This window comes from Meles meles, chromosome 2 (assembly GCF_922984935.1).
Source record: "Meles meles chromosome 2, mMelMel3.1 paternal haplotype, whole genome shotgun sequence".
In the NCBI taxonomy this organism is placed as follows: Eukaryota; Metazoa; Chordata; class Mammalia; order Carnivora; family Mustelidae; genus Meles; species Meles meles.
The window spans coordinates 147222852-147511209 of NC_060067.1; the positions used below are offsets into that span (position 1 = coordinate 147222852).

A 288358-nucleotide genomic window follows, 5' to 3' on the forward strand; every position below is an offset into this window, starting at 1 on the left:
AGGCACCCCATGATCTTTTTTTTTTTTTTTTAAGATTTATTTATTTATTTGAGAGAGAGAGAGAGAGAGAAAGAGAAGAGTGTGCATGAGGGAGGGCAGGGGCAAAGGGAGAAGGAGACGGAGAAAATCTCAAGTAGATTCCACACTAATTACAGAGCCCAACACCAGGCTCCATCCCAGGACCCTGAGATCATAACCTGAGATGAAACCAAGAGTTGACCACTTAAGCAACTGAGCCACCCAACTGCCCCCAAAACATAGTCTTAACACACAATCTAGCAATCATACTCTTTGTTTTTTTTTATCCAAAGGAGGTGAAAACCTATGCTGGGGTGGCTTATTGGCTTGGTTGTTTAAGTGTTCCACTCTTGATTTTAGCTCAGATCATGATCTCCAGGTCATGGGATCAAGCCCTGCATCAGGCTTCCTCCTCACTGGGGAATCTGCTTGGGATTCTTTCTCTCTTTCTCCCTTTCCCTTTGCCCCTCCCCCCAACTTTCTCCCTCTCTCTCTAAAATAAATGAATCTTTAAAAAAATAGAAAACTTATGCTCACACAAAAATTTGCATTCAAATGTTTATATCAGCTTTATTCATAATTGCCAAAATTTGGAAGCAACCAAGATTTCCTTTAGTAGATGAATAGATAAATAAATGGTGGCACATCCAGAAAATCACATATTATTTAGCGCTAAAAAGAAATGAGTTATCAATCCACTAAAAGATATAGAGGAACCTTTGATACATATGAGTAAATAGAAATAGTTTTGGAATGGCTGAATGGAATGGAATGAAGAAGTCGTTGTGAAATGGCTACATACTATATGATTTCAACCATATGACATTCTGAAAAGGCAAAACTATGGAGACAGTAAAAAGAAGAGTGGCTACCATGAGTTAGAGGGGAAGAAGGGATGAATAGGCAGAGCACAGAAAATTTTTAGGGCAGTGTAGCTATTCTGTATGATACTATAATGGAAGATACATGTCATTATATATTTGTCGAAAGTCATACACTATACACCAGGAGTAAACCTTTATGTAAATATAGACTTTGAGTGATAATGATTATATTAACTCTCCCATTCCCTAAGATTGGTTGATGTTACTGCTTATTACAGTTCTTACTGTTTGTTTAGTGACTTTCTTTTTAAGATTTTATTTTTTTTTTTTTTTTTTAGATTTTATTTATTTATTTGACACAGAGAGATCACAAGTAGGCAGAGAGGCAGGCAGAGAGAGAGAGGAGGAAGCAGGGTCCCCGCGGAGCAGAGAGCCCGATGCGGGGCTCGATCCCAGGACCCTGAGATCATGCCCTGAGCCGAAGGCAGCGGCTTAATCCACTGAGCCACCCAGGCGCCCCAAGATTTTATTTTTAAGTAATCTCTACACCCAACATGAATCTCAAACCCGTAACTCTGAGATAACAAGTGGCATGTTTTACTAAGCTAGCCAGGCACCCCTGTTTCTGCCTCTCCTTGAAGTAATTCTGCAGTCTGTTCTTTGTTGTATATAGCCCCTAAAATATCTGTTACAGTAGCTTAGTGACCAGCTAAATGACGGATCAGAGATTTCCTTAAATACTTGGAACCAAAATGTCACAGTCTTTGAGGAGAACCCATGTATGTTTGTTGTGCCATCCTTTCGACAATCACCAGGCACTCTACAACTCTGTCCTTCTTTCTTAGAACCTCAAAGTCAGCAGGGAGTGAGAACGTAGGGCTTGCCTGGGTCTTTCCTGAGCACGCACACCACCCTGAGCATGTGTTTGGTCTTCTAAATTCTTAGGAGCTTTGTAAGCCCTTACAAGACACTCACAGCCCAGCCTTTCTTTTTTTTTTTTTTTTAAAGATTTTATTTATTTATTTGACAGAGAGAGAGATCACAAGTAGGCAGAGAGGCAGGCAGAGAGAGAGGAGGAAGCAGGCTCCCTGGGAGCAGAGAGCCCGATGCGGGGCTCGATCCCAGGACCCTGAGATCATGACCTGAGCCGAAGGCAGCGGCTCAATCCACTGAGCCACCCAGGCGCCCCACAGCCCAGCCTTTCTGATTAGCCTATGTTTACCCCAGCTACTATTTATCATAGCAGGCATAATAACCCAAGATATTATACTGTAAATATTTTTTAAAAATGCCCTATGGGAAGGAGTTTTAGCGCTAGGCTAGTTTGGTGTTAGGCAAAATAAAGACAAGTCTTTGAGCCAATATTCCAGGGAGCCACCAGACACGGTTAGAACAAATATAGTTGACCCTCGAACAACATGGGAGTTGAGTGGTGAGCCCCCTCATTATCCCCCTGGGCAGGTGAAGACGCAGTTATAACATTTGGTTCCCCAAAAACTTAACTAGTAATAGCATACTGATGACCAGAAACCTTACCAATAACAATCAACCCATACTTTGTATATAGTATATACTGTATTTTTTTTAAAGATTTTTATTTATTTATTTGACAGGGAGAGATCACAAGTAGGCAGAGAGGCAGGCAGAGAGAGTGAGAGGGAAGCAGGCTCCCTGCCGAGCAGAGAGCCCGATGCGGGACTCGATCCCAGGACCCTGAGATCATGACCTGAGCCGAAGGCAGCGGCTTAAACCACTGAGCCACCCATGCGCCCTATACTGTATTTTTATAACAAAGTAAGCAAGAGAAAATATGAAGATAATAATAATGGAAATACATTTACAGTGCTGCATTTATTGAAAAAATATGTACGTAGATGGATCTGTGCAGCTCAAACCGATACTATTCACGGGTCAATTGCAATTAATTACAATTCTTTGCTTATGAAGTATGTTTTGTTCCCTCTGGTACCAGGAATGCAGGCTCTTACTCTCACAGCTACCATTGATCTGAGGAGCAGAGGATAGGGCTGGCACAGTTTAAAACACTGTATATTTTACGGTTCATATTAAAAATCAGCCCTTTGGGGCACCTGGGTGGCTCAGTGGGTTAAAGCCTCTGCCTTTGGCTCAGGTCATGATCCCAGAGTCCTGAGATCGAGCCCCACGTTGGGCTCTCTGCTCGGCAGGGAGCCTGCTTCCTCCTCTCTCTCTGCCTGCTTCTCTGCCTACTTGTGATCTCCATCTGTCATATAAATAAATAAATCTTTAAAAAAAATCAGCCCTTTTCCCCAAATAAATACTTGACAGCTTGCCATAGTCCTTTGGCTAATTGTTAAAGTCATAAAAAAGTTAATTCTGATCATTTTTCATTATTTCTTTTGCCTATTTTTCATTTGCTTTTATAGGGAGATGAAATTTGGAGTATGTTACTCTGCTATTTTCACTAATATAACCTCAGATTGTTCTAAACACCGACAGTCTAGGCCTAAAAACACTGTAGATAACATACATCTTTTACATCTTTTTTGAGATAGAAATGATCAGGAAGTTGAATTTTGTGTTCAGAAGTCAGTTCTTCATAGAAATTCTATCTTTCAACATCTTGAAAAATCCAGGTTTATGATGGTTGTTCAGTTAAGGAGATGCCCAAAATTAGGTTGTATACCTGCTGTAGGCAAGGTCAGACCCGGATAACTTTTGCCTCTAATATGATCCTCAACTTTTCAGATTCTTAAATTCTAAATAGTTAACTCAAATTATTAGAAATGATTCACACTAACCCAACTCACCAAAAAGCTAGTTTAAAAACCTAACATCAATTTGTTCATAATGCAAATTATTTCTGGCAAGATAATCAACATCAGCCCATTTTTCTGGGTCACTGTTTCCCAGTTTGTTAGTGCCCTTGGAAGAAACCAGTACAAAGAACTGCTGGTGAGAATAGTGTAGAATAATATATTTGGGTGTTCTTGCAAAATATTTCTTCCAGCCACGGTATCAGAGAGAACTTCCATCCCTAATTCTAGTCCTCATTTGTGAAATGTCGATTACAGTGACTGCCTAAATGTATGAAATTACATATCCATTATCTTGATATCATTACAAAAGACAAAAACCAATACAATTTTGGCTTAGACAAAAAAAGCTTCATGATTCACAGAATCCAAGGAATGGATGAACAACCAAACCATAGGAAGAGCAGAAATGCCATAACTTCCTTCCTGTCCTTGTTTGACTTGATTCTGTGTGTCAGCTCTATTCCCTACTACTGCAGCCTAGTTTTCTCTATATGCTGAGGAACGTGGTTACTGATGACTCCCAGGCACTACGTTTTACAATTGGGCTACTGGAGTGCTCACTTCAGCACCATATATACAATTTGGCTCCCTCCCCCGCCAAATCCTATTAGAAAATAGAAGGGCTCTGTTTGAGTTATATTTTCAATACTGAAGAAACCAATTATGGCCAAAAATTTGGGAACATGCAAGAACATGGGAATTTTCCCACAAGTGTCATGGAGATTAAGCTGACAGAGGAATAGTATGGCAAATTGTATTATTGACTTATTTGTTCTTCCCTTTCCATGTACATGTGACTTGAAGTGTCTCATTCCTGGTGAATATATATCCCCTACCCATTAAGGCTGAGCTTAGTCATATGACGTGCTTTAGTCAATGGAGTGAAAGGCCATGAGATACAACAGCCTTGTGTAGAAGCTTTAAAGGGCATCATGATTTTTGGGGTGTCTGGGTGGCTTAGTTGGAAAGGCATATAACTCTTGACCTTAGAGTTGTGAGTCTGAGCCCCACCTTGGATGTAGAGATTACTTAAATAAAGAAACAACCAACCAAGTAAATAAACAAAGTTGTTTGTTTGTTTTTTTTTAAAAAGGCATCGTGATTTTTCTAACAGGTTTCTCCCATCCCCACCATGAGAATGGCAGGTCTCACATTAGGACCTGCTTCTCCAATCTGGAATCAAGGATGAGATAAGACATGGTGCACAGCAGATTACTTCCCAAAGCCTGAAGCACCATTGTAGGCAACTTGTAGTCTGTATGTAATATAAGCAAGAAGTACTTTGTTTTGTAAGCCAGTGAATTCTCAGAGTTGTTTGTTATATAGCATAACCAGGAAAGTTGACAAGTGCAAGCAGTTCCCAGAAAAAGAGAGGGGTGAAGCTGGCTGGTGAAATAATAAATTACTTAAACATTAAGTTACTTAATACATTCACTATAGACTTCCCTGGAGAGATACCAATAAATTCCAACTTTCTGACTCTCACTTTTAATAAGTCACAAAAAAAATCCTCATAAAAATGAGTTAGAACACAGCTTCTTCCTACTATCTGAAGGCGGAATGTTCCTATGAAATCTCTGTAAGCTGAAATGGCATAAACTGAAGAGTATCCTCCACTTTCCAAAAGTTTGCATTCCATCAGTTTGCTTTTACCAAAGCCCCTACATTAATACCTGTTTTCACTGACCAAAAGAAATCTTGAAAAGGACTTTATACCTGTATATTGAGAAAATAAAACATTTATATTCCTTATATTTATCTATTCTATATGCCCTTACCCTGATTGATTTGGGAGAGACACTGGTCTTACTGGCAACTCATTTACAAACCATTCCTTAGAACAGTGCATTTTTACAAAATGATCCATCTTACCCAGGATTTTACCTTCATCCACTACTAATTTCAGAAGATTCTCCCAGAAGATTTGCCGTTCTCTCTTCATTCTATATTTTGGTTTGAGCATTTCCACCCTCTGCACATTTTCCCAAGGATAATAACCATTCACACAACTTCAACCGACCAATATAATTAAAACCTCCAAATATAGTTCTAGAGCAAATCTTGCTTGTGAGCTCTACATACATTTTCTTCCCTTCTCACTGGACATCTTCACTTGATATCCCATCGATCTCTAAAACATGGTCATTTAACTCATCGTCTTTCTCTTCAAATCTTTGTTGTTGTTGCTGTTGCCTGAATTGTCTACCCTGGTCAGCAGCACCACCATGTCCCTAGTTGTTCATGCCAAAAGTTTTGGCATCACCTTAACTTTTTCCCCTTTATGTCCTTGGTACTCCTATAATGTAATGGTGTCAAGTCCGATAGATTCTGTTCTCTACACATCTTCTGAGTCTTCCTTTCTCTGATCTTCCTGCTACTGCCTTTAGCTTAGTTCACCACACATTTCATTACCTTTTAAGTACCAGTCACTATTTTGTTTTTTTTTTGTTTTTTTGTTTTTTTTAAGATTTTATTTATTTACTTGACAGAGAGATCACAAGCAGACAGAGAGGCAGGCAGAGAGAGAGAGAGGAAGGGAAGCAGGCTCGCTGCTGAGCAGAGAGCCCGATGCGGGACTCGATCCCAGGACCCTGAGATCATGACCTGAGCCGAAGGCAGCGGCTTAACCCACTGAGCCACCCAGGCGCCCCCCAGTCACTATTTTGAATGCTAGAGACAAGGAATAAATAAAGGTATACTTCCTAAGGCCTAGAACTCACTTTTCAGTCAGGAAGACAAATATATCATTTCACTTACATAATTGGGTGAATGCTAAGACAGAGCTATAGACAGGGGACTATGAGAAATCAAAGAAAGAATGCTCCTCCTAAATTAGCAATTTCTGGAAGGAAGAATCTTGAACTGAGTAGGGGTGATACAAAGTAACAGAGCAAACTAAGATGGAAAACATAGGGAGAAAGAACCACCCTAGCAACGGTGTGAATGGTGGTAGTAAAGTAGGAAATGTTAAAGATTGAGGCTAGAAAGGTTAAGTGGAAACCAAATCATGTATCTGGACTTAATTAAGGAACCTGGACTTAATCTTGTATGATTGCAATTTCCCCCTCAGAGAAAGCCCCTCAGAGTTCAGTGAATGGTGGGGGGGGGGGGGGGTTGGCAGAAGGCCAACTATGCTTTATGGCTTTGGTTCTGATACCTACTTTAATCAGAGCAGCTCAGCGAACTTTCACACCATCACTTGCAAATACTTCCCTTACCTGAAGGTGTTGGGTGCTTATCAAAACAATACAAATAAAGAGGGTGGAGAAGATACCTTTGGCTTGGAAAGCATGAGGACTGAATAGTTCAGGAACTCTACTCTGAAGACAAAGCACAGAATGAGACATTGTTATTATTTCTGCATTGTTTTATGGCTTTTTCGTGGTTCACATTCAAATAGTACTCTGCAAAAAAAAAAAAAAAAAACAGGTCATAGGAATCTACTGTGAACATTGCTTTCCATCAGGTTCTAAGAACCTGTTCAGAGGGCTTGTTATCACAGATTAAGATCTATCCTTTAAGATCTACTTTACCATGAAAAACACTGTTTTTGCTCCTTTTCCTTAACTCAACTGTGGGAGAAAACCAAATTAAGCATTTATTGTTTAGCTCTGAGACAGATGTCAGTTTATTTGGGAGGCAGTAGGCGGAGGAGGAAGGACTTGTCTTCTTACCCCCATTAAAGTTCTCTAGATCCAAGCTCTGTGTTAAGGCTTATATGACTGGCCAACAGATTGTCACTGGCTCCTCTTTGGTGAAGCCTGGCTCCTCTGAGAACAACTAGAGTCTTCCTCCAGGGAAAGCTGAAGTAGTAACAGCAATCATTAATATTTAATTGAGGGCTTCATATGTTTCAGGCACTTTAAGTGTGTTAACTCATTTACTTTTTACAACAAAGCTAAGGTACAGATACTGTGCGATCCTCATTTTATGGATGAGGAAATTCAGGTATAGAAGTTAAGGATTTTAACTCATTCAAGATACCTAGAGGGTAAGTGGCAGGGCTAGAATATAAACCCAGACTATCTGGCTCCAGTATTTGATCTCACAATCACTGAGCTACAATGTGTTTTTAAGTGGGTCTTAAGGAGAGTCCTTTAAGGCAAAGTATGTAAAAGACCAATTCCAAAAAGCCTAGCCTATGTCCATGGCTTAGATTTTTTAAAGTCAATTTGTCTCATCTCCTACCTTTGAAAGAAAAGCCTGTACCCTGACGGTCCAGTTCCTCCAAGGTTGCTAAAAAAGAAATTAGGGCTGCATCCTTATCGGGTCATTTACCTCTAAGGGCCAATCTTAAGTGGCTCAACCATTTTATTTTGCCCAGCATGGACAATATAACTAAACAATCTTTTGGCTTTTTGTCTCTAAGGATACCAGATGATCTTCAATTCATTTATTCAAATAATACATTCTAAACCAAACTATCTCTGTGTGTAAACCTACACATTCAACACAACCCTTTCTTAATGAAAGACGATCATATTCTTAATCAGGATTTAGGAAATTTTTGACACAAAAAACTAAGAAAAAAGTTTGTAAAATACAGTTGTAGGTTTTGGGAAGCCACTGAATGGGGAATTTTTATTTTAGATCATTCTAGCTACAACATAAAAGATGAATTTAAGGAGTGTGTAAATGAAAGCTGGTTGATGAAAAGGCCATTATAACAGACAACGTGAAAGATTAGAAGAACATGATGACAGGGGCACCTGGGTGGCTCAGTAGTTAAGCATCTGCCTTGGGCTCAGGTCATGATCCCTGGGTCCTGAGATTGAGTCCCACAAGGGCTCCCTGCTTGTCAGGAAGCCTGCTTCTCCCTTTCCCACTCCCCCTGCTTGTGTTCCTGTTCTTTCTGTCTCTCTTTCTCTGTCAGATAAATAAATAAAATATTAGGGAAAAAAAAAAAACATGAACACAGAGAGAGAATGGTAATAAGCATTGAAAGGACAAGGCAGATTTTTTAAAAATTTAGTGAGTAAAAGAGGTAAAACTTAGTGAATTCTGATGGTTACTTTCCCTTTGCTCTACTGAACCATTTTCCACCTGTCTTTGCTCTGTTCTTTGCTCTGGAGGGCGTGACTCTATAGGCTGTATCATCCAAGCTCTTTTTCTGGCTGGTATATTATTGAGGGCTGAAGGACAGTGAGAGACAAGGACAGTAAGAGTAAAAGGTCAGGGAATTCTCCTCTACTTATAGTACACCTCTATTTCAGTGGCCCCTCTTTCACAGCTACAGCTCTTTCTGGGTTCCAGTAATATAGTCTTCTTATTTTGCTTCCTCAGGATAGGGGATGGTAATAGCGTCCAGCTATTGATGTTCTGTGGGTATCTCACAAACTCTACCTCTATAAAATGTCCTTCGGTTTAGCTCTCTAGAATTAAGCCCTTTGAATCTTTTCCCTGCAGAGACCTGACTAGTCATGACTGATGGGGAGTAGGGAGAGGAGTACAGAGAACTGAGGTGACTCTGGGCTTTAGATTCTTTGCTCCCTAATGGATTTTAGCATTTTCCTGAATGCTCTGTGAGGACATGCTCTGTCCAGACTACCTGGACTCTGTCCCAGCACCAGCACCTTGGTAGGTATCCCCAGCAGGGGCTTCAGGCAGGTTCTCCAGAAGCAAGCATGGTACTTGGTACACAGTTGCACTGAATAAGTGAATCTTCTCTTACCTTGTCTCTGAAACTCTTGTAACATTATTTTATGCCCTTGTACATCCAGATCCTGAATTTAACACTGATCTAGCTATTATTAGAGTTTTGTATTTTGAAATGCCATGAGCCCCATAGCAAGGGGCTATTATAAAACAACAACAAAATAATCCTACCTTTAGTAAAACAAAAAAGATTGAAGAAACTGGGAAAATTAAGCATTGGGAATGTATCAATGCAAATTTCCCTGCTCAGGCAGTTGGTTGATGGTGGTAGTGTTTTGTTGATCTAGTTATATATTTTTTATCCAACAAGTAATTCAATATGATGAACATTCTATTCTTCATCACATAGCAATCACTTCAAAAGAATTTAGAGAATCTTTACAATTCTTGTTAAGCTATAAAAAAATTATATTTCTACTCCCTACATTGACCTCACATTTTATACTACAATACCTTAAATACTTCAAATATATCAGATAAAATAGAAGCCTGTACCACATTCCCACCCCTATCACACACTTTAGACTCACTCAGAGAGCTTTTTAAAAGTACTCATGTCCAGGGGTACCTGGGGGGCTCAGATGTTGAGCATCTGTCTTAGGCTCAGGTCATGATCCCAGGGTCCTGGGATAGAGCCCCACATTGGGCTTCCTGCTCTGCAGGGAGCCTATTTCTCCCTCTCCCTCTGCCTGTCACTCCCCATGTTTGTGCTCTCTCACTTTCTCTCTGTCAAGTAAATAAATAAAATCTTAAAAAAAAAAAAGGGACTCAGGTTCAGACCCTCTTCCTGCCCCCGCCCCGGCCAATTAAATCAGTATGTCTAGGTACAAAGACTAGGCATTGATATTGTTTAAAAGCTCCCTAAACAATCTTCAAATGCAAGAGTTCAGAACAGGTCTCCAAACCACACAAGAAAACAAACTAAATTACACAAAAAAGTATGAATCTCCACAGAAAGTATAAACACAAGATATTTGTCCCCAGCAAGCTATTTATCCCTTGTTAATGAACTTACTATGAGCCCTTTTTTGACTGTTTACTTTCAACTTTTGCACATTGTAAAGTTGACAAAGCCTTTCAGTTGGTTTTACTTCCTTGTTTGGCATGTGTGGTTTGTTGACAAGCTGCCCAGAACATGGTAAAAGACAACTTCATTAAACTTGCCTCTGAGTCAGCTGTGGTTTTCTAATCAGTGGGTTTTTTCTTGGAACACTAAAAGATGGTGAGCTAGAACACATAAGTGAAGGAATCAAAAAGATTCTCAAAGGTAATTAAAGATTATAGTTTTGGTTGTGAGGTGGGAGTGGGAAGAAGGCAGTTGGAAACAAAGGAGTGATGCCCTCAATATTTTTAAAGAAAACGTTAAGTCTCAAGAAGTAAAATCTACATTCTGCATTTGTTTTGCAACATGTTTTTGAGTTCTTTTAATCAAATAAATACTCTTTCCAAAAGGGCTTAAAAAGAATTACAATAAATACAGTTGACCTTCAATAAATATCAACAATCTGAGTAATTCTAAGTCTTAATTAGAAATGAGGTAATAAAGGAAAATAGTCAAAATATATTCTTTATTCCATTTTGTTAACGTAACCATATGTCCCATGTTATTTTTATCAGTTCTATTTTTTTCACATGGCTTACCCTTTGATGTAGTAAAGACGACATTAGGGTTTGAAGTCAACAGCCAAGAAAGAATTCTTGAGATGCCTTTGGTGCAAAAAGGTGCAAAAAAAAAAAAAAAAAAAGGCACGGGGACAGGACCTGTGGGCAGAAAGAGATACAATGGGGTCATGAGGAGTGGTCCATTATATACTTTCAAGTTAGGAGGGGGTTAGGATAGGTAAGTCTCTAAGGAATATGGGAAGCAAGGTTGCCAGGACCTTGAGCAGGCTAACTATTGTTGGGAAAAGGTCATTTGTTACTGTCTAATAAAACCTCAGTCATGAAACCCTTCAGATGTGTGTCAATGGGCCATGTGCTTGGGGGATGACTGTCATCACATATCTTGAGGGAGGTTTAGAGATAAAGGAAGTTTCCAAAGGAATTTTTATACGTTAAAGTAGACTTACAGGATCCTGGTGTGGGGTGGCAGGGGGAAGGGTTGGTCAGACTAGGATGGCTTTTTGCCCTTTACAAAGTATTAACATCTAGGCAGTTGAGTTCCTAGAGGAATGTCACTCTGCCTGTTTCAAGGACTTGTCAATGGGCTGTAGGTAGTACGGAAATTTAAAAATTGTTTTCTGACTTTGTTTCACACATCAACCTACGTAGTGTCCAAGCTATGAACTACAAAGAAATGTTAGTCACTTGTGCTTTCTCTACGAAAATTAATCAAATTTTAACTCAGTGCAACTTAGTAGCTCACAGAGGTAACTGAAGGATTTCACAAAAGGCAGGAAGCACCCCTTGCACTTTTTTTAGCAGTAGTCACTGTCTACAGGATGATGCTGTAGATGATAATGAAACAAGGCAGGTTGGCTCCTTTCATTTCTTCTCTGCCTTCTCTCCACTTCCTGCCAAGTCCCTCCTTCATCTCTTAACTTATATTGGTAATATATGTCCACACTAAGCTTCATGAAGTTTAGGTGTTTGCGGGATGTAGGTTATTTCAATAAACCAACAGATCAAAATAACAAAACAAAATAAAACAAGACAAGAGAAACCTTGCCACTGTAGAATGGGAAAGGATGTCCTGGACTACAAGATAAGCTGTGAAGTGAAGTAATTCAGCTGAATCAAGGACTCACAGAGGTGACTAGAATGATGACCTCTAAGTGATTCTGCATTAACCCAAATTCTCTGCAGAGAAAGTTTGGTAGGTCTCCCTCTGCATTCTGAAGGGAGAATCTAGCCAGTTACTTTAGACTATTAAATGATACGAGTTGCATACATTTCTGATCAAGTGCTTGAAGGTGTTAGTGACCTTTTATTTTAATAAGCCAGGTAAAATTTAAATAACTCTAGATAATAGTAACAATGCCTAGCATTAAATATATCTTATACATAAAATGCTTTTATACATCTCATTATCTCACTTGATGGTTAAAACAATTTTTGGTCCAAAGTAGGAAATACAGCTTTGTTAAGCTTTCTTACAAATAATGCTTCTTAAGGAAAATTGGATGGGCAGAAAAGGTCAAGTTTGAGCTAGAATTTTTTTTTTTTAATTTTTTAAGTTCAGTGGTCTTTTCCTGCTGTACTACATTCTAATGTGGGTCCCTGTAGGTTTCGGGGACTAGCATTTCAGTTTTGTTAGGGAAATACATAGTCACATCCTAAATTGTTTAGTACAAAAAGTAGCAAGTCAGAAGGGGAGAGAAATAAGGACCTCAATGGTTGGGGAAATCTACAAAACCTGGTAGTATGGTAGGTACTTTCCATTAAAAAATTTATTTTTAGTCCTTACTTTGAGTTAGACTCTGCTAGGGGCAAAGGGTACAAAAATGGTTAAGAACAGTTACTGTCTTTGAAGGACTTTCTAAGAGAGGTTACAATCTAGTGACCAGGACTCTGAAAAATTGATTAGGAATGACTTTGGTAGGTGCTCAGAGGAAGGGTGGTTCAGAGAATCAGATCCATACAGAAGGGAGAGACTTGAAGGAACCCCCAACGTGTTAGTTTGATATGCAGATGCTCTATTTGTTGTTTTTTGCTAAGTAATCTACTCACTACTGGCATTTGTGAAAATGAAGACAAAAATGACTGCTTTCAAGTGTAATTCCCAAGCTCATCCCCTTTAAAGTTTTGAATCCATCTCTTAGGGGCCACACTTGAAGGTAGAAAAACTTTTTCTATGTATTAATATAATCACTGTACAGCGGTGATACACCGAACAGTGAAACAGACCCTAAACTCGTTTTACAATAACTCATGGAACTTGGGTTTGAGCCTCGCCTCTGCCACCAACGTACTGTGTGATACTGGGCAAGTAACTTCTCAGGGTGTCCTCGTCTCCGTCTTTAAGATTGTGATTGAAAGGCCCACCTCATGGGGTTTTGTGAGGGTGATTTAAAATAATGCCCGTGAAAGCATTTGCTCTAGCACCTCTGAGGTGCGTTTGTTATCTCGGGGTTCTTTGCAGTCTTGCCATTTTGAGACTTAATGAATCAGGACCCAAGGGTCTTAAGCATCACCGCGAACGCCTGACCTTCCCTCCTCATAGCCACTCAGGTCCCTCACGGTTGGGTGCTGCTTCGCGTGGACTAGGTCTGCACTGTGAGGTCTAGCAGTCGAAGTCACACACTCCTGGCCGCCAGGAAAGAGAAAAGTTCGGTTTCAGTGCGGGAGAAGTGGGAGAGAAGGAGGATAGGAGGGGAGAAAGCGAGCGTACCCCAGAGGATCAGCGAGAGCACGCTTTCGCGCACGCGCACTGGCCGCCCTACGCCACGCCTCCTGCGAGAGGGGGCGGACCGCGACGTACTACGTCGGGCGCACTGACGCCCGCTTGGCGTGCGCCGGCGGCCGGTGTCGTTAGTTGCGGGGTTGGGAGTCGCGGTCTGTGGAGCCTGCTTGGCCGGGGGGAGGCGGGGCTTCTGTCTGGCGGAGGTGGGCGCGCACGGACGCCGCAGAGGGATAACTTCCCTGCACCGGCTCTCGCGCTCTTTTTAAGTCCCTTGGAAGTGTGGCCCTCGGGACAGTTTTTTCGTACCGTTTAGCCAAACATCTTCCCTTTGGTTATACAAGCGCAGGTTTCAGGGCGGTGGCTCTGGCATGCCGAACTCGCGGCCCAGGCCCCGTCGGGGTGCCCGGAGTGGCGCCGGGGCAGCCGGGCGGGAGGAGCTGGTGTCGCGGTCCTTGCAGAGCGCAGAGCACTGCCTGGGCGTCCAGGACTTCGGCACCGCCTATGCCCACTACCTCCTCGTACTCAGCCTGGCACCGGAGCTGAAAGACGACGTGAAGGTGAGGAGGAGGTCCCTTCTTTCACTTGCTGGCAGATCTGTGTTCTTCACGTAAAATAAGTTGGGGGAGGTGGGTGGCTGAGACGGTGGCTAGTGGTTGCTATTAATATTTACTGTTCATCCTTGACTTCTCTTTTATTCACGCCCGCAGTCAACCCATCAGAAAATCCTGTCGGCTCCGTCTTTGAAATATATCCAGAATCTGACCACTTCTCACCACCTTCTCCCTTACTACCTTGGTTAAAGCCTCAGTCATCTGTTGGCTGTTGCGGCAGGCTCCTAACTAGGCTTTCCCCGGTAGGCTATCCCAGCACAGCCTGCGTGAGCATTTCATGACAAGTCAAAGGATGTCACTTCTCGTTTTCAAAACTTCCATTTTAATATAAAGACTGTTTTGCAAATAAGGCCGCAAGGGATCTTCTCCCTCCTCCTATATCTAGTGCTAGTATCCCTGCCTCAGGACCTTTGCCCCTGGGCCAGCTGTATGCAGAAGGAACGTTGTGGGTATCTGCAGTTGAGTAAAGTTTGGAAGTAGCCTAAAGTTATCATATGATGATGCATTCTTTAACCTTCAACTACTGGACTGTGATGGTTATTGTTTAAATGCTGAAAAAATTTTCAAGTTATTTTAGAATCTAACTTAAATGATTTCACTTAATTTTGTATTCAGTTTTCAGCCTCAAGCTACTTGCTTTATTTCACCCAGAGTTTCTCAACTTTAGCGTTACTGACTTTTTTGATGGTGTGATTCTTTGTTTTGGAGAGCTGGCCTGTGCTCTGTAGAATGTTTAGCAACATTGTTGATCTCCTCTACCTGCTAGATGTCAGTAATGTCTAGATGTTGTGGTTAACATAAATTTAGTGTAAATTTCATGAGCAGCTGGCCCCAAGAAGGAAAAGGTGCTATGTTGAGATACAGTTTGCTCTTTTAGGTGGGCAGCAGTAGAATCAACCCAAGTGTGGTTTCTTTCTTTGTTCCTTAGGTTCCTCCTTTGTAAAACAGTGACAATGCCTTTTTTATACCTGTTTAGTGCACATTAAAAGTATATCTAAAGCCTGTATTTGAATGCCTCATGTTCAGTAGGGTTCAGAAACTACTTCTGTTTCCTGCAGAACAAAGGCTATGTTCTTCGTGCGAGCTTTAGCAAAAGATCTCTTTAGTCTTATTTTTCACTACTCACTCTATTCCCCATGCCCACACTTCAGCCACACCAAACTGGTTACCTGTAGATTCCCTGACCCAGTTCATATCATCTGTGCTTTTTTAGCCCCTGATACTATAGACTCTTCTTGCATATCCCTTTCTCTCTAGTAAACTACATCAGAATTCAGTTATAGGTATCAACTCTTCTGTAAATCTGTGAGGATGATGTAAAATGTGCTCTCCATAAAACTGGCATGACTAAAGCCTTCCCTCTTTCTATGGTGTTGTGATGTGGAGAATAGCTGGAAGGAGGTGAGATTGGAGCTGAGGACAGTGGGAATGCTGTTACTGTGGTCCAACAAGTATTAGAAGGCCCAGACTATGTTTTAACAGTGGGGATGGAGAGACAGTGACAGACTTAAAGATGTTGAGCTATAATTGGCTGGGTTTGAAACTAATTGCATTGGAGTTAAGGTAGTGTTAAATAAGATGACTCAGTGGTTTGAGGTTGGATGGTACCTTAACCTTATATCCTGTGTGAGAGGAATATAATAGGTTCACTTTAGAGCATTTTGAATTTTTTAAAAATTGCATATTTAATTTCTCCCAGCAAGTCTTCTGTGTGGACAGGAACAGGATTTATGTTGTTCATTGCTGTGTTTTAGCTCCAGTTCTTTGCATACTATTGTTCAGGAAATACTTGAGTTGAGCTGAATTTGAGATGGATGAGGGTGCAGTTCCTTGTTGAGATGACTGATAGGAAGTTGTGTCTGTGAGTCAGGTTCAAAAGAGGAGAGAGTCTTGATTGGAGATGTAGATGTCACGTCATCCTTCAATGCATGGGTGATAGTAAATGTGTTGGAGATGGGTGAGAAAGGAGAAGGCGGCCAAAAACAACTTCTAAAACATAGGAGCCCACAAAAGAGAGGTAGGTGGAGAATGTGATATGATAGCTAAGAATGGAGAGAGTTTAGAGTGGTCATACTCTACTTCTGCATGTTATTGCTACATAGGTGGTAAAATTCGTTTATGCATTTGTTTATTTAGCAAATTGTCTACTAAAGCTAAATAAAATTTAAAGTAATCTGTTAATAGTAGTTAAGTTCTGTTCTCTGGAATCATCAGATGTTGTATGTTCTTCATTTATGTTATTGACTAAATTACTGTTTTCTTTTTCAAATAGGAAACTTTTCAGTATACACTGTTTAGATGGGCTGAAGAACTTGATTCTCTCAATCGAACACAAGACTTACTTGGTTGTTATGAACAAGCTTTGGAACTGTTTCCTGATGATGAAGTGATTTGTAATAGTATGGGGGAGCATCTCTTCAGGTTTGTAGTGATTTCAGTATTACTTGTTAAGAATTACTCTATCAGTTTTGATCAGGGATAAATCACTCAGTAATTTGAAAAGGAAAGTTTAATATAAAGAATTATTAACTGTGACTTGGGATCAGAGTAATGAAGGATTGGCTATTAAGAAGTAGAGAGAACTCAAAAGAATATAAGAATAGCAAATATAATAATGTAATAACAGATTAATTTTAGTATTATATTTGTGCTACATAAGAGCCATTGCCCCAAGGGTTGACATCGAGTATCTGAGGAAGAGTTCCCCTCACTGGACTAAGATTGAGACCTTGTTGGAGAGGACCAAGGTGTATGTTGCAGGATGGCTGTGAAGTAAGTCACTGTGGTACCTTGCCAGGGAACTTGTGAATCTCTTCTCTGGATCTGGCTGGAAACTTGCCATTAGAAATTCTGTCCGTTCTCCATAGAAACTATAGAACTAGGAAAACATGAAAACCCCCAATTTTTGTTTTAGATTTGTTTTATTAAATTTGGTTTCACTTTGTACAAATTAGCAGGATGCTTCCTGTAAGAAACAGCGTGCTAATGTCCTGTTCTAGTGAGATCATTTTACATGTTCCAGCCGTTGTCCTCTAGTATTACTGCTTTGTTCATCTAATCATATTAAGTTTTAGTCAATGAAAAGTTCTATAAAGGAAGTGTCTTTATCAAAATGTATTAGTCTCAGTGATGTAGCTGTATACAGTTTAATAGTCTTAATCAGCATGGCTTGGGGAGTGAAATAAGTACTCCTTTAAGAGACAAATATTTGACAGTTTCTTTTCTTTCTTTTTTTTTTTTTAAGATTTTATTTTTTATTTTTCAGAGAGAGAGAGAGGGAGAGAGGGATCACAGGCAGACAGAGTGGCAGGCAGAGTCAGAGGGAGAAGCAGGCTCCCCGCTGAGCAAGGAGCCCGATGTGGGACTCGATCCCAGGACGCTGGGATCATGACCTGAGCCAAAGGCAGCTGCTTAATCAACTGAGCCACCCAGGCGTCCCATTGACAGTTTCTAATTGTAGAGTAAGATAATAACTGGGAATATAAGGCAGATTTTTCAACTGAGGCTTGTTTGCTCACACTAACAGCTAACCTGAACCTGATAAACAGATTCCATCTCTACTAATTAGCAATTACTTGCCCTTTAAATGAATTAGCTTAAGAAGATTTTTAAATAACTTGTCACATTAGTTAAAAGTGTGCATTTTAATTTCAAAATTTTCTTTAGTTCTTCGGTCCATATAAGGGAAGTTAGTCTACAGGATTCAGTTATATTTCCAGATAATATGCATGTAATGATCATAACATTTTAAAACTAATGTTTAGGATAAGCTCAATTCAACAGAAAATTGGAGCTCTGTACACTTTTGACAGATCATAATTTGGTTACTTATTGTTTTAAGATATTAGTCTGAGCAGTTACCAATTACTGAGACAGAAATGCTTGTTTGCTTCAGGAAATATAATTATGCAAAATAATTGAGAATTCAGAACTTGTTAAAGTGTGAATGTGGCTTTTGCTATATAGTTTGTCTTTGTTCTCTACAACAGTGGTTCTTACCTTTTGTCCTTTCTACTTTCCTCATCAAAAACAGTGGGTCAGTCACTCCACACTAAGAGAGTCACTGCTCCAGGAGAAAAAAATTTCCAGAGTAAACGATAGCTTTCCTTTCTTCCTTCCTTCTATTTGTGAAATACACTATGTATCTGTAAGTCTCAACTTTACAATCTTATCCAATAGTCCAATAGCATCAGATTTAAACAAAACATTTAAGTTGCTAATTGGGAAGATATTTTTTTCTAGTTAAAAGAAGGGTGGTTTTATAGTTTGTTGATACTGACACGTGTGTTGGGTCTATCAATATCAGATAAACTTTAATTGAGTGGACCATATATCTTTCAGATTAACATTATGGTTTAAGAAAACTGAATGATGGGGCACCTGGTGGCTAAGTCATTAAGTGTCTGCCTTGGCTCAGGTCATGATCCCAGGGTCCTGGGCTTGAGTCCTGCATTGGGCTCCCTGCTCAGCAAGAAGCCTACTTCTCTCTCTCCCACTCGCCCTGCTTGTGTTTCCTCTGTCGTTGTGTTTGTCTCTGTCAAAGAAATAAATCTTTAAAAAACAAAACAAAACTGAACGATATATTAAGAATCAAGGGAAGCACAAACCCCAGGAAATTATTAGGGACAGGTTTAGCATTGATTCAGCAGATTGTTGATATTTAAACATTCTAAAATATCCATTGCTAGTTTTGTCTCACTGAGTAATGATTATGTAAAAATGTTTCGTATTGTATTTTGTGTAGTGTCAGTTGTAGAGTAAGATAACTCCATCTTCAAGATACTTAAAAATAACAGACACTAACCTTAAACATCTTTATTTTTACCTTAAACATAAGTGCCAGTCATTTGACATAGGGCCATTACCTTTTGTTAGAGTGTAGTTCCCTGTTTGGAGTTCCAGAATGTTTGTTTGTTTGTTTTATGTAAACCATACCTAGAATGAATAGTCTGATTTTCAAATGCTTAAAAGTTCTCTCGAAGAAGTATGAGTGTAAAAGGGTTTTACTAGCTCATGTCTCTTCGATTTGTGGACCACACACTGGGGCAGGTCTACAGATTATCAGTCAGTGACAGGTAAGTATAGAAATTGAGCGTAAGTGTTTAGAAATGTATATAGCACTTTGATACTGTTTTAAATCCAAGCATGTGATCAGGGAACTCATTTGTGAAAGAGAGTGTGGACCAGTTAGGGTGCTGCTGAAATCTGATGGGTGAGTTGCAGGCTAATCATATGCAGTAGAACTGTATTGGTCTACAAAATTTACGTATCTAAAAGGGGGGAGATGGATTCTTTACTACAGAAAGTTCAAGAAGCCCTATTCTAGATAATTCAGTAGTTTCCCGCCTTTTTTTTTTTTTTTAAAGATTTTATTTATTTATTTGACAGACAGAGATCACAAGCAAGCAGAGAGGCAGGCACAGAGAGAGGAGGAAGCAGTCTCCCTGCCGAGCAGAGAGCCCGATGCAGGGCTTGATCCCAGGACCCTGAGATCATGACCTGAGCTGAAGGCAGAGGCTTTAACCCACTGAGCCACCCACGCACCCCAGTTTTCCCGCTTTTATTGTTGATTTGCTCACACCTAATTCAGTAGGAACTTTTGGATGACTCGCCTTTGATTTTTTCCAAAGCATTTAGCTTAATGTCCTCAGAAACAGTGGCTCTCTCTTTGCAGTTATGTTTATTTAGTTTCTATCATATACTTGTTATATTTATATAATATATATATTTTATATACTTAATATATATTAAATACATTTAGTTGAAATATGTAATTATAATAACAAGTACAACTGATAAAAACTGGTCTGGCTCTTGATAATTCACTCAGTTGCTGAGAGAAAAGGTATACAGTCACACCCCGTACTAGCTTTAGGCATTAGTATGTTTTACACAGGAATGATTTTTTTAGAAAGCACTGGTTTTCTAGTGAGTTGGTTAAATGCAGGATGACTCTGAGAGCTTCTACTATATTTTAGTACAATAGTAATTTATAGTTGGTTTCCTAGAATGCATAAATACAATAAGGGTTCAGAAAGGAAAAAATGATCAAAGATTGTCATCCTTACAAAAGACTTCTCATAAGTGATGGTGCTTGGAGTGAGTAGGATTTGGGGTGCTGAAGTGATTCTCAATGCCTGATAAGTGGCATGAACAAAGGCACAGTAATTGATATCATAATAACCGAACATTTTATATGTCATTTTTTACTGTAGGATGGGCTTTAGAGATGAAGCAGCTGGGTATTTTCATAAAGCAGTAAAACTAAACCCTGAATTCAATGATGCAAAGGAGAATTTTTATCGTGTTGCAAACTGGTTGGTGGAACGCTGGCACTTTATCATGCTTAATGACACCAAAAGGAATACAGTTTATAATGCAGCAATCCAAAATGCAGTTTGCTTGGGGTCCAAGAGTGTTTTGGACATTGGAGCAGGAACTGGAATACTAAGGTTTGTTGTAATTGTGTTTTAATTATATGCATACACACACACACACACACACTAAGGTAAATTAAAGCTTTTTACCAAATATGGAAAATTTAACAGTGGAATTTAAAAATAGAGTTCAATTTATTTCTCATAATCTTATGATTATTCATGTAAACTACTATTACTGTTTTTTTTCACTGTAACTATTTTATTAAGAACTGGACATAACTACTAAGAATTTGGGGTTACTATTTAAATTTTGAATAATGCCTTTTAAGAGTACTTTTTGCATTAGTATTGTGGTTGAGTCTAATTGTCTAAGTTAAAGCCTGTTGACATTTTTCATGTCAATTATGTCTTCTTAAAAACATGAGTGTCATGATTTATTGTATGATTTGTTTCTTGATAAGAATACTGGTTCATTTTTTTTTAATGTGGAATGAATAATGCTTGTGTTAGTTAAAGAATAAAAGGAAAAAAGCATGTCTAAGCCTAATAATTCCACTAAAATTTGAAAAGCTGCCGTGGATTATTTTTTCTTGATGGAGCACTTTTACGCCTTGCAGCATGTTTGCTAAAAAAGCTGGAGCACACTCAGTATATGCTTGTGAGTTATCCAAGACCATGTATGAACTTGCCTGTGATGTAGTGGCAGCAAACAAGATGGAAGCAGGAATCAAACTCTTACATATGAAGTCACTTGACATAGAAATTCCAAAACACATTCCTGAAAGGTATTATATAGTATTTATGTAATATAATTTTATTTTATAATTTTTTAAAAATTAAGATGTTTTTGTTTAGAGTTTCTAGCCCAAATAAAAATTCTAAAACCCTTATATTGTAAAGATAGGAATATGGGATCATTTAGCATAAGATGGATTTTCATAAGGTCATATTCTTGATAAAAAATATTTAGAGAGATCTTGGAAAAAAAACCTGTGCTAAGATATTTACTAAATATACTTGACCTTTAGCAAGCTACTTTTCTTCTGTTAATTTTATTATTCTGGTTATGAAAATGGATACTATCTCTTGTGTGGTCACTATTTAAAAATTGTGGTTAAAAATAATACAAGAGTAGATCTGGCTTGATGGACTTGTCATATTTTGTGTTATCCTTGGCTAAAATGAAAGCTGTCAAAGTATTTGGCTTCTTCAGATGCTTTGGATATTATCTCATAAGTCTTGGCTTTTTAGTATATCATCTCACATTAGTCTATATTGCAAGGGTGATGAAATTTTAGAGCTGGAATGGATTTACCAATCATCTGGTCCAACACTATCATTTTTGAGACAGTTTTCTTTTCTTTTTTTTTTTTTATTTGACAGAGATCACAAGTAGGCAGAGAGGCAGGCAGAGGAGTGGGGGGAGAAGCAGGCTCCCTACTGAGCAGAGAGCCCGATGCGGGACTCAATCCCAGGACCCTGGGATCATGACCTGAGCCAAAGGCAGTGGCTTAACCCACTGAGCCACCCAGGAGCCTCGAGACAGTGTTCTTAATGTAGCACTTTCTTTAATACCTCTCCTGGGTGGTCTATCTTCTCATCTTACTTAAATTCAATTTATATTGAAAGAGGACTTTTATACTCTGTTGTCATTTGGACTGTGATTTTTAAAAGTCTTCTTCCGTATGTATAATAATATTTGTTTACTTAATAATTATACTTTCCAATGGGCTCAGCATTGATTTTCATGGAAGAAGTCTTATTAACTTGTTGAAGCAGAGAGATATATTTTATAGAAATAAACAGTGTCCTAAATTATCGTAATCCACTCAGGCTGCCATTACAAAATAACCACAGACTAGGTAGCTTAAACAACAAACGTTTACTTTTTCACAGTTCTGGAAGATAGAAGTCCATGATCAAGGGTGCTGGCAAATTTGGTTTCTGGTGAGAGCTCTCTTCCTAGCTTACAGACAGTTATATTACTGCCCTTTCCTCTGTACATGTGAGGAGAAAGAGAGATCACCTGTGTCTTTTCCACTTTTATAAGGATACCAGCCCTGTCACATTAGGGCCCTACCCTTATGACTTCATTTAACTTTAATTATCTCCTAAAGACCCTAGCTCCAAATGTAGTCACTTGGGAGTTAGGGCTTCAATTTATGAATTTTGGTGGCATGAATCAGTTACTTAATTTAACCTTCATTTCTCTCACAGATAGTGTTATAGAAGGACCTATGGGTTTTGAATTAGGAGATAGGGATTCCAATACTAACTCTGTTTTTAATTTATTTTGACCTTGAGCAAATCTAGAGATTTCAAAATACTGGATTAGATGATTGAGATACCTTCCACATTTTAAATTCTTTTTTTTTTTTTTAAAGATTTATTTATTTGACAGATAGAGATTACAAGTAGGCAGAGAGGCAGGCAGAGAGAGAGGAGGAAGCAGGCTCCCAGCTAAGCAAAGAGCCCGATGCGGGGCTCGATCCCAGCACCCCGGGATCATGACCTGAGCTGAAGGCAGAGGCTTTAACCCGCTGAGCCACCCAGGCGCCCCACCTTCCACATTTTAAATGTATGCAACCATCAATATTGAAAATTTTGGGGGCGCCTGGGTGGCTCAGTGGGTTAAAGCCTCTGCCTTCGGCTCAGGTCATGATCCCAGGGTCCTGGGATCGAGCCCCGCATCGGGCTCTCTGCTCAGCAGGGAGCCTGCTTCCTCCTCTCTCTCTGCCTGCCTCTCTGCCTAGTTGTGATTTCTCTCTGTCAAATAAATAAAATAAAAAAAAAAAGAAAGAAATTGAGGAGAGCTAAAAACAAACAAACAACAAAAAAAGAAAATTTTGTGTAATTAAATAGTATTGGGTTTAGACACTTTGAGGGATACCAAAGTTGTTTCTGTCTTCAAGGCACCTATAATCTAGAGAGAAAGATAAGGAATATTCATGAAACTTTTCTTTATCTTCTAATTACATAAATAAATGTTACTGGCAATAAGTGCTAAAGAAGTTCAGAGAAGGGAGAAAGTATTTTTATATGTCTTTGGGTGAAATTTTCTAGGAAGAATGGTCAGAAAATCCCAACTCTGTGGACTTAAGCTTTTGTGAAAAGTCACAGGTAGTAGGTAAAGCAAAAGAAGCAACATGAGAGCTACAGTGAATGTGTAAGAGGTAAAACATGGATAATGAGGGGAGAGAAAGGATTTTGAGAGGGAGGTCTTCTCAGGTCCATTACACGTTATTTGTAGATTAAGGAAAATGAGAACTGAGAAAGATTACTTATCTTTATAAGTAGGGGAGTTATTTATGATAGAAAATATTTTTATAGAGTGTTGGGGATAAAAATCCATTTACTCACCATTAAAGAGGGGACTGGTAAAGATAATGGGTATGAAGCACTCTTAAGAATTTAGGCATGAAAGAATCACCTGAAGAGGCCTCAGGATCATGTGAAGGTTGTGTGTCTCCCTGCCCCCAGAGGGTGCCAGTGGAGAACAGAGGAGCCTGTGGAACAGTAGAGTCAAGTTCCTTAAGATCTGAGGGTAGATACTAAAAAAGTGAAATGTATTAGAACATTTTATATGTGAACTGTTTCTATAATATACTTTTCCTTTGTTCTCTCAGCTTTGACATCTTTACTTAAATAGCATGATATTTTACTTACATATATCTTTAAAAAATCGTTCTATAGAGTGTCCCTAGTTGTAACAGAAACTGTCGATGCAGGTTTATTTGGAGAAGGAATTGTGGAGAGTTTGATTCATGCATGGGAGCATTTACTTTTGCAGCCAAAGGTAAGCAGCATGAAAACACTTAAATTTGATTAAGAACTCATTATTTCAGTAGGTATTTATTGAGCCCCTTTGTGTACTTGCTAAGCAGTATGAAATACATCCTCCTATCAAGGTTTATACTATGTAGTTGGGGAGAAATCCATGCAAAAACCAGTTTAATCATGTAATGTAATATATACTTGTGTACCTCCATGGGGTAGATAGGCCAAAAAAAGACTCCAGGAAGGGATTCATAGTAATTGAAGCTACACTCTGGGACAGCTATTGTGGAATTCTTGAGTAGGATTGAGAAAGGGAAGTACTTTCAGTCTCAGTAGCCCTCACTGCTTGGATTTTTGGCAAACTATCAGGGGAGTGTAGTGATAACTGATTTGGTGTGGTTTTAAGGTACCACTTGATTGGACAGGACTAACTCTTAAAATTGCCAAATTGTGTTTTGCAATGAAATTCTCTAAGGTGGCCCATGAATTATAGATTTCGTTTTTATAATATGTAATGTGAATGAAAGTCTTTTAACGTGTCATGAGAATTTACTATTTACAGAAAATAATTTGAATTTAAAATACCTAATTAAAGGCTGAAAAGAAGAGCAGTTGGTCTTTCAAATAAGTAGTAGTGACTTTGGTTTCTCAGTTAAAGTCATTCCCAACAGTTTTTTGTTGTATATAGATTTATAGCTACCCTCCTCTTCCTATTTGCACTGTTGAAAAAAATATGTATACGTATATACATATACAAACACACATATATAGCAATGAAAGTGAAATAAACTTTTTAAATAAAATTAGTATTAACATGGCATCACATTCATTGTTTTTCATTTTTTTAATTTACTATGTTTTTATTTAAGTATACTGAACATACAGGGTTATATTAGTTTCAGGAGTACAACATACTGATTCAGCAGTTCTATACACTACTCAGCGTTCATCACGACAAGGGTACTCTTAATCCCTGTCACCTATTTCACCCGTCCCCTCCTCCACCTCCTTTCTGGTAACCATCACTTTGTTCTCTCCATTTATGTGGGTTTTTTTGTTTATCTCTGTTTTGTTGCTGTTTATTTCTTTCTTAAATTCCACATGAGAGTGAAATCATATGGTATTTATCTTTCTTGGACTTATTTCACTTAGCATTATGTCCTCTAGATCCATCTGTATTCTTGCTAATGGCAAAATTTCATTCTCTTTTATGGCTGAGTAATATTCAAGCTTTTTTATTGAGGTACGATTGACATATAACATTATATTAGTTTCAGGTATAGAATGTAATGATTCAAAATTTGTATATCTTGTGAAATGATCTCCACAATAAGGCTAGTAAACAAAAGAAGCTTTTCAATTTCAATTTTTTTTTTTTTAAGATTCCATTTTTAAGCAATCTCTACACCTAATGTGGGGCTTGAACTCACAACCCTGAGATCAAAAATTGCATGCTTTACTAACAAGCCAGCCAGGCAACCCCCAAAGAAACTTTTTAATTAAAAAAAAGTTTTGTTTTTTTTTTTTTTTTTTACAAGATTTTATTTTAGGAGGGGGAAGTGAGCAGGGGGAGTGGCAGAGGGAGAAGGAGAGAGAGAATGTCAAGTAGACTCATTTCAGCGTGGAGCCCAGTGTGGGGCTCTATCTCATGACCCTGAGGTCATGGCCTGAGCTGAAACCGAGTCAGACATGTAACCCACTGAGCCACCAGGTGCCCCATAAGAAACTTTTTAAAGATTTTGGGGCGCCTGGTGGCTCAGTGGGTTAAAGCCTCTGCCTTCGGCTCAGGTCGTGATTCCAGGGTCTTGGGATCGAGCCCCACATCGGGCTCTCTGCCTGGCAGGGAGCATGCTTCCTCCTCTCTCTCTGCCTGCTTCTCTGCCTACTTGTGATCTCTGTCTGTCAAATAAATAAATAAAATCTTAAAAAAAAAGGTTTTATTTATTTATTCACTTATTTATTTGAGAGACAGGGAGAACATGTGGGAATAGGGGGAGGGGCAGAGGGAGAAGGAGAGGATTATGTGGAGTCTGACACAGGGCTTGATGTCATGACCCTATAGTCATGACCTGAGCCAAAACCAAGAGTCAGATGCTTAACCCAGATGTCCCCACCAAAAAACCTTATTTATTTATTTATTCATTTTTATTTTATTTTATTTTTTAAAAGATTTTTGTTTATTTGTTTGAAAGAGAAGAGGAAAGCACAGGCCAGGGAAACAGAAGGCAGAGGGAGAAGCAGGCCCCAGCTGAGCAGGGAGCCTGATTAGGGGCTCAATACCAGGGGACCCAGGCCGAAGACAGTTGCTTAACCAAATGAGCCACCCAGGCACCCCTAAAAAAACTTTTGAAATACAAAAGTACCTTAACTTGTTTATCCTTACCTGTTGATTTTAAAGTTTTTTTCTTATTAATTTTCTTTCTCATAATCATGCACACATATTTTTACATACATGAATATAACTGAGTATAATTTTTATTGTTATATTTTAGACCAGAGGTGAAAATGGTAATTGTGAAAAGTATGGGAAAGTTATACCAGCAAGTGCTGTCATATTTGGGATGGCAGTAGAATGTGCAGAGATAAGAAGACATCATAGGTAAGTGGTTATTTAAATAGTAAATACTAGAAACATTAATTTTAAAGAGTAAACTGTACTTGAAAGTTTATTTAGTGAATATTTATTTGGATGAGAATTTGTAGTTTTGTGACCATTAAATTCATGATGTTCATTCCAGTCTTAATACCCTGTTTGCCTTTTTCTTACTTTTCTTTAAAGTGTAACTCTAGGGATGCCTGCGTGGCTTAGTTGGTTAAGCATCTGCCTTCTGCACAGGTCATGATCCCAGGATCCTGAGATTGAGCCCCACCCCGCGGGGAGCCTGCTTCTCCCTCTGCTTGCTCTTCCCCCTGCTTGTGCACACATGCTTGCTTGCTCTCAAATTAAAAAAATATTTAAAAAAAATAAGTAGAACTCTAGAACTAAAACCAGCTTTCAGTTTCTTAGTGGAAAATTAATTTTGATACAACTTAGTATTTTTTTTTTATTTGTGGTAGATTAAAGAGGCCCCCTTCAATAACTTAATGGTAGTAAAGGTAACATATAAGTATTTTAAGAAATAGTGATGAGTAAAAGAAGAAAATAAAAATTATCCTAAACTCTTCACTGTTAGATAGCTGTTGTTCATCTTTGTTGTATACTCTTCCTTACTTTTTTGTGCATGTTACAGGGTGATAAGGAAGTAAAATAGTTATCAGTAGGGCATAGGGCACCAACCAGACAGACAGTGGCCTTAATGAATAGATTGGCTGAATTAGTGTGCTGGTTGAGTGTCAGTTCTGTGTAAGTAAAGGTGTGTGTATATCAATTTAATCTTGTTTCAGAAGTTTCAGTAAATATGTTTGCTTTTTCTTTGTGAGCCTCTTCATATTATTAGATATGCTTCATGATTTTTTAAAACCAATTTCCTTTTGTTCTGAGTTTAGAATTTTTAGGTTCTTCTACTGTTCTGCATATAAGAACAAGGGTAAATATCTTCATACTTAGAATTTGTCTTTATTATTTTCTTGGGATAAATTTCTTAATAAAGAATTGAGTTACATAAAATGTTATTTTTAAAAATTTTTTTTTAAGATTTTATTTACTTATTTGACAGAGAGAAATCACAAATAGGCAGAGAGAGAGTAGAGAGAGAGGGGGAAGCAGGCTCCCTGCTGAGCAGAGAGAGCCTGATGTGGGGCTCGATCCCAGGACCCTGAGATCATGACCTGAGCCGAAGGCAGAGGTTTCACCAGGTGCCCCGAGTTACATAAAATCTTAAAAAAAAAAAAAAAAAGAGTTTAGTTATGGAGACACATTGCTGAATTGCCCACCAGAAAAGCTAAGTTGTGTGTTGCTGAGATTTCTTGGTATAACATGATTCTAGATTCTTTGCCATAAATAGTTTCTCTTTATATTTTATAGTTAAGTCACTAAAATTGTTTGCCTAAGCAAAATAGAAATTGACTGGTGTCTACTATTTTGAAAAAGGATCCCTTTATCATTGATTCATTTACATAGCAAATGAGGGTCTGACTATACAACAGAAGCTCCAGGGCAGTTTTTGTAAAAATAAAAATGCCATACATTTTGCTTGAGTAGGTCTGGGCGAGTAAGACCTGGTATTTATTTTTCATGAAGCTCAGCAGTGTGGGTTGAGGACCATGAAGAAAGGTGCTGAGAGATATAGAGATGAGTCTACTATTTTATCTGGTAGAAACAAATTTTTTTTAAGATTTTATCTATTTATTCATCTGAGAGCAAGAGAGAGCGTCAGAGTGAGCACAAGTGGGGAGAGGGGCAGAGAGAGAGGGAAACAGAATCCCAAGCAGACTCCACACTGAGAGTAGAGCTCACTGTGGGGCTCTGTTCCACGGCCCTGAGATCATGACCTGAGCTGAAACTAAGAGTTGGATGTTCAACCAGCTTAGGCACCTAGGCACCCCTGGTAGAAATAATTTTAACTACTATTATAAAAATCACTGTTTGGAACCTAAGTAGTTAAATCTTATGCTTATCTGAACAAGCAAATGTTTTAAGAATAGCCAAGAAAAGTGAGCAATTTGCCTTATTAAATACAAACCTCTAGAAATAAAAAACACTGATGCAGAAATCGAAAAACAGATCAGTGGAACAAAATAAATACAGACCTTGGAATTTATAGGGATTTAGTAATGATACAGATGTGGTATTTCAGATCAGCAGAGAAACGATGAATGGAGATAGAGATATTTTTCATATAGGGAAAAACATTAGGTTCTTACTTTAATTCAAGAAGAATTAAATATTTAAGTGTAGAAAATTCATTGAGTGATGAAGGCTTTCCAAAGGAAAACAGGATAGAGTCTTAAAGCCATATAAGAATGACAAATTTGACCACTTAAAAAAAATTTCAATATATCTGTTGAAAGTGTAAATAAAGTTAAAAGACAGTTGACAGGCTGAGATAAAAATTTGCAACTTTTACAACAAAGCATTAATATACTTAAAATTGTCTGTTAATCAGAGAAATGGAAATTAAGTCGATACATTTTTTTTGAGTAATTAGCATTAAAAATGATAATATCCTGTTTTCTCACAGGTGTGGGGAAAACTTATACACTGTTAGTACAACATTTTAGTAGCTCTATTTGGCTTTATCTAAGAAAACTAAAGATCTGTATAAGTCCTTGACCTAGTATTTCCACTTCTGGTAAGCTGTCCTGATAAACGTACTTATATGTGTATACAGGGATGTGTGTACAGGGGTGCTTAATTTAATGCTGTAATTGGGGGAAAAAAACTATCTGAAGGCTTATTAATAAGAAAATATTTCAATCATTTTTGATAAAACATTCACCTAGTGCAGTACTGTGCAAATGTCATAAAGAATTACTTAAGGTACATGTACAGACACGAAAAGAAGTTCATGATATACTATTAAGTGAAAAAGACAAGGTATAATCCTAGGAGCAGTGAGCATACCTGGCACTAGGTCTTGGTTTCTAAATTCCATTCCTTGCCAAAGGGAACTATAGCTCCTCGGAGAAATGGCTGCTTCCAGGATTAGGGTAGGACAGATTTAAGATGACTCTGAAACATTTTGTGTTGGAAATTAAGGAAGTACTAAAAAAAAATTTATAGGCCATTAAAAGGATATAGAAGCATGTTTGGAAGAGTCTCCTCCCATTGGCCAAATCTGAGAGAATTTAAGCACCAAATACATACATACATAGATAAGGGCATTTACAAATTAAAACCCATTGAATAAAATAAGAATCCATGAGTTCCTACTTATAAGAAGTAGATTAATAAATTCATAAATGGGGACAAAAGGACAGTTCTTTCCAGCAGGAGAATGTTGACTAATAATAAAACAAATATTGCAAAATTATTGTTTGCAATCCCATGTAAAGATGGGAGCAAAAATTATGAATGGATCAAATCAAAGGGGGGAAATTTAATGAAGGTCAAGTTATCTGTAAGTTTAAAAGTATCTTCTCACAAATAATTTATTACAAAAGGAAAAATGTTAATTACACAGGGAAAAAAACACATAGCATGTTAACCAAGTGATCAAAATTAACATCACCATTAAGATTCTTCTAAATCTGATACTTTGAGGATATATCACTTATGTAATATTACACACAAAATGTATATAACATATACGTAATTATGAAAAAAACCCTCTCTTTGCTGTTCTGCCTGCAGAGGGAGAGGGAGGAGCAGACTCCTTGCTAAAGAGGGAGTCCAATGTGGGGCTTGATCCCAGGACCCTGGGATCATGACCTGAGCTGAAGGCAGACACTTAACTGACTGAGCCACTCAGGTGTCCCTGGAGTATTTATTCCTCATAAAATGGTGTTGCTAAAATGTACACAAAGTGGTTTGTTTTTTTTTCTCCAGTGTAAATTTTTATTGACATCAGAACACTGTTAAAGCAAGTGCATAAACCATAAATTTATGATTTGATGAATTTTCATGACATTGATATACTTGTTTAACCAATGATCAGATCAAGATCCAGAACACCACCACCCTAGAAGTTCCCCAGGAAGAAACCCCTTCCAGTTATGGGTTCCCTGGCCCCCATTAGAGTAGCCACTATCCTGACTTCTGACTCATAGATTATTTTGACTGTTTTGAATTTCATACAAGTGGGATCACACAGAGTAAGTTTTTTTTGTGCCTGACTTCTTTTTTTCAACATCCCTGTTCACTGGTGTATAGTTTGTGCATTCTCATTGATGTATAGTATACCAGTGGATGAATATACCAAAACTTTTGCTTTTACTGATGATGGATATTTAGGTGATATCCAGTTCTTTGATTATTGGAAATAGTACATCTGTAAGCATTCTTGAGCATTCTTTTGGTGATTGTGTGTATGAATTTTTGTTGGCTGTATTCCCAGAAGTAGGAAAGCTAAATACCTTGAGGTTCCTGTATTAAGAGTGAATCTAGGGGTGCCTGGGTGGCTCAGTGGGTTAAAGCCTCTGCCTTCGGCTCAGGTCATGATTCCCAGGGTCCTGGAATCGAGCCCCGCATCGGGCTCTCTGCTCTTGGGGAGCCTGCTTCCCCCTCTCTCTCGGCCTGCCTCTCCACCTACTTGTGATCTCTGTCTGTCAAATAAATAAAATATTAAAAAAAAAAAAAAAAAGAGTGAGTCTAGAATGGTTATGTTCAGCTTAAGTAGGTACTGTGAAAAGTCTTCCAAAGTGATCTTATTAATTTTATATTCCCGCCAATAGTGTATGAGATGGTATCAGCACCAACCCTTGGTATTGACTATTTCATTTTCCCAGTTCTAGTGGTTGTGTAGGTGTTAACTTCATTTCCCTGGTGACTAATGCATGCTTATTGGCAATATGTTCTTTTTTTTTTTTTTTAAAGATTTTATTCATTCGCTTGACCGAGATCACAAGTAGGCAGAGAGGCCAGCAGAGAGAGAGGGGGAGGCAGGCTCCCCGCCCAGCAGAGAGCCCGATGTGGGGCTCGATCCCAGGACCCTGAGATCATGACCTGAGCCGAAGGCAGAGGCCTTAACCCACTGAGCCACCCAGGCACCCCGGCAATATGTTCTTTTGAGAAGTGTCCGTTTATGTCTTTTGCCCATTTATTTTTTAAGTTGTAGAAATTTAAAGGTATATTTTGGATATGAGCCATTTTTTGAATAGATGTATTGTAAATTGCTTCTACTCAATGTGCCTTTGTACTTTTTTAAAGCTGAGTAGCTTTTGATGAAAAGAGTTTTTAATTTTATTATAGACCTATTTGTCTTTTGTTTTGCTTTATAGTTAGTGATTGCGTATGTAATTGTGTTTAAACTTCTGTCAGTAAAGTGACTTCATTTTTATGTTTATTTTTTCTGGAATCAGTATTAGATGGTGTTACTTGATTCTAAAACAAAAAACAAAACAAAACAAAAAAACAAAGAAAACATCTTTCTCCCTTCCCCTTCTCATTTTCCCTCCTTCCAGGGTGGGTACTAAGAATGTTGCTGGGATCTGTTTACCAACAAACGTGAAATTTCAGAGTCCAGCTTGTTCTTCTGTAGATACTGAAGAGACAGTTGAACCATATACAACTGAAAAGATGAGTCGAGTTCCTGGCGGGTATTTGGCTTTGACAGAGCACTTTGAGATTATGACAGTAGATTTCAACAATCTTCAGGTAAAAAAAAAAAAAAAAGTTCACTTACAATTTTTGAGCATTAAATTTCAAGCATTCTTTAAAGTAATACATGGGACAGTCTTATTTTATGAATTTACATGGGATTCTACTTACTACATGTAAGGAAAATGATTTAATTATAATCAGTATTTTCTCCTGGAATTATGTGCTTTCTTTAAATACATGGAAAAAAAAATCCCTAAGGTTTGTTGGGAATGTATAATGTGACAGGTGCTTTCACATGTGTTAGATGGTTTTTACAACAGTGTTGCAACTATAATTATAGTTAAGATTATCCTTGTGCTATATAGATGAGGGAATTGTTTCTTACATTAATTTTCCCCAAATTATGCAGGTGTGAATGCAAGAGTTATAACCTAGAGCTTTCTGACTTTCTCAATGTCATGCTGCCATTTCAGTTTAACAGTATTCCTTGAAAAGAACAGTAACCCAAATCTCTAGATCGTATCTGTATCAGGGTGGTCACCCAAATCAGTTGCCCAGAAATGAGAGGTTCCCAAGACATGGGACTTTCAATTTTAGACTAGGACAGTCTTGGGCAAACCAGGACAAGTTGGTTGCCCTATGTCTCTATCTGTGTATGTATTGGTGGGTGGTGGACAGATGTGCTGCATAAAGAAAATGCCCGAGGACATTTGGAAAGGTTACACAGAGTCCTTCTCTGAAGATCATTAAGGTTAGATGAGATGTGTCTGGGGACAGAAGACTTTGTAAGGGCCATTATAGCCTGTGATCTTTACAATTCATAAATTTAATATAATTTAATCCCCTACTAATTGTTACAAGGTTCTTCTTAAGGTGGTTTGGAACTGCATTAACACTTTGACATTACTTACTGAGGCTGAGCTTCAAGAGCATTTCATTTCTGATATAACAGTTACAGTAGGGAACAATACAGTTTTAGTTGCTTAATACTCCAAAGCTGTCATTTTCTTATTTTGAGCTTTTCTTATGTTAATTTTCTTTGCCACAGCTTAAAAGAAAAAAACAACACTTTAGTAAGGCTTTAATTTGGAAGTGGTATTTACTTGTTTAACACTTTCATTCTCTTTTTTTTTAAGATTTTATTTTTACTTATTTGACAGAGAGAGATCACAAGTAGGCAGAGAGGCAGGCAGAGAGAGAGAGAGAGAGAGGGAAGCAGTCTCCCCGTTGAGCAAAGAGCACTCTGTGGGGCTAGATCCCAGGACCCTGGGATCATGACCTGAGCCGAAGGCAGCAGCTTAACCCACCAAGTGACCCAGGTGCCTCTGTTTAACACTTTCAAGTAATAAAGAAGAAAAGAAACAGTGTATGTCTTCCGTTTTAAAATCTAGGTCCTACTTTCTCCAGACCACGAGTTTGAGTACATCTTTTCAGACTTGCTTTTCTATTCTTCTAACACACACACACACACACACACACACACACACACACACACACACACACACTTTTTTTAAAAACAAAATCCCTATTTGTTTGCCACTTGCTGCCTTCATTCAACAATATATCATGAACTTCTTTCTTTTTCCTTTTTTTTTGTCATAGACTTCTTTCTACATCAGTATTATGTATCTGCCTCATTGTTTTTAATAGTTACACTGCATTCCACTATGATCATGAGAGCTTTTCATCCACTATGCCTCAAATATAGGTGTGTAAGGATATTGACTTCCTTAAGGATGCTGGGCAGATGTGAGAATTTACAGAAATGGAAAGTGATATGATATTGGTGATAATGATATATATATATATTAAATATATAAAATGTTTTAATTCCTTTTACATTTTTGTCAGGAATTAAAAAGTCTTGCAACTAAAAAACCTGGTAAAATTGGTATTCCTGTTATTAAAGAAGGCATACTAGATGCTGTTGTGGTTTGGTTTGTACTCCACCTTGATGATGAACATAGTTTATCCACAAGGCCTAATGAGGAAACATGTTGGGAACAGGCTGTCTACCCTGTACATGACCTTGCAGGTATATCTTATCTAATTGTTGTTTGTTTGTTTTTTTAAATCTTGTTGCTTTAATCCTATAAGCATTTGAATTAGTGTAAAAAAATTTACTTTGAATAAGAAATTTCCAGTCAAGGGAGATTGGTTAAATTTTTTAGGACTTACTTTTTATTGTTTTGAAAAAGATTTTATTTATTTGAGAGAGAAGAGAGCATTCAGGCTTGAGTAGGGACAGGGGTAGAGGGAGAAGCAGGCTCCCTGCTGAGCAGGGAGCCCATGCAGGGCTCGATCCCAGGACATTGTGATCATGACCTGAGTGGAAGGCAGCTGCTTAACAGGTTTGAGCCATTCAGGCGCCCCAGAACTTACTTTTTTTTAAAAAGTAGTTTTAAATAATTAATATATGTTTTAAGAAGAGAAATTAAAACGTAATTGCTGCATACCACTCAAAAATACCTATGATTGGGGTGCCGGGGTGGTTCAGTTTGTTGATTTTCTGACTCTCGATTTTGGCTGGGGTCATGGTCTCGGGTCTGAGATTGAACCTTCTGTAGGGCTCTGTGCTTAGCAGGGAGTCGGCTTGGGATTCTCTCCTTCTCCCCTCCCATTGCTTGTATGCATGTTCTCTCAAATAAATAAATCTTTTAAAAATGTGATTTCTTGGGGCACCTGGATGGCTCAGTGGATTAAGCCTCTGCCTTCGGCTCAGGTCATGAGTCCTGGGATCGAGCCCCGCATCGGGATCTCTGCTCCGCAGGAAGCCTGCTTCCCCCCTTTCTCTGCCTGCCTCTCTGCCTACTTGTGATCTCTCTCTCTGTCAAATAAATAAATTTTTAAAAATGTGATTTCTTTAGCTCTGATTACTCTGGTTATCCGTAGATAAGAGAAATGCTAGTCTATTTGTTATAGAACAGTGGAAAAGTACTAGGGTGGGAGTTCTTGCTGCTTGTAGAATCTGTGGAGCCCCAGGTCATAAAAGTGCGCGCACACACACACACACACACACACACACACACACACATAAAACAAAATTTTCCAGTTTTAGAGGGTTTATAAATTCACGGACTTCCCTAGAGAAGTCTATGTTAAAGATATTTTTTGTATAGAAATTTTTTTACCAGCAGTTTGGTGGATTTCAATATAGTTCACATAAGTTGTATTATATAGAAACATTCTACCTTTTTTAAGTGGGGGCAGGTAATAAGTTTCTATTTCTGTGTAGTTTTCCTAGTCAAGGATCTAATTTGGCAAGGTTGTTAAATCTTGGAATGAGTATAGTTTTGTGGCTAGTATGGTGTTTTTGGAGCCAGTCAGGTAGACTTGGATTCAGGTCTTGGTACTGCTGCTTACCGACTTCCTGGCTGGCTTGCTGACTATGTCTCAGCTTTTATTATTTGATATACAAAAATGGGATGATGCTGCCTACCTTGCAGGATTGTTGTAGGGATTTTAAGAAGTAATGGATGAGGCACACCTGGGTAGCTCAGTCAGTTAAGTGTCTGCCTTTGGCTCAGGTCATGATCCCAGGGTCCTGGGATTGAGCTCCGAGTTGGGCTCACTGCTTAGGGGGGAGCCTGCTTCTCCTTCTCCCTCTGCCCCTCCCCCTGCTTGTGTTTCCTCTCTCACTGTCTCTCTGTCTGTCAAATAAATAAATAAAATCTTAAAAAAAAAAAAAAGTGTCTGCCTTCGGCTCAGGTCATGATCCTGGGGTCCTGGCATTGAGTCTGGCATTGGGCTCCTTGCCTGGCAGGGAGTCTCCTTCTCACACTGCCTGCCGCTCTACCTGCTTGTGATCTTTCTTTCTCTGTGACAATAAATAAATAAAATCTATCTTAAAAAAAAAATGGATGTAAAATGCATATCAGCAACATAGCAGCTGGCACTCAGTTAGTAGCATTTTTTGAGTTTATTAAAAAATTTTAATTCCAGTATAGTATATGGTGTTATACTAGTTTCAGATAATCATTGTAATAATTGAGTAATTCTCTACATTACTTAGTGTTCATCATAAATATACTCTTAATCCTCTTCTCCTGTTTCATGCATCCATCTGTCCCCGTAACCACCAGTTTGTTCTGTATAGTTGAGAGTCTGTTTTTTCATTTGTCTCTTTCTTTGTTCATTTATTTTTCTTAAATTCCACATGTGAGTGTACTATAGTATTTGTCTGTTTCTGACTGACTTATTTCACTTAGCATTATACTCTCTAGGTCCATCCATGTTGTTGCAAGTGCAAGATTTCATTCTTTTTTATGGCTGAGTAATATTCTATCTATATACCACATCTTTTAGAAACATTTTTTAAGTTCCAGTTAACATACAGTGTATTTATTAGTTTCAGGTGTACAATATAGTGATTCAGTACTTTGGTATACCACCTGCCCATCACTTGCTCATCACAGCAAGTGCACTCCTTAATCCCCATATCCCTATCACCTGTTTAACTCATCCGCACACCCTCCCTTCCATGCCACATCTTCTCTATCCATTCATCTATCAGTGGACACTTGGGCTGCTTCTGTACCTTGGCAATTGTAAATAAGGCTGCTATGAACGTAGGTATTAGTGTTGAGTTAGTGTTTCCATATTCTTTTTTGTATTCATTTTCATTATTCATTCTCATATTCCACTACCCAGTAGTGGAATTACTGGGTCATATGGTCATTACGGTAGTTGTGTTTTTAATTTATTGAGGAACTTCCATACTATTTTCCACAGTATTCCCACCAACAGTGCATAAGGTTCCTTTTTCTCTACATTGTTGCCCACACTTGATGTTTCTTGTGTTTTTGATAGCCATTCTGACAGGTGTGAGGTTATATCTCATTGTGGTTTTGCTTTGTATTTCCATGATGATGAGTGATTTTGTTCATCTTTTCATGTGTTATTTTTTTATCCTTTCTAATAGTTACTTGGATGGGCTTTCTTTTTTAATCTTTCTTAGGGAAAGGACATTTTATTTTTTATCTATTTATTTATTTATTTTTAAAAAGATTTTATTTATTTATTTGACAGAGAGAGATCACAAGTAGGCGGAGAGGCAGGCAGAGAGAGAGGGGGAAACAGGCTCCCTGCTGAGCAAAGATCATGACCTGAGATCATGACCTGAGCTGAAGGCAGAAGCTTAACCCACTGAGCCACCCAGGACATTTTAAATGTGTAAACAAGAATAACCTGTATTTGCAATTGGTTCTAAAGCTAATAAGGAATTGTGATTATACATTTACAGTTAAATTTTTACTGAGTTTGAAAGCTCATGGATAAGAGCATGATATAGTTTTTATTGTAGGACTTAATCCTTCCTTATATTATCAAATTCTTAAACATTCAAATGTCTAAATACTTACAGTTAGAAATATATTCTATTAAATACTGGCTTGTTATTCTGGAAATTTCTTAGAGAAAAGAATATCCCTTTAAGCTAAGGTGAGGGTTTGGTTATTGACCCTTTCATTTATCTTTGTTATTGTTGACTTCATTACTGAAGAAGATTAAGAGTCTGCTGTAACCCTTCCCCCACCCCCTAATATGGAGATGATGATAGCTAGTGATTGCACTAAAAGCACTGTAGTACTAGTAGTTGGGGTCTAATAGTAGAAATCTTGAATCTAATCTTTCTATTATGCTATAAGTTAATTGTCTTCAAATTTAAGTTTTTGGCTAAGAAAGCTGGAGGGATTTTTCCTGGTTTTTGTAGGAAATGAATAAATTAATTCACTTAATTCTATTAAATCAATAGATGTAATCTTTCCTGTAGTGATTTCAGAATAGGGGAGGGTGGGGGGAGTTTGTATGTTCCTCAGACTTATAAATATATTCATCAATTACAATTTTTTTCTTTCTTACTATTTTATGGAGACTACCAGATAAAACGTGGGGACCATGTGATGATGGAAGTGTCTTGTCAAGATTGTTACTTAAGAATCCAGAATATCAGTGTTTTTGGTCCAGAATGTGAAGTGGATACTGGAAAAATTTTTACCAAAAATAAAGACTTGCTCACTTTAGGAAGTGAGGCTGAACTCTGTAGTGCCCTGGCTAACCTTCAGACCAGTAAACCAGATGCTATGGAGCACACATGTATATTGGAATCCACAGAAATTGCTTTGCTTAATAACAGCGTCTATCACGAAGGCTTTAAAATGGCAATGAGAAAAGTATTGTCTTCCTTGACTCCAGAGAAACTGTGTCAGGCCATGGACACTCAGTGTCAGAATGAGATGAGCTGTGGAAGTGAAGAGAGTAATTCTGAAGAGATCATCCCTGAACCTTTCTATGTGTTAGATGTGTCTGAAGGCTTCTCTATTCTGCCCATAATTGCTGGCACACTTGGGCAGGTTAAACCTTACAGTTCTGTGGAAAAAGACCAGCATCGTATCACTCTGGACCTCATATCTGAAGCCAATCACTTTCCTAAAGAAACACTTGAGTTTTGGTTAAGGCATGTGGAAGATGAATCTGCTGTGTTGCAAAGGCCAAAATCAGACAAGTTGTGGAGTATAATTATATTGGATGTCATTGAGCCATCTGGGCTCATTCAGCAGGAAATAATGGAAAAAGCAGCAATATCCAGGTAAAACACAAAATACAACTTTTGGTTTTTGAGCTTAAATTCATGTAAATTCTTTTATTCTTCAATGGTGTAGTTATACAAATGAGTCATGATCATGTATGTTCCTTAAACATTGCTTTTCAGGATACGTGACATTGTCCCTTTGTCTTTGTGTGCTTGTCAGTACTCATTTTTTTTCATCTAAAGGAATACCTTCTCTATAGGTGTGAAGAAGAGAGCCTGCTTTGGGATTGGACTGCCTATATATAGTATAGAGAATTAAGGAGAGGTTTATAAGAATAGAAAAGATATTCAGGGTAAATAAGGAAAAAATCAAATCTCATCTTTATGATATAAGAAATATCTTAAATGGGTCACCGGAGTGGCTCAGTCAGTAAGGTGCCTGCCTTTGGCTCAGGTCATGATCCCAGGGTTCTGGGATCGAGTTCCAAGTCGGGCTCCTTGCTCAGTAGGGAGGCGGCTTCTCCCTCTTCTTCTATCTCATGCTCTCTCTAGCTGTCTTTGTCATTATCTTTGTTTCTGTCTCTCAAATAAATAAATCTTAAAAAACACCTTTAAGAAACATAGTACACATTCAACACAATGGAGTATTATGCCTCCATCAGAAAGGATGAATACTCAACTTTTTGTAGCAACATGGACGGGACTGGAAGAGATTATGCTGAGGGAAATAAGTCAAGCAGAGAGAGTCAAGTATCATATGGTTTCACTTATTTGTGGAGCATAACAAAGAACATGGAGGACATGGGGAGATGGAGAGGAGAGGGAGTTGGGGGAAACTGGAAGGGGAGATGAACCATGAGAGACTATGGACACTGAAAAACAACCGGAGAGTTTTGAAGGGGCGGGGCGGGTGGGAGGTTGAGGAACCAGGTGGTGGGTAATAGGGAGGGCACGTCCTGCATGGAGCACTGGGTGTCACTGGGTGCGATGCCAAAACAATGAACACTGTTATGCTGTAAAAAAAAAAAAAAAAAAAAAAAGAAACATAGTACACATTCAATGGTACATTGGTAGAGCAAAGTGCTTCTTATAAACAAGTCCCAGTCCTCTTAGGTCTTAAAATCTTTATTTTATAATACAGTTTTCTCTCCAAGGTATTTTCCCTTCAGTGTTGGTTGGTGGAGGCAAAAATTGACCCTGTATTTAATATTGAAAGCAAATTTGACTAAGCTTCAAAGTCCTTTAGTTGTGCTGCTCAGATCTGAGTGCTGTTGGCCATTTGTATATCTTCTTTGGAAAAATGTCTCTAAAGGTTCTTTGCCAATTTTTGAGTAAGATTTTTTTTTATTGAGTTTTAGGAATTCTCTGTGTATCTGGATATTAATCTCTTATCAGATAATTGACAAATATTTTCTCCCATTTTGTGGGTTGGTTGCCTTTTTACTTTATTGAGAGTATCTTTTGATATGCAGAAATTTAATTTTTTGATACATTCCACTTTGTTGTTTGTTTTACTTTTGTTGCCTGTTTTTGGTGTCATTTCCAAGAAATTATTGTTGAATGCTGTGGTCTAAAGCTATTCTCTTATGTTTTCTTTTAAGAGTGTTTATAGTTTTAGGTCTTATATTTAGATCTTTGATCCATTTTGATTTAATTTTTGTATATGGCATACAGTTAGGGCCCAGCTTCAGTCTTTTGAGTATGGTTATCATATTAGTAGAAAAGATTTCCATTCCACATTGAATGGTCTTTTTTTTTTTTTTTTAAGATTTTATTTACTTGACAGAGAGAGAGCAAGTGCACAAGTAAAGCAGAGGGGCAGGCAGGGAGAGGGAGAGAAGCAGGCTCTCCACTGAGCAGGGAGCCCGATGTGGGGCTCGATCCCAGGGCCCTGGGATCATGACCTGAGCCAAAGGCAGTCACTTAACCGACTGAGCCATCCAGGCGCCCCTCACGTTGAATGGTCTTGACAGCCTTGGCAAAAACCATTTTACCATATATGTAAAATTTATTTCTGAAGTCTTTACTTCCATTTCATTGATCTACATATCTCGTCTTTATGCCACTACCATCCTATTCTTTATAATATAATAAGCTTTATAATAAGTGTGTTTTTAAGCAACTAAGCCTTTTTTTTGTTGTGGCGGTAAAAAAACAACATTAAATTTATCATCTTAACCATTTAAAAAAAATATTTTATTTACTCATTGGAAAGAACATGGTAGGGGGTCAACGGAAGAGGGAGAAGCAGACTCCCCACTGAGCAGGGAACCAGATGCAGGAGGCTTAATCCCAGGACCTGAGCCAAAGGCAGATACTTAACTGACTGAGCCACCAAGGCATTCCTAGGTGGAAAAATCATAAAACCATCATAACCATTAAAAATCATTTAATGATTAACCATTAAAAATGTTTAAAAATCATAACCATTTTTAAGCATACAGTTTAGTAGTACTAAGGTGTATTCACATTATTGTACAACAGAACAGTAGAACTTTTTCATCTTTGAAAACTAAAACTATAAGCACAAAACACTAATTCTCCTTGCTGGCAAGCCCTTGGCAACCACCTTTCCAATTTCTGTTTCTATTTTTGGAGTATTTTAGATACTTCATATGTAGAATCATATGGTATTTGTCTTATGTAACTGATATATTTCACTTACCATAATGTCCTTAAGGTACATCCATGTTGTAACATGTAGCAGGATTTCCTTCCTTTTTTTAAACTGCCTAATATTCCACTGTATGAAGATACCCGTTTCATTAGCCATTCATCTGTTGATGGACATTTGAGTTATTCTGCCTTTTAGCTACAGTGAATAATGGTGTATGAATATGAGTGTTCATATATCTCTCTGAGAGTCTGCTTTCAATTCTTTTCATATGTATCTAGGGATACAGTTGAGTCATGATAATTCTGACTTCAGTACTGCAGCTTCCTTGGTGCTATGGCAAGTCATGGTACTAGAGCTCACCCTAATGTCTCTCTCTGTGGTAGTTACCGCACACCCTATGCTCCTTAACCAAGCCAAGTGATCTCCTTTGTCTATCAGAGATCCCAACCTGACTCCCATTTTTTTGTCACTGCTTAGGTTCATGCAAGAGAGAAACCAGTCCCTTGGACAGCCCCCCACCCAAAGTCAGAATGTTGGGTATATGCTCCAACATTTTTTTAAAGCATATATCTTTTTTTCTCCCCAACAAGAAGCAGGGAATTGGGAGTTCTCTCTTGATTGTACTATGCTGTATGTGCTTGGGGAAGGGACTATGGCAAGTAAATGTGATATATTTTCCTACCATTGTCCATGTAGTTCTTTCTGGCTGTGCACTGGCCTGGGGTATAGGAACCTCCTAACTGGTTTCTAGATATATCAGAAACAGTTTAGTCTATGTGTTTTTGTTAAGTGTTTCTGGGGAGAGGTGAGTTGGAGGCTTCCTATTCACCATTTTGCTTATATGGTCATTTTCCCGGTACTTTGTAATAAGTTTTGAAATTGGTAAGTGTAAAACCTCCAACTTTGTTTTTGTTTTTTGTTTTGTTTTTTTTTCAAGATTGTTTTGGCTATTCTGGATCCCTTGAAATTCCATATGAATTTTAGGATGGTGATTTTTCTGTTTTGGTAAAAAATGCTGTTGGGATTTGATAGGGATTACATTAAATCTGTATAGCTCACTTTGAGTAGTATTTACATTTTAACAGTATTTTCTTCCAGTCCATGAATGTGGGATGTATTTCAGTTTATTCACGACTTAAAAAAAATATTCTATTTATTTATGTGAGAAAGAGGGAGTGCATGTATGCGCAGGAGTGGGGAGGTGGGGTGGGGGGCCACAGAAGGAGAGGGACAAGCAGACTCCTCACTGAGCAGGGAGTCTGACATGGGGCTCAATCCCAGGACCCCAGAATCATGACTTGAGTCGAAGGCAGATGCTTAACTGGCTGAGCCGTGCATTTGCTCCTATTTGTGTCTTTCCAGCAATGTCTGTAGTTTTCAGCTTACAACTCTTTAACCTGCTTGGTTAAGTTTATTCCTAAGTTGATGCTATTATAAGTGGGATTGTTTTCTTAATTTCCTTTTTTGGATTGTTCGTGCTAGTTTTAGAAATACAACTAATTTGTGTGTGTTGATTTTATATCCTGCAACTTTGCTGAATTTATTAGTTGTAACATTTTTGTGTGGAATCTTTAGGAGCTTCTAAATATATGATAATGTTGTCTATGAGCAGAGATAATTTTACTTCTTCATTTCTAGTTTTGATGCCCTTCATTTTCCTTGCCTGATTGCTTCCTTTAGGACTTCCAGAGACTATGTTGAATGGAGGTAGTGAAAGTGGGTATCCTTGTCTTGTTTCTGATCTTAGTGGGAGAGCTTTCAGTCAGTCACATTTTATTTAAATGGAACCTTTAAAGGATTTTTTAAAAGTTATAAAAACAATTTAGCAATGTGTTCTGTGTTATAATAGTGGGAAACGACTTATGTAAAGCTACCAACTCCTCTTCCCTGTGTTTCTTAGTAGGGGGAGGAGTCCTATTAGCAGTTTGAGTGGGACAGTTTTTTTGTTTCTGTTTTTGTTTTTGTTTTTTCTTTCTTTCTTTCTTTCTTTTTTTTTTTTTTAATAGTTCTTATATAGGATTGTCTTATAGATTGCAGGATGTTTGGCATCTCTAGGCACTAAATGCTAGTAGCACCTGTCATCATTGTTTTAGCCAGTATTCTTTCCTCTCCTCCAAATACCTCCTGAGGAAACAGTGGGGAACCAGTGGTTCTTTCCTTTAGCCCAAGCTATTGTACAACCTCCTTACCTGGCTTATCTTGATTCTGGGGATAGAGGTATGCAGATACTCTCACACAGGCTTGCTGTTATTACTTTAGCCTCTAACAAAAGGGAGGTCTCATGCCTAGGAAAGAGGGTGCAATTAGTGATTGGGAGAATAAATTATATCTGGGATAAGGGATCTCTCTCACTGGAACTCCTCCCAGACACTATCCCTCTCCACCCCTCCCCCCACCCAAAGCAAGGGAAAATGAGTCATTTCGCAGACTTCAGTATGTAGTTTCTAATTACTTTCGTAGTCATTTTTGTAAAATGTTTAGTCATACTAAATTAAAACACAGGAGAAAGTTTTAAAACTTGGTACTTTTTTTTTTTTTAATTTAAACCCATTTAAAAACATCTTGTGTTCGGTCACAAAGAAATTGAAGGATTTCTTCTTTTCAGAATTTTTGCCATTTATGGTTAAACTTTTGAGTTGGAATGTATTTTTTCACTCCTGAAGGCACAGATGTTTTAGAAGTGCTATTTGGCTTTGAAGAAGATTCCATTGAGGAGTCTGGCAGCTCCAGTGGCATAAGTGACAACAAAACAATGTCAGTAAAGCTAAGCATAGTTGCAAGGCGATTACTGTTTTATCTAATGTAACTAAGAAGCATTTCTGTTAGAACACGAATATTGAGTTAAGGATTTAGATTTTAGATTAAAATAATAGAACTACAGCCTTTTAAAATAATTTTCATATACTGCCTTTGTGTAGTATTTATCTCTGGCATGGTCATTAGTACTTGATTCAGCCTTTTATAACTTTTTTAACGTTCAGCGGGTAAAATTTTGATACTTTGTTTGGTCTGATTTTCCAAAATGATTTTATGTATTACCCTCCCTTCCTCTTTCCCATAGATTTTTATGGTTAGAAGATTGACTTTAAACCTGTGTGCTTTTTCAGCTTGCAGATTTCATAATACAGTAACACTCTTGTGTTTTTTTGTGGGGGGTGGTGGAGGGGATTAGTCAAGCAGCATAAAGCTCTGTGGCTATCTGTCATTTGAGATCCTGTGCCCTTAAAAGAAAAATTAGATCTGGTTCTATTTATTTATTTATTTATTTATTTAAAAGATTCTATTTATTTATTTGACAGAGGGAGATCCCAAGTAGGCAGAGAGGCAGGCAGAAATAGAGAGGGAAGTAGGTCCCCCGCTGAGCAGAGAGCCCCATGCAGGACTTGATCCTAGGACCCTGAGATCATGACCTGAGCCTAAGGCAGAGGCTTAATCCACTGAGCCTCCCAGGTGCCCCTGATCTGGTTCTATTTAAACAGATCACAATTAGCAAATAACTTGAGAAAAATTTAGTAACATGAATTTTCAGAATTAAACCTGATCCATTTGAGGAAAACAGGTTTCTTCAGTTTTTTGGAAGATAAATTTTCATCTGGTTGGCTAAAGACATAGGAATTTTTTTAAGAGCTATGTAATTTTACTAATTGTAGAGATTAATTTCTACTAGAATTTACCTAAAATATTAGAAGTTGATAGGAAAGCAGTAACGAAAATAAGCAAAGCATTGGGGTCAGGATGGAATCATTTTTTAGGCTAGTCTGTAATACATAGGATTTATTACAATGTAAATGATCATGTACTTATATTTACTGAAGAGAGATTATCCTGATTTAGGATCATGACTTGTCTCATTAAATTTAGGAATCATCTCTAACTTCCCTTGCTGATTCTGTGTTCTTCAAATGATCTGGTTATGACATGGCTTCTGATTAGCTAGCTAATCTTTAGGGAGAACTGTTACAAGAACAGTCTGTTTACTTACTGTAAACTTTCCCACCAACTTTTTATATTGAAATATTTCAAAATTTCAAACTTAAGAAAAATTGCAACAGTGAAAACAAGACTGCTATTTTGTCTTTATAACCTTCACTCTTACTTTAACATTTAGTGTGTGTCTCCTTAGAACAAAAGTTCCCCCCCCCTCACATATCACAATAAAATCACACTCAGGAAACTTAGCATTGATAAAATGCTATTGTTTAATATATAGTCTATATTAAAATTTCCCCTATTGTCCCAGTAATATCCTGGATTCCTTTTTCTTCTTCCCAATCTAGGTTCTAATCAAGGGTCCTGCATTGCATTTAGTTGTCATGTCTTGTTATAGTTTGTCATTCTGGTTTTAGATACAGTATTTTTAAATGGTTGAGAGAATCAGTTTAGTAAAAGAAGAATTAATGATTTGAAACTAATTTAAGACCAGAAATGCCAAAGTGGTTTTGAGGAATGGGTGTTTTATAGAAGTTTGTCAAGATTTTAATGACCCATTCAGGGAAACTACATAGCATAAAATTTTAGTAACTTGTAGGATAAATGTCTTTTAGTAATTTTAGTAACCTGTAGGATAAATGTCTTGGCAAAACCAGACCTTAGCCTTGTGTTATTATAAATAGATCCTTACTAATCCTGTGTATTTAAGAGGAATAATTTACCATGGAAGATACATATGATAATATGAAGTCCATTTTTTCTATAAATAGCCTGTCCTAGAAGTTCAGGTGGAAACCAGCTTAGAATATTCAGTAAAAATGAGGGATTTAATGTGTGACTGTAAATGTGGCAAATGAAAATAATGACTTGGTTTAAAGTCCTTTAAAGTATTCTCCCAACCGCTTCATTTGATGGTAGTAGAAGACCCACTTACTGCCTTATGCGTCTCACAGCTGAGGTGTGAGGAAGTAAGACTGTATAGGTGGACATGGGAGCTGCCTTGGTTTAAGAGCCCTAAACTTCACATAGGAACTAATACCTCCTGTAGGGGTAGCAATAGGAAAACTTGGTTGCAAGATAACCACCCTCAGGGAAGCCGAAAGATGATACAGCTTCCCATCAGGTGCTTATAGTTTGTTCATGGTTCTCTCAGTCTAGATCCATTCTGCCTACTAAGAGGCAATTAAAAAAATATTTGTCCTAAGCAGTGTTACTCATCACACTAAGACGGCTGATATTCTTCCTTTATGGGATTTCTAGGGAATCAAAAGATGAACCCAAGATCAGTTGTAGGAGGAGAATGGGTTTTGTTAACCCTTTGCTAATAATACTCTTCCTAATGTCCTTTACTAGAACATTTCGATTTTGAATTACATTTTTTTCTTTCAGTGTTTAACTTTTTGTTTTGAAATAATTTCAGGTTTACAGAGAAGTTAAAGAATAACAAAGAACTTTTAACAACAGCAACAAAAAAGAATTTTTAACATACACCTTAGAGCCAGATAGATAAATTGTTACTATTTTGCCACATTTGTTTTATTATTCTCTCTGAACTATTTAATATTTTATGGTTTTTTAAAAGATTTTATTTATTTATTTGACAGACAGAGATCGCAAGCAGGCAGAGAGAGGTGGGGAGTAGAGAGCCCGGCGCGGGGCTTGATCCCAAGACCCCGAGATCATGACCTGAGCCGAAGGCAAGGGCTTCAACCCACTGAGCTACCCAGGCACCCCCTCTCTGAACTGTTTAGAATAAGTTCCAGATACCATGTTCTCTTACTCCTAAATACTTTGGTGTATATTTCTAAGAACAAGGATATTCATTTATATAACCATCATACAGTTGTCAAAATCAGGAAGGATGGCCACAGTACCTATGTCTAGTGTACAGTCTTACTCAGATTTCACCATTTGTTGCAGTAGTATCCATTACAGCTTTTTATTGTTTCTGGTTCAGAATCCAGTTGAGGATCACATACTGCATTTAATAGTCCTGTCTCTTTAGTCTCCTTAATTCTGTAACAGTTCCAAAGTTTTTCATGACATAAACAGTTTTGTAGAGTGTAGGCCATTTATTTTTTAGAATGTTCATTTTTTTTTTTTTAAGATTTATTTATTTGACAGATAGAGATCACAACTAGGCAGAGAGGCAGGCAGAAAGAGAGAAAGGAGGAAGCAGGCTCACTGCTGAGCAGAGATCCCAATGTGGGGCTCAATCCCAGGACCCTGGGATTATGACCTGAGCCGAAAGCAAAGGCTTTAACCCACTGTGAGCCACCCAGGTACCCCATTTTTTTTGTTTTTAATTAGATTTGGATTATCCATTTTAGAGAGGAATCTTACCCAAGTCTTGTCACATTACGAGGCACATATATTGCTTTATTCCATTATTGTTGATGTAATAATTTAGATCAGTTGTTTTAAGTTGTATCTATCAAGTTTTTCCACAATAAATTGCTGTGTTTCCCTTTGTAATGAGTATGTCATTTGGGGGATGGGCAATACTTTGAGACTTTGTAATATCTTTTTCCTAATAAGACTTTGAGTCACTAGTTTTAATATCAATTGATGATCTTCCTAAATCTAAAGACCTATCCATCCAGACAGCTGGTGGTTTTTCTCTTTCATGGATCAGTGGCCACTTTGACTTTTTGGGAAATTATTTCCAGTGGTTTACCACTCTGAACTACCAGCCAATAACATAAAGTCTATTAGATTATGTATAATCTGTAGCCCACCAATTCATTCTGATTTAGTTATTGGCATTTATAAAATTTAGGGAATCAAGAAGCTTTTTAAAATATTTTTCCTTCTCTAGGTGTTTGCTACAATCTGGAGGCAAGATCTTTCCTCAGTATGTGCTGATGTTCGGGTTGCTTGTGGAATCACAGACACTGGTAGAAGAGAGTGCTGTTCAAGGAATAGAACGTACTCTTGGATTAAATATAGCACCTTTTATTAATCAATTTCAGGTAAGTGTTTAGAAGTTCAGCCAGGTGGCTTTTACCCCCATCTACCTTATCTTTCTCTGTAGTTTTATTGAGACAGTGTGTTTATCTGGATTAGGATGGTAATCAGTGTCCTAGAGCAAAGGAATTTATGAGTGAAATCAACCTAGAGATTAGAATAGCCAAGGAAGTCTGTTGTTCCTACTGACAAAAGGCTACAAAAGGCTCTGAACCATTGTTACAAGTGAAAAATAGGGTCCTAGATTTAGTCTTAGGAAAAAGGGTGCTTCTTGTCTAAAACAGAAGCAGCCAGAGAAAGACTGGCATTCTAAACATGAACCCTTAATTACATTGAAACCTCAGATTAGCAGGTGATAGATGTAAGCAGCTAATGTCTAGACAGTCAGACTGCTGTGAGTAGGAATGCAGGAACCTAGGAAACTGGAGCTCAAGGCAAAGGGGTTAGTTCTTACTTGGGAAACAAGGACTCAAGATTTAGTGCTGGCAGAGGCATTAGCCTCAGAATACAAATTCTGAGATGAGTTAAAATTATGTGAGTGGGTGGAGTGTCTAAGGGAAGAGGTTTGGGGTTGAAGACAGAGGTAGGAAGTAGGTGGAATACTGATACGTAAGCCAAAGCAGAATTTTGGGAAGTAGATACATATTTAAAGAAGTGACATCTAAAACTTTTAACTACTGGCTATACATAGTAAGGCTTTGAATATACAGTTAGATCTGTGAATAGTACTTGCTCAGCAAATATAAGTTTTTTGAGAAAATGCTTTTTTTCCTAGGGCTGGCTAACTGAGATTTTAGTGTTTGTTTAATCTCAGATTTTGGAGAGTTTAATAAGGAGAATATACTTACAGAAGACAGAAGTTTAGGAGCACCTGGCTATTTCAATTGGAGGAGTGTATGACTCCTAATCTCAGAGTCTACATGTAGGGTATAGAGATTACTAAAAAAATAAATCAGTTAAAAAAAAAAAGAAGTTTTAGTTGTTTGTGTGGTTCAGAAATACCACTACCTCCTTTCTAGCTTATTCCTCTTGATTTTGGTGTTTATAATTCTTTGATTTCATCAGAATCTATGATATTTTGATCCTGCCATCATTTCACTCTATTTCCCATTTTATATCCTCCCTTCTTTAAGAGTGTGTATTCCATGGTCCATATACTTTTCATATATCCCTTCTCTTTAGTTTTTGTACTGGCCTAGGATAATCCTACCTTGGTTAAATCCAGCTTTCTGCCTTCTCTACACCAGTAGCCCTGCAGCTGAATATGCAGACTTTGGTCTCTCTTCCGCTTGTGACCACTCATCTCAAGAGGCGGGATGCCTGGGAGTTTTACATTTCCTGGTCCACTTACTCATTTTCTTAGGTGATATTGTCTCTTCTCTTCTAATATGATAATTATCTGTTACATAGACAACTGAGTGAACCAATGAAACAAAATGAGAGGTGTTAAAAAAAAAAAAGAAAAACTACACAGTAGTCCTCCCTTATCTATGGAGGATACTTTCCAAGACCCACAGTGAAAACCACCAGATAGTACTGAACCTATGTTTTTTTTCCTAAACATACCTATGATGCAGTTTAGTTTATAAATTAGGTAGAGTAAGAGATAATAATAAGTAAAAATAGAATAATTATAATGTACTGTAATAAAGCTTACAGGGATGTGGTCTCTTTCAGAATAGCTTACTGTACCATATTCACCCTTCTGTGATGATGTGGGATGATAAAATGCCTCTTGTATCCTCTCATTAGTATCCTAATGAGATCATGTGAGGGAAATGATGTAAGTGTTAGGTTACTATTGACTTGTCAGGAGGAGGATCCTCTGCTTCTCGACCTTGGTTGACCGCTGGTAACTGAAACTATGGAAAGTGAAATCACAAAGAGGACTGTACAGAAAATAACAAATTTATTCATTCAACAAATGTGTACCATATTTGTGCTACTTTAGGTTTTGGGAATATAGCTGTGAATCTAAGAGATAAGTTCCTGCACTCATGCAGCTATTCAGATTGACAAATGAGATAGATAATAAACTAGTAAAAAGATTGGAATGATGGTAGTTAAAAGTGCTATGACCATAAAGCAGGTTATGAGATAGGGAATGGGGGTATGTGATAAACTATTTTATATAGGTGATGACTAAGGAAAGGACTCATGGGTAAGTGATATTTAAGCAGGGAACTGAAGAAATAAGGAAGCAAACCATAAACAAGTTAAACGACCAAAAAGTGCAGTGGCCTGAGGCAAGAGCATGACTGGAGTGTTCAGAAACAGCAGGTCAGGTAAAAGATGCAGTCAGAAAAGTATTAGGAGCCAGATCTTGTAGAGCCTTTTGGTCCTATGAAGACTTTTACTCTGAAAAGGGTGGAAGACACATGGCAGGTATTGAACAGAGGAATGACACCGTGTCTCTTGTTTTGAAAGTTATTGTGGTTGCTGTGTTAGAAGTAAACCACTTGTGAGAGCAGGCAAAGGTATTACGGCAGTAATCCAGGTGAGAGGTGGTAGTGACTTAGACTAGAATAAGTGGTAGCAGTGTGGAGGTGGTGTCAAGTGTTGTGATTGTAGAGACATTGGAAGGTAGGTTGTGGTAGATAGGATGTGGGGTACGAAAGCACCTGGAAGAATAGTTATCATCTACTGAAATGGGGAAAATAGCATGAGGATCAGGTTGTGTTCATGTGTTTGTGGGATCATTGAACAGTAGGATAATTCAGAGAAAGATTGAGGCTAGAGATAAAATTTGGTACTTAAATTTAATAGATGAAAAAAAGAATTTGTAGATGATATTTAAAGCTTGAGTGAATCACCTTGGGGCTATGTAGAAAGAACTGAACTCTAGAGAATTCATGAAATGATGAGCTTTAGATGGGAAATGTAAGAATTAGCACAGATGCCAGAAGTGGCCAGGAGGCTAGGCTGAGAAACAGGAGTGAGGACAGACTATGAGGGTTAGAGGGCATGTGATGAAAGGTAACAGGAATCTAGAGCTTCTTCTGGTGATTGATACGAGGATAAAGGGCAGTGAGTCCTAGAAATGGCAGGGAACTGCTGTGTTGTTATGACAGGGAAGGTTGGATGCCTTCAAGGATGCCGAGGGAAAGAGGTTGACAGATCTGTGTGCACTGCTTCACCGTGCGCAGTTGCTCTAATACTTTACTCAAAAGGAAAGAGGGTACTTTTTTCTTTTTTTATCATTTTTTCCCCCAAAGATTTTATTTATTTATTTGACAGACAGAGATCACAAGTAGGCAGAAAGGCAGGCAGAGGGGGAGGGGGAAGCAGGCTCCCTGTGGCAGAGAGCCCGATGTGGGCTCTGGATCCCAGGACCCTGGGATCGTGACCTGAGCCAAAGGCAGAGGCTTAACCCACTGAGCCACCCAGGCGCCCCAAGAGGGTACTTTCAAAACAAGTTCCCTTTTTATTTCAAATGAAAAGGCTAAAAGTTGCTAGTAGGAATGTTCCACTGATATTAAAATTGATGGATATAGACATTATAGTGGTGGCTCTCAACCTTGACTGAACTTTCAGAACTACTGATACCTGGATCCCAACTCCAGATCGATCAGAGATGTGGCCTGAGCAGTTGGGACTTTTAAAACCTCTTCAGGTGATTTTAACTTGGCAGCCAAAGCTGAGAACCATTGCTTTATACAAATAAACTTTATTTTCCAAGTGAAATCCACTATTAATTATTTGGTTGAATTTGGCATATTTTCTCAAATAGTACAATAACTAATATTGTACTATTTGCTTATTAGTTCATCTTTCACACATAAGCACATCCTGGGTTTAAAATTTTTGGAGCTATTTGGCTTAAGTAAAAATTTGTGTTTATCCAAGAAAAGAATCTGTAGATAATTGAAAGTATTTAACCTGACTAAGCCTTGGTTTGTTCATCCTTACAAAACTGGAATCATGAAAGTGCTTATGCCTTAAGGTTGATAATGGGAATTAAATGAGGTATTAGATGTATAAAGCATTATATCCTACTAATGCATGTATGAAGTAAGCACTAGAGGGTATATGGCCACAAAAAGAATTGAGTAAAAGTGAAAAATTTGTGTTGTCTTTAGGTACCTATACGCGTATTTTTGGATCTGTCTTCATTGCCCTGTATACCTTTAAGCAAGCCAGTGGAACTGTTAAGACTAGATTTAATGACTCCATATTTGAACACCTCTAACAGAGAAGTGAAGGTAATACAAAACGATTATTTTTTTCATATTTAGAATCATCTTAAGCTAGGTAATACTTAATGTACAAAAAATAGTATTTGGCCACTTTCTTTGACAGTTTAAATGTTATGTTTTTTTCTAAACAATATCCAAAAAATGAGCGTGGGTGAATACTAGTGAATACAGTAGATTGGTATTGATTTGAATTGGGTGATTAAATCTTTATAAAATTTGGAGCTAAAATTGACTGAAAAATCAGACTTACTTATCCAGGTCTACTCTACTTACTCTGATAAAATTTTCATGATTTCTTAATTTTCATAGGTACACATTTGTAAATCTGGACAAGTGACTGCCATTCCCTTTTGGTATCATATGTACCTTGATGACGAGATTAGGTTGGATACTTCAAGTGAAGCCTCCCACTGGAAACAAGCAGCAGTTGTTTTAGAGAATCCTATCCAGGTGGAAATGGGAGAGGAATTAGTACTCAGTGTCCAGCACCACAAAAGCAGTGTCAGCATCACAGTAAAGCAATGAAGAGCAGTTTTCTAATGAAAAACTGTCCAGGTAGAGCAGCAAGTACACAATTCTGGTCTGAATTAGTAGTGGAATTGTAATGATAAAATGGGGGTATAAAGATTTAATTCCTTGTAATGGTCAAGTATTTTTTAAAATTGATTAATAAAGTATATTTAAAGATCTTAAAGAGGAACATTATTACAGAGATATTGCTGCAGACTTCCTTTCTCAAAAAGGCTGTCACTGGTTTTCCAAATTAGCAGTTTGTTTTGATTGCTTGGTTATACTTCACAGTGGTTTCAATTTTGCTCAATAGTCTACACTCTATAGCTATAATGATAAAGGATTTGAGTCCCATCTTCATTGTCCTATGCCAGTAAGTAGAGCAAAACTTTTAATTTTTAAGGCATCTTGGTTTAAGTCCAAACTTCTTAATTGGGATACATCAGAAAGTTGGCTTCCATTAAAGACTGAGGGTTATGGTTACCTGTAAATTCGAAGCCTGCTTCTCTTAAATACTATACTTCTGAAACTCCTTGGGTTTTGTATTTTGAGAATACAGACTTCAGTTAAGAATTTAAGCTATATGCTAAATCTTAAGAGTAAAAGTTAGGGATAAAGTAAAATCTGTAGGAGACAGCATTTTTCCTGGTCTACTTTGGCAAAGAAAATTTAAAAAACTTGTAAATTCAAGAAAGAGCTAAACCCAAACCAGTGTTTTTAAAAATTTTGTTCTGAATGCATAGTAAGAAATATATAATTGGCCCAGTTTTTAAAGACTTGCAACAGGGAGATTCATAAGATTATCGTGCCTTGTATTTACTGTGTGCTCTATGTAAGGAAGCCACAAAGAAAGATGCACTTTCTCTCTACATTGCCTATTCTCATCGCTTTACTTTAAATAAAAGTGTTTTTAAGAGTGGAAAGAATGAAGACTGCATTTAATTACTGTGAACCAGTACATAAATGTGAATGTGTGTGCGCATAAATATATGAAGCAAAGATTTTGAGAAAAATATTTATTCTTGCTATTTGTAACAACCTACACTGGCACTTTCTAGATTTGAGTATATAATGTTAAACATTACCCAGTGGGTTGTGATTAGCAATTAGAGAAATAGTACCTCCACATCTTCTGACTGTGGTTTAATGAATAATTAAGAATACTCAGCCTAGCTTTGTTTGCTGACACCCTTAAAAGCACCGAGGAAAAGTAGACTCCATTTCTTTTTTTTTTTTTTTTTTTTTTTTTGAAAATATTTCATTCATTTATTTGTCAGAGAGAGAGAGAGAGCGCACAAGCAGGGGGAGTATCAGGCAGAGCAGGCAGGCAGAGGAAGAACCAGGGTCCCTTCCGAGGAAGGAAGGAGTTCAATGCAGGACTCGATCCCAGGACCCTGGGATCATGATCTGAGCTGAAGGCAAACGCCCAACCAACTGAGGCACCCAGGCATCCCTAGACTCCATTTCTATCACAAGGTTCTTATTTATTCTCCTAGTCTTCTATCCAGCTTATTTTCATCTGAAAGTCATGGATAATCTGTTCATCTATTACCAGTGTTGCAAATAGGACTTTTAGATAGTAGTTGTTTTAAAGATTAATATTAGGTCCTAGCTAATTCTCCTAAAAGGAATGGAAGATACAGGTGTCTTTTCATTGTAGGTATGCAGTTTCTAAACTTTAATATTTCTGGACTTCTTTTTTGCTGTGCCTCTAATCAAGAACTTTTTGTAAAAACATTAAGGGTTTATGTTTAAAGAATGAGAGACAAAAAATTGCAGAAAATAAATGATAAATTCTTATTTATTGAAAGACATCCAGTTGAGAAATAGAGAAATAATTGTTAGGTAGGCATATATGGCACATGATTATGATTAAGTTCCACTAATTCATATTTCCAAATTACACTTTCTGCTAAACCCAGAGCATTATATTCATGCAGCAGTGGTAGGGAGCATTGATTTTTTTTTTTTTTTTTTAATGTCCATCCTCTTGGTAAAGCAATGTAGTATGAGGAACATTTAGTAGAATCATTTTCTACCAATTGAGTATGTGATGCTCTAATGTTAAGAAGAAATCAAGTCTAAGTCTAGGATATTCAGACTAACTATTTGTGATATACAAAACTCAGTCAGTTATATAAATCCAGTAGTTCCACCTGGCTTTCACGTTCTTTGTGTTGAAGTTTTCCCTCATTTATGGCTTGTCCCAAGCACAAAATCCTGAGCAGTGGGATACCAGGTAATGAAACAACATGGTAGCAGGAGTAGTTGCTTTTGCACACTGTTCAGGAGGCCACGGATTTATCTATAAGTTCTTTTTTCTCTTCTGTAGTATCATTACATAGTTCATCAGATACATTAGCTATAGTAGGTGTAGTCTGGGGAGTCACAGTGTGTCCAAACCCTTGGTAGTGACCCATGGGTGAAGGTGGTACAGAAGAGGCAACAGAAATTGCATCTTGTGAAGATGAGGATAACAAGCTTGTATGTTCATTTTGATCTTGATCCTCAGGAAAAAACTTTTTCCTAGGATGTCCCATGACTGTCCTTCCTTTAAAGTAATAGAAAAGTTTCCAAGTTAGTCAAAAGTTGTTTTTACCACTATAAACTTACCATTCTAAGAATAAGTTCTCCCTCCCATCTCTCAATTTGAAGAGCCTTACTGGTACTGCTTTAAACAAGTCTTTTCATCTCTTAAATAGCTACTAAATTGCCCTAGTAAGAGAACTGCAAGAACCTATCTATTTGAGTGAATGAAATGGCTGGTACTTACCAACATGCCTTACTTGTTCAGAAATATCATCCCTAATATCTGAAACATCCCACATGGCAAGAAAGGAATCAAAGCATGAGCCCTCTTCTGCTTCTTGCACATAGGGTTTATATGAGAAAGTGTAGTGATGAGCAATAGCGGCAAGGAACATCTCAATACAGATGATGAAGTCCTACAATAACAAAACAAAAAAGCAGCCATCTTTAAGCTTAAATCTAGTTAAAGGAAGAGCACTATCTTTCTCTCTTCTCAACAAGTATTTGAATATCAACAGCTATTTTTTTCCTCATAAGGTTATATTCATTTTTTCTTTTTCTAAAATAACTATTTTTGATCTCTTAAAAAAGGGACAAAATGGCAAAAATTTATATCTATTTTATACTACCTCAGTCAAGTATGTTTTTGCAAAATACAGTGCATTCTCAATCCACTGCCCAAAGACTAAGAGAAATGCACAGAGAGAAACTGACTAGGAAAAACCAAATCTAGGTTCTATTCCTGGTTCCACCACAAATTAGTGATGATGGCTGATCTCTCTAGGGTTCCTCCCTTTCCTCCTCGGCAGAGTGAGGAGAATAGTAGCCCCAGAGCTACATGTTGTCAGGTTCAGGAGATAATATGTAGAATGGATAAACAGTAAAGTTATATTAAGTTCACAGAGAGCACTAACCTGGAGTCCTGTAGCCACAGCTTCTACAGTTTGCCATTCCCATGTATGCTTTTCAGAAATAACGCCAACTTTTACCAACAAAGCAATAACCACTGCTTGCCTATATGTTAGGAAAAGGTAAACGCCATATCTATATCAAGCATAAAATGAGCAGGTGTTTTAAAAATATGTCATTTTAAAAAGTCAAGTCCCAGTACAACTTGTGGACCACCACACCACCACCACCCTGCCTTCATAGCATATTCCTGAAGACACTGCACATCTACTGTAAATACATTTATCCACTTTAAAAGTTTATTCTTCCAGTAGTTTCATCATACGAATTTTGATTATGCATTCTTATACACATGGAACTTCAAAACTTACATGTGTTTGTTTTGAAAGTGTATACAAGTAATTAGATTTTAAGTTCTTCCTATACCCAGACAATGCCCACAACCTTGAACAATAAACATTTAAAATAAAGGACAGACAAGTGTATTTACACATATATTATTCAGATTATTTTTTAAAACATTTTGAAACCAGTCTTGTTAGAAGTGCTGGAACTACAGACAAACTGAGAAGGCACTGGACTCCCAAGGTGGGAGTCACAATGAACATTTCCAGCACATCCATGGCTATGACCCTAAGGTTAAATTTTAACAGCTAATAATGAGATAGACAAATTCTGTATGTAAGAATTTTACTTCAATACTGCTTGTAATGGTCAAAGAATTAGGAACAATCTAAATGTCAATAGGAGAGTAGTTAAAAAGTTAGATCCACAGAACAGAATACTGAGTAAAACCAAAAAAACCCAAATGATAAGAAAACTATATCCTCACTTTATTGATAGAGAACTATATCCACAGCATACTGAATGTATCCTTGAATTCAGCAAGTTTGTATGGTATGAAACTCTTTTTGTGGCATTTTATATGTAACATTATCTGCACCACAATATTAATCATTCTTTCTGGTAGGATTTCAAGGATTATTCTTTTTCCCCTTTTTGTACTTGTAATACTGTTAAATTTGGTGTATTTGTTTCTAGGTCCTGTATAACCCACCCTTTTTACTAAACTGGGACCATGTACAGTTTTGCTGGGTGGCTCAGTGGGTTAAGCCTCTGCCTTCGGCTCGGGTCATGGTCTCAGGGTCCTGGGATTGAGTCCCGCACAGGGCTCTCTGCTTGTCAGGGAGCCTGCTTCTTCCTCTCTCTCTGCCTGCCTCTCTGCCTACTTCCTCTCTCTCTGCCTGCCTCTCTCTGTCAAATACATAAATAAAATCTTTAAAAAAAATGTATTTTACTAAGTAAATGAACATTACCTCACATTATTAAATATTCTCATGTTTATCTTTCAAACTACAGACTATTCTCTCATATGAAAGACCTACCATATATTCTTTAATGATTCCTCTACTGTTGAGACAGTTAGGCTGTCTCAAATTATTTTCTTCTTACAAATGTTATGGTGACCATCTGATTATTTTTTTATGAAAAACCAAGAAGGGCTAAACAGATGAACTTTTCAAAAGGTAAGTAGAGACATTTTAATTCATTTTCTATATTAAGACTATTTTGAAAATCCTCCCTAATCAATAGTGTTATTGCCCTATAGAAAATGAGAACATTTACATTTAAGAGAAAGCAACACTTACCAAAAAGAAACAAAAACCACCAGTTTTACACAAAGAAATTTGCCAACAGGTTGGATTGGACTCAGTTCTTCCTTCAGTACTTTGTAAAATAGAAGCAGGCAATACATGGCAAACTAGAAACAAAATTAACAACAGTTAAACTTCAATAAGAATAACTAAATACAGTAACAGAAATAACACAGTTACAAAGCAGAGACCTGGTACAGAGTAATGTTTTAGGCAATTTTTTCTAGGTTTTCTAGTCTGTTATTTTTATGTTATTTTATTTTAAAGATTTTATTCATTTATTTCACAGACAGAGATCACAAGTAGGCAGAGAGGCAGGCAGAGATAGAGGAAGGGAAGCAGACTCCCGGCTGAGCAGAGAGCCCACTGCCGGGCTTGATTCCAGGACCCTGGGATCATGACCTGAGCCGAAGGCAGAGGCTTTTGCCCTCTGAGCCACCCAGGCGCCCCTCTTCTGTTATTTTTAGATTAATAATGAGCTTTTAGAGTTTTCTGTGGATGAAATTACAGGATATGAAATTTTGCAGGAGAGATGTATAATATCTTCCCTGAAAATGTTTCTGAGTATTCCCTTATGGGGGCCCATAAAGAAAATAATGAATAGGGGCGCCTGGGTGGCTCAGTGGATTAAGCCGCTGCCTTCGGCTCAGATCATGATCTCAGGGTCCTGGGATCGAGCCTCGCATCGGGCTCTCTGCTCTGCAGGGAGACTGCTTCCTCCTCTCTCTCTGCCTGCCCCTCTGCCTACTTGTGATCTCTCTCTCTGTCAAATAAATAAATAAAATCTTTAAAAAAAGAAAAAAAAGAAAATAATGAATAAATGACTGTCATGAATGGAGGAAAAGGCCCTCATTCAGCCCAAATAATATATCTGCTTATCAGACGACACATTAAATAAGTACTATTTGACTAAAATTGTGACCATGAAATATGAAGGGAATCAGGGAAACAATTTTTCTTGAGGGTAGTATGTTAATCCAGCTCAATTTATTTTTTTTTTATTTTTTTTTTTTAAAGATTTTATTTATTTATTTGACAGAGAGAGAGATCACAAGTAGGCAGAGAGGCAGGCAGAGAGAGAGGAGGAAGCAGGCTCCCTGCGGAGCAGAGAGCCCGATGCGGGGCTCGATCCCAGGACCCTGAGATCATGACCTGAGCCGAAGGCAGCGGCTTAATCCACTGAGCCACCCAGGCGCCCCTCAATTTATTTTTTTAAAATAAGTTTTCAAGACTATTGTTTATTTTTAGAAATCAGTTCTAACAACCTAGTGCACTGTACATATAAATAAACATTTCCCTAGAAGTTTAGTTTTTCCCATTACAATTATATAAAATGTTCAGGTAAAATATTTTAGAACATGAAAGCAATAAAGAAAAATACAAAGGGGCCCATAGTCCCATTATCCAATCATTCCCTTCTACACATAAAGTGCTTTTTAACAGGTATCATCAACTAAAATGTAAAATTTTGTTGCCTGACTTTTCCCCCACTTTAAGTATGTTACTTTTTCTATGTTTCAGAGGCTCGATCATGACCTGAGCTGAAGGCAGACACTTGACCAACTGAGCCACCCAGGTGCCCCAAACAGTTATTTTTTAGATCATATTTTTCAGTTTCTAGATCATATTTTTTAAAAAAGGCATTCACAATTTCCCTTAATTCTAAATATATGAGGGAAATTTATTCCTCCATTTTTTTTTTCCTTTAAAGATTTTATTATTTATTTGACAGACAGAGATCACAAGTAGGCAGAGAGGCAGGCAGAGAGAGAGGGAGAAGCAGGCTCCCTGCGGAGCAGAGAGCCCAATGTGGGGCTCGATCCCAGGACCCTGGGATCATGACCTGAGCCGAAGGCAGAGGCTTTAACCCACTGAGCTACCCAGGCGCCCCTTATTCCTCCATTTTTATTCAAACCTGGTACTGGAGCGCCTGAGTGGCTCAGTTGGTTAAGCGTCTGCCTTTGTTTGGCTCAGGTCATAATCCAAAGGTCCTGGGATGGAGCCCTGCATCTGGCTCCCTGCTCAGTGGAAAGCCTACTTCTCTTTCTGTTTGTGGTGTATGCTCCCATGTGCTCTCTCAGATATATATAAATAAAATCTTAAAACCAACAAAACAAGTGTTTAAAAAAAACCAAACATGGTACTGTCATATACCAATTACACTTTTTTTTTAAGACAGACATTTTCTTTTTTTTTTTTTAAAGATTTTAATTATTTATTTGACAGACAGAGATCACAAGTACGCAGAGAGGCAGGCAGAGAGAGAGGAGGAAGCAGGCTCCCTGCAGAGCAGAGAGCCCGATGCAGGGCTTTATCCCAGGACTCTGGGATCATGACCTGAGCCGAAGGCAGAGGTTTTAACCCACTGAGCCACCCAGACGCCCCGACGTTTTCTCTTTTTGAGTACGCCTAGGTTATGTGCTTTTTAAGGAGAACACTGTGCTTTCATTTACGATATCCACACAAGTATGTAATGACTACCAGGACCAAATGAACAAACATGAACAACAGGTCAAGGTAAAAGTCACCAGATAATTTACAAAGATACTGTATTTTTATATATGTATAAAAACATGTTAAAGTTTCTTCAAGTTCTTTCCTATAAATTCAATTTCAAAATTAAAAAATAATGAACTTTATTCCCAAAGAAACTTCTGAGAAAATTAAGAGTCAAAGATACTAATTTAATGCAATTAAAATTAATATTTACTTACCAATTGTGACATGTTGTTTATTATAACCAAGTAAGTCCAAGCATTCGAAAAGCTAAAGTTCCCTTCATCATATATACCAAGCAGCTCACAGATTCTTAAATAGTAAAAATGAGATTTATGATTAACTAAATCAAAATATAATTTAAAACACAGCACTGACAGTAATACTTAAATTTACAAGTCAGTTTATTTAAAAGACCCCATAGATAAGACCCCACCTGATTTTTGGTCACAGAGGTGGTTTAAAATGAAAAAAAATTTCCAGTAATGCTCCATATTATTATCCCCCATCTTAAATCAAAATAAGACACATACATTGAATTAGAGGAGGTAATTACTAGATTAAAAAAAAATTAATGTCACCAAATTTTGAAAACCTTGTTAAGGCATGTAATGCAAGTCAATAAACAAAACTGTAATTTTTTCCCCAAACTATCTTGGGAGGTAAATTTTATGAATACCCAGATCTCAGAATTAACTTATATGATTCCCCAGTTTCTAAACTGCAGACAAATAAAGCATGCCTTCGTAAATAAATTAGTTTAATTCTAAGGAAAAGGTTACTAAAGACATGCTAGCTCAAAGGTAGAATAAAGAAATGAATGCTGCTTTTACCTTTCTTCCCCTTCTCTGAATATGCACAATTACGATTAGCAGACAAAACATTTAATCTATTCACTTTATCTGATATTCTTAAATTTTTAGGGAATAGTTTTACCAGATATCTTAATGATATGCCATTTTACCTCATCTCCTAAGCCTTGTCAGAATTCTTATAGAAGACAAATATGATTAATCCTTGAAATATAGTACTCATATTCTAGGTTAACCATATAAAAATAAAACCATATAATGAACCTAAGGTAGCATACTTTAACTTCATGTAACAGATGTTTTTGTAGAGCTATGTGAACATTAATATTTGAAAAAAAAAAAGCACTTTTAAAATGTTTACCAGAAAGCTGTGGAGATTGTTATTTAGAAGAATTCTGTGGTGATTCTTCACTTATAAACGGTTATCTTATTTTTTATAGTAGGGTTTCTATATACTCTGTTTTTTATAACAGACTAGATCTATAGCATAAACAAGTAAATTAATGCTCTTTGTGTATCAGTTGTTCCCACTGAAGTCAGAGCATGAGGATTTTAAGAAACAATAATATAAATTCTTTGTACTTACAAAGCAACAATGGTGGTGAATGGTCTGACCACTGTATACTGCAAAACACCCAGTTTGCACCTGAACAGCAATACTCTGCCAAAGAGTGGGGGAAAAAAAACCTTAGCATTTCAACTACTCATTTAAATAGTACCAGATTTTCTCCAAAGCCCCCCAAATTAAAATCACTTTGACAAATGATGCCGTATTTATATTTAATTCTTTTAATCTTGTCATTCTAAATGATAACTGAGGAAGAATGTAGATGGTGGCAAACATTGTTTAAATGCTGTTTTTAAAATTATTTGACAACTACATCTTCTGAAAGATTTCCCTTTCTGTGTTCAGTTTCAAATTCCTGATTACTGCAGCATAGAAAGAAGTGTGTCCCTGTGTTTCTAGAAGAAAGACTAAGTAACAAATGAACTGTATGCATGTAAATGTGAAAGCATATTCAGAAGGTATTATTTACATTTAAGGTTCAGTTTCAAGTTTGGAATTTTTAAATATCATTCCAGAGAGTATCACTGATTAGATATTATGAAAGGAGAAAAAAAGATCCTGCATAAACAGTTTTTATCCTATTGCTGGGCTCACTCAACATAGGAGAAAATTCACAAGGAGTAACAAAACAAAAAGTCCGGAAACAAAAAAGGCTCTCTACCTGACAGTCTTGTGCAAGCCTTCTTAAAGGACCAAACTGCTCTGACAGCAAATGCTTTATTTAGCACTGCTATCAGGAGAACTGATTATCAGTGTTAGGTATTACAAATCCCCTCATTTTAAGAATTATTTCATCTAGGGGCACCTGAGTGGCTCAGTCAGTTAAGTGGCTGACTCTTGATTTCAGCTCAGGTCATGATCTCAGGGTCCTGGGATTGAGCCCCATGCTGGCCTCTGCAGTCAGCAGAGAATCTGCTTGAGGAGTCTCTCTCCCTCTGCTCCTCTCCCCATGTGCACTCTCTCTCTTTCTTAAATGAATAAATCAATCTTAGGAAAAAAAAGAATTACATCTAAACTGAGAAGACGGAGGATCTGGCATTCAAGCCTTGAGGTGTTATGTTAATAAAACTGAATAAAGAAACTGCTGGGGTTCTGTATGCTGAGAGCCTTCTCCCTGCTGAAGTGGATCACTCCCATTTAAAGCCAAGTGTGCCCCATGTGGGGGCCTAAAGGGTGCACTTGGGCTTGTTGCAAGACCTCCTGGGAAAATGCCTTGGCTATACATGCTGTGCTTCCTGCTCCATCCTCTTTATAAAGTCAATTAGCTACCTTTGAAAGCTGTAGAGAATTACTGAACTGGAAGATGTATTTGAAGAAATTGCCCAAAATGTAGCAAAGGCTGAGACAAAGAGAAAATGTGAAAGAGAGTTACAAAGAACTGAACAAAATCAGAAGATCTAACATATATTTTTAGTTACAGACGACAGTAGAGGAAAGGCAAAATCAGAAGAGGTTATGGCTAGGAACTTTGCATAACTGATGAAAGATAAAAATCTACAGGTTGAGGCACCCTGTAAATTAGGCAGGGCTAAAGCAGAAACAAAACAATCTAAGTACTTCATGGTAAATCTGCAAAACATCAAAAACTGGGTCTTAAATGCAACTGGAGACAGATCATCTATCATGGAATGACAAACTGACAGGAGAAGCTTAACAGTAATAATCGAAGGCAGAATTAGGTAGAATAAAATCTTCAAAATGCTTGGAGAAAATTCCTGCCAACATAGAATTACACCCAACAAAACTGCCTTTCAAGAATGAGGGCTAATAAAGATACTTTTGGAGAGGTGTACCTGAGAAAATCTGACACTGCTACATTGACACTACGGGGAACTTTTAAGGGCCAGACTTTAGAAAGAAGGAAATGATCCCACACAGAGTTGAAATGCAAGGAGTTCAGAGTAAGTAAATTGTTAATATTTGTAGTTAAATCTACAGAAAATTTTAAAAAAAGGGGGGGGGGCACCTATCAGTGGGGTTAAAGCCTCTGCCTTCAGCTCAGGTCATGATCTCAGGGTTCTGGGATGGAGCCCCGCATTGGGCTCTCTGCTCGGCGGGGAGCCTGCTTCCTCCTCTCTCTCTCTGCCTGCCTCTACACCTGCTTGTAATCTCTGTTAAATAAATAAAATCTTTTAAAAAAAAAAAGGATATCCAAAAAAAAGTGTCTAATTTTTAAGATTAAAGTTAGATTTTAAGTAGTCACAGTAAATTTTAGACTCTTAAGTAGTCATGATAACATCAGAAACTATGTAACTTTTAAACCTCGTAAAAAATGGAATAAAAAAAATGGAGTAAAAAAATGAAAATAGCAACAATAACAAAATAATTAACTACCAGTGGAATCTGGAGTTAGTACCCATGTAGCAAACAGGTTGATACAGATGCAATAAAATACATATTTTCATAATAGGTAAAACAGTCATGCTAAAATTATAAATTGTCAAAGATTATACCCTGTTCTACCACTATATGAGCTGTGAAAAAGCTTTTAGTTTTCAAGGTTTCCTAAAAAGTATTTTGTAATAAAAAATCTATAATATATTATTTGTTAAATGTGGGTGTTTTAAAACAGATTTTTCTGATTACATTTGTTTGTATTCCTCTGTTTGGAAAACTTTAAAATTATTTACTAAAATCTTCATTAAAATGTGGATTCCTGAACTGGATCCTAGAAAGAAAAAGGACATTAGTGGAAAAACTTGGGCAATCTGAAGAGTCTGCAATTAAAAGTATTATACCAATGTACTTTTTTTTTTTTCCATTTTATTTATTTTTTCAGCGTAACAGTATTCATTCTTTTTGCACAACACCCAGTGCTCCATGCAAAACGTGCCCTCTGTACTTACTTTTTTTAAGATTTATTTATTTTAGAGAGAGTGTGGGCACACGTGCATGTGAGTGGGGGGAGGGGCAGGGGCGAGAAAGAGAATCTCAAGCCAGCTGAGCACGGACCCTTCACACAAGACTTGATATCAGGACCCTGAGATCATGACCTAATTTGAAATCAAGAGTCCGACACTTAACTGAGACACACAGGTACCCCACCAATGTATTTCTTAGTTTTGACAAATGTACCATGATTACATAAGATGTTAAACATTAGAGGAGGCTGGGTAAAAGTGTATTATAAATCTGTCTTGTCTTTGCATCTTTACCATAAATTTAAAATTATTCTAAAATAAAGGCTTACTTAAAAAATGGAGTCAGTGATAAAAGAATAGAAGACAAAAAGAAAACAAACAGATGGCAAGATTTTAAATGACTATATCAATAATCAAAAAAATCTAAATGGCCTAATTTAAGAATGAACTGTCAGATTAGAATTAAAAAAATACTAAACTTAAAAGAAGTAATATATCTAAAACATAAGGAAATGGAAAAGATGAAAGCCAAAGGTAGAGAAAGATATGCCAAGCAAATACTAAACAAAAGATGGGAAACCTATTAATATCAGACAAAATAACTTTAAAACAAAACTTTTTTTTTTTTTTTTTTTAGAAAGCATGCCTGAGACTGAAGGGGGAGGGGCAGAAGAAGGTAGAGGGAGAGAGACTTAAGTAGACTCCATGCTCAGCCTGGAGCCCAATGCAGGGCTTGATCTCATGACCCCAAGCCAAAATCAATAGTTGGATGCTTAACTGACTGAGCTTCTCAGGCACTTAAGACAAAAAAGATTATTTGGAATAGAAACAGCATCAAAATATATAAAATAAAAACTGAGAGAAGTACAGAAAGAAAGTGACAATCTGGCAGAATTTAAGTATCATTTTCAGTAACAGTACAAGTAGTCAAAATCAACAGAAATACAGAGAAGCTGAGTAACATAAGCTTGACCCCATCATGCACATAAATATAACACAGCCATTGATTAATATAGAATATACGTTCTCTTCAAGCACACAGAAAACCTTTATAAAAACTGATCATGTACTAAGGACATGAAACAAATCTTAACCAATTCCAAAGGCTATTATATACTATATTATATATTATTATTATATTATTATATATTATATATACTCAGAGAGAGTATATTCTCTGACTGCAATGAAAATCTACCCCAAATCCTGTTTGAAAATTTAAAAATATTCCAGAATAACTCTGGTAAAGAAAAAATCCCAATAGGAAATTAAAATTGGATGATAATGAAATTACAGAACATAAAATCTGGGATTTATGTGGTGATGGGATATTAACTAGACGTACTGTGGTGACCATTTTGCAATACATATAAATACTGCAAAATTATATTGTACAACTGAAATTAATATAATGTATGTCAATTACATTTCTATTAAAAAAAACCCTGGAATTCAGTGAATATAGAACCTGAAGGGAAATATACAGTTCTCAATGCAGTATTAAAAAAGGGGATGGCTGGCTGGCTGAATCAGAAGACCAAGTGACTTGATCTTGGAGTGGTTATGTTCAAGCCCTACATTAGGTGTAAAGATTTGTTAAAAAATTTAAAAACTAGGGGCACCTGGGTGGCTCAGTGGGTTAAAGCCTCTGCTTTCGGCTCAGGTCATGATCCCAGGGTCCTGGGATCGAGCCCCGCATCTGGCTCTCTGCTCAGTGGGGAGCCTGCTTCCCTTCCTCTCTCTCTGGCTGCCTCTCTGCCTACTTGTGATCTCTGTCTGTCAAATAAATAAATAAAATCTTTAAAAAAAAATTTTTTTTTAAACTAAAAAAAAAAAAAAGGCTGTGTAAGTTAGTGAGTTAAGGCTCTAACATGTTAGGAAAAGATAGTAAACCAAAAGAAATGGGAAAAAGGAAGTAAAAACAGGGCAGAAATTAATGATAGAGAAAACCAATATATTACACAGAAAATCAACAAAGCCAAAAATCAGTTCTTTAAAATTTTTATCATTTAAAATTTTTTAAAAGATTTTATTTAACAGAGAGAGAGTGAGCAGAGTGAGAGCGAGCACAAGTTGGGGGTGGGGGGATCAGACTCCCCACCGAGCAGGGAGCCTGATGTGCGGCTTGATCCCAGGACCTCAGGATCATGACCTGAGCCGAAAGCAGATATTTAACTGACTGAGCCACCCAGGTGCCCCCAAAAACCAGTCCTTGAAAAGACTAGTAAAAATAGGCAAACTTCTGACAAGATTGTTTAAGGAAAAAAATACACTAACAGCATTACAAATGGGAAACGATTCATAACAACAGATCCAGAAGAGACTGAGAAGATATAAATGTATGCCCATAAAGATTTATTTATTTGAGAGAGTGTGTGTGCGTGTATGAGTTGGGACAGGAGGGGGAGCAGGGATGGAGAAAGAATCCCGAGCAGGCTCACTGCTGAGCTTGGAGCCCAACTTGGAGCTCCATCTCAGGACCCTGAGATCATGACCCAAACTGAAACTGAGAAGGACACTTACCTGACTGAGCCACCCAGATGCCCCTGCCTATACATTTTTAAACTTTTTAAATTTTGCCTAATTCCTAAAAATTTTATTTTTTAATAAATGATTTTAGAAACAACAAGATGCCTAAATAGTTCTATACTTGTCCTCCCATAAAGTCCAGGTCTAATCTTCAATGATATAGTTAGTGTTTTCCTGTAACACAAATAAAAGGCGATAATGTCTATTCAGGCAGTATAACTTGGATATGAAAATCAGACAGGAACAATGTAAAAAAGGAAAATTATAGTCTAATCTTACTCATGAGCATAGATGTAAAAATTCTAAACAAAATATGAGAAAACCAAACCTTGTGGTGTAGCAAAGCAGATGATACATCTTAATCACTTTGAATTTATCCTTGAAATACAGGGGGTTTTAACATTAGAAAAGCTATTAATCTAATTCACTAAATTAACAGGTTTTAAGGCAAAACCAACCATCTCAAAAGACACAGAAAAAGCATTTGATGAAATTTAATCATTTACTCATGATTAAAAATTCAAACAAGCTAGGAGTAAAAGAGAGCTAGCTCATTTAACTTGATAAAGGATGCCCACAAAACACCTTTAAATTCCCTTTACAATCAGGAATAATGTAAGAATATCTAGGACTACTCAACAGCATGGTGAGAAGAGAAATATATAGTATAGACTGGAAAGCAGAGAGATCCTTCCCTTGAAGAGGACTATCTTCACAGAGAACTTTGAAAGATCTACAGACTAAGAAAATGTGATTTTTGGGTATAAGACGAACATACCAAAACCAACTGCCTTTCTACACACTGGAAGCAATTAAAATGATTTTTAAAATAGATGCCATTTATAATATCAATAAATATGTTTATAAAATCAACAAAGATAGGTAAGACTTTTGAAAGTATATCTGAGGAAATGTACTTTAACTGAAAGGTAAATTAAGAGCTAAATAAGTAGAAAGCTAGACCATATTCATAGGTAAGACTCAAAGAATCATAAAGATGTCAATAAACCAAAGACAATTCAATTACAATTAAAAACAAAACAAAACCCACGGGTTTTTCAAGCAACTTGCCAAATTGTTCCTGAATTTATATTATATGTAAGAGCAAAGACCCAAAAATAGCCAAGACAATAGGGTCAGAGCCCTTGCCCCTCACTTTAAGGTTTATTAATAACTTGTAGTAGTTAGTGTATGGAATTGGTCCAGGAATAGAAAAGTTAACCAATAAAACAGAAAAAAAAAAAACAAACAAAAACCCCCAAAAAAACCCAGTAAGCCACAGACAGACCCATACGTGTTGAAACCTGACATGAGACAGAGACAGCAAGATCAGTGAGTGAGGGAGAAGGGAGAGAATGGTGCTAGGACATTTAGCTATTAGAATAAAATGAAACTGCATTCCTACCTCACACAACATAAAACATCAAATGTTTATAAATCTTAACGAGAAATTTTATAAGAAAAGCACAGGACAATGTTTTTGTAATCCTGTAATTGGAATAATTTTTTGAACAAGACACACAAAAGTACTGACTATAAAATAAGATGAATTTAACTATATTAAAATTAAATTCAAAACTTCTATTTATCAAAAGATTTAATAAAGGTGCCAAAGCATGCCAAAAACTGTAAAAAAGGTATTTTCTATACACACTAAACAAAGATTTGTATCTAAATATATAAATATCCCCTACAAAGCCATGAGACAGACAACCCATTAAAAAATGAGAAACAAGGTGCCTGGGTGGCTCAGTTTGTTAAGCAACTGCCTTCCGCCTTCCGCTCAGGTCATGATCCCAGAGTTCCAGGATGGAGTTTCACATGGGGCTCCCAATTCCGCGGGGAGTCTGCTGCTCCCTCTGACCTTCTCACCTCTCACATTCTCTTTCACTCTCTAAGAAATAAAATCTTTAAAAAAAAAAGAAAAAAGAAAAAGAAACAGAAAAAAGCATCCCTTGGGAACGGAAATACAAATACTTAATAAAAAGTTGCTTAACCTCATTACTCATCAGGGAAATTCAAATTAAGACCACAGCAATATACCACTTTATATTTCCCTGACAGGCAGACATAAAGAAGTCAGGGTAATTCCAAATGTAGGTGAGGATGTGGTTCAAGTAGAAGTGTTTTATACTGTCAGTGGGTGAGGAATATTGTACTGCCACTTCAGAAAACAATTTACCACTAATAAAGCTGAAAAAAACCTAAAGACGTAGCATGCCACTACAAGGTCCACACCCTAGGGCAATTTTTTTCAAACTGTCAAATTTAACTTGTTAGGCCATGACCTGAATTTTAAAAACAAGAGGAAGGAAAGGAATATAGAGTAAGGATTAGTACCATTTCATGAAACCATTTCTTTCACCAGTATACTAAATCAACTGGTAAATGGTTTCCCCTCCTCTATACAAAATTTAAGGTTCACTGAAAGAAAACTCAGTGTGCTCACTGTTTATGTTACAGCAAGAGGACAAAAAGCTGACCTAGCTTTTTAATCAATTAACAACTGCAAACTTGCCATGCTATTTACATCTTATAACCAAACCACTATACTGAATTATCCTCAACAGCAGAGCCTGATTAATTATCAGATTTGTAACACCAGTTACCTACTAGAGGGAGACTGGTAACCTACAATGCATTTATACATAAGAGCCATTTTATTATTACTAAAACCATACCTCTAAATTACATAACATAGGTAAACACGTAATCTTTTTTCAAAGCAAAGAATACCTGAGTTATAACCATGGATGCACCGCTGACATTATTCAGGCAGCAGCTGTCAAAATTCAAGTCTCAGGAAATAAATGAAACCAACTCAGAGATTAACAAGAATAAATGTAATTGTGTAGTGAGGAACAAATTAATTCCACAAGCACAGACTAGGGGGATTTTGACCAGTAGTATTCCTTGAAAAAGGTATGGGGTTTTAGTGGACCCCAAACTAATTGTGATGAGCCATCCTGAAGATAGAGCTAGAGTCTCATTTTAGGTTCTGTAGTATTAGGAGGAGAGTCCTAATCAAAGCCAAGCCATCATCATTACATTTACTGGATCACTGCAACCTCTACCATCCTTGTCCACTCTCAATTCAGTCTACAAAGAGCACAATAATCTCTGAAAATGAAATTTGGGCACTAGTCCTCTATTCAACATCCTATAATGGCTTCTCACTGTCCTGACCAAACTTTAGACAGGTCTCCTCTGAGTTGTCTTGTCTTTTTTTTTTTTTTAATTTAAATTTTTTTTAAAGATTTTTAAAATTTATTTGACAGACAGAGATCACAAGCAGACAGAGAGGCAGGCAGAGAGAGAGGAGGAAGCAGGCTCCCCGCTGAGCAGAGAGCCGGATGAGGGGCTCCATCCCAGGACTCTGGGATAATGACCTAAGCCACCCAGGCGCCGCCCCCTTAGTTGTCTTTTCAACTAGGCATCATTCTCAGGCCTTGTCCTTGGCCTAAGTCAGACTGAGTAAGAATACTGCTAAGTCATCCCCGTACCTCTGATACCTGATTACCCTTGATACCTGCTAAGCTCCTCACCCCCAGTCTTGATGTGTAAGTGCTTGGTCTGCCCTTCAAAAGAATTCTATTATGCCATTTTAAAGAGAATCCCCCTTCCCTTGATGTCTCCTCTCAGTAATTTTCCATCCAGTGATCACCTCAATCTGTTCATTAGCTATAAATCTCTCTATCCATATTGTATTTGTTGCTGGGCACAGTATCTCTCCCCCATTTCCAACTTAAAATAGTTTTCTCTTACTATTCCTCTTTCATAGTCTTTTCCTTTACCTTCATAGCATTTCCTGATGTAACTAACTCTATATTTGTGTCTTCATTTAATTCCAAATGTCTGAACTGAAATGTAGGTTCTATGAGTTCTACATCTGTTATAAGCACTAGAATATATCTGTATATTGGCACATACTAAATGCTCAATACGTATCAAGTGTGTTAATGAACATATTAAGAGCTTACCATTTAAAATAGTTAGGTAGCTCCCTGTCATTGCAAGTGTGTAAACTAGAGACATATATAGTCCCAATGTTGGACAAATGGTTCTGTATTGCATAGTAGGCAATACAGGTCTCTCCAGGTTGTAGATCTACACTGATTACTGTAACTCCAAATCATTCCAGTTATCTTTTTTTTTTTTAAGATTTTATTTATTTATTTGACAGACAGAGATCTCAAGTAGGCAGAGAGGCAGGCAGAGAGAGAGGAGGAAGCAGGCTCCCTGCCGAACAGAGAGCCTGATGTGGGGCTCGATCCCAGGACCCTGGGATCATGACCTGAGCTGAAGGCAGAGTCTTTAATCCACTGAGCCACCCAGACGCCCCCATTCCAGTTATCTTGACTGGCAACTTTCACCTTAGTCCCCATTGTCAGTGATCAAGTCCAACCAGATCTTCAGTTGCAGTCTCTTCCTTTCATTCCAATTTCATCTCTCCTTCTCAGCTTATCTCACAAATGGACTAAAATAATAATCTCCTAATTTATCTCTCCATTTCTGGAATCTTCCTCCCTCCAATGCATTCTGTATAGTATTGCAAAATTAATCTTTCTAAAATGGTACCTTCAAAAGTTTCCTTAATGAAAAATATCCAATGGCTCATTCATATAAAAAAATGCAATCTTAGCTTCAACTGAAATTTTCAGGCTTTATTTTTCTTTATTGTCTTCTATGGCTATAGAGTAAGGCCAAGAGACCATTATATAGTACTAGAATAAACACTATTTGTTGGTGCTTCATATCGTATGCTATTTCCCCACTTACCCACTTAGACTATCTTATCCCTGGGTCTTACACCTGATTTTGCCATTAACTAGCTATGTAATCTTAATCTCTATAGATCTTGGGTCTCAACAGAAAAGGATGTTGACTAAATGATTCATAAGAGTTTTCTTCCCTGCAAGTTGTCTATTTAGGATAAATAATGTACAAGAGAGTTCTTTGTATGTGTGGATTATAAAAATGTATTTTCATACTCTTTAAACTTGACTATGAACTACTTGAGGGTAGGAACTCTTCTTAAACTTTCAGTTCTGCTCCTAGTACTTAACATGCTGCTTTATAGAGAAATGACTGGTGCTTAAAAATTTTGTTTAAATACATAAAAAGATTAAAATCAGTTATACTTACTCTCCCATAGTCCATGGTGGACAGCAACACAATGGCGGGAAATGCTTCTGCTGATCTTTGGCTTCAAGGATTAATACCAGATTTGGATACCGGTTAGTTAGATAATTGGTAAGGAATCCCATAAAGTTGTAAATGACATAAGCTTCATAACATTCCCTGCAGGTATCCACATATATTGCAATGCTGGGGTATTTCAAAGCTACCCACTACGAAAAAACACAGATGTTAAAAATAGTTGCAGCTAAACGAACTGCCATCCAATTAATGGTTATCACAATGCTAATTTTTAAACTTGATATTTATATCAAACTTTCTAAAATTTATGAGAGCTACCAGATAATCTGTGAAATGAATTTTTAAAAGCAAAAAAGGTACTGGATACTGGTAAAAACATTCATGTTGGGGGGGGGTAAACAGTAAATATGAAGAAAGAAACTAAATTATTCTGTAATTAGGTTCTTAAATACAATCTGAAATTTTTCTTGAGATGATCATAGAAAATGCAATTAAAGATATTTCCTTTATATTTAACCAAATTAAAGCAGTGATCTATGACAACTGCATGTTTGAATCCATCAGGGAAGGGTTTTCTCCCCCCCAAATAAAAGATTTACTACATAAAAAGGATGATAATATAATTTTAAATATTATATTCTTTAAAGGACTAAGAGGTAGTACTTAGAAATTTTACACGATTAAGCAAAGAAAATAACTATAGATTTTTAAAAATTTAAAACACCCATCTTTTCTATTGTCGTACTTCATCTTTTTTACTAATATTAAAAACAAGTGAATCTTAGCACTTTTCTTACTAATCTGACTCCTTACTGCCAAAGAATAAACTTTCATTACTGTAAGCATTCTGTAAATATAGTTATATCATCAAGCAAGTTCTTAGCTAATGAGATAAAATTAAATATACTTACACTATCTAAACTGTATATAGGTACCATCCAAAGAATCCTAGTTGGAAAGCAAAGCATAAATTAAAAACATTTTACATCACAGTTATGAAATAAGTGAACATAACACTAGAAGAATTAAAATATATTCACACTTACCTTATTATTGGTTTCTGTAGTTCCGGTTGTGTATAATGTACTAAATGTTGCAATATCACCCACAGCGATATAGGTATAGTCAATAGCAAAAAGATTCCAGCAATAAACCAAGCCTTGGTGTGTATTCCAACCTTTAAAAAAAATAAATATTAATAAAGTAAATCCTGATTAAAACTGAAAATCTAAATTGAGAATTACAAGCAGGCTCCATGCTCAGGATAGAGCCAAACTCAGGGCTTGATCTCATGCCCTGAATTATGACCTGAGCTGAAATAAGAATCAGACACTTAACTGACTGAGCCACCCAGGCACCCCAAAAAAATCTTTTATGGTCTACTCCTTTGCTTTTATGTTTGGAGAGTTAAAATCCTACATACATTTTCTGTGAATTTTATTGTTACCCAACATATTAATAGAACATGTACAGAGTATTACCTAATAACTTTGCTGAGTTTTTTATATGCGTTATGTCTTTTAACCCTCCCATTTGATAAGTACTGTCAGAACTACTGTCCAAATAAACTGTGTTAATTCATGCTACCTCTCTTATATATAACAATATCAACTCAGGATATTACATTTTAAAAAGCTCTAATTTCATTTTTTAGGTCAGTATCTGATCAATATTTTATTCTTTAAAAGCTCACTCAATTTCTAAAAATATACTTTGGATGACTTTTTTTTTTTAAGGTTTTATTTATTTATTTGAGAGAGAGAAAGAGACAGCTTGAGCAAGGGGGAGGAGTAGTGAGAACAGGGAGGAGCAGACTCCATGCTGAGCAGGAAGCTGGATGAAGGGCTGGATTTGGAGGACTCTGGGATCATGACCTGAGCTGAAAGCAGATGCTTAGCCGACTGAGCCACCCAAGCACCCCTGAGCTATCTCATCTTAAGGTAGAGTTGCAGCAATTCACTCAACTTTCCTGCCCCCTCCTCCCAAATTTTGAACTTCTGTTCTATCTGTGGAGCCAGAGGGAATGAATTTTACATTAATTTGTGAATTCACTCTTTAAGGCAGGAGTACAAATTAATGCTCATTTTTTAAAGGAAAAAAAGTGGGCATTTAATTTTGGTACTTTTGGAATGTGAACAGTTAATTAAAAGAGCTAAAGTCCACAACTTCTAGTTTTACTTTTTTGAACAAGATATTTTTTTTTTCAACAGGGGTATAAAAACAGAAGTATAGAGAGAACAAATGCTTTTTACAACAATGAACTTCTTCACTAAACGGTATGGAAAACCTGAAAAGCAAACAGAGTTATCCCTTGAACAATTTGACAGTTAGCACCCCATCTCCTGCACAGGTGAAAATCTGTATATAATTTTTGATTCCCAAAAACTAACAGCCCACTACTGATCAGAAGCCTTACCTATCACATAAAGTCCTTTAATAGACATTCTGTATGTTACATATATTATATATTGTTTTCTTAAAGTAAGCAAGTAAGCTAGAGAAAAGAAAATGCTATTAGAAATCGAAGAGAAAATACATTTATAGCACTACACTGTATTTATTGACAAATATCTGTGTATAAGTGGACCTATAGCAGTTCACACCCATGCTGTTCAAGGATTAACTACACAAAAAGTCTTGCTGAATGCTGGAGAATAATCAAAACAGTAAGTGAAAACTAAGTATGTGGAGATGAAGATTCTAAAAGGAATGTCTGTGCAATCATCTTCCAGGATTTTTGCTTGGCTCAATTTCATTTAATATTTAGTACAGGTGGTCCCAGACTTACCTGATTCAACTTTCAATTTCTTGACTTTACAATGGTGCAAAAATAATATGCATTCAGTAGAAACTATACTTCAAATTTTGATCTTTTCCTGAGTTTTTTGCTGTGTGGTCTGATGTTCTTCTCCTGATGCTGCGCAGGGGTAGGGAGCTGTATCTCCCAGTCAGATATGGAATCAGGAGGGTAGACAATCTATACACTTACAACTTCCTTCACATGTGATGGGATTACATCCCTATAAACCCATAAACCCATTGTGGTTGAAATACCCTAAGTTGAAACTGCATTTAATGCACTTAGCCTGCCAAACAGTATAGCTTAGCTTCGCCTCCCTTAAATATCCTCAGAACACTTACATTAGCCTACAGTTGGGCAGAATCATCTGAAACACAGCCTACTTTATAATAAAGTGTTCAAGATCTCATATCTCATGTAATTTAATGAATACTATAATAAAGTGAAAAACAATGGCTATATGGATACAGAACAGCTTTAATTATATCGGTTGTTTACCCTCATGATTGCATGGCTGGTGGAAAGCTACAGCTTGCTGCCCAGGCCCAGCATCATGAGAAGAACATTATACTACAAAGCACTAACTCAGGAAAAGATCAATATTCAGAATCTGAAGTACGGTCTCTACTGAATGTATACTGCTTTCACACTACTGTAAAGTCAAGAAAATCATAAGTCAAACCATCATAGTTGATACCCACAGTGCCATTCTGTTTTTCACTTTCAGTACAGTATCCAATAAATGACATGAGATACTCAATACTTTATTATAAAATAGGCTGTGTTAGATGATTTTGCCCAACTGTAAGTTACAATTATTCTGCGCATATTTATGTGGCTAGGCTAAGAGAGGATGTTTGGCTGGTTAAGTGCATCAAATGCATTTTTACGGACAATATTTTCCACTTCTGAAGGGCTTATCAGGACATAACCCCATTATAAGTCAAGGAAGACCTGTGTTCATTTTAACGATGACGTAGAATAATAATAGCAGCATATTCTAGATCTTCTCTGTTACAAGGTGACAATTAAGAACCATACTGTCAACTAATTTTAATGCCCACGTTTGTTGTTATAATTCCTTAGTGCCAACTTGGTGGAAGACTTAAGAGAAAAATGATGTGCCTGTGACTAATGAACGCCAAGCATCCTCAGTGTGCTATAAAAAAGAAAGTTCTTTTCAAATGATCATAAAACAAGTGACTAGAGAACTGAGTCATTTCAGTAGAGTGATGCCAAATTAAAAAAAAAAAAAAAACTCGCATCAAAGAGTTAGTACCATTTTTACACTGCAGGTGGTAGTTTCAGAAACACATCATCTGTCCATATTGATGCCATTAATTTGAATCACTGGTTTTATAGTTTTTGACTTTTGAGATACCTAAAAAAGCTATATACGTAAGAAATGTAATCTGTTTTGTGTGCACACATATTTAAGAAATAAGTAAACGTTAGGTATCTGCAGAAATTATTAATATAATTATTACCTTTATTTTAATTTACATTTATTTCTCAATAAATTATTCACATTTGAATTGATATGAGGATATCATTAAGATTATTAGACTTAGCAGCCATAAGCGGAGACTCGTAGTATAGATTTTTCCCTCCTATGGTAACTTGAAGAAAGCAGAGAGGAAAGAAAAAACCATTAAGGACAAACATCCAGGAGTGAGTTAAGTAAACCTGAGCCAAATGCTTTCAGAGCAGAGAGTAGAGTGCAGTAAGAGAGTGCTCTCTGGATCCAATCCTCAGGAGAAGAGAGGAGCACTTACATAGAGAGAAGCTACTTGGGGCATAAGTACACGTAGGGCAGGGTAAAATGACAGCAGAGTAGTTTGACAGTATGTGTTCACTTAACTTACTGGACTTCCATTATCCGTGGTCAGCCAAATAAGAGACAGAAATAGTTTAAGTAGTTCAGATGGTCATCTTCCCATTCCAATAAGTAAGTATATGCCCCACGGTGGGCATAGGATGGGCTCTATGAATTTCCTATTTTTTACAATCTCAGTTCCCACTGACTTCTCACTGTGGAAGCACAGGAATTCTAGTGTTTAAAACACAAAAATGTTTTTCATGCAAACTGTTCCTTAACATTTAGTGCTCAAGCAAATGTATGTTACTCTGCTTCAGGCATTCGACTGAGAACCCAATCCCAACTAAGATGTTGTTCCACAAGAAAAAGAAATTGGGGCTCCAAAGCAATAGTGAAATTTTAAAAACAAGTGATAATTAGGGCTTACTGAACACCTACTATGTGGCAGGCCCCATGTTAAGCATTTTCGATACATAAACTCATTTAGTGAATAATGATGAAGAGAATGATATATCGTGTATTAAACACTTAGCACAATGTCATGTTAGCCACTATCTCTCTGTGTCAGTTTCCCTACCCATAGAATGAGGCCAATTCCTATGCTTCACAGGTTTTAAGAAGATCAAATAAAATTACACCTAAATCTTGGGGACATTCTCTACTTACTGTATGTAACCTTAAAAACAAAACACAACAAGAGAAAAAAAAAAAAACAAAAACAAAAAAACCTGCTTAACCCACACTCCTATCCATAATGCCACTCATTTCTCTGGTCCATTTCATAGTAAAAATACTAAAAACAAAACCAAAAATGAACAAAAAAAACTTGTCTTCATATCCTGATACTACTTCTTTGACTCACATTCATTCTTCCAACAGTTTCAGTCCTTGGAGCTCCTCAGAAACCATTACCAGGATCACCAATGACCCTCCTACCTTATGAAAACCAGCAGACAACTCAGGAGCACTGTACACTGTTCAGTATTCAACTCCTGAAAACACTCTCCTGTTCTGGCTTCCAGACACCACTCTTTCGGCATTCTGTTTCCTCACTGGCTGATGCTCTTTTGTTAAGTTCTTATTCCTCTACCAGATTTCTAAATGTTGGTGCCAGGTCCTTAGCCTCTATAATCTCATTCACCCTTATGGATTTTTTTTTTCCCCCTGAAGATTTCATTTATTTATTTGACAGAGAGAGAGAGAGAGAGAGAGAGAGAGAGAGCGCGCGAGCACGCGTGCAAGTGCACAAGCAAGGGGGAGTGGAAGAGGGAGAAGCAGGCTCCCCTCTGCGAGGTAGGCTGATGCAGGGCTCCACCCCAGGACCCCAGGATCTCCACCAGAGCACAAGACAGGCACTTATCCAACTGAGCCACCCAGGCACCCTATCCTTATGACTTTAAACATCTCTGTTCTGACAACTCTCATTTTAATATCTGCAGCTCGAACCTCTCTGAACTCTCGACTTGCATATCCAACTGTGTATCTGACACGCCCATCTGATTGTCTCTCATCCACTTCAAACTAAATGTCCAAAGCAGAACTCAAATTTCTCTCAAACCCGTCCCAATCAATTTTCCATCTCAGTAACTGGTATCATCACTATTTACCCTATTGTTCAAGATAAAAAAACTCACAGTCGTTCTTGATTACTTTCTTTCTTTCATGGCCTCTCCTCCCCAACCCAACCTTCGGTAAAGTCTTGTTTTTTCACTGCCAAGGATACTTAAAATTCACTTTTCCAGCTCTATTTCTACTATCCTGATTTGGGCCGTAAGTCATTGTAACTCAGGCACTGATGACTTCTTAAATATTGTGAAGAGCTTTCTAATGTCCCTTTACTTCCACTTAATTTTCCATAGTTGGCAGTGGTGTTTTGAAGATGCCCACTTGTTCATTTCTTAGATCTTTTTTTAGTTTCTTCCATAGCATTTTGTGCAATTTTATTTTACTGATTTGGGGTTTTGTTTGTTTGTTTTTTGGGTTTTTTTTTTTTTTTTTTTTTTTTTGGTTGTAGTGGTCTCCACCACTAAGTTCCATGCAAGTGGGAACCAGGTTTTTAGCTCTCACCACACCAAACCATGCCTGATTTATCACTGGGATAAAGGAAAGTTTGCAATTTTTAAACAGGGTAGCTGGGTAATATGAGTGGACCTGAAGGACATAAAGGAATAAGAATACCACCTGGGATAAGAGAATGCCACGGATGGGGAACATTTAATGTAAAGGCCATAGCCTACTCCAAATGTCTGAGCAAAATCACTGGTAGAGGGGCGCCTGGGTGGCTCAGTGGGTTAAGCCTCTGCCTTCCGCTGAGGTCATGATCTCAGGGTCCTGGGATCGAGCCCCACACCGGACTCTCTGCTCAGCGTGCAGCCTGCTTCCTCCTCTCTCTCTGCCTGCCTCTCTGCCTACTTGTGATCTCTCTGTCAAATAAATAAATGGAATCTTAAAAAAAAAAAAATCACTGGTAGAAGCCCAGAATTGGGCAAAGTCAGAGGGGGATGAGGCGGGGGTGGTGTCAGATTATGTTGGGCCATAATGGCCATAGTTAGAGCTACCGGCTTTTAATCTGGAACTCTCTGAGTATTTGGAAAATTTACAGAAGAGGCACATAATGTGACTTACGTTTTAATCAGATAATTTGGCTGGTGAATTGAGAATTGTCCAGATAAGACATGAAGACAATTTGGTTCAGGGTGTTTGCAGTAGAAACTGCAGATTAAAATTTTCCTTAAAGGCTGCCACTTAAAAACCACAGATAACTAACAACTAAGTGAAACTTACATTGGATTGGTATTATATGTATTAGCCTTAAAAGGAGTTCCTATGCCACATTCCAAAAAAATATTCCCAAGTAAAAGAATCCTAGTTGTATGAAGATGTCTATACTTGATTTCTGGTAGAGAAATCATGAGAATAATCTACACTTCTAACAAATGGAGACTATTTAACATAGTGGAATATTATATTAACATCACAAATAACTACATAGGCTATGCCAATATGGGAAAGTCAACAAAATATAATTTAGTGAACACAGAGAAAGCAAAATGTATATTAAGCTGCATTTTGTTTAATAATGTAAGAATCATTTCCAAAGCCTAAAATAGCCATGGGCTTGCCATTGCTCTTGTAAAATAGGTGTTGCTAAATAAAAGTACTTTCTGGTAATTTATTAACTTAGAATTGAAAATTCACTATACAATTTTTATAAAGTACCCGTCTACGTTGAGTATTTACCTTGGGTCTTTCACCTTGTAGTACTTTACTGATGTCACAATAAGAATATGACATCAAAAAATATACAAGGGGCTTTTTGCAAAATATTTGTTGGTTAAGAGCTAATTTCTAAGTAAAAACAAACTAGAAAGTCAAACCCACTAGAATCCTTTAATTCAGGAAGCTAGTTAAGTGCTAACAGAATTCAAATATATGGTTTTCAAAGTTGTTTATTTGATCTAGTCAAGTCCAATATCTGAACAGATCAGATTTCAGGAATAAAATTACCTTACTTTCTGGGAATTGATGAATACTTGCAAAAGAGTGCTCTTCTAAACAGCAATCTTAATATAGTCTATTTTCTCTACCTGGTCCTCCTCCCACCTGCAGCATGCTTTGAAATATCGTGAACAAGAAACCAGACAGGTTTATCAACTACGACTGGGCTCATTTACATGACGCAATTTTCAGGATATCAAGTCTGGGGCATCTGGGGTAAAAAATGGGCAACCTTAGATAAGCAGGACCGTAGAAGAAAGGGTAGACACCGATGGTGAAGGACCCTCTTACCTCCAACTTCTGTAATTCCCACACGCATAGAGGAACCGCAACCACTATGGACACCAGGTAGATGACCACCGCTAAAGGTCGAATCCACTGTCTCCAATTCCTCCAGGTACAAGTGCAAGGCATGTTTCCGCATAAATCAGCTCCAAGTAGCAAGGAAAAAGAGCTCGAAGGAGACTGTAATGGGGAGCCCTGTTCTTTGGCTGTTGTGTCAACTCGCATACTACAGAGAACAGCTGTTGGGGGACTTTACCAGCAGCTCGAGCCGCCTCCTCGGCCCGCGCTGTGCTTTCTGCTGCTGCTACCGCAACTGCGGCCGCTCAGGGTGCTACCAGGGAGCAGTGCGGGCAGCATCCTTTCTTCCCTGCCCCGCATCTGCCCAGTTCTTCCGCGGTGGAATCCACGGGCGGAGCCGCTGCCCTCACCTGGGTATCGCCCAGAGCTCCGCCTGCACCATGGCCTCGAGGACAGCGGCGCCGACCAGGACCGACTTCTAAACACCCTGAACACAGTTTGGTTCTGCCCCGCAGCTGCCTGTCCACTTGCTCTTTTCCTGGGTAGTCGAGCTTCCTCCCTCCCGCGCCTGCAGGGGTCTCTTGGCCCGATTCTGCCGGCAGACAAGAGGCGAGGACTCAAGCCCGCGGGGGCCAGGATTTCCTCACTCACACCCACGGGACATCCCCCACAACGGAACCCAAGGCCAACCCAGGGCTTCCGCTTCCGCCCCCGCTGTTTGAGGGTGCTGATTCGTCTACACTGCCAAACTGGGCCCACCCCATCCGGCTCGCTTTACACTCTCTGATTGGTCATTTGCAGGGGGCGGGGCTGTAGAGGCGTAGAAAGGTGAGAAGGTTGGGAAGAGACGAGGTAGTTGGGAGTTGTTGGAACCGGTAGGGGTTCTCGGTGGCCGGTGGACAGGATTCTGGAAGCTGTGACGAACTGTTTGAAGGAAGACTTGAGGAATACCTACTGCATTCTCCTCGCTGTATTCCAGCATTAAGAAAGCTTGGGTAAGACGTTAGAACAAAGATCCCCGGTTCTCTCTGAGAGTGTGATAGGGGAGCCGGAGTAAGTCCGTGAAGAATGGGAAACGTCCTCCTGGTTTTCCATCAGTTGTTAGACTTCAGGGGAGGCCTACTTAGTTATTTCTGGGTCCTGCAGAACATTCTGAAGGTAGCTTCATTTTAGAAGCAGCTGTAAATAAGGAATATCCTTTACGTATTTAGAATTTGTGTTAGAAATAGAAACTCTAATACCTTTCAGTTTCAAAAGGCTTTGACATTCCAACTGACAGACTATGTGCTTACAGCTTTTAGCTAAACCTGTAGAACCAATTTGGCAAATAGGATCTTAAAGCCTTTCAAAACCAATAAACCAAACAGATATCTAACTTCTCAATTAGATATATGGGAAGTGTCCTATAACGTAATTCTCATTTTCTGAGGGCAGGCATTGTACTGAATTCTTTACCTGCATTATATCAGTTAATCTGTACAAAAATCCAGAAAGGTAGGCAGTTTTCCATGTTAGTGAGAAAACAGGTTCAAGTGGTTAAGTAATTTGCTTTTTCTCCTTGAGCTAGTTACTGGTAAGTGGGAATTCTAACCTTGGTCTCTTGACTCCAAAGGCACTGCTAAGTACTTGACCTGTCAGACTGTACCTGCCACCTGAGAATTTCTGACTAATGACTCTGTGGACAAGAAGACCTTGGTGCTGAGTGCACTTAGCCTAGAATTCTCATAGAGGCACTGAGGGAGTGTTATCTTCCCCAATGTCATCTGCCCTGGCTGAGTCTGGAGCTGGATTTCTGCACCCATCTATCAAATCCTTAACATCTCCATTTTCCAACCTGGCCTCTTTTAATACAAACTGCTTTCTTAAAGCAAAATGGGCCTTTGTTTGTTCTTCGTAAGGTAATCTACAAAATTAAAATAGTTGTTTATTTCTTAGTCACTAAATTCATATTCCATTGTTAAATTTCAGAAAATAGAAGAATAAAGAAAAGGAACCCTTACTGTGCAACCAGGTATAACCACTACTTACTTTTTGGTACACAATATTTCTTCCTTGAACATACTGTACACAGGGCGCCTGGGTGGCTCAGTGGGTTAAGCCTCTGCCTTCAGCTCAGGTCATGATCTCAGGGTCCTGGGATCGAGCCCTACATCGGGCTCTCTGCTCCGCAGGGAGCCTGCTTCCTCCTCTCTCTGCCTGCTTCTGATCTCTCTCTCTGTCAAATAAATAAAATCTTAAAAAAAAACAAAACCATACCGTACACACAGATTGTGTCTGTGCTTTCAGCCATAGCCACTGGCACCTTTAATAGTCTTAATCCTTCCTGCTGTGGGCAAACCTATTTAATCCAATGTATGAAACCTTTTGCGATTTTTTTTTCCCTCTGTATCCTTACAGCATGCATGTTGTATGATAATTACCGATTTGTATGTCTTTTGGACCAAGTTCCTAGGAGCAAGCTAAAGTTCTAGAACTATTAGAATAAAGCAAGAGATAGAAGAGACCAGAATGTCAGATGCACAAGTGGTTTCACACACCAGTTTGTGAACTGGGGTTCATCTATGATGAAGTTTCTGCAAATCAGCGGAGGAATGATAAAAGGATATATATAGTGAGTTTTCATTTAGTCAAATTTATTCTTAAGGATTTTGCTTTATTTTGAAATTGTCTCTTCTATTTCTTGTATGTGATGACAGTTACAGAGCAGTAGTTGTTTTCTAAATATTCTTCCTTGGAAAATAAAATATTGCTAATTTTAATTCCTCCCATTTAGCTTATTTTATTTTTGAAATTTTTCTTGGTTCATGAAGTCCTAAAATCTAGCAATCACTGAGATAGAGAATGGCCACCAGTTTCAGCAGTCATAATGCTGGCATGACCCTAATCTACTTGCTTTACTTGCTCTAGGTATTTTTTTATATTCTTTCTGGATATAACTTAGCCTAAGTCTGAGGATCGATCTGAGCTTGATGGTGTTTAGAAAATACGAACTGGTTGTAACTGGCAGATGGTACTAGGGCCAAAAGTAAGATATTAGTCATTCTTTATGAAGTTTATATAGATAAAATGAAGTTTGTTTGTCACTGTATTATATGAATATATGTAGATGGAATTTTGCCATCCATGGAGGCTATGTTTGTGTTAGTCTGACAAAATAAGTTAATAGAATTCACTTTATAAGGGATCCTGAGAGGTGGGCACTGTTAACCCTTTAGCATATATTTCCATCTGTCTCTGTAAATATGTCATGATGGTCTTAAAATATGGTACAACTTCTTTGATGTCTTTCCCATAAAAAGATATACCTTGTGATGGACTTATGATTGATTTATACAGTAGACTATAGTGAAAGTTATCATAATCCCTGTATGTGATGTCAGAAGCTAGGTCACAAAAGGCCGTGCAACTCCATCTTGTCTGTTGAAACACTTACTTTTGGAACTTATAGCCATCGTGTAAGAAGTCTGACTACCTGAGTCTGGTGTGGTGTGAAAAGTCCAGAACAATAGGGAGACCTCTTGAAGTACTCTCATTAACAATCACAGCTGATACCACCCCGTCCAGTTAGCCCAGGTACCGGTTACATGAATGGGGAAGCAGATTCCAGCTCTCAGCCGTTTGAGCCACCCTTCAGCCCGGTCTTGCCAGCTGAGGCCGTAGACTTGTGGACCAGCAGCGTGCCATTCCTGTTCTGTCTTGTCCTAATTCCTGACTTGGAGAATTCATGGCTTTAAAAGAATTGGAAAACAAGACACAGACTGGGAGAAATATTTGCAAAAAATACATCTGATAAAGGATTGTTACCCAAAATGTATAAAGAACTTCTAAAACTCAACAATAAGAAAATAAAAACTCATTTAAAAAATGGGCCAGACACCTTAACAGACCTTGCCAAAGAAGATAATACAGATATCAAATAAGCATATGCAAAGATGTTTTACATTTTATAATCATGAAAATGCAAAGTAAAGCAAAATGATTTGCCACTACACACCTATTTAGAATGGCCAGAATCCAGAACACTGACAACACCAAAAACTGATAAAAATGTGGAGTGAAAGGATTCTCATACATTGTTAATGGGAATGCAGAATGATACAGCCACTTTGGAAGATAGTTTGTAAGTTTCTTATAAAATGAAACACACACTTAGCATGTGATCCAGATACTGCACTTGCTACTGTTTACCTAAAGGAGGCAAAACCTTATGTTCACACAGAAACCTGCACATTGAATGTTATAGCACCTTTACTCATAATTGTTAAACTTAGGAGCGACCAAGATGTCCTTCGGTGGATAAATGGATTAATAAACAGTGGTACATTCAGACAATGGAATATTATTTAGCACTAAAAAGAATTGAGCCATCAAGCTATAAAAAGACTTAGAGGAAACTTAAATGAATACTACTGGGTGAAAGAAGCCAAACTGAAAAGGCTACACACTACAATTCTAACTATGTGCCATTCTGGAAAAGACAAAACTATAGAGACGGTAAAAATTATCAGTGATTGCCAGATGGGGACAAGGAAGAGATGACTAGGCAGAGTATAGAGGATTTTTAGGGCAATGAAAATATTCTGTATATTATAATGATGAATATATGTCACTGTATTTTTGTCCAAATCCATAGAGTATACAACACCAATAATGAACCCTAAGGTAAACAGTGGACTTTGGGTGATTTTGATGTGTCGATGTAGATTCATGCTTGGTAAAAAACGTACCCTTCTGGTAAACAAGACTGATAATGGGAGAGGCTGTGCATGTGGGGGGACAGTGGTTTTATATGAATTCTCTGTGCATTTTGCTCAACTTTGTCGTAAATCTGAAACTGCTCTGAGAAAATAAAATCTTAAAAGAATCCTTAAGCATTATGAAAATGTTTGTTTTACTTCTTTGTTTAGGGTTGTTTGTTTTGTGTCTGTGCCAGGGAATAGATAACTGGAACCATGTCCTCTATATTTATAGATAACTGGAACCATGTCCTTTATATTTGTGTACACTCTACCTATTTGTAAAAGGCTTCTTGCTTAGAATGACTTTTTGCCTGGAGCTGACTTTAAGCCTAGAAAAGGCATCTAGGGTTTTCTTTTTTAGGAATATGTTGCCTTCAGAGTATGAGATTGTGCTAACCAATGAAAGAGTTAAGTGAGTGTTAGATTTAAAGGTTGCAAATGCAGGAAAGGGATGTGAGTAGGTCTTTACATTATGCTTAATTCTGTCTGTCATTTTTTTCTTCCTCCCCCCAAATCAGAGGGAAAATAGCCTACCATGTACCAAATGAAGGGGGAAGAAAGTAGAAGTGGAACAAACTGTAATATCAAACTTTAAAATCTGAACTTTAAAACTGAGTATTTTTTCCCATTAAGTGTCAGCTTTACCTACCACATTGTTCAGGTTACATTTAAGCTTCATTGTGGTGTATTCATATTTATTACATCTGTAAGAGGTAAAGCTGTACATGTCTATTACCAGATTTCTCATATATATCTGTATGTCTTTATATAGATTTTGACCTCATCTTAGACATGTCTCAAGTATCTTTTTGGCTGCACTTGCAAGTTTTGGGAATATAACAAATATATGAAATGTGAAAATCTGTTTAACATGTTGATGTTAAAAGAAAAATGAATTATAATAGCTTGGAAAAATTTTTCAACTATTTCACGTCATTTTATTCGTTTTGTTTAGTGGTTCTTAGAATTCAGAGCAAACTATGGGCTGCCACACAGTTGTGGCCTGCAGTCTATTTCTGTATGGCTCAGGAGCTAAGAGCTGTTTTTACATCTTTTTTTCTTGTAGTAAAATAACAATATAATATAATAATATAAAATTTACCATTTAACTATTCTTAAGTGTCAGTTAACAGTTCAGTGACATTAAGTACATTCATATTGTGAAACTGCCACCACCAAATCCATATGTGATTTTTTATTGTCCCAGACTGAAACTTTGTATCTATTTGACACTAACTCCCCATTTCCCTTTTCCCCTAGTTCCTGGTAATCACTATCCTACTTTCTGTCTCTCTGAATTTATTCTCCGTACTTCATGTAAGTGGAGTCATAAAGATTTTGTCCTTTTTACATCTGGCATATTTCACTTAGCGTAAAGTTTTTTTAAAATATTTTATTTATTTATTTGACAGAGAGAGAGATCACAAGTAGGCAGAGAGGCAGGCAGAGAGAGGGGGAAGCAGGCTCCCTGCTAAGCAGAAATCCAATGCGGGGCTTGATCCCAGGACCCTGAGATCATGACCTGAGCCAAAGGCAGAGGCTTAACCACTGAGCCACCCAGGTGCCCCAAGCATAATGTTTTTTTGTTGTTGTTGTTTTTTTAAAGATTTTATTTATTTATTTGACAGATAGAGATCACAAGTAGGGAGAGAGGCAGGCAGAGAGAGAGAGAGAGAGAGAGGAGGAAGCAGGCTCCCTGCCAAGCAGAGAGCCTGATGTGGGACTCGATCCCAGGACCCTGAGATCATGACCTGAGCTGAAGGCAGCAGCTTAAACCACTGAGCCACCCAGGCGCCCCCCCCAAGCATAATGTTTTTAAGGTCCATTGATGTCATAGCAGGTATCAGAACTTCTTTATTTTTTAAGGCTGACTAGTATGCTATTGTATGTATATACCACATGCTCTTTATCCATTCACCTGTCAAAGGGCCTTTGGGTTTCCATCTTTTGCCTGTTGTGAATATTGCTGCTGTGATATTGGTGTATGAACTTTGACCTTTTAAACCTGACCACGGAGCCCCCCCTTACAATCTCCTAATGGTGTCTAGTGCTGCTGTGTACCCTGATATATAAGGGGATATGGAGAACTGTTAGTTCAGTGAGTATAGAGTTTCAGCTTTTTAAGATGTAATGAGATTTGGAGATTGGTTGGCAACAACGTGAATATAACCACTGCTTTCAATTAGCTCTTACATTTTTAGAGTTGTTAAAAAATAGAACAGAAAAACTTTGCCAACCTTTAATTTAGAGTAAATTTGAAAACTTCTTTAATGGACTGTTACTGCTGAATGAATTTCAACATAAAGTTCCTTCGTCTCTTCACTGGAGAAGTATTTAAACTTTAGTAGATTTTCTTATACTAAATATTTGGGGAACTCTAGTTATTTGGTCCCCAAACCAACATTGGAAAAGTCATGGTTTGGTTTTTGTTATTAAGTAAGATTCACTGATTTATAATCAATATTCATTTATTTTGAAGGAATCCTGCAGTAAATTCAGAGTAATAGGGCACAAAGGTTCCCTTCTTTAGAGTCAGGATAGAGTGAAAGAAAGGCTCCACTAGGTATAACTAGGCATATAGAGGCTGGAGGCACTGTCCTTTTTACTTTGCTCTACTTTTCTGATTCCGCTCTGGGTAAGCTATGTCTTTTGAACCCTTAAGACAGAGATTCCCAAACTTTCTTGTTTGACAGCACCATTGGAATCTCTTAATTTTTTCATTTCTTGAGCCTAAGAAATACTGCATAGTTTCATTTATTAAGTCATTAGGTCCAGACAACCTAATCATAGACATTCTTATAATGTCTTGCAGATGTTTCTGGGCTTCTCTCAAAAATTTAAAATATCCCATGGTGCTTTTTGAGTTCACTCCAGTGTCCTATGCTCCTGAGCACGCAATTTGGGAATTGCAGTCCTAGGGTCATCTACCTGTGTTTCTGACTTGAATTTGATTTGTCATTGCCCTTGTTTCTTGTTTTACCCTAATTACTGTTTCCCACATTTCCAGGGTTTGCCTGGTACAATATTTTCTGATGACTCTCTGCTTACAGATTTAATTTTTACATTCTTTTTTTTAAAGATTTTATTTATTTATTTGACAGACAGAGATCACAAGTAGACAGAGAGGCAGGCAGAGAGAGGGAAGCAGGCTCCCTGCTGAGCAGAGATCCCGATGCAGGACTCGATCCCAGGACCCTGGGATCATGACCCGAGCCGAAGGCAGAGGCTTTAACCCACTGAGCCACCCAGGCGCCCCTAATTTTTACATTCTTTTTTTTTTTTAATTTATTTATTTTTATTTGTTTATTTACAGCATAACAGTGTTCATTGTTTTGGCATCACACCCAGTGCTCCATGCAGTACGTGCCCTCCCTATTACCCACCACCTGGTTCCTCAACCTCCCAAGCCCCCACCCCCCCCGCCGCCCCTTCATAACCCTCTAGTTGTTTTTCAGAGTCCATAGTCTCTCATGGTTCATCTCCCCTTCCAGTTTCCCTCAACTCCCTCTCCTCTCCGTCTCCCCATGTCCTCCATGTTATTTGTTATGCTCCACAAATAAGTGAGACCATATGATACTTGACTCTCTCTGCTTGACTTATTTCGCTCAGCATAATCTCTTCCAGTCCTGTCCATGTTGCTACAAAAGTTGGGTATTCGTCCTTTCTGATGGAGGCATAATACTCCATTGTGTATATGGACCACATCTTCCTTATCCATTAATCCGTTGAAGTGCATCTTGGTTCTTTCCACAGTTTGGCGACCGTGACCATTGCTGCAATAAACATTGGGGTACAGATGGCCCTTCTTTTCACTACATCTGTATCTTTGGGGTAAATACCCAGCAGTGCAATTGCAGGGTCATAGGGAAGCTCTATTCTTAATTTCTTCAGGAGTCTCCACACTGTTCTCCAAAGTGGCTGCACTAACTTGCATTCCCACCAACAGTGGAAGAGGGTTCCCCTTTCTCCACATCCTCTCCAACACACGTTGTTTCCTGTCTTGCTAATTTTGGCCATTCTAACTGGTGTCAGGTGGTATCTCAATGTTGTTTTAATTTGAATCTCCCTGATGGCTAGTGATGATGAACATTTTTTCATGTGTCTGATAGCCATTTGTATGTCTTCGTTGGAGAAGTGTCTGTTCATATCTTCTGTCCATTTTTTGATATGATTATCTGTTTTGTGTGTGTTGAGTTTGAGAAGTTCTTTATAGATCCTGGATATCAACCTTTTGTCTGTACTGTCATTTGCAAATATCTTCTCCCATTCCGTGGGTTGCCTCTTTGTTTTGTTGACTGTTTCCTTTGCTGTGCAGAAGCTTTTGATCTTGAGGAAGTCCCAAAAGTTCATTTTTGCTTTTGTTTCCTTGGCCTTTGGAGACATATCTTGAAAAAAGTTGCTGTGGCTGATATCGAAGAGGTTACTGCCTATGTTCTCCTCTAGGATTCTGATAGATTCCTGTCTCACATTGAGGTCTTTTATCCATTTCGAGTTTATCTTTGTGAATGGTGTAAGAGAATGGTCGAGTTTCATTCTTCTACATATCGCTGTCCAGTTTTCCCAGCACCATTTATTGAAGAGACTGTCTTTTTTCCATTGAATATTTTTTCCCTGTTTTGTCGAAGATTATTTGACCATAGAGTTGAGGGTCCATATCTGGGCTCTCCACTCTGTTCCACTGGTCTATGTGTCTGTTTTTATGCCAGTACCACGCTGTCTTGGTGATCACAGCTTTGTAGTAAAGCTTCAAATCGGGTAACGTGATGCCGCCAATTTTGTTTTTGTTTTTTTCAACATTTCCTTAGCAATTCGGGGTCTCTTCTGGCTCCATACAAATTTTAGGATTATTTGCTCCAGCTCTTTGAAAAATATCGGTGGAATTTTGATCGGAATGGCATTAAAAGTATAGATTGCTCTAGGCAGTATAGACATTTTAACAATGTTTATTCTTCCAATCCAAGAGCATGGAACAGTCTTTCATCTTTTTGTGTCTTCTTCAATTTCTTTCATGAGTGTTTTGTAGTTCCTCGAGTATAGGTCCTTTACTTCTTTGGTTAGGTTTATGCCCAGGTATCTTATGGTTCTTGGTGCTATAGTAAATGGAATCGATTCTCTAATTTCCCTTTCTGTATTTTCATTGTTGGTGTATAAGAAAGCCACTGATTTCTGTACATTGACTTTGTATTCTGCCACATTACTGAATTGCTGTATGAGTTCTAGTAGTTTGGGGGTGGAGTCTTTGGGGTTTTCCATATAAAGAATCATGTCATCTGCGAAGAGAGAGAGTTTGGCTTCTTCCTTGCCAATTTGGATACCTTTTATTTCTCTTTGTTGTCTGATTGCTGTTGCTAGGACTTCTAATACTATGTTGAACAAGAGTGGTGAGAGTGGGCATCCTTGTCGTGTTCCTGATCTTAACGGGAAGGCTGCAAGCTTTTTCCCATTGAGGATGATATTTGCTGTGGGTCTTTCATAGATAGATTTTATGAAGTTCAGGAATGTTCCCTCTATCCCTATACTTTGAAGCGTTTTCATCAGGAACGGATGCTGGATTTTGTCAAATGCTTTTTCTGCATCAATTGAGAGGACCATGTGGTTCTTCTCTCTTCTCTTATTGATGTGTTCTATCACACTGATTGATTTGCGAATGTTGAACCAACCTTGCAACCCAGGGATGAATCCCACCTGGTCATGGTGGATAATCTTTTTAATGTGCTGCTGGATCCTGTTTGCTAGGATCTTGTTGAGAATCTTTGCATCCATATTCGTCAGTGATATTGGTCTGAAATTCGCCTTTTTGGTAGGGTCTTTGCCTGGTTTGGGGATCAGGGTAATGCTGGCTTCATAAAAAGAGTCTGGAAGTTTTCCTTCTGCTTCAATTTTTTGGAACAGCTTCAGGAGAATTGGTGTTATTTCTTCTTTGAAAGTTTGGTAGAATTCCCCAGGGAATCCGTCAGGTCCTGGGCTCTTGTTTTTTGGGAGGTTTTTGATCACTGCTTCAATCTCATTGCTAGATATTGGTCTATTCAGGTTGTCAATTTCTTCCTGGTTCAATTTTGGGAGTTTGTAGCTTTCCAGGAATGCATCCATTTCATCTAGGTTGCTTAGCTTATTGGCATATAACTGTTGGTAATAATTTCTGATGATTGTTTCTATTTCCTTGGTGTTAGTTGTGATCTCTCCCTTTTCATTCATAATTTTATTAATTTGGGCTTTCTCTCTTTTCTTTTGGATTAGTGTGGCCAATGGTTTATCGATCTTATTGATTCTTTCAAAAAACCAGCTTCTAGTTTCATTGATACGTTCTACTGTATCTCTCGTTTCTACCTCATTGATCTCTGCTCTAATCTTGATTATTTCCCTTCTGGCATGTGGAGTTGGTTTGATTTGTTGTTGATTCTCCAGTTCTTTAAGGTGTAGAGATAGCTGGTGTATTCTGGATTTTTCAGTGTTTTTGAGGGAGGCTTGGATGGCTATGTATTTCCCCCTTAGAACCGCCTTTGCTGTATCCCATAGGTTTTGGACCGAGGTGTCTTCATTCTCATTGGTTTCCATGAATTGTTTAAGTTCGTCTTTGATCTCCTGGTTGATCCAAGCATTCTTAAGCAAGGTGGTCTTTAGCTTCCAGGTGTTTGAGTTCCTTCGGAACTTTTCCTTGTGATTGAGCTCCAGTTTCAAAGCATTGTGATCGGAGAATATGCAGGGAATAATGTCAGTCTTTTGGTATCGGTTGAGTCCTGCTTTGTGACCCAGTATGTGGTCTATTCTGGAGAAGGTTCCATGTGCACTTTAGGGTGGAATGTTCTGTATACGTCGATGAGGTCCATCTGGTCCAATGTTTCATTCAATGCTCTTATTTCTTTATTAATTTTCTGCTTCGATGATCTGTCTATTTCTGAGAGAGGCGTATTAAGATCTCCTACTATTATTGTATTCATATCAATATGACTCTTTATCTTGATTAATAGTTTTCTTATGTAATTGGCTGCTCCCATATTGGGGGCATAGATATTCACAATTGTTAGATCGTCTTGTCGGATAGTCCCTTTAAGAATTATGTAGTGTCCTTCTGTATCTCTGACTACAGTCTTTAGTTTAAAATCTAATTTATCTGATATGAGAATCGCTACTCCGGCCTTCTTTTGAGGCCCATTGGCATGAAAGATGCTTCTCCATCCCTTCACTTTCAGTCTGGGTGTATCCTTAGGTTCAAAATGGGTCTCTTGTAGACAACATATGGATGGGTCCTGTCGTTTTATCCAATCTGCAACCCTGTGTCGTTTTATGGGCGCATTTAGGCCATTCACATTGAGAGTGATTATTGAGAGATAGGTTTTTATTGACATCGTGTTGCCTTTGAAGTCTTTCTGTCTATAGATTGTTTCTATATTTCTGTTCAATGATATTCTTAGGATTTTTTTCTCTTTTATAGGACCCCCCTTAATATTTCCTGCAGTGTCGGCTTGGTGGTTGCATAGTCTTTTAAGCCTTGCCGGTCTTGGAAACTCTTTATCTCTCCTTCCATTTTAAATGTCAGTCTTGCTGGATAGAGTATTCTTGGTTGCATGTTCTTCTCATTTAGTACTCTGAATATATTTTGCCAGCCCTTCCTGGCTTTCCAGGTCTCTGTGGAAAGGTCTGACGTTATTCTAATGGGCTTTCCTCTGTATGTAAGAAGCTTCTTTGTCCTAGCTGCTTTTAAGAGGGTCTCTCTTGAAACATAATTCCCCATTTTAACGATAAGGTGCCGTGAGGACTTTCGAGAATCTAAAATCTTGGGAGGAAATCTTTCTGCCTCTAGTACATGAACATTGTTTCCATTCGTGAGATTGGGAAAATTTTCATAGACAACTTCTTCCACTATATCTTCTAGACTTCTTTCTTTTTCTTCCCCTTCAGGGATTCCAATAATTCTGACGTTGGAACGTTTCATGGCATCGTTTATTTCCCTGATTCTGTTTTCGTGGCTTCTGAGCTGTTTGTTCCAGGCTTCCTCCTGATCCTTTCTCTCTATCTGTTTGTCCTCCAGATCACTAATTCTATCTTCTGTCTCAGTTACCCTAGCTTTTAGAGAATTTAGATTGGATTGGAACTCATTGAGAGCATTTTGAACATCATCCCTGGTGGCTTTCAGTTCTGCCCTAACATTGTGAACATCATCCCTGGTGGCTTTCAGTTCTGCCCTAATCAATTCTGTTTGGTCATCCATGGCTTTCTCCAACCTAGCTATTGCCTGGATAATTGTTAGTCTGAATTCCTTTTCTGACATATTGTCTATGTCGATAGCCATTAGCTCTGTTGCAGAAGGCCCATCCTCTGTATTTTTCTTCTGTTGGGTATTCCTCCTCCTAGTCATTTTGGTAAGAGATGACTAAACAGATGCAGCTGGACTTATCAATTGTGGTGCAGTCAATGTGCACCCTGGAACACTTCTGTGCAATCAGGATTCCCCACCCAAATGAGAGAAAAAAGAAAAGAAAAAGAAATAGAGAAGAAGAAAGAAAAAAAAGGGGGGGAAAGAAAAAAGGAAAAAAAAAGAGAGAGAGAGATAGGGAAAAAAAAAGGAAGATAAAAGAGAAGGCTCAGCCCAAATGGGCCACAAGGTAAGATTTGTGGAGTATACAAACGAAAACAGACAGACAAAAAGAGTGATAAAAGTATATGACAAGAGAAAAAAATATGTATATATAAGCAAAAAAAAGGGAAGAACCTCATCAGAAAGAACCCCAAGTATAAGGTTTATATATTATCAGGACAAACACAAATTCACAGAAACACTGACAGAAGGAAAAATTGGGAGAATGGTTATAGATTCTCAGTGTGGGTGAGGAAGGTTATTTTGATTCTTCCTGAAGGTATCTTGATGTTTTTGTTAAGGGACTCAACTTTCCTAAGTTACAGGGGGATTAGAAACTGGTTTGCCTATAGGGGTAGCATTGATTGGGGAAAGGGGATTACCTTGAAGTTTAACTCTATATGTATAGTAGAAAATAAAAATTAAAAAAGAATAAACAACTAAACTAAGTTAAAATTAAAAAGAATTAAAAAAATAGAAAAACAAAAGAAAAACATGGGTATATGTATCAAAAAGTTCAGGTTAGAAGGTTATTAAAGAATTTGATGTACTGGACATCTCAGTGTGATGGTAAATAGGTTAAAAAATTATCTGTATGTATAAAAAAAAAGAACCAGAATATTGGTAAAGAGTTAAAAATAAAAGTTGTATTTATGAAGTAGTGGTGATTGTTCTCTTGTAGTCTTTTTTTTTTTTTTTTTCTTCCTTCCTGGTTGGTTTTCTGGGGGAGGGGCCTGCCACGTGGGTTTTCAGACAATGATGTTCCCTGAGTTAGGTCCTCCCGCTCCCCTCAAGGGGGTGAGCTCTTTTTTTTCCAGGAAACTGTTTTTTTCAGCCTTTTGTTCTCTGGGGGTTTTTATGTTCTTTCATCTGCTTTCTCTCGCCTTGACAGCTTTTGATGGTTTTTGGAGGTTTAGAGGAGAGCAAACAGCACCCCAACCTCCCTCTCAGAGAGAAGCCTCAGACTGTTTTGCAAAAGCTGCTGGCAGAGTCGGTTCTGAGTCACTGTCCCTGGGGATGAAAGAGCTCCTCGTTGTACCCAAAACCAGGGCAGCGGTGGCTGTCTAGGCAGCTCCAGACTGCCAGAGAGGTTCAGAGCAGAGATCGCACACTAAGATTTTCCAGCTGTCCCGGGCTGGGAATGTCTGTTTTTTCCGGCTGCCAGAGCTCCAGGCTAGCGCCTATGAGCACCTATCCCAAGGGAGGGTGTGGGACGCGCGCGTTTCAGGATTGCCGTCTGGCCAGGCTCCCAGCCCCTCATGGGAGCCAGACCCCACTCGTTCTCGGGCGCGCTGGCGTTCAAGCGCACTGGCGGCTCAGGGACAGGGACCTGATTTCTCCGCCGCACTCTCTCTGGCTCCGCGCCAGGGGAGGCTGTCCTGGGTCCGGGGACTTAGGTCCCTGACCCTAACCGCCCAGATTCCCACTATTACCCCCCTGCCCCGCGATCCTTTGCTGTTTGTTTTTTGAGTGCTTTCAACCAGACTCCAAGTTAATGCTGGTCCCCAGACGCAGAGCACTCTAGTGTTGGGGTGTTACTTTGCGATTGGTCACCTCTGGTGGCTCCCTCCCCCTTTTGTTTATCTTCCGATATCAGTCGGATGTTCCCAGTCTGCTTTACCTGCCACTGGCGTCTTCTGCTCCTGTAGAGATCCAGACGTGTATAATTCTGATCTCAGGCTGATTTCATGAGTGGTCAGAGTTCTTTGGTAGGTAATCAGCTCACTTTAGGGTACAGGTTGAAATGGTGCCTCCTCCTACTTCCCCGCCATCTTGACTCCCCTCTAATTTTTACATTCTTGATCAGGTTTCTTGTTTCTTCCTTCGTTAGCTTTTATATATATTTTTAAATGAAGTTTCTGTGTTTAAATTACTGAAATAAGTATTTAAATGAGTAGAACATTCACCCTCATCTTCAAAAGTGTGTTACTAGAATTACTGGATTAATGACTATAGGGTTCTTTAGTTTCCTCACAAGAAAAGTGATAAAGTGTCTTAAGCCACCTGATAATCCTTAGTGTAGTATATGTTGGCCTTTGTCACGAAAGTGAAGAAGATGTAAACAACAAGGGGTAAACAACTTACATGGTAAATAATAAATTGCCTTTACTATAAGTTATTACTCACTAGATAACTTTACAATAGATCTGTCTGGTAGGGAAGTTTTTTTTTTTTTTCTTTCCCCCTTCCCCCCCTCTTTTTTCCCATTCTATCTCCGTGAATGTTTTATTTTCAGGCTGATTTAAGTGACACTTCTGAAATACCAAGTTACAGTTTAAAAGAAATTTGAAAAACCTTAATAACTTTATTAAGTATTAGATTCAAAACTAGATAATTCAGATGATTTGGGAGAGAAGGTATTTCTGGTTAGGAAGAAGATTTTATGCATTATAAAAATGTGAGAAAGGAAAAATATTTTTATACTGAGACAAATTATTTTAAAATTTAAACAAAGATCAATATGTCATTCATTTGTACATTAGATGCTCGACCATGGTGATCCCCATAGAAAGAAGGCTTTGATTTATATGAGGTAAGGAGAATTCATTGGAGGATTTTGGTCTACTGTAGAGGAGTGGTTTTCTTCAATTATGAGGAGAGCTCTTTATGGGGTAATTTCAGGCAGTGAATTGCACTTGTGTAAACTCATGTAAAGTGCATGTCCTGTGTGCTTTTACACAGGAAGGATATGGTATTGGGTAAGAATACTACTGTAGAACCAGTATTCTGTACATGCATAGCTCTGAATGGCATCCCACTGGGCTTGGGCCAGTGTAATCAGTGCTTTTATTACGTATCATCTTTATTACGTAGAGGTAGGACTAGAATTTTTTGCTGCTCTTCTGTAAATCCTAAGATTTATGCTTTCCAGTTTTCTCATTTGGGAAGGGAGAACAAAACAGAAGAGCAGTGTCTTTGTTTTTTCCCTTCGTGCTTGATAATTCTCCCTAGAACTCTTCCTAAGTCAGGATATGAGAATTGGGCAGTTGTCCCACAACTAATCTTTTTCAACTCCCCCCTAATCTCAGGGGCCCTGGTTTTATAATCAGTATCCCCAGGAAGGAAGATTTATGTGGCAAAAGTACCTTGTTTGATATATTTTCTATTGCTGCCAAACAAATATAAATATAGTGGCTTAAATAATATTTATTATCTTACAGTTCTGGAGGCATGCACCTCAAAGAGCTAAAGCCCAGGAGTTGCCTGGGTAATATTCTTTTCTGGAGGATCTAGGGAGAATGTCTTTCCTTGATCATTCAAGTCATTGGCAGAATTCAGTTCCTTGAAGTTATAGGACTAAAGTTCCTGTCAGCTGAGGGGTATCCACAGCTTCTAGAGGATGTCCACATCCTTGGTTTATGGTCTTCTTCCTCTGCCTTCAAAGCCAGCAACAATAAGCTGAGTTCTTTTTGAGAGTCCCTTCTTTTTTCTTCATCTTATACTTTTATTTATTTTTTTTAAAGATTTTATTTATTAAGAGAATGAGAAAACACAAGCTAGGGTTAGGGGCAGAGAGACAGGGACAAGCAGACTCCCCATTGAGAAGGGATCCTGGGATCATATCTTGAGCTGATGACAAATGCCAAACCAACTGATCCACCCCAGTGCCCCCATCTTATACTTTTAAAAACCCATATGATTAGATTGGTACCACCCAGATAATTTAAAATAATCTCAAGATCCTTAATCACATCTTCAAAATCATTTTTGCCATGCAAGGTAACATATTCACAGGTTTTAGAAGTAGGACATGAACATCTTTGGGGCCAGTTATTCTGCGTACCACATCTGGTGATGTTAATAAATGATCTGACACTGGAAAAGTCTTCAACTTTTGGTCAGTCCACCGAAATGTCAGTTTCATACATTGCATATGGATATCTATAGCTTCTTTTGCTATGCTGAATTCAGACTTTCTTACATCCACCAATAAATAAGTATTTGGGGATAATTCATAATATAGAAGAATATAGACTAAAGGGATGGAAATAAGATAAAGAGATGAGGGAAATTTTTTCTTACAAAAATGACAGAAAACAAGTGCATGTTTAAATGCTGATGGGAGGGAATCAGTAGAGAAGGTGAGGGAAGCATGGCGACTGGAAGTAATTCCCCCACATCTATCTATTCATCTTTTCTGCCACAGTAAAAGATTTGTAGTTAGGCACAAGGCCACCTAGATAGAAAGTACATTTTTCAATCTCTTTGGAGCTAAAGTTCTGAATAGTGATTAGGTTTCTCCAGTGATGCATCCTCTGATGTATAGAAGGCAGAATGAGGTGTCCAGCACAGCTTGGTCTTCCAGCAGCATTCTAGAGTTCACAGTGAAACTGGAGGCAGTGGAAGCCTCTTGATTTGATTCTCTAAAACCTATCATTGGTTGCCAGCTCTGCTCCCACCTAATTATGCCCTCTAGGAAAGCCTAGAGGCCACTTCTTTCACCAAGCCCTGGGTAAGGGATCAAGAGGGCATCTCTCTGAGGCTCTCCTGACATTCAGAGAAGACGGTGGGAAATGCCACAGAAATTGCATTTGCTGATTACAGTGGGAAAATGGAATTTCAGAGGGGAAGAAGCTAGTTGGTAGATCCTAACAAAGACATGTTTGATACAGTTAGTACAATGAATCCACAGAGACTAGTAATAGGGGTGTTCTGGAATGAATGAGCCTCCGCCTCAAATTCTGGTTTACATAGAAGGAATACTTTGAGGTCAGCTGGGAAGAAACTAACTAGACATCACTGTTGAGATTTATGACTTCTTACCAGGTTCACAAAACTAAGCCAGTGTACAGACCTGAAGCCCTGCAGCAGAGGAGGGGGCTACATGCCTCTGCAAAAGAACCCTGCAGGAAACTATAGTGAAGGAAGCTACACAGTGAATTACCTCCACGGGGTGGAGAAGAGCTTTCTGCAGAGTGACCTGTAGCTATTTACCCACGGGACTGTGCATTGAGGAAAGGGAAATACCCAGCATTTCTGGGAAATATGACATACTGACTCTGATTTTACACTGATCCCCAAAGACCACAAACACTACAAATGTCCACCAAAGTAGGTGCTTATGGACGTCAGGCTTTACATAAGGTCTTGACCCAAATTCAGCTAACAGTGGGTCTAGTGGAAACTGCAGATCCACACTATGTTTATTATTACAGTTACAGGATATATGGTGAGAATGAACACACATAAACTTGATAACTAACAAAGCAACCATTCTGGTTCCCTGTCCTTCAGAGTGAGAGCTATTATGAAAGGAAAAACCATCTAGAGTCTCTAGAACTCTACACCAGTGGTAATTGGGAAGTGATACTTTGGAAGGGATTGTAGAAATTACCACTGCCATAAAAACCTTGAGAGAAGCAGGGATAGTGATTCCTATTATATCTGCATAAAATGTTTCTTGTGACCAGAGCAACAGCCTGAAGGGTCTTGGAAAATGATAGATTATTGTTGACCTAATTAGATTGTATTGTTCACTGCAGCTATAATTTTAGATGTATATTGACTGGAACAAGTCATCACCCTAGCACCTGACATGTGACCGATGATCTGGCAAATGCATTCTTTTCCCACCCAATCAGGAGAAGCTTTCATTTAGGTAGCAGAGACTATGCTTATACCTTTAATTAATTGTGTTTTGTGGAACATCACATTTTTCTTTTTACATTGATTTTTTGCAATGTTAATTGAACCTAGTGAGCAGGAAGTAGAAACTATGTATACTGGAGGGTGGGAGATAAACTGTGATAGTTCAGGGCCCTGCTACATTGATGAAATTTTGAGGGATTCAGTGGTTTGAGGCATATTAGGAGATCCCTACTACAGAGAGACAAGTGGCAGTACCTTGCACCAAATATTGCAAAGAAAGGCATGGTGTATAATGGATTTTGGTGGCAAGCTGTACCACATTCAGGCATGCTGCACCACTCCATTCATGAGATAAGCCATCAGCTACTAGTTTTAACTGGGTCCTGGAACAAGAATGAGCTCTGCAACAGGTCCAGGCTGATGTGCCTGTTGGGCTTTAAGGCAGAGCATATCTAATGGCATTAGAAGTGTGCCTGGAGGAAGTTCATGCTATAACTGTTCTTCTTTTGAAAAGCACTTCTTGAAATCAAAAGAAAGGTGGGGTGGCAATCCTTACTTATATCAGACAAATTAGAGTTTAAGCCAAAGACTAAAAATAAGAGATGAGAAAGGACACTATATCATACTGAAGGGTCTATCCAACAAGAAGATCTAACAATTTTAAATATCTATGCCCCTAACATGGGAGCAGCCAATTATATAAACCAATTAATAACAAAATCAAAGAAACACATCAACAATAATACAATAATAGTAGGGGACTTTAACACCCCCCTCACTGAAATGGACAGATCATCTAAGCGAAAGATCAACAACGAAATAAAGGTTTTAAATGACACACTGGACTAGATGGACTTCACAGATATATTTAGAACATTCCATCCCAAAGCAACACATATTCTTCTCTAGTGCACACAGAACATTCTCCAGAATAGATCACATCCAGGGTCATAAATCAGATCAGGTATGGGCCAGCAGTATACCCAAAAGATTGGGATCATTCCCTGCCTATTTTCAGACGACAGTGCTTTGAAACTAGAACTCAATCACAAGAAGAAAGTTGGAAAGAACTCAGATACATGGAGGCTAAAGAGCATCCTACTCAAGAGTGAATGGGTCAACCAGGAAATTAAAGAAGACTTTAAAAAATTCATGGAAACATGGAAATGAAAACACAACTGTTCAAAATATTTGGGATACAACAAATGTGTTCCTAAGAGAAAAGTATATAGCGGTACAAGCCTTTCTCAAGAAACAAGAAAGGTCTCAACTACAAAACCGAACCCTACATTTAAAGGAGCTGGAGAAAGAACAACAAATAAAACCTAAACCCAGCAGAAGAGAAATAATAAAGATCAGAGCAGAAATCAATGAAATAGAAACCAAAATAACAGTAGAGCCTGGACAGACCCATAACCAGTAAGGAAATTGAAGCAGTCATCAAAAATCTCCCAAACAAACAAGAGCCCAGGGCCAGACAGTATCCCAGGGGGATTCTACCAAACATTTAAAGAAGAATTAATACCTAGTCTCCTAAAACTATTAAAAAAAAAAAAAAAAGAAACAGAAGGAAAACTTCCAAACTCATTTTATGAGGCCAGCATTACCTTAATCCCAAAACCAGACAAAGACCCCATCAATAAAAAGAATTACAGACCAATATCCCTGATGAATGAGGATGCAAAAATTCTCACCAAAATACTAGCCAATAGGATCCAGCAGTACATTAAAAGGATTATTCACCACGACAAAGTGGGATATATTCCTGGGCTGCAAGGTTGGTTCAACAGTCACAGATCGATCAATGTGAAGAACAAGAATCATATGATACTCTCAATAGATGCAGAAAAAGCATTTGACAAAGTACAGCATCTTTTCTTGATCAAAACTCTCCGCAGTGTAGCAATAGAGGGTACATACTTCAATATCATCAAATCCATCTATGAAAACCCACAGTAAATATCATTCTCAATGGGGAAAAACTGAGAGCTTTTCCCCTAAGGTCAGGAACATGGCAGGGTTGTCCTGTTGGATGTGCTATCCAACATAGTACTAGAAGTCCTAGCCTCAGCAATCAGAAAACAAAAAAGAAATAAAGGGCATCTGAATTGGCAAAGAAAGAGTCAAACTCTCACTCTTTGCAGGTGATTTGATACTTTATGTGGAAAATCCAAAAGACTCCACTCCAAAACTGCTAGAACTCATACAGAAATTCAGTAAAATGGCAGGATATAAAATAAATGCACAGAAATCAGTTGCATTTCTATGCACCAACAGCAAGACAGAAGAAAGAGAAATTAAGGAGTCGATCCCATTTACAGTTGCACCTGAAACCATAAGATACTTAGGAATAAATCTAACCAGAGAGGCAAAGAATCTGTGCTCAGAAAACTATAAAATACTTATGAAAGAAATTGAGGAAGACACAAAGAAATGGAAGAACATTGTGAAAATGTCTATGCTACCTAGAGCAATCAATACATTTAATGCAATCCCTATCAAAATACCATCAACTTTTCAAAGAAATGGAACAAATTATCGTAAAATTTATATGGAACCAGAAAAGAGCCCAAATAGAGCAGTGTTGAAAAAGAAAACCAAAACTGGAGGCATCACAATTCCAGACTTCAAGTTCTATTACAAAGCTGTTATCATCAATACAGTATGGTACTGGCACAAAAACAGACACATAGATCAAAGGAACAGAATAGAGAACCCAGAAATGGACCCTCAACTCTATGGTCAGCTGATGTTCGACAAAGCAGGAAAGAATATCCAATGGAAAAAAGAGTCTCTTCAACAAATGGCGTTGGGAAAATTGGACAGCCACATGCAAAAGAATGAAACTGGACCATTTTCTTACATCACACACAAAAATAGACTCAAAATGGATAAAAGACCTCAATGTGAGACAGGAATCCATCAAAATCCTTGAGAAGAACACAGGGAGCAGCCTCTTTGACCACAGCCACAGCAACTTGTTAGATGCGTCTCCAAAGCCCAGAGAAACAAAAGTAAAAATTAATTCTTAGGACTTCACCAATATGCTTTTGCATAGTAGAGGAAACAGTTGACAAAACTAAAAGAAAACTGACAGAATGGGAGAAAATATTTGCAAATGTCTTATCAGACATTTATAGTATCCAACATCTATAAAGAACTTCTCAAAACACCCAAAGAACAAATAATCCAATCAGGAAATGGGCAGAAGACATGAATAGACATTTTTCCAAAGAAGACATGCAAATGATCAACAGATGCATAAAGAAACGCTCCACATCACTTGGCATCAGACCAGTTTTAACTTAACCCTGACTAACACCTGCACAGATGGACCATGGAGTGACCCATGGAGTGACCAACAGTTACCCTTACCTCATAATACTAAAATCTGTGCCCAAGGAGGAGCACAAACCACCTTCATATAACATACATTGTATGTATAGGCATATTTCCTTAAGTCACATGCCGCACCCTACGTCCACCTCTATATATGATGACAAAGCTCCCCATCTAAACATTCATCCTAACCCTAAATAAAAAGAACCCATTTGCCCTTACTTGAGGAGTCATGGCTTTGGAAGTTATTCCTTATGATCTCCTTATTTGCTGCAAATAAAGTTTACTTTGTGCAGTAACTCCACCTGCTGTAGTTTCTATCTATGACTCACCAAGGAGTGAGTTCAAGTAAGTTCAGTTACAGTGGGAGTCCTTGGATTGTTAAGAACTGTGAAGGGTGTAAGGTTTTTACCCTGTTTGCAAACTAACAGGTTAGCCTGCCATAGTTTCACAAATGCCAATAGAAGATAGACATCTTGGTCAGAGACAAAGGACTTTTATACTTCTAGCACAGCAGGAAGTGTGAACTTCATGTCTGCATTGTTCCCTTGCATTCCAAGTTCCATAGGTTAGGTGAAAAGCTCCCAGTGTATGCTGTGAATGTAGTGGATTTGCGTCACAGCTGAGGAATTTCGAATTTAGAAAACCCTAACCTTTTAGAATGACCTGCAGGCAAACCTGCCCAACTTTTGCCCTGGAAGGAGAATTTATTATCCTGGTCAGGAAACAAATGAGCTCTTTGCCCTAGAATGAGATACTATCTCTACATTCCAAGGCTGTTTGGCATGTAAATCCTTGAAAAGATGGTTCAGAGCAAAAGCTGATAGAAAGCAAGGAAATGTAATGAATGAATTGTCCAAGAGTAAAGATTAAACTAGATAAGCAGACCTACTTGACTTGTATCACCAAAAAGTACATTTGGTGAATAGGGGCCTGACTTGAATCAACTTGACAGAATTAGTTGTTTTCCATCCCCAAGACAGCTGTTAGACTTAGAGATGTTTTAATAAAGGCAAGGCCTCATACCCTTGAGGAAGGTCTGAGATAATACAGAAGGTGCATTCCATGAATCTTGTCTCAGGTTTATCAAGGAAAGCATGCAAAAGGTGAAGGGAAACAGCCACACCTTTTTTTTAGTATATGTGCTGCCGAAAGGAGCACACAGCCACACCTTTTGTTATCATCAGACAATTACTTTGAAGGAATTGCCAAAGAATTGTAAACAGTGATTACTGGTCATATGATTCATTCGAGGTTGTAGCTGGTCATATGATTCAGCCAAGGTCACACATGGTCAAATAGGTTGGTGTTTTGAGGAGAGTTTACTAGAGAGATTGTTTACAAAGTTGGGACGAGGACTATAGAAACCAGTAGGGGTGGTGCAATAACAGGGTGAAGAGGAGGAACTAATTGCAGGAATCTGAAGATAGACTGTTTGGAATAGGCCATCTAGAAAGAGCCATGACCTTCTGTGAAGGAATGACCTCATCAAGGGGAGCTGAATCTATGCTCAACCTCACTCTCCTCCCTTTCTCTGATCTTCTTTCATGCCCTCTATGGGCCAAACTGGAAGTCAGAGAACAAGGAAGCCTGTTGATACAGTCCAAACAAACTGTCCTCCCATGGCATGGAACACAGCAGAAAAGGGCAGAGGATGGATTTGGAATGACAAATGGAAGAAATCCAACCCAGCATAATGAAACAGTATTAAAAAATAATACTTAAGCTTAAAATATTCTGACTTCCCAATGCTTCCATTGCTGGCTAACTTTTTTGTTATGAGAGGGAATGAGCTGGAAATTAGATGTTTGGGATATAAATCTGCCTAAATTTATATAATGAACAGTATTATTTATTTTTATTCCATACCTATATAAATATGAATGATTTACATCATTTTACTTGCTAGTGTCCTTCTGAAACTGGGGGATACTTCCCCATCATCACTCCTATTTTACCCACAGACAGTATGATCCATTATGATTTTTGAATATGCCCTCATTTTTATGTGGCCCACTGCAGATTTGACCCAATTATTTCAGCCATTTTCACGTTTGATTCTCATCACTATGGGGTGAATGAACCGTGTGGCCATCTCCACTGATTATGATGGGGCTCATGGTGACGAGATTAGAGGAGCCACAGCCTGGGCATTCTGCACAGGAACATTCTTCTTAAGAATCAGTCTAAAAAAGTCAGTAGAAGGGAAGATGCTGAGCCTTTCAAATTCTTTTCCATTTGACTTTTCAGCCACACTGTCACCAACATTTTTTAAGCTAATACAGTAGGACAGGTATACTGAAATTAAGTGCCCTGCATCTTTGGAAAAAGCAAATGGGGGACAATATCCAGATCTGAAGTTTAGAGCCACACCGAACTGACCATACTAGTTAATCTCAGGGAGCCCCCAATTGCACAATGTATAATTTCTGAAAGAGGTGAAGCAAGGCAGTGAGAGCAAATTTTGACACTGAAGACTAGTAAAATTTTATGTAAAAATATACTAAAGTGAATCTGGTGGTCCAGTTTTTTATTTTTCCCCGAAGGTGGTTTATAAAGCTAGACACTTTCTTATTGATATGAACTAATATTTCTATTTTTAACATTTATTTTTAGTATTATACATACTATGTATAATACAATATAAATATATAATGATCTTAAGTATTTTATATATTTATGTTTAAATTAGTTGTATTATATGTAAATTTAATAATACATATTATATATGATATATGCATACATATTATAGTAATATTTATTGTGGAGGCCACATAATCCAGGTTACTGCTGATTTAAAGGAAAAGTTTTCCTTAGTCTTAACAACTCTTTCTTCAAGAAAGGGTTAGGAACCTTACAACTCATCTCTTTGCTGCTATTTCCATCACTTTTTTCTTTTACTTTTGCTTAATAGGAACCCATTACTCATGCTTTTAAAGCTTTCCCATTGCAGTATTCCTAATAGTGGAAAAGAGTGAACATGTCCTTCCCAGGGGTCTGAAATAGCACCTGAAGGTACTGCAAGGAAGAAATTTCTGTCATTTTATGTTTTTTAGAAGTTTTTTTTTTTAAATTCCAGTTAGTTAACAGACAGTATAATTTAGTTTCAGGTGTACAATACAGTGATTCCACACCTCCATACATCACCCAGTGCTCATTACAAGTGCCCTCCTTAATTCCCATCATCTATTTCACCCATCCCCCTTCCACCTCCCATCCAGTAAGCATCAGTTTGTTCTCTATACTTAAGAGTCCGTTCTTTGGTTTGCCTTTCTCTTTTTTTTTTCTCCCATTGGTTGTTTATTTTGTTTCTTAAATTCTACATATGAGTGACATCATATGGTATTTGTCTTTCTCTGATTGACCTTTTTTGCTTAGAATAATACTCTAGCTCATTGCAAAGGCTAGATTTCATTTTTTAAAAATCTCATTTCATGTTTTGTTTGAAGAATCTAGTTATATATACACACATAATGTGGAAAATTAAAACAAATATATGTGCATATATTTAAATTACTATATCAGTAAATTTGGTAAAATTGTTGTCATTTATTTCTTGTGGCTTTGAATATGCCCCAAGACATTGCCAGTTATTTTATGGACCAAGTTTGAGATTCTGGGCATGCAGATTTCCTAAATATCTTTCAGTCAGTGAACAAATATTTACCCATTATTATTTGGCACTGAACTAAGCACTTGAGTTACGATGGGGAATGTGGCATCCTGATTTCTTCCTCTGTACTTTCACCTGTGTGGGCCCCTTATATAGAATTCCCAACCCCCCTTTCTTCCCACCTAGTCAAGTCCTGTCTGTGGATATATCTCAGCATCCCACCTCACTCTGATTTTCTACAGTTCTGAGAAGACAGACTTTTTCTCTATTGGAAATAGATGCCTCCCTCAGACACCTAGCACCAAGTTGACTGAGTAGGGGGTGATATAAATTTCAAGGCCTCTTCCCAAAACTATTGCTGATACATACATTAACATGCCAGCAAAGAGTGTTTCTTCTACCAGCTAGGCTGAATTTCCCAAGTCAGTTGAGTGATTCCTGCCCCTTTTCATTGCTCCCATAAATTTGCAGAGTGGCAGAGGATCTACACCTCTTTTCTGAAGCACAAACGTGGTATGGCCGGCTACGTTTCTCATAAGCAGTTGGATGGTAAGAACTTGGGGGTATTGGGTACATCCTCTTTTCCTTGTGCTGTTTCTTTGAGACAACTCTGTGTGATACAGTCCTGATTGTCCTCAACAGGGTGCTATTTAGACACTTATTCTTACAGAGACTTATTTAGATGTTTTCTGTGTCTTTGTAGACAGTGACCAGGTTGTCTTTTACTTCATTAAAACGAGATCTGGGGGCGCCTGGGTGATGCAGTCGGTTAAATGTCTGATTCTTTGTTTTGGCCCAGGTCATGATCTCAGGGTTGTGAGATCGATCTCTGTGCTGAGCTTGGAGCCTGCTTGAGATTCATTTGTACTATTTTGAGATAGTGGGATAATATCTCCTATGAGTCTCCCATACCTCTTATCCAGCCTATATGTCATTGCTCATTTACTCTTACATGCATTAAGTATGATGCTCAACTTGTAAGTATTGAATGAATGAATGAATGAACGAACAAATTGTAGGAATAAGTGTTAAAGTCCAGGGTTTCAGTGTACCCCATGATACTTTTCCTCCTTTCCTTCCTTTCCTTCCTTCCCTCCCTTCTTCCCTCCCTTCCTTCCTTTGTTCCATGCCCAGCACAGAGCTCAAGGTGGGGCTTGAACTCACAACTTTGAGATCAAGACCTGAGATGAGATCATGAGTAGGCTGCTAAACTGACTGAGCCACATGTGCCCCCTTCCCTGATACTTTTTCTGACTGTTCCAGGCCTCCGTGTTATTCCCTATTCTGTGTCATTCATTAGTGGCTAAAATAGGCTAGCATAAATGGTTGATTATATTCCATGTTTATATTCTGTCCACTCAACCAAATTTAAAAGGCTGAGACTTTTAGGTTTTTAATCCATTTGAATTTGTTTTTGTGTATGGTATAAGAAAGTGGTTCAGTTTCATTCTTTTCCATGTTATTTCCCAACACCATTTATTGAAGAAACTTTTTCCCATTTAATATGCTTTCTTGCTTTGTTGAAGATTGACCATATAGTTGTGGGTTTGATGGGGGGGTTCTCTTCTTTCTATTGAGCTATGTGTCTGTTTTTGTGTCAGTACCATATTGTTTTGATCACTACAGGTTTGCAATATAACTTGAAGCCTGGAATTGTGATGCTTCCAGCTCTGCTTTTCTTTTTCAAGGTTGCATTGGCTATTTTGGGTCTTTGGTGGTTCTATACAAATTTTAGGATTGTTTGCTCTAGCTCTGTGAAAAATGCTATTGGTATTTTGATAGGAATTCAAACCATAAAAGTCCTAGAGGAGAACACAGGCAGTAACCTCTTTGACATCAGCTATGGTGACTTCGTTCTAGATCTGTCTCCTGAGGCAAGGGAAACAAAAGCAAAAATAAACTGTTGGGACTTCAAAATGAAAAGCTTCTGCATAGCAAAGGAAACAACAAAGGCTGAAGAAGATATTTGCAAATGACGTGTCTGATAAAGGGTTAGTATCCAAAATATATAATGAACTTATAAAACTCGACACCCCAAAAATGAATAATCCAATTAAAAATGGGCAGAAGACATGCATACATATTTTTCCAAAGAAGAAATACAGATGACCAACAAACACATGAAAAGATGTTCAAAATCACTCACCACCAGGGAAATACAAATCGAAACAACAATGAGATATCACATCATACCTGTCAGAATGGTTAAAATCAACAACACAAGAAACAACAGGTGTTGGCAAGGTTGTAGAGAAAGGGTAACCCTCTTGTACTACTGGGGGAAATGCAAGCTAATGCAGCCACTCTGGAAAACGGTATGGAGATTCCTCAGAAAGTTAAAAATAGAGCTACCCTACAACCCAGAAATTATACTACTAGATATTTACCCAAAGAATACAAAAATACGAGTTCAAAGGGATGTAAATACCCTGATGTTTATAGTAGCATTATCTACAGTAGCCAAATTATGGAATCAGCCCAAGTGTCCATTGACTGATGAATGGGTAAGATGTGGTGTATATATACACAATAGAATATTACTGAGCCATTAAAAAAGAATGAAGTTTTGCCATTTGTAATAATATGGAGGGAAATAAAAAGTATTATGTTAAGTGAAATAAGTCAATCAAAGACAAATACCATCACTCATCTGTGGAATTTAAGAAATAAATGATCATAGGGAAAAAAAGAGAGAGGCAAATCAAGAAATAGAGTTAACTGTTGAGAACAAACTGATGGTTCCCAGAGGGGAGATGGGTGGAGGAATGGGTGAAATAGGTGATGGGGATTCAGGAGTATATTTGTTGTGATGAACATCGGGTGATGTATAGAAGTGTTTAATCACTATATTTTACACCTGAGACTAATACCATACTGTATGTTAACTGAGTAGAATTTAAACAAAAACTTTGAAAAGAAAAGGCTAAGATTCTGTTTTATATGCTTACTTTTTTCTACTTTATGATAACATGCTCAATATATATTGGTTGCTATTGATAATGAAATTCTTGAAGGAAGGGCCTGGGTGGCTCAGTGGGTTAAAGCCTCTGCCTTTGGCTCGGGTCATGGTCCCAGGGTCCTGGGATCCTGGGATCCCCACATCGGGCTCTCTGCTCGGCAGGGAGCCTGCTTCCCTCCTCTCTCTCTGCCTGCCTCTCTGCCTACTTGTGATCTCTCTCTCTGTCAAATAAATAAAATCTTAAAAAAAAAAGAAATTCTTGAAGGAAAAGAAACAGTGAACTTCCAAGCTATTGTTGCATTTTGCTTTTACCTTTCTTTGTGTAGAAAGTTCTTGAGTCTGAAGTAGTATCAGTAGCAATTTATGTGATTATATCAAGTGTGGGTTTTATATTAATTATGCTAAACCAAATGAACTTGAGAGGGAACACAGCTTTTCTCTTGCTACATATAAGAAATTAAAAGTTGCTTTTTATCATATTTACTATAGTGGATGATCAAGAGTACAGGGGCTGTATGGAATAGAAAAAAGAGCTCTGTACCAGGAGTCAGAGCTTTTCTCCAGATGTGTATTTTAGGTGATCATTTTGTGTCTTTGCTACTTGTGAAATGGGAAAGGAGGTAGTACAATATGGCATAGTGGTTTTTAAGAACTTTAAAAAATGTTAACTTTTGTTGAAATGCAATCTTGGGGGAAAACCTACCACATACTGACATTCAGATAAAGCTATTGGGGCTCCTTGAAACACTAGAAGCCACTGGTGTCGTACGAAGAGTAATCTTTAGAGCTAGACCAATCTTACTACTTGTGCATGCTGAGACATTCAGTAATATATCTTCTCTCTGAGCCTCAATTTCCTTAAGTGTAAAATGGAAACAAAAAGGAAAACAACCCCAAAGGGTTGACATAAGCATTAAATGAGATAATACATGCAAAGCTTTTAGCATAGAGCCTGTTATATTAAGAGTAGTTTCCCATGCAGTGGCCATATATGAGCTGCTTTGTTGAAAAATACTTTACTTTCCTCTGACTACTGCTCCTTCCTTCCCAATGCACATGGCACAGCAGGAGCAGCAATATTACAACATGACCCAGTCTGCTGGCTACTGAGTCCTTTCTCAGCATGACTTGGACTAGGCACCAAGAACTTGGAGAGTCTCTCCAGTTAACACATTTGAGGAAGATGTAGGAAATAAAACTCAAGAGGGGTGCCTGGGTAGCTCAGTAAGTTAAGTGTCTGCCTTTGGCTCAGATCATCTTGGGGTCCTGGGATTGAGCCCCATGTTGGGCTCCCTGTGCTGTGGGGAGTCTGCTTGTCCCTCTGCCTCTCCCTCTGCCTCTCCCAGCCCTGCTTGTGCTCTCTTTCTCTCAAATAAACAAATAAATATTAAAAAATAAATAAAAACTCAGGAGTTGTCAGCAGTTTGCATAGGTTTCCTGCAGGGGAACAAGTCTGTCTGTGGAGAGGAAGGTAAAGAAGCAGGTAAGTCGAAACCAGCAAGTGAGGCAAGACACTGAGAGAGGTGATGGTGTTGGAGTTCCTGTTTTCTAGTATTCCTGAGACCTAATCTCATTCCTGTCCTCAGTTCTTGCAGGAATCCTACTGCCGGTTCCAGTCGGCAATGGGAGAAGAATTAGGCACAAACAAGTCAGCTTCAAGAGATTGGGAGCAGGGGGCAACAGTCCAAAAGACTGTGGCCACGAGCAACTCCACAGTCTCACTTTTATTAGATAGAAACAATAGCCAACAGAAGAATTGATGAAGATCAAACGCTAGTCACAAGTCTTGTGGACCGCAAGGAGGAGGATAAAGTTTATAGTTAACCAAGCACATTCAAAGGACTCATCTAAAAGACAAATGGCACTTCTGGGAAGAGAAAGGAGCTATAATGGAAAAGGGAAGTAGGCGGTATTTCGTTCCACCCAGAGCTGAGCGGGTGTTCCCGGGTGCTGGGCTTCCCTGAAGCAGGCTTCGTTCCGCCCTGGGCAGGCCGGGCGTTCCCAGCTGCCTGGCTTCTGTGAAGGGGCAGCCTTCCGCCCTGAGCGAGCCAGGCATCCCCAGCTGCCCAGCTTCTGTGAAGGGGTGGCGTTCTGCCCTGAGCGAGCCGGGCATCCCCAGCTGCCCAGCTTCATGGTTGTATATCGTCCTTCTCCCCAAAGACCAGTATATGTTTTTCTTAAGGCCATATCTAAATGTACTTGGCAACTAGTAAAATCCTCCAGGGGCTGTAGTTTAAGCAACAAATTGTTCCGAGGGGCAGTAGCACCTAGTATCAATAAATCCCTCTATTACCAAGCTAGTGTGCAGGATGATGGTATGACTTCTCATTAAGCCAGGAATTACATTTCCCAGAATCCTCTTCTGTGCTCAGTTCTCAGTTAGAGTTGGCTAACGAGCAACTTCCATGAGATTTGGAAGGTTGAAGAGAACCAAAGACCCTTATTTTCAGAAGAGCATCCTGGTAAGGCAGACAGACACAGAGGTGCCCCAGATCCCATCTTACTCCAGCTCTCCTCCACACTGTCCAGTTTTCAACTGCTGGCCCTGCTCATCCAAAGCAGGCATAGTTCTTTCCTGTCCCCTTATGCAAAAACTTGGCCCACAGAGGTCCTAGCTCCACAGAGGGAATATTTGCCCCCTTCACAATCCCACTGAAGGAGCTGCATATAGTTGCCTCTCAGATTTCCCTGCAACTTCCAACTAACCCACTCATGCCAATGCTTTTCGAGAACTAGTTAGAGACTCTCTCTCAAATCCTTTGACCTTCACTTCCTCAGCTACTCCCACATTTGTGTGTGGTCTATTTTCTATAATAAATCTCTTATTCCCACAATACTCTAGTGACTTTGCTGCTCTGGTTGAAGCCTGATTGCTACAACCAGTTTGTTTTTCTTTCACTTGCATACAAACCAAAAGGATTTATATTTTTTAGATTTTTCACATTCTTTAAACAAAAAAACCCTCACAGAGTAAAGAGAAGTATCAAGATAATGCTTTTGAACAAAATATAGATTTTGGAGCAAAACATTCATAAATTTTCTTACATTATTCTTTTTTATACATAAACAATGGGTTGATAATAACTCATGGTGATTTTATTAAAATTGCCTAATATGTCTTAACCTCTTAAGTCAAACAGGAAAATCGATGTGACTTTTGCCTCTTCCAGAGATACAGGTAATAACACTTTGAGGAAGGTACATTAGGAAGACACCAGTGTTGCAGGAATTTTCTGTCTTTAGTGGTCACAGTTCTTGGTCACACTGCTTCAAAGAATGAAGGGGTAGACCAGACAAAGAATGGGGGCAGCAAAGTAAAGTTTATTGTGCAATAGTACATGCTCCCAGAAAAGGAGGTGGTCCCAAAGGGTTGTCCCGAGAGTTTCTAAGTTTAGGGGGTTTTATGAGCTCTTTTGCAGAGCTATCTTAAGCAATCAGGGTATGCTGAGTCCTGCCAATCAGGGTTTTGGTCACATATCTGTCTACCTATTGGGTTAATGTCAACGTGTGGATGGTCTTTTTTGCTGACATCTGGAGGCTTAGGTCTTTTTTTTTTTTTTTTTTAAAGATTTTATTTATGTATTTGACAGAGATCAGAAGTAGGCAGAGAGGCAGGTTGGGGGTGGGGAACAGGCTCCCTGCTGAGCAGAGAGCCCAATGTGGGGCTCCATCCCAGGACTCTGGGATCATGACCTGAGCCGAAGGCTTTAACCCACTGAGCCACCCAGGCGCCCCAAGGAGGCTTTGGTCTTAACTGCTCCTTGCCTGTGATAGAGACAAATGCCTTGTGTTTAATTGTCTTATTTTACGATATTTTGCAGAAGTCATTTCTTCAAAGGCTGCAAAACAGAATGCTAGTGTGATCCTGTCTAAGTTGCAAAACAGGATGTTAGTGCCATTTTATCTTAGCTGTCCTGATGCCATATCTTCTTGTTGGGGATTCTGGCCCTTACTGTCCAACTAACTCCTAACACCAGGTCCTGGGGCGAAAGTTACAACTAGAACATGGAATTAGGGACAATGACTTCTCCTTTACCACTGTGGATCCAACCAGAAAAGCAGAAACACTAGGATAAGCGCGGGCACACACACATATTTGATACAAAGATTTGAACTTAAGCAATTGTGGGAGCTGGTTAAATAGTTTTTGTAGGGCTGTTGTCTTTGTGCCTGAGGCAGGGACTCAGAGTTCCAATCTCCTTAAGTCTTTAGATACTTCCTCTACAGTATACCAGGAAAGATTTTTTTCCCCCATTTAAAAAAAATTTAATTTCTTTTCAGTGTAACAGAATTCAATTGTTTATGCACCACATCCAGTGCTCCATGCAATAGTGCCCTCCATAATACCCACCACCAGGGTCCCCCAACCTCCCACTCCCTGCCCCTTCAAAACCTCAGATTGTTTTTCAGAGTCCATAGTCTCTCATGGTTCATCTCCCCCTCCAATTTCCCTCAACTCCCTCCTCCTCTCCATCTCCCCATGTCCTCCGTGTTATTTCTTACGCTCCACAAATAAGTGAAACCATATGATAATTGACTCTTTCTGCTTGACTTATTTCACTCAGCATAATCTCTTCCAGTCTCATCCATGTTGATACAAAAGTTGGGTATTCATCCTTTCTGATGGAGGTATAAACTCCATAGTGTATATGGACCACATCTTCCTTATCCATTCATCTGTTTGATAGCAAGTAATTGAAGTCTAATTTCTTTTTCTTAAAACAAAAAGAATTTGTTGATGTAGTCAGAGAGTTCAGTTCAGCTAACTTCAGATATGGCTAGATCCAGGGGTTCAAATGATTTTGCTGAGATGCTTATTCTCTTATCTTTACTAGCTCTTTTCCAGCCCTCCTCTCATCCTTTGATCTTTAACCCTTAATTTGTAACCCCTAACTCCTACTATGGACCTTAATTGTAGCTGAAGAAGTACTTCTTGTTATTTCTTAATAACAATTACAATTAATGATTGGCTTGTTTCTGGCCACATGCTTATTCCTGAGTCTGTGCTCTGAAGGGGGTACAGGGTGGTTTAATTGGCCAGGTCTGGGCTATGTGTTTATTTTTATAGCGGGCCTAGGGGTGGGGGAGTTGGTGGGAGGGGTGGAGTGGAATGAGGGCAGCTCAGGCCCTCCTGGACTGCATGGAATGAGACCTCTATGGGAAAGACAAATGCCGTTACCAGGTGAATTGGGTGATATTGGGCAAGCAGAAGCCACCAATATCCTCTATGTTTAGCAATTGACTGATTCTGGTCTTAAGCATGAGGCAAGGTCATGTGTGGGATAGGGAGGATAGAGAAGAAATAAATGCCTCACCCATAGGTTTGAGTTACTTTAGTCTAGCTTGGGGACATAGTCATGATTCCAGATCATTCAGACAATCTTAAGAGTGTAGTTTTTAGGGAAATGATAATATCCTGATGGAGTTATTTTGCTCATCTTCTTATATTCACCTGCCCAGCTCTGCGACTGCATTGTGCTCACCCACCCCAGAATGCTCTCCCTGCACTTCCTGTCACAGCTGAACCTAACATGTTTGCTAAGACTCAGCCCTGGTCCAACCTCCTGTATAAAGATTTCCCTATTTTCACCCTTATCTCTCTTTGGACGCCCGTGAGACTTCCTCTCTGAGCTACCTGTTATATGCTTCCACCTACTGCCTTGTGTTTGTAGTTATCTTTTCATATATAGGTATTATGTGTTCTCGATTCACTTTTAAGCAGAGGAAAAGACATTTGCCATAGCTATGTGACTAAAGAAAATCTCTCTGAGCATCCATTTCCCCATTTGCAATTTGACAATAGATAACACTGAGTAGTTGAAAGGATTAACCAAGATACTGTAAAGGGACTCTCCCAGGGCGTGGTTTGGGATAGGAATGTAATGATTGGTACTTGAGGCAGTGCAGAATAGAGGAAAGAAGGCCCAGCGCACTCATCCCGCATGCTCTTCAGCATGTGCTATGCTCCCCAAAGCTCTCATCTGAAAACGAAGATGTAGTTCAATAAGCATTTTGTTTTAGGTTGAGTTCCCTCAGAAGCAGATGCTGAGACAGAGATATACGTATGAAGGTTTATTTGGGAGATGACTCCAGGAAGTGCAGAAGGGGTGTGAGAAGGAGAGATAGGGAAGGGAAGGAAGCCAATGTGAGCGTAAGGGGTGTTAATGGGGAGCGGGGCCTCCAACCCACTGGGAACCTTTGGGAGACTTTGTAGCACACACTCATAATTATCTCCCAGAGAGAGGAGAGAAGCTGGTGCCTTTATCCCTTAAACAACATCTAGCGTTGATTGCTGGTGGCTAGCACCCCACTGAATTTCGCTACAATTCTGGCCTGTTTCTACCCATAGTTGCGTTTCTGCAGTGGAGAGAGCTCTAGGGTAGGGCTGCCAGATTAAGCAAATAAAAATAAAGGATGCCCAATTAAACTTGAATGTTAGATAAACAACTATGTTTTAGTGTGTGTTATGGGCTGACTTATGTCCCCCACCAGATTTGTACATTGAAGCCATCACCTGCAGTACCTCAGATTTTGACAGTGATTGGAGATAGAGCCTTTAAACGGACAAGAGAGAATGAGGTCATTAGGGTGGGCCCTAATCTAATATGATTGGTGTCTTGTAAGAAGAGATTAGGACACCGGTATGGAGGGAAGACTGTGTGAGGACATAGTGAGAAAAGGACATCTGCAAGCCAAGAAGAGAGGATTCAGAAGAGACCAACATACTGACACTCTGATCTTGGACTTCTAGCCTTCAGAATAATGAGAAAATAAATTTCGGTTGTTTCAGTACCCCAGTCTGTAGTACTTCGTTATGACAGCCCCACTAAATGAATACAGTGTGTATTACAATAATGCTTGGGACATACTTACACTAAATAATTGTTGTTTATTTGAAATTCAAATTTAGTTGAGTGTTTTACATTTTATCTGGTAACCCTAATTCAGGGGCTTGTTTAAGGGGTAAGAACAGACTACAATATCTGCATTTATTGAACATGTACCATGTGTTTGAAATGGCATTTATTGTGGAAATAGAAAATTAATGAGTAAGTCTCCAGACTTTGCTTACCTCTCAGTGTTACAATTAGGCTTGAATGAAGGAGGTATGTAGAACAGCTTTGAAGATTATAAAGTGCTACACAAACAAATAATACAAAATTATTCATTTTTTTTTTACCTAGTTCTTAATACATCCGGGAGAGGTCTGGTACACAGTAGCTGCTCAACAAATATTTGCTAAATCAAATGGAGTTATTATTAAAGGCAATCAATAAACATTTGTTTATTTGCTGATTAATGTCATAAAACTCAGGTACTGTTTTAATACCTTCCCCAAACCTAGCCATGCTTATTTTTGGAGACTCACCTCACATCAGACTATTCATATTAAAGTGAATAGCTCACCTACTAATCAATGGGAATAAATGTAAATCAGCATATTTGCTGAAAGCACTTTTTGAATTTAAGAATTTTTTTATAATTTAGTTTTTGAAAAGATTTGTCTATAGGGAACTGTTTTAGAATTAGCCTGATTTTTTTTCTTAAAAATTTTAAATTAACATATAATATATTATTTGTTTCAGGAGTATGGGTCTATGAATCACCAGTCTTACATAATTCACAGCACTCACCATAGCACAAACCCTCCCCAATGTTCATCCCCCAACCGTCCCATCCCTCCTAGCCCCCACCCCCCTGCAGTTTGTTTTGTGAGACTAAGAGTCTCATGGTTTGTCTCCCTTCCCCAGTCCCACCTTGTTTCATTTTTCCCTCCTTTCCACCCACAACCCCCCACCTTGCCTCTCAAATCCTCATATCAGGGATATCATATGATCGTCTTTCTCTGATTGACTTATTTAACTTAGCTTAATATCCCCTAGTTCCATCCACATCATTGCAAATGGCAAGATTTCATTTTCTTTGATGGCTGCATAGTATTCCTGTGTGTGTGTGTGTGTGTGTGTGTGTGTGTGTGTGTAATCTTCTTTATCCATTCATCTGTTAATGGACATCTAGGCTCTTTCAATTGTTTGTTGTGGGCATTGCTGCTATAAACATTCGGGTGCACGTGCCCCTTCGGATCACTACATTTGTATCTTTAGGGTTTAAATACCCAGCAGTGCGATTACTGGGTCCCATAGGGTAGCTCTATTTTCAACTTTTTGTGGAACCTCCATACTATTTTCCAGAGTGGCTACATGAGCTTGCATGCCCACCAACAGTACAGGAGGGTTCCCCTTTCTCCACATCCTCGCTAACACGTGTCATTTCCTGACTTGTTAACTTTAGCCTTTCTGACTGGTGTGAGGTGGTATCTCATTGTGGTTTTCATTTGTATTTCCCTGATGCCGAGTGATATGGAGCACTTTTTCATGTGTCTGTTGGCCACCTGGATGTCTTCTTTCCAGATATATCTGTTCATTTCTTCTGCCCACTTCTTTTTTTTTTTTTAATTTTTAATTTTTTTTTCTGCCCACTTCTTGATTGGATTATTTGTTCTTTGGGTGTTGAGTTTGAGAAGTTCTTTGTAGATTTTCGATACTAGCCCTTAATCTGATATGTCATTTGCAAATATCTTTTCCCATTCTGTCTGTTTCTTTTGGTTTTGTTGACTTTTCCTTTGCTGTGCAAAAACTTTATATCTTGATGAAGTCCCAATAGTTCACTTTTGCCCTTGCTTCCCTTGCCTTTGGTGATGTTTCTAGGAAGAAGCTGCTGTGACTGAGATTGAAGAGGTTGTTGCCTGTGTTCTCCTCAAGGACTTTGATGGATTCCTGTCTCACATTGAGGTCTTTCATCCATTTCGAGTCTATTTTTGTGTGTGATGTAAGAAAATGGTCCAGTTTCATTCTTCTGCATGTGGCTGTCCAATTTTCCCAAAGCCATTTGTTGAAAAGACTGTCTTTTTTTCTATAGGACATTCTTCCCTGCTTTGTCAAACATCAGTTGACCATAGAGTTGAGGGTCCATTTCTGGGCTCTCTGTTTTGTTCCATTGATCTATGTGTCTGTTTTTGTTCCAGTACCATACAGTCTTGATGATAACAGCTTTGTAATAGAGCTTGAAGTCTGGAATTGTGATGCCACCAACTTTGGCTTCCTTTTTCAACATTCCTCTGGCTATTCGGGGTCTTTTCTGTCTCCGTATAAATTTTAGGATTATTTGTTCCATTTCTTTTTTTTTTTAAGATTTTATTTATTTATTTGACAGAGATAGACACACAGAGAGAGGGAACACAAGCAGGGGGAGTGGGAGAGGGAGAAGCAGGTTCTGCTGAGCAGGGAGCCCAATGCAGGGCTCTATCCCAGGACCCTGGAATCATGACCTGAGCCAAGGCAGATGCTTAATGACTGAGTCACCCAGGTGCCCCAATTTGTTCTATTTCTTTGAAAAAAGTTGATGGTACTTTGATAAGGATATCATTAAATGCGTAGATTGTTCTAGGTAGCATAGACATTTTCACAGTGCTTGTCCTTCCAACCCATGAGCATGTTTTTTTTTTTTTTTTTCCATTTCTTTGTTTCTTCCTCAATTTCTTTCATGAGTACTTTAGAGTTTTCTGAGTACAGATACTTTGCCTCGTTGGTTAGATTTATTCCTAAGTATCTTACGGTTTTGGGTGCAATTTTAAATGGGATCGACTCTTTAATTTCTCTTTCTTCTGTCTTGTTGTTGGTATATAGAAATGCAACTGATTTCTGTGCATTGATTTTGTATCTTGACACTTCACTGAATTCCTGTATGAGTTCTAGCAGTTTTAGGGTGGAGTCTTTTGGGTTTCCCACATAAAGTATCATATCATCTGCAGAGAGTGAGAGTTTGACTTCTTCTTTGCTGATTCGGATGCCTTTTATTCCTTTTTGTTTTCTGATTGCTGAGGCTAGGACTTCTAGTACTATGTTGAATAGCAGTGGTGATAGTGGACATGCCGTGTTCCTGACTTTAGGGGAAAAGCTCTCGGTTTTTCTCCATTGAGAATAATATTTGCTTTGGGTTTTTCATACATGGAGATTAGCCTGATTTCTTAATTTTAGGAGCATGAACTTGAATGAAATGAAATGAATGAAAAAAAATTATTTTCATTAACTTCAAACTGAAATTTGGCTTTTTCTTTAATTACGAATCAATGTCACATATCATATTAATATAATATTATCTCTCTTGCCAAAAGAAGTCACAGATATTAAGTTTTATAGTAGTTGTAGATATCTCAAAATACCATTTATATCAATACAGTGGTTATTAAATCTGCTACTAATGCTAGTCTCATTATTTCATGGATTAATAAATTAGCACATATATTGCCAATTACTTTTTAAAAAGTATTTGATGGGGGCACCTGGGTGGCTCAGTGGGTTAAACCTCTCCTTCAGCTCAGGTCATGATCTCAGGGTCTTGGGATCCAGCCCCACATTGGACTTTCTGCTCAGCGGGGAGCCTGCTTCCCCTCTCTCTCTGCCCACTGCTCTGCCTACTTGTGATCTCTCTCTTTCTCTCTGTCAAATAAATAAATAAATAAATCTTTAAAAAAGTATTTGAAAATATTTTGGATAGTTAGTTTGCTTTGTAATATATTTAATAAGATTATTTTGGGAAGGGTTCCAGAAGCTTCACTAGACTTCCAAAGGAATCTGTAGCATAAAAACTATAGAGATTCTGTTAGTACCTCATGGATAAAACAGCTCAGGTGTGAGGCTCAGGTGTCTCTGGCCTGGTACTGCTGCTGCTTTGTTCTTTTCTGGAAAATAGAAGGCACTTTGCAGGCTCAGAAGAGTACAAGTGCATGCGGACGCAAGAAAAGTTAAAGTATGTCTAAACCTTGTTGAATAAATGACCAGATGGACTGGATCTAATACAGGCTTAACTTTACTATCCTCTAACAGGTGTTTTTGTTCACTGAATCAGCCAATTTGTGGACCTATGATGTGCCAGAGCCTGAGCATGGACTTGGAGAAGGGTTTGGTTCCGTCATTCATCGGGTGAGTGACCTCGAACAAGTTATATCTCTAAGCCTTAGTGTTATACTCTGTAAGAGGGAGATACTGATCATTAATTTCATAGGGTTATTAAAAGGATTAAATAAGAGGATGAATGTAAAGTCTTAAAAACATATAATGATAATAGAGACTGTAAATTACCATTTTGTCCATAAGGTCTTGCATCAGTGGTATTGTTAGCTGTGAAAGAAAAGCATATAAAATTGTCTTTGCTTCTAGGAGAAACAATTCTAAGAACGCTTTTAAGAATGGAAATGAGTCTGGGGCACCTGGGTGGGCTCAGTTGGTTAAATGTCTGCCTTCTGCTTAGGTCCTGGGATAGAGTCCTGCATCAGGCTCCTTGCTCAGCAGGGAGCCTGCTTCACCTCTCTCTCTGCCTTTGTTGCCTGCCTGCCTGTGTGTGCTCTCCCTCAAATACATAAATAAAATCTTAAAAAAAAAAGAATGGAAATGAGCCTGATTGACTAGATTCTTGTTGGCTAAAATTTGACAGTTAAGGAAACTCCTATGACAAATACATCTTTTCTTTTTGTTTTTTGTTTTTTTTTTAATAAAAATATTTTTTTATTTATTTTTGTTTATTTACAGTATAACAGTGTTCATTGTTTTGGCATCACACCCAGTGCTCCATGCAGTACGTGCCCTCCCTATTACCCACCACCTGGTTCCTCAACCTCCCACCCCCCCCCCCGCACTCCCCCCCCCCCCCCCCCGCCACCCCTTCATAACCACTCTGGTTGTTTTTCAGAGTCCATAGTCTCTCATGGTTCATCTCCCCTTCCAGTTTCCCTCAACTCCCTCTCCTCTCCATCTCCCCATGTCCTCCATGTTATTTGTTATGCTCCACAAATAAGTGAGACCATATGATACTTGACTCTCTCTGCTTGACTTATTTCGCTCAGCATAATTTCTTCCAGTCCCGTCCATGTTGCTACAAAAGTTGGGTATTCGTCCTTTCTGATGGAGGCATAATACTCCATTGTGTATATGGACCACATCTTCCTTATCCATTCATCCGTTGAAGGGCATCTTGGTTCTTTCCACAGTTTGGTGACCTTTTTGGTTTTTTAATGGTGCTTATTACCTGTCACGGCTGATTTCTGCCACAGCTGATAAAATGTTTAGTTTACTTTGCCACCTATTAAAGATATCTTTGCCCTTAAATGATTTTGCTTTTGAAGCATTGTTGACACATTTGAAAAAGTCATAAAAAGGGGGATTATGTAAATATATGAATGTTAAAATTGTATCAGTGTGTGTCATTGACTCATCAGTAACCTTACTAAACCATTCTTCATGTATATTATTTTAGAAACTATCAGGAGATCTATCATAATTATGATTTAAGAGTGCTACTCTACAGTTCTTTTTCCTGATACTTTATTTTCTAAAAGGCTATTTTCTAGGCATTCTTTTCTTTTGGTTTGTAATTTTGGTCATTCACAGGCATAAACCATTGTAAAAACAGTAATCACCACCAGGCTGTGCTGTAGTACCACAGTGGAAAAACACAGGCTGGGTCTGTGAAGAATTCTTAGGTCTTAGCCATATTATTTCTGTTTCTTGAAGCCTGGGGTGGTGGTTGTAGGGGAGACAAGTATTTAAGAGGAAAAAAAAAAGACTTTGCTGAAAATAAAGAATTTTAAATTCACAATGATTTAAAAATTCATATCCAGCAAAAAAGGTTTTCTCTGAGAACATTATGTTATTACTTTTAGAAAAAATTGCATCAACCCAGTCCTGTTAGTTAAAACCATTTTCTGGGTGGAAAAATACATTTTAAAACTCTGTCAAAAATTTTGTTTTCTATATTCTCAAGTTGTTGATGGATAAGACTATATTTTGAGTATTAAGATGAGGTATATTTTATTTAAAATTATATCAGTATATTCGATATAAATCAAGCTTCAGAAAATATATGACCATTTCAACTCGAAAACAACTTTTTTTCTGGGGTAAGCTCTTTTTTTCTTTTTTGCTCTTGTTTTTCCCAAATGTCAATATTTATGAGTCAGGGGTTGTGGGAAATGTTACCTAGGGCTACAAGGGGCCAGAGTTTGCCCTCTTCTATCCCAGGGGAGTTGAGTATGAGTGCCAGAGGGCAGTGTTTGGCTGGAAGGACCCAATTCCTTCTTTCTGTGTACCCTGTGGTCTGCCCTTTGAAGTGAAAGAAAATTCTGTACTCAGCGCAGCTTCATAAGATGTCAATTTAAGATGAACAATGCATACAAGTTTCTATATATCTTTTTAGCTTAGAAATAGATACAGACTTACAGAAAACAAACCAAAAAAGCCAGAATTATGCAATTTATTTTGAGATTTTGTGAGCTCCTCAGATAACATATTAAGTCAAAATTTCTGGATAAGATAATTTTTGGGCCACATCACTGTCCAAACATCAATCACTTCAGCTTTAATCCCTTTTAGGATTTGCGGGGGTGGGGGGGGGTGGGGGGGGTGGGGGGGGGCTGTTAGTTTGGGTGATGAATGGAGAGACAGAAGACAATGAGAAGGAAACTTGCAGAATTAAGGTAAGAACCTCACAAAATATTAGTAAATTATAGAGCCTGTATTTATTTGGAAAATGGATTGTTATCCGTTAGGATAATGAAAAAAAAATTCATTACTTAAACCAGGTGCTTTATTTTACTTTCTTTCCTTTCAAATTGTCAGTCAGTAGGGGCTGAACAAGACAATAAAAGGTAAAAATGAACAAGCTTCACTAAGCAGAATAAAACTAGGAGATAACTGGAAAATCGAGGCCATTAACAACAACAACAGCAACAACAAATCAGAAACACCCTTAAAAACAAAAAAGTCACCAATTTAAATATGTCTCTAAGGTCAAATGAAATGCCCTGGTGTTGATTCTCAACTTCCTCTTATGTTTTATTTGAAGGATCTCCTCTTTATCCTTTCCCTAAGTTAAATCTTTAACCTATAACCTCCATAGATGATTAAGGCTGCAAGTGTTTTTTTAAACTCAGGATCATGATTTTTTTCCCATTTGCTTTATTCACTTCAACAGTTCTTCATTTAGCTTGCTTTATTTTTATATCTCCCACCCAGCACTTAACCGGTTCAAGCACTTAACTGGTTTCCAAAGGCTCCTTATATAAATAACTCAATAAAAATTCATTGAATATTTTATTTTCCCAGATCAGGAGGTAATTGCACTATTTCATTTTGCAGAAAATTATGACAAAAGATTTGAGATTTGAGATTAATGGAAAAAAATTAGGTGGAATGATAGCATCAGTTTTTGGGGGGGGGGGGGGAATCCACATCAGTGTGACCTTTGACTTTTCTCTCTGCCCTGGTCAGGTAATTTTGAGTGCGTTTCTTCTACTTGCCAGTGGTATGCCAGTATTCTGCTGTTTAAATTCCCCAAGTCTCAGTTTCTTCACCTATAAATGGGGCTAAAAATATTTACTTCAGAGATGTGGAGAGGATTAAATTAGTAACCTGTTCAACCTTTGTGTACAATAGGTGCCTGGCATGCAAGAATTTCCTTCTCCCTTCCATCAACAGAAATACAAAACTAAAATACAGGCTTACCTATATTATTTATCTCTATGTGGGTGACATACAAAACTCATTTAAATCAATTTGTACAGTGCCCAACATTCCAGTACATTCTATTTTTGCAAACCAATCATTAACATGCTTAATGAAATTAGCTTTGGAGGGATGCCTGGGTGGCTCAGTTGGTTAAGTGTCTGCCTTCAGCTCAGATTATGATACCAGGGTCCTGGGATGAGTCTCACAAGGGGGGGGGCGGGCCCTTGCTCAGTGGGGAGCCTGTTCTTCCCTCTGTCTACCACTTCCCTTGCTTGTGCTCTTTCTCTGATAAATAAATAAATAAATAAAATCAATCTTAAAAAAAAAAAAGAAAGAAATTAGCTTTGGAAAACAAGACTTTGAAACCAAAAGAATAAATTCTAAAGAGCAGAGTTAATTTTTGAATATTTTGTTAATATTCATATGTACATTGAATATACTTTTATCTCTTAGGCTTAGTATATACATTGACTTCCAGATTGTATAGCCATATGAACATTTTGTTTTGGAAGATATCACAAAAGCAGAGTTCTATGAAGGTATTTTGGATTTTGCCCTTCTGTTCACTCCAAAGATCAAATTGTTAAATTATTAAATGGCATAAGCTGAAAAACAGTCAACTCCCATATCTAGTCATTGTTAACATGGGGTTTCTGTGAAAATCAAGTAGGATAGCCTGTTTTTCTTAAAACAAGACCAAACCCTCCATGGGGTGCCTGGATGGCTCAGTTGGTTAAGTGTCTGACTTCAGCTCAGGTCATGATATTGGGTGTTCTGGGATCAAACCCTGCCTAGGTGGCTCTGTACTCAGCAGGAAGTCTGCATCTCCCTTTCCTTCTTCCTCTGCTCCTCCCGACGCATGTTCTTTCTGTCTCTCTCTTCCTCTCAAATAAATAAATAAAATCTTAAAAAAAAAAACAACCAACAACCCAAACCCCCCATATATTCATACGAAAGTCCTCCTTTTCAGGAGTTGCTTTGGAGGTCTAGACCCTTCTTTTAACTATAATGCTGCTATTCTAAATATTTTAGGAAATTTTTTTGGAATTACCACTGAAAATAATTAAGGAATCATATTAAAGAAAAAGCTAGTCTTCTTATATTTTAGTCACTTCTTATTTAGGCTAAAGCAGTTCTATACAGTTAATTACCATTTGCTTTACTGAGTGATTTGGTTGTTTCTGAAAATGAAGCTTATACCGATGAGAAACGCATATATATTTTTAACCATTAAGGATATTTGAAGCAATTCCCTCAGTGTGTGAAGAAAGGCAGTTCCTCACTGAAGTTCCAAAATCCTTTTGAACAATAGCAATATCCTTGGACTGTTGCTACCTATTTAAGGGAGACATCATTTATTTGTATGGATAAATTCAGGTGTATTTGTTAAAATCCAGTGACCTCACCTTGTAGTCATGTTTTTTGAATGTAAATATTTATGCTGTTAAATAGGGATCCTTATGGACTGACAGATCCATAAAAAGAGAAACGGTGTTATTTAAAAAAGAATCATGAATTTTTAACCAGAGTCCACTGTGTTCAGTTACAAACCTCAGAAACTTCTAAAAAGAAGGAGAAAAATATAAAGGCTTTTGTACTCAGACTGGGCCTATGGTCTTTCTTTTATCCTCACATGGATTTGTTTATGGAGTTACTGAGGCTTGTGTATATGATTAAATCTAAGCTAGTCATCATGGAATAAAATTATAAAGACTACGCAGTCCGTATTTTGAAACAGGAGCAGGAAAGGCACATGAACTCATCTGAGGATGAATCTAGACTTTGATCATGGCAAAAATAGAAATAGTAACAGGATAGAAATAAATACTAAAAATATTTACAACCTCTTTGCGTTTGGTTATTAATAAAAATAGGAACTAAGTAAAAATGAAGCTCTGAAAAAGTAAAGCTTTCTGCTTATGTAGGTTCGTTAGACCTAATAAAGCTGTGGGAGCTTGTAGCACATAAAATCTCCTGCACAGGCTAAAACCCTCAAGTGGGGCCTCCAGGCTTCAGTGTTTCAGAATGACTCCTGCGGCCTGAGCCCTGCTGGCATGCCATTCTCAAACCCTTTAGACTGGGGGGCTGCCAAACTGCTCGTTTCCCATAAAACTTAGCAGACTTGCAGTCTGGGCTGGCCATCTGTGTAGCACATTCCCGGTAAAGCTATGTATCCTTTCAAATTACCCACATTGTAGAAACCAGTATCAAGCAAACCTGGGATCCTTTGATAATTCAGTCACTATGCTGGGCGAACCGTGAAGGCAGTATCTTTGACTCACATTTGATTAGGAATGTTCTTTTTCTGGAAATGATTTTGGAAATTGAAATGGTGTCCATTTCTTTTTCCTATAAATACTGTCTTTTTAAATAAAGCCCGTGAATAATTTACTCTGCTGCCAGAGATGTGCTTGCTTTTATTTTCATCAAGACCTAAAGTGTCAGGGGACAAACATCTTTGTGTCCCTCAGGGCCGTATGACCTTATGACTCCCATGGTTTTGCCAGGTCACTTGCAGGGAAGGAAGGCCTCTCTGTTGGGGGAGATGGGCCCTCTGAAGTGTCCTCACAGTCTCCTTCCTGGCCTGATGCTAGCTTGTGTTTGGCTGCCTTAAAGCTCTATGGAAAGAAAGAATAATATTAAGTGGAATGTCTGGGGGAGATGGATTACAGATGAGTTCCCTAAATCTTGGTAAAATAAAATAGTTAAATAGAAAGTTGGTGTAATTTTTAAAAAAGATTTTTATTTATTTATTTGAGAGAGAGAGTGAGAGCCAGAGAGATCAAAGAGGAAGAGGGAGAAGCAGATTCCCCACTGAGCAGGAAGCCCAGGGTGGGGTTCAATCCCAGGACCCTGAGAGCATGACCTGAGTGGAAGGCAGACGCTTAACCAACTGAACCACCCAGGCACCCTGAAAGTTGGTGTAATTTTAAAGATATAGATAAAGATATAAAGAAATTTAAAGATACCTCAAATGTTTATATCACAAAATATATTCTACTTTCCATTTTCACCTTCTAACATTTCTCTAGGCTTTAGCTAAGTGAAGGAAGCCAGATCCAGAAGGTCACATAGTGTGTGATTCCATTTATATGAAATCCCCAGAATGGACAAATACATAGAGACAGAAAGCAGATTAGTGGTTTCTAGGGGCTGGGGGTTGGGGAGCAGGGAATTAGTATGGGCTTTCCTCTTGAGGTGTTGCAAATTTTCTGGAAATAGATAGTGGCAATGGCTATGTGATATTGTTAAGGTACTTAATCTCACTAAATTGTACATTTTAAGATGGTTAAGATGGTAAATTTTATGCTGTGTGTATTTTACCACAATACAACGGAAAATTTTTTTCTTGAGTACAAGTTAAATGCAATAGGTAGAACAATTGTTAAGTCATTTGCACTCATCAATATCTTTGTAGTAATTTTTAGGGCAATCAAACAGTCTCTTTGAAAGACTGATTATTGGACAAAGTCAGAAAATCGTGAGAAACAAGAAAAGCTAGGGTAAAACATGTGAGGAAAAGAGAAGTCAGCTCAAGGTAGACGGACTTGTGTGTTGCTTAATTTTATATGTCATCTTGACCTCGCCCTGAGGTGCCCAGATATTTGGTTAAACATTCTATCCAGGTATATCTGTGAGGATGTTTCTGAATGAGGTTAACACGTGGATCAGTAGACTGAGTAAAGCAGATTGTCCGCCAGCCGCCCTCACCCCCTCAGTATGAGTGGGCCTCACCCCATCTGTCAAAGGCCTGAATAGAGTAAAAAGTCTGAGAAAGAAAGAATTCTATCTCTATGCCTGTCTTTTGCTTGGCACATCAGTCTTCTCCAGCCTTTGGATTTGAACTCAGAATGAAACTTGCATGTTTGGTTCTCTTGGGTCTCTCAATTTGCCAACTGCAGATCTTGAGACTTCTCAGTCTCCGTAATTGCACAAGCCAATTACTTATAACCAATTAATCAATCATTCTCTCCATATCATTCATATATATATATGTATATATGAATATATGAAGTGAGGGTGCTATTGTAACAAGTACCTAAAAATGTGGAAGATGCTTTAGAACTGGGAAATGGGCAAAGGCTGGAAGAGTTTTGAGGTTCATGCTAGAAATATGAACATTAAGGATGATTCTGGGAAGTCTCAGATGGAAATGAGGAACATCTTATTCGAAAATGGAGGGAAAGTGATCTTTGTTAAGAAGTGGCAAAGAATTTGTGTTCTAGCGTTTTATGGAAGATAAAGCTTGTGAGTGATGAAATTAGATATTTAGCTGAGGAGATTTCTAAGCAAAGTGTAGAAGGAGTGTCTTGACTCCCCTGACTGAAGAATGAGAGAACCAGAGAGGTGAGAGAAGGGTAAAATGAGAGAAGAGCCAGATGACTTGCAGAAGGAATTATTATATAAAAAATAACCAGAACTTGAATATTTGGAAAATTCTCACCTGTCCATATTGCAAAAAATGACAAAAAGTATGTTCTGAAAAGAACACCAAGGGCATGAATGTACTACCACTTGATAAAAGTTAGAGGATTATAGAAGAAACACTGCCAGTTTGAACTGAAGGGTTAGAGATGGAACAAAATGAAAAAAGGCTACCAGAGTTCTTGGATTCTATAAGACAAGATAATAGACCTAGTTGGCTGTGAATGTGTGCTGTTCTTCAAGGAAAGGAAAGAATGACCCAGAAGGAGATCCAGAGATCATGAGGACTACCACAACCATCAGAGGTCCAGAGGCAAGTCTCTCTCTCCCTCATTTTCAAAGGGTAGGACTGCCTCTCTTGTTTTTTTGTACCAGGAAGATCCCATTCATGCCTCAGGAGTAGAGCTGACCTATGGAACATTAGGAGCTCCCCCCAACTCTAAATGTTCAGGTGCAACTCCTGTCTGGCAAAGCCTTGGAGGTGGGACTGCTGTCCCAGTGAATTCTGAAGGCAGGCCGTTAAACCAAAGAGGATGTCTCATGTCTTAAGATCTGATGGAATTTGCCTTGCTAGGCTTTAGAGTTACTTAAAGACCACCACTTTTCCCCCTCTTTCCTATTTCTCCCTCTTGGAATGGAAATGTGCCTGTCCCACCATTGTACTTTGGAAGCACATCATTTGTCTGATTTCATAGGTTCACAGCTGGAAAGGAATTTTGCCTGAGGAAGAACCATCTCTCAAGTTTTACCCATATCTGATTTAGATGATATTTACATAAGACTTTGGACTTTAGACTTGAGAAGTTGACACTGGAATGAGTTAAGAGTCATAGAGCCATTGGGATGGAATGAATGTGTTTTGTGTGCAAAAAGGGCATGACTTTTGAGGGGCTAGGGGTGGAATGTTATGGAATAAATATTTGTGTCCCCCTCCCCCTCAATTCATATGTTGAAGCCTTTACCTCCAACGTGGTATTTGGAGTTGTGGTCAATGGAGGTATGTAGATTAGATGAAATCATGAGAATGGGGACTTTATGATGGGATTACTGCCCTTAGAAAAAGGAGGAGATCTCTTGCTCCCTCTGAGAACAGAGAATAGGCCACAAGATGTAGCCCCATGGTAGTTGTCTGCTACTCGAGAGGAGAGAGCTCTCACCACTCACTGACCCTGGTAGCAATTTGATTTTGCCTTCCCAGGCTCCAGACTGTGACAAATAAATTCCTACTAAACCACCCAGTCTATGACATTTTGTTATGGCAGCTTTGGCTGACTAAGATGCCTGGTGTGTCTCAGTAGGACAGGGACAGAACAAGAATGAAGGTGCGGGTGAGGTGGGAAGCACGTTAAAGGCAAACCTGATCTCTTGACTCTGTTCGGGGCTGGTTGTACCTTGGAACAGGAGATTTTAAATTCAAGCAACCATTCGAATTTATCAAAGTGGCAGTTCCTCTTTCTAGGCCTCTGCTCAACAAAGTTCACCAGGCGTGGAAGCCATGCCTCCCCGTGCTAGTCATTAAACAAGCTGGCTGAAGAATCACCTGTCCAGATTATCCCTAGGAGACCAAAATCAGTCAAGTGAATATGTGTTTGAAAGTCTTTGACAGAAGATGATCATGTTCTTCCAACGAAATTCCTGGGTCATTAGTGTACCATAAAGTATTTGGAATTACTGCAACTATGCTTGTTTATTTTACTGATGATTGCTCCATGTATTCTTGCTGCTGGAAGGTGAGGTGTGGGAAGAGAAAGATAATCGCTCACATATGTTTGCATGGAGAAAAACAAAAACTCCCAGCTACACATCTATTTTCAGCAAACCTTTAGGGTCAAATGACTATGCAGTATTTGTCTCTGAGGACATGCTGTTGGTTTGAATGAGTACCTCAAATGGGGACATTTCAGAATATTTCAGATGTCACATTGCCACGTTTTGTGGAATTATAAACTAACAAGGTGGCAAATCTGACTGAGATTTCCTTTTGGGAGCTTCCTGGTGGTATAGGTAACAGTGTGGCCCTGGTAGTCTAGCTCTCACCTTATCTTCCGGGGCTTGCCTCCTCTTCATCCTTTCCCCCCCGCCCCCGCCGTCCCTACAAAGCCCCCTTGCTGCAGCCACATTGAACTATAGGGGTCCTTTGAAGAGTCCTACTTGGATATCCTTGGCCTGGAAGTTCTTCTTGCCTTTCTGCTTGGCACAATCCCTTCAACCTCCAAACACCCCACGACATTTTAAGAGCTATAAGAAAGCTCAGAAAGAACATCACACTGGCCAGCAATGACTGCTAGAAACAACTCTTTGGAGAATCTAATTTGGCTTTCTTCCTGGATCTTTTTTTTAGATCCATTTGAATTCTTAATGGAACTTGGTAGAAAATCGCACATGAAAGCATTTTGTAAGAGCAGATTCCCTGAGGATGGCTGACCTCAAAGGTGCTGGGAGAGAATCTAGAACTCCTGAGTTCTGGCATGGAGGCCTGACCAGTTGTCTATGGAAGCTACAGAGTCATCCTCAATGTGCATTCTCCCCACACAGCTGGGGAAGCCTGAATGTGGTTCTGGCAAGGGGAATGGAGAAGAAAAAAGAAAGCCCACCTCTTGTGCTATTATTACCTACCTCTGAATAGTGAGATCAAAGTGGTTTGTTTGTTCAACTAGTTTGTTTTTCAGTGAAGTGTTTGTTTATTTTGAGGTAGCTCCTTTGGAGGGATTAAGGGCAAAGCAGAGTGGAAATTACTTGTTTCTTCCATGTAATCCTATAATAACTACAAGTTTGTTATTGTCTTTTGGTTCCCACAAGAGGTTTGTATTCGTGTGTATGTTTATTGAGATGTAGGGAGACAGGAAGCTGAGTATCGAGGAATTGAACCATGAGAAAGCAAGAAAAGGAAAATAGGGCATGCTGTGGCAGAAAGTGAAATAAGGGGAAATAAATACAGCAGTACCTGGAAAAAAGGGACGAGAAAATCATAAAAGATAGTGAGGAGAAAACGTAAGGGCATGTAACATAGTTAGTCATGAGAAGTCAGAGCTGAGTTGGATCTCTTTTTTTTTTTAGAAGATTTTATTTATTTATTTATCAGAGAGATGAGGAGAGGGGGAGAGAGAGCACAAGCAGAGGGAGTGGCAGGCAGGGGAGAAGCAGGCTCCCTGCAGAGGAAGGAGCCCAATGTGGGACTTGATCCCAGGACCTCAGGATCATGACCTGAGCTGAGGGCAGACGCTTAACTGACTGAGCTACCCAGGGATTCTAGAACTGAATTCATCCTCGTTATTTCAAAGATGAGGGAACTGAAGTCCAGGGAGGCTATGTGAATTTAATAGTTGGTTAAGGTGAGAGCTAAGGCCAGCATTTGGGGCTCCTGTCTCTTGAAGTACGTGGCTGTGTATGGTGGGTGGAAGTCAGGAGGAAAGAGCTCCCAGCTAAAGACAGGACAGTGATATGATTTTCCTATTCACTATTGTTAAAGAATAATCTTTTTAAGTGGCAAATCATGCCTCTGATACAAATATAAAATGAACATACATCATGGATTTTAGTTAACTTACTAATTGTTAAGGAAACCAGGAAGATGTCACTGGTTGAAAACTCCAATGTACCATACATTTATATACACAGGCAACTAAAGAATGTGGAAAAGATTTGACATAGCTCAGATTTTAACCCGTTAATTACTGAGGGGGTGTGGTGAGAACTTATAACTGGTTGAAAGGTGAATTTAAACTATCACACAATGATACAGGAAAGTGGGAATGCATTCTATCGGACACAACTAATTTGCATTTGTATGGAGAAGAATCATTTGCATTATTTTCAGCTTTCTACAAATTATAGAGTTGAAAAATAGCTCCAAAACGATAAAAGGCAGAGATAGCTGGGATGGGTACATTAAAGACGACACTTGGTAATCTTTTTTTTCTTTCCAAAGTCTTGCACAATTTTTTCCAACAGGAGTACCTCACTGGAGCTAAAGGAGATGTTCCCTCACCTTTTTTGGCTTGCAGCATTGTTAGCAGTGCTGAAATCAGGCTAAGAAAATGGGAGGGATCACGGAATACAACCAAGGCCCTGCTGGAGGCACCTCTGGTCAAAGAGCTGCTCTTGCCCCTGTCTCTGCTGGATCCCTGCCACCAACATTGCTAGACACCCTTGATGGCCACCTGACCCTGTCCTTTTGGACTACACCCTCAAAGCTCAAAGTCTAGGGTAGGGTCATCGAGTTGATCCAGATTCCATGCTCTCACTCCAGCTGCTATGGGCTAGGGAGAAGAACTGTGTGGTGATTTGGTTTTACTGTGGCAAGCCAAGACTCACAATGGGGATTTTCCTCCAAGGAGGAAGGATGTGTGATATGTTGGTTTTTTTTTTTTTTTAAAGACAAATATTTACTGAAAATATTATGCTAGGGCTACACAAAACTACTGGAGTGGCTTGAAGCTTTTTCTGGAGAAACAATGTAAAAAATGGAAAGAGTAAAGGATTTAGACCCAGATAGATATACATAGGTCTATCCTCGGCTCCATCATTTACTAGCTAAGTTGTGGGAAAATTACAAACCACTCTGAGCCTCAGTTATCTCATTTATACCACCATTATTGTCCTTCTCACTCAAGATTCTGCGTGATGCGGCTCATCGTTATTTTTATGACCATATCTTCTACTGCTCTTTTCTTGCTAAAAACTCAGCCCCAGCCCGAGTAGTTTTCTTTGAGTATACAAACATCCATCTGCCTTAGGCCATTTGCAGTTACTGAGTCCCATGCCTGAAAAATATACTCCATATGACTTCCTTCACTCAGCTCTAGTCTCAAGTATTACCTTGGTTTTGGTAATGTCTTCTGGGACAACCCTACTGACAGTAATAACACTTTCCACCTCATACTACCTCTCCCTCCACCCTGCTTTATTTTTCTCCACCAGTTTTGTTACTTGCCTATCTCCCTTCTCTAAAATGTAGGATCCATGAGAGCAGAAAATCAAGTCTCTTTACACAGAGCTATATCCCTAGCACCCTGAACCATGTCTGGCACATTAGAAGTGCTTAATAATATCTGTTGGATAAATAAATGATTGTAAAGTATGTGGAATACAGTAGGCACAAAATAAATGCTGGTTATTGCTATTTTTATCAGACTCTTCTTTCTCTTCCCACTTTCTGCCAATCACCACCAGCCTGACTTTCTTTCCCAGAGAACTTCTGATCTAGTAATAAAATTTTATCAGTCCAAGAACTTAATCTCCGTATTTCTCAGATGGGCTACCTAAGACAACCTGAATATTACAGTATTCATTTTAGCAATGACTTTTGGGAGTTCATGTTCATTCTACTCCTTTGTTCTTTAATGTATATGAACCATGGTGGTGTACCTAATGGTTTATATTGACAGCTGGGCAAAAGCTCATAAAGTTTCCTTGAAAGTGTATTTTGAGGTACATGAGAGACACAACATAAAAACATTAGGAAAGGTCACTGTATTGGGATACTCCAGAAAAGTAGAACCAATAAGATATTCATTTATTCATTGAGTGGTTTATTATTATTGGGAATTAACTCACATGATTATAGAGACTGACAAGTCCCAAGATCTGTAGGGTAAATTGACAAGCTGGAAATCTAGGGAAGTTTGAGTCTGTAGGCCAGAGAACCAGGAGATTCACTGGTGTGCTTTTAATCAGAAGGCTAGCGGGTTGGAGATGGAGAAAAGCTGGTATGTCAGTTTGGGTCCAATGGTAGGAAAAGAAATAGATATCCCAGTTTGAAGACTGTCAGGCAGGAATTTTTCTCTTACCTGGGTGAGAGTCAGCATTTTTGTTTTATTCAGGCCTTCAACTGGTTAGATGAGGCCCACCCATCATGAGGGAGGGCAATCTGTTTCATTTAAGTGTAATGATTTAAATGTTAATCTTACCTAAAACACCCTTGCTGAAACACCCAGAATAATGTTTAACTAAACAGCTAGGCACCCTGTGCCCCAATCAAACTGACATATAAAATTAACCATAGTCACTCTATCTTTTGTGTCCATGATTAATTCTTTAGTGTCATGGTATACTTGTTATAAAAAAAAAAAAATAGTGGGTGGCAACATCTTGAGTAAACAGAGATGTAGGTCAGCAACCTTATATAAGTAAACCCCATCTAGTGTATCTGTGAAGTTCTTAATGTTAAAATTATGCAGAGGGATCATGAACAAAATAAAAGTAAGATTGCAAGAAGTTTCTGGGGACATGCATTCTAGCTATTAACTAGAGATCAGATCTTTCACAATTTATTTAACTTTTTGGGATTTTCTTTCCTCTTCTGAAAATGAGGGGGTTGGACTAGGTGATTTTTGAAAAATCACATCCAGCTCCAGGATCTTGGATTCTTGTTGAATAAACTGCAAGGGAAGCCCTATGTGGTGGCTGGCAGTCTTACACACAGGGACACATCTTGGGAGTTATGTACTCAGTGTCATCTATGTTTGCAACCGAATGACAAAAATAATTTGGCCTGGCCTTTATTTGTTCACCAGCAGCTGAAAGTAAACAAAGTTTATTCTGGGAAACATCAGATCTTCATGAATTTCCTCATTCAAATCTCTTCTTGTCCTGGGTACCCTGCCCCCACACGTATTCCAAAATGACTTTCCATCTCACCTGATTACACTTCGATTAAAATTTTCTTATGCAGCACTATTACCTCAGCCAGACTTTGGGAGCTGAATCTTGTTATTTCTATTTCTAAAGTGAAGGATTTATCCCTGGCCAAAAGAAATGCTGGCATTAGCAAACTGGTGAGAAAATGTGGGGCTCTACAGTCCCCAGAAATTACATTTTACTTAACTTAGTGGATCATGAAGACTCGAATACCAATTTTGCTTTGCAGAGTGAGAAAAAGGAAGGTCTAGGACTCGGGCACTGCTTTCCCTCTACTTTCCCACCCCCACAGTGACAATGGGGGTGAGGAGCCAGCTCATGTCAGATTGCTAATGTGAGAGTACCAGGGGACCACCAGGAGGCCCCAGGAAATAGGACACAGGCTTGGAGCTTGAGAACCTCTCTCTACCTTATTTATTTATTTGTTTGTTTGTTTGTTTGTTTGACAGAGAAAGAGTAATCAGAGGGAGGGGCAGAGGGACAGGGAGAAGCAGACTCCCCACTGAGCAGGGAGCCTGATATGGAGCTAAATCCTAGGACCCCGAGACCATGAATTGAACTGAAGGCAGATTCTTAACAAACTGAGCCACACAGGTGCCCCTCCCTGCCTCTTTTAACCAACTCTGTCCTCCTCTGCCTCTCCACAAGGTCCTCAGGTTTTGACACAATCCTATTCCTTTAGTTTGAGGTTCAGATGGTAACTTTTCATAATTTTTTTTTTTTTTTAAAGAATAAGTGTCTTTCCTAAAGATCTGTGGATCGTCTATACTTTTAAACTGTTGCTGCATAGCTGGTCATTGGAACGTATTCCTTTTATCTGGAAAGAGATTTTTTGCCCCCAGTATAGAAAGTCACTGTTGCTAAATCCATTAAAAGGGATCTGGCTTGCTAAAAGGGGTCAGAGTTTGAAAACAAAGTATTGAATTTATTGAAAAGTTTAAGAATTGGCTGAAAAGTTTGTACAGCAAATTGACATTCGTTATCTCTGGTATTTTAACTTTGATCTGCATTTCTCTTTTCCCTTCCAAAATAAGCAGATGTTTTTGTAAACAGGAAAAAAGAGTATTAAAAATTGACAAAACAAACCATTTTACTTTAAGTGAATACATATCTCAATGAAACTTTTGGGGAAAATCAAGAACAAGTTTGCATTTCAGAAGAGATTGTACATCCATTTTCATGGAGCTGCTGCCCAAGAATTATGAGAAATTTTGACCCCTCAAATAAAGCTTATCTTACCTTAGTGTTGATTAAGAGATTTTCTTATCATATTTAGATTATTAATTTAATTACTGTTTTGCTTTACATAAGTTCTTAGAAAGTGAATATTATATTTAATTGTTCTTAATTTGCAAATTGTTTTCCTCAGTAGAAAAGACCCAATTTCCTTAAATAATAAGGTAATTATCAGGAAAAATCAGAATATTATTCCCCACATTACTGTGACATAGTCTTCTTACTTTGGCTCATTTATTACAGAATTGTCTAGGTGCCCAGGATTTCCGATGATTGCAGAAGTTATGCCAAATTTCTGACATTAATAATAACAACAGTGACATGATTATAACAACAGTAATGTGTGCTAAGTGTCTTATAGTTTACAGAACACTTGTATACAGATTCTCAAATGATCCACAATATCTTATATCCAGATAAGGAAACTGATTCTGAATGGTCAAGAGGCCAGCTCAGTGTCAGCAATGCATAATGTACTAAAAAAAGATTGTGCACTTTAGAATTAGATAGACTTGGATTCAAAACCAAGGACAGTCATGTGCTAACTGGGTAACAGTTAGCTAAATGGGCAATAGCCCATTTATCCACTCCAATCCATTTTCTTTCTCTTTCCTTAGGGCATCTTGAGATAGTGACTATAAAGTGCCTACAGTAGAGTGCCAGGCACGTAGTAGGTTCTCAGTAAATGCTCATTCTCTTCTCTCTTTTTACAAACTGCATCCTGGGTTCAGGACATTGTTTGGGGAATGATAACGACAACCCTCCTCTCCATGCCCCAAGAATGGCAGCCTCTAAGGCACAGAGCCTTAGCCAAGGTGTCAGGGGTAGGATAAGGAGTAAGCTTTATTCAGAGAGCCATGAGCAGGAACTATAAGATAAGGGGTTTCTGAAGGTGTGTTTCTTCATCCAGGCCCTTGTGAGCACTGAGAAAAGGACAACTTTTGAAAACAAAGAGAGAAGTTTTGAATCTGGGGAGCTGAGTATGGGATGGGAAAAAATTGCGATTTTATTTTCATGCATTTCCAAATGACAGTTACCCTTTTCTTCAGTTATGAATATGGGCAACATGTCACAGTAAGTGTTAGCTGTACCTCTGACCTTATACCAATAGAAACCATTGATATTTTCACATCATATTGCAATTATTGAAAGGTCTCTCAAAATATCATCTGCCTTTATCATTCCTTTGAAATTACATAGTTGTTTGACCTGCCACTAGATCTTATTTAATGTAATTAATTTAATTACATTAATTATTAATTAATTATTTAATGTAATTAAAATATAATTTAATATTAAGACATATATTGCCTTATAAATTTTGGTTTTAAAAAGTAATCTGATAACTATATTTTTGGAGGGGAGTGGAGTGATAACTGTATTTTAATGTAATTGGTATTCGCACAATTCTAGCTATTTTATTTTATTATTTATTTTTTCTTTTCTTTGGAAGGCAGAGTTGATCTCTAAACTGTAATTCTGTCTCCAAGTGATGTTTACTGTCATGTATGATGGGTATATGTGGGTGCCTACATATACACAGATGTGTCTATTGTAGCTTTTCTATGTCTCCTAGGAATATATTCTATGCTTTAACTTTTTAAAATTTTTTAAAAGATTGTATTCATTTATTTATTTGAGAGAGAGAGAGAAAGCACAAGTGGGGTGAGGGGCAGAGGGAGAAGCAGATTCCCTACTGAGCAAGGATCCTCATGTCAGGCTTGATCCCAGGACCCTGGAATCATGACCTGAGTGGAAGGCAGATGCTTAACCGACTGAGCCACTCAGGTACCCTATTCTATGCTTTTAAAAATGCACTTAAGAATATTATTTGCTAGGGACGCCTGGGTGGCTCAGTGGGTTAAAGCCTCTGCTTTCAGCTCAGGTCATGATCCCAGGGTGCTGGGATCAAGCCCTGCATTGGGCTCTCTTCTCAACGGGGAGCCTGCTTCCCACCCGCCTCTGCCTGCCTCTCTGCATACTTGTGATCTCTCTCTGTCAAATAAATAAATCAAATCTTAAAAAAAAAAAGAATATTATTTACTAGACTTCCACAGGAGTCTATGATTCAAAAAGATGAAGAGCCCCTGCTCTGGCTTGAATGTTTGTGTGACCCCCAAATTCATGGGGGGAAGCCCTAGCCCCCAATGATGGTATTTGGAGGTAGGGCCTTTGGGAGGTAATTAGGTTTAGATGAGGCCTTGAGGTTGAAACCACCATAATAAATTGGTATCTTCTCAAGGAGAGAAAGACAGCCTTCTCTTTCTCTGTCTCTGCCGGGGGGTGGGGTGGGGGGGATATAGCAAAAAGGTGACCATCAACAAGCCAGGTAGCTTGCACCAGACATTGAGTCTGTGAGCACCTTGATCTTGGACTTCCCAGCCTCCAGAGCTGTGAGAAATAGATGCCTGTTGTTTTAGCCACCCAGGCTGTGATATTTTATTATAGCAGCCCAAGCTGACTAAGCCCCTCTATGAGAAGAGCCTTGTACCGAGAACTAGTCAAAGAGGTAGAATTGGTGGCAGGTATTCAACCGAGCAAAACACTCTTTATTCAGGTCTTTCAAGAAATTGTAATAGCGCTTAGCAATATTTTTCTATCAGAATGGTTTCCACCTTCCACTTCACCCTATATTGGACTCAGCTAGTTCTAAGGTATTAGAATTAATACGTTAGGGATGCCAGGGTGGCTCAGTTGGTTAAGTGTCTGCCTTCAGCTCAGGTCATGATCTCAGGGTCCTGGGATCAAGTCCTGTCTCTGGATCCCTGGTCAGCGGGAAGTCTGCTTTTCCTTTTGCCTGCCACTCCCCCTGCTTGTGCTCTCTCTGACAAAAATAAATAAACAAAATCTTTAAATTAAAAAATGAACTAATAGGTTAAATCACTAAACTATTTAAGATAAAAATTAAAGTGCTTTCTTGGGAGCATGACTCTAGAAAAACTTAAAACTGACCCATTGACTCACACGTCTTGGCTTGTTGACAGATAATTCCCTCCTTTGGTAAAGACTTTAAAGACACAACAAATGGCTTAGTGTCTCACTTTTTTTTTTTTAATTTAAATTCAATTAGCTGACAGAAGTACATCATTAGTTTCATATGTCATGTTCAATAATTTATCAGTTGCATTTTACACCCAATTCTCATCACATCATGTGCCCTCCTTAATGCCCATCACCCAGTACCCCATCTGCCTGGTCTCACATTTTTTTAAAGTTCTGTGTGTTTGTGGGTAGGAATGGCTCTTTCTTTTTATTTTTTCTCCACATATAAACAGTTCTCTTTGGAGAAATCAAGAGATATAAATTATTATTGATTTATTTATATTGAATGCTTTTATTTGGCCTCGTATGAATGCTGAGTGCTCACAGAGGTATTAGATTAATGAGTCTGGAGCCTTAAGTCTTCTGTTTATCCACTTATTTGGAAAACAGAAGATCTCAAAGTCATTCAATATAAACTTGGTTGCACTTTGTAGCTAATTGCCTCAAACTTGACCCAGGAAACTCTAGAGCTTCCTCCGTGAGTCCATCATGGGCCATAAAATACTAGCTACCATCCTAAGTCCTTGTATAAGGAGGTCCTTTCTTCCTTTTCCCTTCATCCTTTTCTGTTTTTTTTTTTTTTTTTAAGATTTTATTTATTTATTTATTTGAGAAAGAACAGGAGAGCACAATCAAGGGGAGCAGCAAAGGTAAGAAGCAGGCTCCCCATTGAGCAGAGATCCTGATCCAGGGCTTGATCCCAGGATGCTCAACTGAAGCTCCCTTCATCCTTTTACCATCTCCCCTGGTATTACCAGGAAGCCACAGACTGGTATTTTGTGACTTTTCCTCTCCCTTTTCCAACAAAATACATAAGGTGGCCATAACTGTCCCTTCTCTAGCCCTTTCTAAATTTACTTTGTACTTCTCTTTACTTTTTCTCTTAGCCCTTATATACTTACTTTGCTGTTACTGGAACTTATCAATTGCTTCCTGAACTAAACACAGAAGTGGATAAGTGGATTTCCAGTCATGTTCTGTGAAGTTCCTTTCCTCATAATCTGATCCAGGAGGGAGAGACCCTGGCTCCTGCCAGCTCCACTTCCATCAGAGCAGCTGTTATCCATTATATTTTTCTGAACACTCCTAGTAAAATTTCATTTGAACAAAGAGTTCTATGGGTAAAGGAGTTAAGAAGGCACTGAACTAGAGAATGTTCTTGGCATGGTTTACAACTATACTTTGGCTCTGGCACATGCAAGGGGAAGACTTTGATTGTCTGGTTATCCCATGATGCAAACCATGAGAAGTGTGTAATAATAGCTGCTCTGTGGGCCCCTGAAGCCACAAATCTAAGTAGCCAAAAGGACAGAACTAGGTGGTTAGTTATTTGTCTTTGGAGACTACACTGGGTTAAATAGTTTCCCCCCTAAATCTTTGTCCACTATGAATCTTAGAGTGTTACCTTATTTGGAAAAAACATTTTTGCAGATGTAATCAAGAGGAAACCATACTGGATTAGATTGGGCTGTAATCCAATAGCTGGTGTTCTTATAAGCAGAGGGAAATTTGGACACAGATACATAGACCTACAAAGGGAAGACACCATGTGGAGCAGAGACAGAGAATGGAGTAATGAATCTACAAACCAGTGAATGCCAAGTAATGTCTACAACCACTAGAAGCTAGGAGACATGGGACAGTTCTTCCTTCAGAGGCTTTGGAGGGAAACAGTCTTACCAACATCTTGCTTTTGGACTTGTAGCATCTAGATAGTTGTTTGTAGTTTTCAGCCATCCAGTTTGTGGTATTTTGTTATAGAAGCCATAGGAAACAAATAAAGAGCCTTTAACAATTCCTTCCTAGTCCCTTGGTCCTCTCCATGACACCCTTCCAGTCCCTCCATGCAGTCCCTCCCTTGTCCTTCTTGGGGATCTCTTCTAGGTTGTTCAAGCTTTGGGCTAACTCTGCCAGTTTCCTCTCCAAGGAGTCTTGTGTTTGAAGTCTTATTTCCATTGAGTGAAGGTCATTTCCAGCATCCCCAAGCTGTTGGACAGGTCCATTGTTTATTCAGGAAGGCTTTCTGGTGCCTCTCTGAAAGTGCCTGCTGGAAGAGGACACCTACCTCCACCCCTTTATTAGGCTGGTTCTGGTAGTGAAAAGTCCTGATTAAGGAGCCAAGGGATTGAGTTTGAAAAATCTCATGCTTTTAAAACATTTCTTATGTTCCATAGAATTAAGTATTAAGAACAAGAAGATCTAACACCCTTGGGAACAACCCTCCTCAATAAAGGAGTGGGAGCTGGCAAATATTCCAGCTTTCTTTCTTTGGGAAGATAATTTTGAGTATGTTAACATGATTCCTCTCAGAATCCATAATGGGATTGAGCCCTAATTGCCCAAATAAGGGTAAAATTTTACCCTTATTTGACATTCCCACCATTCCTTTCTGTCTCCCATTCCTTTACTCTTCTTTTCTGATATGATTTCCCAAAGAAACTTGCATTCAAGTCTGATTCTAAGACAGGGAGTATGAAGGTGTTTCTAGAACTTAGACAGTCAAGCTGTAATTATTAATTTGGACTAAATCATTTAACAACCAGATAACAATGAAACCTTATCACTAGTGATAGTAAATTACAATAATTTAGAGTCTCTGAGAAAGTCTTTCCTAGGCCAATGGGAAGCCCAGCGCAAAGATTGCCTAGTAGAGGAGTCCCATGATGGATAGGAAAGGACAGGCTTTTTGAATGTTACTGTGATAGAAATTGAATGTCTGACAATGGGGGTATCAACTAACTATGTTATTAAAACTACCTATCATGAACTTTGTCATGAGTTGGAGCCCCCAAATCATAATGTTGGAAAGAAAGTTGCAATATTGTATGATAATATAGTACATCTGGGAGCTAATCAGAGGGCATAAATTAACAGGGATAGGTAGCTTTGCCCTCCATTTACCTACTTCTCTTGTACCCTTACCTTTCCTTCAGCTCTTGAGGAGTTCCCTATGACCAACCAAAACAGGAGAAAACCATCCAGTCAGTTCATGGATGAGTTAGCTCAATATGCTGGTGATATCTGAAAATGGACTGCTGCTAAACAATGGTCCTTCCTTGGAGTACACCCTATAAGGCAGTGATGAGATGAAATCCTTTCATATACTTCTGTTATTTTTGTATGACAAAAATGGTCTGAGCATTGGCAAATGTCTTGGCTTGTTGGTCAGAGGCCTGAACAGAGCAAGACTATTTATTAAAAATAAATTTTTAACTGGTAGGCAATCAGGCAGTTAATAAAGATCTAGGGAAAGAGTGAGGCAGATGGAACTATGAGTGTGGGCACAAAGGCTTTATGCTCATAACAGTATCTTCTAGGAAGCATCCACAGCAGTAGAGTTACTTGGCAAAGAATGGACAAATATATCTAGTGAATGTTAGCCAGCCTCTGTCGATACTTATGCAATGGCCTCAAGAATGGAATGGCCATAAGTTTTGCAATGTAATAAACCATACCAAAACTTGGGGCTTAAAACAACAATGATTCTTTTGTTTTATTTTTAAGTTTCTCATGATTCTGTGGATTGCATAGGTAGTTCTTCTGCATTACTTGATTTTTTTTTTTTCCATTACTTGATTCTGATCGAGTAGGGCTATTGGCTAGAGAGACTTGGAGCTCCTCCATAAAGCTCCTCTACTTATTAGCTGGGTTTCCTCATAGCATGATGGTCTCAGAGTAGTCATACATTTTACATGGTAGCTGGTTTCTGAGAGGTAGCATTCCAAGAATATGAAAACAGAAGCCACTGGCTTTTTGCTGCTATTAAGTCATTCCAAAACGTAGTAGCTCAAAACAAAAATGATTCATTATTCTTATCATTCTCTGGGTTAGGAATTTGGGCTAGGCAGGGATGGGATCTTCTGTTCTACATGGGGTTAGCCACTCATTTAGCTGCACTCAGCTAGGGGCTGGTCTGGTTTTATAGGTCCAAGAAGGCTCTACTCAAATATTTGGCACCTCAGTGCTTCTCTGTGTGGCCTCTCAGACTCAGACTTACCATTCATTTATCCTGCCCAAGCTTTTGTACAGCAGAATTTGGGTTTATATTCCCTGCCCACAGTGCCTCTACTATTACAAGTGTCTTATCACCTACTATACTCAACTTCCTGACATGGATCCTCTGGGTAACATTACCTTGAACCCAGTGACTCATTTTGGGGGCAAAGGATATATGACCTTGGGCTCATGACCACAAGATCCACTATATCAGCTTGGTAAGATGTTGGAATGGCCTATTAAAGGCTCAGATACAATGAAAGCTGGAGACAACATCCTGTGGGCTCTGTCTCCCAACTCTGAGATGCCTAAAGCCAGATTCTTCAGAAAGTCCCCAGCAGGACCAGACCAACGTCACCTACATATGGAACCAGCTGAAAATAGACCACCTGTTGCTTTTTCTTTCTTCTCTCTCCCTTAATCTTCCATCTCTTCTACTCTCTCTTAGAGTCATCTTTCAAATAAGCTACCTACCTGCATCTGAATCCCAGGCTCTGTTTTAGAGGGAAGCCATACTCAGACACTTCTCAGGACATACTATTTTTTGCTGTTATGAAAAAAAACAACAACAACCTGGAAATCTTTAGCATACAACTTGCTTTTCAGATGATTTTCTGGGTAGATTTCCAGAATTGGATGTGTTAGATCAAAAGGTGTGGGTTGCGTTTAAGGCTCTTGTCTGTCCATTGAAAACAGTGTATCTACTTGTATTATTTCTGGGGAAAATATGACATTGTTATGTCTCATTTTCCTGGCCTATTTATTTTCATTTCTGTAAGTTGCAAGATAACTTTTGTGAAAACAAGAAAACTTGTCTCAAAAGTCATGAAGTAGTAGTCATGAGTGTCTTGAAAGAATGGTTCTCACATGATGTTTCATTAGTAGAACCCATTTCCCCCTAATTAACAGAGTACAGCTAGAAACAGCCAAATGCTAGACACCCAAAAGAAAATTTACAGAAAAAACAAAACAAAACTATGTCAATGTACAAGGAAGTCTTAGGCCTCTGAACTCTTTCTGATAAGTCTTTTCAGTAAAATTGCAATAGTTTCTAGAGAGGCAAATGAAAGTCTTTTCTTGCTAAAGGGCCTTTACCAGGTAATGATCTATTGGTTAAATCTCTTTTATGATGGGGTGGAGCTTATGAAGATATACACATAGAGAGCAAAAGTAAGAAGCTAAAATCAGAAAATTCCTACCCCTCCCTCACATTTATAGTGTTCATTTATCTTTCTGTATATAAATTACATCCTTTGGCTGAAGAAAACTAGACGTTAAAAATAGTTGACTTTTCTGGTAAAGTGATGTCCCTTTGTATAATGGGAAACTCCCACCAACTTTGAAGACTGTCAACTTAATTGATATGAGTGGTTATTTTTAAAATGAATTCATATAGGAAGTAATGTGAAATTTTTAAAAGAGAATTACACAAGTGCATCCAGAAATGTAGTACTTTACTGTTTCTAAATATAGCTCTGGTTCTACTGGTTAATATGTAAGCTCTGGTGCTGCTAAGGTTAATAAATTATAGGGGACTGGATGCTTTTAAAATCAGTTTGTCACCCATATATTTCTGATTATTTGTCATTAAAAGATACCAGGTTTTGTTTCAAATGGATATCTGCTTCCATTTCTTTTCAAAGTTCCAAGATAATAGAAAATATATTTTACAAGAGAATATAACCAAAAAAGTCACTGGAAAGTGGGGTAAAAATACCATCAGCAGACAGGAAGATCTGGGGAATTCCTGATTGGTAGAAAGCAAAAGGCGTTGAACTGATATAAAAAGCAGAACAGTAGAAACATAGAAGAAAGGTAATAACAAGGAGTTTAAGGGTATTTATGGTAGAACTTGGGAGAAATTCCCAATGGCAGGTCAGAGCTGTCTTCATAGGCATGGGGCCATACAGTGGCATAGTGCCCCATGCTTGGAAGTGGCCTCTACTTGATTTAATGCTCTAATCACTGTCTTAAATTTTTTAATAATAATTTTTAAACAAGGGATCCTGCATTTTCATTTTGCACCAAGGCCCGAAATTATATGCTGGGTCCTAATTGCTACTCTATTTTCCACGCCCCAAATTGGGACTGTGGGAGCAGTTGCTTTTACCCTTAGGCCCAAGTTAATAACTGCTTTTAGACAACAATGGGCTTGCATGAGGCTCCTAGCGAGATTACTCATGCCTGAGAAAAAAGTAGCACAGAATTTAAAGTAACTCTAGACTTCTAAAACAAAACCAAATGAAGAAGAGGAAGGGAAAGGGAGGAGGGATGGAGGAGAGGGGTTTTCAGGGGTAAAATACACTAAGGACGTCCTTCATAATTTGATATTTGGAAGAGTTCTTGGCTAATCATTCATATTGGCTGCCTGGAAACACAACTCTGTCCACTTTTCTACTGTCCAGTTTTCAAGGGAGATACCTCTGGGGAAATGCGGCCCTACACAATTAGAGAGAAAACATGTCTTATCTCCTTGTGTTAACTTATATCATCCATCTTTGATGGATAGTAGTAGAAAACAGCTCATCAGGCACAGGAGGAAACAAAACATGTGAAACAGAAGATCAAAGTTGAAATGATAATTGACTCTGGAGAAAACGCAATTCAAGGAACAGAAGAGAATTTTTAAAATTCTAAGTACTATCCCCAGAGATATTTAAGAAAATATTGTGTCCACCAAACAAAACCAGGCTGCCATAAAAGGAGAAAGCAGAGTTGAAGAAAGAATACACAGAATTAAAAACAGAATGGCAAAATTTTAAGAAGTGTATGGACTTTTTGGAAGTATGGAATTATAAAATTGATGGGGAAAAGTCCATAATCTAAAAGATAAAATGCATTCATCAGAATTGAGAGCTGAAAAGAAAAAGAGAAGGAGAGAGGGCATCTTGCTTCCTTAAATAAAATTTAAAAAGTAATAATTAATCCATTTTTGTGAATTTTAAGACTCACAGAATTCCAAGCAAGAAAACAAATAAAATAAATAAGAAAACAGCATTCTAATCTGTTTTTTTTCACAGCTGTATCACTTGCACTCTTATATTACTTGTTCAGGAAAAATTTGTTAAATGAATAAACAGATGAAAATATCTCAATTTGAGGGAAAAGGAGAAAAATCTCAAATATGACCAGAGAGAATAAAAGATCAGTTTACTTCAAATAAATATACATTCTAGTGCTTGCTTTGGCAGCACATATACGAATAAATATACATTCGATTGTTACTAGATGTCTCTTCAACAACTATGGGCACTGATGACACAAGCAATACCAGTCACATTTTGAGGGAAAAGAATTTGTACCTAAAATTCATTATAAGCAGAATTACCATTCTGGTGTGAAGGAAAAATAGACATTTCCAGTACTTGCAAAAGAAAGACATCTTCTGCCATCTGAAAAAAATTACCCAAGGATATTCACTAGGGGAAAAAAAAAAAAACTTAAGAGGAACGTACAGAATCCAGACACAATAGAAGTCTGGAGTTCAATGTAAAGCAATTACAGGGTGACAGTTGCATGTAGCTTAGAAGGAATCGTTCCCAATGGGAAGGAAGACAGAGACTCTGTGAGGAATATCTTTTTTTTTTTAAGATTTTATTTATTTATTTGACAGAGAGAGAGAGATCACAAATAGACAGGCAGGCAGAGAGAGAGGGAGAAGCAGGCTCCCCACCAAGCAGGGAGCTCAATGGGGGGCTCCATCCCAGGACCCTGAGATCATGACCTGAGCTGAAAGCAGAGGCTTAACCCACTGAGCCACCCAGGAGCCCAAGAAATATCTTTAAAATTATTTCTGTCCATAACTTGTGTGATTAAAAACACAGGGTATCTTAATATTATGAAATATTAATATAATAATATTATATAATAATATATATAATAATATTATTATGAAATATTATTTCTCTTCAGTTATCAAAATAGTAAAAAGCAGACAATTAGAAGGTAAGAAGTTCTATACTATACATGGTCCAGATAGAGACTGAAGCAAGTTCCTCTCTTCTTCTGGTTATAGGGCACGTCTAGATAGTTCTTCCTGGTCCCATCTTGGTTGTTAATGAGGTTTTCCCATTGTGTTACTGTCATCCCACAAGTAGTAAAGTCTCCAGAGACTGAGGAGCATTACTGCAAACTGGATACTCATGATTGATTAGTGGTGAATGCTTCTAGGATGAAAATGGGAGTGACAGCTTGGGTTGAATCACATCGGGGGGCTCCTCTTTTATTATGGTGAAAGGGCCTTCTCCCACCCTCTTTTTGAGTATTGTCCTAATCTTCCTCACCTTTCTGATTGGCCCCTTTCTCTTTTATCATGCTCCTCCCATCCCAATCTCATCAAGTTTCTGGGATTAGACACACTCACTGCAAACACACTTCTGGACCTTTATGACTGGACAGAGGTGTCAGTTTTTACTCCTTGAGGATTGTAATTTTTATAATGGCTTCCAAAGTGGGTAACTCATTTCTCTTAAAACAGGAGGTAGAATGAGAATTTTCTTATTGGCTCAGAATTTTGGTTAAACTCTAAAAGCAGGGAAAAATGGTTAAGAATCTCCAATTCTAAAGAGAGGCATTAGAGTTACTGTCATTTGAAGGATTTGCTTAGAGGTAGCAACGTGAGTACCGTAATCATTACTCCAGCAGCCTACATAAGAGGAGGCTCCTTGTGGGAGAGTGCAGACGTCTGTGATGACCCATGGGAACTTCCTCTCCATAATCAAGACTAGAACCATCGTTGACTGATGCTCTCAACTGTGAGATCAGCTCCATGGGATTGGAGCAGTTGGATGAGAGAGATCTTGGGAGAACTTGCCTGTGCTTTCTGGAGTTTGAGGTTGTAGATAGTTCTAGATTCAGGAGCTCATTTCTTACAATGAGAATTTTGAGAACCTGAAGATGCTAGCTGACATTTCCTATAACAGCAGAGAGCAGCAGTGGTTGCAAGCTATACTTTCATCATTCAGAGGACAAAAGTATCTGAGTTATTGTGGGCCATGTGGATGCTGTGGAGGTAGCCAGACTCCAGTCATGTTGAAGGAGCTGCTTGCTGGAGTGGGGAGGCATCAGATGAAAAGGCTCCAGAGTATAATGCCAAAGGGGAGAGCTGGGAGGAGTGGTGACATGATGTCAGCTGAAAGGTGAATTAAATCAACAAATGGTACAGTTTGGGGATCTTTGTAGTTTTGTATATAGTTTTTACTTACTAATTCTCCCTTTGAATACCTGCCACAACAAAGGGACTAGTGTTGCCCAAAGAACAACCACCAATATAGTCTAGGCAAGAATTCCTTTGCTCCTTTCTCCTCTAATACTTCCTTTCCCTTCCCTTGCCCCTGGATAATCTGGCAACAGAAAGAGAGGAGAAGTGAAAGAGCAAGATCATTCTGCCTTTCTCCACTGCTGCTCTGAGCTGGGCCAGGCCTGGGAGTAAGGGGGAAAGCTTTAAGACAGATGAGAGGTGAAAATTTTGGTTTCAACTGGAGTGACACTTCAATATCTGAAAACAAAGCTTCTGTAATAAAAGTGGCTAGAAAGCCATAAGATCTATTTGGGATCATGGTTAAACTATAAAGAAGGCAAATCTGTTATAACATTTGTTTAGAATGTAGGTTTTATTATTACTCAAATATGGCAAGGCAAACAGATAAGGAAATGAGTGCCATTGAAAAGATAGTTTGTTATACTTACAGACCCCAAGAAGAGGGGCCCTGCAGTACCATGGGGGCCACAGAGAGAAGCACAGTGTCCATCAGGATGCAGAGGGGTGGAGGAAGTGTAGGCAGAAACTTTATCGTGGTGTCTGTTGGAAGAAAAGGGGGAGGAATGATCGGTAGGTTTAGAATTGGCTAGTTTTACTATTTTATTTTTTCAGTTTTATTGAGAAATAATTGACACATGACATTGTGTAAGTTTAAGATGTAAAATGTGATGATTTGATACACTTACATATTTTGAAATGATTACCACAATAGGGTTAAATAATACTTCCCAAACCTCATGTGATTACATTTCTTTTTTGTGGTAAGAGCCTTTAAGATCTACTCTCTCAGCAAATTTCAAGTAAATAATACAGTGTTGTTAACTATAGTCACCATGCTGTACACTAGATCCCCAGAACTTATTCATCTTATAACTGCAAGTTTGTACCCTTTGACTGACATCACCCCATTTCCCCCAACCTTCAGCCCTTGGTAACCACCATTCTGTTCTCTGTTTCTGTAAGTTTGATGTTTTTAGGTTGTACACGTGAGTGAGATCGTATGGTACTTATCTTCCTCTGAGATATTTCACTTTATACAATGTCTTCATGATTCATCATTGTCACAAATGGCAGGATTTTCTTCTTCCTCAGGGATGGATAATAAGCCATAGTGTATATACACTGCGTATTCTTATTCCACTCATCTATTGATAGACATTTAGGGTTTTTTCCCCCCATTTTTTTGGGCTATCGTGAATATGGGAGTGCAGATAACTATGCAAGAGCCTGATTTCATTGCTTTTGGGTATATTCCCAGAAGTGGGATTACTGGATCATGTGGTATTTCTATTTTTACTATTTTGAGGAAACTCCATACTAGTTTTCATAATGACTGTACTAATTTCCACTCCCACCAGTAATACACAAGGGTTGCCCTTTCTCCACATCCTTAATTTCTTGCGTTTTTTAAATAATAGCCATTCTAATAGCTGTGAGTAGTATCTCGTGGATATCTTGTTTCTCTGATGATTAGTGATGTTAAGCATCTTTTCATGTACCTCTTGGCCATTTGTATGCCTTCTTTGGAAAAATGCCTATTTGGGTCCTCCCCATTTTTAATAGCATTATTTAGCTTTTGACTATCAAATTGTAGGAGTCCTTATATATTTTGGGTATTAACCGCTTAACAGATATATGACTTGGAAATATGTTTTCCAATTCTACAAGTTGCCTTTTCATTTTGTTGATCACTTCTTTTGTTAAAAGAAGCTTTGTAGTTTGGTCTAGTCCCACTTGTTTGTTTTTGCTTTTGTTGCTTGTGCTATTGGAGTCATACCCAAAATGTGATTGCTAAGACCAATGTCAAGGACATTTTTCCCAATTTTCTTTTCTAGAAGTTTTATGGTTTCAGGTGTTAGGTTTAAGCCTTTAATCCATTTCAAATAAATTTTTGTGAGTGATGTAAGATTTGGGGCTCAATTTCATTCTTTTGTATGTGATTAACCAGTTTTCCCAACACCATTTATTGAAGGGTGTGTCCTTTTGCTATTGTGTATACTTGGCTCCCTTGTCAGATAATGGTTGGCCATACACGTGAGATTTTATTTCTGGGTTCTCTATTCTGTTCAGTTGGTCTATATGTTCATTTTTATACCAGTACGATCCTGTTTTAATTACTATAGCCTTGTGATAACTTTGAAGTCAGAGAGTGTGATGCCCTCAGCTTTGTTCTTCTTTTAAGGATTGTTTTGGCTCTTTGTGGTCTTTTGTTGTTCCATATAAATTTTAAAATTTGGGGGATGCCTGGGTGACTCAGTTAGTTAAGTGTCTGCCTTCAGCTCTGGTCTTGCTCTCATGGTCCTAGGATCAATACCCGAATCAGACACCTTGCTCAGGGGGGAGTCTGCTTCTCCCTTTGTCTGCGGCTCCCCTTGCTTGTTCTCTCTCTCTCTCTCATTCTCTCTGAAAAATAGATAAAATATTAAAAAAAATTTTTTTTGGTTCTATTTCTGTGACAAATACTATTGAAATTCTCATAGGGAATTTATTGAATCTAAAGATGGCTTTGGGGAGCATGGGCATTTTAAAAATATTAATTCTTCTAATCACAAACATAAGATATTTTCCCATTTATTTGTATCTTCATTAATTTCTCTCATCCAATTCTTACAGTTTTCAGTGTGCAGATCTTTTACCCTCTTGGTTAAATTTATTCCTAAGGTTTTTTTTTTTTTTTTTTTTTTGGTTTTTTTTTTGGTGCTATTGTGGATGGGACTGTTTTCTTTATTTCTTTTTCAGATATTTCTTTGTAAGTATATAGAAACACAACTGATTTCTGTATGTTGATTTTTTTTTTTATTTATTTGACAGAGAGAAATCACAACTAGGCAGAGAGGCAGGCAGAGAGAGAGGAGGAAGCAGGCTCCCTGTGGAGCAGAGAGCCCGATGTGGGGCTCGATCCCAGGACCCTGGGATCATGACCTGAGCCGAAGGCAGAGGCTTTAACCCACTGAGCCACCCAGGCACCCCTGTATGTTGATTTTTGTATCCTGCAACTTTCCTGAATTTGTTTACTAGCTATAACATTTTCTTTTCTTTTTTTTTTTTTTTTTGTGGAGTCTTTAGGATTTTCTATATGTGAGATCATATCATATAAAAGCAGAGACAGTTTTGCTTCTTTTTTTCCGGTTTGGATGTCTGTTATTTCTTTTTTGCCTAGTTGCTCTGGCTAGAACTTCCAGTACTATGTTGCTTAGGAGTGGTGAGAGTGGACACACTTGTCTTGTTCCTGATCTTAAAGGAGAAGCTTTCAACCTTTCACTATTGAGCAGAAGAATAGTTGAGGGCTTGCCATATGTGGCCTTTATTATGTTGAGATACTTTTTCCCAATACTCAATTTGTTGAGAATTTTTATTATTAATGGTTGTTGAATTTTGGCAAATGCTTTTTCTGCATATACTGAGATGATCATGAATTTTTTTTTCTCATTCTGTTAACATCATGTATCACATTTATTGATTTGCATATTTTGAACCATCCTTGCATCCCAGGGATAAATCCCACTTGATCATTCCATATGATCTCTTGAATATGCTGCTGAATTTGGTTTGCTAGTTTTTGTTGAGAATTTTTGCACCTATATTCCTCAGGGATTATTGGCCTGTAGTTTTCTTTTCTTGTACTGTCCTTATCTGGCTTTGGTATTAGGGTATTCCTGGTCTCATAAATGAGTTTGGGAATATTCCCTGCCCTTCAATTTTTGTGGAGGAGTTTGAGGACTGGTATAAATTCTTTAAATGTTTGGTAGAATTTCACCAGTGAAACCATCTGGTCTTGAGTTTTTCTTTGTTGGGAGGTTTTTGATTATTGATTAATTAATTACAATAATTAGTCTGTTGGTATTGGTATTGGTATTGGTCTATTCAGATTTTCCATCTCTTCATGATTCAGTCTTGGTGGAGTGTATGTTTCTGGGAAGTTATACAATTTTTTTGTAGATTATCCAATATGTTGGTATATAATTGTTTATAGTAGTCTGTGATGATCCCCCATATTTCTGTGGATCAGTTGTAATGTTTCCTCTTTCATTTCTAATTTTATCTCAGTCTACCAAAGCTTACTGTCATTACTGTTATGAGCATAAACAGGGAGCTGACCACAGGTGGGATGTGTGTGTGTGTGTGTGTGTGTGCACATGTGTGTGTAAGTACATGGAGTTCTGGGGGTGCTGGTTGGGAAGATCTGAGGGCTAGGGGTTTCCAGGGGCTTATGGGTGGGCTTTTTGATAGAGTCTGTGACATGGTTATTAGGATCTTCTTCTCTTTAATGCCTTCAAGAATCCCATCTATCTCTTTCCCAGTCACTCTCTGCCCCCCAGTCATGCAGTTCATAATTCAACTCAGTTGGTGTGGGAGAGAAATGGGCCTCATTGGAAGCATCCTGCAAATCTGGGGAAGCCGGTGTTTACTCACATATGCTCACCTCACTACCAACCCCTTGCAGAAAAATAACTCTCTTGGCCCTAAACTATTTTGCCTTCGGGGAGGGATAGTACTGATAAAGTCAAACTATTCCTTTTATGCTCTCCAATGTATCCAGACTTGGATTTTTTTTCTCTCCAGTGCTCCAATATGGAACATCTCTGCTAGAAACTTGTACTTTCACAGAGATCTCTCATTTATGGGTGATGTTTAGGAGTGTGTTCTCCAGCTGCTCTCAGACCACAGCCAAGAGAGGCAGAGACTGGAGCAGGTTCATGGTCCACTTCAGGGTCCACAGCTGGAACCAAAGACTGTATGCCTGTTACTCATAGCATAGGGGTGGGTGTGGCATGTGGCAAGAGTCTTTCTGGATCTCTTGGCATATGGTGCTGAGTCCCACACCTCCCACAAAGGAAGTTTTGGGAGCCAAAGACACCAAATTGTTGAGGTGGGGAGATACTAGTGGGAATGTCTTATTTGGTCATCTTGCTGGTATCACTACTAGTTTGAATAATTTGGGGGAGCTCTGGGGCATGAGAGCTGTGCCTAATTGTTTGGCACTCTGGGGCATGGGAGCTTTGTCTAGTTGTTTACCTTGGGTGATTAGGACAGGGGATAGTGGCTTTAAGTGTGACAGTTGGATAAAGGAAGTTGTTGGGGTATGTGCTGTGGATTGGTTGCTTTGCTTATGAAAGGTGTGTTTGCAGGCTACTTGTTGGCTATTTTAGGAATTAGCCAACCCTGAGAGGGGCAGTTCAAACATATTCAAAGGCAATAGAATAATAATAATAAAAAAACCTATCCTCTTATTTTGCCCAATTAGATTTATACTATTAGTAAATTGAATTCATATAGTGTCATTTGGGTAATGGACCAGAGTTGGGGAGGGGAGATAGACCTTAATTTTTCCTTTTACACTTTTCTTACACTTTTATAATTATTATCATGTTCATGTATTCCTTTTATAAATCAACAAGTATATCCAGAGGAAAGAAAATCCTAAAAATGAAGTATAAGAAAGAAAAGTTGTAGAGTATGTATTTTTGGGTTTCATATTGCAAAAGACTATAAAAATTGCTGCTGCATGTATCTCATGAAAATTTTGCATTTACTCTTTCACTGCTGTTTAATTTAACATTGATAACAGTTTCTATGGGGTGGAAAATAGATTGTTTTCTTCCTCCTTTCTTTGTACCGTCAACTATTTCTCACAGAAGCAGGTTTTCAGTGATCTGAGTACCATTGGAAGTAGATCTGTCATAACCACAGGGATAATTAGGCTTGTCATCTTAACCAGGATACATTTGAATGTGAAAGTGAGGACTACTAATAATTACAGTGGGACCACAACATAAACTGGAACAGTTTTGGTCAAATTGGGAAATATGTTCATCCCCCTTGCTTGAGGGATGCATGTCAAATTCTTCAGAAAGGCACCCAGCCCTATATGATCTGGACCCAGGCTGCCTCTAATAGAACCCCATGCTCCATTTTATACTCGGGTAGTACGTAACTGCATATAGAGCCACCCACCCCTGCAAGTTACACTCAACCCTATCCTCACTTCTGTCCATGCTGCTCTCTGGATGGAATAAGCCCTCTCTCCCACAGATGATACTTATCCCTATTTTAAGATTTTAGAAGTCTCTGTCACAAAGCCTTGCATGCCCTCCTGTGTAACCCTGTGCTATCATGTGCTTATTTTTATTATCTTTTGCCACATTGTTTATATTTATCTGTTTAGTTCTTGGTCCTTCCATTAGAGTATGAGTTCTTCCAGAAAGAGCTGCCTTTGTCTGCTTCTGACACACTATCAGATCCTTAGATATTTGGGGAATGAATGAGCAAATAATACACTTCAGATCCACCTTCTTAAAAGCACAGAGTCTTTAGATGGTAGAATGACTTATTCTTGGCCATAAATTCAGTGTATCTGCCTGGAGCATCCTTTTTACTTTTCCTTTTGGTCTTAATGATATAATTAGTGTAAAACATGCTAGTCAGATTAAATAATTATTTTGAGATGATGGGTTTTGGAAGCATTGTGATTTGAGACTGAGTTTTGAAGATCAATTCTGCCATATATCTGTTTTTTACTGGTTTCATTTTTGTCTGAAACCCCTTCAGACAGGGTGACTCAGGGCTGGAGTTTTGAGTTTTAGTTAGTATTTTTTTTCCTGACATCTAGCAGTTGGATTTACAATCTGCTACACAGAAGGTGAGTTAGCTATGTATAGATATGTGGACACTTCCTGGATTTAGAAGCAGGCTTACTGATTCTAGAATTGCTTATTGAAGATGTGAGACAGGAAAGGAATTATCCTAAGAATGATAGAAATAAGTTCTATCAGTTTATAGTATATAGTATACTATAACTGCCAGATTGCCCAGTTTTAAATTTTATTACTCGAAGGGAATTTAGAATTCTTCTAATTTGATGGAGTACATAGTCTCTAGAAAGGGAAACAACCTAAATATCCATCATTAAGGTGCTAGCTAATAAGTTACAGCAAATCCATACAGAGGACTATAATGTAGCCATCAAAATTAATAAACTAGACCTATAAGTGCTGACTTGGAAATAAGTACAAAATATATTAAGTAGAAAAATGTGGTATAATATGTGAGGTATGCCACTATTTTTTGTTTAAAATAAATAAGAATGACAAGTTAGAAACATTCAACTGTTTGAATTACTTTTTAAAAAGAATTTTGTTTATTTATTTGAGAGAGAATGCAGAGCAAGAGAGAGAGCATGAACAGGGGTGGTGGGGGGTGGTTTGGGTAAGAGTAGGGAGAGAGAGAAGCAGGCTGTCCATTAAGCAGGGAGCCCTGTGTGGGGCTCTAACCCAGGATCCCAGGATCATGACCTGAGCTGATGGCAGATGCTTAACTGACTGAGCCACTTAGGCACCCCTGAATTATTTTTTTTAATTTTTCATTTTTAATTAGCTATGGAGGCTCATACAGTTGTAAGAAATATGAGAGAGACTCCCATATGCCCTTCACCCTGTTTTTCCCAAGGGTAACATTTTGTATAACTATAGTACAATATTACAACCATGAACTTGACCTCAATATAATTCATTGACCTTACTCATATCAAACTATTCTTTTATTTTTTTAAAAAGATTTTATTTATTTATTTGACAGATGAAGAGAGAGTGAACACAGCAGGCAGAGTGGCAGGAAGAGGGAAAGGGAGAAGCAGGCTCCCCACTGAGCAGGGACCCTGATGCAGGGCTCGATCCTAGGACCCTGGCATCATGACCTGAGCCAAAGGCAGACACTTAACTAACTGAGCCACCCAGGCACCCCAGATCAGACTATTTTAATTTTAATTTTTATGAAAATTATATATATACGTGTTAAAAATTTACTACGAAAGACTTAACTTTTGAGCTCTAAGACACTTAGTCTCCAATTATCTACTGCTGTATAACAAACTACTCCAATATGTAGTGGGTTAAACCAACAATAATCTTATTAAGTCTCAAGATTTTGTAGATCAGGAGTTTAAGCAGGGCTTGGCTGGGTGATTTTTCTGTTCTGTGTAGCATTAACTGAGTGTATTCAGCTGATGTCTGGTCTAGTCTGGTAACTCAAAGACAGCTTCATTCACATGTCTGATGTCTTGAAGAGGTGGCTAGAAGGTTGGGCTCAGCTGGTTATTTCTCTCTTAATGCGGTCTAAAGATCTCTCCATGTGGTCTCTCAAGGGAGGTGGTTGGTGTTCTTACATATTGGTTCAGGGATTCATGCGACCACAGTGGAAGCTTCTACTCCTCTAAAAACCGAGGACTGGAAATGGCAGAGTGTCATGTTCACTGGGATATTATTGGTAAGCTTTTATAGGTCAACCTAAACTCACTCATGGAGAGGGGAAATAGACCCTTCTGTGGGAAGAGTTTCAAGGAATTTGTGGTCATCTTTAATCCACCACAGATAATAATGAAAAGAGGAAGCCCCTTGCCTTTACCTATCTCCTGATACCTGTTACCCAGAGGCTATTACTCTCAACTTTTAACTTGTTTTCACTGATATTTAACTCCATCTCTTTGAACAATGTACTTAACACTGTCATTTCCCTGGATTTAACGATTTTACATATTACTTTTGGCTTCTTTTCAGGGTGAATGAAGTCTTACCTCAATCTCTGTCTCTCCTCTTTCTTTCTCTCTCTCTCTCTCTCTCTCTCACACACACACACACACACACACACACACTTTCCATTCTTTGATTACCCCTTAACACTGTCATTTCCCTGGATTTAACAATTTTACATATTACTTTTGGCTTCTTTTCAGGGTGAATGAAGTCTTACCTCAATCTCTGTCTCTCCTCTCTCTCTCTCTCTCTCTCTCTCTCTCTCTCACACACACACACACACACACACACACACACTTTCCATTCTTTGATTACCCCATTAGAGCAATGTCACAATTTGGACAGTTTTATATATTTGCTAATTCTATCTCATTATTTCCCTGCAGACAAGCTCTTCTTTCTCGAGCTTTCTGTCCTCCTGTTTCTATTTGCACTTGTTGTTCTAGGCCTGCTGCTGTTCTTTGTTATTCTGAGGAATTTCTTTGTCTCTCTCCTCTGTTAGAGCCTCTGTTTTACTGCATCCTACATTTTTTCTTTTTTGGTTAAACACCTCGTTTTACTTGAGTCAATTTCTTTTGTCCCCCAAACTCATCTTGGGTTTGTCTTTTCTTTTTGGCATTTATAGAAGTCATTTGTCTTATTTGGGAAAAGAGGAAAGTAGTAGTGAATGTTTGGGCAACCTTCTCCAGCATGGAAAACAAGGCTCTCTCTTCCCTTCCATGGGTGGGAGATGTGGAAATCTATTTCTAGAGAAAGGTCTTCCAGCTTTTGAGGGAAAGGAACCTATGCTATGGGATCCTGGTTTAATGGATAATCTTGGCTCTACCTATTAACTCATTATAGGTACTGTGTTAGAAAAAGAGAAAAGATAACTTTTTTTGGTAGTGGCAACAGGAGAAGGGGGACATAGGGTTAACTCGGAGAGGTTGAGGATGGAAGCAGTACTGTATATGCGAATGTAGAGATAAACACATGGGTTAGGAGAGAAGGGTCACTTCCAGAGAAGTTCAAAGTCACACCATTAATGGGCCAGGTATTTACTGGGAATTTTGAACTACTGCCTTCAAGTGTCCTGCCAACAAATCATACAGTATTGTGGGTGTGGAAAGAGTACCCACCTAAGCTTCCTTTCCTTGGCTCTATAGCAAATAGAGGAAGCTACTCTCTTACTTGTACCCTACCTTTGCCTCCAGGACAATTATAAGACCAAAGGAATCCTTGGATACCTAGTGTGGAGGTTTGTGAGTTGAACTGAGCATACTTAAGCATCTCAAACTAGAACAATAGAAGTGGATACTTCAACCATACACAACAGTAGGGTCAAAATTGAAGCAATCTAAAATGTGTATTTCTGTAACTGCTTCATGTTCCTTTGGAGCTACTTAAATTCCTGGTGATTGCAGAAAATAATTATTTAAAGCTTATTATTAGAAGATAATCTCATCTATTCTAGTTTATAGTTTCATTTTTATGGTTGTGTATGTTTCAGCGATTTAAAATTCGTAAGATAAGCCCCACCAGAGTTGTTGCTCTTCTGAAGAGTCTTCCTTCCTTTTCCTTATGCCAAAGATGGCAGCTAGGTGCCAGGAGGAGCTTGTTTATCTTCATAGTTTTGGAAAGGGTTCCTTGACTGAGTGATTTCATTCTCTGTTCTTCTGTTGATTATCAACTGAGATACATACTCACCTCTGCAGTGAGTGACTTTTGTCCTTACTGCATCCACTGCTGAAATGTCCAGTCTTGCTCTTGACTGGCTGTCTGCCTTACCCTGTCTAACCTGTGGACTTTGGTGTCATCTCACCTTTCTCTATAGTAACTCAATGGCAAACTCTCTGGCTCTTGACTCTTGGTTCCAGGCGCAAGTCTAGGAATACCTATATCTTTTCCACATTGCATGGGAAAGTATGGAAGCCTTGAGGATAGCTAATACAATTCTCCCCAACAACTCGTGCTTATTTCTCAGCAGCTGCAGACACCCATGCTGATTTAGGTCAGCAAACACTCTGTGAGATGGTCTCCTCGTGTGTTCCCAATGGAAACTGCAGTGTGCAATACAAGCCTCTTTCTACACTGGGCACAATTTACCAGTCTGAAATTTGTCTCTATTCTCTACCTGATTTCTGTTTCCATAATCAACTCTTCAACTGGCTAAATCTTAGGGGTATGGGGTGTGAGTTCTAAAACCCAAGGGAACCTAGGTGGGATGTACATATTGTTCCTTCTTAATTAAGCTTTCCCACTGCTCAGTAGAAAAGCATGTATTTTTCCTAATCTGGTGGAATCTTATCGTCTTCACTGGGAACTTTTATTTTAGGTGGTATCTGCCATTCCCTTCCCTTGGGTGATTAAGCCTTAATGGTGGAAGGAGCTTTTAGGAAGAGTAATTCTGGATTACTGCAAAGGAAAATGTTCGGGGAAGCAGTGATTTCTCTCTTTACCTCTTTGAAAATGATTTTTGTCATTACTTCTTTTAAACCCACTCTATAGGTCCAGTCCTATACCTGTTCTTTTGAAATTTTGGGCCAATCCCATACTTTTTTGGGTCAGTCTTCAATAGTTATAAAGCCCTTTCTTCACAAGAATAGTCTCATATCAACAGTAAAAATGTGCAGGCCAATGTAATAATCAAAGCCTCATACGTTTATCTAATTGTCATATAGGTTTTGGCTCAAAAATCATCTCCCAGAAAGACTTTCTTTGACCATCCTCTGTTATAAGTAGCCTCAAGGTATCGTCCTAGCCATTTTTTCTTTCATATCACCTTGATGTAATTAATTTAACATATACATATTAAGGGCTAACTATGTGTCATCCAGAATTATCCCATGCATCGGAGATATTACAAAAAACAAGATAGACCAGAGGAGACAGACAATAGACAAACTTAAGTGAATAAAAAAAAGTATCACTTAGTGATATGTACTGTGCAGAGAATTAAAACAGAATAATATGGTAGAGTGACTGGGTGACTAATTTACATTGTGTGGCCAGGAAATGTCTCTCTGAGGAGGTGACATTTAAGCTGAAATCAGAATAACAACCTTTTATTTGTTGCATACCGTGTAATCGACAGAGGCAAGAGCTTGTAAGATTGTACGTCACACAGCATAATTCCTAGATGAGAGTACTCACGCGTAACCACATAATGTTCCCTGGAGTACTGGGGCAACCTGGTGGAATGCTGTATGATCCCAAGCCTGGTCAGAAATTATACCGTTATTTTTCCTGAACCAAGTTATGGTTCAGTAGCATTTTAAGTTCCCATGACCCTTCTACTTTTTGATTGAAGGAGATTCTGGATGCTGAGCTGATGACAAAAGTGGAAGACTGTACTCACTAACGAAGCCCAAGGAGTTGTGCAATTTGTAACGCAATTGCCAAGTATCTGCAGATGATGTGCATCTGAGAAATGGTATCAGCATGGAGGAAGGAAGGAACTCAGGCTCCCTTCTGCCAGATGGATTTTAAGTCCAGGTATATTTGGAAGTGGAGCACTCAGTGGAAGGGCAGGAGTTGGAAAACAGTCTACCATTTTACAGATTCTTTATGGACACAAACAGAGGAAGGGAAGGGAAAGGAAGCATGCTGGACAACAGCTTCAAGGCTTCCTCTGCACCAGTGACCCTGACTGATAGGTTTGGAACAGTGAGAAAGACTCTTTACTGTGGAACAGCTATGAGATTGGGAGATGTTTATAAAATAAAGGCTTTTAGGCATAGTTACGTAGTTGGTATGCGTCTCTAGCTTATTGGAAATTTATTTGCCCTGGTAGGTTCTATAAGAAAACGTGAACATGTAATGAAATTATTTTGGTTTTTCTTGTGTATTTATTATATAACTGTGATGATTAATTTTATGTGTCAATTTTATTTTCACTTTCCTGGGCTAAGAGATGCTCCATTGATAAAACATTATTTCTGAAAAAACAAAACAACAACAACAAAAACCCCAACATTATTTCTGTGTGTGTCTATGAGAATGTATCTGGAGGAGATTAGCATTTGAATGAACAGTCTTCTCTGTGTCCCTCTAGCTAGGAGACCAAAGTGGAGAGATCATTCATACAGGTGCACTTGGTATCTTTCCAGGTTGTTCTTGTAAGGTTTGATTTAAAGATGACATTCTTCTACCTGCAGTACAAACAGGCTCTGTTCTTGTCCGTAAGCCTAAAACATAGACAAAGGACATTCATAGGTTGGCAGATGTACAGTGTAGCCTTGTTTGTGGTAGTAAAGGACTGAATACATTAAATGTAAGATAATAGGAGATCACATGCCTGAAGAGATGGACGCTATCGATTAATCAGTAAGGAAGAATCTTCCTTCTTCCCTCCCTTCCATCCATTCTCTCCTCCCTCCCTTCCTTTTTTTTCTTTCATGTTCATATAGTAGACACACAGAATTTTTTAGTTTCAAATCTTTCCTTCTACTAAAGGCTGCCATATTTGACTCTTATCATCTTCTCTGGGTGTTGGATCCATCAATTACCTTCTTTTTTTTCACCCCTCCATGACCTCTCCTTTTCACTGGCCTCAATTCTTCCATCTTAAAAGTGCTGAGGTGGTTTTTCTCTTAAAGAAGCAAAAGCCTTTCCTTTGACCCTGCTGTTCTATCAAGTTGCCATCCTAGTTCTCTGGGACTCTCATCATCCAGCCCTTTGAAAGAGTGGTCTGTGCTTGCTACCTGTACTTCCCAACCTAGAGCTGACGAATCTCGTTACCTCTCTCTGATTTCCAGCTTCATAAATGACTGATGCTTTCATCTGGCAGACACTTGGGAGAGGTGTGTTCTTCTAAGGGTAAGGACAGTCGCATTCCATTAGAAGTAATGTCAGACACACAGAAAACCTCAGAGTTTGCAGTGGAGCTCCCAGAGTGGTCTGTGTGAGCACCCAACAGAAAACATGCTCTTCAACAGCCAGTGGGACCGAAGTTGAGGGTGAGGAAGTTTGGACTGCCGATTAGTGAAGAGATCTGATACATCCTAAGATGCCCCAGATAGAGAAATCAAGAGTAGTTTCAAATATGAGTCCCGATTCAGTATGCTAAAGAATCTAACATGTTCATTGTTGGAATTTGCCGATCACATTCAGCCGTGAAATAAAAAGTGTGCTCTCTTTGGTCAGGTTCCTCCAGAAGCAGTCTTCAAGCCAAGAATTGAGCATGAGTGGTTTGCTAATACCCAGCCCCAGAAGAAGAAACCAGTAAGGGAGTAGAAGAAGCAGACTGAGGAGAGGGAAGAACCTAAGAGAGGTGAGCTTTCAGGTAAAGTCACAGACTCAGCCCCATTTCCTGGGTGCTAGGTATTAGCCCACCTGAGGCACGAGAGCTGGACTTGGTCCCCTCACACCAGTAAGTCGTTGTCCACAGGTCGTGGTGGGAGGTCATAGGTGGACATAAAATTCCCAGTCACGTCCTCTGCTCCTTATAAGCTAGGGGGCTCCAATGTCCAAGGACAGATACAAATAGTAGCAAAACCATGAAGCTAGGGATGGGTGAACAGAGACGGTACAAGGGATCCAGGAGGATCTGATCAGATCTCCAACAGCATCTGTACGTATGTCTAAAGGTATATATGCTCTGTCACATTGAGGGAGCAATTCACCCTTCCCCCCCATCCCACCTCCCTGTTGGCCCTGTTTGGCCTTAACTCATCAGCAAAAATCCATCCCTCCCAACAAGGTCTTGCCTGGGAGTGAAGAGAAGCGATCCAGGCCTGACCCCGTTAGGCTTCATAATGTAGTCAAAAGACTGGATCAAAGAGATCAGGTTTGTGTTAGGCACAAATGTACGCCTGAAAAGTCTCAAAGGGCCATATGTTCCCTTCACCTGATCACATTTACTAGATTTTCTTATTTCAAGATATTTAAAAACACTGAGCATTTAACTACAGTTACTCTCAATAGTCACAATTCGAGAAAAATGAAGAGCTCATGTTCATAGAGAAATGGCTTTATTCTGTGAAAACGTGCATAAATGGAGTGAGTCAGGGCTGTGTCCTGTAGGTGCTGGGGCCTGTGATTTGACTGATCATATGATACTTGGCAGTCTGGGCGGCACGCATTACTGTCTCCCATCTGGGACAAATTATATCTAGGTTTAGCAACGCCATTCCTAATTTGTTACCTCCCAGGAAGAAACAAGGACATCTACTGAATAATACTGTTGTTAAAGCTTGGGAAACCGTGAGGTATTAGGACTACTGCCTGCATCAAAGCAAAAGTGATCCATGCTAGTTTGCTTCAGGAGGAAAGCCCCACTTTGCCGTTACAATGTTATTATTATTATTATTTTTAAAGATTTTATTATTTTTAAAGATTTTATTTATTTATTTGAGAGTGAGACAGTGAGAGAGAGCATGAGAGGGGAGAAGGTCAGAGGGAGAAGCAGACTCCCCGTGGAGCTGGGAGCCCAATTCGGGACTCGATCCAGGGACTCCAGGATCATGACCTGAGCTAAAGGCAGCTACTTAACCAACTGAGCCACCCAGGCGCCCTGTTATTTTTGGGTTCTTGATTATTCCCTCATTCTAGGAACTGTAGCCTCTCCTTTCAGTTTCGGAAACACAAAAGTCAGAGTATTGGTCCTGACCATATATAGACACTAGTTTGTCTTTGTAAGTACTTAGGCAAACGTGTGACAGAGGTTTCTCCAAATATAAGATTATTTTTAAAAAAATGGGGCAGTTTTCAATATGAAGACCCCACTGGAATTTCAGAGACAACTGCATATGGTGGACTTGTGCCACCATAACTTCGCTTGTCTGAGGTATGGAAAAAAATCAATCAATAGAAGGAATCGTAGTCTCAGAATTTTGGGCCTGGAGAGGCTTGGGAATACTGGTAGTGCATTTTCTTCACCCACACCTATATATTGTTTAATACTATTTATGGACTAGTAATATTAAAAATAATGATAGAGATAATAGACAAGCAAAAGATTCATGTTTGTCTTGGTTCTGTCCTGGATTTAATCTCCAATTTGTTTTATTACCTTAATAATTTTAAATGCATTGATATTAAGTTTATTTTTGAATAGAGAATAATATGTATTTATAGGCTTAAAAAAGCTCATAATGTACAGATAATAGTCTGTTGCTTTTTATTATGCCATTCTCCTGGCAGTGACATATTTTTGCATTAAGATAAGAATCACAGAAGCAAGAACCCTTACACAGTGTTTTTTCACTAATGTCACCAGCTGGAGTTTAAAGAATTTTGACTACTTTTTCTTTGTGCCTTTACAGGCCCCTGTGCTGACATCTACTGAGTCATCACTAAGTGCTTCAGTGCATTTATTTATTTATACATCTGGTTTCGTATTCCCAGCACAACTCGCACAGTGTAATAATGGAGAGTATTCACTGTATTTGTACTGGGTGAAAAGATAAATCAAGAAGGAGAAGGAAGGAGGGAAGAAAACGTAGAGCATTGGGGGTTTTTAGGGCAGTGAAACAATTCTGAATGATCCTGTCATGGTGAAAAACTGTCACTATCCACTTATCAAAATCCATACAATGTACAATATAGTGAACCCCAATGTAAACTATGCACTTTAGTTGATAAGATTGTATGAATATTGCTTCAGCAAGTACGCCATGCTTACACATAAGGAAATAATAGGGAGAACTCTTTGTTTTATAAGATTTTATTTATTTATTTGAGAAAGAGAGATATCACACACGAGAGAGCACAAGCAGGGGGAGCAGTAGGCAGAGGGAGAAGCAGGCTCCCCGGCTGAGCAACCTGAGCCAAAGGCAGATGCTTAACCACTTAACTGACTGAGCTACCCAGGTGATGTGGAAGAACTCTTTGAAGGGAAAGGGGAAAAGAGGGCATGTGGGAATTGTCTGTACTTTCCAATCCACTCTAAAACTCTAAAAAACATGAAGTCTCTGAATTTAAGCAGTAAAAAGAAACAAACCAAGATAATTTAGATGAGATGTTCTTAGAATGTATGTATTATAAGCAACAAAAACCAAATACAATTAGCATAGGCACAAAAGTAAATATGTTGGTTTGCTTACTGAAGTCATGGGAATGCATCAGGGAAAACTGGAGCCAAGAACTTCTGTGCCCTCTTCCATCTTTGTAACACTCTAGGTTGACATCCCTCATAATGGCCAAAGCATGGTAGCCAGTACCTCCCGGGCTCATGACCTACTAGGTGTGGTGCAGTGGGAAAGGGCTCTTTCCTACTTTAGTTGTTCCTGAGAAAACTCCCCAGGGGATGCTGGTCAAATTAGCTTGGAAATGTGAATATCTTTAGACCATTTATGGGGGTCGAGAGACCGGATCCAATTATGGTATAATGTGTACAAGGCTGGAAACAAGTAGGCATGGTAGAAGCCTACACACACACACACGCACACACACACACACACACACACACACACACACACACACACACACACACCATGACAGCTCAAAGGATGGGGCTGTCTTTAACAGAGCTGTGATGGTTAACATTATATGTCAACTTGACTGGGCCAAGAGACACCCAGAAAGCTAGTAAGATATCACTTCTTGGTATGCTGGTAAGGGTATTTCCAGAAGAGATTAACACTGAAATCAGGAGGTTGAGTAAAGCAAATCTGCTCTCACCAGTGTAGGCAGGCATCCTCCATCTGTAGAGGGTCCCAAAAGAGCAAAAGGTCAGAGGAAGGGTGTGTTCTCTGTCTTTTCTCGACACGGGATATCCATCATCTCCTGCCCTAGGACTTCATGCTCCTGGCTCCTGGGCCTTTGGACTCTGGGACTTTCACCAGTAGGCTGCCCTATGGTTCCCAGGCTTTGGGCCTCAGACTGGGAGTTAAACCATCCGCTCCCCTGTTTTTTTTTTTTTTTAATTTTCCAGGCCTTTGAACTTGGACTGAATTACATAATAGGCTTTCCTGGTTCTCCAGCTTGTAGATGGCAGATCATGCATATTTCAGACTCCATAATCACGTGAGCCAATTCCCATAATAAATTTCCTCTTCTTTCTATCTATCCATCTAGCTAGCTAGCTATCATCTATCTATCTAATATGTCCTATTGCTTTGGGGTTCTCCAGAGAAAAACCCTAATACATGAACGGAGGAATATTAGGGTAGCCCAAGTAGACAGATATGAGTAGCTTAGTTTTAGATACAGTATGTCTGTTAGCCATTCAATTGGAAATGTCAAATAAACGCTTGGATATACGTGAGTCTCCTTGTCCAGCTATCCACCTGATGCACTATTTATTGTCTAGCTCCTTCCTCTAGAGTGCCAGCTCCATGAAGGCAGGGACTCTGCCTGTTTTGTTCACTGCTATGTCCCCAGTACCTAAAGAATGACTGGGGCAAAGTAGATGCTTAGTAAAATATACTGGAAGGAATGGATGAAAGAGTTAAGTGTTCTATATGACAAAGTAGGTTGCGAATAGGATACAGTTAGGAAGTATCTGTTTGAAAGTTAAATTGCTTGCTGAGGGACGCCTGGGTGGCTCAGTTGGTTAAGCGGCTGCCTTCGGCTCAGGTCATGATCCCAGCGTCCTGGGATCGAGTCCCATATCGGGCTCCTTGCTTGGCAGGGAGCCTGCTTCTCCCTCTGCCTCTGCCTGCCACTCTGCCTGCTTGTGATCTTTCTCTCTCCGTCTCTCTCTCTCTGACAAATAAATAAAATCTTTAAAAAAAAAAAAAAAGTGGGGCGCCTGGGTGGCTCAGTGGTTTAAGCCGCTGCCTTCGGCTCAGGTCATGATCTCAGGGTCCTGGGATCGAGTCCCACATCGGGCTCTCTGCTCGGCAGGGAGCCTGCTTCCCCCTCACTCTCTCTGCCTGCCTCTCCGCCTACTTATGATCTCTCTCTGTCAAATAAATAAATAAAATCTTAAAAAAAAAAAAATTGCTTGCTGAGCTATTACTAAGACTATATTAGCAATAGGCATCATGTAGTCAACATTTTCTGTGTAGAACTGTGTAGAAATGAAAAGACGCTTGCAAGGCTTCTGTAAACTTTTATTTTATACTTATGGGCCGCTGCCAATGCAGGGGCCTTGGCTTCTGGCTCATTTCTACAGATTTGCTTGGGAAGGTGTGATAAAGGTAAAAACTGGAAATATTCCTTCTGGTAAACAATGGCTACTTACTGGTCCATAAGCAAAATGCACATTGAAGCCTGTGTGTTATTCAGAAATCTATGATTTTCTGAACTGATGAAATGTATTTTCATATGCAAGAGACAACCACATCTAAAAAAGAAGACAATTGTCTAAACAAAATGCTGTGAACTTTGGCTTATATTATAGGTATATATCACTGCACATGATGCACCAGTAAGTTATGGAATCTGACTGCTAACACATAAAGGAGCCCTGCAATTGGATCAACTGGAACCTGATATCATTTTATACACAACTATGCTAAAATGTAGCCCAACAAGTCAGCTTAGCTAATTTATCATCAGCAATCTGTCTGGTGAAGTCTGATAGGAAACAATGGACCTCTTGTCAGTCTCATCAACATACTGAGTTGAGGAACCAAGACAATGTAATACTTCAATATTTAATGACTTTTGCTCTAGCACAGGAAAAAGTACAATCCCAAATGCTGTTTTATCAAACGAACCCACCAACTGGCTCAACAAACACTATTGTTAACCCATGGTTCGTCCCCATTCATGCTGCCTCCCATATCCCATTTGTAATGGTGACATGTTCACAGGAATTATGACACAGATAGATTAAAACTGACTAAGGCCAGCGGTCATGATAAGCAACCACTTAGATTCCACTTAGAGTATGTCCTGTGGTACAATTACAGGTCAGTGTTATTAGATTACATTAAATCCATACATACCATAACACACATGCATATATCACACACACAAGTACATTCCATAAAGACAATCACAGAAAAATTGGCTAAAAAATGTACAGTTGTTTATATATATTTATATACACCACGGTAAAAGATTTTCTGCTGTACTCACAGTCTGTAAACATCTTGGAACATGCCCAGCAAAAGTCACTGTGGGCCCTTTGAAATGGTGACCATGTGAGGAGTGGGGGTGGGGGAGGTGTTTAGATTCATGCTGGAAACCCAGGGAAGTGAAGAACTGTAAATTCATGGTGGCATTTGGGGGTAATTATATCTCACTGATATGATAAACTCAGCTGGTCACTTTGAAATGGTTTCTTATATGGAAAAGGGAATGACCAAAAAAATTGGACTGACAGTTAACATTTTTAGAGAAATCAAGAGACTATGAGGTGATATGTATAACACATATTTATGTACATATATGTATATGTCCATATACATGTTACTATTACCAAATGCACACATATATGTTACTATTATTTAAAAAAAAAAACCTCAATGAAAATTTCCAAGTCTTCTAAAAACCTTGTCTTTTTCTACTAGTTGTGCTTTAGATGTAAATACATTCCACTGAAAGTCTTGGGTTTGGTTGAATGATATGCACATTTAAGTTTTAGTAAATGATATTGATTTTACATAAAATATCTACATTAAAAAAAGATTGGGCTTGTGAAAAATGGAACTATTTGATTCAAGCATTATTTTAAAATTTCACATAAAAATATGAGCCAGAGCTCCTGTGATGAAACCTCATTACAAAAGAAAATAAAGGTTCTTAAAAATTCTTTGAATACCAGCTATTACACTGCCACATATGGACATCAGCCTGTGCTTTAAGTGCCTATATTTGCTGCAGCTTGAGAACTGATGTTTTAAAAATTAAAAAGTGACATGAAAAACATTAACCTGATTGCTTACCTTACTGCATCTGGCGAATTCAAAAAAATTTAAAATCTTGTCATAATCACTAAATTTTCATGGTGGCTAGTTCTCACTGGACATTCCACAGAAGCTGTCAAGTACTGGAAGACTGTTTTCATGCAAAAGTAGTAAATACCCATCTGATTTAACCAGTCTCCCTTCCTCCTGCCAACTCCCACCATTTTTTTAGTGCGGAATATGTAAATAACAAGCAGAATATGTAAATTAGATAAATTAAAGAAATAAGATTCATTGAATTTGTCACCATAAACCAGTCCACCCTCTGATGTTTTGGAAAGCATTTTTCTGGGTTTGGGGCTGAGTCACAGAAGAAGGATTAGAGAAAAGATTTCTGGAAACACAGTTGCTGTGTGATTTTTTTCTCCAATAGAATTTGAAGGATTACTGATGAATATCTCTTAAGATGTTTAGTTAATGCTGTCCTTATGGCTGCTCCTCTCTGTGTTGTGGTTGTTTTGTTCATGGTTCTTCCACTGTATGCTTGTTCCATTCATGGGGACCGAGGTCATCAGACTTTTGGACTGGTAACAGCAGCAGCAGAGGCAGGACTGGGGGAAGGAACAAAGTCTAAATAAATGAGCCTACCAACCTACTTCCAGCAGAACACAGAAGCCTTGGGCTCCTACCAACAAAATGTGAGGAGAGAATGTGAACCTAAACAGTAATCTAGAGTATGGAGCCAGTAATCTCTAGGTAGAAATTAAACCGTCCATTCTAGTGCAGAGAAATAGATCCCTTATTTCTTGTTTTAATTTATTCACCAAATCCAAGCGGAAGGGAAGGCAGTGTTGGCCTGAGGGAACATGTCCTATGACTTGGGGTGGGCATGGGTAGAGAAGGGCCCAGAGGGCCTTGGCATTTCTGCAGTGTGCCTCACCTGTGTGGCTGTCTGCTTTGGACACCTCATCTCTCCTCATAGCCTTAGGTGGTAGGTGCTATTTTTCCCATTTTATTACTGAGGATAAGAAGGTTTAGAGGGGGAAACAGGCAGAACTGGTATTAGAGCCCAGGACTCTCTGGATTAAGGTCTTTCCCCTGCATATATTGCCTCCGTATGAAGATTAATACAAAGATTGGTTTAATTTCTGAGAGTTTGTACCTTGATTTTCCCTTCCCCTCTAATTAATATGTAAATTAATTAAAATTAGATTAATTCCAGATTATATGATGGATTAATTATAACCAGCATTTTAGTCAATCCTTCCTTGGGCAGAGGCTTGCTTTTTCTTTCTTTTCTTAAGATTTTATTTCTTTACTTGAGACAGAGTTTGAGCACAAGTGGGGAGAAGGATCAGAGGGAGAAGTAGCCTCCCTGCGGAGCAGGGAGCCTAATGCGGGACTCAATCCCAGAACCCCGGGACTATGACCCAAGCCGAAGGCAGATACTTAACAGACTAGCCACCCAGGCTCCCCAGGCAGAATCTTTCATAGAGCACTTCATGACTTGTAAACATTGTCAAGTAGACTTCAAAAAGGTAGCAGCTAGAACTTCCATACCAAGTTTCATCTGTTTTTAAGATTCTTTTGTAAATATATGTCAATCTCCTTCCATTCTCCTGTCCATTCCATGAGGGCAGTCATGGTGTTTTTCCTCTCTTCTCTATCCCTAATAATAAAAAAAAACTCCCACTGAGAGCTTATTATTCTCCCAAGTGCTTAACAAATATTAACCCACTGAATCCTACCTATGAGATAGATGCAGTGATCATCTGATTTTACAGATGATTGAACTGAGGAGGTAGGAGGGGTACTACCTGGACCTAGGTTAGGCAGTTAGCAAGTACAGAGCTGTGATGTAAATCAAAATTGTTTGCTTCCAGATCCTGCACCCTTGACCTCTATACTACTCTTCCTAATATGTGCCATAAACTGCAGTGAAACATCCTGGCCAAAGGATGCAGTAAGGATTTACGCCATGCTAATCATCCCAGGAACTGGAGAGATGATACCTCAGGAAGAAGGACATGGAGCTTCTGGAAGACATGGGTTGGCTTAGCTGCAAGGAAGTTTGAAGAACAGAAGGAAACTGATTTCAAATGAAATTATATTAACTCAGATGGCCAGGGCAATAAGCATTTCCTTTCCTTGCATAGGCTATTATTAAATATCCTATTATTTAGCAAAAACTTTTTAAACAGCAGACTTCACGTTTTGTTGAGGCTGTGGTTAACATCTAAGATAATGGGAGGCATGACTAGGTTGTGTGTATTCTCGGGAGCCTGGAGCTCACAGTTGAGCATTTCTTTATAAAGCACCACACTAAATTAACAAGTTATTAAGTTAGTTCTTTTTAGTCAAGCCCCTGCATATTTTGTTGTCTGAATTGGTATTTCCTTTCAGACAATTTTTTCTGACAATATTGCTTTATGCTGGCAATCTGACCCTCTTTCTGGGTAACAAAATAGGATTTTCACTTCTCTACTGGAAAGTAGCCAAGCTTGTTGGTGACTTCACGTACCCCCTTGGTTGTCCTTAAAAAGATATATGCAGGGACGCCTGGGTGGCTCAGTTGGTTAAGCGGCTGCCTTAGGCTCAGGTCATGATCCCAGCGTCCTGGGATTGAATCCCACCCACATCGGGCTCCTTGCTCGGCGGGGAGCCTGCTTCTCCCTCCACCTCTGCTGCCACTCTGCCTGTGCTCACTCTCTCTGACAAATAAATTAAAAAAAAAAAATCTTAAAAAAAAAAAAGATATATGCAAACCAGTCTCACCTGGAAACAATTCTTAAATTTCTTGCTCACAAAGTACAGAGCTATGGGGTTTATACATGAATTCATGGTTGCCAAGTTAATGCCGATGTAATCCATGAGCAGCAAGAAACTGGAACAGAAGAAAATAGTGGAATAATTAGAAGATAATGTTTTCAACCTGCTAACTAGCATTTATCCCTAGAATAAGCATTTTTCTTGCCCAGGAGCCATTTCTTATAGGTGGCAGTCAGAATTTTTTTAAGGCCTTGTTTAAGTGGCAGTTTCAGTTCTGCAGAACATTTACAGATATACCTGCCACTTGGTTAGCTCAAACCATGACGTACAGCCCCAGGAGGGGAGCCGCAAAATTACAGATACGGCTCACACAAACTCTGGGATCAGTCATGGGCTATGTCAGCGAAAGGAAAATAATCAACTTTGCAGTTTTAATTTTTAGGGCTAACAAGACTGTAGACTAGATGGTTTTGTAAAAATATCATAAGCGTGACAATTGGAGAAACTCCAATTTCCTAACGAGTACACAGGACCGTACCTAAGTAATTCACATCGGTTCTTGTCCATCTCATCGTACACGGTTTTCTTCAAAATACGGCTCAAGTGAAGAGGGAACCAGCAGAGAGCAAAAATTACAACCAAGCAGAAAACTGTTTTTGCCACTTCTCGACGCTAAAGGAAAGTGAAGGGGAAAAAAGTACAATAAATTTAGTGTTTTTCTGCTAGAGGAAAGAGCTACACAAAGGAAGTAGTAGACAGCAGAGAAAGAATTACTTTAAAAAGAGCCAGAAGAGTGCGTCTCACAGTGCCTCCATCTCCTCAAGATTTGGAGTCCAACTTTCTAATCAAGGAGTTGCTAATGATTCTTTTGGGTAACTGCCAGGAAGGATGGTGGCCTCAAGCTGGTTATTAGGGTCAGGACAGAAGTTCGATGTCAGGGAAATGGAAATTGGCTGGAGCTGAGCCAACACTGGAGCTGAATGTGTGTGTGTGCATCCATGTGTGTGACTATATGGGGGGGATGGTTAACTAAAAGCCTCAATGATGGGTAACTAGCATTAATGACAGCATGGCAGTCAACGTGACTGAACCCAACATAATAAAGAATGAAAAAATCTACGAAGATATTTGGAAAACCGAAGTAGGGAATAGAAGGTAAAAAGCCAATAGCGATGTGTTTTCTCCATTTCTTGATGTTGAAGAAAGCTAACATTGGGAGTTTTTGCTTTTAAAATTCTCTTATTAATGACATGTAGCTTCCAGAGACCTCTGTTTGCAAACAGAGGGATGAGGGAAAAGGATTATCAGCAATGTTGATTAGAATGACTGGGACATGTTAACCCTGGACTGACCTCAGTTTGAAGGTTTACATACTTTAGAGTTTGTGTAGGACTAGAAAAATCATAGTTAGGAATTATCTGCAACCAGACATTTGTGTGCATCACGCTTGAGTATTACAATGCATGCATTTGAAAACCTAACTAGGAACATAAAATGCAACTTGTCTGTAACTGGGATCAGTTAATGTCAAAATAAAATTGATTGAAAACAGGATTTGGAAGGGTAATGTTGGTTCAACCCAAAGCATATAGCATTAAGTATGGGCAGCCTACAATAAACCCACATGATTAATAGGGCCGTTTAAAAAGATTTCAAGGCAGTTGTCACAAATTGTGGCTCCAGCCGGAAGGACTGGGGTTCTTTAATCTTTCAGAGTTATTGGGTGGACTATGGCTTCAGAGAACGTCCAAGCTGAGCAACAATTGAGAAAATAAAGAGTTCCAATCTGTAGGAATAGGGGCTCTTTTTTTTTTTTTTTAAAGATTTTTATTTATTCATTTGACAGAGAGATCACAAGTAGGCAGAGAGGCAGGCAGAGAGAGAGGAAGGGAAGCAGGTTCCCTGCGGAGCAGAGAGCCCGATGCGGGGCTCGATCCCAGGACCCCGAGATCACGACCTGAGCTGAAGGCAGTGGCTTAATCCACTGAGCCACCCAGGCGCGGAATAGGGGCTCTTTTTAAGGGATCTTTTTGTGTACACGGAAAGTGTAACCAGAAAAAGAGAAAAGGAGGGTACTGAGGGAGAGGCTGTCTCCCTTGAGCAAATCCTTAAAGAGGACGATCCTTCAAAACCCATTATTAATTTGTTGCCATGGCAGTCTCGTATTTGTATTTGCTTAACCAGTATCTCTTCTCCTGTTTTCCTTACTACCGTCAAATCCTTGATTTTGTTGCTGCGGCAGGGGAGTTCGGCCTAATCGACTTCAAGGCAACCTGACACAGTCTGATCGCTGAGATCAAGTAGAAATCGCTGTGTGAATTTGCTGGAAAAGCTACTAAAAAGTGGAGGCTAGTCCTCAGATCCACAAACACTAATGTGGTCTATATTCTTGCCCTTTTTGCTGCCTGGAAATCTGAGAGAAGGTAGAGCTGTAGTTCCTGTCTTCTAACCTAAAAGTCAGCAAAAGAGCAGAGAGCCCTGGCTTCTGAGTCCCTTGAGCACTGAACCCGTGACATCTGATTTTTTTGCTGTGGGAGAAAGAAGAAACCCTCACTTATTTTCTCAATGTTATTTTGGGTTTTCTGCTACCAGCATCCAAACACAATCCCTAACTGATAAAAGTTGTTGTCAGAATAATGAAGAGAAATTCGAGAAAACCACGCAGGAAGCAAAACCGGGAGCCATGTAGGATACTAGCCAAAGGGTGGCAGGGCCTTTCACTGGAATTTAGTTCCCCGGCTGCAACAGAAGGTCTTCCAGCCCGGCCTGCTCTCCTGCTGTTAAAACCTGTTAGAACTTTTGGTGTGACGCTAGGCAATGCCTCATAGGACCAAGACTTCAGCTGTAATCTCCATTTGGATTAGCCAGTCTCATAATCAAGTGTATAAGGAGGTCTGTCCCTGCCTATATCACAGGGTGCTTGGAGGAATCAAACAAATGACATGCTCTTTGGAAACGTAAAAAATGCAATGGAAATGTGAAGCAGAATCCTATTATCCTCACAGGCAATTCCGTTCAGTTATTTTCAGGGCAGTTACCATTCATAACTTAAACAGGCTCAATTATGGTATTAATGAAAATTTCAGCACTGAAGGACATTGTCTTTTTGTTTTTTACAAATTTATTCTAATTAATTACCTCTACTGCAGGAGTGAGAGGCCAGCATTGCTTGATATAGTTCCCATTTGGAGGCCTTGAAACATTTATGCCTGAACAAAGTCATACTCAATCTACTTTTTCTGTTAAATTTTACTGAAAGATAATAGCTACCTTTTGTATGCATGTCAGATTTTACAAAGTATATGTATGCACTTAATCCTTTTTTTTTTTTTAAGATTTTATTTATTTATTTGACAGACAGAAATCACAAGTAGGCAGAGAGGCAAGCAGAGAGGGAGGGGATGCAGGCTCCATGCCGAGCAGAGAGCCCAATGCAGGACTCTATCCTAGGACCCTGGGATCATGACCTGAGCTGAAGGCAGAGGCTTTAACCCACTGAGACACCCAGGAGCTCCTGTATGCACTTAATTCTTTTGATTTCTGTAGTGATATCAATTCACATACTATTATGCCCAGTTTACAGATAAAGAAGCTGAAGTTCAGAAAAACTAGTACAGTAGTGGAAAGGAGTCACTGATGAGGAATGGTGCTTGTATATGGCGATTGTATAGGACAGATTTATGGGCTCCATCAACAACGCATTAACTTCTGGTGCAGCTGGGTGTTCTATACTTCTCTGCTCAGACTGAGAACTTACTCTTTGAATTAATATATAACAAACATTTTCTGGGTACTTGCTATGAGACATGGTATATGCGTTAGGTGATCCCTTTGATGTATTATTATATACATTTTATTTAATTTTCTAAGACTTGAATTAATATTTGTACAGAAAGATGCAGGTATTATTATATGCATCTTATGAAAAACTAGGGATTCAGAGAGATTAAGCAATTTGCCCAAAATCACAGAGCCCAGCAAGTCTAAGTGTAAAGCTTTGCCCTCTAAAGCTACTTCTGTATCTGTTCTGTTTGCTGCTTGGGGGAGGGACATGGGGGACCAACGACAGCCTCCTGGGGCTCTCCAAAATTTGACCTCTTTTTCTGTACCCAATCCCGTATCCTATAATGAGCCTTACCTTAGATGTTTCTTTTTTTTTTTTAAATTAACATATAATGTCTTATTTGCCCCAGGGGTACAGGTCTGTGAATCATCAGGTTTTACACACTTCACACGCACTCCCTGTAGCACATATTCTCCCCAATGTCCATAACTCAACCATCCTCTCCCAACCCCCCTCCCCCCTGAAACCCTCAGTTTGTTTCATGAGATTAAGAATCTCTTATGGTTTGTCTCCCTCCCTATCCCATCTTGTTTCATTTATTCCTTTCCTATCTCCCAAGCCCCCCACGTTGCCTCTCAACTTCCTCATGTCAGGGAGATCATATGATAGTTGTCTTTCTCTGATTGACTTACTTCGCTCAGCATAATACCCTCTAGTTCCATCCATGTTGTTGCAAATGGCACGATTTCATTTCTTTTGATGGCTGCATAGTATTCCATTGTGTGTGTGTGTGTGTGTGTGTGTATGTGTGTGTATCTCACATCTTCTTTAGCCATTCATCTGTTAATGAACATCGAGGTTCTTTCCATAGTTTGGCTGTTGTGGATGTTGAGATGTTTCTCTAATGAGGTTCATCTCTTTTTCCCCACTCCCCAAATGTGTGCTGCCATGCCATGTTCCCACTGGACTTGAAATATGCCCTCTGTCATCTCCTTCCCCATCAAATGCCTTTATCCTTAATGAACAATTCAATCTTCCTCATCCATGACATGTGTCTCTGTGACTGTCTTACATACTCCTTGGCTTCCCACAACATAGTCCACTTCTACCATACCTTGTGATTCTGTTTTCCAAATGTTTCATATTTGTATTTTATTTCTGCACCAAGACTTCATCTGCTGCTTTGTGTCCTGGCACAGTTCCAACAAGCCCAGTTCAGTTCATAGACACACAAACACACGTGTTGAATATACTCTTGGCAAACTAAATCATAGTTCCTCTTTATCTGGGCCTGCCCCCATGGTCACCTCTTTTATTGGTACATTCACAAAAGAATCCCTAATATTATAACTATAAGGAAAACAGTTATAAGACACTATTTTTATTTTTAGGAAATGAGGCTAGTCAGCTGAATATAATATCTATAGGCTTTCTGTTGTCTGGACAAATCAGTCTTGGCCAAATTTTCGCGAGCTTATGAGGTTTACCTGTTTAAGGTGCTCACTGAGGGCAATTCTCAAGCTGCCGTTCCTTCTGTTTAACATCTCACAGGTCATAAGGGTGTAGAAGATAGCAGTGCACACCAAGGGCATGCAGAAATAGAACCCGAAGAGCCACCAATCCTTTACATCTTGGTAAAACTGTAAGGTGAAGAAAAGGGAGAGAAACAGAGGGCTATTATAATCTAAACTTACTGGGCTGTACCTCTGATGGCTTCAAAATCTTCATGCCTGCCTGTATGTTTCTATGTGCACACCCTCTGGTTGTGGCAAAGGGCTTGCGGCGTGACACTCAAAACTTAATTCAATTGGAAACTCCAAAAATCATCCTGGATTTATAAAAGCCCATGAAGGAATGGCACTTCGAAATAAATGATCCTGACAAAGATACTTATTATGAACTGAAGCTGGTTTTAATTACACAATGGGAGAGCCCTAATCAAGAAAAAGATTCCCCTTCCAAAGCTCATAAAGCATGATTTTGAGACATACAGAATATGTATTTATCTTTACTTATTGATGAGCCTCAAAATTTTGCTAGTGCCTGGTTTCCTCTTGACTGGTGGTTAAAGTGTACTTAATGTGAGTCTTGTTTGGTAACAACGAAGGTTATGAATGGCTTATCTGTGCAGCTCTGGGTACTGGGAGTTAACCCTTTGCCTGGTATGCTTGCTATGTGACCTTGCAGCCCGCCAGTTTGAGCCCTCAAAAACCATGCCCTTTCTCACTCTTTAATACTTATCACCTGGAAACTATTGAGGCCGAGTATCTTATCTGAAGCCATAGTTAGCATTATCTCCTTGTGCCACAGGCTTTGCAAATAGAGGATTATTCAGTTTTATGTGTTTTTAAAGGGGAAAATTTAGTACCCTATAAAAATGGAAATTAGAGAATTATATCTACATTCTTCCTTCCACTAAATTAATCGCTAACTTAGAAATGCTTTTCTCTGTGTTCTTTCTCCAGATTGTTTATTTAGGAAGGATAATGCGGCCTCCTGTATCATCTCAGTTCCCACAGTAAAAAATAATCATGCTGCTCTGTGAAAAACTGGACAGTTGCTGAATATAGAAAGAGGCCCAGTAGGCTACATTTGTAACATGTCTATTAAAATAATCTATAAATGGCTCCTGAGGAAAAAAAGTTCTGGGCAGAGGTTCTTAACTGTTCTTATGCCACTGACCCCTTTGAACGTCTGGTGAAACTGTAATCCTTTCTGAGAATAACACTTCCGTATGCGTAAAAGTAAGATTACAGTGGTAACCACTTACATTGAAACACAGCTATTGAAATAGTAAAAAGAATCTGATATAGAAATAGAGGTGTTTATTAACAAGTTAAGGGAAAAATCTAATGGTGGTTCTAATAACTATCAGAAGTTGAAAAGTGATGAGCATAAATGATATTTCAAGATTATCCAAATGTTATTGTGACAAGAAAATGTCTATTATTCCTATTACTAGAAATATGGTTCTGTTAAATGTGCTTGTGGTTCATTGCCTACATTCATAATAGAAGGAAATGATAAATTCCAGTTAGAAGTTAGTGAAAATAAATATGTAATTTCTTTTCCATTTAAGTTCACAGACCCCTGAATTCTATCCTAAAGTTACTATAAACTACCAAAGGCGTTGGTTTATTCAGATGTATTCATACAAATATCTCCCTCTCCACATCACAGTGTAGAAGATTTCAGTACTGAAGTAAAAAAATGAAAACACACACACACACAAACAAAAGAAAACAAAACAAAGGAAAAAAAAAATCAGAACTCTTTACCACCACCACCTCCCCCTTCCAGATGCATTGCTGACTGGGTATGAATACCGCAGAAGCAGCTGCAGAGGGTTTGGAAGCTGACCCCTAAGGGGTCTGGGTGGAGCCCCTGCCCCCTCCAAGGCACAGGCCTGTAGAGAAAGGGGTCACACATTTCTTTTGAAATAATGTCATCAGCCAGGGTATGAAGGGAACTCCCTCCACTCTAGGTTAGAGGAAAGTTGAGGAGGAAAGAATGGAACACAAACTGGGGAATAAAATGAGAAAAAAGGAACAAGAGGAGAAAAAGAATATGGAAACTTCAGACTTGGAATGGAATGTAAAAAAAGATCAGTTTAAACTCCTACCTTTTACTGAAACCCTAAGGTAGCCAACCTTTGCTCGCCCACTCTTAGAGACTTGTCTTTGCGAAACAGCCCTTTTCATTTTGCCTGGTTCACATGATTAGTAAGCCCCTTCTTATATCAAGACTCTTCTCTCGGAACACTTTAGTCTGGAATATCTAGATGGCTTATTCCCACTGCCCAAATTCTGGTAACCTCCTGCCATCATCTTTGTTCTTTCATTTTGGAGACTGACTTAATAAAAAGGTCAGTAGATAAACAGAATACCTTCATTTTGCCATTGCCAGTTTAGCAGTTTTCAAGAGCACTTTTAAATTTAAAATAAGAATTTCCAAAGAGGAAAACTGGGCAACTGTAAAATCACTAAATTTGTGAATTTTCCAAGTTAGGAAAACATACCTGGAGATGTCTGTAAATGATTAAATGTGGAATCTGAGCTGCATGAAACCTACATCAAAGCACTAAATTATGCCGGTTTAAGAGAAGTAGTTATCTTTTTGGTTTTTCTCCTCCTTCCACATTTGACTAGTTTGGTAAAGGAAATACGCATTTTAAACATGTTTTCCAATACACTCAATTACATAATTAAAGTCTGCAGAAAAACATTAATGTGGTCAGGTGTATTAAATGAAGATGGAATTCGCCTAACTAAAACACTTTAAAAAAAGTTCTGCAAATTTATATTATTTGTATAATACATGCAGAATTTGTACGACCATAAGTACCTGTAAGTATGGCTTCCTACTTTAAGTTAATAAATCTATCTTTTAAAAAAATGTGAGCATTGTGCATTTGCCCAAGTAACATAAAATGCCTATCAGCATGCCTGTCAGATGGAAATTGTTGTGCTGTGTTGCTTATTATAAAAACAAATAGCACACCGATCTTTTTTTCTCTGTTTCTTTCAGTACATGTGCTACTGAAGTGAGTACTGAGTATGTTTGTTTTAGACTCTGAGTTGTTTGGTGCAGAACAGTCCTGTCTACGATTGTGCTATAAGAGTGAAAACAAGATAGTTTTGTTCAAGAAGCTAAACCCTGCCATAACGTGTACTTTTCATGCAGCTGAAGAATATGTGACCAAACTAAAAGAGTAAACCACGCAGGGCACTGTCTTGGCGATGATAAAATAAAAATGAAGACCTCCTCCCCCTCCCCCAGTTAATTCCCTTTATACTCTCCATACCTCCATGAATTTTGACGTGGCATTGAGCATACAGGTTTTGTGCTGTTCACCCTTGTATTCAAAGGGCACCATGACAAAGCCGATAGCTTCAGGGATGGCCAGGATAAAAGAAAGGATCCAGATGGAGACTATCTCAATGGCAGTGATCAAGGGAATCCCAATTCCCTGAACGCGACTCCAGGAGGCAACTGCTCTGTACCTGAAAAAAAGGGGGGGTGGAAGGGGGTGGTGGTGGAAAGCAGTCGTTACAAAATTTATAATTTATTTAAATTAAAGAAATTAGAAATGCTGGAAAGATCTTTCCCTTGGCCAATGACGAATCATTGGCTTTTTATCACTTTCTGTGAGTCCTGATGTGAAAAATAAGTGGGATCCTTAAGAGTTTCATCCCTTTGGGAATCAGTTGCTTCAGCAGGCCTAAGTCTGAAATCTTCATTTGGGGTTCAGCAAAATCTTGTGACAGTTTATAATGTGGCAGCATCAGATAGATTTGCCCATGTTTTTTTTTTACACTGGAGGAAAAACTGTATGATGGAAGGAGTAGTGAAAGCTGCTGGTACTCATTAAGGTTGTATCTTATTCCTCTTTATATATTAAAAAAGAAACTTGAGGGAGGTGGGCAGGGATGGTCTAGCTGGGTGATGAGCCTTAAGAAGGGCACTTGTTGGGGCCCCTGGGTCGCTCAGTGGGTTAAGCCTCTGCCTTCAGCTCAGGTCATGATCTCAGGGTCCTGGGATCGAGCCCCCCCCGCATTGGGTTCTCTGCTCAGCCGGGAGCCTGCTCTCCCCCCCCCCCCCCCGCCCCCTGCCTGCCTCTCTGGCCTATGTGTGATCTCCGTCTGTCAAGTAAATAAACAAAATCTTAAAAAAAAAAAAAAAGGGTGCTTGTTGTGATGAGCACTGAGTGTTATATGTAAGTGATGGACCACTGAATTCTACTCCAGAATCCAACTTTGCACTGTATGTTAACTAACAAGAATTTAAATTTTAAAAAAAGAAACTCAAAACGTTATCTCTGAGGTAGATCTAGATACCCTTAAGTGAGTAGTAGCCATAGATAGCCCATCATCTTCTCCTTTCTTCTATTCTCACTGTACAACTGGTGCAGTAGCCTTGTACCACGTGACAGTTTTAGTAAGTAAATATTTCTGGTAAATATCAAAGAATAACTGTATCTCTCCCATTATGGTCCTGTGTAGAACAGGTAAAATGGAGTTAAATGTACCTTGGTTCCTAATCTTTAGGGAAGATTCCTAATAGAAAACAATGGTTCACCTCCTACACTGTTGGTAGGAATGCAAGATGGTGCAACCGCTCTAGCATAGAGGTTCCTCAAAAAGTTGAAAATAGAGCTACCCTATGACCCAGCAATTGCACTACTGGGTATTTACCCTAAAGATACAAATGTAGTGATCTGAAGGGGCACATGCACCTGAATGTCTATAGCAGCAATGTCCACAATAGCCAAACTATGGAAAGAACCTAGATGTCCATCAACAGATGAATGGATAAAGAATATGTGGTGTATATATACAATGGAATACTATGCAGCCATCAAAAGAAATGAAATCTTGCCACTTGGGATGATGTGGATGGAACTGGAGGGTATTATACTGAGCGAAATGAGTCAATCAGGGAAAGACAATTATCATATGATCTCCCTGACATGAGGAAGTTGAGAGGCAACGTGGGGGGCTTGGGAGATAGGAAAGGAATAAATGAAACAAGATGGGATTGGGAAGGAGATAAACCATAAGAGACTCTTAATCTCACAAAACAAACTGAGGGTTGCCAGGGGGCGTGGGGGAGGGAGAGGGTGGTTGGGTTACGGACATTGGGGAGGGTATGTGCTACGATGAGTGCTGTGAAGTGTAAACCTGGTGATTCACAGACCTGTACCCCTGGGGCTAATAATACATTGTATGTTAGTAAAAAAATAAAAATTTTTTTTTTAAAAGAAAACAATGGTTCATACCAAAATACAGAACATAAATGTAACAGAACAATAATGTCAATCAAAAAACAAACATTAAGAAATTGTTTACCTCATTTTTTACTTCAATATTTTTGTGATAGTAATCACATTTCAATGTTAAGTCTAGAGAGGGTTAGGTTTTGAAACTCTGCTTTGACCTGAGTGATGGTCTGGTGCTAATGACTTTTAGACCTTATTAAGATGGGACCTGTGACGTGGTATGACATTTTTGGCTTCATTCTTGAAATGTTTTGGGGTTTTTTTGCTGTTGTAATAGGAAGGAAACATTCTCTTTTTATAGCTTTCATTAGATAATGCCGAAAGAAGACTGTAAAACAGACCAAGGCATTGAGGACAGGTGCACACGGGTTTGTAGGACACATGACTTAACATCAAAGATTTGTGAAGCCAAGGGAAGCTACCCATATCCCTTATATTTAGTGTTCCATCTCAGTACATCCATGAAAACGCAAGTAATAGAAATTATGTTACCTAGTTTTTCACTGTAGCTTAGAATCCATAGTTTGGGTTTGCAGGATGATGCCACGTGGCATAGATACAGCATGATTTATTGAGAAATTGTTTTGCATAAGATTTTTAGGGTAAACAAGATTGGTGTACAATACGAATCTTAAGAAAAAGTCTGGATTAGTTCAGAAGAGAATAAAATACAGCTATGGAAACAGACCAAGAAAATCCTTTCACGATATAGCCAAGGTTGCATTTTTAAATTTATGGTTATTTCCAGTGGGATAAACACTGCTATTTATTTTGCTTTTCATTTCTGTTTACTTTTTTTTGTTGCCTTATTAGACTGGCAGCCTGATGTCCAGTAAAAGCTAAAAGGAATGGAGACAGGATGTCTATATCCTGAGGCTGTGAGTTATATCTATTTCTTTTCCCTCTTGCCTTAGATCAACTATCAGGAAAGGTGATTTAAATAAAATGCTTTATCTCCTAAGGGAGTGAGAAAGCCAGATTTCTTAGGCAGGATAGGAGATAGAAGATGGTTTGAGTCTGTGTCCCGGCCCTGGGTTCTCTCTTCTGGCTCTGACTCTCCTTTCATGTCTCCCCTATTTTCATGCAGCAAAAGGACATCATACCACCGGGAGAATAAGGAGAAACTAAGTCTGACTCTAAATAAAAATGAAGCTTTCCAGAAAACCACTTTCATGTTTCTTGACTTAGGACAAACCTTTGAGAACATCATAGAGACCAGTGAGCAATTACGTGAAATGCTGGGATGAAGAAGTGACATTGGCTTTTGAATTTGAGGCTTATCAAACAAAACTGCCTTATTAATCGTCTCTGCAACTTTTCCAGGTATCTAATTATACATCATTCCTGGAGCATTTGTCAAGAGTTTTATCTTTTCATAGCCTTCTTCCCCAGGCAATTTTTAACTACAAGTTAGATCTGTACCCAGACCTTTTTACTGGTCTGACTGACCCTGTCATTTTCCACTTTAAACATGACAGTTAACCTTACAAAGAACAGCATTGAATTCCCCTTCCATTCTGCTCCGTCCTTTTTACCCCCAAACAAACTCTTAAGTAACATCTGAAATATGTCGTTTATGGCATACAAAAATGCCTATTTTAATTGTTGGTAATGGCTGGTTAGTCCTATTTTGCTGGGAAAAATTCATGCATGTTAGAAGTATATTACTGTAGTGTCAAAAATTTTTTTTCACTGATAAAGCTGAGGAGAGGTCAATATTGTTTCTAAATTTCTTCAGTCTTTTCTGAAATTCCTGTTTATCTTTTTCTTAAGTGACTAAGGATGCAAAGTAAAAGTCAATGAAAGTTAGATTTGAGGAGTAACTAGTGAAAATATAGAGGAGGCAGTCCATAGTCAATATTTACAATGAAAGCTCATCTTTTCTGGGGCAAGTCATGGTTTCCTCTTACTCTCTTATTTACCTCATTTAGATTAAAAGCTGATCGTGAAACAGCAAGATTTTTTTCTTTCAACTTTCTGTATTCCATATTCATTGAATAATCAATAAGGTAATAATGAAATTGTATAGAACTTGGATATATAGTTCCCCTTATTATTTTCTCTCAAAATAACAACTCTGAAATGAGAGATAATTATACTGAAAACACATTTTAAAAATCATGGGAACTCTTCCTGAACTGTAGTTTGATTCACTCAGCTCACAAAAGGAAGGCAGGGATTCCTAAACTGCAAATTGTTTTGTAATAGGTTGCAATTTCCCTCTTTTTATTTCTTGTTTTAGTTTTATTATTTTACAGAAGGATTTTCTGAAAGAAAAAAAAGGAAAGAGGGATTTTCTTATTTTTTAGTAGAATATAATGCAACCAAATCAAGACCCAAAGCAAATAGTGTCTTCTGGAATTAAGTGTGAATGATTCATTCCCTAGGGTGAAAGCTTTTGAACTGGAAAAGTCAAAATAGATTCCCTACACTCAGGTCCCAAAGCTTAGAGTCAGTACCAAATGAAATGTAAAATAATAAAGAAAGGACCCAGGGAACAAAGAATGTTGAGTTTATTACCAAGGAAAACCTGAATTAAGGCAGATTTTTGTGGGAATGGAATTTTATAATGGTTTATTGTCTTGATCTAAAACTGAGCCCACGTCTTAATGAAGTAGACTTTTGATGCCATTTTTTCTTTCCTTCTTTTAACCAAGAACAGTTATTGGATATACAGCTGATAATTTGTGATGGGACATTATTTCATTTTTCTCCAAGCACGAGATGGGAGTGGGGAAGATGTGGTAAGATGAGGTGAGCCTACACCTGACATGGGAACTTATGACTGATTCCCTCCATCCACTCCATGCCCCAACCCACCTCAGCCCCTGACAGGTAGAGTTTCTACTGGGGAGAATGAAATTGTGCAAAGTGGTTGCTTGAGATTCCCCCAAGGAAGAAAGAGAGGGAAGAGCAATGCGGGGTTTTGATGGTTTAGGGGATTTAGGCATTCTGTAGCCTAAATATCTTCATGCATTTCCTTCTCCCTTGTCCTCAGGTTGCCATCTTCACGAGTGTGAAGACTTCTAAGGGGCCTTATTCTTCACATCTGCGCACCATTCCCTTCCTGCCTGAGCCCCTGTGGAACTAAATTATGAATTATGCTTCTCAATCTAGGGATAATTTATTATATAGTATGTCACTAAGGAATAAGTACTTTACAATATTTTTTCAACAAAAAGTTGACTACCTAGACTTATATAAAATATAAAATGAACACTATAGCTGTGCCACATAACATGACGTACAAAATATGCTCTAAATTTTCTCACAAGAAAATATATCTCAAGGGTGACAATTTGCCTACATTGCTTACTAAAGCAAGCAAATTCTATCTTCTCTCTTTTAAAACATGTATGTATGTATGTATGTATTTGTATTAAGGTATAATTGACATAAAACATTCTATCAGTTTCAGGTATATAACACAATGATTCAGTATCTGTATACATTGTGAAATGAGCACGACAATAAGTCTAATGAACATCCCTCACCACAGTTACAGAATTTTGTGTGTGTGTGATGAGGACTTTTGAGATTTAGTCCCTTAGAAATTTTGAAATATGTAGTACAGTATTAACTATAGTCACCATGCTTTACATTACATGCCATGGTTTATTTATTTTATAACTGGAAGTTTGTACATTTTGACCCCCAAAGCCACTTCACCCCCACCACCCTGCCCTTTGGAAGCCAGTAATCCATGCTATCTATGAGCTTGTTCTTGATTTGTTTTGCTTGTTTTGTTTTTTTAGATTTTCTATATAAATGAGATCATAAGTATTTGTCTTTCTCTGTCTCACCCATTTCATTTAACGTAATGTCCTCAAAGACCATTCATGTTGTCACAGATGGTAAGATCCATTCTTTTTTACCACTGAATAATATTCCATTGTTTATACGTGCCACATCTTCTTTATCCATTCATCCATGGATAGACATGAGTTGTTTCCACATCTTGGCTATCATGAATAATGTGGCAATAAAGATAAGGCTGCTCATATCTTTTCCCCTGAGATCATGACCTGAGCCGAAGGCAGCAGCTTAACCCACTGAGCCACCCAGGCACCCAGTGTTTCCATTTTCTTTGGATAAACACCCAGAACTGGAATTGCTAGGTCATATGGCAGTTCTATTTTTAATTTTTTGAGGAACTTCCATACTGTTTTCCACAGTAGCCACACCAATTTACATTCCCACCAATAGCGCACAGGGTTCGTTTTTCTCTGCATCCTCGCCAATACCTGTTGTCTCTTGTCTTTTTGATACTAGCTATTCTGACAGGAGTGAGATGATATTACACCATGGTTTTGATTTGCATTTCCCTGATGATGAGTTCTTCCTCTCTTTTGGCTTCTCTTTTTATCCATGCCCCTTAGGAGATTATATTCACATGTCTTAAAAAAGATGTTATTATTTATAGGGAACAAGAATTGTCCTTGTCTTCATTCTGTTTCTCATTCTTTTTTGTCATATGCTGATCTTGTCCAACTTTTTGGCTTTTGGTTGGATGTTTCCTCAGAGGTGCAGTTTTCTTTTAGAAAGCTGGGTTCCTCTTTCCCAGCCCTCATTATTGTCCTGATTCTTTTTTTTTTTTTTTTTAAGAATTTATTCTTATATTTATTTGACACAGAGAGAGAGAGAGAGCACAAGCAAGCAGAGTGGCAGGCAGAGGCAGAGAGAGAAGCAGGCTCCCTGCTGAGCAAGGAGCCTGATGAGGGACTTGATCCCAAGACCCTGGGATCATGACCTGAGCTGAAGGCAGACGCTTAACTGATGAGCCACCCAGGTGTAACCTATTGTTCTGGTTTTTAAAGCCTTTGGGACAAAGTTTAGTTTTTTAATAAAATGATATTTTTCCAAATAGGATGGTTTTTGTAAAGGCACTAATAGGGATAGAGGCAGCTCTGGGCTGGGCACCTGCATGTGTTTCTCCACATACAGAAGCTTCCGTGGTCATGTTTATGTGTCTATATTGCTTACGCTTTAGAGCTGCCTGCCCATAGAAAATAAACCTTGATATAGAACACAGGTCACAGGAATAAGCTGCATAACTGAGATAAATAAAACGTATAAAATAGCATAGAGTAAATAAGGCAAATGGGTAACAGGCAATAAAAGTAAACATACTTTCAGAATTTTTTTCTACTCCTAGAACAACATTGCAAACACCCATCATCCCATCCTGAGATATAACTACTGCTAATATTCGTCATGTTGTCTTCAAGGAATTTTATATTCATATACCTACACACGTCAGTTACATTTAGCCTCCTTCTCCATTGGCCTAACATGGGGTAATAAGATTGCTATATTTTCTTGTAAATAATTTTATAAAGCACATTTTTGTGCATGAATTCTCTGTTCAAATTTTTTAGATTGTTTTCTTAGAATCAATCCTTAAAATTGTAATTGCTGGGTCACAAGACAAAAGCATTTGTACGATTTTACCTTCCTGAAGGGCTGTTTAAATCTCTACTCCCACTGAGAAACATGTTTTCTTAGCTGAAATCTCTTTGATTACATGGACATTATTCATATGTTAATTAATCATTTAAGTTTCTTCTTTGGTATTTTTATAGTCATGCTCTTTTTATATGGAAGTCTTATGATTTTAATTACTATCTGTGTGGCCTCCTTGATTACCAAGAATATTAGCATTTTGTAGTAGCTTTTTTTTTTTTTTTAAGATTTTATTTATTTATCTGACAGGGAGAGATCACAAGTAGGCAGAGAGGCAGGCAGAGAGAGAGGAGGAAGCAGGCTCCCTGCGGAGCAGAGAGCCCGATGCGGGGCTCGATCCCAGGACCCTGAGATCATGACCTGAGCCGAAGGCAGCGGCTTAATCCACTGAGCCACCCAGGTGCCCCCTGTAGTAGCTTTTGTAACAGGTATTTGCTGCAAATATTTCCCCCAGCTTCTTGTTTAATTTATTTTTTCTAAATTTATGAATGCTTGATCTTCATGCTTTAAAGTTTTATGTCCTGAAATCCTTTTATAATTATGTCAGAATTTATTTATTTATTTTTTTAAATATTTTTATTTATTTGACAGAGAGAAATCACAATTAGGCAGACAGGCAGGCAGAGAGAGAGGAGGAAGCAGGCCCCCTGTGGAGCAGAGAGCCCGATATGGGGCTCGATCCCAGGACCCTGGGATCATGACCCGAGCCGAAGGCAGAGGCTTTAACCCACTGAGCCACCTTGGTGCCCCTATGTTCAGAATTTATACCACCTTTTTAAGTTCAAAAAGTCTTCCTTTACTAGTGATCAAAAAGATATTAGTCTATTTTCTTCTATATGGCATAAGTTTTTACATGCTGGAGCGTAGGGGTTAACAAGGTGGACAACTTATAGTTGATTACTGCCTTGGTCACCAAATGGCCTTGGTTAATCTCTTCGGACCTCAGCTCCCTCATCTGTAAAGTGAGGGTGATTACAGAACCATCACAAGCTGGTGTCATAAGGACTAAGGACAAGAACTGCTGTAAAGCATTTTTAACATGGTTTAGCACATATTTATACTCAGTAAGTGGTCACTATTATAAATATTACTATTGACATATAGTAAAAGATAAGACTTTAACATGCTTTTCTCCCCAGACAGCTAAATAGCACGATTTTTCCTTTCCCCATTATACTCAAAGTGATTTCAGTCTATATTACACTCTAATACACTGTAACACCTGTTTCCAGATTTCCCATTTATTTCTCAGTATATTTATATGTATGTGCCACACTGTCTTTTTGTTTGCTTGTTTGTTTTTAGATTGTGGAGGAGGGAACAGAGGGAGAGGGACAGAGAGAATCCCAAGCAGGCTCCACACCCAGCATGGAGCCCAGTGCAGGGCTCGATCCCAAGACCCTAAGATCATGACCTGAGCCAAAATCAAGAATCAGATGCTTAACTGACTGAGCCACACAGGTGCCCCTGTGCCATACTGTTTTCAATACTGTAGCTTTATAACATTTAGCACTATTATGTGGGAAGAGTATGCATGTAGGAAACATAATTCTTTTTTAAACTATAATGATTATTTTCTCTTTCTTTTCCCCACAGGGATTCTAGAATTATATTGTAATTAAAAATTTAATTAGATTTTGTAATAAGCATATACAGCCACATCTCTAAATATACAACTTGATAAATACAGGAAACATTTTACACTTATTAGTAATGTCACAGATATAATTTAAGTGCTTTAATTTTTAGATACTACACCACTTCGGTTACAAGATGAAATAGTGCTTTTGGATGCTAGGAATAGGAACAGCAGAGTGTGAACTCATTAGTGAATAAAATCCAGAATACAAATGCTTACTCAGTTTCTTAGGACATGGCCACAGGTTACATAGTCAATTATTTCGTCCAGTGGAAGTGACCCAGTGGCCCCTTCCGCTCCGTAAATGTGTAAATACAGTGGCCCCTAATGCCTGCTATGATGCAGAAGAAAAGCACACAGACCTCAGGTTTTCCTGGAAACAACTGAGAATAGTAAAATGAGTAAAGCAGAAATGCTCTCTGATCTCATGTTTATCACTGCATCAGCAGCAATTCTGTCATTAGCATCATGACACTTTAAACTACTATAGGAATTTTTGTGTGCTGTAATTTCAGCAATACATTCTTTTGCAATACACTTATTTTTAAGAACACTGCTAAACTTTTTGCTTTGTGGTTCACAGGTATTATAGGCATACGTGGTGTAATATATAATAAGGATCCATGATAATTTTCATCTACTAAGGGAATGAGTATTTTTATGTTTTAATAATAATGATTTGGTCCCCCAAAGTGATTGCAGGTGATAGATAACAGAATGTCTGTAAAGGCTTAAATGTTCTTTAAGAAAAGGAGTCTTTTATTTCTATGATGGTGGGACTCAGGCGCTCTGACAGAGTGATTGCCAGAATGTGAGAGAGCAAAAGTGGAAACCTCTTCTAAATTGTGGGAGATCAATTAAGTGGGACATTAAAGAGCATTTGCATAGGAAAATATTCAATATAAAGGGACGCCATAGAACGTGTTATATGGTTCCTAACTTCATTCTTTATAGTTACTGCTATGAAAGTTAGGAGGTGCTGAAAATATCGTCTAGAAGGATTCCTTTAGAGAAGTCTTGGCATCCCTGTTTGAGGAGAATTCCAGAAAGACTTGGAGAAACGTGATGGGTTTTTCAGAATCCGATCAAGGGGTGCTTCTGTTGTTGCCCTCTTTTTAAAGACTGTGAAACATTTCAGGCATTCAGAGACACTTTGAGATGAATATAACAATGTTATGTATTCACCACTCAGCTCAAGTAATCAAGTATTATACGTATAACTGAATGATATATTTTCTAATGAGAAGTGTACCATGGAAAATATAGCATTTGCATGTCCTAAAATCTCCTTTTCTGAGGTTCTTTCCAGCCAGTATATTCATTTCTCCTTTGCTGTGATAGGGTGTCAAACAGCTATAACTGGCAAAATGCTCTAGATACACATTGCTGAGCGAAAGATGGCTAATGATCAGCCAATGTGTAAAGTGATTCTAAACAGTAGGGCTAGACTGTTGATATTTTAATTCACTTGAAACTAATTAACAACTGCCCTGTGCACCAACTATCAAGGCTCTTTGACTTCTCTTCTTTTTGAGAAAAATGCTTTTCGAAACCTAACAGGAGTGGAGGGAGAGAACCCCATTACCTGTCAACACTGAGAGCGCAGAGATTGAGTACGGTGATCCCCACCGAGGACTTCTGCAAAAAGGGGAACAGCTTGCAAAGAAATACGCCGAAGTCATTGTGATCAAAAGGCCAGCGGCCCGCCAGAAGCTGAAAGAAGGAGATGCCAGGGTCAGAAACAACAGAGGTAGCATGGAAAACGTGGACACTTACATTCATCCGTTGTGTATTAACACCCAGTGCTCATCACAACATGTGCCCTCCTCAATACCCATCACCCAGCGACCTCATCCCTTCACCCTTTCCCCTCTGAAACCCTCAGTTTGTTTGTTTCCTCCATCAGGGTCCATGGTCTCATATAGTTCATCTCTCCATCTGATTTCTCCCCCTTCATTTTTCTCTTTCTTCTCCTAATGTCCTCCCTGCTATTCCTTATGTTCCATATATGAGTGAAACCATATGATAGTTGTTTTCTCTGCTTGACTTATTTTACTTAGCATAATCCCCCCAGTCCCATCCATGTTGATGCAAATGACCACCTACTTTTCAAAGAGCAGCAAAAGGTTAGGGTTTGGGTGACAGCTTGACTTTTACTAAACCATAAGTAAGCTAGTTTTCAAGTAGAGGCATTGGAAGATTATATTATCTCTAGACAAGTAGCATGGGCTCTGAATGCGAGGTGATGGAGAATTCTGGAAAAAGGAAGTAGTTTAGGATGTACTGACTTGTCAGCAGCTTAACACCTTGGAGTCATTTTGAACTTAACTTTTCCTCTGTACCGATGGGGCTGACTCTGCTTCTCCAGGTGTATCATAAGTGGCCTTTCTTTATTTAGGCTTAAACCTCCCTTTATCCTACAGACAAATGTGGCTACTGGGATCTGTTTGTAGCCTTTGCCTGAAAGTCTTTTCTTAAATGTTGTCAATTTAAAACCTCTGTTGGAAGGAAAAATGGATACCTTCTAGTGGCCATGGCAAGTAGCAAGATCATAAAACCCCCTGTGAGTTGCTGGTATTTATCTAATTAGGTATTATACCAGGAGCATGGGCTTAAATACTAGCTCAGATATTTAAAAGGGGAGACCCTGCTGAACACATGATGCCTTTTAAGAGTAAATATGGTATTGATTTCCTTTCTAATTTTTGCTTAGTGACTCAGAATTGAAACAGATTCCACTCAATAGGAAAAACCGTCCTACTAACTTGACATACCTTTTTTCTCTTTTTTTGCAAAGTACCTATTGCCTTAGTAGCTCTGAGGAGAGCTTTGAATTTCTCTTCTGACATATCTAAAAGATTATGTGAGGTTTAATTTCATGGTCATTAACATAATCCTCATTTTGAGAATTTAGTAACGTAAAATTCTATTTTTATGGCTAAGACCTTGTATGACTTATCTCAGAAATCCTCTCTTTTTAGTCTTCAAACATATTTCCCCTTCATTTTTAAAATTTTTAAAATTTAAATTCAATTTAATTAACTTACACTGTTACTATTTTCAGGGGTAGAATTCAGTGATTCATCAGCTGCTGACAACACCCAGTGCTCATTCCATCAAGTGCTATCTTTCTTTTCAAAGATTTTATTTATTTATTTGAGCGAGACAGACAGTGATAGAGATAGCGAGAGAGAGCAGAAGCAGGGAGAAGAGGGAGAAGCAGGCTCCTGCGGAGCAGGGAACCCAATGCTGGGCTTGATCCCAGGACCCCAGGATCATGACCTGAGTGGAAGGCTGAGCGGAAGGAGGAAGACGCTTAACAGACTGAGCCCCCCAGGCACCCCATCAAGTGCCATCTTTAATGCCCATCAGGCAATTACCCGCCTACCTCCCCTTCAGCAACTTTCAGTTTGTTTCCTGTATATTTCCCTTTCTTTTGAATACTTTTCTGAAAGTATTCTGAATTGAGGAATCCAGTTCTGCCTCTCATCTCTTTCTTTTATCCCTGCACTCTGATGAGTTTTAGTTACTATCTTCTCAGAATTTTTGCATAAACTTTTGTCCAAGGACAATTGGTGGGCTTTTCACAAGAACACTGCCCTAAACTCCTAATGGTTTTCCTGAAACTAACAAATAATTATACCATTGCTGATTGCTGGTTGTTAATGCTTGATACAAGTAAAGATATAAGAGACAAAAACCTGAAAACGACTTTTTATAGAATGAGAGTTTAATATTTTGTCATGCAAGTGCAATTCTACCCTGAAGACTACAGAGATGTAATTAAAATGTGTAGGAATTGTTACAGAGTATACTTTACAGTGACTAAGTTGTTATGGTTGGTTCATTTCAGAAACAGAGGATCCTTATATCCATGTGGATGGATTTCCCAATTCACAGATCCAATAATGAGAGAAAGGACGTTTCTTGCTTAACAAGGGAAACTTCGAAGAAGTCCTATGAGGTTCTAAATGACAAGTGGTAAGAAAAATGATCCAGAGAAAAACACAACTGAGCGTGAATTCTTTCAGGCCCTTCCGATCTCAATTGACTTGTTTCCTTTTTCGTGCTTGGCAAAGCTTTCAACTAGGGTTATATGTAGAAGAAGGACTGAAGGGAAAGATACCACTGAATTGGTGGGCGCCTTAAAAAGATCATAGAATTGTCTTTCTTTGAAATAGAGTTTTGTTATTTTCGCTGTTATTTTTCCTTTCCCCAGGAGTGAGCATCGATTCTTGGAAATTAAAGACAAAGGGAAATGAAATAAATCACTGGACGGGGTACTTGGGTTACTCAGTTGGTTAAGTGTCCAACTCTTGGTTTTGGCTCAGGTCATGATCTCAGGGTCATGGGATGGAGCTCCAAGTTAGGCTCCAGGCTCAGCGGGGAGTCTACTCAGGATTCTCTCTCTCTCTCTTCCCTCCCTCCTCCACAACTCTAAGTAAATAAATCTTAAAAAAAAAAAAATCATTGGAGGAAATTTCCAAACAATCACAGTGCAGAATTCTCTAACCTATATCCACTTTATTCTGAAAGGACGTATGGATAGTAACTGTCCTAATGCAATCGGGGGAAATGAGGGCACTGTCGGGGTCACTTCTTCCTTTTCTGTTTAAAGGTGGCTTCCTCAAAGAGGCCCCATTTTCAGGTAGGTTCTGCTTGTTAATCTTTCTTCATGGAACCAGTGTAGGAGTAATTTTTACATTCCAAGTCTCAGTTTACTCTGTTTTAGTAATAAAGGAATCAAAGAGGCATAGAGTGTAGCTCACCTATGTTTCTCTTATTTAGAAGCGATATCTTAGAACTTCTGAAAGACTACTTGCTGGGAATGCATCCTTGCTCTTATTTACTAGCATTCAAAATTGAAAACAATATTTAAAACGGCAAAAATTAAGCTGTATAAAAACATACAATGAAAAGCAAATCTCCCTTGCAATCAAGACCCCTAAACTCTCTGCCTAAGGGCAACCACTGTTAATTGTTAAATGTTCTTTTCCAGAAAACTTCCTTTGTACACAAAAGCAAATGCCCTTAAAAAAGAGTGGGAACATATGGAAATAATATGTTTTAACAGTTTCTTATGATCTTTTTTGCCTAGTGTACTTTCCTGGAAAGCAGTTCTATTGCCTAATTAAAAGGTTTTGATTTTTAAAAGCACATCAGTGAAAGAATTCAGACTAAGATAGGAAAAAATAAGTAACTATATAGGGTAAATCTAGACCACAGCAAAGGAACTGGTTGATTTCGTTGATGTTAATAAGCCACTATCAATTCAATGAAAGAAAAACCAAACCACTGTGACAAACTGACAAGCTGGATTGATTTAAAGGGTTAATCAGGCACCAGGTAGTCATAGCTTTTTTGTCATACAAAGGCTTATGCTATTATGAACCCTCATATTTATAACTTCCAACGACATCACATAGTCCCTAGCACATAGTAGGTGTTGAATGAATTAATAATCCCCACTCATTAATTCAGGAAAATATTTTCATATTTTGAAATTTGGCAGTACCAATTTTGCCCTGAAAACAAATTCATCTTATAATTTATTTTTTATTTAGAAGTTGTTTATCTGTATCCCAGAGTAATATTTCCAATTCTTTACATTGAAAGAAACCATGCACCTGTCAGTGAGAACACTGTTGTATTTAAGACTTCAGGTTAAAGAGCAGCTGCCACAAATTCTGGAGACCTTGCAGGCTGGGCTGTGATGAGACTGTCCAGCCTGATAAGAACCACAGAGCAGACACTGGGACATGAAGCACATCCGGTGGTCTAACTGCATTCTCAAGTGGATACAGAGGACACGACAGACCAATCTCTGAGACAGGAGAGGGCACCCTGCTGAGTATGGATGCTACTGAAGGATACTTTCCTTGGTTCTAGCCTAGGCGATTTTTTCTACAGTTGAAATATAAAGTTCCCGATCATGACCTGAAAACTAAAGTACCTCTAAATGGCAGAAATTAATGTAGAAATTATGTATGTGTGTGTGTGGCTGATTTGGATTCTGTCCACACCAATACAAAATTGACAGGCTGCATTTTTTAACCTGTCAGAACAGATTTACTGAGGGACTTCTACCACATGGTACACCCATAAGCAACCTGTTTTTAGAATGACTGGATCCAAAAGCAGGATCTCTGTCCACCACTATGTTTAATACAAAGCAATGTCTATGTGGCGGGAACCTTTCAGAAATGTGCATTGTACCTGTTTATGTCAGTTTTCTGGAACACAACAAGCAGAAAGTGAGCAAAAATGTAATGAGCCAATTGGCTGATGTGAAATTTATGCCCTCAAGCTCATGCACTTTCCTTATAGGCAAACTGCCTGAATCTTCACCACGGAATTACTTACTCTTACTTTACACCCTTACCTACTTTACACCTTTACACTCTTACTTTACAAGTTTCCAGGGGATACTGATAGTGCTGGCTCATCAACCATACTCGGAGAACCACTGTTCTAGAAGCACCTTGAGCACAAAATGATAGCTGACCGCCCAGTAGTGCAGGAGGAGCAGAAATAGAATAGGACATAGACATATGAAATCAAAACTCATACTAGTTTAGGGCCTGCATTCCACTACTCCGTCCCGCCAGTAGTCCCTGAAGGCATCAGTACATAAAGGTACAGTTCAATATCAGGTGATTTCACTGAATGTTATAGCCTGATGTTTCAGGACTCACCTGCTTGGCACTATAGAATATGGCTGTTTTTCCCCTCAATTCAACTTAGGTTATGAATGCATAAGACTTGGGTTCGAGTCCAAGAACTACCTGTTACATACAACTAATGAATCAGCGAACACTACATCAAAAAGGAATGATGTACTATATGGTGGCTAACTGAATATAATAATTTTATTATTATTTTTTTAAATATTTTACTTATTTGACAGAGAGAAATCACAACTAGGCAGAGAGGCAGGCAGAGAGAGAGGAGGAAGCAGGCTCCCCGCGGAGCAGAGATCCCGATGTGGGGCTCGATCCCAGGACCCTGGGATCATGACCTGAGCCGAAGGCAGAGGCTTTAACCCACTGAGCCACCCAGGTGCCCCATAATAATAATTTTAAAAACCCCCCAAATCAAGATCTACCTGACCTTGGGTAAACTCATGTAAGTTTCATTTCTGTATTTGTTAAGTGGGGTGGTTCTCATGCCTCCAACAACGGTATGATGACCATCTGTGGGCTCAATCAGAACAATGCATATGAAAGAATTCTCCAAACTGAATCTGTGCCACACAAACATTAGTTATTTTGAATTGCTATAATTTGTAATCATAAATGGAAATGTACCGTTTATGTACAACTTAATGAAAACAAGGATAATAGAAATGAATTTACCCCTCTTTATCTATTCCAGATGTCATCTCTTGCCATTTAATGCTGTTGCTTGAGCATTACTTTTGTTATGGTCATGGCATCTTAATAATGGGATAAATAAAACCAGTGGCACATTTTTTTGTGTGCTAATTTTCCTTCCAGCCCATCCGGAACGGCTGAGGGATTCTCTTCCTCCCTTTGTGCCACTCCACCCAGCCTAGACGGGAACGAGGGATTTATGAGCACAGTCGATAGTCGCTGAAAATCTCAAATTAATTGTTCTCTTCTCCCCAGCATGAATTCTGGTAGTGTCACTTGGACTTGAAGATGATGGACCAGGTACGGGGTTCAAAAAGTGGGATTCTTAGGTTTTCTTCCTTGCTCGGGGAGAGGCAGAGAGAATGGCAGAGAGAGGAGGATGTAGAACTTGAGTAGTCAAATCAGTAGTAAACAAGAATGTCTTCCAATAGCGCAGACTGAGTTAATTATAATGCCTGTGATGCCCAGGACAAGCCTTTAATGTGAACATGTTCTCTGGCTGTTGCAAATCTCAAATTGGATACAATAAAATAAATCACTGTGCGTGACTGAGAATGGATTTTGCTTTTCCTTTATGTTTTAATTGTTTCAGGATTGAGGCAGAGATTTTTTTTTTAAAAAGATTTTATTCAGGGGCGCCTGGGTGGCTCAGTGGGTTAAGCCGCTGCCTTCGGCTCGGGTCATGATCTCAGGGTCCTGGGATCGAGTCCCGCATCGGGCTCTCTGCTCGGCAGCGAGCCTGCTTCCCTCTCTCTCTCTCTGCCTGCCTCTCTGTCTGCTTGTGATCTCTCTCTGTCAAATAAATAAATAAAATCTTAAAAAAAAAAAAAAAGATTTTATTCATTTATTTGAGAGAGAGAGAGAGAGAAAAAAGCATGAGTGGGGGAGTGGTGGAGGGAGAAGCAGGCGGAGAGCCTAACGTGGGGCTCGATCTCAGGACGTTGGGATCATGACCTGAGTCGAGGGCCGACACTAAACTGACAGAGTCACCCGGGTGCCCCACACAGAGTTTTCATAGGAATAAATGAAGTAAAAACCGTGGCTTGTACTTATCCACACAGGTTTTCCTTCAACAGGCCCCTTTTGCCTCCTGACCAGCCCCAAATTTGGAGCATATGATGAATGCAGAGCAGAGCAGCAACTCCATAAAGGTTCACAATTCTGGTGCTGGGGACCCTCAGTGACCTAGGGGGACCCAGAAGCACTTCTTTTTCATTAAAGCAAGTGGCTTTGCATAGCAGTTAAGAGTGGGCCCTGAAGCTCTCCTAGGACTTAAGGCTCTTCTGCTATGTTCCTGTGTGACCCGGGCTTGCTGATTAACCTCACTGCTTTTCAGTTCCTTCCTCTAGAAAATGAAGACTGGGTGGCAGCTACCTCAGAGGATTACTGTAGACAGCAGGTGAGACAATCCAAACAGCAGGATTAGCAGAAGTAAGCCTCTGGAGAAGTGAGCTGTTTGTTATCAGTCGCTGCTGTTTGTCCCGTTTTTCCATGAGGACAGGAAAGAGGATCCTCCGGTCACCAGGCACAGCGTGGTAGAAGACCCAAGCACAAGTGACCTCATTCTCAAGGAAATGACCAGCTGCATGATGAACAGACCTAACAGTCCCGAAGAGCCGTAAGCAACATCCTGTGGCAGCTCAACAGAAGGAGAAGGTGGTCTGGCACAATGGCAGGAGAACAGGATCTGGAGTCTGCCATGGCCCCTGGCATCACTTAGACAAGTGAACTGTGCCTCAGAGAAGACAAGAGATAATAAGAGAATCTATGCCCTCCGGTGGATGTGGGTATGAAATGAATTAATCCAGGCAAAGCACTCAGAAAGGCCTGGCCCAACATAGATCCTAAAGTGTTAGTTCCCCTGAGGCTCTGCTCCCACGACTCTGCTCTCCCCTGGGAAACATGGGATTGTTGCTACTCCTCGCTGCCCGCCATCTTACACTATTGAAATGTCGGGGTTTCCATTTTTGCTGAGGTCTTAACTTTTTAGAATTTGAAATAACATAGCTAGTTAGAATGACCAAGTGGGGACATCTGGGTGGCTCAGTCGGTTAAGCGGCCCTTTGGTTCAGGTCATGATCTCAGCGTCCAGGGATGGAGTCCTGCATTGGGCTCCCGGCTCAGCGGGGAGCCTGTTTCTCCCTCTGCCAGCTGCTCTTTAATAAAATCTTAAAACAAAACCAAAACAAAACAAACAAAAAAATACCAAGTGGAGGAGAGGAAAGAAAAAGAGGAAAAATAGTTTCTGAAACCAGTGTTCCAAAGCCATGAAGGTTCTTCCTTAGAAGAAAGATATGGGCTTATTATCCTCAACAGTCTCGGTTACCTGAAGGCTAGGAATGAAATGTCTCTTTCAAATAACTCTGTTTGCGTAAGGATGCCAATCTAGAAGTGGGGGACCTGAGACTTCTGCTTATTTTGCATGCCGAAAACCGAAGGATCATTGGGTGGAGAAGAATGACACTTCTTTAAAGCAAGAACATTAGAAGGACTCAATATCAAAATTGTACAGGTCAGTGCCAAAGATATGTGTCAATACTTTAAGCTTTCATTCATAACTGAGAGAAGATTCATGCTGGAAAAAAATAAACCTGGTTTTTCCTGAATGGAGAAAAGCTTTTATACATGTGTCATGACTGGAGGCTTATGTTTTCTTGTAACAGATTGCGAACATACTTAATTATAGACAATACGTGCTCTGACCTGGACACACAGTAAGGCCCAAAGCCTAATGAAAAATTTTATTGTTTCTTTTAATCAGCACTGTCTATGGTAGTACATGCTGGTATTTATTTAAAAGAAACCTGCAGGCAAAACCAAAGCAGAACAAAGCAAAACAAACAAACTGGTAGAGATCCCCACATAAAGATCTAGGGAGTACCTACAAAAGAATTGGTGATTAAGTAGGAAAAAGGGAAAAACCAATGGCATAGTTGAAGGTATGCAGCTTATTTAATGATTTAATGGACAAAATCTTAAAAACTGGAGTTTGTTCTTCATTGTAAAGTATGTCACGTGGTCACAGGAAATTAATTACGCGTAGTTAGAAACAATGACCCAACCAAGAAATGGTACGAACCGTGGAGAAATGGTATCGTATGTGACTTGGGGGGAGGGTGGGAGAATACAATTGATGCTGAAGCTGACGTGTTACAGTACCTACGTTTGAGGTAATTTTGAGTATTTAATGACAGAAAGTCAATCGACAATAAAACTTCAGGCTTTCCAATAGCTGAGACATAAAGTGAAATAGGAAAAACATACCTAAGATGTCCGAATTACCAGTCATGTGATGACACTTCGCCGAAGAATGTCGTGCATTTTAACAATTCACTATTAAGTTTCTGGAAGCCTGGCTATCTTTTGGGGAAGTGCTACGTGTGGTATAGAGAGTATTAAAACCATAAAAGTTATATTTAATGGGAAGAGAGAAGAGTGGAACACCCTGAGGGGGAAACTGGAAATCCTGACTTCCAGCTCCAGTCCTGTCAGAATTCTTTGGGCCTTGCTTCCCTCCTCTGCCAAATAATCTAGTTCTGGCCCAACACTTCTTATCTTTAAATTCTTTGCCAGCTCATAAATTGTGTGATTTCTTTTTCACATCAGAACTCCAGTCTGTAACTGGTTTCTCTGAAACTATGATCAACTCCATTTACCCCTAATCTCACCTCAGTCCTTCCCTTGATTTTATATGAGTTTTCCCCCAATTTCTCTTTTATCTTTCCCATCTGTGACTCTTTTAGTCCTCTTTGCCCTTCTTTCTGTCCAAAAGGATTAAGGAAACAGAACCGAAAACATACAAGTTTGCAGTCTAATGTAATTAGTCTACAGTGAAGCCAAGTTTCCTTTTCTAGACGCTCAATTACTTAGAAATACTTGTACTGGTTTAAGGAATATTAACTGCCATGAAAATCAGCCATTTAATCAAATGTTATTAAGACAAGTTTGGTAAACAACACTTATCTTAGAATTCCAAAACTGTTTCAGGCTTAGAAAGGTGTTTACAAATCATTTAGATCAGTGGTTCTTTTAAGTGTTGTCTGTGACTCCTAAGGATCCCCGAGAACGATCCCCAAGAACCTTTCCTAGGGTGTCCAAGATCAAGATAACACTAGCAGATTACTTCCTTTTGCCCTGCTGGTACAAAAACAATGGTGGGTAAAACCACAGGTGCCTTAGCAGGAATCAAGACAGGGCACCAAACTGTTTTAATAGTCATTGCATTCTTAACCACGACACACTAGCAACAACAACAACAACAACAACAACAACAACAACAACAAATTGTTGCTGCAAGAGTAATGGTGAGGGGTTCAGCAGGTCACAGCATACAAGAGCAATATACAAATACCAGTTGCATTTCAATATACCAGCAATGGAAAATGCAAAAATCCAAAAATGAAATCAAGAGACAGTATCACTCAAAATAGTGTCAAATACTTAGGAATAAATTTGACAAAAGAAATGTATGACATGTACTGAAAGCTACACAATACTGGAGAAATCAAAGATTTAAATACATGTTTATGGATTGGAAGAATCAATATTGTTAAGATGGCAATCATCTAAAGGGTCAATACAATTCCTATCTAACTTCAAGGAAATGAATAAATTTATCATAAATTTTTTAAAAAATTATTTATTTATTTGAGAGCGAGAGAGAGAGAGAGAGAGAGAGAGAGAGAGAAAGAGAAAAAGAGAGCACAAGTTGGAGGTGGGAGGGTGGAGAAGGGACAGAGGCGGAGGGAGAAGCAGGCAATGTGAAGCTCAGTCCCAGGACCCACCTGAGCCAAAGGCAGATGCTTAAGTGACTGAGCCACCCAGGTGCCCCTATCTTAAAATTTATATATAACGTAAAGAACCTAGAATAAGCAAAACAATTTTGGGAAAAAAAAAAAAAAAGAACAAAGTAGGACTTAAAATATCTGCTTGAAAACTCACTATAAACTTCAGTACAGAATGGTAGTGGCATAACAATGGACACATAGGTCATTGGAACAGAAAAGAAAGTCCAGAAATAAACTCTTACATTTATCATCAAGTGAGTTTTGATAAAGGTGCCAGGCAATTCAATGATAAAAGGGTAGTCTTTTCAAAAATGGTGTTGGAACAACTGGATATGCTTATGCAAAGAAAACATGAACTTAGGTGCTTATCTCATATCCTACACAAAAATTAATTGTGATCATACATCTAAATGTGAGAGCTAAAACTATGAAACTGTTAGAGAAAACACTGGAGAATTTTTTTGTGATCTTCATTTAGGCAAAGATTTCATAGATACGACACCAGAAACATGATCCATGTAAGAACAATTTGATAAATTGTATTTAGTCAAAATTAAAAATTTTTGTTCCTCAAAAGACACCATTAAGATGAAAAGAAAAACCAGGGTGGGAAAAATATTTGCAAATCACCTATCTGATGAAGGACTTCTATCTAGAGTACATAAAAACTCCTACAATTAAAAAATATAAAGATAAGTAACAATTAAAAAGTATGAGAGATTTAAATAGACATTTCACCAAAGTAGATATACAAATAGCTGAGAACATGAAAATGTAAGGTATTCAAAATCATGAGTCTATTAGGGAGATAGAAATTAAAACCACAATGTGATACTATTACACATCATTAGAATGGCTGTAATGAAAAAGTTGATGATGATAAGTGTTGGTGAGCACGTGGAGGCATTGGAACTGTCATATAATGCTGGTGGGACTGTAAACTGGTAATATCTTTTTTTTTATATTAATATGATCCAGCAATATTATTCATATTCCTCCAATGTTACTCATTTGTTTGTATTTAGTTCTATGTAATTTTAGGTCATGTAGGTGTGTGTATCCACCACTAGTCAAGATATGGAACAGGCCCTTCACACAAGGATCCCTTTTGATGTTCTTTGATAACCACACTCCCTTTGCGTCCCCTTCCCCATTCCTAACTCCTAGTAACCACTGATCTGTCCTCAGTCTGTATAACTGTCATTTCAAGGATGTTATATAAATGGCATTATATAAAATCTTTGAGATTGGCTTTTTTTTTCCCACTCAGCATGTTTCCCTTGCGGTTCATCCAAATTTTATATCTCAATAGCTTGTTCCTTTTTAATTTTGAGTAGTATTGCATGAAGTGGATGTACCATAATTGTTTAACCACTCACCCACTGAAGAACATCTGAGCTGTTTCTGGGTTCTGGCTATTAGAAATTAGCTACTATGAACATGCATGAATTGGTTTTTGCATGAACATAATTTTCATTACTTTGGAATAAACGCCCAAGAGTGCAGTTGCTGGATCTGACCATAACTGCATGTTTAGTTTTATATTAAACATCCAAACTTCTTGCTAGAGTGGTTCTACGATTTTTCATTCTCACCAGCAATGTATGTTTATTTTAGCCTTTCCGATAGGCATGTAGTGATAACTCACTGTGGTTTCCATTTTGTATTTCCCTAATGGATGATGACATTGAACATCTTTTTGTATGTTTATCGGGTCATCTGTATATTCTCTTCTACAAAATTTCTGTTTATATTTTTCCCCATTTTCTATTTGGATTGTTTTTTGTTGTTGAATTTTGAGAGTTTCCTATATATTCTAGATAATAGCCTTTGTAGGATTTGTTGATTACAAATATTTTCTCCTAGTCTGTAGCCTTCTTTCATCCTCCTAAGAGGGTTCTTTGCACAGCAAAAGTTTTAAGTTTTGATGAAGTTCTATTTATCACTTTTTTTTTTCTCTTTTATAGATTGTCTTTCAGGTATCAAGTCTAAGAACTCTTTACCTAGTTCTAGATCCCAAAGATTTTCTTCCTTTTTGTTCCTGGAGCTTTATTTATATTTCTACATTTTCATTTATGCCCCTGGTTAAAAAAATTATTCTTAATTGTGGCAAAATATACATAACATGAAAATTACCAAAATAGCTATTAGTCATTGGTCATGGATATCTTTAGCAGAAAAGAGATAGTTTGAACAGAATGAGGGGATGCACTTGAGGATCAAGAAACCTAAAAAGGGACTGATAACAAATATTAAGTCCTAAGACACTTACTCTTCTCCATTCATTCATTTATCCAAATGAATATCCAAATTAATAAATATTCATTTATCCATTCATTTATTTAGCCATTTCTGGCTAAGCAGTAATATTTTATTAGATATAATCAATTCTGTACCGGCTTTGTCTTCTGGACCATTTCCACCAACTATGAAACTTCTTTCATTTCATGAGAGTTAAGAGTTACTGCAAACAAGTTAAGAATTTCAAAACTATGGTAGAGGTGGGGTCTGGTCTTTTAGCTGAGGGACTGCTTTTAGTCTATCAACCTGAAAGCGGACCAATTTGAATTAGTATCTCTGTAAGATAATAAACAGCTCAGTGTTCTGGTTCACACAATTGGAACCAAAGATGTTGACGCCTCACATTCTGAGAATCTGTGGTCCCTGCCTCTTTCCCTCCCTCCTTCCATCTCTTCTTCTTTTCCTAAATATATATGAACTGTCTTCTTTGTACCTGATGAATTACATAGTGTCTAAGAGTTGAGCCCCAGGGATAGATCCATCACGCAACACTGTCTTCTTTCCTACAACCCCCACAGCACCTCCTCCTTTCCCCCAACAACTCAGAAAGAGTTAAAATATACAGAGAATATCTGATACCACAAAATTACATGTACACACACACACACACACACACACACACAGTGAATAAAAAAGGAACGCAGAGTATTTCTGATCCTTTCCCTACTTTCCCCTTTGCAATATGGCCCTTTGGCCCATGGCCTTCAAATTCCTTGAATTTTATAGCACAGAGATTAAAAAAAAGAAGTCATTTATTTTAACTTATAACCATGTAATTTAATTGGCTTATCAAAGAGATATAAAGTGCAGTGATTTTCTGATAAAATAATTCCAAATATGTAAAGGTTTTGTCTTCAAAATTTTTAGAGAGTACTCTTTTTTGTTTTTTGGTTGTTTTTTTTTTTGTTTTTTTGGCATGAAATTTCTCCAAAATAGATGGAATAGTCTTCTTTACTTCTTTTTTTTCTTAACTGAAACATGAATGGCTGCCCAAAGATCTGGTCACTTAGTTTAGTGCTGCTCTTCATTGTTTGAAAGACAATATAGTGAACATCTCTAAGTTCATGACAAAGAATTTAGAACTTCTTCAGTTTTGACCATAGATACATGATTTGTCCAATAGGCTTCATGGATACTTCGTCACTAAGACCCTCAATGAGGCCAAAGTTCTGATGCATGATAACTAAATGGGGAAGACAAAGAGAGATAACTAAATGGGGAAGACAAAGAGATGATAACAGCCCCTAGCTGTTCTTCTAACTGATATAGTCACCTTAGGAACAAGCCTACTCTGTGTCATTATGCCTAATGGGACTCCATGAAATGGGGGGCCCTTCATTATTTTTTTCATCTAAAAATAATGACTTGAGAGATCTAGTGATTTATTCAAGATCAGTCACAAACCATTTGTAAAAAAAAAAAAGAAAAATATTTCAATTTCTTGGATTATGCCCATTTACATTTGTGGGGGATTGAAGGCCAAAGCTACTTAAAAAAAATCAAAGGTAGGAAGATGTAATAATATTTTTGAAGTTTGGGTTTTGAGTTTTGATCTGCTATGGAACAAAATGAAGGAGAATGAAAGGCAGGGATGAAACAGGAGCAGGGTAGTTGGTGAGATGTCACAGAGGTTGATAATTTTTTTAAAAAAATATTTTTATTTTAGCCTTTGCAGACCATATGGTATCTGTCAAAACTATTTATGTAAGTAATTGGGTATGGCTATGTTCCAATAAAAATTCATTTATAAAAATAGGCATTGGGTGGGGTTTGGCCCACTGGTCATATTTTGCCCACTCCTGGGTCAGAGAATCAGGAGAAAGCAGAAGTGGTGAGTACTGAGGGCTTGCAGATGAGGTACTGGAATCTTCCTTTTAGTGTCTACTACCTTCCAGATTCACTTCCCCTCCTTTAAGGTGGCCCGGGAGGAGGCAAATTTAGGGTCAGTCCATAACACCAATGAAAATATGTGAAGCTAACGATTTCCTTGGAACAAAAATCAGGAAAAGTTTCAACACATTACCTGAGTTCAAATGCATTTTCATAAGATTACAAAACCCAGGGCTCACACATTTTACACACTTCTGAATAATTTCTGGGAGTATGTAGTATCTGCGTTGTAAGACCATTTAAGTTCCATCTGAAATCAAGTCAGTGTTTTGTTTTGTTTTGTTTTTTTAAAGATTTTATTTATTTATTTGACAGACAAAGATCACAAGTAGGCAGAGAGGCAGGCAGAGAGAAAGGGGGAAGTAGGCTCCCTGCTGAGCAGAGAGCCTGATGTGCAGCTCTATCCCATGACCCTGAAATCATGACCTGAGCCAAAGGCAGAGGCTTAACCCACTGAGCCACCCAGGCACCCCATAGTCAGTGGTTTTGCTGAATACAATTTCTTTTTCAGGATGCTTCAATGGAAGCATAAGCCACAATTTGGTAAATTTCTATAGCAACCCTCCCTTACCAGTGTGGTAACCAGATTATAATTAAATCTACAAGTTTTACCTAGCAACTGACACAGCCAAGATATGTATTTAACAAAATTAACCTCAGAGAGATTGTGTGGAAAATTTCATCAATTCAACTTAAACTGTCATAACATTTACTGTCTGCAATCATGGTTTTTAAATCTGCATTTCATGCTGTGTTTCAGCATTTTAAAATAAATAACAATTTATTATAGCCTCAATGGAAAATGCTGAAACCTAATTTTATTTCTGTAGCTCTTGAAATTAATTTGACTAGTTTTGTTTTAGATGCATATATTACTTTGGGAGAAGGAGAAATGACAGTGTTTCTGTTTTTAAAGAAAAGGCTAATAGGTGTTTAGCATTCAAAATGTTTTTCATGTGTATGTGTTTGGTGGTCTCAAAAACTTCCAACAAAATACTAAAGTATAAAATTACAGTGGCATTTGGGCTAACTTGATTGTATGCATTTGTATTCTCAAACAGAATGCGTGCTACTCAAAGTCATGACCAGATTTGTGTTTTCTATAGACACTTAGCAAATATGTGAGTTGATTTGGGGATTATCCATTATAGAGGCAGTTAATAGATTTGCTTGAAAGGCAAAGAAGTATTACAATAGGGGCCCTGGTTGGCTCAGTGGGTTAAGCCTCTGCCTTTGGCTCAGGTCATGATCTCAGGGTCCTGGAATCAAGCCCTGCATCAGGGTCTCTGTTCAGCAGGGAGCCTGCTTCCCCCTCTCTCTCTGCCTGCCTCTCTGCCTACTTGGGCTCTCTCTCTCTCTGTCAAATAAATAAATAAAATCTTAAAAAAAAAAAAAGAAGAATTACAATGAACAAAATTCACACATATACCACACGGGTCTTTGGAACATTTTAGAAAATAATTCCTGTTTAAGAAATCCTGCCCAATTCCTAATACTATACCATGCCCTGATAAGTTCTCCAAATTACTGATCAAACTATTAAAGATTTATAATCAAGGTTTATATTAGAATATATATTTAATATATAGGTATATATTGATATGTAAGGATTATATATGTATTTTAATGTATCTATATGTAGGTCGTATATTTATGTTTATATATTTATTTCAGCATATGTGTGCATACAAAGATGCATTTGAGAATATATATAAATGCACTATTCTTATTAGCTCAAAATTAGAAACTATTTATATGCCTACATATAGTGGAGTGGATAAATAAATTGTGGCCTATTCAAACAAGCAAGTACTATGCAGTAATGAGAATGAGTAAGCTACAACACAACGTGGGTTACTGTCACTAACATAATGTTGAGCAGAAGAAGCCATACAGAGAAGAATATATATCGTATGATTCCATTTATATAAAATACAAAGACAGGCAAATTCATGCCATTAGAAGTCAGGAAAGTGGTTGCCTTGGGAGTTAGGGTGGTGAGGGACTGAGGGACTTCTGGGTGCAGGTAATGTTCTTTTTTTTTTTTTAATATTTTATTTATTTGACAGAGAGACGACAAGTAGGCAGAGAGGCAGGCAGAGAGAGAGGAGGAAGCAGGCTCCCTGCGGAGCAGAAAGCCCGATGTGGGGCTTGATCCTAGGACCGTGGGATCATGACCAGAGCCGAAGGCAGAGGCTTTAACCCACTGAGCCACCCAGGTGCCCCTGGGTGAAGGTAATGTTCTGTTTCTTGATCCTAGTTACACAGATGTCTTCATTTTGTGAAAACTCGTGGAGCTAGCAGACATGTACATTTTTCTGGATGTATATTTCAATAAAATTTTTAAAAAGCTCACACAGTATTATGGCTCTTCCTGTGAGATTATGTCACATTTCCCTAATTTTCATAGGTTTTGGCTTCTAAAAGAAAATCAGATTTGGGGAAATGGTGAAAATGTGCCGAGAAATAGTGTTTATGACATAAATGACATTATTTTAAAGGAGAAATTTTGGAGTGTCCGGGACATTTTTATTTTATGGAACCAAGTTAAAAGTTCACAGCAGTCAGAGATTTTTTTTTCTTTCTCTCTTGGTACAGACATTCTGTAGAATTCCTTCATCAGATAGAAAGCTCATGTGGGATGGGGTGTAGTGTATCTGGCAGAGATGTGTGCCCATTACCTTTCACACTTTCACAGGCAATGACTGTGGACACTTTTAACATGTTTGATAATTATTTGCTTCACTTGTTGCTTTTACAATTAGGACTACTTAAGTTCCTTACTTAAAAAGTTTTTCTTCCTCTCCCTTCCTCCCTCCCTTCCCTCTTTCCTTCCTTAGAACGAGAGAAAGAGTGAGAGAACATTGGGGAGGAACAGAGGGAAAGGAAGAGAAAGAATCTCAAGCAGGCTCCATGCCCAGTGTGGAGCCCAATGCGGAGCTCCATCTCATGACCCTGACTGAGATCATGACCTGAGCTGAAATCAAGAGTTAGACGCTTAACTGACTGAGCCATCCAGGCGTCCCTAAATAGTTTTAGAGTCAATGGAATCACTTCACAAAACTTATAGTTCTTATGTAAATTTTTTTATTGAAGAATTCTGACTTCTTTTTAAATATCAGTTGAGACCTGTTCCCAAATGTCATCCATTGTGTTTCACACTCCCCTTTTAATTCTTGTGCATCTGCGAAACCAAGAAGGAAAGTCTAGGAATGCATTTAGTTTCATCAATAAAATCTGATGTTTCCACCCCAAATAAAACTATGGACTAGCCATAGATACTCATTTTCTGTCTCATGTTCATAAAAATTTGCCCAGCCTTCCCAACAAGAATCGGGTGAGACACTTATTTGGTAAAAATGTGTCCCTCTGAACAGATAAGCAGATGCATGTTTCTAGACAAGCAGTTCATCAAGAACTCAACCTTTCTTTTCAGCTTATTATTTTACTTTCTGGCTCCTTTCTGTCTGTTGGCCTCACCAACGTGACAGTGAGTATGGAATACAAAAATCTGTTTCCCAGATGTGCCAATGCAATCTGCGAGATTTACGACATAGATGCTAATCTAGAGAGCAGTCTCTGTATCACACACATTTTCCTTTATGATGTGTGACTTCCGTCTTAAATAAGCAACTAAAGAAGCTGGTGGGTTCAATGGAGGGGAGAAAAGGGTCTGACTTTATTTTTGAAGACAGCCTTTGAAATTATCTTTCTGTACAAGGGATGGCATTTGGATGACTCTAAAGTTTGCCTTCTGAGGTATGTGGGAGAGAAGCAATATGGCTGCTCAGAGACAGCCTGGGCTCTGAGATGAGACAGGCCCCAAACCCTGGCTCTGCCCCTTGCTCACCGTGTAACCCTGAAAAAATTCCTTAAACTCAGTTTCTTCGTTTTCAGGCCACGGCAGTGCATCATAGGTTTGTTGTGAGGATCAAATGAGTTAGCCTGGCACAAAGCCAGCACTAGTTAAGCCACAGGTAACACTATTCTCATGTTATACATTGGTATACAGAATGCATTTTAAAATTGTATGTTTTTCCTTCACTGATTCAGGAAGTCCTTCTCAAACCAGTAGCAAGAATGCTTTTGTTAAGATAAAAACCAAATCATGCTACTCATCTGCTCTCAGGCTTCTAAAATCTTTTCATCTCGGGGCACCTGGGTGGCTCAGTCAGTTAAGCATCTGCCTTTAGCTCAGGTCAGGATCCCAGGGTCCTGGGATTGAGCCCTGCCTCCGGCTCTCTGCTCGGCAGGAAGCCTGATTCTCCCTCTGCCTGCAGCTCCCTCTGCTTGTGCGCTCTCTCTCTCTCAAACGAATAAAAATCTTAAAAAAAAAAATAAAAGTTTTCCATATCACTCAGAGGAAAGGACTAAGGGCTTTATAAAGATATACAGGTAGGGGGACCATGTTTCCTGGTATGTTTAGGACAATCTGGGTCTATGCCTACCGTCCACATGCAATTATTGACAATGTCTTCTTTCACACTCAAACTACCCTGGTTTGGATGCTAAAATATATGGTTACCCTATTATTAGGCAGACCCTATGTTATCTGCTTCTCCTTATACCTTACTCACCTATCCCCATGACCTCATGTTACCATTCTCTCCCTGCCACTCACCATTATGGCCTCCTCGCTGGTCCTTTAACCCTCCAGGCACGATTCCTGCCTCTGGGCCTTTGCACTCACTCTTTCTTCTTGCTGGAATGCTCTTAACTTAAGACACTGGCATGGTTTACTCCTTTAATGTTTCAGTTTTTATTCAACTATCACCTTGTGCTGAGGGATTCTTTAGCCACCCACTCTAAAATTAATATCTTCTCCCCCTTCCTTCTATTTTTTCTTCCCATTTTACTTTTCTCCTTTACTTACTCTCCTCTTCCTAGGATCCTGACCTCAGCAGTTATCTCATATACTATATATTTAGTTATTTCACATGCTTATCGTCTTGTCTTTCTACCAGAATGTAAGCTCCATGAGGGGAAGGATGAATGGTTTTCTTCATTGCTATCCCCAATGACTGGTATACAGCAGGAGCTCAATAAATATCTTTTGAATGAATAAAAGAAGAACATTTAGAGAATAAAGATCTGATGTCACTGAGTAACCAAATGGCCAATCCATTGCCATCCCCATTATCTTCGAGTACAAAATGTGATCTAAAATAATAGGGATCCTATGTTTAGGATTAGTGTTACGAGAAGCATGATTTGACTGGTTTTTATTACTGATGATCTTTTCTTTTTTTTTAATATTTTATTTATTTATTTGACAGAGAGAGAGAGAGATCACAAGTAGGCAGAGAGGCAGGCAGAGAGAGAGGGAAGCAGGCTCCCCACTGAGCAGAGAGCCCTATGCGGGGCTCAATCCCAGGACTCTAAGATCATGACCTGAGCTGAAGGCAGAGGCTTAACCCACTGAGCCACCCAGGTGCCCCCTGATGATCTTTTCTATGTAAGTTGTTTAAAAAAAAAGTTGAGACAGCAAACGGTCAACGAAACTCTTAAAGTCTAAAAGTGACCTCTATTTGCACATCTAAAAATAGTAGTACATCTTCCTGAGGGCATCCTTGATCTTTGCATCCTGAGTCCAAGAACACTGGAGACTTCAAATCTTACATATTTAAGTAAACATTTCAGAGCATGTGGTTTTGTAATATTTTTGATGTTCAAGTTTAAAAGGAAGGCTACCAAAAGTTAATACTGAATAATACTTACATTTAGTCCTCTTACTGAATTCAATTTCAACCATTAACTTTATAATGCAGGAAAGTTTTTCCAAGAAAAGCTAGACATAGTTAAAAATAAAATTGTAGCTACAGAAAGCAGTTATTCTAACTCCCAGGAGAGTATGGTAGCTCCAGAAAGCAGTTGTAGAATTTCTGGTAGTATATCAAATTTATTTTGACAATTTCTTAGAACAGTCCTTATTTAATCACTCTAGCCTTAGAATCAACTTCAGAGACAAGTTGATTCCCCACCCTCTTTCATTTTAGTGCACACACTCTTTTCTTTCTACCGACTGCATACACTTGTATGATAATAAATAATTAACACTCATATCCTAGCGACTCATGAGATGAAGACACATAGAAGTATTTCGGAACGAAATAGCCTGAACATCTGCTCTTATTGACCTGAGTGATCAAAGGAGCACAACATTTACACACACACACACACACACACACACACACACACACTGCGTAGCTTGTGAAAATTGTTTTCTCAAAAATAAAGCTTTTATGCATCCCTATTTTATGTTAAATTTAGAACACAGCAGTCTCTTCTAGGAGCTGAAGTGTTTGATGGAGGAATATCGTCATGATGCCTTTTCCATCTCAACACCTTCCTAATGAAACAGGACTGGAACCATCTCTCCCTCTTCAGCCAGGGGAACAGTCGCGCAGTTACGGATGGTTTCCATCCCCCATCCCCCTGAAGTACGAAACACTGTGCTGTGAGCCAGATGCTGAAGGTTAGCAGAGTAACCTCACATGAGAATAATTACTTAACATGACCATGAGAGAAAGCAGTGAGGTTCCCAGACACAGGAAACGAAAAGTCAGAATGGGAGGTAGAGTTGGAGAGGGTTCTAAAGCCTTTCCAGACAGCAACTTCCTTATAACAAACAGCAAATTGGGTAATAAATTTATCACTCTGTCATCTTTTATGTACAGATATTCTGAAATCAGCTAGTTAGCATAATGAACTTCTGCATTGCGCGTGTGACTTAGCAATGCCAGAAACTCAACCTATTTCCTGTCCTCTAAAGAGCAAATACAATCTTTAAGAACATGAACATGGCTTTTGATATTCCAAATCACTTGTAGGTTTAATATTTCAATCCCAATTCCAAGTGTGTTCAAAGAATGTATATTGCACAGAAACCTTGAAAAAAGACTCTTCAATTGACTTTATGTACCAGAGAGAGGAAGGGGACACAATGCCCAGACAGAGAGGGAAAATGATCCTGTTTTATGTCCTGCTCTGCTTTGTACACACATCTCACAGATTTATGGATCCTGAGACTTTCCTGGTTTGCAGGAAAAAGTAGAAATTCAGTAAATTCTAAAGGCATGTCAGCTTTTAGATCTGGAATTGTGTGGGGAGAAACATTCTTATAGAAGCAAATAGAGTACATTTTCTTATTTCACTCATTTATCAAGTATTTTTTTAAATTGGGTTCCATGCTGGATGCAGGAGATACACTGATAAATGAGAAGGATGGCAGCTTGCCTCAAGGAACTTGCAGGCTAGTGGGCCAGACAGGCAAGTGCACTGGCAAATACAAAATTGAGTATATACATTAAATGTTATTTCAGAGTTAATAGAGGGTGTCACGGGCGGCCATGAGAAAGGCAATAACCCAGTTTGGGTCAGAGACACTTGACCAAGAGAGAAATGTTTAAGATGAGATCTGAAGAATCAAGTGGAATGAGTCAGAGAAGGCATGAAGGAAAACTATGCCAGGTAGAAAGACCGTCTTGGTATCCTCACACAGGCTATGCTAGCTGAGGTAAATGGAGGGAGAGGAAAGTGTGCAGAGGAGTCCCCGGGAGGGAAGGCAGCGTCAGAACTACCCCACAGGAAACATTAGCTGGGACGCAATGCACCAACAAGGGGCAGAGATCTTGGTTAAGGGACACACCTTTCTTTTGCAAAATTTAGGGAATACAGTTTTTATTCCTAATCTTATGATTTTTAAAAAGATTTTTATTTATTTGACAGAGATCACAAGTAGGCAGAGAGGCAGGCAGAGAGAGAGGAGGAAGCAGGCTCCCTGCTGAGTGGAGAGCCCGATGCCAGGCTCGATCCGAGGACCTGAGATCATGATCTGAGCCGAAGGCAAGAGGCTTTAACCCACTAAGCCACCCAGGCGCCCTAACCTTATGATTATATGATTATAGCGCTATTACTGGAGTACATGAGAAAGATCTGTTTTTATTTGGTTGATGCTGAGTAAAAGGGAAACATTACCATTATCACATCTGTAATAATTTGGTGGGTAATTCGATCGACTTGGAATAGGATGTACAGACCACAGGTGATACTGTGTCTTGTACAAGAATGGAGGTTCCCTCCGACAAATTATCATCATCATCAGTAGCAGCAGCATGAATCGGATTAGAAGTGAGTTTTAACAATAAAAACCCTAATCAATTCAAATCATACCGATAAGCACTTACTGAACAACTATTACACTGGAGACACACGATTTGTAAGTTGTGGCCATTTAACTTTGAGGCAGAAGTTGCCCTGGTGATCTGATGTGTCAGGAAACAGCTTTGGTATGGCTGTCCCAACAACAGGCCAGATCCCAGTTGCACAAGATGTCAAAGGCTGTGTGAACACGGAGATAACCGACTCCAAGCGAGCGTCTCTGGTTTCCACATTGCTCAGATCCACTGCCAGAGCAAGGGATTGAGTCTCGATTTTCCATTGCAAAATATTCTTGATAATTTCAAACAGAAATTTTCTGTTTATTTTTCATTGTTGTTCTCAATAAGAGGTGGATGCTTAGAGTAGACCAAATTAGTAACCGACAATCAGTTACGGGATTCTGTCACAGGCTGGTTAGCTTGTCCTCACAAAACCGCTTTTACCCTCCATTCTGAATGGAGACATTATTCACCTACAGTATGATCTAGGACAGCACTGGTTTCAACTCCCAGCGACACATGTTGGCAATTCTGCTCTACCCATAGGACTCAACTTCTTACCTCTTCCCTTGGCCACCATTCTAATCCCCTCTGATCTGCTTCTGCCATACACGTATTTCCTCACATTCCTGTTTCTACTTTGGCTTACCCGTGCACACAAATAATTTGCAGGGTTTCCAATCTATTCAAAATTATAGCCCTCCTCCCTGTAGACAACACTTCAGGTGTTAACATCATCTCATGGAATCACTAAAGAGTACAATTATCGGATTCTGTACTTCCAACCTATATTGGCATTAGTAGTTGGGCGGTTATTTGTGATCCTAAACCCAGATATGTTTTACTTGTTTTGCCACTGTAATGAATGTAAACAATTTATATAACAGATTAATTTACTGGCTAAGTTTGTGCATTTCTTCAAAATGCACTTATCAGATAATGTAAATTCTTGACAGTTCAAATCCATCATCAGTTTAGGTTACCAGGGTAGATATCTGAAATTATTGATATTCTTTTTTTATAATTAAAATTTAGAGTAATCCTTTGATAAACTCAGTAATAACTTTTCTTTAACATTGCCATTTGCAATGCCCCTTGCATGCTCAAAAACCAAGAAGGAAACTGGCATTTATTTGGCTTCTTTGGTTCCTTCTGCTTTACATTTATTGTCTCGGACTGTCTGATTTTATCACCAGGTGGCATGTCTGTGTGCACAAGTATAAGCCAGAGCCAGAGGGGTCGCTCCCTACTTTTTGGCTTATTTCTTCTCTCTGCGACATATTTAACTCGACTCATTTTTTTTTTTTTTTTCAATTTAAGATCTGTAAATGCTTCAGCAGTAACCATTCAGAGACTAGATCTAGCCTCTCTGAGAATGACATTTACTCAGGAGTCGTGATGGCATTTTGACCAGAGCTGTGTATGCGTGCCGGGAGCCGGTAAGAAACAGGTGAAATATGGTCAGAGGAGGGAGGATCTTGACTAATAAATACGCGAGCTCCTGGGTGATTTTTATTAAAGCAATGCTCAGTAAGTAGAAGTGAACACCAGTATAAGCTGGAGGAAAGAAACTCTGAAGATAGATCAATTAGGAAACTTCTGGAAATCAGGTGTAGAATGACCCCCTTTGCCACTCTCACAGACCATCAGGAGCCACTCAGTACTCAACAAAACGGTAAAGTGAGATGGACAGCTGCTCCTTTGCCCTGCAACACAAGGCAGCCTGCCATGGTCAGAGGAGTCCACAGGTCTGGTATATGAGACCCCCAAGCATCAGACTCTTACAGCAGGAGGCAACTGCGGACAAAAGGCATGATCCTTCCAAATCGATTGGGAGGATTTCTCTTAACTCCCCTGGGCAGAAATTGGGGAAACTAAAACATCTTATGGTCTCCTAACCTAGAGAAGAGGACTGACAGAATAAAGGACCAATAACCCCTAAATATTGTGAGGTTTTTTAGCTTACTCGAATGTTTTCTTCTTTTCCTTTGGAAGAAGATTAAAATAACTAAACTGTATATATATTTTTTAACCCCAAAGGTTTACTTTCTAAAATGAATGTTGGTTAAATGACTCATTACATGAGTTTTAGAAAAACAGGAACTACACAAATGTACTCCTGTGATGTAAAAACATATAAGGTATATAAAGTCTTGGATTCCCAAGTGGGAAGACTCATATGGTCAAATGAGAACATGTAAATTATTATCCATTGATATATGAATGTAAAACAAAGTTTTATTTGAATTTTCACCAATTGGAGATAAACAGATGATCTGACTTCCAATGTTGCTATGGAACAGAAATGCTGTTTTATCTGGTGATTGGCAGGTAACACCTCAAAGAGATAAGCAAGTCTCCTTCCCACCAGTTGCAGACATTGATTTTCCAAAAAGCTCCTTTGCCAATGGTCAAATGGGAATAGTTCATTTGGAGATTGTTAATGACTCTCCTGAGCCCTGATGGGTTGGGTAACTCATGTGTAAGTATGAATAATCAATGTTTAATACTCTACAACGTGACTGCTGCAGTAAAATTTTGAATAAGAGTCATATGAACATTTTAAATCTATTATTGAAGAAAGATGTCATGAGAAAGTCAAGTGTTTACACATAATATTTTATAAAGATAAAATTAATAACTTCAAAAAATTCAAGTTCTGTAGCATGTACTAAACATTTGAAGTTAATTACACATTTTAAGTTTTGCATCCTAGCTCAGTTCTAAAATCCCATTTTAAGTTCAAATAGAAATCATATGTTTTCAGGCTATTCTGTGCAAAGGGATGGTATATTTTTAAAAAATAATTTGTTGTCTAATTTCCCCAACGTTACAAATAGTATATTGGAGAACTTCTGAAATGTTTCTTATTTGTAACATTCGAGATTGTAATTATTGTTCTCAGCTTATTGTTAGCATTTCATGGCTTTTCCTGGGAGGCGAGTATAATTTGCCACCGTTTAAGTGTATCTATTGGAAACTGAGAGACTTACCTAAAATTTATCATGTCTTCGAACAAAACTTGTCATTTAAAGTCATCATGCTGAATACTATGGCTCAGAATAGCTTTGTTTTTATGGATAATTACACAGAAGAGAAAAAGGCTGAGGAAAACACTTCTCCTGGGCTTAGAATAAAGACATCCATAACAGCTGACATAGACCACATGATTTCACGTGAATTTTAGGTCATTTGGATTCTTGCAGCAATTTCCCCTCAGAGAAAGGACGAAATATCTAATTCTTTTTGCCTTTAGTTTGTTTTGGTACTAACTGGTCCCTAAAGAGAGGTGATCACAGTGACAGTGGGCTAGATATCTTCCTCTCCTACTGAGGCACCAGCCTGACTACCTCGCTCAAGGGTGGGCACATAGTGGGTCTTCCATAAATGGAAACTCCATAAACCAAAAGAACAAAGGAGGTGGCAGTAAGTTGATGCCTATTTGAAATAGCTTAATGAGACTGTTCAACAAGGTTAGCACTGGCCCATGATCCCATGGACCCCACTGTCTCTAGGTCACCCAGATCAACGAGGGAAGCCAGAGCCTGCCCTTCCATATCAATCCAGACAGTCAAAATAAAATATATACTTTTCATTTCAAGATATAGGGTGGATGTCTGGCTGCTGAAGGGCAGTACCTTAAAAAGGTAATGGAAACTGAAGAGACACTTATTTTAAGTACTGTTTGGGGTCCATAGACCTCCCCCTGCAAACTGAATCTCAGAAAAATCCCATTGCTTCCCAAGATTGCCCACCATTCAGCAAGTGCAGGGCTGCCATGAGAACCTGCTTCATGAAAGACCATGACTTTGAAAAGTCACCCCAGAAATACGATTTTGTTTACAATTAAGTTAGCAAATAAGTGTAACATTTCACAAATCATAAAATTTTTCAATGCCACCGAGTTTGAAGGCTGCAGAAAATCACTTAGCAAAAACATGGACTAAAATTCCAAAGGTCAGCAGCGACTCTCTTAATGTGGAATCAGAGCATATGTTCAAACCTGCAAATATATTTGTGGTTACTTCCTACCTTAAACACATTGATAGGGAGATCAATGACCACATAGATAAGGTCTCCAAGGGCAAGGCTGGCTATCAGCGCGTTGGGGCCATTCCTCATACACTTGTTCTGGTAAATGATCCTGAGCAGGGTTGCATTCCCCACCATTCCCACGATGAAAATAGTACAAGATATCACAGTGTTAATGTATTTGAAAGCTGAAGTAATCTTAGTCTGCTGTGGGCAATAGTTGTGCATTGAACCATTGCTGGGTAGGGCCAAATTAGTGGGTCGATGAGTGGTAACCAGAAGGTTGAGTTCTGTCCCATGAAAAATGGTGATGTCATCCACTGGAGTGCTTAGGTTTGTGCTGTAGCTCTCAGGATGGTCACTGATTACACATCCTACCAGTGCTACCCAAAAGGCCACCTTGATGCAAAAGGCTTCCATCATGATGCAAATTTGAGGAAAAGTCTCTTACTGTGTTGCCTTTATACCCTCACCTTTTTTTTCACCTGGAAAAGAAAGGAGGACAAATAATTTTGGTTACCAAATATAGCTGCCAATAAAATTATAGTTATTGATTATTTACTACTACAAGTAAAAAGTAGTATATATTTGGTAATTAAGATAAGATAATCTGCGTCAGGTTATCCCATGGCAGGAAAAAAAAAAAAAAAGCAAAGTTCCATTATGGCTCTCTCTCTCTATGCCTCTCTGCTTCCTTCTCTTTCCCCCTCTCATCTCCATCCACAGCTATCCTTATATCTAGATTATAATATGGATGAGGATATGCTGGTTTTTCCTTTAGTGGATAAAAAGTTACTTTTTTTCCTCCATTACACCTAGGCTGATAAGAACCTGAATTACAAAAATCTTCAAGAGTTGAGATATAAAATTTTACTTATTAATGGAAGAGAAAAGGCATTATTTGCCAAGTAGAAGCCGCATGGTATTAACTCTAAAAATCGCCCAAGTCTGTAATTCAATATTCCAAAATGCGTTCTGTTTTGCACATGGTAAATAATGGACGTGGGAATAAAATGTATCACAGGTAGCCATTTAAGTGTTATAAAATGCTCTTTTAAAATCAGAACTCTGGTGGTGAACACCATTGATACATTTAACAATCTTCGTTTTGATTAAAAATTATATAATTGGTAAAGAAAAAATATTTATTTTATTGAAAATCTTGATGATCAATGGGTACAATCCACCTCTCTGACAGGCCCTATGTTTTCTTTTCCATTCCTCAGAAATTATTATCACAATATTTTCCAATGGCTGAAACTGGGAGTAATGGCTTTCTCAGGTCAGGCACAGTATCTGGCTTTCCAAGGGACATCTGTCCCAGGCTCTCTTTTAAGCATCCTATATAGCTACGTTTATAAGACCCATTAAGCACTTGGCATGCACGGTGCCATCCAACACAAACCACGTTTCTGTGAAGCCAATACATAGTTCCATTACAAACACAGGGAACCTGAGGATCAGAAGGGCAAGTATCTTGTCAAGTCCACAGGTGGCAGTGGAAATGCTGATCATAACGCAGGTTAGTGTGATGCTGAACCCAAGCTCCTAACCACTAGGCCACACTCTCTCATTCTCTTGCCTTCTTAGCTCTACAATGTTTCAACAGAGTCTCCAGAGTTCTGATGAAGCAATAGACTCTGGAGGGGATTACATGTTTCCAAAAGATCATTTGTGGTTTCGGCCTAAGTGACTTGCAGAGAGCAAGTGGTCCTTCTTGCTCAGAAAGTCAAGGTTTCTACTTTAATCCTTAAGGAAAGATGCTGGGGAAAATGAGGCGGTTGGTGGTAACACAGTAATCAAAGGTAAATAAAAATGGTTCCTCCCATCTAAATATTTTGTAATTTTTCTTCTCTGTGAGTTTTTAATGATTCTTTAAATGAAGACCCATAAGCTCATTAATGCAGTGGCATGTGTCTACAATTTTTAGGCCGTCAAAATTTAATTTTTTTAAAAACTTGTGTCCTTTTTCTTGGTCTATTTATGGTTGGTACTAATGACTTTTAGGAATTTTGACAGTTATCTTGAGAAATCAATAGAGCTTAGGTTTAGATAATATAAAAATGAAATAAGATTTATTCAGGTTGTAAAGAAGGTCTGAGGTAAATATACAAGGTGCAAATACCATATACTTTTGCCTTCCCCTGAGATTTTCCCAGGAACCTGAAACAATAATGACATTGTATGTATATTAATAATTTATTATATATGTGTCTGATTTGAGCTTTGCAACTCTAAGTAGGAAGGGGGTAATATTCTCATTTTAATTGTGAGGAAAGTGAGTCTTGAAGAAGGTAAGGTTTCATGGCCAAGAAGTGGCAGGACAGGGATAATGCCTCACTTTGCTTTGTCTTATTATAAGTAGTTTGCAGTTGTTTCCTGCTTTTTACAGTTTAGAGTGAATATTTGACTGAATGTTGACAGACCTACAAAATGCCACTAGTTGCATTCCATAGTGGAGACCAGGATTCCAGGAACAAAGCATATGGTCATTCTCCTCTTTAGATCATAGATATGGGAGAAAAGAAATCCTTCAATACCTTGTGCTATTTGATGGCTAATCCACTTTTCCAGTTGGAATGAACCCTTCAGTAAAGTTTCCTTAAATATGGGAGAGAGATGGCCTTTCCTGGAAATGGAGTGGCTTTTTGCCCAGTAGAATCCACTAGGAGAGTATTTAGTGAACTGACCTGGCTATCATGGGTGATTATGACACTCAGGAAGGGTACCACTAGTGTCTGAGCATCAGTATGCTGGTTTGCTTGGTCAGCTGATTATGAAGGAACTAAGGAGGCCCCGGCTGCGGGTTCTTACCAAGGTGCGAGCTAGCTACCACCGAAATCACTTTCCTTCCACCTCCAACAATGACACCACATTATTTCTGATGACATCTCTGTCAGCTCTCTACATGTATTAAGCTGCAGAATTCAGGGATACTTGGCAAAGATAAGTGGGTATCATATTATTATTAGGTGAAAAACACAAAACCAACCAAACAAAAAACCCCCTCTCAAATGCATGTTCCTCCAAAGATGAATCTGTAGCCCTTTTCCATGGATCTAAGTTATGCTGTGCTTGGAACCCTCAGTCATAATCAGACCTGGCTCTCTAGTGAGGCATCTCAGGTTCAGCCCAAGGTTTATAGGCATGCTCCCTATTTGGTGGCTAAGAATTTGGTGGAGTTCAAAAAGCTATTTCTAATGAAGAGGACTGAATCCTTCGGCTGACACTGTAAGCATTTAACACCTTGGATTCTCAGGATTAAAATTCACCTATATAACTAGTAATTTGGAAATTCCAATTTTACTGAAATGGCATAAATTTAAAGCAGGTAATTTACTGAAATGACTGTCAAGGTGTTTCTCAATTAACACTTAACACGGGGTGGGGGGTACTAAGTGGTGTGGGGAAAGCCATGAGTATCTACAGGAGGAGAGGGGAAAAAAACAAAACCCCAAACCCCAACAAATAAACCAGGAACTTTTTACTAGTTTTCCGTGGGTTCTGCTCTCTCGGTAATAAATTAGCAGCTGGTCTTACTGACGACGCCTGACTTTAATATGCCTCCCACCCCACCCCCTCCGCCGCCAACTCTATCCGGGAACTCCATTAGGATGGTGTAAACAGAGGCTGATTATCTAGAAACAGCCCTTGTTTTCTGCACGTGAAACGCAACAAGTGCCCTTTAAAGGAGAGCACAGAACAAAACGCCCAGACCTCCGCAGGCAGGTTTCCAAACTAGCTGTACTGGGGGTTTTCCAAAACACATCAGTCCCTCACACCGACTGCCCTTGGCTACCCTTGGCATAACCCGGGTATGGTGGGGGGGGGGGGGGGGGGGGGAGGAGGGGGAAGCAAGCAAGTCTGAAAGGCTGCGAGGCAAACTTCACTAGTAGGCTTTCGAGCCGCCAACAGACAAGGGCGTGATGTTCCACAAAGTTCTCGCAAGCCGGGGGAGAACAGTTGATCTTCCCCTAAAAATCCCAATCCCTCCGGGGGAAGTTGGTGGGCTTTCGCTCAGTGCCCCAGCCCCCAAACATTTTCGGAGCGCTCCCTTCCCGGGAAGGCGCCCGCCCCGCCGCGCGCCCTCGGGCAGGTGGGTGCCAGTCCCCGCGCGGAGGGTCGCCAACCCGCAGGGCGCCGGCCTCTCCTCCCAGCCCAGGCGCCCAGGCGGCGCCCCCCACCCCCACCTCCCCGGATCCCTGAGAGGAAGGAGTTGCACCGACCGTGGAGCTTGGCGGGCTCAGATAGCTGCCCGGTCCGCGCGCCGCACCAGGAGGGAGGGAGCGGAGCCGGCGAGGGTGGGTGGTGGCTGTCCCCCGGCTCCCGCGCCGTGGCGGCCCGAGAGCGCAGCGGCCTCCTCGGCTTCCGAACGCTTCCTGGGCACGGCTTCTCCCGGGAGGTCTTCTGGCCACCCTGTGGGACGGAGTCTCTCCACCTCCTGTCCGCAACCACCAAACCAAAGGGATGACTGCAGGCGCGCGCGCGCGCGAAGGCTCGCAAGAAAAAGAGAACTCCAGGGGAACACGCCTCCGGATCTGTCCTCCCCTTCTCCTCGAAACGCTCCCAGACCTTCTCCTCCACTTCGGGACGCCAAGAAAGTCCTACCCTTCCAGCCCTCCCGAGGCTGCCACTATAAAGCGCAAAGCTGCCGCCCCCTCCCAGGCCCTGAAGGGCAAGTCTTTTAACTCTTTCCTTCCCGAAACGAAGGGGGTTTGGCAATGGAAGGAGGAGCGTTTTACAGACAAGACTCAGAACTGAGGAAGGCCTTGCTGAAAAACCCATTCCCTTCACAGTAAGTGTAGGCAGATTTGATCCGTGAGGAAAGGACTACGGCTAGAGCCAGGATCCAAGTGGGGGTGGGGAGTCTCCTCCGCATTCCTTGCCTCTTGGCTTGGCTTGTATGCCCTCACCCCTCCTTAAGCTTAACCCAAGTTAAAGAGCCACCCTGGACAACGCTGACTGGATCAAGTTTTGCTTCTGTCTCACCTCTAGAAGCCTGTACCCCACTGCTCCATACCACTGGGGAGAAGGCAGGAGAGTCTGTGAAAGGGCCCAGTGCGTGGCTTAGAGAACCTGTGATTCCTCAAGAAATCCACACTGTGCAGACACTGCAGAAGGTGGGTCTCAGCATCCTTCTATGATAGAGAGTTTTACCCTAAATTGGGGAGTGGGAGAGGAGGAGAGGGACAAATGTCATCGCTTGTGACATAGAATAAATTCAGGGGTCCTTAGAGAAAGTTCTCCCTTGGAATCCTTTAAGGCACTACTGGTGTGAAAGATACTGTGGAAAGGTGAGTTTGGAGCCCTGGTAACATTGTATTACTAACTATTCTGATTATCTATTGCAGCTAAAGAAAATCACCCTAAAATGGTAGTGGCTAAAAAGAACAGCAGTCATTTACTTTACTCATCCTTCTGCAATCGGAGCAGGGCTTGGCTGGGACAGCTCATCTTTGCTGGGGCTGGAGGCTCCACTTCCAAGACAATTTACTCACTTGATGATGACTGTTGGTTTTTCTCCATGTGTGTGTCTCTACAAAGAGACTTCTAGAGAGTGATTTGTAGGCTTCCTCACAGCATGGTGGCTCTATTCCAAGAAGGAGTGTCCAAAGAGTCAGGAAGTGGAAGCTGCCAGTTTTTTAAGATCTGGGCCTGGAAACTGGTGTGTGTCACTTCTGCAGGATTCTATTACGAAGCAGTCACTGATCCCAGGTTAAAGGTGAGGGGCGATTGCCTCCACCTGTCAATGAAAGGAGTGCAAAGAATTTTTAGGGGGCATCTTGTAAAAGAATCAGATGCACATAATATCATCATTGAGTGGAGCCTTAATAGTCATCTAGTCTGGCTGGACTAGGTATTACCCTGTGTATTAATCTACTCTATCTACAGCTTTCCCATGACAGAGAGTCAGTAAGCCTGGATAACCAATAGCTTTCGTAAACAAGTGCCTTAGTTTGCATTGAAAAAATAAAGCACATGGCTCGGCAAGCTGGCAATATTTCCAAGGAGGAAAAAGGTATTGCTTTCTCCAGAAGAAGCAGTTTTACACCAGGGTTCACACCTTGGAATGTGAACCAAGTGCTGGATTTTAGTCCTTACACACTCTGTGACCAGACACATTTGGACAGTGGACAACTTGCATAACTGAGCATATTAGTCTATTGGTAGAACACGTCCATTGGCCCCGATATCCTGGGAACAGCTCATCCCAGTGTGGCACAAGTCTAGTTATTAAAAGTTCCTCTTCCAGATGTGCCTGGGTGGCTCAGGTCATGATCTTAGGGTCCTGGGATAGAGCCCTGGGTTGAGTTCCCTGCTCAGGAGGGAGTCTGTTTCTTCTTCTTTCCCTGCCCACACGTGCCCCCCACCACCACCCTTCGCTCATGTGCACACACACTCTCTCAAATGCATAACATCTTTTAAAAAAAATCCCTCCTTTTCATGCCTTAGGATGTCGATTTCACAAAGCAGAGAACAACAAGTGTTGACATGGATGTCTAGAAACTGGAACCCTTGTACATTACGGGCAGGAATGTAAAAGAGTGCAATAGCTGTGGAAAACAGTATGGCAGTTCCTCAACCAGTTAAACATAAAATTACTGTATGATCCAACAATTCTATTGGGTATATACCCAACATAACTGAAACCGGGGACTCAAACAGGTATATGTACACCCATGTCCAGAGCAGCATTATTCACAGGAGCCAAAAGATAGAAACAACCCAATTGTCCATCTATGGATGAATGGCGTGCACACGCGCATGTGCGCACACACACACACACACACACACACTGAAACATTACTTAGCCTTAAAAAGGAGTAAAATTCTGATACATGCTACAGTGTAGAAGAAGCTTGAGGACATTATACTAAGTGAAATATGGCAGATGCAAAAAGGCAGTGCTTGTAGGATTCCCCTTATGTGAATGCTTAGACAAGTAGTCAAAATCAGAGACAAAGTGGTATGGTGGTTGCCAGGGGCCGAGATTGGGGGAGGAATGAGGGTGTGCTGTTTAATGTGCTTCGGAGTGTGGTCTGGAGATGGAGAGTGGTGATGGTTGCAGAACAATGTGCATGTACTTCACGTGACAACGGTATGCTTAAAAAGTCTAAGATGATACATTTATATTCTGTATATTTTGCCACACAAAAAATTTTTCCTGACATAAGATGAAATCTGCCTCTGTATCTTACCTGTTGAACTGCTGTACGTGTTCCTAAAATAAATTTACTGCTTCTTCTAAGAAAGATCTTCAAATATAAATAAATATGTTTTATGCGGGTCACCAGCATAGATCTGCCTTTGTAAGGGATTGGGACTGCCTCATTCTAGGTAAGGACAACACACATTTCCCTTAGTTGTTGAAGGTTTATATTCTTGTCTTCTCTGCTTTACTTTGGGGAAAATGGCTTCTGGAGATTTAAATCTGTTTTCATTTAAATTAACTACTTCCGGGGCGCCTGGGTGGCTTAGTCATTAAGCATCTGCCTTTGGCTCCAGCATGATCCCAGGGTCCTGGAATCGAGCCCCGCATCAGGCTCCCTGCTCAGTGGGGAGCCTGCTTCTCCCTCTGCTACTCCTCCTGCTTGTGTTCCTCTCTTGCTGTGCCTCTCTCTGTCAAATAAATAAATCTTTAAAAAAAAAATTAACTACTTCCACTAACCCCTTTCCCCATATATAGGACTTTATATACCTCCTGCTTCTATATTCTCTGCTTTGTGCTTTTTTTTTTTTTTTAAAGATTTATTTGTTTGTTTGAGAGAGAGAGTGAGAGCGAGAGCTTTGGCAGGAGGCAGGGGCAGAAGGAAAGGGAGAGAGAGTCTCAGGCAGACTCCCTGCTGAGCACAAAGCCTGAAGGGGGGCAGTCTCAGGACAATGAGATCACAAACCAAGAGTCAGACACTCAACCGACTGAGCCACCCAGGGGCACCCCTGCATTGCACTTTAAATGAACACATAGTTAATATATTTGACTAAGTTTCTCAACTTGCCTTCCAAGGATTATTTCTTTCCCCTGGAAAGTAGGTTGAATGCAGGTTTGCCGGTCTTCGGAATTTCCAGGACACTTTCTTAATCACACTTGACTTCTGGTTCAAGCGGCTCAGAAGTGGGACATTAGTGTAATGTTAGTTACATTGCCTTTTCTCAGCATCATATTATCATTATTGATTTCCTGAATAATAATTGCTGAAGATGAAGATGTACTCAGATAGCACTTAAAAGCCAAACTCTCATCTGCCCTTGAGACAAAAGTTCTTATGAGTTTAAGTTTCTTGATTCGAACTTGCAGATCCATCTCACAATTGCTAATTCTTAAGCTCCTCAAACTGGAAGTGCAATAACAGATTTGCCTCTCACAGTATTTGCAAAAAATGTTGTGTTCACTTCAGGGGCCCCTGGGGGAAAGCAAACATGAAGAGGTCAGAGAAAAACCACAAAGATAAAGAAAGGCTGGAAAGCTGGCTGTGGGAGAAGACGGGGAGAAGCTGGGGACATGCACATCAGTGACCCAGACCCATCACCATAGCCTTCACACTGGACAGTGCCAGGGTCAAGGCTCGCTGTTGACAATGTACCTGGAGAAGAAAAAGCAAGCCCGGTGAGTTTAAGTTCCATTTTTTAATTGAAATTCACTACAGAGAGTTGTTTTTTTCTAAAGGAATAGTCCTAAGTGTTAGCTTGTGATGGGTTGCTGAGGATTCTAAAGTGTTTTCTCACTGCAATAATTTTGCACATGGTGGCCAAGACTGCAGGTGACCTCATTCAAACATACTTAATGCCTAAGGCAGCCCAATGTTTTGTAAACCACTGGTGGCCTTACCAGAGAGCTGAAAAATCATTCTATCTTAGCATCACTAATGATCAGGCAAGCGGATATTAGTTGTCCTCTGATGTCATTTTCTGTCTGGCCACAAATGTTTAAAAGGAGATTTTAGCTATTCTAGTTTCCAGGAGACATAGGAGAAATTAGACAAATTAGACAAATGCCGTGAGGGAATAAATAGACAAATCTAGAAAGTGTGACATTTTACAGCTAGCCCCACCTCCTCAACAGGTCAGCCAATGAAAAAGGGGTATTTTTCTAGATTAAAAGAGACTTAAAGGAGCATGGCAACCAGCTGCACTGTCCTGCATTAGATTCTGGTTTGGAGAAACCCACTGTAAGGGACATTCTTTGAACAACTGGGAAAATTTATATTTGGATTAGATATTAGATGCAGTGAAGAACTTACTAATTTTATCAAATATGAAATGAACTTTATTAAATGTGATTATTTTTGGCATATAGAAGAATGGTCTTATATTTTAGAAATGCTTTTTGGGGATATATAATTTAGTTTTAACTACCAAGGCAGGAACAAAAATGACATGATTTTGAAAAAAAAGAATGTAAAGTATCTAGGCTTGGCACATAATAGGAGCTCAGGAAACGATAGCTCTTTTTACTTTCATTTGCCCCTTCTTTGTTTGTCCATGAGGAGAATGGTAGCCCAGAATGAGCAGCTTCACATGGCAACATGCGTGACTTTGGAAAAGTGACCTAGCAGTAGTGACTAAGGCCGAGGAAACCAGTGGCAACTAAGGTTCAAGATTTTGCTGGTGAGGGGGCACCTGGTTGGCTCAGTGGGTTACGCTTCTGCCTTCAGCTCAGGTCATGATCTCAGGGTCCTGGGATTGAGCCCCACACCGGGGTCTCTGCTCAGCGGGGAGCCTGTTTCCTCCTCTCTCTCTCTGTCTGCCTCTCTGCTTACTCGTGATCTCTCTCTATCAAATAAATAAATAAATAAATCTTAAAAAAAAAAAAGATTTTGCTGGTGAGAACTAGAGGTCAAGATGGATACTATGAGGACATCATTGTGCCTCTGACTCTTGTCAGCTCCTTTGGGTTGGTATGGGCTTGGGAACTGTGGGTTGCACTTGTAATAAAAGACAGCAAACAAGATATGTGTAAGTTTGAATAAAGAGACTTAATCCAAGGAAGTGACAGCAGATGTCCTGTGGAATAGCCTCAGAGCAGGAGAGGTAGGGATAATTAGCTTACAGTTTGTTTTTTAGATATGTCAGGGCAACTTATGATAGATTTGGAAATTGGCAGAAAAGATCACTAGGTGTCCTGTCTAGTGCATTTTTCTGTGTTCTCTGTGCCTCCCATCACCTTTGAGCTCTTTTACAACTCTGTAAGTTGTAGAAAACTGATAACAATATAAGAGATTCTTGAATATAGGAATAACAATTAATTTTGATTGGTAGAGATGCAAGCCATTCTTGCCTTGTGGTTGTCGACCACTTGTCTTAGTCAGCTCAGGCTGCCCTAGTAAACTGCCACAGACTGGACAGTTTAAACAACAAAAATTTATTTTCTCACAGTTTTGAGGCTGGAAGTCCAAGATTTGGGTGCCAGCAGGCTCAGGTTCTGGTGAAAGCTCTCTTCCTGGACTCTTACTGGGCCCTCACGTGGCAAAGGGAAAGAAAGTGAGAGAGAGAAAGGGTGTGTACCCTGGTATCTCTTTTTATAAGGATACTATTTCCATCACGAAAGCACCACCCTCATATCTCATCTAATCCTAATTACCTCCCAAGGTCCTGTCTCTAAATACCTTCACATTGGAGGTTAAGGCTTCATGGGCGCTGATCAACACTCTTAATGTGTAGAGGAGTATATTTGAGGGGGCAGTTTTCCACACCACCAAGCACTTCTCCAATACCAGCTAGATGTTCTACACTTCAACTCAATGCTGACACTATCTTCCCAGAAATAGCGTCAGAGTTTCCAAGTGAAGGGCTCAGCCCCAAGAAATGGCACTCCACTTAAGCTATCAATCACAGACCCAGGTTATTTATTGTCTGTACTTCTGACTCGCTGTAAATCCGAGGTTCACACACCCTCCTCCCTGGGTTTGATTAATTTGCCAGAGTGACTCACAGAACACAGGAAACTTGTTTATTCACCAGATTACTGATTTATGACCAAGGCTATCAAAGGATAATAATCAATAACCCTATAAAAAAGATACATAGGGTGAGGTCCTGGACAAATAAGCTTTTGTTTTTATGGAGTCTGGGGCCCAGCATGGTGGTATGTGTGAGCCATCTGATTCCACAGCCTGGAGGGTCTCCAAACGCTCTCTTTTATGTAGGCAGCATTGATTAAATCATTGGCCATTGATCATTGATTCAGTCTCAAGAAATCAGGGCATGGACTAAAAGTTCCAAACCTCTACTCATGGTTGGTTCCCCTGACAGCCCACATCCTTAGCTTCTTTCTAAAAGTCACCTCATTTACATAGCCCGGTTTGTTAGTAAGGAGCTTGTCGTGAATAACAAGACTTTCATTTCACCTTTATGGATCTGAAATGCTTTTTGGCAATGAGGTCAAGAGACCAAATATTATTATTATTTTTTTTAAATTTATTTATTTGACAGAGAGAGATCACAAGTAGACAGAGAGGCAGGCAGAGAGAGAGAGGGGGAAGCAGGCTCACTGCTGAGCAGAGAGCCCGATGCGGGACTCGATCCCAGGACCCTGAGATCATGACCTGAGCCGAAGGCAGCGGCCCAACCCACTGAGCCACCCAGGTGCCCCGAGACCAAATATTATAACAAAAGATACTCTTATGGCTCAGGAAATTCCAAGGGTGGTGGGAGCTGTGAGCCAGGAATTGTTGATGAAGATGAAATACATGTGAGACATATACTTTCCTCATCTGAATGACCAAATACATATTCCTCATAAATCATGATATCATAAGGTTTCAATATATGAATTCAAGGGGGAAACAAACATTCAGTTTATAACACTTTGCCTCTAAACTTCTTAATTCATGCCCTTCTTGCATGGAAAATACATTCACTCTAGCCCAACAGCCCCCAAAGTCTTAATTCATTCCAAAATTAACTCTAAAGTCTTAGGTCCAAAGTCTCATCTAAATATCATCTAAATCAGATATGGGTGAGACTAGAGGTATGATTCTTTGCTAAGGGAAAATTCTTCTCCAGCTGTGAACCTGTAAAAACTGCTTCCAAAATATAATGGTGGGACATGCAGAGAGTAGACATATATATAAGAGGAAGTTGTAAGATCACTTCATCTGTAGGCTTTTTATGCTTTAGGAGCTTTTCTCATGGAGGTTACAATTTGCATAACTCTTTAAAAAAAGATTTTATTTGTTTATCTGACAGAGAGAGATCTAGAGCACCTGAGGGAGCACAAACACACTCCCCACTGAGCAAGGAGCTCAACTATGTGGGGCTCCATCCCAGGATCCTGGGATCATGACCTGAGCCAAAGGCAGATGCTTAACTGACTGAGCCACCCAGGAGCCCCTACAATTTACATATCTAAATAGAAACTAGGAGCAAGAAGACAGGTTAGTGTTGAAGGGGTTAGGAAAAAATCTCCCCAAAATGTGCCACTTTGACAGGTACACTATTTTGAGCTGAAGACGCTTAAGACCCAGCAGATTCTAAAGAAAATTCACCTCTCCCTTAAACTACCTAAAACATTTTAGATTGGGGGCCTGGCCCAGAAAGAGGGCTACTGCTGAGAGATAACTTTTTTTTTTTTTTTTTTAATCACAATGACCTATCTGAATGGCAAGACAAATACAATTGCTAAACATCTGCTTTTCTTAGCCTCTTGTGACTCACCCTTCTCTTTGAAGCTTCAGGTTTATCCCATTTCTTAGCTCAAGATGGCATATAATCCTCAATTGTCTGGATTGTCCTGGGGTCTCATTTTTTTGTGGGGTCCCCATATGTATGTAATTGAAATTGTTTTTCCCTAGTTAATCTATTTATTAATTTGATTATTAAGCCAGTCAGAGAACTTAGAAGAAAAGTACATGGAAAGTTTTTTCCTTCCTCTCCTACAGTGTGTTATCTTAGTATAAAGTGTAAGGGTAGAGAGTAAAGTGGTGGTGGACACAGCTTTGGTGTTGGTGGACAAGTTTACGGCAGAAAGCATAGAGATATTTAAAATGAAGAAGACCTAAATAGCAGCCACCTTATGTTCTATAACAACTCTCTCCCACAAAGGAACATATTGGATTAAAACAATAATAGTTTACTAGCTCATGATATTATAGGTCAGCAGGTTTGGTTAGATTCATCTGGGTGGTTCTTTTGCTGGTCTTGGCTGGGCTCATTCATGTAGTAGAGTTTCCTCATGGATGTGCAGTCAGCTAGCATTTGATGGCCTCCCTCACCTATCTGGCTGGAGCAAGGGGTTCACAGGGCCATATGTCTTCCACCATCAAATAGGCTAGTCTGGTTCATTCGTGTGGTGGTATCAGAGTTCCAAGTGCAGCAGGCAAGGGCAAGACCCAGTAACCAAGTTGTCTTCTAGTGTCCTCTTGCACCATGTTTGCTTTCATCCCACTGGCCAAAGCAAGTAATGTAGTCAAGGCCAGACCTGCATCCGTGGAGACTAACCAAGGGCATGGAAATAGTGCGAGAACTATGACAGCCATTTTTGCAACCCATCTCACGAAATCAAGAATTGTTTTGGGGGAGGGGCGCCTGGGTGGCTCAGTGGGTTAAAGCCTCTGCCTTCAGCTCAGGTCATGATCCCAGGGTCCTGGGATTGAACTCCACATCGGGATCTCTGCTCCGGGGGGAGCCTGCTTCCTCCTCTCTCTCTGCCTGCCTCTCTGCCTAGTTGTGATTTCTCTCTGTCAAATAAATAAAATATTTAAAAAAAAGAATTGTTTTGGGGGAAAGAGTGCAGAGTAGATCTAGAGGATGAAGCAAGAAGAATAAAAAAAAAAATGACTCTACACCAGTATTTATTGAGTAAATACTGTAGTATCACGTTCTGTGCTAGGAATAGAGATTTTAGAAAACAGTAATGAATTACACCTAACCCTATTCTAAAGAAGTCCAGAGTCTGATGGGGGAAAAGATATATAAACAGCTTAAAAACAGCCCACCAGAGGTTAGGCTAGAGCTATGTGCTAGATAGGGGTTTAGAGAACATTTTCTGTAAAGGCCTATCTAGTAAATACTTTGGCTTTGCGGACACCACAGCCTCCAAGTTACTGGACTTTGCTTTTATTGCAAAAAAGAACCATATACAGAATGTGAGCAAAATGGCCAGTTGAGGAAGACTGACAGTGAATCCATTAGGGTACCAAGAAAGGGAAGCCGGGTTTGAGGGGCAAGAGAGGTTTATGTAAGTGGGAAGCAGATGAATTCAGTTTTTAAACAGTTTGAAAACGTTCAAGTGGATGTGATTGATATCTAAGGGCATATGGAACGCTAGGTCTGGGTCTAGGTGCGGCCTTCAGGCTTACATGGGGGTGAAAATCAGTAACTGAAGCTGTGAGTTGGAAGAATTTCATTTGGAGACTGAATGTGAAAAAGAAAAGGGCCGAGAAGCCAGGATGAGCCTTGTACAAATCATTCAGTTAGGGTAAGCAACAACCAGAAGCTTTCGAGCAGAGAGAGAAGCATCAGAGAAAGAGCCAGGGAAGGGTCATGTCCGTGCTGGGAAGAAAGAAGAGAGTTACAGGAATGAGTGGGTGGTCAGGAGAGGTCAAAGGGAATGAAGAGTGAGAATGGGGTGGGGAGATGGGCAATAAGGGGGATATTGTTCTAAGGATGTCAAGCTGGCCCTTTGGGCAAACTCCTCTGGTTTATACACATTCAAAATAACTTAGTAATTAGAAACAGTGCAAAAAGACATGCAGGGACATTGCTAAGTAGTAAGTATAAATCTTTCTGCTAAATTTATTTCTGTAATATGTGGAAGAAAAGTCAACACCATCTACAATTAGCATGTACTACATTGGGATTTTTTTCAAGACTTCTTGGTAGGTTTGGAAAAGGAATTTTATTGGGGAAACAATTCTACTTATATATTTTTAGAGGCGAACAAGAGACAAGGAAATGTGCATGTAAGGTAAAATGTGCATGTAAGGTCTGAAGCAAAGTTTCTTCCAAATTTCTTTAACTTATATTTTTAAAATGCTACCTAAAATGTTTTTCATGACCTCATCTGAATTCTGAGTTAAGGAAAAAAGAAAGACTGAGACTCCCAGTTTCTCATGTATTTTTATTGATTACATTTAGGTAGTTTCTAATGCAGTGTGTTCTGTAGCAAAGCATTCCAAATTTTTTCGTCTTAATTTGTCAGCCAGGCCTTTAAAGGCTGCTGTTCTGGAATCAGTATCCGAAACTCATTGATGGGTTTGTGCTGTGAAGAATTTAGAACTGAGATTTCACAATTTTCAGCATGCACCACCGACAACAGTCTTCTCCTGTGGATATCCAAGTACTCTTATCCCTCACCTGGGAGACATAAAGGTGGCTTTGCCCAAGGGATGATAGACAGATTAGGCAGCACCTCAAGGACCTGTATTTACTGCTTTCTGATTCGAATATATCTGGGAGGACATCCGTATTTGTTTGCTAAGACTATCATAACAAAATACCACCGACTGGGTGGCTCAAACAACAGCAACTTAATTTTTACTGTTCTGGAAGCTGGAAGTCAGAGATCAAGGTGTCAGCAGGGTTGGTTTCTTCCCAGGCTTCTTTCCTTGCCTTGCAAATGGCAGCTTTCTTGCCCGTGTCTTCACATGGTCTCTTCTCTGCATGAGGAGGTTGGGTTCACGTGTGTCCTAATCTTTCCTTCTTATAAGGTCATAATGGATTAGGGCCCACCATAAGATCTCATTTTGATTTGATTATTTTTTTTAAAGATGCTATTTCCAAATATAATTAGGTTCTGAGGTACTGACAGAACTTCAGCATAAGAATTTTAGAGGGAACATAATTTAGCTCATAACATTCAACATTTGCACCCTATGGCTTGAAATACCTTGATTTTGTGGACATATTCAGCATACCCCACTACACTCCAGACTCTGTAGCTCTGCTCCAACTTGCCACATCATGTACCGACTTTTGGGTTTGCATGACTTAAAGAAAGTGTCCAGTTTGCTTTATGTATTTTATAAATGTACATATTTCTGTGCCAGTATTTTAAAGTAAGTTATGAACATCATAGCATTTCCTTCTAAATATTTGATTATCTCTATAATAGAAGAACATTTTCCTATTGAAGTTATTTATGATTTTTATATATATTTATTTATTATTGAATTTGTTTGCGATTTCATTGTTTATTTCTTCTTACACATGTGAATTCAATTTTGATGTTTTCCCAAAACACTTATTTTGGCTGTCCTCTTTTAATCCAGTGTGTATAATATCTTCTGTCAAAATGTTGGTGTTCTGGGGCACCTGGGTGGCTCAGTTGGTTAAGCATCCACCTTTGACTCGGGTCATGATACCAGGGCCCTGGGATGGAGTCCCATTCGGGCTCCTTGCTCAGTGGGGAGCCTGCTTCTGTCCCTGCTCCTCCCTTCCTCTTGTGCTCTGTCTCTGGCTCTTTCTCTCTCAATAAATAAATAAATAAAATCTTTTGAAAAAATGTTGGTGGGGTGCCTGGGTGCTTCAGTCAGTTAAGCATCTGCCTTCAGCTCAGGTCATGATCTCAGGATCCTGGGATCGAGTCCTGCATCAGGCTCCTTGCTCTGCAGATGAGCTTGCTTCTTCCTTTGCCTGTCATTCCCCCTACTTACGCTCTCTCCCTCTCTCTCTGACAAATAAATAAATAAGTAAAATCTTAAGAAAGTAAATAAAAATAAGAAAATCTTTGGTGTTCAGTCAACATTTTATAATTCATAAAGCATCCTGGGTTATGTAACATTAGGAAATGCTGATGCAGGTTTCTCAACGATGTGGTTATTTGTCATTATTCCTCCTTTTAGTAATACTACGTTGATATTAGTCAGTACGGGTAAAGTTTATTCATGCTAAGTTTTGTAATGTCTACCTATATAAGACTTAGAAAAAAAAATCATGCCTTGAGTATATTAAGTTTTAGAGATTGTTTTTAATAACATTTTAAGCTCTTTTACTTGGAACCCTTACATACTTTATTCCTTGGAAATTTTCTTTAATGTTCTTTTTTAATTTCTGGTCTGTGATAATATTTCTCCAGAACATTTCTTTTCTTCATCATTTATGGCTGCTAGGAACTAGTTTGAGTTCATATAAAAGACTTTGCCTCATCCCCTCCTCCTATCTTTACTCAGAGCCAGTTCTAGCATGCCGAGAACTACTGTGTCATTTGCCAACATCTACCCTCCCATCCCAGGACCCTGTAAGGATCTTCACTGTCTTGTATCCTGAGCTATAGCAGACCGAAACTCCTGAGTGTCTTGTCTGTCTATCGGTATTGGGAATGGGATCCTACTAGTCCGAATTTATCATATGTTACAGGCAAGGCCGTGTTTTGAGCGTAGGTGTTCTCGGGGGTTAGTCAGACAAATACATTTGACCACTCTCAAGCAAGTGCTATCCATTGTGCCTTCTGTATGCGCCACTCACTCTGACCAGAGTACCGTCCCAGTTCCTTTTCAGGAACACCCTCTAACCCTTCTGTCATGGCATCTGATGTGTCTAGCTGAGCGCTTTCCAGACGCGGCCAGCTGAGTCCACTTATGCTTATCTGTCCAGGGGTTAGAATGTATCCATTTTCTCTGTCTTTTAAATTACTTAAATGCTTGTTTAATTTTACTCATTTTTAAGATTGTCCTTATTTAGGCTTTACAGTGGAAGAGAATATAATAGAGTCCCTGGTCCCACAAATTTTAAAAGCTAAAAAGATGACTATGCATGGTAATCATGCTGCTCACACTAGGTTAGAATATTTCCGTGATAAGAACTGGATTTTTTTTTTTGGATAATACTTAATTACCCAGTTGTAAAAATACAATTAATATTACATTTAATTCACTCAACTTTTTCGAACTGTATTTATAGCCAACATTTTTATGAGGTTCAGAGTATTCCCATGAGAAAAGTAAGGCAGGTACAGGCAGACCTCATTTTCTTACCAATTTCTCTGGAAATTGAATCATAAGGTAAATCGCTGTAAGGAGATCTTATTTTCCCCAAAGGAAAAATTTAAATTTGGAGGTTACATACTTATTAAATACTCCCACTTATCTTAGAGCTATTCTAAAAAGTGTAGTAGCTGTTTGATAAAAGACCTGACAAAATGCTTTCACATTTTTTTGTTCTCACTGACAACGTTCTTAAAAAATTAAAAATGAAGTTTCATCTTTACTCTCTTCAACATCCTCAATTTGTGCAAAATTAATGAATGTGGTTGCTTGATACCAGATATTTGGATGCTTCCATCCTTCAAAGACGTTGGACTTTCAAACACTCTGTTGACAGATATTAGATATTAGGATTCCTCAAAAGTCATTGATATCTATAAATATTGTTATCAGGGTATAAGATCAGAATTTTAAAAATGGAACATTATCACAATGGTTCTACAACTGAAATAAGATAGGATCTTAATTTAAGTACATATACTTTGGATAGTGGCAACTGTGAATTACTAAAGGCTATAAAGTTAATGTGTGTAATAATTATAATTCCATGAATTTAGCTAGGAGCAAGGAGGGATTGCTCATTGTAACAGGAAAAAAGATTGCAAATAGAGGTACAGCAGTCCCCCTCCCCTTACCTGTGGTTTTGCTTTCCTGGCATTTCCAGTTACTGCGTCAACCAGAAGCAGCTGATCCTCCTTCTGACAAAGCATTAGAAGGTCAATGGTAGCCTAACGCTACGTCACGCCTGCGCCTTTTACCTCACTGCTCTCATCACTCAGGCATTTTGTCATCTTACATCATCTCAGGAAGAAGGGTGAGTACAGTACAATAAGATATTTTGAAAAAGAGACAGAGACCACACCCACATACCTTTTATTACAAGACATTGTTCTATTTTATTATTACTTATTGTTAATCTCTTACAGTGTCTAATTTATAAGTGAAACTTTATCATAGGTTTGCATGCACAGGAAAAAACAGTATGTACAGGGTTTGCTACTATCCACAGTTTCAGGTAGCCACTGGGGGTCTTGGAACGCATCCCTGCGGATAAGGCAGGGAACTAACAGTGAAATAGGCAGTAAAGCCATTAGTTAAAAGTGACAACAGAGAGAATAAAATGGGAGTAAGCTTTGCTAACAGGGTTATTTAAAATGGAGCTGGGCGGACATTGAGGATGTGGGGCTTATGCACGTCTTCTTTTCAAATTCTCAGAATTTTTGCTGAACTCAGCTGAAAGCCAAGGCATCTGTTATATGTTAAGATGGACACAAATGAACTTTCTGCCTGACAGTAGCCCTAGCAACCAATCATGTATAGATTAGTGTAACTATACCAGCACCAATCACGTTTTGTTTGAAACAACGTATGTAAATTTCCTCCTTAAAAGCTCTAACCTTACCCTTTGTCTCTTTGGAGCATGCTTTTGATTCTAGTGGGGTCTGTGTCTCCCAGTTGCAATCTCTAAGTCCCTAAATAAACGTACATATTTTATTCTGGAGCTTACAGTTTTGTCTTTTGGTAGTTGACAAAAGCGAGGATGGAGGATGAATTGGTGGAGGTCTGAGAAAAATGGAGGGGATGAAGTTATGGTTTCTTTTCCTAGACTCTGGGGGAGTGATGGCCTAGGGTACAATGCAGGAATGCCAGGTAGGCATGCAGAAGGCCCGCCAGAGCTTTGGGTCAGCAATATCAAAATGGGGTTGCACACTATTGAGTGCTCATCAGCCCAGAGGAGGCAAAGGCTTGATTTGAATTGTTCATAGTAGTGGTTCTCAGCCCCAGACAATTGTGTCCCCAAGGGGACATTGGCAGTGTCTGGAAACATTTTTGGTCATCACAGCTGAGAAGGTGTGTGTGGGGCGGGGGGGGGGGGGGAGAGTTCTACTGGCATCTAAGGCTGGAGGTCTGTGTGGTGCACACTTCTGGGAGCCACAGAATTGTAGAGAATTTGGATTTCATTATAAGTTGATGGGAAGTTATTGGAGAATTTCAAATAAGGGAGAGAGATGATCGGGTTTCCTTATAAAAATATCACTCCGGCCTAGCTAGAAGCCAGGGATGCTGCCAAACATCTTGCAGTGCATGGGGAAATGCTCCACAGAAATTCTGGCCCCCAGGTTCGTAGTGCAAGCATTTTCTTTGACCCTTGATACTGGGTCGTGACTCTTATGTTTCTGTAGAATAAAGCCAACTGTGACCCAGGATTAAAAATAAAATGCTCATCCTTAGCCAGATTATTATTATTATTATTAAGTTTATATGTAAAATTATTACAGGTTACAGGCATTTGGTATTTATAAATATTCTACAGTGCACTTAAGTGTTTGTGAACTGCATGATTTCATAGACTTTAACTCCTAATGGCTACTCTGAGGGTGGTGCACTAAGGATGCGAAACTCAGGAAGATTCATTTATTTCCTTCTTTCATATATTCCTTCACTCTTTATTCTGGATGTACCCTGGAGAGGTGTGTGTGTGTGTGTGTGTGTGTGTGGTGTGTCTATATGTATCTATATGTATGTGTATGTCTATGAATCTATATTTTTAACATGAATTCTCTGTTTTAATTAACATGGCTTTATAGTTTGATATTTGATATTTGCCAGGGGAAAAAAATCCTTATTATTTTTCAATTTTTAAGCCCCTTTTCTGGGCACATTTATTTTTACGAGTAAACTTTAGAATTGACTTTTCAAATTCTGTTGAAAATAGTTTGGGGGCGCCTGGGTGGCTCAGTGGGTTAAAGCCTCTGCCTTCAGCTCAGGTCATGATCCCAGGGTCCTAGGATCGAGCCCCACATCAGACTCTCTGCTCTGGGGGAGCCTGCTTCCTCCTCTCTCTCTCTCTGCCTGCCTCTCTGCCTAGTTGTGATTTCTCTCTGTCAAATAAATAAAATATATAAAAAAAAAGAAAGAAAATAGTTTGGATTGGGGTACCTGGGTGACTCAGTGGGTTAAAGCCTCTGCCTTCGGCTCAGGTCATGATCCCAGGATCCTGGGATCGAGCTCAGCAGGGAGCCTGCTTCCCTTCCTCTCTCTCTCTGCCTGCCTCTCTGCCTACTTGTGATCTCCGTCTGTCAAATAAATAAATAAAATCTTTAAAAAAGAAAGAAAATAGTTCGGATTTTTGTCAGGATCACATTCAACTTGTAGCTATCAGTTTGACGAAAACTGATACCTTTACCAATGGAATCTTCCTATATAAAAAAGAATAATGTATTTTGATATTTACCCAGGTTTTTATAAAGGTTTTTCTAAAATATTTAATAATTTTCTTATACTTCTCTGGTTTGATTATTTAAAACATAGGTATATATAAAATTTTAATTGTTATGAATATGATTTTTCATTGTATTTAATGGTTATTGTTGATTTTTTTTAGTAATGTCATTATTTTGGTATACTTAGCTTATATCTTGATCTTCCAGAAAACTCATTAGTTCTAAAAATTTTTTCATTGATTATCCTGAGCTGTAACTATTCAAAACATTGGCTATTGTCATTGTAATATTTATGCTTCCTTTGGTTTCTTATCTTATTACATTATTTAGGAACTAAGAATAGTTTTTAATAATAGCTATTTGTTTTTTGCTTAATTCTCTTTTATCTTTTACCCTTAATGTCATTTGCTGGGACACCTGGGTGGCTCAGTGAGTTGAGCATCTGCCTTTGTCTCATGTCGTGATCCCAGGGTCCTGGGATCAGCCCTGTGTTGGGCTCCCTGTTCCATAGGAAGCCTGCTTCTCCCTCTCCCTTTCTCCCTCTGCCTGCCTGTCCCACTGCTTGTGCTCATGTGTGCTCATGCTCTGTCTCTCTGTCAAATAAATAAATAAAATCTTAAAAAAAAAAAAAGAACGTCATTTGCTCTATGTTTTAGATACATTTTCTTCGTCAAATTAAGGAAGTATTCTCCTATTCTTAGTTTACTAAGAGTTACAAAAGAATCAGGAGTGGATATAAAATTTTCAAGTGTGTGTATGCATCCATCTATCAAACGGTTCTTTAATATATTAATATAGTGAATTCTGCAAATTAATTTTCTTTTTTTTAGTATTTAAATTTATTTATTTTTTCAGCATAACAGTATTCATTGTTTTTGCACAACACCCAGTGCTCCATGCAGTACGTGCCCTCCCTATTACCCACCGCCTGTTCCCCCAACCTCCCACCCCCGACCCTTCAAAACCCTCGGGTTGTTTTTCAGAGTCCATAATCTCTTATGGTTCGCCTCCCCTTCGGAGATGCAACATGGGGGGTTGGGGGGTAGGAGAAGAATAAATGAAACAAGATGGGATTGGGAGGGAGACAAACCATAAATGACTCTTAATCTCACAAAACAAACTGGGGGTTGCTGGGGGGAGGTGGGGTTGGGAGAGGGGGAGGGGGTTATGGACATTGGGGAGGGTATGTGCTATTGTGAGTGCTGTGAAGTGTGTAAACCTGGCGATTCACAGACCTGTACCCCTAGGGATAAAAATACATTATATGTTTATGCAAATTAATTTTCTGATGATAAACCAGTCCCTGCATAAGCTCTATTTAGTTATACTGTTTTGTTCTCTGTGCTAGATTTGATTTGCTAAGATTTTGGTAAGAATTTTAAAATTCACATTCGCAAATGAAACTGGTCTGTGGTAAGAATTACGGTAAGAATTGTGAACTCACATGCCTAAAGGAGTGAAATTTGTTTAAAAAAAGTCAAATAGAGTAGATGAGGCTCATAAAGAAAGAAACAGAGCCTATGACAATAGAGAAAGGATTTTGGCTTTCATAATACTTATATTCAATATTAAAAATTGCTATGTATACATAGTCATTGGCAAGGTAGATGTGGCCCATAGAACCCAGCTAGTAGCATTGGTATGTGTGTATGTGTTTGTGCTAGCCTCATAGAAAGAGCAGGGAAATTTTTTTTTTAAATATGTAGGGACAATTTCAATAAATAGAGATGATTGGTTCTATTGAGAAAAGTAAAACCATGAAAGTCTGGATCCTTTACCTTTTGGGGCATACATTTACTCCCCTTCCCCCTATGCTTTTCATATATCCTATGGTTATTATTCAGTTTTGGCTTAGAGCTTTTTCTAGAACTGTGAATATTTACGTTTCTTAGGGACATAACATTTCATCTAGAATTAAAATTTTCTGTGGAAGAAGATATGATTTCTTTTAGAGTGTGTTAGCTAGGATCAGTTGTGCAGGCTGAGAGACCCCCCGGATTGCCAGCACAAGGAATGTTTGGGAGTGAAAGTTGATTCCGTGTGTGTTGTGTGTGTGTGTGTGTGTGTGTCCATTGTAGATGTCTGGAGTTACCTCAGACTCTGCTGTGCTTCCATTTACTCTGCTTAGTTAGATCCTCTGGAAGAAAAATATCTCAGCCAGATTTCCATAGACAGAAAGAAGGGACACTGCTGGCTCAGCCGTTTTACAGATATTTCCTTAATTTACTATCTTCCACTCTGCCTTCCACATTTGTAGATTCAGAGCTTGCAGCTTCTCTCTTATGGAGTCCTTAGAGATGGATGTCTCTCACAGCTGTCTTTCCCACACCTATTGTGTGTTTGTTTTCTCTGGTTTGCATTTTCCATCCATCTGATTTCATCTGCTTTTTATTTCCTCAAAATTTCTGGTCTACTGATACTTTTTCTTATTTCCAGTGCTGTTAGAGGTTTATTCCTTAAATGTATTTATTTATTTATGTATAGAAATACATATGTTTATTTTAAATGGGGTTTGCGAAGGAATGAAAAGTAAACATATATGTTTAGTCTGACCTGGAGCTGAAGACTTTATGGGTTCTGTATAGCAATAGTTATTACTTTGTCAGAGTCTTGCTTGGTCACTCTTCTAACAAACATACTTTTCCCCTCTCTGTTGATGAGTTTATATTAGATAAGTTGTTTTTATTTTTTAAATAACATTATGGTATTAACACAGTATTAGTGAAAGATATTTTTTAAACATTTCTAAATCTTTTTTTAAAAGATTTTATTTATTTGAATGAGAGAGAGAGAGAGAGGACAAGCAGGGGGAGGGGCAGAGGGAGAATCAGGCCCTCTGCTGAGTGGGGAGCCTGATGCCTGGTTGGATCCTGGGACTCCAAGATCATGACCTGAGTGGAAGGCAGACACTTAACCAACTGAGCCACCCAGGCACCCCAATATTTCTTAATCTTTAGACTCCTATTATGTTTAAAAAATTTTTTTTATTAACATATAATGTATTTTTATCCCCAGGGGTACAGGTCTGTGAATTGCCAGGTTTACACACTTCACAGCACTCACCATAGCACATACCCTCTCCAGTGTCCATAACCCAACCACCCTCTCCCTCCCTCCTCCCCCAGGCAACCCTCAGTTTGTTTTGTGAGATTAAGAGTCTCTTATGGTTTGTCTCCCTCCCGATCCCATCTTGTTTCATTTATTCTTTTCCTACCCCCCAAACCCCCCATGTTACCTCTCAACTTCCTTATATCAGGGAGATCATATTAGACTCCTATTATGTTTGAACCATAGGTTTATTTGAGCATTGAAAAGTTTTGTTTTGGGTTTTTTTTTTTTTTTTTGTAAAATTCTATAGTGCTTTTGGTAGTTGCTTCAGTAAGGCCAGTCTAGAATTCAGTCACTGAGTCAGCTGAGAAGGGATTGATATATAACCTCTTGGAAATGGACAGTACCGTCTTCTGCTTAGATGCTCAGATGGGACCTAAGTAATGTCAGGAGAGGGCCGTTTGGTTTGGAGTTTGTTTTGCATTTAGCACTTACTAGCTGTTGGACCTTGAGCAAGTACCTTAAATTACTGAACCTCACGTGCCAAATGGCAGTGATTGTTATTCCTATCTCACAGATGTTGAGAGAATAAATGTGAAGGTCCTTTAAGAAACCAAACATAGGGGCGCCTGAGTGGCTCAGTGGGTTAAAGCCTCTGCCTTCACTCAGGGCTCAGGTCGTGATCCCCCGGGGGGTCCTGGGGTTGAGCCCCACATGGGGCTCTCTGCTATACGGGGAGCCTGCTTCCCACTCCCTCTGCCTGCCTCTCTGCCTACTTGTGATCTCTGTCAAATAAATAAATAAAATATTAAAAAAAACATAGTATGTATAAGTTAACATTAAGTATTCTCATACTTTCCCAATGACTATCTTCAAAGATTAGATTTAATTATTTATTTTTCTTTTTAAAAGGTTTTACTCATTTATTTGAGAGACAGAGCACAAGAGCACATATCGGGTGGGGAGGGGAAGAAGGAGAAGCAGGCTCCCTTCTGAGCCGGGAGCCCACCACAAGCCTCCATCCCAGGACCCAGAGATCATAACCTGAGCCAAAGGCAGACACTCAACTGACTGAGACACCCCGTCATCCCCAAAGATTAGATTTAAAGAATGAATAGAATTCTTGACTTGTTTAAAGAAATGACAACTTGAACTTAAATGTTGATTATTTTTTATTATTAAAATGAGGAATTTTTATATGAGAAAAAGATAAATGCAGAATAATAAGTTCTTTTTTTTAAATAAAGTAAAACAATTCATTAAATCTGATGAAAAGATAGAGGTTTCTTTTCATCAATGTTTCAAAATTATGCTTCCCAAAAGGAACCAATTTAGAGATGTCTTCATAGAAACATCTGGATAGTGGGTTAGAAATGTTTAGAATGTCCTGGTCTGAGTATTTAATTTACTTTGGCTCGCTAAGTCTTTTCTCTAGAATAAATACTTAGGACTCACCTTTCCTAGGTTGGTTCCTGCAATAACTACTGTCAGCTGAAGAAACTCATTCTTTATTCAGAATGCCCAATCCGGCAGTCTGTGCGAGTCAGTCTTCAGTTTAAGAATTCTGCCAGGCAGGGAACTGTAAAAGAAAAAATTCTGAAGTCAGGCCATGAAAACTCAGAATTCATTTGTGTCCAGATAATTCACCAGGGAAAATAACCTGGGGTGGATTTATTGCAGAAAAAAATCAGACATTGTAATGAGCAGGATTAAGCCTTTGGAAAAAGAGAAGAATTCATTAACAAAAAGTCCTTCTCTTTCATCCAACCTTCTGTGAACTAAAGTTATGGAAACAGAACACTCCAAAGAACAAATATTGTTGAAAGTTTGTTTGTGATGGTCGCAGCAGAATGGCATTCCACAGAAGTGGAACAGAATAAGAGGTTCACAACTGCTCTGTGTTTTGGTGGCTAAAACCTTAAAAATTTAAAAACTGATTCTGTTGTTCTAAATGTATTTCCTAATTTGCCAAGCTCTTTGGGAGGCTAAATAGATTACATATGTGCACATTCAAATGTAGACTGTAACAGATTAAAAATGTGAATTAACTTAAAACACTTTAACGTTTTTTTGAGCATCACCAGCTCTCAGTTTTCTTCTTTGTGATACTTTCAATGTACTGGGGGAATATTTTTTTAAAGGAAAAAAGGTAAGAAAACTACTTTACTGATTCTTCAAGGCAAATGCAATAATCCTTTTGACTTCACTCCCCCCAACACCAGTCTTGCCTTGACATATCTGTTCCCATTTATAAAATTACTTGAAGGAATTGTCTATACTCTTGGTCTCCAACTTCTCTTTTCCTAGTCTCATTTAAGTCCACATAACATGAACTAGCCCATACTAACTGACCACGTTTGGCTTTTCGGTAGATACTGGCAGGCACCAAGACAGACAAGTAGGGGTTTGCTATTCTTCCACTATCCCCCTACCAGGTTATAATAAAAGCTAGTCCTAGAGCAAATTTTCATCCATGTATAACATTTGTTAGCAAGCAGGCACAAAAAGTATGTAAAAATCTCAAATCTTTGTCCTTCTAGGTGCTCTGATCACAGCTTATTTGGAAATGTCATATCAAACATTACAATATCCTAGAGGCTCCATTCACACAACTGGAATGGCTTGAATTTAAAGCTGGACATGGGACTGACTAGAGACCTTGGCTAGGATGCCATCTGGAAGTGCACCAGCTACAGGGCATAGCCGACTTTTATACCATCTTCAAGAAAAAGGGGAGCCAAATGTTCTAGGCAATCCACATTGTGGTGACTCTCACTGATTTCACCTATGAAAACCCATTCAAATCTTCACAATGATTATATGTAAGTTTTCTGGTGTTAATCAGAGAAAAAAGTTGCTGAAATGATTTTAGTAGCTTCTATTTTAGTGGTACCAGAATCACAGAGAGGATTTGTGAAAATATACATTGCTAGGCCCCATCCCCCCAGAATTTCTGATTCAGTTGCTATGAGGGGGGCTTGGGAATTTGCATTTCTAACAAGTATCCATGTGATGTTACTTCTGGTCTGGGGTTCTCAGTTTGAGAACCTTTAATATTATGATTGCAAGTCTATTCATGTTCAGTATTTCTTCTTGAGTTAATTTTGATAAATTTAGAAAATGGCATATTTCATCTAATTTTAGAATCTTAATTCATTAATTTTTAATCCTGGTCTTTTAAAATTAAAATGTACATATTTAAAATTATAAGTGCCCCCTTAAGTCTCGCTTTATTGGCATCGTGCAAGTTTTATACATAGTATTTTTGTTGACATTCATGTCTGAGGATTTTATAATTTCCAGTCTAATATTTATTTCTTCAGTCAATTATTTAGAAGTATGGTTTTAGTTTCTAACTCTATTTTTTTACAGACTTTTGTTACTGATTTCTATTTTTGTCAGAGAATACTATCTGTATAACATTAATCCTTTGGTAGTAGATGAAACTTCCCTTGTAGCATAGGGCATGGTTACTTAACAAGATTTCCATAGGATGGCTGGAAACATTTTAAGGCCTCCAGACATCCTCTTCTCTACTTAGGTCCTCTCCTCTGTCCATTCTCTAAGATGCTTGAACAGTTGTTCTCAAACTTTATGGTGCATCACCATCACCTAGAGGAACATTAGAACACACGATGCTGCACCCTGCTACTGGAGTTCTAGATTCAGTAGGTCAAGTGTGCTTGAGGGATTTTGCATTTTTAAGTTTCCAGGTGATGCTGAAGTGGTTGGTCTGGGGAATCTGGTTTTTACTCAAGATCCATTTCTGATCTTTGCTATCCTAACACCTCTAAAATTTTGCTGGGATTGTTTCATGCAAAAAACTGAGCTCTCTTCTGTAACCTGATTCTAACTTCTAATTGTTTCATTTCTTTTTTTCCCCCAGACATTGAGCTGTACCTCTATTGATCAATCACAGTATCAGTTAGTAATTTCCAAACCTTATTTCACAATAGGAAGAACTATGGAGGTTTTCAGACATACATGTTCATGACCCTCCACTAGAGATTCTTTTTTTTTAAAGATTTTATTTATTTATTTGACACACAGAGAGAGAAATCACAAATAGGCAGAGAGGCAGGCAGAAGCAGGCTCCCCGCTGAGCAGAGAGCCTGATGCGGGGCTCGATCCCAGGACCCTGAGATCATGACCTGAGCTGAAGGCAGAGGCTTAACCAACTGAGCCACCCAGGCGCCCCTCCACAGGAGATTCTGAGGTATGAAATGGCCACGTGTGGATTTTAAATGCTCCATAATTGATTCTACTGTATAACAAGGATCAAGATCTATTGACCGTATGTGTTGGTAGTAAAGGTTGCCTTTTTGGCTTTGTTGCCTGCTCTGCCATTACTTCACTTATTTGAGAATATATTAATATGAGATGCTGGATGTATCTCCAAGGGGAAGACTTAGCACACTGGATTAGATATTGAACTCAGGAGATAGGCTGAATATCAATATGGAATTAAGGATTATGAACATACAGATTAATATTAAAACTATAAGAATGGATGTACTGTCTGTAGGGGAAACGGTGGGGAAAAAGAAAAGAGCATCAATGACTAAGCCTTGGGAAATACAAAAATGGATTGTCAGAGAAAGAAGTAATACAGTGAAGAATCATTTGAATAGGAAAACTAACGACTTAGGAAAAATGATCAATTTAGTTTACTGTTGTCTATAAAATCAACTCTCCAATTTCTGTTAATAGTGATATTATATTGCTGATTGTCAAGGTTCAGAGACATCTTTTGATTCTTCATTTTTTCTGAACCCTCAAGCAAATTCAGTGACTGAAATGACACTACTTACTGTAATATTTCTCAGTCATCTCTTCCTTCCCTCTTACTACTTGTTTGAGTCTTTGTATTTGAAAATCTCACTTGTCATGACTAGTTATAGACTAGTCTTCTAATATTTGAATCCATCATGCATGTTATTGTCATATTCATTTTGCTGAAATGTCATTTTGATATGTCTATTTCTTGCTTAAAAATCTCAATGGTTTTGAATAAATCACTTGACCTTTTTGAGCTTCAATTTCCTCATCTGTAAATGAGGATACAATTACCTATTCACAGGTTGTTGTAAAAATTAAATGAGCTAATGGATATATAGTACTTAAACTATCCTGTGGCATGTGATAAGCCCTTCATCCGTGTTACATATAATGGTGGTAGTGGTGGTGATAATGATAATGATGATGGCGATGATGGAGATGAGGGTCTTCCCTAACCGTCTTCCATCCCTTCTCTCAACTCAGCATTTATTTACAAAGTTACTCATTTTGTAACTGTCGAAATGATGTCTTTTCTTGCATTGGTAATTATCTTCTTAAACCATTTAAGTATTATCTCCTCTTTTAGGTGCTAAACTCTTCAGAATAGGTAAATCTGTCTGACATTTCTCTCTGTAAGGATTTAAAGAGCCTAAAAACATCTTATAGCTAGTATTCGTAGATTGGAATTAGATTCGTGGTAGTAACCAAGTAATCAAATTAAAAGTCAAGAAATCTAGTTAAGCAATAGAACAATGTACCTCCGCCATTTTCCTAAGATGTTGTGCCATATACTGATGTAAAAAATAAACACAAACCAAAATCCCATTCTACGTATCTGTTAGTTATTTGGACTTTGAAACAGTGAAAAGAACTAAAACATATTCTTATACTCTCTATAAATATTCAACAATAAGCTTCATTGGCTGGAACACATAATTTTTCCTCAGAAACAAACCTTCCCCCCCACCCCCCACCTTTGAGAATTGCTCTTTCTGGCTACAGATTTAAAATAATAGCAATGTTATAGGGCACTGAAAAGGATCTTTGTGATTATAGCTTCTAGAATTTGGCTAGAATAAGAGAAATAGTATCAGGAACACTGGTAGCCAAGAACTAATGATTCTGGGATTAATTGACATGTCTGGGCTAAATTGTGTTCAGAGACAGTGGTTAAAGTAACAAAGAGGTAATAATTATTTACCCCCAAAGAACTACATGCTCAGTTTTGGAAGTTTTATAGTGAAAATATTCAGTATATTCTTTATGTTTATATTTAAGTAGAATATGGAACAGTATTCATTAAATTTAGAAGAAAAAGTGCTTAAATGACTAGGCCAAAGGCAAGTAAAATATTCAGGTTATACATTTTGGAAATTTAAGCCAGCCAAGGCTAATGCTTATCCCCTACTTATGGCCATAAATAAATCAGGCAACCTTGTCTGACATTAATTTTCTTTTCTAAAGTAACCATTTTTTTTTACATTTTTTTTTCAGAGAAGAGATCTTCTCTTTACATTTTTTCCAGAGAAGGTAGCTGTTGCACACTTGCAGTGTGATCTTGAGTTAATATGACTTTAGGCCTCAGTGCAGCTACCTATAAATTGGAGTTGAATTCCATGATCTCTAAGGGGAATTTCTACTCTAATACATCCAATAGTATATAACAGCATGGACTTCCTCCCCTAATTTGTTTGGCTGTTTATATTTCTTTGAAGTCTAAGTAGGGATTTCTTTTTTCTTTCTTTCCTCCCTCCCTCCCTCCTCCTTTCTTCCTTCTCTCACTCACCCACTCTATCCCCCCAACCACCCACCCAATCCCTATTAATACATCAATAATCTTTATGGAAGGCACTGTGCTGTTTTTCATACTATTCCATTGACCCTTCCTCATAATTCTGTTGTTACTCTTATTTTACGAACAAGTAAACTGAGGCTTGGAAGAGTTTTGTAACTTGTCATATCACAGAATCAGTGCGTGGTGAAAAGGGAGTCACATTCACATGAGCCCATCTCCAAATGCAGGCTCTGTCTGTGTCTGTACCACTGCTTCTCATCTTGTTTTTTCCTTTCCCTCCATCCTTCCCTCCTTCCTCCCTCCCTCTCTTTCTTTCTACCTATGCATCACCTATAGTATCTATTTCTTTTCTTTCCACTATTTTTGGTTATGGCATCAATAGTCACAAGACTTGAAATCCTTATGTGAATGTATTTCCTATTCTTTTATAACATAAACTTGATATGTTATCTATTCCAGAGTCCTACACATTAAACTCTAAGTAACTCCTAGGATCTCTTGAATTTCTGTTGTCTCTAAAAGTCGTTTTTCCTATTTGTTCTTGAGTTCTGCTTTTAAAGCAGGATTTTTAGCCATTTTCAATAATTTCTTTCTAAAATTCACCTTTTCCTAGAAAATCCACCTGAATCTCTTTCTCTTGACCTTCATAAATGCCTTTTGGCATCCTTTCCCATTATATCTGCTTTCCTTTGTCTCATGTCTTGGTATAATCCTGTATCTTTCACTTCTTAATCTTTTCTATAGCTTTTTTTCACATGCCTTTGTCATAGTTTTATGAAGACTCTTCTCTCCTTCATTCCAAGGAAGAGGAATAATCCATTCCCCTTCTTCTGACATTAAAATAGAAATAGACTCACTATACTCCACGAAAGCTTTGACTACAGTAAAATATTCAAGCTATTTTAAAATCCCATTGGCATTATTCGTTTTTTCAAAGATTTTTTATTTATTTATTTTAGAGAGAGAATGGGGAGAGGGGCAGAAAGAGGGAATCTTGAAGCAGACTCCCCACTGAGCACAGAGCTCCACACGGGGCTCAGGCTCATAACACATGAGATCACAACCTGAACCAAAACCAAGAGTTGGATGCTCAACCAACTGAGCCACCCAGGTGCTCCCCATGGATACTATTCTTATTCCATTCCCCTGTTCTTTGGAGAATGCTCACTTATTTATGAAGATATCATTCTCTATATCCCTTAGTAAATTTGAAGATGAAATTCTACTGGATGCCACCATGGACTGGCATCTGGCTTTGATTAAAATGGTAAAATTTGCTTATGAATAACTGACAGAAAGTTAAAACTTTAACATATTGCCCACGTTCTTATACATTTTTCTACAAGAGTACAAATGAAGCATCACCAGTATGCATATTAACCTCTCATAGGTAAGAATTAAATGATATGTTTTTGCCAAGATAAAAAATAGCAACCTTTGAGAAATACAAAGGCAAGCTCCTTCCACGAGAGCTCAACTGTTATCAATTATTGTTTAATCTAGTGATGAATGCTTTTTGGAAAATTTATTACCAGAAACAAAGGTTTCCTCCCTTGAAGGATTTGTATGCTTTCTTTCATTGGCATTATATAACTCACTGTGTTTTCTTTTTGGTCTTGACTGCCAAGAAGCTTGGGGCCAAGCATGGAGCTCTGTCACAGTAACTGTATTATCCTTTGTGGTTAAGCATTTGTTTCTTTCTTCTTTTCTGGTTTTAATTTCTATTCCAACAGCATTTATGCCCAACTTTAACAAAAAGCCACATCAAATTCCCTCTTTGTCTCTCTTTCAAATAGGCAAGAAGTAATAATAAATAAACCATAATGAGTTTGTTGCTTTGGATAAAATACAATTCATTTTCATTTTTTTCAAAGTCAAAAATTTGCTTTTAGGTTCTACTTGTATGATAGTAATTTAGAACTTGATTTGACTTTGCACTAAAATACACACCTGCACACAGTCTATTAAAGAACCCTGTAACTAAGTCTTTAATTTCTTCCTCTTTATCAGAAAGGATGTGGTGGTTTTTCTGTTTGGCTTTTTTAATTAGCTATGGGCTACAGCTTTCTAAGGGCTCCTCTTCCAAATCAAAGAGCTAGGCTCTTTCCTGCTTTACTTCCTAGTGGTTGACATCTGGGGGTGGTGGGTGTGGGAGTGAAGCAGACAAGATTCCACTTACAGTAGTTCCTTACATCTGTCTTCTTGGACCAGCCAGGAGAAAATTTACATAGCAACCTGGTCATTTATTCTTCTCATCAATTTGTTTCTTTAGCTGAATTATTATTCTGTTTTGCCCAGCAAATCCAAAGTTCATTCACAACCTGCCTAAGACCTCTCTTTGCCAATATTCTTAAAGAACAGGATATATCTATACATATACATATATATATATACACGTGTATATATATATTTGTATTTTTATTATATAATATATACATTATATATATCATATATATGTATTTTTACGTATCATATATTATATATGTTACACACACACACATATATTCACACATAAATATTCCAAACAATATTAGAATTATCTACCTTTAAAAAGTGTTCCTAGTCCCATTGTCTCAATAAATTATACATTTTAGTATTTCCTATTTAAAAAGTCAGACTCTTTTTGTAAATTGTAAAAAAGAGTCTGACTTAAGCAAAATGGAACAATAGTTAAAATAAATTTATGAAAATGGTAAGCTTACACCCTAGGTTAAAAAATAAAAATCTTAAAAAAAATCTTTTTATGATGAGCAGATATTCATGTTTGCAAAGACTTGCTTTTTTCCCCCTCCCTCTCTCTGTTTTCACTGATCCCTTTTCATCCTTTGGTTTGGTTTCCTCTTTTTCTTTCAACCTTAGGGATTCCTTGGGTTCTTCATCCAGTTTATCTTCAGCACTGTAGAAATCTTACATAGAAATAACATGTATTTTGTTATCAGATGTATAATTTACATCTGATATATGTTGGCTTCATGTACATGCTTCTTCCCCTTTTCAAACCAGATGCCAAAGAGCCAAAAAGGTTTTGTGAACAACCTTACCTTGTATTTCGGAACAGCTCCCCTGCACCTCAGCCTGTCATTTGCATATAACCACAGTATTTGGGTAATTCCCATAAAATGTCACAACATGGAATTAGGCATACTTGTCAGCAAGTCTATGAAAAGTGGCCGCTGCCTGTGGCAGAACATCCTAGACTTTGGTCAAGGAGGTACTTGTACTTTCTCTCAAGATCAAATGTCTCAAGACTACGTATTTTGAGAGCTCAAAAGACCCTGCCTTTTTCTTTCTTCTGGAGAAATGGACAGTCCCTTTCTCCCTTTTGATGGACCAATGATTCCTGAGTGGGTTCCAGAAATTCCATCGTTCCTGCATGCCAGTGCGGAGTCCTTACTTTTACCTAACTTGGACAATTATAAATACTGATGATCTCTGAAGGGTTTGTCTTAAATAGGCAAAGTTTCTGCTCCTAGCAGAAAGGAGTCTGTGGAAACCTGAACTTCCCTGACACAATACATCTAACGCTCAGAGCTTGCTCCCTCTCCACTTCCCCATGCCTTGTTTGAGCTTTCTCTGCTTCCACATCTGGAGCTACCTGTTGCCCTCCCAATCCCCACCCCAGAATGTCTGGAGTGGAATAGTGAATGGCAGTCAAGGCTTGGAAATCTACTCGCCAGCACCAGCATTTCTAAATCAGGAAGAAAAAGACCTGAGTTAAAGTTCTAGCTCTGCCACAAACTGACCTTAGGAAAATGATCTAATTTCTGACATTCCTTTTCCTCATCTACAAAATGAGATAAAACTACCCTGCTTGCTTCTCAGGATACATAAAAATGGAATGTGCTAATGTATATGGAAGAGATTTAAACACAACCCATTCTCTTATAGTATGCACTGGAGGGATAATCAGAGTTTGCCGCTTTGCACTTGGAAAGTGCCGAGGCAGAGATAGATTCTTCTTGCAAGAATGGGAAGTTTGAAGCAACTCTGGGAGAACGAGAGCATGCTGATACTTGCTAACTGAATGTCCTATTCTTTTCTACTTCTCTATGTCATTTCTCTAAGGACGTTTCCCTCCTGCCTTTGGTGTCCTGTGGGCTAAAGTCATGGTACCACATTATAGAATCACTCAGCTTTCAAGAAAAGCTGAATTAGCAGCTGAACCGGAGCCTGTGAAACTGTTCCTCTTTGGAACTACTTCCATCCCCTTCCATCATCCCACTTCATTTTAAACATATATTTGGTGTGCTAGGTGCTGGGAGAGAAAAATGACACAAAGTAAATTTCCGAGTCAGAGCTCACAAGTAATGAGAAAGGTACACAAGTAACACTAACCTGACATGGGATGAAGTGCTCTGATTCTGGTAAAGACAATGTATTCTGAAAGTATAGAGGAGGAGAGATTAATTCTAAGTGATTAGCTTTGAGAGGGCTTATCAAAGACAGGGGATTAGATGGTAAAGTACCTGGCAGACAGACTTTTGGTGGATCTATAAATGGGAATGAGTTGGATGAATTCAAAAGAAGGGATGAATTTGAGAAGGTGGGATGCAAAACAGGGGAGATGAGGGTAGCAGAATATGTCTAGAATGTGAAAAGGGCGATGGGGGGGGATTCTAAAAGGGGCATATTCTTGTATGAATGAATTTACTAGTGTCATTTCCTGAATTTACATTGACTCTTGGAAACTAAGTGACTTTAATTACATACAGTTCTCATACTTCCTATGAAATCCAATTATGATGAGATTTGGTCCCTGTTTGAAGTCTGGATCAAGATTGGAAATAAACCAATACTTTTGTAGATTTAAATGACTACATTTTTTATAATCTTTTCTCTTTAACAGCTGAGAGGAAATAGTAATCATAGAGTTCAGTTGTGTCTTGTGGAATAAACAGGTGCAGAGAGTGTGGCTTATAGTATTATAAGCAGGAATTGGTTTCTGATGGAGTGTTTAGAAAAAGTGCCCCAAGGACTACGCCAAGGTGAAGGCAAAAAGCTACAGTTGGATATCAGTGCCTGTGACTCACAAAGTTTATGGTTAGATGTTGGAATAAGTGATAAAGGAAATCAATCGAAAAACATATTATCTGAAAATCTAGTATCATTGGGGGGGAGGAAATATTTCTATGGATTTATAAGTTAATTTCTTCTTGCCCAGATAATACCATTGCAGGATATATATTCATCAGTTATGAATGTAAAATCAGAAAAAGTTAAGGGCAGAAAGAACTTTCTCATGGAAGTATAAACTTATATTGCTCATAGCCTATGAAGCCCATGGTCTGGAAGAATTTTTTTTTCCTAGAAGTCAAGGAAATTTCCTCCTCTTCTGCATAAAACTCACAGAAAAATTCAAGCTAGGTTTAGAAGCATGGAAGCATTCTTTTATTATTATTATTATTATTTACTGTTTTAAATGATTTTTTTTTTATTTGAGAGAGAGAGAGCATGAGCAGGTAGAGAGGGAGAGGGACAAACAGATTTCCTGCTGAGTGCAGAGCCCTATGTGGAGCTTGATGTGGGGCTCAATTCCAGAACTCTGAGATCATGACCTGAGCCCACATCAGATGCTTAGCTGAATGGGCCACCCAGGTGCCTCTGGAAAAGCTTTTTTAATAAAAACCATTTTCTCCTCCATCAGAGTTTGTTTTTTGAAATGCTCAAAGTAGTTGACAAATGTCTCATTTATTTTCTGGATTTCCCAAGTGTTCATATAATCTGCAAAATGTAATTCCAAATTTTAGTGTCCTTGTAGGTTTTGGCAAGGGGCAGTTTGGGGAAAAGAGAAAGACTAGTGTTTTGCTACCCCATGTCCTAGAGCAACCCTCAGTGTTGACATCAGGCATGCTGTTCTGAAAGCTCATGGAGACCTTACTATTGTCAACAGCCTCATGTGGGACAGGTGACCAGTGGCCACCACGGCCAGGTCTGCCTTTCTTACAGCCTCACTAACATTAATCTCCACTGGTGATGCTGTTGAGCTTGAGGAAATTAGCCAGAATGGGAAGTGGTAAGGGAGGCCCCAAATGCTAGGGACCCAGAGCTAAAGGTTTCAATCTCCAACCCCTTGGCATGATGAACTGTGTCACATTGACTCACCTATGGGTGCCCAGTTGTTTGGTCAAACACCAGTCTGGACATTGCCAGGAGAAGGTATTTTTTTAGATATGTTTTAGATGTAATTAACATTTAAACCAGTAGACTTTGAGTAAAGCTTCATAACATAGACGAATCCCATCAAATCAGTTGAAAATGTTAAAAGTCGGAAGCCTCCAAAGGACAAAGGCATCTTGCCTCTAGACTACCTTCATTCTCAAAACCACGGAAGCTCTTCTTGAATTTCTAGCCTTCTGGCCTGCATTGCACATTCAGACATGCAGACATGCCAACCGTCGCAGTCACGTGAGCCAATTCCTTAAGTAAATCTCAATTTGTCTGCCTATCTGTCTGTCTATCTAATCCCTGACTAATGCATCCTCTTGTTCCTTTGTTTTGTTTGTGGTGCCAGTTGCCTTCCTTGCATTGTCAGAGCTGAGGATTCCACGTAGAGCTGACTGTGACACTGCCCCACCGCAGCTGCACTTCGGTCTCACTGCTATTAGCTTCCCCATCAGGTCAAGAGATTGACCGATGGAAGTTCAGGGTAATGACTATGGCTGGGAATGAAGGATGCCGAAAGTGGGACCTGCTCTGTTTAGCTTCAGCAGCTCTGTTACCCATCTTTCCCTTCACGTTCCATTTGAGGTTAAGCTGTACTGCGCTTTGCTGGGGAGAAGGAATGTAAGCTTATTATTAATGAGTATCATGTTGTCCTGACCTATCCTTGCTTTTTTTTTTTTTTTTTGGAGCAGACATGGCTGGAGTTTTACCAATGGCAGTTCAAGAGTTCACTTTTTGATTAGTTTGAAAGTGGAGTCAACCTTCTATTCTTTACATTTTTGTTTGGTGACCGAATCATCTCTAGTTCAGCACTGTTCACTAGAACCTTCTAGGATAATGGAAATGTTCTTCCATGCTGTCCCTTGGCCACTAGCCCCATATGGCTACTGAGCACTTAAAAGGTGGCTAATGTAACTGAGAAACTAAATTTTAGATTTTATTTTACATAAAGTCATTTAAATTTAAATAGACGCACAAGGGTAGAAGTGATCACATTGCACTTTGCAAATTGAATTGAGTCTCCAAACCTCCATTTATGGTTTGTTTTACTGGATTAGTTAAGGTTCTCCAGAGAAATAGAACCAATAGGATCTATACACATATATAGGGGAGGGGATTTTTTTTTTTTTTAAGATTTTATTTATTTATTTGACAGAGAGAGATCACAAGTAGACAGAGAGGCAGGCAGAGAGAGAGAGAGAGAAGCAGGCTCCCCGCTGAGCAGAGAGCCCGATGTGGGACTCAATCCCACTGAGTCAATTGACCTGAGCCGAAGGCAGCGACTTAACCCACTGAGCCACCCAGGTGCCCAGGGGAGGGGATTTTTACAGGAATTGGCTGAAGTGGTTGTTATAGAGGTTGAGGTGTCTCATGATCTGCTGTCTGCAAGCTGGAGGACCAGGAAAGCTAGTGGTGTAATTCAGTCCAAGTCCAAAGGCCTGAGACTCACTGGGGCCCAAAGGTATAGTCCCCACCTAAGTCTAAAAGCCTGAGACCCAGGAGAGCTGATGTCTAAGGCAAAGAGAAGGTGGGTGTCTGAGCTGAAGTAGAGAGAGTGATTTTGTTTTTCTTCACTCCTTGTTCTGTTCAGGCCCTCAAGGATGGATGTTGCCCCCTGCAGTGGTGAGGATGCTCTTCACTCAGCCTACTGATTAAAATGACAATTCCTGGGGCGCCTGGGTGGCTCAGTGGTTTAAGCCTCTGCTCAGGTTATGATTTCAGGTTCCTGGGATTGAGCCCACATTGGGCTTTCTGCTCAGCAGGGAGCCTGCTTCCTCCTCTCTCTGCTTGCCTCTCTGCCTACTTGTGATCTCTGTCAAATAAATAAATAAAATAAAATAAAAAACCATTATTTTAAAAAAAATAAATAAAATGACAATTCCTTCTGGGAAAATCCCCACAGACACATCCAGAAGTGATGTTTCACTAGCTATCAGGACATCCTTCAGTCTAGTCAAGCCAGCATATACAATTAACCATTGTACTGAGTGCAGGCAAATCTCTTCATAGATCAACTTAGTGATTAAAAAAAAATACAGTAAAAGCCCTTACTACTGGTAACTGAAGTCCTCAGCCCAAGAGCACTGGCCTCATCTAGGAACTTACATGAATAAAATCTGAGGCCCTACCCTAGACCTGCTGAATTAGAGTCTGCATTTTAAGGAGAGAGTTTATGTGCACATTAAAATTTGAAATTTGCTGACATAAACCAACCATACAGTCTTCACACATAGGTGGAAGTAGGGGAAAGCAGGGAGGACTTTGTTCAAATTGCTCATGTGACTTCTGAGTACCCTCCCCACATGCCTGCGGCCCTGGTTCTGGCATCACCTTTTTAAGGAAAGTATTAGCATCTCTCAGTGCATGTTTTTGATTTTTCAAGATGCTGTACTTGCTCATAAACTTCTAATTTCTTTTGCTCTGTTGGAGTAGAGAATAGCATGTGTGGCTATTAGGATTTTCTCAAAGTGAAAAGCCATTGTTCCTGAATAAGTATATAGTTGAACTTTGTGTTACCTTATGTGATATAGTTCATTGATAACATCTCTCCAAAGTACAAATCATCTACCTTGGTTTCCTGTTTATTATCAATCAAAACAATTATATCATATTACTAGCATTAAATACAATAAATGTTGAATGCTATGATATTTGTGACTACCATATACCTAGCACTGTTCCACCATTAATTGGGGGAGACTGAAAATTGCAGCATGTGATAAAAACAAGAGGTGATAAATTAAACATTTACTTGATTCTAAATTACGGCTTTTTTTTTTCTTTTTTCCTAAATTACATCTTTCGTCCCTCTAGGCATTGGTCATCCCAACCAGTATGATGGAAAACCAGATAACTGCTGTTATGTGTCTCAAGTTTTTAGTTCGCTATCTGTGATCATGTATTCATTAGGTTCTAAAGCCAATTCTAAACTACTAGACTTTCTGGCTACCATGATGGGTGTCCTTTTTTTTGTTTTTTAAATTTATTTTAAATTTTATTTATTTGACAGAGAGAGATGCAGTGAGAGAGAGAAGCAGGCTTCCCACCAAGCGGGGAGCCTGAACTGGGGCTCCATCTCAGGACTTAGGATCATGACCTGAGCCAAAGGCAGAAGCTTAACAGTTGAACCACCCAGGCACCCCATGACGGGCATCCTTTAAGCCACCTGCAGCAGAACTGTCCTGTCTTTTTAGGGTGTAACTGCGTAATAGGGAGTAAACCATACTGACTTGGAGTTGTACCGACGCAACTAAAAAATGCTATTTACATTTATAAGAAGACAAATACCAAGTGCAAATACCAGTAATACCAAGGGCAAATACCAATCACATCATGATCTATGATTCAGTGTTAGCCTCGATGCCACAGTTTTTGTGTCCCTACCACTGTATTCAATTTTCTTTCTCACCAACTTCTCATTCATATTATTTTCTTACAATTTTTGCATCTTGGTAAGCTACTTTTCAGTAACAAAGTGGGGGTGTAACTTAAAATAGAATATAATTTAAAAATAATATAATATAATTTATAAATAATATAATTAATATAATTAAAAATAATAGTTTGGATTAAAAGTCAAGATTTAGTTAATTTCAATCAAGATTAGGAATTGCCATCAGATCCTTGGATTCATCCATTTGGTTGCTTATTTAAGCACATGTTATATGCAAATGTTGGGAGGGCATCTGGGTGGCTCAGTTAGTTAAGCCTCTGACTCCTGGTTTGGGCTCAGGTCATGATCTCAGAGTTGTGAGATTGAGCTCCAAGGAGGGCTCCCTGATCACTGTAGAGTCTGCTTTTCCTCTGCCTCTCCCTACATCAGAACCTACCTCTCCCACTTATGCATGCTCTCTCTCAAATAAGTAAATAAATCTTATATGCAAATATTGGTACACTGCTCTTCACCTGCCCCCAGTTGGGAGTGGGAAGAAGATGGAATTCTTCACATTCATAGGCCACAGGTTAAGATTTACAGTAGGCTTTGCAGTCTGACAGGTTTGGATCCTGTGTTGGTTATGTATCTGTATAGATGAGAAAGTAAAACTTAACTTGGAGGGGCACCTGGGTGGCTCAGTGGGTTAAGCCTCTGCCTTCGGCTCAGGTCATGATCTCAGGGTCCTGGGATCGAGCCCCGCATCGGGCTCTCTGCTCAACAGGGAGCCTGCTTCCTCTCTCTCTCTCTGCCTGCCTCTTTGCCTACTTGTGATCTCTCTCTGTCAAATAAATAAATAAAAAAATCTTTAAAAAAAAAAAAAACAAAAAAACTTAACTTGGAGGTATCCCTGACTCTCTCAGAAAGCAGATGAGGCCTCCTGTGCTCCTTCTAGAAGGTGGCCTTGGCAGGTTGGAAGTACCAGTGTGGGGTAGGGAAAAAAAGAAAACAAAAAAGAAAAGAAGCCCCTGGAATGTAAGATTCTGACTACTGAAGCCACATTCAAGGTGTGATGTTATGATTTTGGGGAGATCTGGCCCCAGATGTTTCTTTTTAATTTGTTTTTTTTAAATTTAAATTCCATTTAATTAATACATAGTGTATTATTAATTTCTGAGGTAGAATTTAGTGGTTCATCATTTGCATATAATGACGAGTGCTTATTCCATCAAGTGCTTTCCTTAATACCCATCACTCGGTTATCCCAAACCCCCACTCATCTCCCCTCCACCAACCTCAGTTTGTTTCCTAGAGTTGAGCTTCTCTTGGTTTGTCTCCATCTCTGTTTTTCTCTTATTTTTCCTTCCTTTCTCCTATGTTCATCTGTTCTGTTTCTTAAATTCCACATGTAAGTGAAATCATATGATATTTGTCTTTCTCTGGTTGGCATTTCATTTAGCATAATCCCCTCTAGTTCCATCCTCATCATTGCAAATGGCAAGGTTTCATTCTTTTTGGAGGCTGAGTAATATTTCATTGTGTGTGTGTATACACCACATCATCTTCTTTTTTTATTTAAAGAGAGAGAGAGCGCACACGTATGAGAAAGAGTGTGTGAGAGAACAAGAGAGCACAAATGGGGAGCAGCAGGCAGAGGGAGAGGGAGAAGCAGGGTCTCTGATGAGCAGGGAGCCTGATATGGGACTTGATCCCAGGACTCTGGGAACATGACCTGAGCCAAAGGCAGATGCTTAACTGACTGAGCCACCCAGGCACCCCTATACCACATCTTCTTTATCCATTCATCTGTTGATAGACATCTGGGCTCTTTCCATAGTTTGGCTATTGTGGGCATTGCTGCTGTAAACACTGGGATGCAGGTGCCCATTCACATCACTACATTTGTATCTTTGGGGTAAATACCCAGTAGTGTAATTGCTGGGTCGTAGAGTAGCTCTATTTTAAACTTTTTGAGGAACCTCCACACTGTTTTTCCAGAATAGCTGTACCAGCTTGCATTCCCACCAGCAGGGTAAGAGGGTTCCCCATTCTCCACATCCTCCCAACATCTGTTTCCTGAGTTGTTAAATTTAGCCATCCTGACCCGTGTGACGTGGTATCTCATTGTGGTTTGGATTTGTATTTCTCTGATGCCAAGAGATGTTGAGCATTTTTTCATATGTCTGTTGCTGGTCCCAAACATTTTATATGTTTCATATAAACACATATTAGTGGCAGGTGCTGCGGTTGGTATTCTTTTTGAGACTTGCAGGAGTGTAAGTTCTCCATCTGTACTGTGGTTCTAATCATATTCAGCAACACTCTGGCTCTTGCCCCTGTGCTGGCATTCAGTGTGCCCTGATTCACATGTGCAGTAGCTCTCTGGACCACGACATGGGGTAGAGATCCTGATTTGTCTGCCCCTTAGGATCAACTGATTTCGACATGAACTTGGCATAGGTGCTTGAAAACCATTTAGTGGAAAATTAAAGTTACCTAAAATGCCACTACTCAGAGATAATGGTTTAAATTTTCATGTATTTAATCTCAGGGCTTTTTTGGAGGGCACATTATGTGTTCATTCACATATATTCATTTCCATATGGATTGTATTGGTATTTACCAATATTATGTTTTCTTTATTAATTATTTTTGCTGACATATAATGTATTATTTGCCCCAGGGGTACAGGTCTGTGAATCATCAGGCTTACACACTTCACAGCACTTACCATAGCATATACCCTCCCCAATCTCCATAACCCAACCACCCTCTGCATACCCCTCCTCCCCCCCAAAACCCTCAATTTGTTTTGTGATATTAAGTGTCTCTTATGGTTTTTCTCCCTCCCAATCCCATCTTGTTTCTTTTTTTCCTTCCCTACACCCCACAACCCCCAAACCTGCCTCTCATATTCCTCATATCAGAGAGATTATATGATAATTATCTTTCTCTGATTGACTTATTTTGCTCAGCATAATGCCCTTTAGTTCTATCTATTGTTGCAAATGGCAATATTTCATTTCTTTTGATGGATGCCTAGTATTCTGCTGTATATATATGCCACTTCTACTTTATCCATTCATCTGTTGATAGACATCTAGGTTCCTTCCATAGTTTGGCTTTTGTGGACATTGCTGCTATAAACATTTGGGTGCACGTGTGCCTTTGGATCACTATATTTGTATCTTTAGGGTAAATGCCCAGTAGTGCAATTGCTGGGTTGTAGGGTAGCTCTATTTTCAACTTTTTGAGGAACCTCCTTACTGTTTTCCAGAGTGGCTGCACCAGCTTGCGTTCCCACCAACAGTGTAGGAGGGTTCCCCTTTCCCCACATCCTCGCCAACACCTGTCATTTCCTGACTTGTTAATTTTAGCCATTCTGACTGGTGTGAGGTATTATCTCATTGTGGTTTTGATTTGTATTTTCCTGATGCCGAGTGATGTGGAGCACTTTTTCATGTGTCTGTTGGCCATCTGGATGTCTTCTTTGCAGAAATGTCTGTTCATGTCCTCTGCCCATTTCTTGACTGGATTATTTGTTCTTTGGGTGTTGAGTTTGCTAAGTTCTTTGTAGATTTTGGATATTAGCCCTTTATCTGATATGTCATTTGCAAATATCTTCTCCCATTCTGTCAGTTGTCTTCTGGTTTTGTTGACTGTTTCCTTTGCTGTGCAAAAGCTTTTGATCTTGATGAAGTCCCAGTAGTTCATTTTTGCCCTTGTTTCCCTTGCCTTTGGTGATGTTTCTAGGAAGAAGTGTCTGCAGCTAAGGTCAAAGAGGTGGCTGGCTGCCTGTGTTCTCCTCAAGGATTTTGATGGATTCCTGTCTCACATTGAGATCTTTCCTCCATTTTGAGTCTATTTTTGTGTGTGCTGTAAAGAAAGGGTCCAATTTCATTCTTCTGCATATGGCTGTCCAATGTTCCCAACACCATTTGTTGAAGAGACTGTCTTTTTTCCACTGGGCATTCTTTCCTGCTTTGTCAAAGATTAGTTGACCATAGAGCTGAGGGTCTATTTCTGGGCTCTCTATTCTGTTCCATTGATCTCTGTGTCTGTTTTTGTGCCAGTATCATACAGTCTTGATGATAACAGCTTTGTAATAGAGCTTGAAGTCTGGAATTGTGATGCCACCAACTTTGGCTTTCTTTTTCAACATTCCTCTGGATATTCAGGGTCTTTTCTGGTTCCATATAAATTTTAGAATGATTTGACCCATTTCTTTGAAAAAAGAATGATTGTATTTTGATAGGGATTGCATTAAATGTGTAGATTGCTTTAGGTAGCATAGACATTTTCACAATATTTGATCTTGTAATCCATGAGCATGGAACGTTTTTCCATTTCTTTGTGTCTTCCTCAATTTCATTTGTGAGTACTTTATAGTTTTCTGAGTACAGATTCTTTGCTTCTTGGGTTAGATTAGACTTATTCCTAAGTATCTTATGGTTTTGGGTACAATTGTAAATAGGATTGACTCCTTAATTTCTCTTTCTTCTGTCTTGTTGTTGGTGTATACAAATGAAGCTGATTTCTGTGCATTGATTTTATATCCTGACACTTTACTGAATTCCTGTATGAGTTCTTGCAGTTTTAGAGTGGAGTCTTTTGGGTTTTCAACATAAAGCATCATATCATCTGCAAAGAGTGAGAGTTTGACTTCTTATTTGCTGATTTGGATGCCTTTAATTCTTTTTGTTGTCTGATTGCTGAGGATAGGACTTCTAGTACTATGTCGAATTGCAGTGGTGATAATGGACATCCCTGCCGTGTTCCTGCCTTTAGCGTAAAAGTTCTCAGTTTTTCCCCACTGAGAATGATATTTGCTGTGGGTTTTTCATAGATGGATTTGATGATATTGAGGTATGTACCCTCTAATCGCTACACTTTGAAGTTTTGATCAAGAAATGATGCTGTACTTTCCCAAATGCTTTTTCAGCATCTATTGAGAATATCCTATGGTTCTTCTTCTTCCTTTTATTAATGTATTGTATCACATTGATTGATTTGGGGCTGTTGAACCAAACTTGCAGTCCAGGAATAAATCCCACTTGGTCGTGGTGAATAATCCTTTTAATGTACTGTTGAATCCTATTGGCTAGTATTTGGGTGAGAATTTTCACATCTATATTCCTCAAGGATATTGGTCTGTAATTCTTCTTTTTGATGGGTTGTTGTCTGGTTTTGGGATCAAGGTAATTCTGGCCTCATAAAATGAGTTTGGAAGTTTTCTTTCCATTTCTGTTTTTTGGAACAGTTTCAGGAGAATAGGTATTAATTCTTCTTTAAATATTTGGTAGAATTCCCCTTGGAAGCCGTCTGGCCCTGGGCTCTTGTTTCTTGGGAGATTTTTGATGACTGCTTCAATCTCCTTACTGGTTATGGGTCTGTTCAGGTTTTCTATTTGTTCCTGGTTCAGTTTTGGTAGTTTATAGGTCTCAAGGAACACATCCATTTCTTCCAGATTGTCAAATTGGCTGGCGTATATTTTCACATAATATGTTCTTTTAATTGTTTGTATTTCTTTGGCGTTGGTTGTGATCTCTCCTCTTTCATTCATGATTTTATTAATTTGGGTGTTTTCTCTTTTCTTTTTGATAAGTCTGGTCAGGGGTTTATTGATCTTATTAATTCTTTCAAAGAACCAGCTTCTAGTTTTGTTGATTTGTTCTACTGTTCTTTTGGTTTCTATATCATTGATTTCTGCTCTGATCTTTAGGATTTCTCTTCTCCTGCTGGGTTTAGGCTTTCTTTGGTGTTCTTTCTCCAGCTCCTTTAGGTGTAGGGTTAGGCTGTATACTTGAGACGTTTCCTGTTTTTTAGAAAGGCTTGTATCACTATATACTTTCATCTCAGGACCGCCTTTGCTGTGTCCCACAGATTTTGAACAGTTGTGTTTTCATTTCCATTTGTTTCCATGAATTTTTTCAATTCTTCTCTAATTTCCTGGTTGACCCATTCATTCTTGAGTAGGATGCTCTTTAGCCTCCATGTATTTGAGTTCTTTTCAACTTTCCTATTCTGATTGAGTTGTAGTTTCAGAGGACTGTGGTCTGAAAATATATAGGGAATGATCCCAATCTTTTGGTACCAGTTGAGACCTGATCTGTGACCCAGGATGTGATCTATTCTGGAGAATGTTCCATGTGCACTAGAGAAGAATGTGTATTCTGTTGCTTTGGGATGGAATGTTCTGAATGTATCTGTGATGTCAACCTGGTCCAGTGTGTAAGACCTTTATTTTCTTGTTGATCTTTTGCTTAGATTATCTCCCCATTTCAGTGAGGGAAGTGTTAAAGTTCCTTACTATTATTGTATTATTGTCAACGTGTTTCTCTGATTTTATTATTAATTGGTTTATATAATTGGCTATTCCCATGTTAGGGGCATAGATATTTAAAATTGCTAGATCTTTTTGTTGGACAGATCTTTAAGTATGATATGATGTCCTTCCTCATCTCTTACTATAGGCTTTGGCTTACAATCTAATTCACCTGATATAAGGATAGCCACTCCAGCTTTCTTTTGGTGTCCATTAGCATGGAAAATTGTTTTCCACCCCCTCACTTTAAATCTGGAGCTGTGTTTGGGTCTAAAATGAGTTTCTTGTAGATAGCATATTGATTGGTCTTGTTTTTAATTCCATTCTGATACCCTGTGTCTTTTGATTGGGGCATTTAGCCCATTAACATTCAGGTTAACTATTGAGAGAGATGAATTTAGCGCCATTGTATTGTCTGTAAGATGATTGTTACTGTAAATTGTCTCTGTTCCTTTCTGGTCTGCTACTTTTAGGCTTTCTCTTTGCTTAGATGACCCCTTTAAATATTTACTGTAGGACTGGTTTGGTGTTTGCAAATTCTTCTAGTTTTCATTTGTTCTGGAAGCTTTTTACCTCTCCTTCTATTTTCAGTGACAGCCTAGCTGGATATAGTATTCCTGGCTGCATAATTTTCTCTTTTAGTGCTCTGAATATATCATGCCAGTTCTTTCTGGCCTGCCAAGTCTCTGTGGATAAGTCTGCTGCCAATCTAATATTTCTACCATTGTATGTTACAGACTTCTTGTCCCCAGTTGCTTTCAGGATTTTCTCTTTGTTACTAAGGCTTGTATGTTTTACTATTAGATGATGGGGTGTGGATGAATTTTAATTGATTTTGTGGGGGTTCTCTGTGCCTCTTGGATTTTTTTTTTAAGATTTTGTTTATTTATTTCACAGACAGAGATCACAAGTAGGCAGAGAGGCAGGCAGAGGTGGGGGAAAGCAGACTTCCCACTGAGCAGAGAGCCCAATGTGGGGCTCGATCCCAGAACCCTGAGATCATGACCTGAGCCAAAGTCAGAGGCTTAACCCCTTGAGCCACCCAGGGACCCCTGCCTCCTGGATTTTGATGCTTGTTCTCTTTGCCATATTAGGGAAATTCTCTACTATGATTCACCTTAACATACCTTCTGCCCCCCCTCTCTCTTTCTTCTTCTTCTGGGGTCCAATTATTCTAATATTGTTTCATCTTATGGTATCACTTATCTCTTAAATTCTCCCCTCGTGTTCCAGTAGTTGTTTGTCTCTCTTTTGCTCAGCTCTTTATTCTCCATCATTTGGTCTTCTATATCACTAATTCTCTCTTCTGACTCATTTATTCTAGTAGTAAGAGCCTCCATTTTTTGATTGTACCTCATTAATAGCTTTTTAAAATTTCAACTTGGTTAGATTTTAGTTCTTTATTTCTCCAGAAAGGGATCTATTTCTTCAGAAAGTGTTTCTCTAATATCTTCCATGCCTTTTTTGAGCCCAGCTAGCACCTTCAGAATCATCATTCTGAACTTTAGTTCTGACGTATTACCAATGTCCATATTGATTAGGTCCCTAGCTATTTGTACTGCCTCTTTTCTTTTTTTTTTTTTTGTGGTGAGTTTTTCCACCTTGTCATTTTATCCAGATAAGAATATGTGAACATGAGAATAAAATACTAAAAGTGTGTCAAAGACCCCAGAAAAATGTACACTAACCAAATCAGAAGAGACCCAAAACTGGGGGGAAAGAAAAGGGGAACAGAAAGAAAGAAAGAGAAAAAATATATATTTTAGACTGGTGAATAGAACAGAGCCACCCACTTGACTTTGGGTGTATTCTGGTCTTTTAGAAGAAACTACCACCCAAAATTTTAAAGAAAGAAAAACTTACACACACACACACACACACACACACAAATAAGGGTAAACATGATGAAGGGATGTAATATGACTGTAAAGAAGAAAATTTTTTTAAAAATCCAAAAAAGGGTATTGATGAGATAAGTTGGTTGGAAAAAGAAAAAAAAAATGAGAGAATGTGATCAGGCTGGAGACTAGAACAAAGACATGTGTTAGATTTAGGGTATATTTTGATGAAGAAATTGTATCCCAAGATTTTCAAGAAAAAGAAATCTATATGTATACAAAAAATAAGGTTAAATACAATGAAGGAATAAAATTTGACTATAATAATGAAGATTTAAAAAGATTTTTTTTTAAAGAAAAGTATTATCAATATAAACTAGTTAAAAAATGCTAGAAGAGAGGCATCTGGGTGGCTCAGTGGGTTAAGCTTCTGCCTTCAACTCAGGTCATGATCTCAGGGTCTTGGGATCAAGCCCCACATCAGGCTCTCTGCTCAGCGGGGAGACGGCTTCCCCCTCTCTCTGCCTGCCTCTCTGCCTACTTGTGATCTCTCTCTCTGTCAAATAAATAGATAAAGTAAAAAAAAATGCTAAAAGAGGAAAGAGGAAAAGTTAAAAAAAATAAGAAAAAAACCTAACTTTGTAAGACTAAAGGATTACAGGGAAAAAATCATGAATTCAATGCATTGCTTTCCCCTAGCTCTGGAGTTCTGCTATTCTCTTTGATTGGTGAGCTTGGTGTTGGTTGGGTGTTCTTGCTGACCTTCTGGGGGAGGGGCCTGTTGCAGTGATTCTCAGTGTCTTTGCCCGAGGAGGGCATTGCCCTTGCCAGGGGCCAGGCTAAGTAATCTGCTTGGGTTCAGTTTTGGGAGTTTTTGTTCCCTGAATGCTTTCTGTAGAGCTCTGGAGGACAGGAATAAAAATTGTGGCCTCCCAATCCCAAGCCTGGAGAAGCTGAGTGCTTGGGGCCCCACTCCTCAGTGCATCCTCAGAGAAAAGCCGTCAATCACGCCTGTCTCCTTGGTCTCTGGCCATGTTCTGAGCGCACCCAGCCTGTGACTGAGCATTTCTATGTCTGGCATATGGCCCCATTTGGAGCCTCCAAACCCAGAAGATTCCTGCAGCACATTCCTGTGCCACTCCTCCTGGAGGAAGATGGAGGGGTCTCTTCGGATCTGCCACTTGTGGGGTCCCTGCTTGAAGAGCTGTGGCCCCACTGTGCCTTGGATCACAGTTTAAGGTAACCCCCAGCTCAGAGCTCACTCCGCAGCTCTGTCTCTGCAGTCAGCTTCCCTGCTCCGATACCTGGGAGCTCTGCCACACTCAGGCACCCCCAGCATTTCTGTGACCCCATAGGTCCTGAGACCACACTGTTCCCATGATGGCACCACCCCCACTTAGCCTCTGGAGTGATGTCCCTCAGTGAAGCAGACTTCTCAAAGTTCTGATTTTGTGCTCTGCTACTCCCTCACTTGCTGGGAGTTGGCCCCTTCCCCCATGGTATGTTTTTCTGTCATTTCAGATTCACTTCTCTGCATGTCCTACCTTACAGAAAGTGGTCGGTTTTCTGTTCCTAGAATTGCTCATCTTCTCCTCTTCTATCTCCTGTTGAGTTTGTAGGTGTTCAGAATGGTTTGATAACTATCTAGATGAACTCCTGGGACCTGATGTCATTTCAGTCTGCTACTCCTCCGCCATCTTGCCTCTCCAGGAATCCCAATATTCTGCTTTTTAAGTAATAGGAGAAGTAAAGTACTAGGAAATAGTGAATGTTATTAAATAGTTTATGAAAATGGGATTTTTAGTGGCTATTCCTTTCAATTATACAGATGTTGCATTACCCACTGAACCATACTCTTATTGTTGGACTTAGGGTTTTTTTCCCATTTGTTGCATTATAAATAAGATATCATTGCTACTATTACATATAATATTAATTCATTTTATGTGTAAATTTATTTCATTTTTTGCTCATTTCTTCTATTTTATTCTCTTATTTTATTTTTAAATCATGATAAGTGTACTCTTTAATTCCCATAACCTATTTCACATATCATGTCTGGTAACCATCAGTTCATTCTCTATAGCTATGAGTCTGCTTCTTGATTTGTCTCTCTCTCTTCCCATTTTTTCCTTTGCTCTTTTGTTTTGTTTCTTAAATTTCACATATGAGTGAAATTATATGGTATTTATCTTTCTATGACTGACTTATTTTGTTTAGCCTTATACTCTCTAGCTCCATCCATGTTGTTGCAAATGGCAAGATTTCATTCTTTTTTTTGTTCTTGAATAATATTCCACTGTACATATACACCATATCTTCTTTATCCACTCACCTGTCAACACTTGGACTGCTTCCATAGTTTGGCTATTGTATATAATGCTGCTATAAACATAGGGGTCTCTACCCCTTTGAATTATTGTTCTTGTTTTTTTTTGGGGGGGGGTGGGTAAATACCCAGCAGTCTGATTGCTGGATTGTAAGGTAGTTTTATTTTTAATTTTTTGAGGAATCTCCATACTGTCTTCTAGAGAGGCTGCCCCAGTTCTCAGTCCCACCAACAGCACACAAGGAAAGGTTTCTTTTTCTCCACTTCCTCACCAACACAAGTTATGATATTAAATCTTTCTGAATACAATATCTATGTAGGGTTTTTATGTTCCCAGTGGCAGTGGCTAAAAATATGTATCTCTCAAGACTCTTGCAAGCACTGAGAATTAACATTTAAGAGATGCACATTTTATGAGAAAAATTGTCTTAACTGGTGAATTATTTTAATTAGCTTTTAATTTGTAATTTTTTTGTGTTTTAACAGAGGTATAACTGGCACGTAACATTATATTAGTTTCAGGTGCACAACATAAGGATTAACTATGTGTATATATTACAAAATGATCACCAGAGTAAGTCCAGTTAACATCTGTCACCATATTTAGTTACAAAATAATCTGTACTTTTTTATATGGTCATATAGGACTTTATGTTGATCCTGCAAATTTTAAAATCTATTTTATAGTGTTTAAATATTGAAGTGTTAAGGTGTTTCTTTTAAAAAGAGTTGCATATTTTTCATATTCAGAGTTGTAAACTCTCATTGCAAAAAATCAGGAAATGCATAAAAATATATAGAAAAAAAGTCATTCATAATCCTATCACTCAGGAGTGACTACAGTTGATAGTGTATACTTAGAAGTCTCTCCATATTCTCTTCTATGCCTACATAAACATATGCCGCACAACCACCCACACTTTCTTTCTGGTACTGAAATGGAAACACATATTGTTTTCATAATCTGATCTTTCTCAACTAGAAATATGTTGTGGGAAAAACAGACAGCATGATGTTGTGGTTGGGAACATGGCCTTGGAAGTCAGGCTTCCCCGGTTTGCAGCTCAGCTTTGCCACTTGTTAACCTTGACCAGGGGGTTCAACTGCCCTGCACTCATTTTCCTCATATGTAAGGAAATGGGAAATGGGAATAATTGAGAAAAAGAATAAATGAGAACAACTTGCAATCCATTCACAAAGCTGTTGTGACTAGCAAATGAAATAAAGCACATAAAACACTAAGAAGAATGCATGAGCCATAGTGATACCCAACAGAAGTGGACTTTTATTATCTTTTCATATCAACAATGGATTTATATTGTTGAGAGGATAATGGCATTCTATTCTATTATTAGTGGTAATTTATTGTATCCTCTATTGTGCTATTTTTAGCATAATTTACTTAAACAAATCCCTCCAGATACTTTTCAGTTACTTTACTAAGATGAATGGTCAGTGGCGTATCAGAGTTTAAGAATATTCTCTTAAAATTATTAGCTATGTCCTTGTGAATCCTGGCTCTGGTACTTACCAGACAGACTATTTAACTAAGTCTAGGAATCCTTATGTATAAATTAGATGTAACAAGACTCTCATAGGATTGTCTTTAATTACCTATTGCAGCAAAACAAATTAGCCCAAAACTTAATGGTTTAAACAAACCATTTTATGGTTCATTTATGGTTCATGAGTCTGTGAGCCCAACATACTGGGCTGGGCTCAGCTTCGTAGGTCTTTTGCTTCTCTCACTGGGGTCACTCATGTGACTAATGTCATCTGAGAGCTCAACTATGGCTGGGTTGTCTAAATTAACCTTCCCTTGTCTGATGTTTGATGCCAGCTGTTGACTAACTTTGAGTCTTAGCAGGCTAGGGGTCTTAACATTGTGGCAAGATTTCATAGGCAGAAAGAGAAAGGAAAATTCTCTATTTGTGACATTTGTTTACATCTCAGTGGACAAAACAAGTGACATGGCCAAACCCAGAGTCACTGTGGGAGGGGACTATACTAGAGCACAGATACAGAGAGGAAGGTTTTATTGGAGAAGGCCATTACTATAATAAATACTCTAGTTATTACAAAAATTTTAATTAAATTTTATCTTCCTTAAAAGATGGATGTTGATTATAGTATCTACCTTACCGAATTATCATCAGAGTCAAATGATCTAATACATTTGTACTATCATCCACACACTGAAATGTTCAATAAATGTTAGTTATTATATTGAGTACTTGCTTGCTTATTTCCTTGGAAAATGGATTGAGGTATGTACTTGATAGACATTAGATGCCAGTGACGAATTACATATTTTCCCATAACTTTTTAGAAACATTGGGCATTATCACTTTTGAAAATCATTATCACTCTGATGGGTGAAAAGTAACTCATTGTTATAATTTACATTTCTTTGATTACTTGTATTTGGTTGTTCATAATTTCCATGGATTTTTAACCATCTAGTTGTTTTGTTTTGTTTTGTTTTTTTTTAGTGATTTGCCTATTCATTCTCCCTGCCCATCTGAAAGAAAATAAATGTTTATTTCAGAACCACTTCAGGTTTATAGAAGAATTACAAAGACCATTACAGAAAGTTCTTTTTTATCCTACATAATATTTTGCATTACTGTGGTACATTTATCACAACCAAGAAACCAACATTAATGCATTGCTGTTAACTAAACTTCAGGCTCTAGGTTTCCACTCTTACCCTTTTTCTGTTCTGGAATCTAGCCCAGAGTACTGCATTGCATTTAAACTTTATGTTTCCTTAATTTCCCCTGGTATGGGACAGTTTTTCAGTCTTTGTTTTTTATGACCTTGGACAGTTTTAAGGATTTCTGGTCAGATATTTGTGGAATATCTCTCACTTGGATTTGCCTGATGTTTTCTCCTGATTTGACTGGGATGTTGGGTTTTGGGGAAGAATACCACAGGTTAGAATGTCTTTCCTATTGTATCCTATTGGAGGAGCACATGCTGTCAACAGGACTTGGCACTGATGATATTAACCATAATTATTTTGTTCTGATAGTATTTTCCAGGTTTCTCCACTGTAAATCCATTATTATTCATTTTCCATACTCTATTCTTTAGAATTAAGTAACTAAGTTCAGCCCAGACTCAAAATTCAGGGTGGGAGTAAAGTGCCATTGAAAAGGGAAGTGTATTAGTTTGCTAGTACTGCCCATAACAAAATACTTTAGGTCAAGATGATGGAGATAGATCCACAAATAAAACAAAGGCCCTGCCTTTCATGGAGCTTATACTCTAGAGAAGGCAAGCAGTCAATGAACAAGCCGGGAAGTGAAAATAATAATATAATGTAGAGAGCAAGATGGAGGACAATCTTAAGCTAACTATGGAAGGCTTTTTGGATGAGGTGACATTTGATTAGAGATCTGAATGAAGAGAGAGTGTAAGCTCTGGAGATAGCTGAGGGGTAGAACATTCTAGGTAGAAGAAATAGGGAATGCAAACGCCCTGAGGTGAATGCATGCTGGTTATATCTTAGGAACAGCAGAGAGGCCAGTGCAGCCAGAGAGGAATGAGGGAGGCAGTAGTAAAAGATGACATCAGAAGTTGTGAAGTGTTGGGTCATGTGGGGCCTCATAGTTGATGATAAGAACTTTGGCTTTATTCTGAGTGTGGTGGGGGAGCCGTGGAAGTGTTCTGAGCAGAGATCTGACATAATCAGATAAGTATTTTAAAAGATGTACCTTTGCCTATTGTGTGAACATTTGGCTAGACCGAGCTGAGAATGGGAAGTAGGCATCCCAGGTAAAAGGTTGCTGTCATGATTCATATGAGAGGTGCTGTGGAGTAGACCAGGGACATAGTGGTGGAGACAGAGAGAAGTGGTAGGATTCAGGATACATTCTGAAGCAGAACCAACAAAATTTATTGACTAGATGTGAGGTGAAAGAAGGAAAGGAATAAGATTTGTACCTTAGCCATTGAGTGAATTAAAGATTCTTTTTATTGAAAAGGAAAACTCTGAAGAGAACCAGGTTCTCTTTTGGACATTGGATGCATATTGACATCAGAGGGGAGATGTCCAATTGGCAGATGGAAAAATGAGTCTGGCATTCAGCAGGGGAGGTCAAAGTGGGAAAAATAAATTTGGAAGTTCAATAATGTGTATACACACACATTCATACTGACAGTTTTAGAGATTACATGGAGTTTAAATATGCCCATCTAATTTATTTGTAATATTAGCCAATATTTCTGAAGCTAACAAATCAGGGCCTTTTTAATTATTTATTGTTATCATTTTTTATTTGTTTGAGAGAGGGAGTGGGGAAAGGGGCAGAGGAGGAGGGAGAGGGATGAGCAGACTCCATGCTGGGTGTAGAGCCCAATGCAGGGCTTGATCCCATAGCCCTAAGATCATGACCTGAACTGAAATCAAGAGTCGGACACTTAACCAACTGATCCACTCAGGCTCCTCCTTATTATTTCAATTAACCCAACATACTATTATAATTTTCCTGTATCTCAAGTTTCATTTCACATGGTTAATACATGAAAAATCATGGAATTTTTCTAATTTTTTTCTTAAGAGAAATGGTAATGTTTCATGTTTCCATCACTTTCTCAACAATTAAAAACAGATAAAAAGGACTAAGAAGGAAACCTGGGTATCAATAACATTGTAATGTCCATGGTATTGGTTAGGACTGTATGTTGCAAGTAACCAAAAATCCCATACAACCAAATATACAAAGGAATATTTTGGTTTATTTAACTGGGACCTTCAAGTGATAGGTTTGCTTTTAAGCATAGTTGTATCAAGGCATTCAAACAATCTTATGTGCTTTCTGTCTCTTCATTGCTTTCTCTATTCACTGTCTTTGTCTCTCTTTGCCTTTCAATATTGCTTACCACTACTTTGTTTTATTCTTTCACTCTCTCTATGGAAACATATCTCTGGTGGATACAAGCACAGGAATCCTTACGGTTTGGGATGAAAGCACAAAAGAAACATTCATGTTAATCCCTCAGAGAGGACTTGGATGAACCCTTCTTGGATTTTTATAGTGGGGTGATGAATTATTCTCTATTGGTCAGCCTGAGTGATGTGTCTACAGGGGATAAAGAGATTTTTGATGGATGGGCTCAATAGAACCTCATGGAAAGTAGGAGGCATTTCCCAAAAGAAAACCAGGTCACACTGGCTGTCTGCCCACAGCTATGAAAGTGTCCATTAGAAAAGAGACTGGATGGTATTTTTAATAAAGATGGCAAGGGTAGAGAGTTGAGTTGAGTTGAGTGAGATGATTTTTAGATTCCCAGAGTGAGTCTAAAGTCCCAGGATTTTTCATTATTCAGTCAGTATTAAGTATTACTTAAATACTTAAGTATTTTATACCAAGGTAAGATTTTTATTTTGCTTAAAATACCTCCATGAAGTAAACACACACACATATATACACATGCACAGAAAAATAAAGAGACCTATCAAAGTCCAGGGAAGTAGTTATGACAGAGGGAGGACTAGAAAACAAGTCTTATTCCTGGCCCTTTTATTTTATCCCTAGAGGAAAGCTAACCCTCAGGACCAGGGAGTCACATTTAGACATTGGATATAAAACTGCTTGGTGAATCCAAGCCTCAGGAACCATGAGGACTCCTTCAGGAGTGAAGATGAGAGACCTGAGCAAACTGTGTATTTAGGGAGGCAGGAAGAGAGAGTGACCAAGGACTAAAGTGGTTTCTGAGCACTTCACTTTGCCTAAAAGCATCTCCTAGAGATCACGTTTGTTCAGAAATCAGGTAACAAAGATCCCTGGAATGTATCACGTTACACAGTGCTCAGCAGGATAGTGGTTCAGTGGATAGGCTCTGGGGTTAGGGCAATTTTGTTCATCTCCTACATTTACTAGTTCTGTGAGCTCTGGCAAACTACTGAATCCCACAAACTCCTAGTTCCTTTATCATTTCAATGGTAGACAATAATCATATTTACCTCAGAAGGTTGTGGAGAGGATTGAAAGTGTAATACACATTGAGTGCCTGGTACTGTGCCTGGAGCATAGTAAATACTCATAAGTGTTAGCATTTCTTACTATTATTACTATTAGTACTGCTGCTAAGTTACTACTCTACACCATCATTGTTGCAAGCACACTTGGGGCATGTAGGCCTCTGCCTGTTCCAGAACTATAGCATTTCTTCTAAGAAGAGCTTATGATTTAGGACCTTGAGTTTCTCTGGTTTTAGGAAGTGTGACTCAGTGACACTCTGAGGCCAGTGCTTTGGATTTCTTGCATCTGTTAGACAGACCTTGGTATATAGCTCTGAGCTCTCATATTTCTTGGGTAGATACAGAATATAATCATGACAACTGTTCTAAAAATCATATAGATGGACAGTGGACAGCCTAATCTTGGAGTCAGGGATGAATGCCTCCACTCACCAGCTTGTTGTCAGGAAGGGCTGGCTCAAGAGACTTATGAAAAATAAAATAAATTCCCCCCAATTTCAGAAAAAGAGACCCCAGCTTTGATGTATTTTCAAGAAGGGAATAATAGTTTTCTGCCCTATGTTTGGATCATGCCCATTATGATTTCTAGTAATTAAAGAAAAACAAAATTTTATGGGGCTCCTGGGTGGCTCAGTTGGTTAAGCCTCTGCCTTTGGCTCAGGTCATGATCTCAGGGTCCTGGGATCAAGCCCCACATCAGGCTCTCTGCTCAGTGGGGATCCTGGTTCCCCCTCTCTCTCCTCTCTGCCTATTTGTGATCTCTCTCTCTCAAATAAATAAAATCTTTTAAAAAAATTAAATAAATAAAATGAAATTTAAAAAAAGAAAAAAATTTTGAAGAGCAATAGGCTTTCAAAAGAACTTGGGGACAAATTGTAGCAGGTAATAATTATGAGCTAGAATTGGTCATATAATGTAATTCGTCATGTAAAGACGGTACTGGCGGTTAAGAGCCTATGCTTTCAAAGAAGGACATTTGAAGTTACTTGTCACTCAGACATAGAGTTCATGCCCAGAAAAAACACTGTTAGGTCTCAGATATCCCCCTATGCTGAGTTTTCAGGTGAAATAAGATTGGTGTTTACAGATTGCTGGCTTTCTAGGTCCCTCTTCTCTCTAGACCATTTCATCCTGGAAGGTGGACTCAGAATTCAGGATGCCTTACAGAATTCCTCCAGGGGTCAGGAATTTAAGTGTTCTGGGGAGAGTTGTCCTTCGATGTGGTACTAGTAAAGAACGACTTCCTGTCAATTCATTCAGAAAATGATGGGCCCTTATGTGCTGCAAGGAATTTGCCCAATTACCCAAAGTAGCTGTTTGTCCATCCCTCCTGCCCAACATGGCTTCAGTTCAGTATTTGTACCTTAAAAGGAGATGAGCCATTTCTCCCCTTTCTTACACTCTCTTACTCTCTCTCTTTTCAAAACTTTTTTTTTTTTTACAATTTTTACAGTTAGAGAACAATTGCAAAGTTAGTACAGAGTTCCCTTTGTCTTCGCTCAGCTTCCCATATTGTTAACACCAGACATAACTGAGACATAAATTTGTGAAACTAAGAAATTACACAGATACGATATTCTTAAATGAACTAAATAAAAATTTTATTATAATTTCTTGTTTTCCAACAGTGTCCTTTTCCTGTTTCAGGATCCAACCCAGGATTGTTCTTACATTTAGTTTTCATTCCTCCTTAGTCTCCTCAAATCTGTGACAGTTCTTCTGTCTCTCTTTGTCTTTTGGGACCTTGAAACTTTTCAAGAGTAGTGGTATTTTTGTAGGACTCTCAAATTTGTAGGCTCTTCGATTTGAATTTTTTTGATGTTTCTCGTGGTTAGATTAAAATTATGGGTATTTCTCTCTTTTCTAAAAAACTTCTTTGTTTATGGCTACTTTTTCAGAAATACTGATGTTGAATATTAAAGAATTAACTAATAAGTTAAAGATAAGCTATAGTTGTATCTTCTTATAGGAGGAGAACGAATTAGGTTGAAAAGAAGCTGTTTTTGTTTGTTTATTTATTTGTTTAATTTTTTATGGAGGGAAAGCTCTCCTTAAAGAGAATCCATAGTTACCTTCAGGCCAAAACATACATTTGAAGGTGTCTTGGATGTTCCCTTTGTACAAATGTTTGGTTATTAAATGGCAAGTTGGCCTATGAGAAATTAAGGCTAACTACTACTGCAAGCAATGATGGCCCAGGCAAAGGAGGTTTGTAAAGCCATCATGCTTAAGACTTTTCAGAAAATGTAACTAAATGTTGGTTAACAATAGGCAGATTATGACATCTGTTATTTTTATTTAAGGCAACATTACATTTATTCAATAGATATTGATTATCCATTTCTCTTCATTCTAGGCATGATGTTAATCTAGCTCATGATGCATTTAATGTACTATTTGTGGAAAGCATGAGTGAATTGTTTATACACCCTATTCTCCTTACACACAGTGATGGTCTTTATAGACCAGTGATGGTCTCTAAAGTTGCCATGAAGAGTGAATTCTCAAATACCGAACCATAGCTCCTAGGAAAAATACAGGTTTAGGCTCCTGTGAGCCTCTGGTCACAAAATTTTTGTCAACTAAACAATAGGTCATTTTGTTTTACATGTGTTTCTGTTTAAAGAAACCTTATTTAACATATAGTGTTGAGTCATTAATATTGAACTCAGAGCCAACGGTACTAGAACTTATGTCTGAATGAAACTTACCTAACACATGTACTTTTGCCGTAAGGCATGTCACAGGCTTCTTGTACTATGGGACACTAGACAGCACTCCTAACACACTAGGTAGCCATTTTAAACAGCAAAATCACTAACAAAGGGTACAAAAATGTGGAAAACATGGCATTAAATAGACCGTGAAAAGAACACTTGTTTATGAGAATTGAAACAAAGCAGAGTATTGCTTGTTCAACCTTACCTGGAAATGTGTAGTTTATGTCTCAAAATTTTCTCTGCTCTGGGCGCCTGGGTGGCTCAGTGGGTTAAGCCGCTGCCTTCAGCTCGGGTCATGATCTCAGGGTCCTGGGATCGAGTCTCACATCGGGCTCTCTGCTCAGCGGGGAGCCTGCTTCCCTTCCTCTCTCTCTGCCTGCCTCTCTTGTGATTTCTCTCTGTCAAATAAATTTAAAAAAACTTTTTTTCTCTGCTCTGAGCATATTGGGAAATGATCATGAAAGCACTGTATTGATTCTGAGGTTACAAATAAATTTTAGTAGATAGGGAAATTCGTAAGTATGAAATAATGAATAAACTATGAATAATAATCAACTGATTTCTACATCCACACTGTATGAAGTAAGAGTTGTCCTTATTTCACAGATTGAAAATCCTTAAGGTTTAAAGATGCTGAGTCACTTTCCTAAGGCTAACCAGCTAGTTAATGGGGGATACAGAGGGTAAATGATGCTCTTCTAGTTCCAAAGGCAAGGCTTCCATATGTGTACTATGTATCTCACTGCATTTGAGAAAGCTAGGCTATCTCTTGGCAAATTCCGGAGTCAGTCAGATTCTGTTACCTTACCCATATTAAGTTGTGACAAGATGAGACATCTCCACTTTGATGTTTGTCCTAGACTGACCTCAAACAGGATTTAAAGTTTATTTAATCAAATACCATTCCTTCTGAGATATATGTTGTATTTCAAATAGTCACTGTGTATGCATCTTATAGGAGTTATAAGTCAGTATTCTAGGAGAATTGTTACTATTATCTTTATATATATGACCTCTCTTTTTGGAGGTTTTCCCCCTTTCTTAAAGTAATTCTTGCTTTTTTAGTGAATTTTGAAAATGTAGAAAAGCCCAAAGAATAAAATGCAAATCATCCATATTCCTTACACAAAGAAATAATCATTATTAACACTGGGTGTGACTTCTGTCTGTTTTTCCCCTCATGTTTTTTACATGTATGTGTATTTATTCAAATACATATATACATATATTAAGAACTAGGGTCTTGCTCTATTTGCTATTTTTCACGAAGTAATACATTTTAGAGATGTTTAAATGTTATTATATGGCTATGCCATTATTTATTGAAGTATTTAGATTGCTTCCAACCTTTAGCTATTTCAAATGCATTTTTAATTAAGCATTAAGATGATTATTAGCACATATTCCTAATTATTATATAGAAATAGAATTGTTGCATCAAAATTATAAAGACTTCTTGATAATTATTGCTAAATTCCTTTCAGGGAGGTTAGAGCAATTTAATTTTCCCATTAGCCTATCTCCCTGTCTTCTTGTAAACAGAGTACGATTTAGAGACTTTACCTTAAGTTGCTTTCTTTTAGGCATCTAAACACCTTTGAAATTTTATTTTAAAAGTAAGATTGAAGTTTTTAGAATGTTCTCTAACTGGAATGTTGAAATTGTTCAGATTCCCTTCCTCCCAGTAGTATGTGCCAGGTGGTACCACGTAGTGTACCATATAGTGAGAGGAGATGGGCTTTGGGTGGCATCCCAGGATAACACCTATAGTGTAAGTGGGGAGCACAGCGGAAGATGAACCTATGAAAGGACAGAGACAGGGAGCGGCCCAAAGAATCTGGGGAACAGGATATCACCAGAACTGGGATGAGGCAGTTTCCATAAATCTGTAAAATTTCTGTTACACCACAGTGTAAATGCTTCAGAAAGTATTCAAAAAGTCAAGTAAGACAAGAGCTAAAAATTGTCCACTTAAGTGAGTCCAGAGGAAGGACAGAAATCTGGTTTACTGTGGGCTGAGGTGCATGCGTCAGAGACCTGTTTTTTTACACGTGTCTGTTTCTGTTTAGTTCCTGTGGATTCTTTTTGGAGTATGTGTGTGGGGAGTGAACATACAATGGATTATTCTGGAAGCAGCTGGCACAGTTTGCTTTAGGCCACCTGCTTTGGGAGAGCAACAATTCCACAAATGCAAAGAAGCAAATAATTGCAGATACTATCTATCTGCTTTTGAATCCCCATAAAAGGCCAATTCCAATTTTGTTCTAAAAATGGGCAGAAGTTTTCAACTGACCCATCATTGATGAAACATCTTCAAGATGGATTTTAATCAGTGCAGTAGCAATGTAAACTCTTAGCAGGAGGCAGTCAGTTATTTTAGCAATGAGTCTACCCCTGACCTGTGGTGGTAATGACAGTTTTTGATTCAACAAGTGCACAAGTTTACATTTGGGGTTGACTGCTATTTTCACAAGGCAATTTAGAAAACACTACAGAGACTTGTGTTTGAGCAATTATACAGCAGACATTGCCAAGGTTAAGAGGATGCCCTGAAGCCTGGTGTCCACTCAGATGCCTCCCGGGGGCAGGGACACTTTTTGGTGAAAGGAACAGCTTACATGCTGACATGGCCCTTGGGACCAACTTGGGAAGAGCTGGCTTAGGTCTAAGAATTTCTTCCCATTCTGAGTTTTTTTCTCACTTTGCCTAAGAAGGGAATGTGAGATGATAGAGCAATAATAACAGTACTAATGATAGTACTGCTATTGCTAGCTAATACTGACCAAGAAGTTCCTCTGTTCTAGGCTATGTGCAGGGCACTTGACAAGTATTATCTAATGCAATCCTCCCCTCAGTCTTATGACATGTGAGCTCTTCGATTTTACAGATGAGAAAAGTGAGACGCAGAGCAGATAAGTGGCTTAGTGAAGTCACTGGGCTGGTGAGAGGGGACGTTGAACACCAAACTTTGGTCTCCCTGACCCCAGGACCCTTCTTTCACCCATTGCTACTTCTTGTAGTGTGTATATGTAGTGTGTGTATAGGGCCACATGGCCTGGTGATATAGTAGGCACTCACCAGATGTTCGTTTCCTCCTTTTCTGGGTGGAGGTAGGCCAGGACAGCAGGCCTGTTATCTCGTTGGATAGGATGTCCACACACCAAGGACACTGCCTGGACACTAGTCAGTCTAGGATGGAATGACAAGCATGAGGAAGGGCAAAGGTTTCAGGGCTATATGGACCCTCTGGGAGATTCAAGAACATTATATAACCTTCTGAGTCATTATTTGTCATTGATGGTAATTCTTGCTCACATTCTTAGCCAGGGTTCATGATTTTTGCTATTAATGAAGTCTTAATTTTTTTTTTAACCTGATTTTTCTTTATCAGTTGAGACTGCTTGTAGTTTTGTGGGGATGAGGATGTGTTTGAAAGGAGTGTTCTTTTGCATCTGAAATCCAAAGATAATGCTGTGAGGTTAGTGGAGGCTTTTCTAATCAGTAGGGAGCTGAATTAGGAGCTGCTGATTAGGAACTAAGTTTGACTTCCAGACATAGAGGAGAAACTAGCTCTTTTCTCCTTACAGAGACATGAAATTTCACTGCTGCTTCTAGTGCTCCGAGGCCTGAGGGAAAACGGAGAGAGTCCAAAGAGGAAGGCTTAAGGTTATGGTTTCCTAGTTTTCTGCTCAGACTTGCCTTAGCTTCTGGAGGAAGTTGTTGGAGACTTCTGTGTGTCACAGCCAAATCCTTGCGGGTTGACAGGGCAGAGTCGCATCTCCTACAGGTCTCTGAGGGATTGGCATAACAGGTATTAGGACACCCCCTTGCACTTCCCGGATCCTGGCCTTTACCCTCCCCTTGCCCACCCAGTTGGGAGGGAAGGTACTGGACCCTTCCTGAGAGTGGAACTCATTCAGGGGCACATATAACAACAGTCCTTTTATTTTATTCTAATTTAATTTTTAAAGATTTTGTTTATTTATTTGACACACACAGAAAGAACATAAGCAGAGGGAGCAGAAGAGGAAGAAGTGGGCTGTGATCATGACCTAAGGGGAAGGCAGACACTTAACCAATTGAGCCACCCAGGCACCCCAACAATAGTCCTTTTAAAACAAAGAGCTAAAAGCCTCATCACGTATTTGTATTTTAAAATACAACTTGGGTGCCTAATTTTGAATTTATGTGTTATAACTAAGTTACACTACCTAACTTTATCTCTATAAGGCCTACAGGACTCTGACCATTTAGGGTACAGTCTGGAAACCACAGGAAAAAATGAACTCCAGAGTCATACTGGCTGGGCATGAATCACAGCTCCAGTATTAACTGGTCGTAGACCTTGGACAAGTCACTTGAGATCTTAGTGCCCCAGTAGCCTCATCCGCAAAGTGGAGCTAACAATACTACCTCACAGAGTTGTAGTGGGGGTTAAATTAATATTATTGTTATTATTATTATTATCATTAGACAATAAGCATTACGTGTTAGATATTACAATTTTTAAAAAGATTTTATTTACTCATTTGACAGAGAGAGAGAAAGAGAGCGAGAGCGAGCACAAGCAGGGAGAGCAGGAGGCAGAGGGAGAGGGAGAAGCACTGACATGGGGTTTGATTCCAGGACCCTGGGATCATGACCTGAGCCGAAGGCAGAGACTTGAACAACTGGGCCACCCAGATGCCCCGATATGATCATTTTTATTATTGTTGTTGTTGTTAAATGTTACAAAATGGTCTATCCTTAGAGGGGACTCTTTACCAAGATAGCAACAAAAATTATTTGTTAAGGAAATCAGTTGGTGGATTTCTGTGTTGAAGCTTTGTGTAACAGTAATGGAAAGTCCGCAATGAGATACCACTTCATATCCACTAGGAAAACTAAAAATAAAAGCGAAAAACAAAATGTAAAGGAATAAGTGTTGGTTTGTGGAGCAATTGGAAGCCTCTTACACTGGTGGTGGGAATGTAAAATGGTTCAGCTGCTGTGAAAAGTAGGCAGAGTTTTCTCAAGAAGTTGAACAAAGAATTGCCATATCACCCAGCAATTATACTTCTAGTTTTATATTCAAAAGAATTGAAGCAGTTACTCAAACAAAAACTTGTATACCATGTTCCCAGCAGCAGTATTTACAATAGCCAAAAGATGGAAACCATCCAAATGTCCACCAATTGATGAACAGGTAAGCAAATAATAGTAGATACACACAATGGAATATTATTCAGCCATAAAAAGGAATAGGTACTGGGGCGCCTGGCTGGCTCACTTGGGAGAATATATGACTCTTGATCGTGGGGCTGTGAATTCACGCCCTGCATTGGGTGTAGAGTATACTTAAAATAAATTCTTAAAAAAAAGAAATGGAATTAGATACTGATCTGTGCTACACAATGGATGAACTTTGAAAACTTTATGCTAAGTGAAATAGGCCAGACACTAAATTGTACATATCAAATGATTCCATTTATTGGTAATACTTAGAATATGTAAATCCATAGAGACAGAAAGTAGATTGGTGGTTGCTGAGGGCTGTGGGGAGGGGAGAACAGGGAAACTGTTTAATGGATACAGGGTCTTACCTTGGGATGATGATAGTGTTTTGGAATAAGATGGTACAACATTGTGAATGTACTAAATGACATTTTAAATGACACTTTATAATGGTTTCTTTTATAAATTTTCTTTTATAAATTTTTCCTCAATTAAAAAAACAGAAATCAGATAATTTGTTCCTGATTATATAATTATTTTCTTTTCACTATTTTTAAAGTTGTTAATAAAATTACTTTCTATGATATGTCTTTTAAAATTCCACTTTATTGCATTATAATTTACTTATAATAGAACAAACCAATTTTAGTTCAGTGAGTTTTAACAACTGTATGTTTACATGTAACTCTTAGTTGAACCAAGAAATATGATATTCCCATTAACTTAGGGAGTTTACTGGTACCCTATTCAAATAATTAATCTAATTTCGATTACCAAAGAACAGAGTTATCTATTCCAGAATTAGAATCCATAAATGGAATCAGTATGTACTCTTTGATATCTGGCTTTTTTTCACTCATTATAGTCTCTCTGAGGTTCTTTCATATAGTTCTGTGTGTTAATATTTCATAACGTTTTATTGTTAAAAGTATTCTATTACAATATTATACCATTATTCAGTTATCCATTCACTTGTTGATGGTCATTTGGATTATTTCCAAATTTTGGCTATTATGAAAAACCTGTTATAAATATTCTTATATAGTGCTTTTTGTAGAAATACGCTTTCTTTTTCTTGGGTAAAAATTTAGGAGTGAAAGTGCTAGTTTAAAAGCTTAAGTGTATATTGACTTTTAAAGATTATGTACCATGATGTACCCAGATGTACCATGTTGCACTACCAGACATACTGTATTTCTGATTGTCTCCTAACTTTGTCAAAGTTGGTATTGTTAGTCTTTTTAATTTTAGCTATTTTGGTCAGAATGAAGTAATATCTCATTGGCTTTAATTTGCATTTCCTTTATGACTAATGATACTGAGTATTTTTTCAGGTACCAATTAACTACTCATATAACTTAAGTTTTTATTCTTCAGGTATAATTGACATACAATATTGTATTAGCTTCTTGTACAATATAGTGATTTGACAGTTCTATATATTACATTCCACGGTAAGTATTGTTACCATCAGTCACCATTTAACATTATTATAATATTATTGACTATATTCCCTGTCTTATACTTTTCATGTCTGTGACTAATTTATTTTAAAACTGAAAGATTGTATCTCTTAGTCCCTTTCCCCTGTTTCACCCATCCTTCCATTCTCCTCCCCTCTGTGACCACCGGTTTGTTCTCTGTATTTGTGAGTCTGTTTCTATTTTGTTTGCTTATTTGTTTATTCCTTTGTCCATTCATTTATTGATGGACACCTAGACTGTTTCCATATCTTAACTATTATAAATAATGCTGTAATAACAAGAGTGCATATATCTTTTTAAATTAGTGTTTTTGTTTGATTTGGGTAAAATACCCAGTAGTGGAATTACTGGATGGTGGTATTTCTATTTTTAATGTTTTGATAAACTCCATACTGTTTTCCACAGGGACTATCACATCAATTTACATTATAAATATATCATATTTTATGTCTTCTTTTCAACTATTTGAAAATTTTATCTATTATCTATCTATCTATTATCTATGATCTTATTTTTGTAATTCAGTTCCACTGCAATTAGAGAACAATGCTTTGAAATTTCTTGAGATATCTTAGTGAATGTGCCCTGTGCACTTTAAAGGGATATGTGTTCTGCTGTTGGGTGTAGTGCTATATAAATGCCAGTTTGGTCATATTGGTCAAATTTTTTTATATTCTGAGTTTCCCCCCCTACTTTTATCAATTATGACAGATGGACAATAAATCTCCAAGTATAATTGTAATTCTCCTCCCCCACCCATTTCCCTCATTCTTTGTTCGTTATTCTTTCCTTGTCTTCTTTTAGGTTATTTGAGAATATTTTATTTTTCTCTTACATCTTTTATTTTTGTTTTTAGCTATACTTTTTTAATTTCTAGAGGTTACTCAAATGATTAAAATATATCATTTATCTTATCACATTCTTCCTTGAATTGATATCATAATTAAATAATTATTATAATGAAAACAATTCCCTCCCATCATCTGTTCTAATGTTGGCATACATTTATTTAGTTTTATATATAGTACAGAGACTGACAAAGGCAAACCACAGAATGAGTGAAGATATTTGCAAAATTTGCAACCAATAAAAGGCTTGTATCCTGTGTACTTAAAAAAAACTACAGATCAATAAAAATGCAGACAACCTAGTATAAAAAGATTTGAAAGGAGAATTTTAAAAAAAGAAATTTAAATATCCAATAAACATCTAAGAAAGTGATCAATCTCATTAATAATCAGGGAAATGCCTGATTTAAAGTCGCAATGAGAGCACTAACAAAACCTCTCATACATAGCTGGTGGGGCTATAATTAGTACAACCATTTTGTAAAGTTGGCAATATTTTCTAAAATTGAAGCTATTGTGATTTCTATGACTTAGGGGTTCCACTTCTATTGAAATGCAGGCATATATGCCCCCTGAATACTTGTCTAAGAATGCTCATAGTACCTGGATTCATTATAGCTCCAACAAGAGGTAGCATCCCAAGTTCCTGTTAAAAGAAAAGAGGACACAGAAATAGTGCATATTTGTGCAGTGTAATATTATCCATTAAAAAAAGTGGAAGGGCTATAGCTGAATGGGACATCATGCACAAATCACACCAACGGTAAAGCTACACAGTCTATACCCACAAAAGAATACATACTGTATGATGCCATCTTTTTTTTTTTTTTAAAGATTTTATTTATTTTTTTGACAGAGAGAGATCACAAGTAGGCAGAGAGGCCCGCAGAGAGAGAGGGGAAAGCAGGCTCCCTGCTGAGCAGACAGCCCGGAATGTATGATGCCATCTTTATGAAGTTTAAAAACTATAGTATTTAGAGATGTATACTGGTTGATAAGATTTTAAAGAAAAGCAAGAAAATGATTACCATGAAAATCAGGAAAATGTTTCGTTTAGGTGAGCAGTGGAATTGATTTGGAATGGTATTTTTTGACCTGTGTGGTGGATATGCAGGTTTGCTGTATAATCATTTGTTGTGTGTGGTTTTTTTTTTTAAAGATTTTATTTATTTATTTGACAGAGAGAAATCACAAGAGAGGCAGGCAGAGAGAGAGGAAGGGAAGCAGGCTCTCCGCTGAGCAGAGAGCCCGATGTGGGACTCGATCCCAGGACCCTGAGATCATGACCTGAGCCGAAGGCAGCGGCCTAACCCACTGAGCCACCCAGGCGCCCTGTTGTGTTTTTGTTTTATGCACTTTTCTGTATGTGTATTTTACAAAATAAAGTAAAAAACACACTTGGTTAGGCTGTTCTCTGAAGGATAACAGTGAAACTTTTCCATCCCTTATTGAATAGATTCCTTACTTCATAGTTATCAGCCAATCGACAGAAATATGGGCTTGTTCCCAGTGTATATTAAGGAGATATATTTTGAAACACTAGCAATGGACTGTTTCTAAGATACAATGTTCATCTGAAAAATGTTTGGGTTTGGCCCAGTGCTAAAAATTTTGTTGCCTGAATAAATGAATTAATGAAGGAAAAAGTGACCAGGTTAAAAAAAAATACAGAATAGAGAGAAAAAAGAGAATAGAATATGTGATGAGTTGCTGATATGTTGTTTCTTTCATTTGGGATAACTGGAAGTCCGTGAGATCTACTTCAATTTTCCCTACTCTGTGTTTAGAAAAGTAATTGCAAAATTTCAAAGAGCATTGACTGGCAAAAAGTTAACAACCCAGGTCACATTGCTATATACCTTACAAGCACTGCCTTTGAGGCAGCTCATTTCTTCTTTGGACAGATTTTGATATCTCCATATTCTTTTTGATAAATAGCTGGGGTCTGTCCTAAGATTTTCAACCAAAGGCAGTTTTGAAGATAAAAGGAAGAAACACCCTTATGATGAAAATGTATTTAGGAAAAGGTATAAGGCTTTTCTTTTAGCATTTTAAAAAATAAGCCCTGTGCATGTAAGGACTCGAATAGCTTGCTTGTCACTGAGTGAGCACCTGAAAATATCAAACACTCAACAGAGTCGAATGACCAAATTCTTAACTTCAGTGGGAATACGGATTGTAACATTGTTGTGTACCTTCCCATTGTCCTAATTATCCTAATATTTTAGTAAAATCTGTAAAATTTAATGGAGTGGCTTACTTGAGAGGCAGGTTCAATTTTGTAATTAAACACAAACACACAGGGATGCTTGGGTGGCTCAGTCAGTTGGGCATCTGCTTTTGGCTCGGGGTAATGATCCCAGGGTCGTGGATTAGAGTCCCCCATGAGGCTCCTTGTTCGTCAGGGAGACTGTTTCTCCCTCTGTCTGCCACTCCCCCTGCTTGTGCTTGCTTGCTCTCTCTCTCTCTCTCCTGAAAGTGAGTAAATAAAATCTTAAAAAAAAACCAAAACCAAAACCAAAAAACAACCCACAGACACACATACATGTAAAGAGGTGACAAACTGCCAAACACATTCCTCTAGGTGGAGTGGAGGTCCTTCCTACAGGAAAATACAGCCAGAGGTACAGAGGTTCTCCTCCTACTGCTCAGTCAGATTAAATTCAAGAGAGCAAATCCCCAACAAAACACACACACATAAACACATTCAAATCCGCCCCTTCCAAGCTGATGTGCCATCTAAAACCATAACACAATGACTGGTGATCTAAATTAATACGCATTTTTGTGATGACTGGTCACAAGGTTAACCTCTTAGAGAGGAAGAACAACTGTCAGTTACCTTTTTCTTTCTTAGCGCTAAATTGAATGAACTTGGAT

General features: G+C 38.7%; 3 protein-coding genes and 2 long non-coding RNA genes across 11 annotated transcripts; 3 read left to right on the plus strand and 2 right to left on the minus strand.

Moving 5' to 3' along the window:
- The first annotated feature begins 13773 nt into the window (after positions 1–13773).
- On the plus strand, positions 13774–54327 carry PRMT9 (protein arginine methyltransferase 9). Of its 2 annotated transcripts, XM_045998260.1 has the most exons (12): positions 13774–14194; positions 16521–16669; positions 20464–20700; positions 21246–21413; positions 24322–24424; positions 26898–27004; positions 32407–32599; positions 34397–34580; positions 38417–39131; positions 48440–48593; positions 52668–52790; positions 53094–54326. In XM_045998260.1, the coding sequence occupies exons 1-12, from the start codon at positions 14006–14008 to the stop codon at positions 53307–53309; spliced, it is 2538 nt and encodes an 845-aa protein (XP_045854216.1). In that variant the 5' UTR covers positions 13774–14005; the 3' UTR covers positions 53310–54326. The 2 variants fall into 2 exon arrangements, with proteins under 2 accessions (XP_045854216.1, XP_045854217.1); XM_045998261.1 differs by lacking the exon at positions 21246–21413 and having other exon boundaries at positions 53094–54327.
- Positions 54328–55067: 740 nt separating this feature from the next.
- Positions 55068–81447, minus strand: TMEM184C (transmembrane protein 184C). The gene is made up of 10 exons (XM_045998015.1): positions 81222–81447; positions 73860–73990; positions 73725–73761; positions 72799–73004; positions 62282–62356; positions 61102–61195; positions 58382–58494; positions 56738–56837; positions 56068–56239; positions 55068–55845 (listed from the first exon to the last, which is right to left on the minus strand). Exons 1-10 carry the CDS (start codon positions 81438–81440, stop codon positions 55580–55582), a joined length of 1413 nt encoding a protein of 470 aa, XP_045853971.1. The 5' UTR covers positions 81441–81447; the 3' UTR covers positions 55068–55579.
- Positions 81448–82062: 615 nt separating this feature from the next.
- LOC123935034 lies at positions 82063–184102 on the plus strand. Of its 6 annotated transcripts, XR_006816869.1 has the most exons (6): positions 82063–82228; positions 107560–107637; positions 120934–121029; positions 162859–162985; positions 166589–166680; positions 177559–177686. It is a non-coding gene; the product is annotated as an uncharacterized LOC123935034 (long non-coding RNA). The 6 variants fall into 6 exon arrangements; XR_006816868.1 differs by lacking the exon at positions 107560–107637; XR_006816871.1 differs by lacking the exons at positions 107560–107637; positions 177559–177686 and adding an exon at positions 171338–171766.
- On the minus strand, positions 167722–222782 carry EDNRA (endothelin receptor type A). Its single transcript, XM_045995426.1, has 8 exons — positions 222656–222782; positions 218430–218914; positions 191473–191600; positions 180812–181010; positions 177495–177647; positions 172762–172895; positions 172230–172338; positions 167722–170065 (listed from the first exon to the last, which is right to left on the minus strand). Exons 2-8 carry the CDS (start codon positions 218850–218852, stop codon positions 169925–169927), a joined length of 1287 nt encoding a protein of 428 aa, XP_045851382.1. The 5' UTR covers positions 218853–218914; positions 222656–222782; the 3' UTR covers positions 167722–169924.
- On the plus strand, positions 191522–199047 carry LOC123935045. The gene is made up of 4 exons (XR_006816874.1): positions 191522–191637; positions 193741–193868; positions 197516–197560; positions 198597–199047. It is a non-coding gene; the product is annotated as an uncharacterized LOC123935045 (long non-coding RNA).
- Positions 222783–288358: the final 65576 nt, after the last annotated feature.

What these genes read in the sequence shown, in the direction of transcription:
- EDNRA (XM_045995426.1), bottom strand. Translation starts at nt 218,852, where the DNA reads ATGATGGAAGCCTTTTGCATCAAGGTGGCCTTTTGGGTAGCACTGGTA. An exon ending in TGCGCTCTCAGTGTTGACAG is followed by an intron (nt 181,011 to 191,472) that starts GTAATGGGGTTC and finishes CCTTTTTTTCAG; the next exon opens with GTACAGAGCAGTTGCCTCCT. An exon ending in AATTTAAGAATTGTTTCCAG is followed by an intron (nt 170,066 to 172,229) that starts GTGAGACTGGTT and finishes TCCTTCCCCCAG; the next exon opens with TCCTGCCTCTGCTGCTGCTG.
- TMEM184C (XM_045998015.1), bottom strand. Translation starts at nt 81,440, where the DNA reads ATGCGAGTTGACACAACAGCCAAAGAACAGGGCTCCCCATTACAGTCT. An exon ending in CTACAGAAACCAATAATAAG is followed by an intron (nt 73,762 to 73,859) that starts GTAAGTGTGAAT and finishes CTTTCCAACTAG; the next exon opens with GATTCTTTGGATGGTACCTA. An exon ending in TGAACAAGTAAGGCATGTTG is followed by an intron (nt 55,846 to 56,067) that starts GTAAGTACCAGC and finishes ATTACTTTAAAG; the next exon opens with GAAGGACAGTCATGGGACAT.
- PRMT9 (XM_045998260.1), top strand. Translation starts at nt 14,006, where the DNA reads ATGCCGAACTCGCGGCCCAGGCCCCGTCGGGGTGCCCGGAGTGGCGCC. An exon ending in AGCTGAAAGACGACGTGAAG is followed by an intron (nt 14,195 to 16,520) that starts GTGAGGAGGAGG and finishes TTTTTCAAATAG; the next exon opens with GAAACTTTTCAGTATACACT. An exon ending in CCTCTAACAGAGAAGTGAAG is followed by an intron (nt 52,791 to 53,093) that starts GTAATACAAAAC and finishes TAATTTTCATAG; the next exon opens with GTACACATTTGTAAATCTGG.